Genomic DNA, 213,744 nt, shown 5'->3' on the forward strand with positions numbered 1-213,744 from the left:
TCTGGAGATTCAGGGTAAGCGCAAGTGACTTTAAAAGTGCATCTTGGAGGGCTTCCCTGGTGGCGCAGTGGTTGAGAGTCCGCCCGCAGATGCAGGCGACACGGGTTCGTGCCCCGGTCCGGGAAGATCCCACATGCCGCGGAGCGGCTGGGCCCGTGAGCCGTGGCCACTGAGCCTGCGTATCCGGAGCCTGTGCTCCGCAACGGGAGAGGCCACAGTAGTGAGAGGCCCACGTACCACAAAAAAAAAAAAAAAAAAAGTGCATCTTGGGACTTCCCCGGTGGTCCAGAGGTTAAGCCTGGTCGGGGAACTAAGATCCCACATGCCTCATGGCCAAAAAACCAAAACATAAAACAGAAGCAATATTGCAACAAATTCAATAAAGACTTTAAAAATGGTCTACATTGGACCTCCCTGGTGGTGCAGTGGTTAAGAATCCGCCTGCCAATGCAGGCGGCAGGGGTTCGAGCCCTTATCCGGGAAGATCCCACATGCCACGGAGCAGCTAAGCCTGTGAGCCACAACTACTGAGCCTGTGCTCTAGAGTTCGCGAGCCACAACTACTGAGCCCACATGCCACAACTACTGAAGCCCGCATGCCCTAGAGCCCATGCTCCACAACAAGAGAAGTCACCGCAATGAGAAGCCCGAGCACCGCAACAAAGAGTAGCCCCTGCTCGCCACAACTGGAGAAAGTCTGCGTGCAGCAATGAAGACCCAATGCAGCCCAAAAAAAAAATCTCTAAAAAGAAAACATTTTTTAAAGTGCAGCTCTTCCCTTCAACCCCTCTCAAACTCAGGCTTTGACTTTTGAGTTGTTAATAAGGATTTCATGGAGCCAAAGTTCTGTAAGTTTTTCTGCTGCACTCACAGGGGATCTTGTGCAGACTTTGAAGGTTGCCATGGAACTTCAGCAGCCAACCAAGAGACATGGAGAGACTGCAACCCACGCACACACATCCCACGTCTTCTCTTTCCCACCCCCAGCCCCGCGCTCCCTCCCGAGCACTCATGTTGTCAGGCTGCCCATTTCAGACCTGTGCCACCAGCTGCAGAGGGACTGTCATCCTTGGGTTTCCACTAGCATTCATCACCCGGCTGCATTCTCAAAGCGGCTCATCTGCTGGCGCCTCACCTGGCTCCCCTGTGGCCTCCGTGACCACACCCTTCACTTCCCACAACCACACAGAGCTCCGCGGGGCAGAGACTAAGATCTTTTCCCTTTCACTCTGTAGGTCATTCATGAACACCTCCTGGATTTGTGAGCCAATTGCCTACAGGCTGGTGCACCAGATATAAATCTACAGTCACGAATTCCGGGGCCCCCAAACTGTCAGCTTCCTTTTTTTTTTTTTTAAAGCAAACTAAATCCCCCTCTGAGGTCCCATCTTCAGGAAACTGGACCACCGTCCTAGTAATGCACAGCCTGGGGTCTGCAGGAGTTTGATCCAAGAAAGCTGGTCCAGGGTGCACTTCCTACAACTCACTAGCTGTAGGGCTTCAGGCAAGGAACTTAACGTCTCTGAGCCTGAGTGCCTGGCGTGTAACGTGGGAATGATTGCACACGTGTGTGCACACACATGTGCCTGAGATAACAGGTTACAGCACATTGTAATCCGGGGCAGAGAATAAGTATGACCCATTAGTGGTATGATTTACAACAGAAAATCAGAGTATTTTCACGTTGCTGTTTCTCTGGATTCCCCCCTCCTCAATCACTTCCTTTCCAGAGGTCAGTTGTATTATCAGTCACCGGAAGTTACAGGCTGCTGCGGTCCCAGCTAGGGAATGGCAGACCCCAGGCTCTGCCAGTAAGGGCTTTGCAACATCACTCACGGAATCCTGCAAGAGCCCGGAAAGCTAGGGCTCTCACATCCCCATTTTACAGCTGAGCACGCTGAGGCCCAAACAGGAAGAGAACGCACCCAGGGTCACTCCACTGCTGAGTAAAAGGTAAAACCCGTTCGTGCTGAGGTCTGGGGGAAGCCCCCAGGAAGCAGGAAGAATGATTGGCACAGACAGAAACTATAGAATGCCGTATCTTATGAAAATTAAAAACAATTTGAAAAATCTTATTTATTATTTTTGGCTGTGTTGGGTCTTCGTTGCTGTCTGCGGGCTTTCTCTAGTTGCGGCGAGCAGGGGCTGCTCTTCGTTGCGGTGCTCAGGCTTCTCATTGCGGTGGCTTCTCTTGTTGCAGAGCACGGGCTCTAGGGTGCATGGACTTCAGTAGTTGTGGCTCGTGGGCTCAGTAGTTGTGGCTCGTGGGCTCTAGAGCGCAGGCTCAGTAGCTGTGGCGCACGGGCTTGTGGGATCTTCCCGGACCAGGGCTCGAACCCGTGTCCCCTGCATTGGCAGGCAGATTCTTCACCACTGTGCCACCAGGGAAGCCCTAAAAACAATTTTTAAAATTCAGGCTTAGGGCAGTTTCTGAACATTTTTGAAGGCTTTTCAAACCTTATTCCTTTACAGCTTCATATCCGGAAGTCAAGCCGTTCTGGGCTTGTTGAATAGCGTGGGTGAGTGGGCGCTAATGTCAATTCACTTCCTCCTTTTCCTCGCCCCACCCCCAGCCCCCTCCGATCTGTCCAGTGGTTGCTGAGGAATCATGCCGCTGATGGCTTTGAACTTGGCCTCTCGGGGGAAGCGTGTCTGAGCAAATGAGAACCTTGTTCAGATGGGTTGGCAGTTTTGCTCCTGTAGTGAATTCTTTTATTTTCATCCTCCTTGATTCCTTCCCAACAAACTGAAACCATCTTATTTTCCCCTTGTTGAATTAACTTAATTAGGGCATTTGCTTTTGACAATGCTGGGAGATTTTTAGATACTGAACACTCCTCAGGAGACCAGAGGAAGGTGTGATGCTCTCTGCCTGCAATTATGGAGCAAATCGCTCAGAACACGCTCACTTGTTGTATCTATTTATATCTTGGAATCTAAACCTTCATTTCCATTTTCTTCAGTTCTGCCTTTTGTGCCCAGCAGTGAGCAAGAAACTAGGGGCATGAGATAGGCCCCCATTTATGGAGAGCAGCTGGGAACACAGGCATTAACAAATAATAACACATAGAAACATGTAAATACAGGATGCAAAGAAGGCCAGGAAGAAATAGTACTTTGCAATGTGCCTTCTCTCTGGAGTTCTTTGGAAGAAAGCGAACAGGAGCACACCTTTCATACAAGAGTAAGCTCTGCTTTGTAAGATATTCTGTTTGAAATCACATCCATTCCTCACCATAGCCAGTGGTGGGCTCCAATATTCTTTTTTTTTTTGCGGTACGCGGGCCTCTCACTGTTGTGACCTCTTCCGTTGCGGAGCACAGGCTCTGGACGCGCAGGCTCAGCGGCCACGGCTCATGGGCCCAGCCGCTCCGCGGCATGTGGGATCCTCCCGGACCGGGGCACGAACTCGTGTCCCCTGCATCTGCAGGCGGACTCTCAACCACTGTGCCACCAGGGAAGCCCTCCAATATTCTTTTTGTTCACAGGCTGCATCCTCTGTCCTCAATGCTGAGCCCTGAGCTGGTCACAGGATGCAATCAGAAGAGGCATATTTTAGGAAGATCGCATCTAAAGAGACAATATTTGAACTCTCTATAATCAAACATATTTTCCAGTTTCTCCCTGGGTCACAGATGTGCTGCTTTCTACATCAGCTTTCAAAAAGACAAACCTTTCTGTGTCAGGAAGAAAAGTACAGAGACGAAAAAGAAAAAAGAAACCTCAAGATCTGATTCTTCACTCTCTTCTGACTTTACCAGAAACAAATGATACCTTCCCAGCAGTGACTGGCAACTACCTCAAAAACAAAATGATTACTCCTTCCTTTATTAAAAAAAAAAAAAAAAAAAAAAAAAAAAGGTGAGGATATTTAGTTGTCCTTGGCTACAACCAAATTTCTCTAAGTATTTCAGTGCAGCTCAGAATACTGCGTTGACAGGTTCAAATCATAAAAAACTGCGTTGGGAGTTTTGAAAATGCACGGGTAGGATTATGCAATTTTCCTTCCATTTGAGGCTACCTCTGAGGACATGGTTTTTTTTAAGTGTAAATTGTAGTATTTAGAAGATGGAAGACTGATTTGCAGGCTGTGCTGACTTCAAGGGGCCCTGCCACCTCCTTCCATACGATGCCACCAAACGAGCAATGCCCGGAGGGGACACAGCCCAAGGGGAGGTCACAAGATGGCATCACAAAGCACAGAGACACACACTGACAAAGTTATTCGTCTTTAACCCTTCTGACTCGGCCAAGGAGAGCCTCCGCCGGGGAACTAGCCAACAGTTAACACACCCCGGACGGTGCCACCCCCCTTTTGAATAAAGAGAGTAAACCAGCAACAGCATCGAACTGGAATGTAATCACATCGGCTTACGTTACTTCTATGACCGCCTTCTACATACAGCAAATAGCATTGGTTCTCCGTTGATGGCGATGATTTAAAGTTTCCATTTTGAATAGATGTATGTTTTCAAAAGTGTGTAAAAATTTGAAAGAAAAGATGAAGTAAATAATAGCACAGATGTCATAGGTGTGGTGCCAAGGACGGGCTTGGGAAAGAGCACCATCAATAAAAAGAAAGTCCAACTCGGTCCTCCTGCTTTCGCATCGCTGCAGAGCAAACGAAAACTAAAATTCATTCCCTCTGCAGTGTGATGGAGGAGAAAGAGTGGCCAGGAGGACATTCACTAAACCGTTATAAGCTATTCCCCCTAGGGAAGGGGCTTGGGGACAGGGGAAAAACATTCATTGTTTTACTTTAAACACATGTGGGTTATTTGGAAATTTTGTGTTGCCCAGAAATTAACCTTTGTCTGACATCTCGGTTATAAACATGTTTTTCCAGATTGGTCACGTGCATAGCGCCTTTGTGATATCTGTGGCATGAAAAACTTGTTCATTTCATAGAGTCTGAAAAAATCAATCTTTTCTTTATAGCTCCTGGGTTTCCAATCTTGGTTAAGAGGGTCTCCCCACCCCCTAGATTGTACATGCAGTACCGTAAATTTCTTGCAATACTATGACTATTCATTTATTACTTGGACCTAGTTAACCCTTCTAGAATTTAGTTCTGTGTGCCGTGGATGACTGGTTACATTTTCCCTTTCTCCCACTTGCCAGTGGGTCCGTCCTGCCTCCTCTAAACTGAGCTATGCCATGGGCTCTCTCTATAGACACCATCTGAGTCAGAAAGGCAGTACTGCTCCCTGCACCAAAACTGACTTGTTTGCAGGGCCTTTAGGACAGGGGTCCCCAAAACCCGGGCCAGGGACCGCTACTGGTCCGCAGCCTATTAGGAAGCGGGCCGTACAGCAGGAGGCTGGTGGCAAGCCAGCAAAGCTTCATCTGCCTCTCCCCATCGCTCACATTAATTACCGCCTGAACGTGGAAAGGTTGTCTTCCACGAAACCGGTCCCTGGTGCCCAAAATGTTGGGGACCGCCACTTTAGAGCACATACTGGTATCGGGAGGGGTTGATTCCCCATCACTGTTCACATTTTCCTAGCCATTCTGGGGTCATCTCTCCCTCCATATGAGCTCTAAGAGTTTTATGTGATTATGCATTACTTCATTCATTTTCAAAATAAATTTTCTTTTATTGTTAAAAATGGGGAAAGGGCCTTTTAAGTCTCTTTCTAATATACCAAGAAGTAAGATATGCCAGCATCATAAACAGAAGGTGGCTGAGGGTACCTCTGGCACTGGCCCCTCATCCGCTAGGAGGCTCCCTGAACTTTCTGCAACAGGAAGTTAGAGGGATGGAAGATGGAGCCCCAAGCGCAGTCACCATCCTGGCCTGAATCCTAGAAGATACCTGTCATTACCCCATTTCACAGATTAGCATCTCAGAGAGCTTAGTTCTTTCACACGTGTCCACACAGCTCGGGGCACTTGGAGCTGAGTTGTTCACTCCACACACATACCACACTCAGTGTAAGAGCAAGAAATACACTGCCAGCAGCACCCTGGAGGAAAATATTGGTCTTTGAATATGCATCTCCCTGATATATGGATACATATAAACAAATGAACTCAATGCTAGCATATATATACACAAAAATGACTAAGCCTGAATCATCATCTGACAAGCAAAGAGATACAGCAGTATTGACGCTGGCAGCCAGCATCTTTGAACAGACAAAACAAAAACAGAAAAAAATGAGAATCACTCTTTCTAAGTGTTTTTGCATCAAACCCAATATCTGTTCAACCCCTTGCTGTTGCTTAAAGGATGTCGAAACTTTCAAATGCACAGCTTGGTAAAATCTTCATTATTTCACCTTCATTTGATCCAGCTCAAAGTCCTCATGAGAGAACATGAATAACATAAAACAAATAAAAAGTTCTCGCCTGCTTCTCCCTTCTCGACTTTTTAAAAGTTTGGCGTCCAAGTGACTTGACAAACCCAGACCGTAGCAATGATATTTCACGCAGAATTCTGGGATCAAAATACAACTTCAAAAATAATGTATTTTCTGACATCCCCCGAGAAAAAAATTACTGGTTTCTTCCCTCTGAAAGGATTTAGAAGGAATAACATCTGTGTTGAGAATATTGTGAATATGTTAAACTGACAGGCAGTCTCTAAGGCACTCCGCTCATTAATGTTCTGTGCATAAAATTAAAACTTGAAATATATTTTTAAATCCATTTTGAATCATTTAAGCAATTCTCCCGCAAAGAAACTATTGTGCTGAAATAATATATTTGGAGCGAGGAATATGAAAGCTATTAAAATGTCTTAGACCCCCTGCTTTTCACGAGAAGAAGAAGAGGGGGAAATGTTCTCTCTCTTTGATTTGAAACACGCTCTCTATAAAGCACACCCAAAAGGAAAAAAAACACAACCTACTTTGAAATTGCACTAAGAGCTTGACTTAAACCCACAGGAGCCAAGGAACTCAAGCTGGGCCTTCGTACTTCTGCCCCATCACGCTTGACGGAGCCAGGAGCGGTTCAGTGCAGGCGTGGGACGGCCAGCAAGTGTATGCACCTTCCCTGGTCTGCAGCGGTCAGAGCCGCGAGCATGAAACCCCAAAGAAGGTGAGAGACAGAGGCGCAAAGACAGCCTTGGTTTGCTCCCGCCCTTTCCTGATTTCTGCAACACCTCCACGTACGCTCAAAACACGCATCGACTCAGTTGGTTTTTTTGGATCCGGTCGGCATGAGTGTGTGCTAAGAACAGCAGATGGATATTCTCCCATCATTGTCCCCATCATCTGTTTAACAAATATTCATTGGGTGTCAAGAGCCACCACCGTCCTAGACCCTGAGAGTTCAGCGTTGGGCAAAATTCAACTATGGAAACTATGAGGACACACTCTAAGAGAAGCAACATGATGCTATGAAAGGGTGGGGAGGTCATCTGGCCTGGTCTGGGAAGGCTTCCTGGAGGAAGTGACAGCCGAGTTATGTTCTAAGGGAAGAGGAGGAAAGTGAAAGTACATGCCAGGCCAGGGAACGGCAAGTGCAAAGGCCCTGAGGTAGGAATTTGCCTGAAGTGTTTCCTTGATGGAAACCAGGACAGTGTGGCAGGAGCAGAGATTGTGGGGAGGAGTTGAGAGAGGGTGGAGGTGAGGGTTGAGGTAATGGGTCAGCCCAGGCAGGGCCTGTGTCCACCACGAGAAGCCTCCATCTGCCCCTAAGGGCCAGTACTTTCATTGTCCTTTGCACATGTGGGGACTTTCCCATCTGGTATTAATTCATTTCTTCCCCATAACAACTGTCAAGGTGGGTATCATCGTGATCCCTATTTTACAGATAAGGAAAGAATCTCCTCAACTTTGCTCAACTGGTAAATAGAAGAGAATTAGAACCCCAGGAGCCTCACTCAGTAGCCCAGCCCTCCCCACACTGCAGAACCACCGCTGGGAACGAGGGGGCCACTGGGGGCTTAACTCAGGGAGGGTGACTCCATCCAGTTTGTGAGTGTCCAGCCCACTCTGGCTGCCGGGTGGAGAGGGGTGGAAGAGGGGGGCCTGGTGGGCGCTGATTAGGTGAGATGGGAGGGGAACGTGGCTGGGGGGCTGTGGACGTGCACTTCCCGCCCCAGTGCTGAGTCAGTGGCTCCCCTCCTGGCCCCCCGCCCCGCCCCGCCCCCCCCCCCCCCCCCCCCCCGCTAGTCCCTGCTCATCGTTCCTGACTCAGCCTTGGCAGGATGTGCCTTGATCGTGCTGTGCCGGGACCAGGTGAGGGTGGTCCCCGATGAAGCCCTGCGCTCCCTCCCTCACCGTCCGCATGGACTGGAGCCCGCCATCCACCCCGCGGGCGGGGGACTCCTGAAGGCGCAGCCTGGGGCTCGCTCACCACCGCATGCCCCTGTCCACCTCGGGCCTGCCACCACCTGGGGGTCCCAGAAAGTCAGGGACCACACAGTCTTCCCCCCTCACCACATGCACACGGGACACTTGTAAACTTCTGTTGAGTGAATTTCTGCACAAACGGAACTAAACAGGACAAACCATGGCGTCAGGAGCACTGAAGGCTTCCAGTGGATTTCTGGCACTTTTCTGGTTCAAAAGCTGAGATTCTAGGGGACTGCTGTGTCATCAGTCATCCGAGAACACCTGACCCCCCGGCAGCCAGGAGGACGGCCCCCTCTCGCCGTGTGGCCCAATTCCCCGCGTGTCCAGTGCTTCAGCAAACCTCTGGCAGGGAAATTTCGTCTCCTGTCTCCACGCCCCTGCTGCTAAGACCTTGCAACTCACAGTCAACACTAGCCCCTCGTGGAGACACGGAGATGAAATCCACCCTGTGCACGAGGGGGGAGGGAGCGACAAAAGTACGCTGTGCAAATGCAGGGATGTGGCCCTGAGGAGGAGCCTGGCGCAGGGCAGAGGAGGGGCTGCATCTGGCTGGGGTCCTCACGCTGGACACGCTCTCTGTTCTCACCCAACCTGGGTTCAAGGCCTTGTGTTTTGCTGATTCTAAATGCACGTTAGTTCACATTTTAACATCTCTGAAACTGAGACACAACTTACGTTGGATGGATGTCAGACTTAAAGGGCAGACTGAGGCTGACACCCAGATGGCGGTGGAGGTTTGATTCCTCCCTCTTCTGAGAGCGGAGCAAAGAGCTGGCCCCACGGGTCTGAGTTCGCTTTGCAAAGAACAGGATGACTCAGCTGTGAGGCTCCAGAGGCTGTCTGGTCCAGCCAGGCCTCCCGTCGCTGTCAGAGATTCCCTGGCCGCCATCCCTGTCCATGGGTAGAGCGTGACAAGGACAGAATCCTTCTGCCTGGGCTTTTTCTGAGCTGCACCCCGTGCAGCCCCTGCCGGCCAGAGCACACCTCCCAAGCAACAGCAAGAGCTCGGGGCCCTAGTGCACTCAGCTTCCTCTCGGCCAAGTTCTCGGCAGCAAATTTGACCATTTACATGTCTGTGGCGCATGAAATACCAGGGTGTCTCATGATCAAAGGCATTTTAGATTTCATTACATACGGTGGTTATGTAATGGGGAAGAACAAACCTGACTCCATATAGGATCTGTTTCTTTTACTTTAACCTTTGTCTTCTATTGCTTTTGCTACAAGTTAAGAATGTTGCCTATAGCCTGAAATATCCAGGACAGCCCCTTCTCAAGGCTCTGACCTTTAAGGGCAGAATACTTTTCCCTTCATATTGAGATAAAAAGCTGCAGAATGGAGACTAACATTTGTCTTTGAGGTTTGCAGGAACATCGTGACCTGACCCGAGTGGTCCCCTGTAATAACAAAGGATTCTGACACCAGGAAGATTGCAACAACCAACAAAACCCCCGTCCCCTTTCAGTATTAAAGACGCCTGAATTCTAACTGGGGTAAGATGGTTCTTTGGGATATCAGTCTACCATTCTTTCAGTCTGCTGGCTTTCCAAATAAAGTCACAGTTCCTCACCCCGACAACTCTTCTCTCAATTTATTGGCCTGTCATGCAGTGAGCAGTACAAGCTTGGACTCGGTAACGGTTAGTTGACCTGGGCTGGTAGTACAGCCACTCTGAGCCTCAGTTTCCTTATCTGCGTAATGGGATAATAATACCTACTTTGCAGGATGAATGCAGAAATTCAAGAGAGTGTTACATGTGCATACTGGCACACAGTAAGTGCCTGATAAACACTGACAACCCCAGATGAAGATCACTTAGCTTTTCTTTAGCTTGGGCTGCGTTGATTAGAATTTCTAGTTATTTATAGAAAAAGTCAATGTTCTGTTTTTTTTTTTGCCCAGTCTTTCCCAGAAATTTTCCCGAAATCCGTGTTTCCTGGGGAAGATCTAAAGAGAGCTAATATGTAGCCATTTTACAAGTAAAAAGAATTACACAACAGAGCGCAGGGCCATTTGAGATGTTTTCTGTACCAGGCTGGGCAGGTACCTGGGAGTATTACCATTTCAGGCAGACATCTCAGGGAAGATCCTCAAAGCAGCCTGAAATCTCAGCCTTCTGTGTGAGCTCCCCTCTGCAATAGTTACGTGTTTCTTCCTAAACTCTTTTCTGCTACACTCAGCTCTCCATCCTTCTGCCTTCCTGCGCCCAATTTTTGTACCTTCAGGGAAAGCCCATTATAATTATAGAGTATACCCCGTACGGGTCACGTGCACAAGGAGCTTTCATGGGGGTGTGGCCCCCCTGCTCCAGGAAGATGCTACAACCCTCAGATGATGCAGGTGGGTGTCTTTCCCAAGGCTGTCCATGCACCAAACTGCTAACTCCCCACTGAGCCCGTAAGGTGGGTACCACTCTCTTACCCATGTTACGGAGGTGACAGAGGCTCCAAGTGGCCGGAGGGTTGTCCTGAGAGCTCACAGCGAGAGGCTGGCAGGGCTGTGGTGTGCGCCCAGGTCTGTGAGGCTGAGGACCGAGCCCTGGAGCCATCCAGCCACATCTCACACCTCCCTCTACACTGCACCCTCGTCACCTGGGGGACAGCGAGGGTGGGGTGACGGTGGCTAGAGTCGGGGTCAGGGTGTGTTGGGCCAGGATGGTTCCAGTTCACTGAGGATGCCTGACAGTCCACACGCAAAGGCAGCCCCTCTCCCCAGGGACCAACGTACTGGATCACATTCTGCTCAGAGCCCCACTTATGCTGGGCATTTTCCTCGTCCTACTCAGGTTCCTCCAAGGAAGCTCTCCCGGATTTATAAACGTGGATTAGAGGCCCATGGATCTGTGTTGTCTCCCGTCCAAGCCGTCAGTAGCCTGCACAGTGGTTGCTGAGACCCGTGTATGTCCCCTGTATTCATTTCCTGGGGCTGCGTTAACAAATGACCACACGCTCGGGGGCTTAAAACAAGAGAAACATATTCTCTCACCATTCTGGAGGCTGGAAGTCCAAAACCAAGGTGTCAGTAGGGCCATGTTTCCTCCAAAGGCTCGAGGGAAGGATGCTTGCTCGCCTCTTCCAGCCTCCGGTGGCTGCCTGCTTCCTCGGTGGCCTTCGCTTGCCTCTGCCTCTGTCTCCACATGGCCTACTTCCCCCTGTGTGTGTCTGTGTGTGTCATATGGCCTCTAATAAAGACACCAGTTACCCACTTGGGGCCCCCAATCCAGTATGACCTCATCTTCACTAATTACATGTACAAAGATCCTACTTCCAAAGAAGGTCACATTCACAGCTTCTAGGGGAACATGAATTCTGGGGGGACACTATCCAACCCCGTACCCCACCCTGCAGGATAATTGCCTTTGAGAGCAGAGCTGGGGCTCATTTACCCATGGAGGGTGTCGATAAGTGTCTGATAAAGAAATGAATAAATGAGCGTACTGGGGCTTGGAAATGCTTATTCTTACTATCAAACCTCACGAGCTTCTGCAATCGGCCCAGCCTGCGAGCACCTCTAACACACAGAGGGAGCCCCTACTCACTTGCAGGGTCCCCGGTCTGAGCTCAAGGGCTACAAAATGGAAACGGGAACATCTGCCCTGGGAATGCTGTGAGTTTTGAACATAAGTTTCAGGGGTTCTCAACAGGGTCTAGGGAACATGTTAGAAATGCCAGGGAGAAAAAAAAACAGCAACAACACGAAATGCCAGGGAGGGGAGGAGTATTGGGGGTTATCACAGTGATGGGGCCACGTGGTGTGCTAAGAAAACTACACGGGACAGGGGCCACCACCAAGAAAGATCCCCACCTCCAACGACTTGGGATCCCGCTGCTGCATATTCATGGAGGTTCATTCATGAAATCTCCCTTGTAATGATCTAAGCCGGGAGCAGCCCTCTGTTTCTCATAGAAACGCAAAGCCATTTCACACATGTCAATACAGTCCTCTTTGCACAGGTTTATTTGACTTTAAATTCACCAGGAATAAAACTGCTGGATTCAGATACAGACGAGAGTTGTTTCACAAAATCACATCATCAACGGCAATGTCACCAGTGGTATTTGAGGGGCAACTATGCTCATCCGTGGGTAAGTGGCATCTGTGACCGCACACACCCCGTGACTCCACCAGGTCACGCAGGAGATACGGATCCCCTGTCTGGCTCAGTGGAAGGGCTCCTACCTGGGGCACCTGTGTTATTATTAGGGACCGGAGTCCAGGCACGGCGGAACCCAAGGGTCCTTCGAGCCCATGACTTTCACCAATTTTTAACCACAGCCAAGAGAGGGGAGCCTGGGCACACGGTCACTGAGAGACAGGGACCAGCCACAAGCACAGGGCCCTCAAGAATGAGTGGGGGATGTTATGATCCCAAAGGACTCACGGTCAGTCTTAAAGGGCAAGGAGGGTGTGGATGGAAGAAGACCCAGCAAAGGGCCAGAGGCGGGTTGGAGAGCCCCAGGCTGGGTGCGGAAGGAGCCTCACAGTTTAACCACGTGGCTAGAGCTGCCCTAATGCACCCAAAGACGACCTGAACCCAGACTCCAACAGTCCCCCCGCAATGCACTCACCAGCAAAATGCTTTTTGTATTGAACCAAAGAAAAATGGTTTTCCTATAAAACCCATCCTGATTATTGTCAGGGTGATAAGCCGATTGTCCCTGGAGATAAAAAGCAAAATTGCATGGGTTCATCCTTTTCCCCTGATCGAGGAACACTAAACACATTGCAGGGTGACAAGATCTTAACTGAGAGATAAAGTGGAAATGACAGCTGAGTTACAGACAAACGAAGGCCGATCGTCTGTAAATCGGGAACACTAAGTCGGGCAGAGCCAGAGGGTGATTTTGGTTTAATTTGTTCCACATGTCACTGCCGTCTTTGCCACTCCCCTATCCCCTTGTCAGCGGGCTCAGTTCATGGCACCCAGCCCCAGCCCCTGGCTACACCTCAGTGTGTTGCTCAAAGTCACCAGTGGCGTCCACCTCTTCCCCATGCCCACTGGGCCTCCACACCCTGTGCAGGGACACTTGTCAGAATTGCCTGCTCGCACCCTGACCACTTCTCCAGGTACTGGAGTGGACACGTGGTCCCAGCCCATTAATCAGCTCATTCTGTTTGCTGGCCGCGGTGATCCTGTCCGAGACGGGCACACACCTCTGACAGTCCAGTCAGAGAGAATGCTGAGACTGGTGTAGGAGCCATGGGGAAAGGAGGAGCCTCCGTCCATCGGGAGCCTGGAGCTGCTGGTGGCCACTGCCTGAAGAACCTGCCGGAGATGAGCCAGCAGGGAGGTGTGCAGAGCCCAGGGGTGCAGGAGACCAGGTCCTGATGGCCTTGCTCTAACTCCTGGATACAGCGTTACCTGAAGCTTCCAAAGTCTTCAAATACAGGAGCTAAATAACACTTTCAAGTAAGAGTCCTGGCTAATACGTCCTCCTAATTTCTCCCTATCCCCGCACATCTAAGTCTTTCTCCCTACCCCAGATGCCACCTCTCTGGGCCCAGGCCTCATCACCACTTGTCTAGGCATCACTACCAACCTCCAGACTGGCCCCCTGGCCTCCAGTCTGCTATACAGTCCATTCTCCAGACCAGAGCAACCCAAACAAAATAGGGCACAGTGCGCCCCTCCCCAGAGCAAACTCTAGGACAAAGTCCGAGCTGATTACAGGGCGTGTAGAGGTCTTGCCCTTGTCATTTGGGCTTTAGGGGTCTCCAGAAGTGGGCTTCCATTTCTTCTTGGAGGCTCCAAGCTCTCTCTCATCCAGGGGAACCGGCACCCTCCCCGAAGGGTCTGGGAGATTCCCATATCTTGGAGCCTAGGAGCTCACCTCCACAATGTACAGCCTCAGAGGACCACGGAAACTTTAGGAACTCCATCTTGGCTGTCTCCTCCCCTGGTCTTGCTTTCTCTCTCTCTCTCCCTGTCCCCCAATCACAGAGAAAGAACTGAAGGGCAGTGAGGCTGATTGCGGACAGTGGCCCCCTCGGCTGTGTGCCGGATGGTCTCCCCAGATTCCCATCCGAATGCTCCCTTTTAAGCCTCTTTGATGATTAGACAGACGGGCAGAACCCGGGAGCCACCGCAGCTGCTATCCCTATTAACCGGCTGTAAAAGACCTGGCATGCACGTAGCCCCTCAATAATCACAGCAGAAGCAAATCTCTGGAATAATAGCTATTCCCAACTTAGCCTTCCGGATTTCACAGAGCCTCCAAGCTCTCATCTGAAATCCATTTTATGTGAAGTTACCTGAGCTTGAGCAATAGGAACCGCCACGAGATGTCTCCCCAGACACCAGCGTGAAGAACGCAGAAAGAGATCAGTGCACAAAACCGACTTGCCTTTTAGATCAAATGTGCGGAGTCCCAGTGGGTCCTACCTTGACACGTTTCTCAGCCTCTCGTGTTGCAGTTTCACACCCTGGGTGAGGCTTGTAGCCACAGAATGGTCAGAACAGCCTTCACGCAACCAAACAAGAATCTGCTGAAGGCCTACTGTGTGCTGGGCCCTGGCTGGTGGCGGGTCTAGAGGGAGGAGTGAGACTTAGACCCTGACCACCGCACCGGGAGCTTGGCACGTGGTAGGCCCTTAACGATCGCGCAGCAGGTACTCAGCCGGAGGGCCTTTCACTCAGGCCCAGGTTGTAGGGGTGAGGCGTACGTAAGGGGTGGCAGGGGGGCGGACGTAGAAACACGCAACGCTATTGGCCTCCTTTATAGGCATTAAGATTGTGCAAACCGTCACATGGGAAACGATGTATTCCTGACTCTTAACCATCTAAGAGGCCTGAACCGGTATTCCAGGTGATCTTTCTCCTTGCAATCTGCCACGTTGTTGGTGAGGTGCATCTGGATCTTGGCTTCCTACCTTTACTGCTGTGTGACCACTGACAAGTGGCTTAACTTCTCTGATTCTGTGTCTGCCTCTGCAAAGTAAGAATGACCATCATTCCTACAGGAAGGCCTGTGTGTTGGACGGAGCTACCCAAATGCAATAAGGATCTCCCACTGAACTCGGAATAAAGTCCCAACTCCCCACCCCAGCTCGCAAGGCCTGCTGGACCCAGTTCCCATGGACAGCCTCTACTCTTTCTGGGGGTAGCCTCTATGCTTCGCATGGGTCCCTGCTCAAATGCCACCTTCCCTGACCACCCGCTAGAGAGCCCCGACTCCACACCACGCTTTATACGTTTTCATAACACTCGTTCCCAGCCGAAACTCTCCGGGTTTATTTGTTTATTGGACTGGAAGCTTCCTGAGGTTGGAACTAGACCTATCTTGTCCCTGCTGGGTTCCCTGGGCCTGGCACAAAGCCCAGCACATAGAAGAGACTCTACGAATAGTTGTTGGTTGAATGAATGAAAGCCATCTTGCTGAAGCCTCAGCCTGGTACCCCCCAGTGAGTAAATGAGTGTGGGCTGTAATCCCTCCTCACCTCCCACCCCAGTGATCCACTTTCCCGTCAAAACCCTCTGTCTGACCCTCTGTCGGCAGAACCCGGGGCAGCGGGTCCTCTCTGGGAGCAGAGCCCTCCACGTGGCCAGTCCGGCTCCATAAAATATCTCTGGGGTAGTAGATAACTACTGCACTTACATTGCCATTCAAGTTCAGTCTTTGTGACTTAAAGCTACGTCTAAACCCTTCAGAGATGATGCCCCTGTCCTCAGAGCATATGCATCTCTCACTAGCACCCTTCTCAAGCACTTCGTTGCAGATGCACAGACGCCTTCTGCTTCCAATCCTAACAGCCACCGGAAGGGGCGTCCTGGGCACTCACCAACCGGAATGACCCAGATCCTCGAGCCACGTTCACCCTTGGAAATCAAAGTCGGTTCTTTTCCCTTGCATTCAGACTCACTTTCCTTTTCACACAGGGGTTGGGCTTTTCTCACATCCTAAGAGCTGGGACAAGAGAGGCAGGGGAGAGCGAAAGAGCAGGACGAACTCTACCTCCGCCCCGGTGCGGGGTCTCTAATTGGAGCACTAATTGATAATTATGCCAAAGGTTGAAGAGGCTCAGGAGAGAGAATTCTAGGGTGCTGAGGTGGCAACGGGGAACTCAGCTCTTTTCTTCCACAACAAGACCCAGAGGATGTGTTCATTGTTACCTTAGGGGTGTGGAGTGTAGCTTATGTGCGAAGTAAGAGAAGAGTTCTTTCTGCTGGCACTAAAGAGAGCATAATGTGTTCGTGAGGGCTGGAACTTCCCAGCTCCCTGAGCTGAAGCTCGGTTCAGCCATGAAGTACATTCCCTGCAAATTAGCACCTTCAGTTCAAGCCTCCGCGTCTTTGCTGTGCAGTCGAGGTAATAATCACCCGCGCTGAGAAAGAGGCACGCTGGCTGCGGGGACCTCTCCCCACACAAAGCCTTCTTCGGTTAAAAAAAAAAATCATACAATAAAAAGGAAAACTGTTTAAGCTTAAAAACTAAAAAGAAGCAATTAGCTCCAGTTGTTGGAATGTTTTAAAAAGCAACAGCAAGATGAAAAAAATACAAAATGAGAAATCAACGGCCCCAGAATGCTGAGAGGGCCAAAAATATTAATATACAGGAACATGGCAAACCCTCTGCAAGCTGTAAATATTGTCTCCATTTCCCAGGGGTAATCAACAAGTGCAGCCTTCTTCTCCCTCAGCTCTCCCTTCAAACTTCCTGTTTGAAATCTACACTGCAGGGACTTCCCTGGTGGCGCAGTGGTTAAGAATCCGCCTGCCGATGCAGGGGACACGGGTTCGAGTCCTGGTCTGGGAAGATCCCACACACCACGGAGCAACTAAGTCCGTGTGCCACAACTACTGAGCCTGTGCTCTAGAGCCCACGAGCCACAACTACTGAGCCCGCGTGCCACAACTACTGAAGCCCGTGCGCCTAGAGCCTATGTCCTGCAACAAGAGAAGCCACTGCAAGGAGAGAAGCCCGCACACAGCAATGGAGACCCAACGCAAGTGTAAATCAATAAATTTAAAAATATATATATATATGCTGCAAAACACTTTTCCCAAATAAAATAAACTAACAGCATTAGGTGAATAAATTGTGTCTGTCAGAGGTCCATGAATTTCTTGTTTCGGATATAGGGAGGAGGGTTCGACCCCCAGAACCAGGAAAGAAGGAGATATGTATAAAGCAAAGAAACACAGACCACCAGAAGTAAAAAATCAAGAGAATTTCCTATAAGGCAAATGTATTCATTTGCTGAGCATGGTAGGCACACTGGTGAAGAAACTCCCTGAGGGTAGGGTGGTCACGTAAGCTACGGATGCCGAGCTATTTTTAATAAATACCTAATTTCTTAGCATATAGTACAGTATGGGTGTGCTCCATGAAATTCAAACCTATGTCCTGTATTTCTATATGCTAAATCTTGCAACCCTACTGATAGAAGGTTCCGGTGGTTATGCTAATTAAGGATTGATACTACGCACTCCGACAGGACAGTGAGTCCAGGCTCCATTCATACTTAGATGCAAGTCCCGAGCCCATCGGTCAGGAAGGAGCCTTCAGGGAGGTCCGGGGAGCTGGGGTCTGGGGTCCCTGTGTGATCTCAATCCCCTCTCAGCTTTGGCTGCCTGGAGGCACAGCAAGTGTTGCTCTAAGGAGAAACCCTGCCTTCCACAGACATCACCTCAGGAAGACCAGACCCGGGCTCCTTCCCCAGCTGTCACTTGCTGAGCAGATTCGACCCTCACAGCTAAGCTTCAGCCACTGGGAAATCATCCAGAGAGAAGGGGGCCTCCTCGCTGGTCAAGAGAGAGAGGAAAGCCAGGCTATGTTGACTCTGCACCTTCCGGAGGGTCCTGCCCCTGGGAAGGAAGAGCGGTCCTCTAAGACAGGAGTTTATGGTAAGATGCAGGGGGTGGCTTTGGGGTTTGGTTCAAATCCTTTCTCTTCCACCTATTGTTTGAGGCAGGTTTCCCTTCTGTGACCTGGTCACGAGTGAACCCTTCCTCCACGAAGTCTGTGAATCTCCATGAAGTTAGAGGCTGAGGGAAGCGTCCAGCCAGGACCTGGTGAATGCTGCACCATGAGGGCGGGGCCCGGGGAGAACCCCAGGCCAGCGTAGCTCGGGTTCCGCTCTCACTTCTCAGGAAAGAAGGAATCTCGCCTTCCAGGACAGTCCACCAGCCATACACAGCCTCTTATTCAAAACTGACATCCTCAAGAAGTCAACCCCAGTTCCAACCAAAGCCCCATTTCCGTCCGCCTACACTGTCCCCCCAACCTTTGTGTCTTTGTGTCTTGGGCCAAGGACCCCTCCCAGGCCAAGGCTACCAAGATGCTATTCCTTGGGTAACACTCGCTGTTATTGGTGAGCGCCAGCCTTCCAGGCACTGTGTGGAGCCCTTTACATTTGCTCCTCACAGCCTGCTAAGATCCCTACAAGCTCATTTTACAGGTGAGGAAACTGGGGCTCAGAGAGGTTAACCAGCTTGCCCACGGCCGCTGAGATGGTACACAGCAGGGCCAGAACTTGAGCCCACATCCAATCCCAAAGCCTGCGCACTTAACCATTATTCTCTACCCCTTTCTCAACCTGGACCCATCCCCCAGGGTGCCTTGTGCAGATATTTCTGAGGAGAATGGGCAAGACTGGCAAACTCTTATTCAACCTTCAAAACCCCACTCACTCATCACCTCCTCTGCACTTTTCTGCCTCATCTGGGGTGCTCTCATCCTACTGTTATTTCATATATGAAGCTGCATCGACATCCGTGTCCCTGCTTAACTGAACTCCTGGGAGAAGTTCTGCTTGCTTTCTCATTTCTGCACCCAGCCACACTTTGCAGGGAGCTCTCCAGCTATACTGGCCTCCTTATTGGTCTTCAAACAGCCCGGGCTTGTTCTACCTCAGGACCTTTGCCCTGCACTTCCCTCCTCCATGGAAAACTCTTCTGACCCCTTTGCATGGGTCCCTCCCTCTCCAGCTCTGTGCTCAGGCGTCCCCTCCTCAGAGAGGCCTTTCCTGGCCCCCCACTTAGGATCGTCCCTTCCGTACCCCTTCACTTGACTCTATCACCTCCAGCCTGCTTCCCTGATGTAACTTCCTTGACAGCGTGCATCTCTCCCTGGGGTTATGGTGCGTTTCTTTATCTGTCTTCACTTGCTTCATTCTGTGTCTTCCCTCCAGACAAGTCAGCCCCAGGAGGGCAATGACTTTGCCGGTCGTGTTCCCTCCTGGATCCCCAGGCACACAGGAGGTGCTCAGCAAACATTTGTAGAATGAATGAACCCTTGGTGTCTGGCATACAGACTTTCAGTAAACGAATTCATTCTTAGTTAATCATTTTAACAGAATCATCTTAGAAGCTTCCCAAGAGAGAAGCAGACTTTGCCCCGCTACATGATGGGTCCTCTTCTCTTCCTAGCCATCTACTGTTCACAATTCTTCCCAGGATACCTTCCCTCCCGTTGTAGGAATAGCAACCTCAGAGAAAGGGCCAGGAAGAAAATCCCGGGCCCAGCTGGAGACCCAGCCTGGTGGGCTGGCTTGCTCAGCCATGGCCACAGCGTGCTACACATCGCCTTGATGAATCCCTGCAGCTCTGATTCCAGCCCCTGCCTGCCCCCTCACTATTTCAGCTGCGGCAGCAGTAGGGACCACCCCAATCCTGGGCCTCCACCCAGCATTTCCAGCAGCCGAGAAGAGCATCACACACCTAGGGTGTGGGGAACGTCATCAAGAGGGGAAAACACATCCTCAAAACATCCCCATAAAAGCACAAATCTGTGGATAAGGAGGAGGTCAGGAATAGAGAGTCAGGGAGGCCCGCCAGGGAGAATAGCCGATACCCAGTGAGGAGATGAAAGCACCCACGTCCTCTCCGAGGCTCTTGCTAATCGTCCAGAGATGACCTGTAGGTCAGCGGAAGCTTGCTGCCTCCTTCTCTCGGTGCCATGAGGCTCTGGACGCCTGTGCATCTCGTGGCTCTCAGGCAGAGGAACATTCCCCTGCCCTACGCAGAGGATGCACATTCTGTTTTTTAGACACATTTTCCAGCCCCGGCCTATGACAATGTGGTGTGATGGAAGTCGAGGGGGGGGTGGGTCGTCGCTGAGTCAGTCAACAAATACCAATTGAGCATCCCAGTGATGGGGGATTGGTGTTGATGGGCGTGAAAGACAGAGTGTGGGGTGTAGGGTCTGGAGGCAATATTATCTTTGAATTGCATTTGGAGATGGTTATAAAGAGTGCATGCCAAAGAAATGCATGCATATGTTCTCCAAAAGCCATGTGCGCTGAAACTCACAGCAGCACTTTCATGGAGGCCCCAAAACTCAGCCCCAGTGACGCCCACATCGAAGTGAACACACCCCGGCTACTCGCAGCGACATGGATGAACCACTCAAACGTAACACTGGACCAAGGAAGCCAGGCAAAAACGACACCAGGATGATTCCGCTTACACAATGTTCAAATTGTGATGAAACAAATCTCTGCCGAGAAAAGTCGACGGGCGCTGGGGGGCGGGGCGTCGAGTGACCTATTTCGTAACCCAGGCGGTGGCTACAGGGGTCTCTATGACGGAATCCATTAAGCTCGGTACGCTTAGGGTTGGTCCACTTGGCCTGTATACTTGCAGGTCTCAATTTTAAAGGGAGGAGGGAATGTAAGGTCTTGAGGTTTCCCCGAGGTTTTCCGCAGAGAAGGGCTGCTGCGCCCGCGAGCCGGCAGGTGGGCAGGGAGGCGGGCGAAGAGCGCAGCTGCGGACTGAGATGGCAGTGGGCGCACGGAAGCCGCGGAGCCAGGCGGCCACAACCTCGCCAGGTGCTGCGCCGCCACCGCCTGCGCGTCCTGCGTTGCTTGGCAACCCGTCTCCTAGGCGACGTGAGACGCTGAACCCAATGGCCGAGGGTGCCGGGCGCTCCAAGACCCCAGGCCCCATGGCGCAGAAGCCCATGAGCAGGGCCGAGGCCGAGCGCATGAACCTCGTGGCCCAGGACGAGATCTGGTAACGCCCGGGAACCGGGAACCCAGTGGGCTGGGCCGTTCCCACCTGAAGTGTTCAACCTGGCCGCCTCAGTTTCCCCACCAAGTCCTGGAGGTGATCGACCTCTGGGCGCGAAGAGCGTGCCCTGGAGGGGGTCGGGGGGCCTTGCGGAAAGGGGGCAGTGTTAGGGACGAAAGAGCCTTTCTTTTTCTTTTCTTAGGCACACCACAAAGGCGTGAAAGAGTTTGCATCTGCCTTTACAACCCGCTGCAAAGCTTTGCTTGTTGAGATACGACTGATGTGTGCTTATTTTTAATATTTACCAAATGCTTAAAACATCTTAATGTTTGTTCAGTTCGAATGAGAGCACGTCACATTCTCGCTTGCTTGTCCTGGTTTTTGAACAAGAAGCTTTAATTTAAAGAATAGATCCGTTTTCTCAAAGATTTATGTTCAGCAGACATCTGTAATGGTTGTTTTTATTTGGCATTCTATCCCATTGCTAAATAGTATCCCATCTCTTTGAAGTTTTAACGGGTATGGGAAGTTACTAATTTAGATGCAAGTAAGTAAATATTAGCAACAACAAACCATCATGGCTCACCTCTTAAACTTCAGTTATCCTATTGTCATCTCTATGACTTTTACCATTTCCTTGAAAACCCTGTAATAGTCACTTCATATTTTTCTTTAAATTAGCTTTGTTTCACTTAGTGAACTTATTTTTATAGGAAACTTTATATCACTCTTGAAAATGGAAAGCCAGTATTATTTGCAATAAATACATGCTATTATTATTTTTTAAATCTTTATTTTTATCCAAGTACCCACTATAGGAAATACTACCTAGCAGGGTATTAGCAGGGTCTGTTTGCTCTGCCTAGAATGCCCTTTTCTCTCTTCCCCCACCAAACAAACTCCTACTCATCCTTCAAGACCCAAATCAGATGGCCCCTCCTGTGTGAACAGAGCCAATTAAGCCCTTAGACTGTTCTGTCCCATGTCCAAACTTGAACACTTGAAACGTGGTTATTCCAAATTGGGATGAGCTGTAAATGTAAAATACTAGATTTCGAAAACTTCATGCCCCTAAAAAGTGATACCAAAATTAAGTTTACCTGTTTATTTTTACTTTTTTTAAAATGTGGCTCTAGAAAATTTTAAATTACATATATGACTCATATTTTTGTCTCATGTTACAGCTCCCTTGGAAATAGACTCTGCTTTAGATGCTCAGTGTCCAGGGAAAGAGTTTGGCCAGGGCCTCTGAAACTGTTGAGACATCAGAGGGGGCTTGGGGTGCAGATATTGATTCCAAAATAGGAAAAGAAACTTGAAAATCAAAATGAATAAATGTTTAATCAGATTTTTGCAAAATGTAACACACCCGCTCTTCAATTGCAATTCAGTTCAGCTCCTAGGTAGTTATGTATAAATTATATTCAATGTGGAGCAAAAGCAAGGCCAGGATTAGGGTGGGATGAGTGAGGCATCTGGAGTGCAATAGTTAAGGGGGGGACTCCATCTCAAGATCATGCAGGTGCTGGCTCTGTGCTTGCAGGAACCTGAGAGTGGGCACCTCCTTAAATTTTGCATCCCAGGGACTCACTCACTCTGGCCTGGTCCTTGCTCTGAAAACAAAGGAACTTTATATGTACCTCCATAATGATTTAACACTCCCCCATTACTATAGGTCCAGGGGCCCCCAAAACAAGGATTCCATTCCTAGATGACCCCTCGGGCAGAGTCAGTCCCAGTTCTGTCTGCTCCCCAATGTACCACCCAACCAGCATCTCTGGTTCTTAGACATGTGTCTTCCTTACATTAGTGGGAAGTCCCCAGCGACAGGGACTCCTGCTTCCTCCCTGACACGGAATCATCCTTCAGTCCAGATGCATTGAAGAATGTAAAATTCTCCCCATTGCACCTTAGGGTTTGCTACTTTAACCCTTTTCAAATGTCTGGCATTTAAGAGCTTTCTTTTTCAGGACGTACCGCCTGAAGGCTGAAAACGAGGCACGGCAAAACTGGGCAACGAACTGGGGATTTTTAACGACCCCCCTCGAGGAGGTAAATGTAAATTTGATGAGCTCGGAGGTTATAGAATCAATCATTTCCAAGAATAAATGGTTATGAAGTGTATAATTTGCAAGAATAAATTAAAGAGCATGTTGTAGGCGAAGACGGCTGACACCTGAAGTTTCCTCCCATTCACAAATTTATTGAGTACTTACTATGTGCCAGGCACGTTCTACGTGCTTCATCCGAACCAGCTCATTGAACCCACACGACAACCCCTGTGCGGAGGGGAGTGCTCTTTGATGTCCATTTTCTAAAAGAGGAATTTGAGCTCAAAGAAGTGCAAAGTCACACAGCTCAGAAAGAGAGGCACCAAGGGGAGATGCTGGTCTGGCTGATTCCAGGGCCACTCGGCCTTGGAATTCCCATCTGTAAAATGGGGTGACAGTCCTCACTGCCTCACTGAGTGACTGTGACGTTCAGATGGAAAGAGAGGAGAGGCCAAGTGAATATCGGCACGATTATTAGGAAAATACTCTTGGTATTTCCTACACCAGATAGGAAACAGAAACAAGGAAAAGGACCAGGCATAATTAATAGGGAGTGATGGGGACACCAGCAAAGAGACCACTGACCCCATCCAGAGGCAGCCACCATCAGCCCAGCTGAGGACTACCAGGCAAGCAGACTGGCTGTATTTTCTGACTGTTCGAGAGAGTCCAGGGCTTCCCCGGTGGCGCAGTGGTTGAGAGTCCGCCTGCCGATGCAGGGGACACGGGTTCGTGCCCCGGTCCGGGAGGATCCCACATGCCGCGGAGTGGCTGAGCCCGTGAGCCATGGCCACTGAGCCTGCGCGTCCGGAGCCTGTGCTCCGCAACGGGAGAGGCCACAGCAGTGAGAGGCCCGCGTACCGCAAAAAAAAAAATAAAATAAAATAAGAGTCCAGAAATCCAGACGCTTTAATGAAATCTCTGAGTCTAGAATAGTGGCTTGGATTTATAAGACGCCAACAGGCTCGCAGAATGCTTGTGTGAGCTTCACTGGGATGGCGGCCAGTGGTTTGCAACCTTCCACGTGATCTCCAGGACACAACATGAGGAAACCACATTTCTCTGGGGAGGCAGAATCGCACAAAGGCCGCATAATTCAAAATGTCCATGATTCTAGGCAGCGTAAAGCCCCTTTGTAATTCACCCCGTCCCACTAGCGCTGAAATTATGCCATTCTTAATGAGTTTTTTTAATACTTAGAGAGTTACACAATTTGAAATTTTATGCCTAAAATGAGTCCTTATTAATATAATATGCATAAAAGAGTCTATATTAATATTCCTTATGTGTAATTAAATTGGGTTTTTGAAGGGTTCAAAGTTGCTTTAAAAATTAAAAGGGGGGATGGAAGCTCTCCTCACAGTTTACAGGTTGGTCCTGAACCTTGCTGCCATGTTTTAGTCTAAGTCCATAACCTGTGACGTGTTCTCAAATCACTCAGCAGGGCTGTAAACAGGCAGTCTGCAAGGGCCTGGGGCTGAGCTGGCCTGTTGACCAGTCCCCACGCCACCTCTTTCTAACTGTGATCTGAGCACCACCTAACCTGTAAAGTGCCTTGTCCTGGGGGGGCAGTGAGGGGAAGCTTCCAAGGTCTCAGCCTGCGGGGCCCCATCCCTGGGGATTGTGTTTCAGCTGATCGAGCGTGAAGAAGAGCCCGCCACCCCAAAGCCCAAAATCGAGCTTCCCGAGCGCTTCCGCATCCGGCCAGTGACCCCAGTGGAGAAATACATCAAGGTTCGCAAAGTCCTTTTAAGTACTTACTTTCCTAAGTAAGAAATCAACCCCACCGGAGACGGTGTTTCTCCTGTGTTGCTCCTGGTGGGCCCAGCCACCTGCACAGGTAAGAACACAGCGGCGCCCGGCCTGCGGGGAGGCGGGTTTCCAGCCCTTTCCAAGCGCACACATGCAAGACACAGCGGGTTACTGGTCCCTACACGGGCGGGACCTCAGAGGCCAGAGGAAGGAGTTGGGATTTGAGCCCGATTTGCAGTGGGAAGCAGGGCCACGGCGTGTTGAGAATTGCCTTTTTAAGAGATCGCTCTTGTTGCTGAGTGAGGGACCAGACTGTCCAGAGGGGTGAAGACTTAGATGGTGTTCCCACCTGAGACCCATCAGCTGTGGATGTAGGGTAGATGTCTCTAGAAGTTGCTGAGCTCTGTATGTCCCTGGGTTTCCTCTCATGCATCTGTCACTTTAATCCTGGGTTCTGCTCTCTGCCCAGCTACGGAGAAGGCATTTCTGTGTCCTGATGGGGAGAGCGGATGAAAACTCAGGATGAAGGCGGCCAGGGGTGGGGGTGTTAGGCTCTGCATTTTCTTTTCCCGACGCCCTCAGGGTCTGATGGGGTGGCCAGCTCGTTCGTAGTGGGTGCTCAGTGGGTACGATCTGTTAGCCGAATGAATGAATGAATGAATGAATGCATTCCACTGAGATGTTGAGAGGGTTCCCCCCGATTATACAACAATAGAGGCTCAGTGATTTTTCTAGAAATACAGCAAAATATAAATCATACATTAAAACATCTGTATGTACCCTGACCCATGGTTAACATTTTGGGGAGTTCCTTCCAGATGTTTTCTATGCCTCCATATACCACCAATAAATGCTTGCTCTTTTTTTTTTTTTTTTTTGCGGTACGCGGGCCTCTCACTGCCGTGGCCTCTCCCGTTGCGGAGCACAGGCTCCGGACGCGCAGGCTCAGCGGCCATGGCTCACGGGCCCAGCCGCTCCGCGGCATGTGGGATCTTCCCGGACCAGGGCACGAACCCGCGTCCCCTGCATCGGCAGGCGGACTCTCAACTACTGCGCCACCAGGGAAGCCCTAGCTCTTATTTTATTACTGTCCTTTAGTTGCTCCCCATACTGAGTGCTTTACATGGTTATCTTATGTCCACAACATCCCTGGAAAGTGGCTATAATGGCCATCAAACCCATTTGGTAGATGAGGAAACTGAAGCTGACAAAGGCTGAATAACTTTCCCAAGGTCAAGTGGGTCTGATTCCAGAGCCATACTCTTAAATGTTATTTTTTGACTGCTCCTTCAATAAACACACACACATACACACACATGCATATATATATATATATATATATATTTAAAAATCAAACTCCACAGGCTGCTTTGTAATCTTTTTTCACTTAACAATATGCCCTATATATCTTTCCATGCAGTTAATTACAGCACTCCAAATCATATTACGTTACTGACTGCATTTTTCTCCATTGTACGGGTCGACCATGATTTGTATACCCTTCCCCTATCTCTGGACGTCTAGGTTGTACCCAGTTTGCAAGGAGCAGCCTTGTAGACACAGTGTTTTGCTCCCGGTCCGTAAGTTTATTGGGAGACGTGCCCAGAAATGCAGTGGTTGTTCAAATGAACCACACACGTGGGGAACCTGCTCTGCCCGCACAAACTCCGACTGGAACCCTCGGGCTGGCCAGCGACAGGGCAAGCGGGGCAGGTAGAGGCTCTGCTATTTCTCCACTGCTGGGTTTTAATTCTGCCACCTCCCTACCCCCGCCTCCACCCCGAGGTCCCCGAGGGACCCTGCTGTCTCTCCTGGCCACGAGCGGTCCCCGTAAGTGCCTTTCTCCTGGGGAAGCTGGGCCCCTCCTTCCGCCATCCTGACAAATGGCCCCTGTGCCTGTTCAGGCTGGGTGGTGGCTGTCACCAGAATCATCATCTTTTCAAAGGAGGTGCTCCCACCTAGAGAGCAGAACAGTATCCCCTTCTGGGGGGAGAAGAGAGGAACTGTCCTGGGACCAGAACAAAACGGAACATGATTTCTCCCTGTGTGAGCCTCTGCTCAGGAGAAGGCCAGGTGTGGAAGCCACACCCCTGTCAGAGCCTGGGGGGTGGACGGGGGAAGGAGTGGAGGGTCAGTCTCACGATCCAGCAGAGAAAGGTACTTTGCTTGTTTCCCTCTGAGCTTCCTTCCTTGCCGAAGAAATGGCTCCCGTCTTCCTCCTTCCCATCCCCTCTTCAGGTGGATAGACCCCTTAAAAATACATTTATGGGGCTTCCCTGGTGGCGCGGTGGTTGGGGGTCCGCCTGCCGATGCAGGGGACACGGGTTCGTGCCCTGGTCCGGGAAGATCCCACATGCCGTGGAGCGGCTGGGCCCGTGAGCCATGGCCGCTGAGCCTGCGCGTCCGGAGCCTGTGCTCCGCAGCGGGAGAGGCCACAGCAGTGAGAGGCCCGCGTACCGCAAAAAAAAAAAAAAATACATTTATGGTTTAACAGGCATCCTATACCCCAAAGGGCAATGCTGTGAAAAGCCTCCTTCCATCCCCCGAGTCCTGAGAGCTGTTGCCCCCCGTCTCTGCACCCTTCCCCTGATGCAATATGTCTATCCAAGTGGATGTGGAGGGTTCTAGCCCTTTTTCCTTCGTACACAAATTATACCATATTTTACATCTTTTATGCATCTTTTTTTCTCTTAGCAGTTTGTCTTCAGAGTCGTTCCATCTGAGAATATAGAGAGCGACCTCATTCTTTTAAACTGCTGCGTAGTTTTCCGCGGTGTGGAGGGGCTGTGGCTGAACGGGTCCCCGTGGATGGACACGTAGGCTGTGTCCAGGCATTGGCTATGACAAACAGGGCCTTGGTATGTGCGTGTGCAGGTATTAGGATGTCTTAGGATAAATGCCTAGGGATGGACTGTCAGGTCAAAGAGCGTTTGCATTTTCATTTTTCGTAGATGATGGTAAGATTGCCCTTCACAGAGAATTAACAACAGATTCTCCCATAAGCTCGTTCACGGTGGTGTTTTCATCTCTTCATCTGGTGGGTGAAGTGTGGCATCCCAGGGTGGGTTCTGACTGCATTTCTCTTACCAGTTGGAGATAGACTTGAAGGCTGGTCCCGTGTGTTCCCGAGGTCCCAGCATCGTGGAGAACTGGCTCGCTGGAGGAAATTCTGGCCTCGTTGGCGTATGTTCATGGCCCTCCCTGCATGGGGGCTCTCAAGAGATTCATTTTAATACCTCAGCAAGAATATATGTTAAGGGGCTTCATCCACCAGGACCGTCCCCTCCGGCCACCGCCTCACTCAAAGATCCTCTGAGCCAAGCGTGAACTCGTAACCCCAAGCATACTAAACCTCTTCCTCTCGGTTCTTCTGCTGGAACAAATATTCCTCACTGCTGGCTTGGTTCAAATCCCCCCATAAGAGCAGAACAGAAGATTATTCCAAATGGAAGGCAGAAACCTGCATAAACATTTAGCCTCATTTTCCAAAAATTTTCCAAATTTCAAGGAATTGACAAACAAAATTGTGGGGTTTTTTTCATTTCAGATAGAATCCCATTTCCCTTCTGGTTTTTAATTAAATTCAATTGTTTTTCATTCCCGTGGCATCTATGGTTTGGGTGTGTGTGTGCGTGTACACACACGTATCGTAAAACCTTCTAATCAAACCTATAACCACCAGGATACCATCTGACAATGTTGCCACGTATTTTATAAAGGGCGCTGTGAACTGTAGTATTTGATATTTCTGCACCTTACTTTTTTCTCTTTTTCGCTCTTCTACCAAATAAAAATTATTTCCTTGGGTCGTGAATTAAATGTGTTAAGCATTACGAGATAAAGAGACATGTTTGGTGATCGTTACTTTCAGGGAAAATGTGATCTCCGAGGCCAGCTGATCGGAGCGCGCTTACGTTCAGCGCACCTTACTTAGGGACCCTGGCTCTTCTTTCTGTCTTTTCTTTCTAATTTTTTCTTCCAGTTTTATTAAGCTATAATTGACATACAGTACTAAGTAAGTATAAGTTGTGCAGCATCATGAGTTGACTTACGTACACCATGAAACGATTATCGCAATAAGTTTAGCGAACGTCCATCTTCTCATATAGATACCAAATTTAAGAAATAGAAACAAAATTATTTTCTCCTTGTGATGAGAATTCTTAGCATTCACTCTCTTAACAGCTTCCATGTATCACGTAGAGCAGTGCCCGTAATATTTATCCTGTTGTACGTTACATCCCTGGCACTTGTTTTTCTTATAAGTGGAAGCCTGTACCTTTTGACCACCTTCATCCAATTCCCCCTCCCCCACCCCCACCTCTGGTAACCGCAAATCTGACCTCTTTTTCTACGAGTTTCTTTGTTTTTGAAGTCCAATTGACCCACAACACTATGTTCGTCCTTATTATACAACACAGTGATTCAATATTTCTAAACATTTCAAAATGATCACCGTAAGTCTCGTTACGATCTGTCACCATACAAAGATATTGCATAATTACTGACTATGTTCCCCACACTGTACGTTTCATCCCTGTGACTCATTTAGTTTGCATCTGCAAGTTTGTCCCTTTTACTCTCCCTCACCCATTCCTCTCCTCCTCCACCACCCCTTTGGCAACCATCTGTTTGTTCTCTGTTTCTATGACTCTGTTTCTGTTTATTTTTGTCCGTTTGTTTTGTTTTTTTAGACTCCACATGTAAGTAAAATCATGCAGTATTTGTCTTTCTCTGTCTGACTTATTTCACTTTTAAGTGCCCATCTATGTTGTCACAAATGGGAAGATTTCATTAATTTTTATGGCTGAATAATATTCCATTGTGCCTATAGACCACATCTTTATCCCGTCATCTGTTGATGGGCACTTCTGTTGCTTCCTTGTCTTGGCTATTGTAAATAATGGTTCAATGAACGTAGAGCTGCATGTATCTTTTCAAATTAGTGTTTTCATTTACTTTAGGTAAGTACCCAGGGGTGGAATTCCTGGATAGTATGATAGTTCTATTTTTAATTTTTTGACAAACCTCCATACTGTTCTCCACAGTGGCTGCACCAATTTCCATTCCCACCAACAGCGCAGGAGGGTTCCCTTGTCTCCACATCCTTGCCAGCACTTGTCATTTGTTGTCTTTTTGATGATGGTGACTCTGACAGGTGTGATGATTAGTGACAGTGAGCATCTTTTAATGTGACTGTTAACTACCTGTATATCTTCTTTGGAAAAATGTCTATTCAGGTCCTCTGCCCATTTTTTAATCAGGTTGTTTGTTTTTTTGATGCCGGGTTGTATGAGTTCTTTGCATATCTTGGATATTAACCCTTTATCACATACGTTTGCAAATATCTTCCCCCATTCGGTAGGTGGCCTTTTTGTTCTGTTGACAGTTTCCTTCTCTGTGCAGAAGGTGCCTTTGAGTTTGACGTAGTCCCATTTGTTTATTTTTCCCTTGCCTGAGGAGACATATCCAAACAAATATTGCTAAGACCAATGTCAAAGAGTGTGCTGCCTATGTTTTCTTCTAGAAGTTTTATGGTTTCAGGTCTTACCTTTAAGTCTTTAATCCATTTGAGTTTAGTTTTGTGCATGGTGTGAGAAGTAGACCAGTTCGCTTCTTTTGCACGTTGCTGTCCCGTTTTCCCAGCACCATTTATCAAGGAGGCTGCCTTTTCCCCACTGTATATTCTGCCTCCTTTGTCATGGATTAAGTACCCATAGAAGTGCGGGTCCATTTCTGGGCTCTCCGTTCTGTTCCATTGACCCATGTGTCTATTTGGGGGCCAGTACCGTGGTTCTTTCTGTCTTTTCCACACCAGGCGTACCGATCCTGATGCCTCCGTGGACACGCCTCATGTTGCTGTGGCCCAAGGCGACTCAACCCCCTGCCTTTCTATTCCAGGTGCTCCCATCCCCCCCAGTCCCAAAGACGACCCAGGGCTTCATCGGCTGGAGATCCGGGGTGCCGGGCCTGAACAAGTGTCTGGAGCACGATCATGAGATCAGAAGCTGCAAAGGGGCGTATGCCAAGGAGCTAAACTGGCCGAAGCAAGGTGTCCACTGAGTCCAGACAGAGACCCCGGCCCCTGGGGCAAGGAAGGGTGGACCGCCAGATGCCGGTGCCCATGCCCAGGAAAGGAAGAGTTCCCCGGCCTCCCCACCAAGGACAGGGTTCCCCTCCACATCTGCTCATGAGATATTGTTGCAAAGAACACAAAACAGCCCTTAGACGTTTTCAATTCATCAATGCCTCCCTTCCGGAACATTCTTGTAACATATTCATTCTTGGCTAATGCAATGAATAAAGCAAACTAGACCCTCTGATTTTTTTTAATACTATGGGAATTTCTAGGTATAGCTTTTAAAAAACACGATGTGATTCCATTTTTAAATATTTGTCTAAATGCTTTAATGTCACCTTCAATCCCCCTTCTCAGCATCCTTGTTGTAATGAGGTTGTTGGCCAGGTGTTTCTGTACCCAAATCCCCCTGGGCCTGCTTTTCAGGAGGAATAAAGCGCTTTGAGCGTCCCTCGACACTCCTTCCCCAGGATATCTGCAATACGTCAACAGCTTTAAAGCAAAGACGGGCACAAGATGCGCCATTGAGTGCGGATTTCCTGGAGAGGATGGGTTTCCCAAGCGCTCCGTAGAAAACCTTCTCCGATTACCTGGTCCACCGCCCCCCCCCCGACCCCCATCACCACGCAGACAGCAGCCGAGCTGGGCAACGAGGCCATCGTCCGTTCCCCCGGGGACGTTTGACATTAACCCCTTGGTCAACATTTGATTTCCGGTCCCTGCCTGTCCCTGAGGCTTTGCTTCACCTCCTACAGATGGGGCTGGGGGTGGAGAGTGCGCTGTCCAGTTGGTGAAAGAGGGCAGCAAGGAGGAGCCAGCAGGTCCTGAGGCCCCGCCCACCAGACCCCAGGGAGTAGGCAAGCAGAGAGTTTGTAGGTGGCCTGTGAAGGCGGGTCGGTGTTTCGTTTCTGAGCAGCAGAGGGTGGTGCTTCCTTCACACCTGGGGTGGGCAGAGGTGGGGGGCAGCCATGTCAGTCACCTGCCGTCCGCGGAGTCACGTTCCTTCCTCCCTCTGGTTGGTCCAGTGTCACTGTTCACGGGATGGGCTCCTCCCTGGGTTTGCTTGAGTGAGGGGGCTGGAGGCGCTTGTATCTCATGGAATCCACCTACAAGCCCCACCCATCCACACCTTTCCTGCTCACCTTCCTGTCCAGGTGTGGGTGGGAGTGTCTACCAATGCAAGAATCCCTCATCTAGACCCTTTCCCCGACCCTGGACGCTGGCCTCCTCTAGCACACTTCTACAGGGGCTCCATGACTTTGGGGGCACCAAATGCTGGGGGACAGAATTCCTACTGAGTCTCGGCCATCCCCTGCAAGCTCTGGGCTCAGTGTCCAAATGCCAGAGGCCCCTGGCTGAAGAGCTCCTCTTGTTCAGGGATGTGGTTCTCTACAAAGCCTGCAGGCTGTGCTTTGAGTGACTGGGCTTCTCACGGGGCGGGGGGGGGGGGGGGGGGGGGGGTGGCTGCTGACTGCCGACAGCTCCAGAGCGAGCCAGTCGGGCACTGAGAACACAGCCACAGGGCAAAGCCTCCTCCCAGATACCTCGTTGGTTCTCTGCCCCACACGGCCCTCCTCCAGCCCAGAGCTGGAAACTCAGGTTCTCACGGGCACCCAGCCTGGAAGAGCAAGAACATGAGAGAAACAGCCCTTCAAGAAGCCTCGTCATTCCCTCTGAGTGCGGTGCCCACACGCATCGCCTGCCACGTGGGTCACGTGGGCCACGGCCACCAGGAAATCCCACGGTCATCATGCTCACATCCCACCTGCCACCCACAGACCACACATTTAAAGGAGAAATGTCGTAGCTCTTTAGGTCCTGAGAAAAAATAGGACAAAGTATCATGGGCTAAACTGTGTCCCCCCCTAAAAAGATCTGTCAAAGTCCTAACGTCCAGCACCTGTGAATGTGGTCTGATTTACAAATAGGGTGATTGCAGAGGGAATGAGTTAAGATGAGCTCATACTGGAGTGGGGGTGTGGGGTTAATCCAATGTGACTGGTGTCCTTGCAAGAAGAGGAGAGACACGGGGAGGAGACGGCCACGTGAAGACACAGGGGAGAAGCCACGTGACCACAGAGGCAGAAATTGGAGTGATGTATCTACAAGCCAAGGGATGCCAAGAACTGCCGGAAAACCACCAGGAGCCAGGAAGAGGCAAGGAAGGATTCTACCCTACAGGTTGCAGAGGGAGCACGGCCCTGCCGACACCTTGATCTCAGACTGCCAGCCCCCAGAACTGTGAGAGAACCAGCTTCTGTTACTTAAGCTGCCCGGTCTGTGGTCCTCGGTTATGGCACCGCAGGAGAAGAGCAGAGTATTGGATACATTCTGCTGCCTCCCTCTCCCCCCGCTCAGAAAATACCCCCCTCTGAGCACGTGTCCTTCATTGGTCTTGACTCAGGCTGTGCCTGCATGAGACAAGCTCACGTGGCTCCTTCAACTCCAAAGATGTTTCCAATCGCCCAGATGTTTAGCCTGATATAGACTAAACAACAGGATGCTGGCCAGACTCGTCCCGCTTAAATCCTAATGTTCTGGCATCTCGGTCATCGCTGCAGGCGAGGCATCTACCCTTGAAGAAACCCACGTTCCTTGTTGGGATCAGATGCCGCCCCTGTGGTTGAGGAGAGCAGCCAGAATCTTCTGTCTTCAAGCTTTGCCTCGACCCCGCCAGGGTTGAATTTCTGTCTGCTAGGCATGAGGCAGCACACACGTTGGCCTGGGACGCAATTGCAACGTCAGGTGCTGATTTTTGTTCTAATTCCTGATCATAAAATGAATCTGTGAATCATCTTCCACAACAGTGTGGCAACAAAAAAGTCTAGCAAAAAAGATGGGTTCCCTTGACGGTCTGGACCCCAAGCCTGGACAGGAATTCAGCACGCCCAGTTTGACTCTCCTGAAACTTGCTGGTGGGTTGACTTTAATTCTGATTTTAACTGGCTGGTCTGTGTTGATCGGCAGCCTGGATGTAGGTCAGTGCTGTCACGGGAAATGACCCAGAGCAGCAGAGCAGGCCACACTGCAGTACCAACAGCTGAAACTTCAGAAAGGCTAGAAGTCCGGGTTGTAAAGGTGTTCAGGGCTGTCCCGGCCCTGGTACCCACCGTAGACCAGTGGAGGAAATGGGTACATCCATACTTAGATCCACTTCACTTCAGGTCCTTGGGAGAATACAAATTCAAGAGACCCAGATCAACCCTGTGCACTGTTGGTGGGGATGTAAGTTGATGCAACCTGTATAGAAAACAGTAATGGAGGTTCCTCCAAAAGTTTGAAATAGAACTATCATAGGATCCAGCAGTTCCGCGTCTGGGTATTTATGTGAAGGAAATGAAATCTCTGTCTCGAAGAGATATCTGCACCCCCATGTTCATTGTAGCATTTCGTACAGTATCCAAGAGATGGAAACAACCTAAGTGCCCACTGATGGATGAGTGGATAAAGAAAATGTGCTATATTAGCATACAGTTAAATATCATTCAGCCATAAAAAGGAAGGAAATCCCGCCGGCGCAATGACACGGATAGAGAGTGAGGACGTGATGCTAAGTGAAATGAGTCAGAGAGAGAAAGACAAATACTATGATTTCACTTATATGTGGAATCTAAAAAAAAAGGAATCTCATAGAAACAGAACAAATCGATGGTTGTCAGAGGTGTGGGTAGGGAAAATGGGTGAAGGGATTCAAAAGGTACAAACTTCCAGGGATAAGATAAATGAATTCTGGGGATGTAATATACAGCATGGTGACTATAAAGTCTAAGATTTCTTTAAAAAGAGAGAGAGAGGGAGTCAGATCAAAGTCTGAAGACACACAAATCCTTTAGACAGTGAGAACACAAATACAGTTAAACTTCTAGGAAACTATCTAATGCTTTTTGCCACCCCTTAATTCAGATGACACTTACTCCAAGTTTATGTTCATGTGTTTAGTGCCCCATAAAACTACTTCTACTTAAAACATTGAAGCATAGATTCTTTTTTACCCTTTTGCTCTGGTCAACACACAGATGGTTTTATAAACTAACCAGCATCTCAGAAACCTCAGTTGGTGGGATTTTTTTCTGCCTCCGATAATTTATTCACTAACCATGTATGTGTTTTATTTAAAAAAATTAAAATGAGACAACATTTCTGCAGGTCTCCAGTTACACTGCCAGGAGCCTCCCCATCACACCAATCCCCCTGGACTCAGATGACCTAAGTAATTTGGGCTGCACTTGTGGGCTCATAATAGAGCACAAATGTCCCGTCAAAGGTCACCGCTGAGAATGGGAGTGGACGGCACTGGAGGATTCCATCACCCTGGACCGTCTCAAACTTGACATGTAATCTATGGAAATCAACCTCTTTGTGGGTGTCCAAATGGGCTCATAAATGTCACCACACACTGTAAAATGCCACAACATTTCCAAGGTCGAGACGAGGCTGGTGAACCTGGGTTCACGATGCTGAAATACATCACAGCAATGAACGTCCAAACGGGCCTCGGTCTAAATGAGTGACCTCGGAAATGAAGCAAAACGTAATCCGGGGCTTCCCTGGTGGCGCAGTGGTTGAGAGTCCGCCTGCCAATGCAGGGGACGCGGGTTCGTGCCCCGGTCCGGGAAGATCCCACGTGCCGCGGAGCGGCTGGGCCCGTGAGCCATGGCCGCTGAGCCTGCGCGTCCGGAGCACAGCTCAGTCTAAGGCAAAGTAGAAACTCTGGTGCTTGAATTTCAAGCAAATGACACGACCGAATGCAATAAAACTAGCGGAGAACACAACTCTTGCTCTTACATGTTCAAACACACCCAGGTACCCACCCAATGGACCCTGGACTGAGGGAACCCCCTGTCCAACATCTCAGGAGGCCTAAATCCAACAGCACACAAGGAACTGACTCCTGCTGGTGGTCATGTGAACAAGCCCGGAAGCCGGTCCTTCCCAGCAGAGCCTTGCGATGGTCCCAGCCTGGGAGAGACCCCGACCCAGAGGACCCAGCTAGGCTGCACCTGGGCTCCTGACCCACGGAAGCTGGGAGATCACAAGTGCTGTTTTAAGCCACTAAGTTCGGGGTTAATTTGTTATGCAGAAGCAGATAACAAATACAGGCTATAATAGCAGATAAATAGCAAACCCACCGACCACCCCATTTTCAGGAGAGCCTAGAGAATTTCCCAGAGGCTCCGCAGAGCGCCGGCACTCGGGGCCATTCCCTCTAGGCACACTGACATCACCAGTGTGCCGTAAGGAGCAGAGCCCTTTTGCAAGGAAATACCGTGAACTATCCTTCCGGAAGCTCTTCCTTAAAATCGCAGAAGCTGGATCAACATTCCAGGTGACGCTTGTCGTTTTAAGTTTGGGGGGCAAAGCCAGAAAAATAATTCACAATCCCTCTAGCTCCAACGACGATGTAAAAACAGTCCTCACGGGTCCAACAAGCGCCAGGTAGAGCTGCCCTTGCATCAGGGGGCTGGCTGAGGAGCCTGGCTCAGGAGTCAGCTGACCTGCACTCCAAGCCGGCCACTCCCCTTTCAGACCCTGTGACCTTGGGCAGGTGGGTGGACCACTCAGACCCCTGCCCCCTCAGCTGCGAGCTGAGGGCACAGATTCAGTCTCACGGTGGCGGGGGTGGGGTGGGGGTGGTGAGTAAGGATTAACGGGGATTAGGGTGGAAAGGGGTTGGTTGGCAGAGGAGAGAGAGGAGGAAAACGTTTGTTCCATCCCTGGCGGCAAAAGTATAGACGTTTCAGAAACAGGGTGAAGATAAAGTATTTAAGACGTCTGTCTGGCCAAGGGACTCGGCCAAGGGAGCTTGCTGCTACTTTTATGGCTGTGGTTGGTAATGAAAACAATTCTACTTCCATAAAGCGAGACTGTCCTCAGGCTTTTCAATTAAGTGTACGGCGTTTACTCAGCACCTACCGCGTTTCAGAGCCGCCTGTCGCCAGGGCTCTAGAGAAAGCTGGGCGCTCCTTCAAAAACCCACAAATCAATTAAACTCTCCCCCACCCCCCATGGGGGGGAAAAAATCTTTAATATCTTTCTGGAGCCATTCGTTCAAACTTTAAAAATGGAGCCCAGAAGAACTGTGGATTTTACACTCGTTGCACGTAATTGCAGTACTCGCAGGCTCCCCGACTGGGTTTTCGTTTCAGGACACAATCGTGGGGTTAACAGGCTGTGCTCTGCCTACTCTGGGGCATGACTCTGATTAGAGCAAATCCAGACCATGACTTCTGGCGAAGCCACAGCTTTTGGAACCCCAGGCATCAGAAGAGAGCGGCTTGCTTGTTCCCCAGAGGAATCAGGCACGAGTGTAAGTAAGCAACTGTTGTCTGTGTGTGTGTGTGTGGTTGTGATTGATTGATTTGCTGTACAGGAAGCTCTCTTTTAATTAGGAAATAAATCTTGCTTCTCGATGTCTGACTGTAACATTCCCATGGGGATACACGTAGAATGTTGATCTGGGCTCAACACAGGCTGCACGGCGGGCACAGAGGTGTGGATTGAACCAGCCCCGGAGCCAGAGGCTGCAGAAGGGGTGCGTGGCCAGGGCTGAGCCAGGCTAGTGCCCGTTATAGGAAAAGAGAGCCTGGACAGCCACTGGGGTGGGGGGGGTGGATACAATAAGGGCTTACATTTATCGCATTTATGGGATCTCTACTAAGTGCCAGTGGACCCCACTTTTCGATGTCTGACTGCTGACACCTTTGAAGCCTCACCCCTCCCTCTCTCCCTCTGCCCATACCTGGGCACGCTTTTCACTATGCAACTCCAACTCACCTTCCACTTTCTGCCGGCGGCCCAGCCTAAGAGCGACCTTCTCTGCCCCATCGCAACCTCCACGCTATCAGGGCAACACACACCGCTCGCGACAGCTCATCACCCGGCAAGTCCGCCTTTATGTGTGTAATATTTTTACTAATATTTCACTCCTCTAAGAGCCTGACATTCCTGGCGGGCCAGGAATCATGTCCAGCTTTCCTCGCCATTACACACACAGTATCTAGAACAGTACACAGTGCGTAATAGGTGCTGCATACTTGCTGAAAGAAGAAAGACGCTGCTTGAGGCGGAGTCATAGCTGCTCAGCCCTTGAAACGTTCACAGCTGAATACGATCTTCACAGGATAAAACTCTAATCAAATTACAGGCACCTCAAAGGTCCAAATATAAAGATTTCCGAAAAACATGTGTGAAAGTTAGATGTTGAAACTCCTAGCAGTCGCTTTACATGCCATTAGGAAAGTTCTCCTTGTTAGAGAGTGAAAACATTTTTACAAAATCCCTAATTACCCTTTGTCTTTTAGAGGTGCTTTCAGTACCATATTTCAAACTCGACACCAGCTCTTTTGTTTTGTTTTGTTCAAGACTAAATAGAATGCCTTCAGATTTGCCTCCTGTGACACGAGCCCACACTTGGGCCAGGGACGTGCCACGGTGTCTGAGACACCTGTGATGGTTAATTTTGCATGTTAACTTGACTAAGCCATAGAGGTGCCCAGATTAAACATGATTTCAGAGTGTGTCTGTGCGGGTGTTTCAGGATGAGATGAGCATTTGTATCGGTGGACTTGGTAAAGCAGCTCGCCCTCCCCAGTGTGGGTGGGCATCCTCCAACCCATCCGAGGGCCTGAATAGAACAAAAGGAGGAGGAATGAGGAATTTGCGCCTTTTCCTTCCAGCCTTGCTGCTTAACCTGGGACGTCTTGCCTCACGGTCTCCTGCCCTTGGACTGGGATTTACACCATCTGCTAAACTCAAACTGGAGCTCCATCACCAGCTTTCCTGGGTCTTCAGCTTGCAGATGGCAGATATAGGACTTCTCAGCCCCCATAATTGTGTAGCCAATTCTTCATAATAAATCGATAGCTGATAGATAGATAGATCTTCTATTAGTTCTGTTTCTCTGGAAACACAGCTAACTAATACAATACCCATCTTGGTTGCAATGGCATTAATGTGGGAGACCTCTACTTCTCATCCTTGGTTTCAGCAAGTTCCTGTTTCCCCACTCATTTTTATAAAACAATTATACTGAAATATAGGACCACATTCAAACACTTGCACCAAAGAAAGCCAAGGGAGCTACCAATATGGTGCCGGGGCCCATCCTGATCGCAGGTGTGCAGGCTATACCTCCACAGGACAGCTCAAGTTCATCTGCTGGCTGATGTGGCAAGGGTTACCCTCCAACACACAAGGAAAGGCACCAAGTGTAAGAAAAAGCATATACCATCGTAATTTCTTTGAAAATCGACTCTCTTGCGCTATCCTTTGTTTTCCCAGTTTCAACAGAGACATGGGTGTAGAGACACAGTTAAAGTTCCTCTTCACTGCACAGAACACAGCATTCTGAGAAAAATGATGACTAGCAACTGGCCTAAGGATCAAGGCCCCTCTGAGGAGGGGCCACAAGCGGCAGAGCCCAGGTCCTGTGTAAGGAGCCGTTGCCCCTCTGCACAGGCGGAGCCTCGCCCTGGGGAGCTCGGGGCCAGGAAAGCCAGACCTTCTAATCAGTCGAAGGGGTCTGAACAATCCGAATTTTATAATGTAAAGTTTCCCAAATTTTTACACTTAAATTTTTTTTTTGATTTTTCTAATGTTTAAATCACTGTTGAATACTAGGCAAGTTAAACCAAATATGCCAGCAGCCCCAGTTTACAATTTCTAAAATTAACTCCTACTTCCAACTGCTTTTCTGACATCTCCATTTGGATGTCTAAAAGGCATCTAACTTGACATTCAGAAATTAAATTCTTGATTCCAGCTGTCGCCTCCCCGCCCCCCCTCCATAAACCTCCGCCCCTCCCCAGGGTTCCCATGAGACTCAGTGACCAGGGTATTCCCTGCCGCCGGGGATCTTGGCTTCCCCTGTCTCCCCCAACCCAACAATCCTTCAGCATACGGGTCAGTGTAACTCTCTACTTCACCTCCGCCACCACCAGCATCTCTGTAAAAGAATTGGCCTGGAACACCATGATGTTCGCCTTTTGTGGCAGTGACAGTGAAGGTAGACAGTGTGGTCCATGACAAATGTTACTGTGGTCCATGCACACTGGCCTGGAAATGCTTCATCCTGGGGGGGGGCGAGGTGGGGGGGGAACACATGTCTTCTTTTCACATCTCATTGCCCAAAGCAAGTCACCCAATCGTGCTGAGTTTCAAGGGGCAAGGAGTCTTCATTACCGTTAATCATGTCTACTGCAGGGACTATAGCACCTCTACCCTTGCGAAGTTTTTATTTTTACAAGTCAAGAGCATTTAAAATATGTATAAACAGTGCCACTATCTATTAAATGAGGGGTGCCCACATCTGGCCTGCCACCTCTTTTATTAATAAAGTTTTATTGGCACACAGCTCCCTCGTTCGTTTGCACATTGATAAAACGGCTTTCCACACGGCAGAGCGGAGTCATTGCCACGGAGACTGTATGTCCTACAAAGCTGAAATATTTGCTATCCATCCTTTTACAGAAAAGGTTTGCCTACCCCGGACTACACCATTTAGTATCACAATTATCTCATAAAAGAACAATTTAATGCTGAGAGAGAGAAGATGTCATCTCAGGATAGGGGCCCATCCTTAAATCAGATGTTGACGGAAAAGCTGCGATGGCTTCATTTTCTTCGTTTATGTACAAAGAGAGGAAACCTCATCAGAGGACTGGGGCTTTGGAAAACCAAAAAGCAATTTGTATCCTCTCCCCAAGAGGAGCTGTGAGATCCTGGAGGGATAGTGGGTAACTGAAAATGGGCACACAGTCTTCTTGTTTTCTGGAGATAACTCATCAATAAAAGCTGCTTCCTCTGCTTTAAAGAAAAAATGACATAAAAAGGAAGGAAGTACTGAGACACGCTACAACATGGAAGAACTTCAGAAACGTGATGCTGACTGAAAGAAGCCAGACACAGAAGGTCACCTATTGTATGGTCCCATTTTTCTGAAATGCCCAGATCAGGCAACTCCATAGACACAGAAGATTTGTGGCTACTGGGGGCTGGAGGAAGGGGGTCTGGGACTGCCTGCTAACGGGCACGGGGCTTCCTTTTGGGGCAACGAAGAAGTTTTGGAACCAGATAGAGGTGATGGTTGCACGACATTATGAATATACAAAACAACAATGAACTATACATTGTAGATGGTGCTTTTTGTGCAATGTGAATTTCAGCTCAATTTTTTTGAATGACCGGAAGTTTATTAAGTTGTCGATTCTGGGTAATGTGCATGAAATTATTCTTTTATATGTGCTTTCTACATCTGACATGTACATGGAAACATATATTACCCGCTGCAGAGGGCAAGTCAAGTACGATCCGTCCTTGAGCTGTCAGTTTGCCACGTCAGATCTCAACCATCCATGGTGGCCATCTGGTCATTACCTCTGTCAGCCATCACTACCCATGGACCTGATTAGCGGAATCTTTCCCGGCCTCAGGAAGACTGTTCTGCTGGGGTCAGAGATAAAAATAAACCCGCAGGATGCTGGGCCAAAGAGGCCAGACACAAAAGAGAACATGCTGTATGATTCCATTTACGAAAAGTGCAAAGGCAGACAAACCGGATGGATGCTGAGAGAAGTCGGGATGGTGGGATCTTTTGGGGGCAGGGACGGAGTGGGGAGGTCGCATTCTAGGTCTCAGTCTGGATGCTGGTGACACAGGCATGTTCCATCGGTGAAAACGCACCCAGCTGAACATTTATGATGTGTGCGTGTTCCTGTATTATGCTAGACTTCAGTATTAAAAAGTTTAAAAGTAAATAATAAATGCAAAATTCCATTGGATACATTTAATTTCCTGCCAAACCTTTGAAACACTGGCTCAGAGCTTGGCTTCAGGTGGCAAACCTCCAGACGGGCGAGTTTGTGGCTCCAGCCCTCCATATCCCGGGATGTGGGGTTCAGGTGCCATTTGAGAAAATCAACGCGCAGGAGGTGGATCACGGTTGCTTATTACAACTTCTTTCTTGTGCAAACAGAACTGCCTAATCCCGGCTCAGGGTCCCCTCTGGAGACCAAGAGGGGAAGACCTGCAGTTTCTAACTTCAGCCCCACCCAGCACAGGGAGCAGAGGGTCCAAAGCTGCTCTTGTGGACACTGAGACATGGGAAAGGAAACGGAGGACTGGAACGTTACCCACCCAGAGCAAACTGTTCTCAGGCTTAGAGTCAGGAAAACAGACGTGGAATTGCGGAGGGCAAGCACTCCTCTAATGCTTTTCAGCAAGAATCCGAATGCGTTGGTCTGTTATTAAGCCCTTGGAGAAGCTGCTGGTGCCCACCTCCCCGCCGTGGGCTTGCTGACACCTAGGAGGGAGCCCAGGAAAGGCCTGTGCCCCCCAGAATGGCCTTTCAGAGCCCCCCTCAACCCCAGGCCAAGCCCAGCCAGGCCCTGCATACCTGGCCCGTTGAACAGGTCTTGCAGTTTCAGCCTGGACCCTGTCAGCATCTATGGCCAACAGCGGGCCGGGGATCACAGGAGCTAATCCTGTCCCTTCCCCTTAATACAGACGAGGTCAAGTCCCCACAGTGGGCACAGAGCCCAGCAGAGCCCACATGTCCAGCGCCTGCCCCAGGGTGGGGGGCTGGGGAGGACAGGGGGAGAGAGAGACAAAGAGACAGAGACTAAAAGAGACAGGGGGAGAGAGAGAGCAAGAGACAGAAGCAGATAAAAGATGCAGCGGGGAGGGGGGCGGGGGGTAGGGAGATGTACAAAGAACAGGAGGAGAGAGAGAAATGGAGAAGCAGAGGAGGGAAAAGGGAGGGAGGGGTGGGGAGGGCTTGCAGAGAGAGCACGTTTGTTTTCCTTTCTTTCCTTTTCTTTATTTTTCTTTCTCTGAAATTCCAGCGGGAGGGAAGTCTGCATTCCCAGGAAAGGGACCACTCCCCAGAAGCCGCCAGTGTGCACTGGGCAACCAGCCCAGGAACGAGATGGCACGGGTTCGAATCCCAGCTCGGCCCCCTGGTGGCACAGTCCCTGGGGACGAGCTGCCTTCTGGGTGACCGTCCACCTGTGAGCTCCCGGGGAGCTGGGCGAGGGTGACCGGCTGCGTCTGTGCTGAGCGCCACCCAAGCCCGTTCTTCCAACACCAGCCTTCCATCCCAGGGACAGTCCCTGGTGACACCCATTGTCCAGTTCAGCATTTGTCCCAGATAGAAGCATCCCGGTCTGGTCACTTACTCTGTCGCCCTTGGTCACCAGCTGGGGCCAGCCTGGGTCCAAGCCCCACCTCCACCCCTTACTCCGTGTGACATGGACACCCCGACATGTGAGATCAGGGATCAGGAATTCCGGCCAGAGGCTGCGCTGAGGGTCAACGCTGACGAGGCAGGAAAAGCCCAGCCGTCTCGGCGCTGCGGCCGCGGGTGCACTTACCTGCTCCGAGCGTCACAGGCCTCGTATCTGATGGGTCACCTCAGGAACCTGTCTTGACCGGGGTCCCCCAAAAGCAGAGCCCTTGAGGAGCACTTGGGAGCAGGGGTCTCAGGACGTGCAAGCAAGGAAGGGGCTCAGGAAGCGAGAACAGCAAGGGGTGGGGGGGGCGTGTTGATGGGAGGACCCTGGGCTTGATCCCCCTGGGGACCCGCTAAGGAGCTGCGAGGTCCAGGACTCTGGGCGCCTAACCAGCAGTCCCCCCCCAACCCCGCTGAGGGAGGCCCAACTCCCCGCACTGCCGGCTGGGGCAGCTTGACGCTAAATGGGCTCCCCCAGGGGCCTCCAAGTCTTCAGGCCGAAGACCAAAGAAGCCCAGCTGAGATGGAAACTCCAGCTGGAAGCGTGGGAACTCAGGTGGGCAGGCGGCTATGAGGGGGGGCAGCACCTCTGCACCCCCCTGGGTGTAGAGAGGACTCTGGGGGTGCTCGGCTCTAACCTGCTGAGAGGAAGCCCCACGTGTCACCTGCAGTTACCTGGCGCTCCAGGTGTGGCACCTGACGTCCAGCAAAGCTCAATAGTCAGCCGCCGCCCAGGGCTCTGGTTCAAAGCCCACGGCCTCCCACCATCGCGTAAAGCCACGTCCCCCTACTGGCTACGGCACCAGCACCCCAGGGCGGCTCATGCCCGTGGCCTTGTGGCTGAATTGCACAAGCAAGGCCAGGAACAGGCTCAGCACAGGGCCAGCTAGGACACACCACTGGGATGGAGACCAGGTCCCCGTTCCTAGAAATGACCCTGGAACCAGCCAGCTTTCCCCGGAAAAAGCGGCTCTCCTGGGGGGGTCCTGCCCCTGCACAGGAGGGTGTTCAGAACGAGAGTCAGGCTTGGAATCTGCAGGTTACCCCCAGTCCCTGCCCAGGAGAAAAGAGCAAAAGCTCCTGGAGGAGACGGGGGAGCATCTGAGTGCAGTGGGGGCGCCAGGCCCTGCTTCTCCTTCCAGGCAGGCACCCGCGAGGCAGATCTGCAGATCCCCCCACTTTACAGACGGGGAACTGAGACTTGGGGTGAGAGGAGCGCCCTCTGGGGCCCCCGTCAGGCAGCCAGAAAGTGACAGAGCTGTCGTCCGTCTCCTGAGCACACAGGTGGCTCACAGGGAGAGAAGAGGCAGGGGGCCCATCCCCACGACGGGCTCAGCCCTGAGCTCAGAGTCCAGAAGCTGCGGGGGGCCGGGGGGGAACCGCTGGGCCCGGGCTGAGCTGTTTTCATCACTAGAGACCAGAGCCTTCCCCTGAGAAGTCGGAGCCCCAAAAGGGCAGCTGAGCCCAATGTCAAGGGCCCCCGATCCTCGGCGTATCAGCCACGAGCGGGGCAGCCCCCCTGGGGGCCCCGAGTCCCAGTTCCGCTCAGAGAACGCGAGGAGACCCGCTGGGGTGACATGCAGGAGGGGCTCTTTCGAGGGGCGAGCAGCTGTCACCAGGTCACCCTTGGAGACACCCCCCCGACACCGGGCAGGCCAGCTTCCTGCAAAACAGAGCAATGAGCCCGACTCTTCCTGGGTCCCCCAGACACTCACCTCCCACACTCTCCTCACATCCCCCAGAGGCGCCCCAAACCCCCAGCCCTGGGCCGCGGGGCGTCCATCCACCCTGTCAGGTGTCAGCCAGCCTGCCTCCTGCTGGGATGCACTTCCTGCTTCCCCGTGACAGTGGGGGCCTGACATTTAAGGCCGAGGATGTCTCTGAACTGGGCCTCGACAAATAGCAGTCACTTCTGAATCCATTCCTCTAAAAGGTCACCAGCCAGACACTCGCGGAAAACACAGCCGTTGCCACCACCCACCCAGCGGCCCCTGCCGTCCGTTGTCCCCCCCCCCACCCCGCATCTCCTCCCCCATCTGCCTGGCTTGCAGAGCCCAGCGCAGGCAAGAGGGCACCAGCCAGGGCCCCTAGCTGTCAGGACCGTCACCTGTGACCCTTCCGGCTCCTGGCACCCCCTACACCCACCTCGGGAGGCAGCAGCAGGAGGGGCCTGTGCCTCACCTGGGGACCAGGAGGCCCCTGGGCTCAGCACCCTCCCCTGCTGCCTGGGGTCCACAGGATGGGCTTCCCTGAGAGGCACTTTCCCTGCCCCTGGAGAGGCCGAGGACCCTGGGCCAGGTGACAGTCCCCACCCTGGAGAGGAAACACTGTGAAAGCACGGCAAGTGCAGACCCCTCCCTAGCTGGGCCCTGCTCACACCCCGTTACCTCCTCCCTTTGACACAGAGATGGAAGAGGGGCTGTCACAAGCCCGGCTCCATCCCCCGGCAGTCTGTGAGCCCCACTGCCCGGGGCCACCGGTGCAATTGCAGGGCCCGGGGCTGGGAGGCGGGACTGCCACTGCCGCTGCCACCCTGTGCTTGGGAAGGAAGGAGGGAAGGAAGGAGGGAGGGAGGGAGGGAAGGAGGGAGGGAGGGCGGGCATCTAAGACAAAGTGTCACGGCCAGCCCCCACCCGCCAGAGGGAGGGAAGTTCTTCTCCCAGACACGGGAGAGGACAGTCCAAATATAAAGATCAGCCTCTTTCCCTGGGGAGGGAAAGCCAAGGGCTCCTTCCATGATCATCACCGCTTTTTGTTTTTCTTGGATGAGAAAACGGACTGGAGCCTGGCCACAGCTGACAGCTGTGCCTCCCCCTCCCCCAGACACCCTGTGACACCTCCAGGCTGAGTGCACACCGGCGTCCACTCATTCATTTGTTCATTCTTTGGCTCATCGGCACGCACTTGTCTGAGCACCTGCTCTGTGCCAGTGATGCACTGAGCCAGGCCGCCAGGTGTCCCGGCCCCTTGGGGCTGATGGTCTCCTCAATACGTCACTTCAACAGCCCCAGACCCAGAGAGAAGCTGGGACCAGCGTTCTGAGGCACCCGAGAAGGTCGCGGTGAAGCTGAGAATTTGGCCAGGAGTGAGGGACTGGGGCAGAGGGAGGGGGTAGAGGTTGGGCACGCAGAAAGGAGCTGGGGTTGGGGCGGGCGCTCCAGAGAGGTGGGGGGCTGGCATGGCATCATGGCCTCCACCCCCGCTGGCTCCCGTCCCCACCGCCCAGAGACAGACCACGGAGCACCCACCTGCGGGCAGGCACAGAGTCCACACCCAGCGGGTGCAGGAGGCCTGCTTCCTTGGCGGCTGGCTTTAGGCAAGGGGGCATCTCTGTGCCTCAGTTTCCCCCTCAGTGGAGCTGCAGGGCCTCACACACCCAGGTCTGCTGACCCTGAATTCCTTCTTTGTAGGACACCACTCTCTCTGTGGAACTCAAATCTCTGATTTGCCCAGAGGGAACTCACTAGCTCTGGAAATATCTGCTTTTTATGCAAACCATGCTGGAGTCCCAGTCAAGGTGGGAGGGTCAGGGAGCCAGGGGGGTCAGCATCCCCTAGGGGTCAGGAGCTGCCTCTGGGGACAAGTTCTGAGACTAGACTCCTGATTCACCCCTTCTGTGCTGTGTGGCCTTCAGCAAATTACTTACCCTCTCTGGGCCTCCATTTTCCTGAGAAACGGGAAGAATAATAATAATAGTAATACCTACTTCATGGGGTTACTGTGGAGGTTGAAAGGGTTAACGACACATGGTCATCACAACATGTCAGTAACTGTTGGGTTCCTGCGGGTGGGGCTCTTCAGAGGGGGGCAATGCACCCTGACTTTCTGGAGCAGACAGTGGGCAAACACTTATCAACAAGACCTGACCATTCAGCCATCCACTTGCCTGCATTCCAGAAACTACTTTTGGTCAAGCACCCTGCTAAGAGCTCACTTTAGCTCCATTTCCTTAGTTAATTTATGTCTAACTGTGCTTTTACCTGAAAGTCTTAATTTTTTTATGGTTTTCTTTTCAAATTATGAAAAGCGATGCACACTCACCTTCGCGAGAAAAATGAGTAAAATATAAAATGCAGAGAGATGAACAACGATCCCTCCACCCCAGTTGGCACAGAGCCGGGGTGGCGTCTTCCCTCTCAGAGACTGGGACGTGCCCCAGCTTCCCAGCTACACACCATCATCTACGACGTCGGGCTTCCTAGAGCCGTCCAAAGTGACCGTCCTGGGAGGAACCCAGGCCCCAGCACTCATTCACTCCTTCACACCTGGAAAACCTCGACCTGCCATTTCTTCAGTCTCTGGTTCGTTCAACTAGCTAAGGCCATCAGACCTGGGTCTGAATCCTGTGACCCTGTGACCTGGCCCCCTTCCTCATCCGTAAAATGGGACCCGCTGAAAGGATCCCATAAGGTAAACCCTGCAAAGCCCTAGGCACAGCTCCTGGCATACAGTAAGTGCTCAATAAACAGCAAAAATAAATGTTACTGCTGGTGGGGGTGATGATGGGACAGGGGAGGTGTTATCAAGGCAAACCACCACCCTGGGCCCCAGAGGCTCGAGCCCACCTGAAAACTGGGGGAAGGGTACCAGAGGGCACCCGCAGGCAGGGAGCTGGGCGTGCATCCTCCGCTCCCACTGCCTCGGCTGGGGCCTGCTCTGGGGGGACATTAACTCCCTGGCACTCGAGCCTGGACTGGAATGGTAAGCGCCGAGAGGAAGTGGGCAGGACACTGACGCCACCGAGTGCGGGATCAGATCTGTGCTTGGTGGTCTCCCGGGAGACCCTGCCCCACTGAGCCCGGGCAGCATGCGCATCTGCGAAAGTGGGGCTTACGGTAGCGACCACCTCTCAGGACTGCTGTGCAGAGTCAGTGGGAGAAGAGCCTGGCACATAGTAAACATTCATACACATTTCGTCTGTGTGAACGTGTGAATTTTTTTCAGTTCAAATCCAAGGGAAATAACGCTGCTCATCAAAGCAGCGCTCAGAGGTTCCTCCCTCTCGTCATCCCTCCCCAGGAGAGGGACTGTCAGCCAGGGGTTAAAGAGCAGCCTTGTCGGCTGTCACTCAGGACAGCTGGCAAGAAGAAGGAAAAGCAGCAAAGGTGGGAAGAAGGAACGCCCCCAGGTCGCAGGCGGGGAATGCACGTGCCCACGCCGCCCTCTTCTGGGCAGATGTGGAGTTACAGGAGCGGAGGTGCGGGCCGCGGGGACTTAGGCGCCCAGGCTCGCCGCTGCCGGGGTCCCTGCGGAGAGAGGCGCTGAGCTGGGGTCCTCCCCTCCCCCCGCATGAGCGTGGCGTGACACGTCTCCCCTGCGGAGCACTGGGGTCTCTTTAAGGCCACCTAACGCCTTAAAGAAGAGAGGTTGGGAGCTGACAGGCTGGGGAGCTGTGATGGAGGGGATCCAGGCAAAGGACCGCCCCAAACCAGAGAGGCGAGTAGGGTGGCACCCGGGTCAAAACGGCCCCGCTGGTGGCCATGGGAAATGCCAACATCCATCCTTTCATGTTAACTGGCCTCAGGGGGCTGCTCCCCCGGCCGAGAGTGGGGCGAATGGGGTGCAAATTTTAATGGGACGCTCCCAAAAAACAGTGTTCAAGATAAATGCTATTTTAAAAATCCAAAATTTCCATGATGAACAAAACGTGGAAATTTTTAAGTGAAGACAGGATCAGTATTACTGAGTTTTCCCTTTGCCTCCGGCTCCAATACGGCTCAGCACAGCCCTGTTACTTATCCTTCTTTGAAGCTTTGATATTTTGTTGATCATGGATTTTCGCATTAATTCTGATTTTTTGCAAATCGCATGAAAACATCATTTATCTTGTTTACTGTTTCTGGCGTCCCCTTAAATTTTGCACCACAGGGGAATGTTGCACTTGCCTCACTGTAGTCCTGGCCCTGCTTGGCCCTCGCCCAACTCCTGGGCCCTGGGGCCCCTCTCCTTGGACTCTGCACGCCAGCAGAGCTGGTGGAGTCCCATTGTGGCTTCTTACAATCTGTGCCATTTGGGGTAAGTTACTTAATCTCTCTGACCCTCAGCTTCCTCATCTGCTACACAGGATCACAGTTTTTTCCGCCACACAGGTGGCTGGGAGGATTAAATGAGCTACCCATGCATGTGAAGCAATGAGCCTCGAGCCAGCATCTTTGCAAAAGCCTGTGACAGCCTTTGTTTTTACAGTACACGATTCAGAACCTAGCAATGGTTTAGAGGGATGTGTGCGTGTAGCCCATTAGCAGAAGGAACAACGTTCCACTTGCCAAGGATGCTTACGGAGAAGGCAAAGCCTGGGGCAGAACATCTCTGTTTCTCCTGACAGGTCACTGAACATCCATCCCTTCTGAACACCTGTCCCTTCTGAATCCCTGATACCTGGCCCTGGGGAGCGGGAGTCCCGAAGACCTGAATGCCACCCCCAGCTCCACCCTCCCTCACTGGGACCCCTGGGTGACTTTCACTCTTGTACCCTCGGTTTCCTCCTCTGTCCAATGGGAATGCTGGTCGTGTCCCATAAGGTCCCAGGAACAAGTGCTTGAAGAGTCCCTGGCACCAGGACAGCTCTCAGTACATACTAGCTAATATTATCTTTAGTAGTAGAATCATAACTGACAGTGATGGATGAGAGCATGGGGTCAGGGCAGGCCTATGGCCTTGGCCATGTGACCTCACATCTCCCAGCTTCGATTGCCCGGCCTGTGAAATGGGGTGATGACTATGACCACGTGACACGTTCATCGGGGGGATTAAGTGAGATGAGGCACGCGGAAAGCTGTGCCCCCGGCCTGGCCTTTGCAGGGGCTTCCTTGCCACCCCGCCGTCCACAGGAGGAGAACATCCCCAGGGGAACTGGTGGGAGAACAGAGGTCCAGGCCTCTCTCCTCCTCAGTGGCTCAGTTCCCCCACCCCCAACCCCCGGTACCCCAGCCACCACCTCACCGTTCAAACATGAGGTTCACCCCGTGTTTTACATGGTCAGCTGTCATTTCATGCGATTTCTGGCAACAGGAGCCAACCTCCTGGGACTCCCCACATACCCTCGGTGGTTTATGACCCCTACAGATGGGATGATGGCTTTATCATGTATAATTGGCCGTATATAAGCCCACATTTTATTTTTATTCATCATTATTGCTAATTATATGGGCAAACCCTTGTCACTTAAGGGAGCATATAAACAATATCTCAATCATTTGTGCAGAGCTGATTTCCAGACAAAAGAGAGTCAATGGGCCCATCTGGCCCAGGAGAGATCTTATATATCTATATTATACAAACAGACGCACGTTTATTTATATATATGTATATATATACCCACATAAACACATATATGTATATGCGCATATACATACACATTTACAGATACATATATTTATATTTTTTCCCACCACCTCCATTCCCCCAGGATTTGAGAGTATATTTTCAAAGGAAGATTGTGAAGGGCAGTTTGATGTGTCAACTTGGCTAGGCTACAGTTATTCAATCAAACAATAAGTTAGGTGTTGCTGGTAAGGTACTTTGTAGATGTGATTACAGTCCATAATCGGTTGACTTGAAGTTAGGGAGGCTGCCCTAGATGGTCTGGTGGGCCTGGTCCAATCAGTGGAAGGGCCTTAAGAGCACGGCTGGGGGTCCCTGGCAAAGAGGAAATTCTGCCCGTGGACGGCAGCCTGAGTCCGTGCCCGGTAGTTCCAGCCCTTCCTGAAGGCCCATCCCACAGATTCCAGGCCTGCCCAGCCAGCCCCACAGTCACCTAAACCAACTCCTTTTCCTGGCATTTACCTGAAGCTGGTTTATTTTCTAGTTGAACCCTGACTGAGACAAGGACCCTGGAGAGTGACAGCCCACAAAGCAGGCCAAGTGCTCCTGAGCTAAGATCTGGTACAAACCTGTCAAATGGAATTGTTTCTTTTCATGCCATCTCAAAGAACCCAAGAGAGTATAACCTCTCACGGCCTAGCCCCAAACTGGGGCAGTGTCATTGCCGCTGCATCCTACAGGTCAGAGCAGATCACGGCCAGCCTGGATTCAAGGGAGGGAAAAGAGACCCCATCCGTATGGGAGGAGTGGCGGGCACATACGGGGACGGGGGCCATTGTGGGCAGCACTTGGGGCTGCATGATGGCCCCCAAAGATGAGCAGCTCCTAATCCCAGAACCTGGGACTACGGCCCTTAGAAGGCAAAAGGGACCTTGCGGGTGTGATTAAGTGAAGAATCTTAAAATGGGGAGATTATCCCGGATTATCCAGCTGGGCCCTAACTGGGGAGGGTGAGGGGGCAAGGGAGGGAGGAACAGGCCTCACACCCCCCTTGCCCAGGTCCCCCTCCTCATTTCAGCTTAGAGCTCTCTGCTCCCCAGACCCTCTTCTCCATGGAATGGGGAAGCTCATGTCCCTCCCCCAGGGCCTGGCTCACCCAGTTCCCAGAGCCCTTCCTCCCCCACCCTCTCCTCCCCACCTCCCTGAACGCTGAAAACCCGGTCTCTCTATTTACCCCTGGGGCAAGTCCCCCTTCCCCTCTGGAGAGAGAGAATGAATGCCTCTCGCCTCCTTTCTGATTTTCTTTATTCTGATGAGCACAGGGGAGCCTGAGAGAGCACCCACTCTGGGGGCGGCCTAGAGTGGGATCCCAGGACACACTCGTCGTGTGGCCACGAGCAGGAAGTGGTGCATCTGAGCCTTGGTTTGCCTTCTCCAAGGCCATCGCCCCCTTTGCCACGTGCCGTGTGTGAGTGCACGTGTGTGTTGGGGTGGAGAGTGTCACACAAGGTGACGCGTGGTATGCACCTGGCAGGCGATGAGCAGTGGGCGTCCCACGTGGGACGTGTCCAGAACCTTCTCTAAAGGTAGCTCTTCCCCGTGACCCCACTCTCAGGACTGGGAAGTTTGCTCAGGCCTTCAAGCTAGGACTCATCTCACACTCCAAAACCAATCGGGCCACAAATCCTGATCGATTCTGTCTCAAGTCTCTCCAGAATCCAGCCACTTCCCACCGCCTCCCGGGGCCCTGGCCAGGGTCACCGTCATTGTTCACCTGAATGCCTGCAGCCCCTAATCATCCCCCCACCGTCCCTCCACCTTGCAGCCAGAGTGAGCCGTGTGTGCACGTGTGTGTGCGCGTGTGTGCGACAAATACACAGAATATTAAATGTACCATCTTACCCAGTTTTAAGTGCACAGTTCAGTGGCATTAAGTACATCCATGTTGTTGCACAACCGTCACCAGCAACCATCTTCAAACAGTAACTCCCCATTCCCCCCTCCACCCAGCCCCTGGCAACAACCAATCTACTTTCTGTCTCTTTGAATTTGACTCCTATAAGCGGAATCATACAGTATTTGTCTTTTTGTGGCTGGCTTATTTTACTTAGCGTAATGTTCTCAAGGTTCATCCACATTGTAGTGGGTGTCAGAATGACTTTCTTTTTTATGGCTGAATAGTATTCCGTTGTGTGGATGGACCACATGTGGTTTACCCGTCCATCCATCGACAGACACTTGGGTTGCTTCACCTTTTGGCCGTTGTGAAAATGCTACTGTGAACATGGGTGTACAAATATCTGTTCGAGTTCCTGATTTCAATTCTTTGGGATATATTTTTATTTACTTACCCAGAAGTAAAAATTCTGAATCATATAGTAATTCCATGCTTAACTCTTTGAGGAGCCACCGGGCTGCTGTCCACCAGCCACACCATTTTCCATCCCCACCAGCAACACACGAGGGTTCCAATTTCTTCACATCCTCACCGACACTTGTTATTCTCCATTTAGGGGATGACAGTCATCCTGGTGGGTGTAAGGTGGTCCGAGGGGGACTTTACAGGAGCAAATCCTACCATGTCTCTCCCCTGCCCAAAGCACCCAATGGCTTCCTTCGTTCTGTGAATAACATCTTTCCACACACACAGGATCCTCCACAACCCGGCCCCTGCCCCCTTCCTGACTGCTTCCCCCCCAGCCGCTCTCCCCCTCGCACTCTCTGTTCCAGCCTCACTCACCCCCTTCCTGTTCCTCAGAAACGGCCAGTTCCCACCTCAGGGTCTTTGCATCTGCTGCTCCCCTTCCTGGAAACTGCTCCCCGAGACACAGATGGCGCTGCCTGGGTTGATGCACTTGAGAGCCTTGAATAGAAAGAGAGCGAAATCGTGTTTCCATGGTAGGAAGTCTGTGGATAACACCTAAAACTGCAAGATCAAGAGAAGCCGTCCAAGCTTATGATTTAGACGCAACGAGGAAATTCCCTGAAATAAGCAGGTAAAAGTGCTGGATGGAATTTCCCCGATCAGGTGAGCACTATGGATACCGCCTTTTTCATCCTGACGAACTTTATGGCACTATTTGGCTCTAAGTGTAGCAATTACTTCGATTAAAATATAAATTAAGAGGGCTTCCATGGTGGCGCAGTGGTTGAGAGTCCGCCTGCCGATGCAGGGGATACGGGTTCGTGCCCCGGTCTGGGAGGATCCCACATACCGCGGAGCGGCTGGGCCCGTGAGCCATGGCCGCTGAGCCTGCGCGTCCGGAGCCTGTGCTCCGCAACGGGAGAGGCCACAACAGTGAGAGGCTTGCATACAGAAAAAAAAATATATATATATATATATATATATATATAAATTAAGAAATAAGACTTAGTCCCATTTGGTTCTAAACAGCTATCTTGTTTAAACAGTGCCCAGCACTCAATAATTTGTGGAATAAATGAACAAATGTTCCATTCCCAGCCCTCCTCCCACCTTGGCTGCAGTGTGGGGGGAATAGAATTCTGGGGTTCATCCCCCTCTGTCTTCTGTTGGGGCAGGAGGGGGTCCGCTCCATATCTCTTGTCTGATGCCAGCTGGTGGCATCTTGCCACATCCCTCCAACACCTGTCCCTGTGCCCCATGCTGCAGGGATCCTTGTAGGTGAAACCCCCAACTTCGTTGCTTTTCCATGACCTGGTCCTGGGGGGTACAGGACGGGTGGGCTCCGTCCCCCACTGCTGTCAGGGCATGGAGCTTGGAGGGGGGACGGGCGTACTGATCACACCGGCAGTTTCTCTCCAACACTTTCGCCTCAACACAGGACCAGGGCTGAGTAAATACCCAGCTGGGAAGAGAAGTCGGTCTCCCATTGTGCAGACAGGGCCTCCTCCCCTGCCCATGTACTTCGCCTCCTCTCTCTCTTTTGATCTGGAGAAGAAGACCTGCCAAGACCGAGTCCCTCAGAAAAGAAGGAGCTGCCCTGAGTTTCTATGTCATCAGATGTCCTCACAAGTATTTTACTTCTAACAGCAAAGTTGTGTTAGAGAAAGACGTATCTTAAAAGGGGGGAAGGGTGCCAATAAATGCGACTTTGGGAGGCTTCCCTTGATGTTATCAACGAGAGGAGAGAGAAACCCCGCTGATTTGGTCATTATCAGGAAAGTGTCTTCACAGAGGAGATAACAGTTCTCATTGTAAACAAGGGTCACAGGCAGAATCCTAAAATGACCCACAACCCTGCCCCTGGGGTCCACACCTTTGTGTGGTTCCTTCCCTGGAATGTGGGCAGAACTGTGACCCTCTTCTAACTGACAGAGTATGGCAAAGGTGAAGGGACTTCAAGAAAATGCAAGAACCTGACAGAGCTGGGAAGAAGATCCCACCCTAGCCAGGTCTCCAGATGAGACATTTCGTCTCAGCCTTGTGAGACACAAGAAGAGAAGCCAGCTAAGCTGTACCCAGACTTCTGACCAAAGAACTGTGAGATCATAGACGTGTGCTGTTTTAAGGCACTAACTTTGTGCTACTTGGTTACACAGCAATAGAAAACTAACAGAATGAGTCTCTTTAGATCATTTTAAAATGCAATAAAGCAAATGATTGCCCTATGAAGATCACCTGTTTACACCTACCGGCCAGATGGGGAAAACTGTCCTAACATCACACAAGTGTACCTTACAATAGAATATAGAGTAAGAGCCTTACGGAGGGAATTTGAAAAGTGCTGTGTCTCATACAGCTAGATGGGAGGGAAGATGCTGAGCCCTGGAGAATGTTGGACCCTCAAAGGCCTGGGTGGAAGAGACCCCAGTGGAACGTTGACATAAGACTGATCCATGTTCAAATCAATAAAATTAGAAATGAAAAAGGAGAAGTTACAACGGACACCACAGAAATACAAAGCATCATAAGAGACTACTACAAGCAACTCTATGCCAATAAAATGGACAACCTGGAAGAAATGGACAAATTCTTAGAAAAGTGTAACCTTCCCAGACTGAACCAGGAAGAAATAGAAAATATGAACAGACCAATCACAAGTAATGAAATTGAAACTGTGATTTAAAATCTTCCAACAAACAAAAGTCCAGGACCAGATGGCTTCACAGGTAAATTCTATCAAATATTTAGAGAAGAGCTAACACCCATCCTTCTCAAACTCTTCCAAAAAATTGCAGAGGAAAGAACACTCCCAAACTCATTCTATGAGGCCACCATCACCCTGATACCAAAACCAGACAAAGATACTTCAAAAAAAGAAAATTACAGACCAATATCATTCATGAATATAGATGCAAAAATCCTCAACAAAGTACTAGCAAACAGAATCCAACAACACATTAAAAGGATCATACACCATGATCAAGTGGGATTTATCCCAGGGATGCAAGGATTCTTCAATACATGCAAATCAATCAATGTGATACACCATGTTAACAAATTGAAGAAGAAAAACCATATGATCATCTCAATAGATTCAGAAAAAGCTTTTGACAAAATTCAACACCCATTTATGATAAAAACTCTCCAGAAAGTGGGCACAGAGGGGACCTACCTCAACAAAGTAAAGGCCATATACGACAAACCCACAGCAAACATCATTCTCAATGGTGAAAAACTGAAAGCATTTCCTCTAAGATCAGGAAAAAGACAAGGATGTCCACTCTCACCACTATTATTCAACATAGCTTTGGAAGTTCTAGCCACAGCAACCAGAGAAGAAAAAGAAATAAAAGGAATACAAATTGGAAAAGAAGAAGTAAAACTGTCACTGTTTGCAGATGACATGATACTAGAGAATTGTAAAGATGCCACCAGAAAACTACTAGAGCTAATCAATGAATCTGGTAAAGTAGCAGGATAGAAAATTAATGCACAGAAATCGCTTGCATTCCTATACACTAATGATGAAAAATCTGAAAAATGCCATTCACCATTGCAACGAAAAAATAAAATACCCAGGAATAAACCTACCTAAGGAGGTAAAAGACCTGTACTCAGAAAACTATAAGACACTGATGAAAGAAATCAAAAATGACACAAACAGATGGAGAGATATACCATGTTCTTGGATGGGAAGAATCAATATTGTGAAAATGACTATACTACCCAAAGGAATCTACAGATTCAGTGCAATCCCTATCAAATTACCAGTGGCATTTTTTACAGAACTAGAACAAAAAATCTTAACATTTGTATGGAGACACAAAAGACCCTGAATAGCCAAAGCAGTCTTGAGGGAAAAAAAAATGGAGCTGGAGGAATCAGACTCCCTGACTTCAGACTATACTACAAAGCTACAGTAATCAAGACAATATGGTACTGGCACAAAAACAGACATATAAATCAAAGGAACAGGATAGAAAGCCCAGAGATAAACCCATGCACCTATGGTCAGCTAATCTATGACAAAGGAGGCAAGGATATACAATGGAGAAAAGACAGTCTCTTCAATAAGTGGGGCTGGGAAAACTGGACAGCTACATGGAAAAGAATGAAATTAGAACACTCCCTAACACCATACACAGAAATAAACTCAAAATGGATTCGACACCTAAATGTAAGACCAGACCCTATAAAACTCTTAGAGGAAAACATAGGAAGAACACTCTGACATAAATCACAGCAAGATCTTTTTTGATCCACCTCCTAGAATAATGGAAATAAAAACAAAAATAAACAAATGGGACCTAATGAATCTTAAAAGCTTTTGCAAAGCAAAGGAAACTACAAAACCAGACAAAAAGACAACCCTCAAAATGGGAGAAAATATTTGCAAATGAATCAATGGACAAAGGATTAATCTCCAAAATGTATAAACAGCTCATGCAGCTCAATATTAAAAAAACAAACAAACAACCCAATCAACGAATGGGCAGAAGACCTAAATAGACATTTCTCCAAAGAAGACATACAGATGGCCAGGAAGCCCATGAAAAGCTGCTCAACATCACTAATTATTAGAGAAATGCAAATCAAAACTACAATGAGGCATCACCTCACACCTGTTAGAATGGGCATCATCAGAAAATCTACAAAAAACAACTGCTGGAGAGGGTGTGGAGAAAAGGGAACGCTCTTGCACTATTGGTGGGAATTTAAATTGATACAGCCACTATGGAGAACAGGATGGAGGTTCCTTAAGAAACTAAAAATAGAATTACCATATGACCCAGCAAACCCACTACTGGGCATATACCCAGAGAAAACCGTAATTCAAAAAGACACATGCACCCCAATGTTCATCACAGCACTATTTACAATAGCCAGTTCATGGAAGCAACCTAAATGCCCATCGACAGACGAATGGATAAAGAAGATGTGGTACATATATACAATGGAATATTAGTCAGCCATAAAAAGGAATGAAACTGGGTCATTTGTAGAGACGTGAATGGATCTAGAGACTGTCACACAGAGTGAAGTAAGTCAGAAAGAGAAAAACAAATATCGTATATGAATGCATACATGTGGAACCTAGAAAAATGGTACAGATGAACCAGTTTGCAGAGCAGAAACAGAGACACAGATGTAGAGAAAAAAATGTATGGACACCAAGGGGGGAAAGTGGCGGGGGTGGGGCATGGTGGTGTGATGAATTGGGAGATTGGGATGGACATGTATACACTGATGTGGATAAAATGGATAACTAATACGGACCTGCTGTATAAAAAAATAAAATACAATTCAAAAAAAAAAACAAAAAACCGATCTATGAAATGTGAAAGAGGGGATTAACCATACTTCCAGAGTAATACCTCTGCACTATGTGATTTTTAAATACACGTGTGTAACTAGTTAAAGAAACATTGTAACTAGGCTTTTGATGATTTCATCTACATCTTGGCCACTATGGTCTTTTTGTTTTTAATTCTTAATAGGAACGTGGGAAGCATCTCCTTCTGTTTTGGGTCCCCACATACGCAGGCATATATGGTGTTTGTTGTAAATAAATTTACGGGCGTCCGTTTCCCATCTGGGCGGTGGGGGGGAAGGGTAGTCGCAGGGCTTGGAAGTAGGGGAGCCAGGACACAAGCAGCCACATCTGACCCCAAGACCATCCTTTCCAGTCTATCCCAGACAAACACGGAGAGAAGAAAGTTTCCAGGACCCCAGGAATCCGCAGATGATGACAGAGTGGCCAAGATGACCGCGGGCATTGTGGAGGCCAAAGGGGCTGGCCAAGACCCTTCACTGGAATCATCGGTGGTCATGGGCAGCAAGGCCGAGGCCCCCCTCAGGCTCCCACAAACTTCCCACTTTATGTGCCAAAACTCACCTCTTCCCCAACTCCTACCTGAAACTCCCTCGCCTCCCAGAGATAACTGCTTGGTTTTCAGTACAATTTCATTCATGTTAATGGGAAAAAAAATACCCTGAACTAAAGCTTTTAATGACCAGCTGTACATTTCTCGTTCGCCAGCCCCTAGGGAAATGGATCTTTCTCATTTACTGTCCCCAGTGAGACTTGGGGTAATGTGTCCTGGAACCTAATTCTCAGACTGTAATGGCAGGGAGAACCCATTTGGGGGCCACATCTTGAGTTGATGATATACACTCACTTAGTGGATGGACAGCTAAAAGCTAAAATGCAGCAGCTAGAAGATTACCGTCAAATTCTACTTTTTTACTTTAATTTTGTTTTGTTTTAAGTTCCATGTATCACAAGAGCTGTGAAAGTTCTCAAGGTTAGATAAAAAGCCATACCTCAAGTTTGATTTCCAAACTAGGTCAATCTAGGGAAAGAAAGAGATGTTGCCTTTGTTTAATTATCAAAGAACATATTGAATAGAAAAATGTATTCTTTCTGCTCAACACTCTTTGTTTCAGGAAACCACATCCCACACTCCAGCAGTCCCATGAATCCACAGTCATGTGTCAGTCATGGTACCCTGCCCCAACACATGTACAGGGGCGGGCCATGAACCAGGCTGGCCAATGAGAAGACTCCATTCTACTGGGCATGTGACCCAAACAGACTAATCAGGGGCTTCCCTGGGACTTCATGCTAGGGGAGGTGGATCCTCTTTCTCAAGCCATGAAGACCACATAAGGTGGAGGCTTCCTGGTGGAGGGACCTGACTGCAGGAAAAGAGAGGGACACACACGTGAGAAAAAAGAAGCAGAAGAGAGAACCTGGTGACATCATTTGATCCCTGGAGCCCCTCGACCCCATGGTACCTTGAATTTTTCTGTTTCATGAGCCCAGCAATGTCCAATTTGGGCTACAGTCAGTTTGAGTTGATTTTCTGTCAGTTACACCCAAACATGTCCTGAGTAATACAGAGAATTTCTGTCATCATTCATTCACTCACTCAGGTGAGGAAGACATCATCCCAAACTTGGGGAGAAGGTTGAGCAGAGGCAGCAGCCGTCAGACAGAGTGGCCAAGAGTTGGTCCCTGACGGGGGTGATGAGGGCCACCCAGGAGAAACTGGGGTCTTCAGGGCACGTGCCAAAGAGGGCCCACCCCTGACCGGGGAACTTGGGCGCCCTCCCCCAGGAACGACCCAGCAGATTCGACCACAGCTCCTAAACTCTCTGCTTTTGTTTCAGAGGATTTCTTTTTTGAGTTCTAAAGTCATCATGGATACTAACTCCACTAGGGGAAAATAAACATTGTCATTCTACTCTCTTCCTCCCGTACAGAGATAAACACTTTCCTCAGTGCCACAGAGGCACGGGGTGCTGGGGGGATGGTACGAAGAAGCCGCTGAAACAACGTGTGGAGGGAGCTGCGCTCTCCACAGCCCACCCTCCAGACCCGACTGCTGTGTGTCTCCCAGGAGGAGGCACCAGGGGCTTGAGGCCTGTGCCCATGACCAGCTGCCCCCACCATCCACAGTCCCACACAGAAAACCTCCCGGTGAAGGTCTGCTGCCTGCCACACAGCAATCTCACCAGAGGCCACAAACACAGACTGTGTACCCACGAGCAGAAACACACATGCACACAGGTAAACACACACGCATACACAGAAGGCATCCGCTAGGAGCCGAAATGGCCTTTTGGAGTAGATATATCGAAAGAAGTTGGAGAAGCTGCCATAGAAGTACCACGATTAAAAATGAACCGGGAGATTGGGATTGACATGTATACACGAATACGTATAAGATGGATAACTAATAAGAACCTGCTGTATAAATAAATACATTAAATTTAAAAATGTTTTTAAAAAATGAAGATTTGATTTTTGCTTTTCAAAAAAAATCCCTAAATGTAGTAATAAAGTTTTTCTTTTTTGTATATCAAATATATATTTAAAAAGACGCAAACATGCATGCACGTACACATAGACATATACACACAGGTGCACACAGGTGCACACACAGACACAGTACACTCATACAGACACACACAGACGCATGCACATGCACGCACAGACGTGTGTGCAATTATAGATATGCATGTGTGGACACAGACACACACAGACACACAAATACACAGACACACGTGCACAGACACACACCCGCAGATGCATGTGTGCACACCCATGCACACGCAGACACACAGACACACAGCAGAGGGGGCATGGAGGGTGGGGAGGTGTGAGAAGAAAGCGGATCTGAGGTGAAAAGGGACATGATGGCCACCGGCTCCGGGTGTTACCTCGGCTCAGCAGGTGGGGTGAGGAGACTGGGGCCCCCCAGTGCGGACTAGACCAGGCTTCAGCCGTCTCTGGATGCACTGGACAAATAGGATTCAAACCCCAGCTCCTCCTGGAGCCCCCCCGCCCCCCGATCCTTTCTGTACCGAGTGGAGATGGCAGCGTCGCGCTCACTGGGGGTGGCGTGATGAGCCGTGCGTGAAGTGTTGGACGTGAAAGTGTGAGCACAGCACCTGGCAGGGAGCGAGGAGGGGTCCGGAGCAGGTAGAAGCAGCCCCAGAGGTTAATAACGAGAAAGAAACATCATTTCTGAGTCAGACAGAGAAAGGGGACGGGGAGCTGCACAGTCACAGCAGAAATGGGGAGACGTAGGGCCCCGTCAGCACCGCTGGGGACCCCCGTCTCCCCCTGACAGCGTCGCAGGGGTCGGGGTCTTGCCCCTCCCCCGCCGCCCACAGTCCAGAGCTGGTGGCTCCATGGCAGTGCCCAGGGACACCAGCAGAGGGCAGTGACAGCCAGCAGACACACCAGTTCAGGAGCACATGTGTGTCCACGCAGAAATGCAGGGCTGGAGGGCACAGTGGCTTTCCCGGGGCCCCGGGGGACAAGGGCAGGTCTCGGGGATGCCTGGACGGTGAAGAGAAGAACTCAGCGTCCACCAGGGGAGAGCACCCCACAGCCAGAAAGAGCGATCCCTGCCACATGGTGGGCAAAGGCCCCAGCTGCAGAGTAAGCCTCGTCGGCTTCTTCTCACCCCCCGGGCGCTGACCCCGAGGGTCCAGGCGCAGCGGGCGGAGAAACAGAGGAGCAGAGAGAACAGCAGAGCACAGCGTCTGCTCCCCCAAGACACGGCTCCTATCTCCACCTTCCGCCCAGCCTGCTTCCTCGGGTCCTCTCCTCGGCCTCCTCCGCACCCCCAGGCTCCCTGAAGGATCTCACGTGGTGCCGAGACCCCTGTGCCTCGGAGACCCAACGTGAGTGCCACCTCCTCCAAGTCCCACCGGCCTGAAACTCAGAGCGTCCACACGGCGCCTAGCGCCCTCACCCTCCCACGCCGCTCACCGCCGCCCACCCACCATGCCCAGCGCGTCAGCAGCACCTGCTCCCCGATCCCCACCCTCCCCCTCCTGCCTCTTCCTCTCCCCCGCTGGGTCAGCGGGTCTCCGAGGACACGGCCAGGCCCTGGACCTCCTCTGCACTGCTTCCCCCATCCCATCAGCACGTTGCCCTGTATATTCACAGATTAAGTCGACTGCTTTTCTGCAGAAGAGAAGTTCCCCTTCTCTTGAACTTCACAACTTTTCATTTGTTAAATATCTGCTGGGCGCCTTAAAATACACAGCTTCACTGAGATACAGTTCACGCACCATAAACATCACCCACAGAAAGCACACAAGTCAATCGTTTTGAGTCTTTTTACGGAATTACCCATCATGACCATAATCTCACTTTAGAACATCTTCATCACCCCAAAAAGAAACTCCATTAGCGGTCACTCTGCATTCCTCCCGGCCCTAAGCAACCAGTGATCTGTCTTCTGTCTGTGGATTTGTCTAGACTGGACATTTCGTGCCCATGGCAGCCTACAGGATGGGACCTTTTATGACCGTGTTTCACTCAGCAACATGTTTTTGAGGTTCTGCCTTTTCGATGCTGCCCACAAGGCTGCAGTGTTAAACTAGACGAAATGAGGCCCTCCCCTCATGCAGCTCCCCTCTATGAAGGAGACAGAGACGGAACAGTAAGGACACCCCAAATAATTCCCTACCGTGTTGATAGGAGAGCCAAGGGGTACTCCAAGGAATGGGCCGGGCCCGTGAGGAACAGCAGGCAGGGCTCACTGCCAGGAGACTGCAGAACGGGAGGGTGGGTGGGATTCGCTGGCCAGAAGAGCACCCCAGGCAGAGGGAACAGCATGTGCAAAGGCCCTGCTCCAGGAAGGAAATAAAAGAAGGCTGTGTGCCTGGGATACGTGTGCGGAAAGGAACGTGGCCCAGAATGAGATCCACAAGAAGTCACGGGGTGGGGATGGGGGTACTTCCCTGGTGGCGCAGTGGTTAAGAATCCGCCTGCCAATGCAGGGGACATGGGTTCGAGCCCTGGTCCGGGAAGATCCCACATGACGCAGAGAAACAAAGCCCGTGCGCCACAACTACTGAGCCTGTGCTCTAGAGCCCGCGAGCCACTACTACTGAGTCTGTATGTCACAACTACTGAAGCCTGCGTGCCTAGAGCCCGTGCTCTGCAACAAGAGAAGCCACTGCAATGAGTAGCCCGCGCACCACAACGAAGAGTAGCCCCCGCTCTCCACAACTAGAGAAAGCCTGAGCGCAGCAACGAAGACCCAACGCAGGCAAAAAAATTAAAAAATGAAAGAAGTCATGGGGTGGGGGTGGGGGGAGACGTGAAACCTCCCATCAGGAGCTTCGGCTCCATCTGAAGAGCAATGGGGAGGAGGGATATCACACATTGGATTTGCAAGATGGTTCTGAAGGCAGGGCTGGGTGAGAGGCTCGGCGGTGGAACGGGAGGGATGATTGGCCACAGGCCTCGGAGGCAGGCTGGACGTAGGGGTGAGACAGAGGAAGGGGTGAGTGGGGCTCCATCCCAAGTCGGGGCAGGGGGAGCTGCAGCAGCCAGCGGGACGTCCAGGGCTGGGCACCATCGGATCAGTATTCCGCACGATTCTTGGCCAGAGCAGAGGGTGGCTCTCAGGCCCCAACCTCTTTATCTAACGCAGCTCGGTAATGACCTTTCCCGGGCTGCTCACCAGCTCCTCCGTGCTGCCAGCTAATCCAGAATGCAACTGGCCCGCTCCTCGGGCGGCGGCCACCCAGCCCTTTCATGTCCTCAGCAAATGGGCACCACTGTGAAATGATGTTTCGCTCTCGGCCAATGCATTAAACTTAAGTGTTTTCTATAACCAGAGCACCCTGGGTCTTCTTTAATTCCCAAGTGATTTTTTTACCCAATTTATTGCCAGGACTCGATTCAATCAATACTGGCAGGGATTCAGCCCGCAGAGGTGTCCAGTGGCTCCAGGGACCACTGAAGCTTCTGCCCCTGCACCACGGTGCCCCCCATCCACCAAACTGATGGGCCTGCCACCCCGCAGGGCTAACCAGCGTCCAAATGACCAACCTGAGATCTGTCAGACCCTCCAAATGCCGTAGACACCCTCTCCCTGCCCAAATGGGCCTGCAGTCCTGCGCCTGAACTGCCCTGGGCCGGCCCTGACCTCAGGACTCCCTGGGGGAGGAAAAGTTTCGCAAACTACGAAGGCTCTGCGTTAATCTGGACAGAAACAGACTCTGGGAAGGGGGAAGGCATACGTGCCCTGTATGAATCGGGTCTTACTGCACTAGGGTCAGGGTTTAAATTAGATCCTTATCTTTCGCTCTGGACATATAAAAACAGGATGTGGGGTTTCTTGTTCCCAAGGATTTAGCTAAACTTTTGCTTAAAAAAAAATTGAAAAAAAAATGCCAGAAAGCTTTTTCCCTTCCAAAAGGAGGGTCACGGGGTCTGAAACCAAATATAAGAGGTGAAGGTCTTCCCTCTTGAACTTGCTCTGGCAAAAGTTCAGTACAATCACATCCTCTGGTTCTAATTCTAAACTTCCTGGAGGAGGGACAGCAGGCGGGCAGCTCAATCTATAGCCTTTCTCAAAATAAATCACCAGCAGGTCACGGCAGCAGTACTGTGGGGTTTTTTTTGTTTTGTTTTGTTTTGTTTCGGTACGCGGGCCTCTCACTGTTGTGGCCTCTCCCGTTGCGGAGCACAGGCTCCGGACGCGCAGGCTCAGCGGCCATGACTCACGGGCCCAGCCGCTCCGTGGCATGTGGGATCCTCCCGGACCGGGGCACGAACCCGTGTCCCCTGCATCGGCAGGCGGACTCTCACCCACTGCGCCACCAGGGAAGCCCCAGCAGTACTTATTAAAACATGAAATTAGTTGGCATGCCCATGTTTTTCACTTCCCCTCTCTTTACACAGACTTAGAAAGGCCTTTAGGCAGGGAGAACTGTTCATCTAGTACTAGATAAAGGGGCCTGGGGCCTGGCAAGCCGTGTAAATGAGTGGCAGGGCCGGGTGGAAGGGGCAATAGGGAGTGGTAGAGGCCGAGGCAAAATCAGGAAGGCGGCAGCTGCTACCCTATGCCAGTCGTTGCCTGGGAGGGGACCTCCAGACACCAGGGCTCTTGGCCTTGCCAAAGAGTCTAGTGGCCCCCAAAACAGGCACATACGTCCTGTGCCATTAGGCTATGTAAGGACCAAGTGTCCTGGGACCACTGGTATCTGATCAGTGACTATAATCCCACCCCCCCCCCAGAGGGGCAGAGTCCATAAGATGGACCAAAGCTCAATTTCCCACCACCCCAAAGGGATAAAGCTCTGGGTCCAAATTAAATTTGCATAAAAAGAATCGTTTTCCCTCATCTTTCTCCCTCATGACCCTTTTCCTAGTGTGGGAACCCAGCGTTTGGTGCCATTGCCTCTGAGCAAAAAGGATGCCCCAGGAAGCAGAGGAAAACTGGAGTCGGTTCTTCTCTGCTTTTGCTTCAAAAGTCTCACCCACAGAGCAGGGCGAGAACTCGGGGAGAATGGAGCTGGCAGCAGGTCTGAAGGAGAGAAACGCTTCCTAGAAAACTTGCCCTCCCACCTCATCCATCCCTGACATGGGCAAAGTTTACCCACAAGGGGCTGTACAGGGAGAGGGTCCCTTTTACCAGGAGCCCCCTTGGAAGGGGACAAGCCCCCCATGAGTATATGGTTGCCCGGAGTATCTAGGCGGAAAGGATGCGAGTCAGCCTCCTGGGGCTTCTATGGCAGAGGAAGGGACAGTAGAGGGGTACTGGAACCCCAGGGGGTCACGGGAGTAGCAGGGTGGGGTCTTACAGCTTCCTGAGCCCCCAAGTTGCCCCAGCTGGTGTGAGACCAGCTCCACGTGCCCACTGCCCCTGAGAATAGAAGGAAAATGGCCGACACAGAGGAGTAGACAGGACCCTGCAGACATCACGAGGAAAGGCTGAGCAGTCATTGCACGGACCAGAGTCTGAGGGTCAGACAGGACCACATGTCCCAGCAGAGGCCACCTGCCCAGCCCTGATGCCCAGGCATGCCGCAAATGCCCTGGGACAGAAATGAAAAGTAAAGTTTTCCTCCATCTCATGCAGCTGGAGGACTTGGACCAGACACGCACCCAGCGGTGCTGAGGCTTTCTTAGGGTGATGTTGCCTTGGTGTGAACGTGATGGAAACCTCAAGAAGAAGCGCAGAGTTCAAACTTCAATGCCCTGCAAACCCCCACCCCCACCCCGGGATCTCGTTAAAATGCACATGCTGATCAGGTAGGTCTGGCGCGGAGCCTGAGTTCTGCTTTTCTAACAAACTCTCAGGGGAAGCCGATGATGCTCGTCCAGGGACTGGGCTGCAATAAGGAGGCTCTAGAAGGTGCTAAAGGGGGCTTCCCTGGCGGTTCAGTGGTTAGGAGTCCGCGCTTCCAATGTAAGGGGCACGGGTTCGATACCTGGTCCGGGGAACTAAGATCCCACATGCCGCATGGCATAGCCAAAAAAACCCAACAACTACTTCCTAGAAGGTGCTAAAAGAAGACCCAGAATCCACTGGCAGAACCACAGGCGTTTGCCCACAGGCCTGAGTGCTGGCCAAGGGGTCCAGGCCGCCCCACTGGGTGCTTCTGGTGCATACTCCAGAAATGCACACCCTGGAATTGAAGGTAATGGAAAAAGCACAGAATCTCCATGTTTAAATGTGAGCCCCCAGCCATAAAAAAAGAATGAAATAATGCCATTTGCAGCAACATGGATGGACCTAGAGATTATCATACTAAGTGAAGTAAGTCAGAAAGAGAAAGACAAATACCATATGATATCACTTATATGTGGAATCTAAAATATGACACAAATGAACTTATTCACGAGAGAGAAACAGACTCACAGACATAGAGAACAGACTGTGGTTGCCAAGGGGGAGGGGGGTGGGGGAGGGATGGATTGGGAGTTTGGGATGAGCAGATGCAAACTATTATATATAGAATGGATAAACAACAAGGTCCTACTGTACAGCACAGGGAACTATATTCAGTATCCTGTGACAAACTGTAATGGAAAAGAATATGAAAAAGAATGTGAAGATATATATAACTGAATCACTTTGCTGTACAGCAGAAATTAACACAACATTGTAAATCATACTTCAATAAAATAATTTAAAAAAAAAAAGACGAAAAAATAAAATGTGAGTCCCGTGGAGTGTGGTCATGACCGCACAAGTCTGTAAGTTGACCATCAAAAGATGAATGGATAGGGCTTCCCTGGTGGCGCAGTGGTTGAGCATCCACCTGCCGATGCAGGGGACGCGGGTTCGTGCCCCGGTCCGGGAGGATCCCACATGCCGCGGAGCGGCTGGGCCCATGAGCCATGGCCGCTGAGCCTGCGCGTCCGGAGCCTGTGCTCCGCGACGGGAGAGGCCACAACAGCGAGAGGCCCGCGTACCGCCAAAAAAAAAAAAAAAAAGATGAATGGATAAACGATGTGTGGTCCATCCATAGAGAGGAATATTCTTCAGCCATAAAAAGGAACGAGAACTGATACACGTGACAGTGTAATACGTGGATGCACCTTGAAAACATCAAGCTAAGTAAAGAAGCCAGACACAAAGAGCCGCATATTGTATGATCCCATTGATAGGAAATGTCCAGGACAGGTAAATGGACAGCAACAGAAAGGTTAGTGGTTGTCAGGGCCTGGGGTGACGGAGCGATGAGCAGTGAGTATTTAATGGGTCTGGGGTCTCCTTTGGGAATGATGACAATGTTTTGGAACTACAGAGAGGCGTTGGTTGCACAACTCTGTGAATATAATAAAAACCATTGAACTGCATCCTTTAAATGGGTGAAGCGTACGGGATGTGAACTAAAACTCAATCTCAATAAAGCTGCTTTTTCAAAAAGCAGATGGGAGGACAAATCTGGGATGATTCCACTTATGTGAGGTACTTAGAGGAGTTAAGTTTATAGCAACAGAAAGTGGAATGGTGGTTGCTAGGAGCTGGGGGAGGGGGAAAGGGAGTCAGTGTTTAATGGGGACAGAGTTTCAGTTGGGGAAGATGAAAAAGTTCTGGAGATGGACGGGGGTGATGGTTACACGATGGTGTGAATGGACTTAATGCCACTGAACTATGCACTTAAAAAGAGTCCAACTGGTAACTTCCAGGTTGTGCTTGCTTTACCATAAGAATAAAAAAAAAGGTAGCAGGAACAGGTGCTCACAGGGTGAGAAGGGGTCATCTCAAAATTACTCTCTAAGTCCAAAGGTGGAAACAGAACTTCCCAGTGAGGGGGGCAGCTGTCGGGACCACAACCGCAGGCTTGAACTTGGCATCCTGATGGGGACCAGCCTGAAGCTGATCCCCCCTGGAGGTCCCACATCCAGTTCACAGGAAGGCAGGGGACAGGGGATACGTTAAAGGACACCACGGAAACCGGCCTTGCCGAGCACAGTCGTGTCGCCAAGCTGGATGGGCTCTCAGCAGCTTTCAGCTCTGATGCCCACGCCCTCCGCCCGCCCCCAGCACTTCCCTCCTCCCTCACCAGCCCCACCTCTGCTTGTCTGCTGGTTCCCCTTTGCCTGAGCCCAAAACAGAGGAGACCTCCGGCCTCCCTCCTCTGTTCCATCCACAGCCCTCGCCCTCCTGGTTCCCTCGCAGATCCACCTGCTTGCTGACAACCCCAAAACAGGGGTCCGGCGAGTCTCTCTCCTGTGAGCCCACCCACAGCATCCCCGAGGGTGCTGACACCTCAAACATACCCGCTGGAGGGGGTGAGATGGTGCCACTGGAAAGATGTGTCCAACTGGAGCCTGTGAATGTGACCTTACTTGGAAAAAGGGTCGCTTTACCCCCTCTCCCATTCCCGCACCTCCAGCACCTGCCGGCCCTGCTGCATCCTCCCTGCCGTCACCACACTGGTGCGGCCACTGCCCTCTGGCACCTGGACACCAGCAATACCTCCAGTGATCTGATGGCTCCCACTGCTGCCCCCTACAGAACATTTTCCTGCAGGCCAAGCGGACACACGGACCGGTGCCGTCTCCCCCTTCCCAAGAGCACCACCTGACCTGCAACACAGAGGCCGAGGGAACAGTCGGACGGAGGAGGAGGGCAGGTCTTAGGGGGTCCGCAGGAAATCACCACTGGCAGAGGCCCAAGGGGGGATCTCCAAAACCCACTAAGTGCCTGGTACCCCCAACAGAGGGACTTTGGGGGCCAGGGGAGAGCCACACACAGCCCCTCTAACTTCCCCCAGCATCCCGGGCCCACCCCCCAGAGACACAGAAACAGCTGGGCAAGTGCAGAGCTGTGGAGGACAGGGCATAGAGGCCAAAGGCCCAGGGCCACCAGCCAGCCGGGGACAGCCCTGAGCTGGGGGAGGGACAGTGGAGGAGACGGTGGTTTCTACTGGGCCCAGGCTGGATTTTTTAAGACTTGCAAAAGATGGCTGTTGATTTCTAGAAGTAGATAGCCAAAGGATCTAGTAACTCCCTGAGGCAGGGAGAGGAAGCCCACAGGGTGGGTGTGCAGGGCGACAGCGGAGCAGCAATGAGACCATTCCGACGGCCTGCGATCAGAGCGTCCCGGAGCCCCGTCACACGTGAGGGCTCGATCACGGCATCTGTTGAACGCAGGGGTGGATAGCAGGTCAGTCACCTCGCCTCATCACCAGCACATCCATCTGCCTAACAGTCCAGGGCTCCAAGCTGCAGGGGACCGATTCATTTCTTTTCAAAGGAAGTGGCTTTGCTCCCCAAGCCTCTGTCGCTGTGGGGCAGGAATAAGAACACCTCACGGGGTCTTTACAAGAAGCAAATGAGATACCTTATAGGCTGGCCTAAGCGGACCTGATGCATTTTTTTTTATCATTTAAATAGAATTCCTAAACCAACATGAGATGAACCAGGTATGAAATATACTGCAGTCTGCTGAAAGGTGGAGATAAATCATGAAGTTCTTTGAAGGTGTAATTTGGTAAAAATAGCAATTCTGATGAGAGCTCATTTTTAATCTCAGCCCCTCTCTGGGTGCCACGGCTTATACTTTAGGGAAAATATGGAGGATCTTGAGTTTAAAGATACCTAATTTAGCAAAATTCTTTCTTGTTTTTCTTGTTGCAGACCTCCTGGGTGATAAGACATTAAACATTCATGAGAGTTGCAAGGAAGGTCCTAGACTTTTCCTCCCTTTGGGGGGTTAAAAAAAATAAAATTTATCTCTAAAGCTGGCTGGCTCTTATTCCTGACCTTAAGACCATTGGTGAGCCCCTGGAGGAAGAGTCTTTGGGGGGCCGTATTTCTTTCTAAAATTCTTGTACCATTAATTTTATGTGAAAATACTACCCACATAGTCACTTTTAAAAATATCTTATGCAAAGATCAAAACAGCATAAAAGAATCGAATGGAAAGTCCTTGGGGTATAATGTCTAAAGGGAGAGGAGAAAATTAAATGCAGCAGGATCGACAACCTGCACAGGGGGCTCTGGACGTACTCCCGTCTGGATGGAAGGAACTCTCGGGCGCACCAAGTCCATCCGCGGTCTCGCTACGACACCTGGTGGCCGCCGCGTCCGCCCACCTGAGGCGGCAGCGCTCAGCAGCGCCACCTGGCGGGAGCCCTCGAGCTGACCCTGGGATGCCTGGAGAGAGTCCTTTTTCTAAACCAAACACTGAGATTGGAAGAAAATGCTCAGGCCCCCCAGGGACCTGTCTTGCTGAGGCTCTGATACAAGCCGAACGGACGAGGAGGTGTCGGTGGGGTCTGATTACCTGCTCTGCATCCTGCGTTCTGTGCTGCCTGGTGGTGCCCAGCCCAGTGGTCCGTCCTGGTGAGGCTCTGGGTGGGCACCTCTGTGGTGCCTTGAGAGAGTGCCAGTATTTTCTGCGTTTTACAAGCAGGGAAAGGGGCCCTTAGAGAGGTAACCGAGGTCACAGCCGCCAGAAAGTCCTCGCAGGCCGGCTGGTTCACCCCTGGAGAAGGATTGTGGTCTGTGATCAGGCAAGTTTAATACTGTCAGGTGCTTTTAGAACCATGGTCTAGGGTCAGGCATTCTCACTCTGCCTTTTACATGCTGTGTGACTCTGGGCAAGTTGCTGACTTCTCTGAGCCTCAGTGTCCTCAAATGAAAAACGGGCATGGATGGACTAGACCATGCTCAGTGCCACTCAGCAACAGCATCCCCGGGAATGTGTTAGAAATCTCAGGCTCTGCCCCCAAACTGCTTAATCCAGGATCTCGCGAGGCAAAGCCCAGCAATCTGTGTCTTAATAAGGACTCCCTGGGACTGATTTGCGCTCAAGGTTGAAAACCTCTGGCCCTCAGGATTACTGAAAAGATTAAATGAGATAATTCATGCAGAATGTCTGGCCCGGGATCATTGCTCAATAAATGCTTGTTGTGATTCTCAAACTTTGGAGAGCTCAGGTGGGAGGTGGGTTCGCTTCTTTTCCTTTTTCCTATTTTTTTAGTTACAAATGTAGGACATGCTGCTAAACACAGAATTGCTTTATGACCCAGGGACTCCCCTCCTGGGTATGTTCTCAAAAGAAACAAGTATTCAGACAAATCTTATACACCCATGTTCATAGCAGCATTATTCACAATGGTCAAAAGGTGGAAACAATCCAAATGTCCATCGACTGACAAATGGACAAGCGATGGAATATCCTTCAGCCATAAAAACGAACGAAGCGCTGACACACGCCACCACGTGGCTGAACGCGGAAAACATCACACTAAGGAGCCGATACCTAAGGCCACATATTGTATGGTTCCACTTATGTGAAGTATCCAGAAAGGGGCAAATCCACAGAGACAGAAAGTGGATTGGTTGGTGGTTGTCTACGGCTGGGGGGGAGGGAGAAGATCAGGGGGACTGTTACTGGGTCCAGGGTTTCTTTCTAGGGTGATGAAAATGTTCTGGAACTAGATAGGAGTGATTGTTACACAACACCGTGAATGCACTAAGTGTCATTAACGGCAAATTTTGTTATGTGTGTTTTACCATCATAAAAAAAAGAAAGAAAGAAAAGACAGGCCGGCTGTGATAATTCAGAGCTGTGTAGAGCAACCCCGCGGCCCCAAAGTAAGCAACGTTAAGCGTTTAAGCATCTTTGACATAACTCTTCTTTTGCTCAAATAAGAATGGGCTTATGCGCACATGTATTAGATTTGCCTCCTTTTTAGAACTGTGACTCCATGAGCTCATGCGCATTTCCTAGGCAACGTGCTGTGTGTCACTTAACGACACATCACAGACACCCGTCGCGGCCGTCCCTTGGCCTGGACATACAGATCAAGTCGTTTTTTTTAATAGCTGCAAAACGTGCCACCACCTTTCCCAGCGGTGGGCCTCTGGAGTGTTTCCAGGCACTCGCCGCCAGAAGCAGTTGCCACGCACTGGCACACGCGCACCATCATGGAGTGGGGCTTCATCTCCGTGGGACGGACTTACAAAGGGGGGTAGCAGGGCCTTCTGAACACCTCCTGTCCAATCGAAGTCCGGCAAGGCTACAGGACTCTACAAGCTCCCCTCTACAGCGCTAGAGAGAGCCGTGTCCCAGGCACCCGTGTACACACGCATACACGCACATCAGCACCAGGTGTTATCAGTATGTATCATTTTTTCCAATCGCATATTGACAATGCACACCCACCCAAGGGGTAGGAAGGGGATATTGAATTGCATCGATTTGATTTGACAGCTGGGGAGGTTGGCCTCCCTGTTATGTGCCCAGGTTTGGGGGATCCACGGACCCTCACAGGACACGATGAACGTTCTCCCCAGAAAAATGTGTGTTTTGAGGACAATTTCGGGGGTTGAGGCACAGAAGCTGTCCGGGAGCCCCTGTGGCTGAGCCCCACTCTCGAGTTTCCAGTGGGGCGCAGACTGCCGCAGCTCTGACATTTCCGGCGAGCACAAACAGCGGGTGTTTTTCTAAATGTTAATGGGTTTCTGTGCCCTCCGCTGGATGCTGGTGTAGTCAGTACGCACTGCAGAGGCAGAGCTGAGAGACTGGAATTTTCCTCTCACCTTAGAGCTTTTGTTTTCCTTTTCTCTCTCTCTCTCTTTCCTGCAGAACTGGCCCTGGATTTTTAAGTCCAGAACGACTTTCTGGACCCTGTACTTAATACTAAAATCCGCAAGTTTCAGGGACATTATTTATCTCCCACTCTAGGAATGATCAGTGCTGGACGGGGACTCTCATTGTATAAGGTTTGATGAAATTTTATAAGGCTCTCTGGACGCCGGGAGTGTACTGATTCCCAGTGAGTAAACATTTTAAGCAAATTAATTGGTGGTAGTCATAATAAGAATAATCGATACTATCTTTCAAGAGTCTGCTCTATGCCAGGCACTTCATCCCTCCCGTGATGACAGGGGCAGATTTTATCACCCGAATGTTACAGACGAAGAAACTGAGGCTCCGAGAGATGCAATTGCTTGGCCCGATGCCACCCAGCCAGCAGGGGAGGAAAATTCTAAGTGGGATCTGCTGGACGCCAAGCCCGGGCCCTTCCCGAGGACAGTTCACATGGCTCATCGCACCTGGGCTGCGAGGGACATGATGGGGGTCCCTGTGGAAGGGACAGTTTGCCCCGAGGTCACATACTGGTTAGGAGTGGAAAAAGGAAAATAATCCCAGCCCACAAATATACTGAAAACAAGACGATGTTATTAAATCCTGGCAAACCACTGTTGCCTGCGGAAGGCTGCTCTATTCGTGTATCTTATAAAAGCTCCCTTTTCGCAAAGGTCAGGGGGGAGTCTGACTTACGAACACCAAGCGGAGACTTTCCTCTTGTCGGAATTAAAAGGATTGAGAGCGATGTGAAAAGGGAATAACTCTCACCCTATGTTTCAGTGGCACCTGCTGCAGCATCAGGGCCATCTAAAGTTCCCTGAGGTGCCACCAGTGGGTGCCCTTCGCCTCCCCGGGAAAGTCTGGTTGGTGACTATGCTTCAGAGAAGGGAGCGTTCAGGCCCGAGATGGAGGAAGGACTCAGTGCAGCTGAAACCCCCCCGGATGAGTCTTTGGAGACAGACGGCCATGCACCCAAGCCCTGGGCAGAGCTGAGAGACCCCAGGCAGCCAGGGGTCCGGAGGGACAGCCAAGGCAGATGGAAGCACGGTGGAGGTGCAGCTGTCACCGTCTTCCTTGAGCGAGCGGTCGGCCTCTCCAGAGGGGCTCCCCGGTTCCCAAGGGCTGTTTTCCAGGCTGACATAAGGCACGCTGGTGAGCAGTGTCCCTGACGGAGGGGATGCTGAGGGAGCCTTCTTCACGTGGCCTCCAAGAAATCCAAGGACGCCGCACAGCACTTTCCCGGGGGCACTGAGCTCAGAGGTCATCAGTCTCAAGGTGATCAGAACTTGAGAACCCAAGGAAGGCACCAAATGGTTCTCCTATTTGCCCCCAACCCCCGTCGATCATCAACAATTGAGCCCATGACTTCAGAAGGAGTCTTCAGTCCAGCTCTCAGACGAGAAGAGCTAGCATGTACTGAGTACCTCCTACCTCCCAGGCCCTCCCAACAACCTTAGGGACCAGGCCCCATGACCACCCTCCAACCTCCTGTACCTCAGAGCAGTAGGGAACATGCCCAAGGCCACAGGGCAGAGCCACCAAGATGCAATCTGGGGTCCAAGCCCTGTGTGTCCACACTACTCCAGTAGCAATTCCACGCTGGCAACTGAGAGTCCAGCTTCATGGGAGATACACAATAAGGAGGAGGGCGATGGATATTATACTCAGACAACTGACAGTAGCTCCTTTCCGAGACGAAGCCTGTCCCTCTCCACACGGAGGTGAGGCCCACCTGGGTGATGGCAGACCACCGCTGCTTCACCACAAAAGACCATCCCCGATACCTCGGGCCTAAAAGGATTTCAGGGTCCTACAAAACCGTTTGAGATCAACCCCTTTAAAAAAAAATGGACACTAATATGTATAAAATAGACAATGAGAACCTGCTGTATAGCACAGGGAACTCCACTTCGCTGTACAGCAGAAACTAAAACAACATTGTAAAACAACTCTACCCCAATTAAAAAAAAAAAAACATGTCTGTTGGCTCCAAAGCATGACCCCAAAAAACTTCAAATGTTGAATGTAATTTTCTGCAAAGTGTAAGGTGATGGCAACCAATTGCAAATCAACTCTTCTGAGGCTATGGACATATTTTATTGAACAGGTGATACAGGCTTGTTTGAATATAACGGCTAGAATGTTAAGATCGTCTAAAAGGAAGAGCCCCCAGGACCTACAGGACTGTTTCAATGACCCTGCCACAGACCGAGCAAAATGTCACCACGGAGAGTTTGGAACTCACCCAATTGCCGGCCAAGTGTTTAGCTGAATTAGGGGTGACAAAGACAGAGGGCTTCCCTCCAAAGTTTGGGGGACAAATGTCAGGCAGCTGGCTCTGCTAACAATAAAGACAGCAGAGCAAAGCTCCTGGAAAACACATGACTCTGAGTCACACCACTTGTTAAGTTAAAAGGGTGCCCAGGTCCCCCTGCCAACACACCTCATTAGCTAAATGAACTGACCCTGCTGGATAAGGTTATTTAATATCTGCCTATTGACTTTGGAGAACGTCTGCCACAAACAAGATCTCAGTTTTGATATTGTTGATGCTGAGCTGTATGTTTTTTTCCTGATTATTATTTGTCAAACAGATCGCTGAGCTGGGTCCAGCCACGTCCACTGAGTGTAAAGCCACGTCACCAGCATGGCTCTTACTTGCCACGACAGCGGGAAATGCGGCCAATTAATGCAAAAGCGGAATCCAGTTCTTGGGATGTAAGTCAGAAAGAAGGGCGGCCGGGATACAGGGCCATTTTCCAGCACCTTAAAAAACAGAACTTCAACGGTCGAGAGACTGTTGCCACACAGACTGACTCCGGAAGCTGTGTCAGGATATAGGGCTTCAGAGAAACATGTGTGGCCACGGGTGGAAGGGTGGACAACACTTCCCACCCGGCAACACTCATGGCCATTCCCGCCCTGTGGCTTCAGAGCTGGGGAAATTTCCAGTGAGTCTTAGGTTGCTTCTACCCGTTTCCCCAGTGAAATGAGTTAGTTTGACGATGGTTGGCAGTCCCAGCCATGTGCCTCAAATCTCCTACTTCTTTTGTTCCGTACGCCGACCTTAACATAATTCAAGCCAACGCTTAAAAATCAGGACTTAGGGCTTCCGTGGTGGCGCAGTGGTTGAGAGTCCGCCTGCCGATGCAGGGGACACGGGTTCGTGCCCCGGTCCGGGAAGATCCCACATGCCGCGGAGCGGCTGGGCCCGTGAGCCATGGCCGCTGAGCCTGCACGTCCGGAGCCTGTCCGGAGGCCACAGCAGTGAGAGGCCCGCGTACCGCAAAAAAAAAAAAAAAAAAAGAAAGAAAAATCAGGGCTTAGATCAACAAGCCAGGTTTCCAGCTCTGGGAAGCTCTGCAAAGATCTAGCTGCCTTTGGCTCGCCTTTCTGCTGCAGCTGAGTCACGGTGCCCCCCTCAGACAAGGGTGTGCGTGTCAGTCCGCCCCAGCCTTCAGCCCTCCCTCTCGGCTCCCACACCCACAGGGCAGCTTTTGTGGGTGTCGAGCCCAGAGTTCAGCATAGACACTGCCCCACAGTAGGGATGCTGGAGCTACCCCAGTTCTAGCAGGAAAGGAGAAAGCTAGCGGGAGGGGGGTGCTGGGACCTCTGGGGATGGGACAAAAGGAAAAAAGCAGCTCCCAGCTCGAATCCTCTCCCTTACGAGCTCACCACCTTTCACACCGTCTCCTCCAAATCCAGTGCCAGCTTATCACCTTTCACCAAGAGTAACCAGGCGCCCCTGTGGAGAACCAAGCTCTTAGATGCCCCCCAGGTCAGCCTGGCTTCTTCCCCCAGCCCACCTCAGACTCAGGCAGCAGACCCCTCCAGGAAGGTTCAGGAAAACTTCTGGAACATTGCTGGCTTAGGGAGCATCTAGTGCCATGGATTTTACAAACTGAAATTCACAGGTCACACTGCCCACGACCTGGTGACGTTTGCCTGCGCTGGTTTTGTACTGTAACAACAGAGCTACTCTCATCACGGCTATTACCCCTATTATGCCAATGTGTTAGATGGTGTCCAGACCGGAGAGAAGGTAATTGGTTCCCATCACCCCAAGCAGCGTTACTGGATACAATGAACAAATAGCTCAAAATTAAAGGCTGGCATGGGAGCCCATTAGGTCTGTGATGGATTTAGGAAATGAACACAAACTCACCCACTTCCATCAATACCCTCCTCAAGTCATTTGCAAATAGGACAGATGGTTTCGTATCTGATTCAGAGGAACTGCCACGTTTCCCGGCCTTCCTGCTAACCCAGAGCCACTGGCCACCGTGGATCTGAACTCAGGAACGTTACCCCAAGTCAGAGCTGACATGCAAACATTCCCAGGTGGAGCTACGTTTTGTTCTCCTTCTTGGATCCAAACCCGGCCTTGACTCTCTGAAAAGCCTTGTTCACGACAGGGTCCATCGGGTCCTTTGTCCCCAGCTTCACCATCCAGTAGAAGAGGAACATCCACCGCCTGCTCTGGCCGCAGTTCAGGCGGCAGGCAAGGGACATGGGCGTCTCCCCCTTGGTATCTCTGTCATTGATGGAGGCCTCATAGTTGAGCTGGAGGCTGATACAGTCCAGCCGGCTCATGGCTGCAGCCACGTGCAGGGGCGTCCTGCCCACGGGGGATCTGCCCTGACAGTTGGCACCTGGGAAATAAGAAAGTTGGCTGAGGGAGGGCCCCCTGCCGGCAGGAGCCAACCCTCTGGAAACCCGTTCAAGAAGAGAAGCATGGGAAGGGCCGAGGCTGGGAGAGGAATGCTTGGAAGAACGAATAACCGAGTGCACGGAGGGGGGCACTGCTGCATCTCCCCCCTCCCACCCCGCATCCAGCACTGCCTTCCCCCCCACCCCATGCTTCTCTTACAGCAGCCAATGACCTTCCTGCAATGCCTGTACCACTCTCATCACTCAAATCCCATTGTTGGCATCTACCACCCTTGGGGCGATGTTCTAGGTCTTTACTGCTCTGTCTCACCCACCCACCCCCCTTATCACTCCAGCATTACTCGCCTCCGTGATCTTCCTCGCCCGCCCATGCTCCGCTTACACCAGCCTTCTGGCTTTATTCCGTCAGTATACCTGCTCCCTTATCCTGCCCCAGGATCTTTGCATATGCCATTCCCTTTGCTAACAACACTCTCATCCTTTTTTTTTTTTTTCTCCTGGGCTAACTCTATGTTTTTTGAGGTTTCATTCACTTCCTCGGGAAAACCTTCCTTAGCCCTCCTCCCCACAAAACCCCCTGCATTTGTTCAGCAGACATTCTGCGTCTCCAGAACACACCACGCACGACTGACCATGGAATTAATTATTTGTAATAATTTGCTGACTTCCCTTCATAAACTCCACAAGGGCAGAAAACACACTTGTTTTGATCACGGCTGTTTTCATCCCCGGCACGTAGCACGATGCCTGGAGAAGACAGGTGCCTGGGAAATGACAGATGATGGGCAGCCTGACTCATGGACAGACTTCACTTCAGCTGAATTCCTCACTGCCTCCTGCAGATGGATGGGCTAATGACAGGTGTCCCATACGGACTTGTTGAATTGAATCAAATAGTGGGTAACAGATATCATGACACAGAAAACAAGGCAATTCAATTACATGCAGTTGACATTTCGGGAGCCAGTGTTTATGAGCTATGGCTGGTCAGTGAGGTAGTTTTAAATAGGTTTTCACAACACTTAGCCTCAGCCCTGGCGCCTCTTCAGAGCCACTGTCTGCAAAGGACAGAAAACTTTGCAAAGCTGGCTGTAATTTTTTAACTGGTGCTTTCAAATACATCACAGTTCCATCAGAGGGAAAATGACTTTTTATGAGCCTAACGGACTGCTGGGTTGTGAAAAGCCCATATTTCATCTTACAACAGGAGAAGTGCAGAAAACAGTGGAGGAAGGAGAGGAGAAGAGTCAGAAAAACCTCTACCCATCACAGACGTGGGGCCCCAGCATCCTGTCTGAGCATCTGAGATGCTTTCCCAGCTTGGTTGGTGGAAGTGGGGGAAGCAACACAGAGAGCCTGGGCTCAAGGCCGAAGGCTGGGAAGGAGGTCTAACTTGGAGGCTAGTTGATATGGGAAACCCTCAGATGAGGCCCCCTCCTGAGCCCCAAACCATTGACCAAATACCACATTCTTCCTTTCTCCCGAGGAAGCCAGTGGCCTGGGATGTCTGCAACCGTCTACTGTTGGTGAAAGGTCTACACCTCAATCCGTGGGCCTCTTTTCCCAAAAATACTTTACATCCAGGGAAGATAAAACGTACTCCCACAGAACCTCATGCAAAGCCCTTTAACTCGGAGACAAGGCAGGCTAAGGCTTCTATGTCTATGGACAGAGAGAGAGTGAGAGTAATTGCCCCTTGGTGGAGGAGAGATGAAAAGAGGGTTTGGGGCAAATTCAAAGAGCTTGGAGAAAGGAGACTGGCTAGCCTGCTAACCACCAAGGCAGGGATGCTGGTTTGGGGCTAGACCCCTCGGACCACCGCAGAAACGGGACTTCGGGTGGGAAGAAATAACAAACAGGATGGGAATATCCCCAGCGGAGTGTCTGGTCGGACGCAATAAACCAGGAAGCCCCGTGGCTTGGTGTCCTGAAAGGTCCGTCTTCCTGAGCCCCTGGCAAGAGAGAGGACACAGCCTCCGATAAGCACGTCCAAAGACCCCCTCAGACAGGGACTGAGTGGCCCGATGGGGACCTCCATTGGTGGCTGACAAACTTGGGTCCAGGAAACCATTACTGAAGGGACCAGGAGGCAAGCCGCTGTGTCCCCCTTGCCCTCAAAAGAACCCCACTCTTGAATGTCCTCGGCTGCTATCAGAATTACCGTGTTCTAGAAGGTACTGAACAGCCTCCGAGCGACCCCTGTGTGAGGCAACATACAGCGCCATGAACGCTCTCTGAGAAATCCACTTCTTCCACTGCTTGTCATCAAAATGCTGCGAATCTGTTGTTCGGTGGAAAGCATCTTCGGCAACACCGAGGCAAGACAGCTGGGCGAGGTAAACAGAGTCACGCACGTGCGTCTGGGTGAGTTCAGAAGTGCAGATACCCCTGGCTGGTGGGTGATGGGACACTGGAGGAAAAGTTTGCTTGGATGCCACACGCAGGCTGGTGATGGAATCAGAGCGGAGGAGCTGGAAACGAGCCAGGGGAAGACATGTAACTCTCTCTACACGTCCAGGAAATACGAATTTACCATCAGCCAGGCTCGGGAGGCAGGAAATTCTTCCTGTCCATGTTTTGAAGAGAGAAAATAGCTTTTCTGGGTGTCCAGAGGAAGGGGGTTACGGCTCTGAAGGAAGACCCCAGCCGACACGGAACGGCCTCCCCAGAGGGGCACAGGCGTCTCTGGAGATGTGATGGATCCTGGCCTTCCGGTCTATTTTTGGGCCCATTGTCTCCATTAACTTTTGGGACACTCTGAACTCTGCTCCCAGGTGAATAACAGCCCCGGGATATAATCATCACGTGGAGAATTAAGGCTCTGAGCACAGGAGGACGACTACGGACTACAGACGGGCTCTGACAGATAGGAACCCGGTCGCAGATGTGCAGCATCCGGTGTGGGGCGAAGCGGGATGTGAGGGGCCCCCAGCGGGGTGACAGCAATTCTGGCTCAAGAGAGGAGGGACTCACCCATCACCCATGTCCAGAGCAAGAGCCAGAAAGTCTAGGCACGGACACAGAGCCAGAGGGGGAAGCAAGGGAAGGCAGGGGAAGAGGAGAAAAGCAGGAAGGAACCAGAGGATTATGCAAGGAAGGGCCCCGCCCTTCCTTCTAAGGCTCAGGCTCCAGGGCAGCAGGTCCTGGCCCCCCCTCCCCCGAGCCCACTCCCCCTTCCCAGACCTAATCCCAGTGCCCCTCCCGCACCCAGCCTTCCCTGACCCCCATCCCAGCCAGAAGTAAACTCTCTCTCCTCCACAAGCTCATAGCTTCTCATCCGAATTTATTTTCCAGAAAGAACGCGCACTTGTCCCCTTGTGTCTGAATGATTCATCTTCACTGCTGGGTAGACACCCTGATTTCCTCCTCTTGCCTCCCAACTCCCACCCCAGAGCCCAGCTGAGCACCCAGCTCAAGGCCTGGCCAAGAGTTAACAGCACCCACTGTGTTTCCAAGTCTCTCCCCCTTGGGTGAGAGCAGACCCCCCCAGAGGATTTTTTGCAGCATTGAACACTCTGGGCCACACGTTTCCAAGTGATCTGGCATTCTCCACTGTTAACTTAGGTTTTCAACTTTACAGAGTAGACACGTGAATAGAAAACGTGCTGCCCTGGCTCCTTTTGGGGCACGGTGAGTGGGTTACAAGTCACAGCTACGTGGACGCAGTGAAATCGCAAAAGCCAAACGGCAAATGGCAACACTCGACTTGATCATGATGACATGAGTCCTTGTTATCTTTTCCCTCTACTCTGAAACTTTTACCCAAATATTCATATTAAAGACTAAGTGAATCCCCCCCCCCACACACACACAATTTACAGCTGGTTCATGAAGTATAATATCCATTTAAAGAAGCATGAAAACACCTTACTGGAATCCCCTTCCACAGCCGCCAAAACCAGTTCCGTCCATCCATCATAATGCCAGATACGTAATGAAATAATCCCACCAGGAACAACATCGTGGCACCTCAGCGTAGCGTCATCCATCAAAATTCCTCCAGGGAATGATTTTTTTCTTTAAAAAGAAAAATCGGGCATTAAAGATAAACTGTTACATTGGTTTAGTTAAGAGATTACCTGACCTTGGGTATCACAAGGATAATTTGAGAGCCTCGAGCGCTACTCTCATTTGATGACCCCACATCCGTCTGTTTGTGGTTAGTGATGCTTTTTAGAAAATTAATTTGGCTTAGCTCAAAGAGAAGCCAAACCAAAAGAAAAAAAAAAAGGCAACGATTTATAAGATTCTGTAATTGTAACTTGACCTATGGCAAAAAAAATACATGAGTGAATAAAAGTCATTTCAGGAGGCAAACCCTAAGTAGAGCTACTTGAACTTGAAGTAACTGTGTATTACAGATGTGGTGCAATGCGGTTATATAAGTTATAGATGTTAAACTAAGATACTAACTAATTCTGGTTAATGTTATCATCAGTTTGCTTAAAGAGGTAATAATGACAAAAATTTGTCGGATCTTTCAAATTGTAGTCTGTGGCAGCGTTTCTCAACCTTGGCACTCCTGACATTTGGGGCCAGATGCCCCTCTGCTGTGGGGTCTGTCCTGGGCATTGCAGGGCGTCTAGCAGCATCCCAGGCTTCTACCCACAAGATGGCAGTAGCCCACTCACCTAATTGTGACCACTGAAATGTCTCTAGATGTTGCCTAATGGCCCCTGGGGGACAAAATTGCCCCAGTGGAGACCCTATGGTAACATAAGCGTCTCAGTGACGTGGGATGGAAGAGATCCTTTCTCTGTTGGGGAGGTTCTCCCCAAACAGCCCCTTCCTCATATGAAAGAATGGGGGTCGGGGGGTGGATCCACTCACACTTCCTAAATTCAGACCCTTTGGGGCAGACCGTCAGATTAGTAGAAGAGGATTGTGGAAAATTTTAAGAAAAATGCAGTTGTTTTTAGTTTACTTTTTAAAAGACACACACTTCTTCCTTCATGGCCACCTGTAACCTAGATGAACGATAACAGAGTCATTTGTTATCTCCAATAAGCAGTGCCAAGAATGGAACCTCTCAACTCTGCCCAGGTTGGATTATCATTTATTCCGAGTAGAATTCATGAGTTTTTTGGTTTCATGATTGAGTGATTTCTAAGTGCCATTACCCAGCACCCACATGCTCTAAACCTCACGACGAGCCAAGTTCGTCCTCTCCATGTGCTGCAGGAGCGGACGGAGGCTCGCACGGCCAGCGAACGGCAACGCTGGGACTCCAGACCTGCCTTTCCTCGGCCGCCATGTGATGCTCACTCTAGATTTTGCTGGTACCTTTTAGTCCCCAGCAACTCCAGATGGTGGATGTAAACGCGGAATAGTGATTAGCAAATCTGTTAATTAGGGTCTTATTTGTGGTTCTGACACAGAGAATAATCAGTCATTTGCCTAAGTAAGACAACTCGAAGACTTCCTAACAACTTTGAAAAAAATGGAGCAAGGCTGTGTTTCCCTGAGAAACACAAGAGCACGGTGCACACATGCTAAACAGCTCTTAGAGAAATCAGAGCACATTCTCCTTTTACAGGCAGGCAGCAACCGCCTTCACCTTAGACAAATACTCATTACCACCGGCTAAATAAATTATTAGAGTTGACAACAGATGTGGAAAGGTGACCCGCCTCCAGGAAGATGTTCACCCCCTTTAGACTTGTGTCTCTCAGGGTTTTCACACTCATTATCTCATTTGATCCTCCCTGGCAACCTCTGAGGTGGGTAAAGAGGCATCAGGCTGGTTATGCATCAGCAGAAGCCCAAATTTCTTCTACTGACGTGCTGTACCTTCTCTCCTTCTCGTTTGCCGTCAACAGGAAGGACGGCAACCAAGCTTGAGAGAGGTCAAGCTTCTCACAGTTGCTAAGTGCTTGCTGAGTGATAGGATTGTGACATCAGTGTTAAGCCACTCCATCCCTTTCATTCCCTCTTAGCTTTCTTGAATTTATTGCTCAGCATAGCTCATCGGCAAAAATAAATTAGGGGTGCCGGACACCCGTAGTTCAGGACACGTAATTTTCGAATTACTTGTTTTGGAACTCTTACTAAGTTCTTCCACAGCTCACTTCACTTTTAACACATTAAGCACAGGTACATCTCTTTCCAGATAAAGCCTCAAAAAGGCTCCAAAGCTCTTCCAAATACCCCTGTAGCAAAGCAAACATATCATGAAAAATGCTTAACCCATTTCCAAGAGGGCAAAGGAAAGGATTTGGGCCTTCAATATACCTTCTGAGTCTCCCGAGTCACTTCTGCCTAAAGGGGGACACGGCACTGAGAATCCTAGAGCTCACAGGGCTCTGCTTTACAGATTAGGAAACTGAGCCCCGGAAGCGCAGGGCCTGGGAACACGATTCTCATGGAGACCAGCTGCTTTCAGACCTCTGTCTCCATGGCTTCCCGGTCCCTGCAGTATAACTGCCATCTCTCTGCAATATTGGCCGTTCACTTTCTCTGTGCAGCAGACCAGAGAGTTTTTTATATCTTCATTTTTCTTGAAGTGTTTTTGCATTGATTTCAACTGGGTGGGGAGATGTTGGAGCCTGGGGACTTTGATCCTGTTCTCATATGCTAAATACTGTAGGGATCGGATCGGGACAGCCAGGTCCTCAGGCCGAGGGAAGGAGACCGATGGAGGGAGAGATGGGGCTCTAGGGCCCTTGCCCGCCACGGGGTGCCTCCCCCATGGGATCTGTCTGGACAGGGGGCCTTGGGGTCCTGATTCAGTCACAGTGAGCTTTGGGCGCTGGGTTTTGATTCCGATTGGGCGAGCTTTGAGCTCCTGACGTCACAAGGGCGCAGCTTGAGATTCGAGGTTCTGATACGGACTGGGTCAGTGCCAGTATTCGGGGTTCAAACGTGGACAGGGTTTGTTTTGAGATTTGGGGTCCCAATGAGGGCAGAGTTTGCTCTGGATTGGGGTTCTGATGAAGGTAAGGTTTGCTTTCTGTCTGGGAGTCCTGGTATGGGAAGGGTCTGTTCTGGGATGCAGAGTCCTTCTGCGGGCAGGACTTGTTTGGGGATTTGGGGGTCTGATGTAGGCCTGGGTAGTGTGGCAACCGGGGGTGAGGAAGCAGACAGGTCTGCCCCAGGATTCGGGGGTCCTGACAGTGACAGGTTCGGCTCCGAGATCTGGAGTCCTGATATAGGTGGGTTTGGTCTAGCGCTGGGGGTTCTGGTGTGGATCAGGTTGATAAGGGATTTGGGTTTTCAACTACAAGCAGAGTTTGCTTTGAGTTTGGGGGCCCTCGTGTAGGCCAGGCTCGTTTGGAACTTTGGCTTCCTTACACAGACACGGCTGGCTTAAACCTTGGAGTGCCGGTGTGGACGTGGTTTCTGTGGAGGTTGGAGGTTCAGATATGGGTAGACTGGACTTGAGTTTGGGGTCCTAGTGTGGGCAGTTTATCTCATGTCTTGGAGCCCTTCGGATGACACCTGGCTTCGGGTTCTTCTGTCGTCATTGTGAGCTTGGGAACTAGCTTTCAGGTGTGGGCAGAGTTAACTTTGAATTTGGGGGTCCAGATGTGGGAGGAGTTCACTTTGAGCCCCGGCATCCTTACGTAGACAGAGATGGCTGATGGATTGGGGTTCAGGTGCACAACTGGTTAAGCAGAGAGTGGGGCTCAGAATTGGATGTACCTGCTCTGGGGTCTAGGGTCATGATCTGGGTAGTAGGCTTCACGCTCTGGGACTTAGGTTTCTGTCGTGAGCCGGGGTCACCTGAGGATTGTATCTGAGGTTCAAACGTGCATATGGTTCGTGGAGAGACATGGGGTCCTGAGGAGGGCAGAGTTTGCTTAAGGCTTTAGTGTCCTTGAGTCTACACGGTTGCTGGGAGGACTTGGGGTTCGGATGGTCACATGGTTAGCCTGGGGATTGGGGGTTCAGTCTTGGGCAGGTTTGTTCTGGACTTGGGGTCCTTGCACGGACGTGGCTGGCTGGAGGGCTGGGGGTTCTGGTGTCCCACAGCCCAGCACAGGGACTTGACGTTTAATTCCATCTGGGTCCTGACATGAGCAGCCTTGCCCGAGGTTGTGAGGTCCCGCTGAGGACAGGCGTTTCAGACTGGAGGTCTCGTGTGGCACTGCTGGCTTTGGGACTTGGGTCCCTGATGAAGACGTGGGAATCTGAGGTTCTGGTGTTGGAGGGCCCTGCGGCGGCAGCGTCTGTTTCGGGACTTGGGGTCCTGACGTGCACAGGGCTGGGCTCAGGTTGGCAGGCCACACTAGACGGCGGGCTTTGGGCCTGGAGTCCCAGCGCAGGCAGGGTCTGCTTGCAGATTAGGGTCTTGCTGTGGACAGGGTCTGCCTGGAGATTTGAGGTCTAACGTGAAGCTCGGCTTTTCTGGAGCTGGGAAATCCCTATGTGTCCAGGGTTAGCTTTTCCACCCGGGGTTTCACGGGGGTGGGGTTTGTTTTGACATCTGGGGGTCCTCCTCTGGGCGGGCTTCCCTTCCCCCACTGCGGGTTCAGAGGGGACTGGGCGCCCCGGGTCGAGGGTCGAGGGAGTACGTGGGGCCGGGAAAGGGGTCGGGCAGGGGCTGCCTTGGTCCAGATACTGGAGCCGCTGGAGGCTGAAGGGGATGCCGGCTATTAGGTCCAGCTCCTCCTTGAGCTCCCGCACCGTCATGTCGCTGCGGCAGCCTGTCACTGGGAACACCTCCCCGGAATCCTCCAGCAGCACCTGCATGACGAAGACGTCTGAGGCCAAGTCGAGCGCCAGGCTCACAGCCTGCGGGTCCCCGACGCGGCTCCGGCCTCGGGCGCGGGGCTGCGCGGGGAGGGGCCGCGGAACGGCAGAGCCCGCCCCCCGCCCGTCCGGCCCGCCCGCATCGGGGTCTGGGCGAAGGGCGCCCCCTCGACGGCCTGGCCGCCTCCGCCGCCGGGTGCCGGCCGCCCGGCCCGCCGCGCGTCATCGCCACCCCCGCCGCGGCGGCCCCTCCGGGACGGCCGAACCACCAGCGCCCGCAGTGGGCCGACGGGCCCGCCGTTAACCAAGGCGGGGCTCCACGTGGACGCGGGTGACGTGTCTGCGATAAGGGGAAAAGGGCCCGGGCGCTTCTAAAACACTGGGAGGATGCATTGAGACCCAACCAGAGGCCTCGCCAAGGCCGCGCGCCCCGCAGACCCAGCACGGCCTCATCCCCGACTCCTCCTCGCCGCTTCCGAACTGCTCTCACCGTCAGTTCCTTGAACTCGGAAGACGAGGCGGCTCGTGGCCGTTGTTAGGCGACTGTGACCTCCTCTCCATGTCTGTTTAAAATACAATCATTGCACAATTCGGGGCCAACTACCTGTAGGAATTATGCGTGAATAATGCTCTAAATCATCTTTGCATGCGTCGTCTACAGAGGGTGGTAAAGTGCAGACTTTAGCCATGCTTAAAAATCGTTATTTCTTAGCATGAAGGAAAAAACCAACATTGCAGAAATATGACCCCTTTCAAGCCGATCTGGGCCCAACTTGACAGTGAAAAAACCTGATACTTGGCCACTCCGGAAGTGGGAGACAGACCTTCCTGAAAATTTGCAAAGCTACATCAAAATCCGTCCATGTTGAAAACGTTCTCGAATTCTTGAAATGAGAAAGGCGCTAATGAAAACACTTAGCAAGGAGGAAATGTCCACTTGGGGAAAAGCTGAGATGGTTCTATTGTTGAGATGCCTTTCAAGGCAGCTGTACCTGTGAGAAACTATCTCGTGCTTTTCCATTAATTCACCGGAGGAGGCCGAGTGCTCAAGAAAACAGGAAGCTTACCTTCAGTGGTCAAATCACAGACACTCAACACTGCACCTAAGAACAGTTAATACGTGAAGACCTAAACTGGTGGAGAAGCTACAGGAGAGAACAGCAAGGGCAACCAGAACAAGCTTGGGAAAATCTGTTGTTACCAACGAAGAATAAAATGCAAGCTTTCAACATACTTTCTGCAGAGAAGTTAGTCATAAAAATAGCTTTCCACTGGAAAGGCGTTCATATTAGATTATAGAGGAATTTTAACACATAAACTGAAAATTTAAAGGTTAGATTATTTACCAAAGAGTCTCAACAAATCTCTACCAGCACATCTGATTCAGGAGGCAAATCCTACACATCACAACACCAACTGATTTGTCTTTTCCTTAATGGAAAGTGAAGCTCTGCACAGAATACAAGATTCCAGTTGGGTAATTCTACTTGCTGCTAGATCAACAGATTTTAACATGATAAGCTCAATTTCTAGGCAATAAAAATAAATTAAAAATTGCTTGCTGCTGAAGCAAAACAATACCTCCGTCTATTTACTTTAGACAAGTACTAAATACAAGATAGATTGATTTTTTTTTTTCTCATTATGTAGTCTCCAATGTATTAACGTCACTCTTTGCTGAAGTTGTCAAAATGCTATCCTGGGTTGCAATGTGAAATTCTCATACATGTGCCTTATTTTCTTTGGCACGGTATAGATTCCTTCCTTTCTTTTTAAAGAGTCAGCCCAGTGGAATTTGGGGGAGGGGAAAACATCCTGTATACCAGGAAATTCAATATATAGCTCCAGAAATTTTATCTTTTAAAAAAAAGAAAAGAAAGATAAGAAAAAGATCCAAGGGAAGAATGGAGACAGCTGGCGCGCCCTTCGCAGCTATAGCTCTGGGACCCCAAAGGGGCTGTTCTTTCCTTCCCTTATGCTTGCCTTTGAGAAGATACAAATAGAAACAAGAAAAATAACTTCAGCCTACATGTATGCAGAATTTAATCAACTGTTCATAGAGCCTTGAGTTATTAACTAATGCAAGACCTGTTTAAATTCTAGAGTATCTTTCCCTTAGTCTAAATTTTAAAAGCACGAACTCTAAGCCCTGTGTACTTAGATGTGAAGAGTATCACAATTTAACCTCCCAAATCACTGGTATCTGTGGCCAACTATATAGAGTGATCAGAACTATGATTTCCTATTTTTTGTTAAGATTCTAAAGCATCAGATATAAAGTCAATATCCATGCACCTCAGTGATCAATTCCCCCCACCCCCAGGTTCTTAAACAGATGATAATATATCCATATAAGAATGAAAATCTTTCTGCTTTACGCCTCTATCAAAGGCCAGTACCTATCTTTACGGAAACAGTTCCTGCAAGAAGAGGAGGGAGCGAGCGCTTGAGGACAAGCTCCGAGTACAGCTCGCCACAGAAGTACAACACTGGGTACACCAGAAAGACGCCATAAATCAGCCTTTAGCGGATTCTTTAACCGTCACAGTTTGCAAAAGTAAACAAATTGGGCTATATTTGCAGCCCAAAGTGCAAAGCTCAAAGCGGAGCATAAATTTAAATGATGTATTTGTTCTGTTCACTGATAGGAAGCTAATCTTACATTAATATATTTTCTTCCTGTCAAGAGTTATTTACATATGTACAGTATTTCAGTTAAAAATAATACCATAAACTATATTTTATAGGAAAGCATGAGGGAAGCCAAATATACAAGTCCATCAAAGACTTAAAAGCTTCTAATAACGTACTTTATTTCTGGGGGGGAGGGGTTGGCTGGGGGTTAAATAATATAGTCTGTAATAGAGAAAACAAACCGCTCCCAGGCAGTCTGATGCCATGGAGGTCCCCCCACCCCCACCCTCAGTGAGCCACCTGGTTCTGCAGCCTTTTAACAGATTTCCTCATCAGGCAGGCAGGGGCACAGGAGCGCAGCACAGGCCGGGCCACCTGGGACTCCTGCCCATCCCAGCGGTAGTTCCCGTGAGTGCAGATGGGAAAGGGGTCATTTGAACACAACAACATCAGAGTTTCAGAAATCTGTCCTCCCTGGGCAGGTATGATACAATCAGCTCCCCTTCAAGGTATGGTGAGCAGCACATGCCACACATGAAATGACCAGATTGTGAGTGACCACAGACTGGTTAATTCTGGTTTTCTAGCATGGTAGTGTCTATACTATTCCGCCGCTTTGGTTCTAGGGTGGCAGAAAAGGAAACATCTTGGTTCCGGTCGGACTGCAAAGCTAAGACAGTCTCTTCAGCGACTTCAAGATGAGGGTTACCGGCATTTCTAAAATACACTAAAGAGAAAAAGACATGAAATTGAATCACATGTGCCGTGAACTGTGTTCAAAAACATACTCTGGTTTGGTTTTTTTTTTTAAACCACATCTCAGGACAATAAACCATTTTTCATAGAGTAAGTCCTTTAAAATGATAAAATTGCTTGAATCAAAGAGTATTTCCTAAATTTTAAAGACAAACTTCTAAGAATAGGCATGCATATTTTTTCAGCTATAACTAAAAATCTTTTAATATTATCTTTTCCTCCCTCCAGTACAAAAGAATTAGCAACACAGAACACAGGCAGTGGGGAGCAGGTTGCTGGACAGATGGGGTGGAGGATGGGAGGGAAGTGGCAACAAAGGGCTACGCAGGGCAGGAGATGAGATGTTCTCCCGAATATGTGGTGTAGACGTGAACTATACAAGGGACACAGTCTTATATTAAGTCCTGTTCAGGTTTAAAATAACTGACTAGGTTGGGGTATAAACTTTTTCTGACTGACCACAAAATTAATACGATTAAAAACTGACCATAGATAATGCTTAAATTGACTACCTTTCATAATCTGTCTCTGTCATAACTTAAAGTTTATAAAAGTTTCCCTCATTTCTAGAAGACTATGTAATATTTTGCATTTCAGTATGTTTATTAAATAGAAAACTGAGCTATCTTAATTCTTAGTCATTTTATAAATAACATAACGTATGCAAAAAAATTAACATATAAATTTATATAGTAGATCTGAAGTACGCTACCACACAATTTGCCACAACTCCCTAAAGAGGAGATTTGGCTGCTGCCTGATGAAGTTTAAAATCTGTAAGCTCAGAAAAATGGTCCGCGTACCCTTTTCCAACAGTGTCTGTTTTAGAGCTTTGGCTAGCAAAACCCTTACGTTTGGCACAGGATCTGATGCAAGGCTTACAAGGCTGGGGAGTAAGTGTTCAACAAACTGGTCCACAGGGATACACTCCTCGCTCACCACTGCCTGTGATGAAGAGAAAGCCAGAGCCGGAAAACAGACCTTTTTCAATAGTGATGAGCACGGTTTTTCTAGAAACATCCACTTCTGTAATTCCAAAGAAGTAATTTCAGGATCTTTTGGTCTGAGGAGTGTGTGTGTGTGTGTGTGTGTGTGTGTGTGTGTGTGTGTGTGTGTGTGTGTGTGTGTGTCTGAATTTTAAAATCTCAACCACCGAATTTGGTTAGAAACACAGTTAACACTTTTATAATTCATTACCAAGCACTGGGGTACAAGTGGTGTAATATTTGGTGGGGAAGTCAAAGGCTTTGGAGTCAGACAGGTCCAGGTTCAAAACCTAACCTGGTCACTTCTAGCTTCGTGGCCGTGAGTAACTGGCTTCACCTTTCCGGGCCTCGGTTTCCTCACCTGTACCATGGAGTAGCAATGGGGATGGCAAACCATTTTTGCAAAGGCTAGCGTAGCGCCCGCCAACAAGGGTTGGGAACCTTCACGCCTGTTACTCACCAGAGCTCAGGCTTTGAGGACAGGGACCACGCCTATCACATGACAGCCAAATCCCAGACCCCAATTCAGTGCCCGGCCCTCTGTGAACAGCTAGCATTTACTGCTGCTCTACTTACAAAGAGTCGTACGTGGATTCTCCCATTTCATTCTCATAGCCGGCCATGGAAATCAGACTGAGCCTAGTTTTACAGGTGAGTCCAATGTTGTGGTGACACCCAAAGGCTCAAGACCCACAGGCAGCAGCAGGTGGAGATTCCAAGGAAGGAATGTGGATTCTAAATCCTGCAGCTCTTCCCACTACCGGGTAACAACAGCAGCTGATACGTAGTAAGTGCTCTCCGGGTTCCCGGCACCGTGCTTGGCTACTCGGATGCGTCAGCTCACTGAAGCCTCAGGGCCACACCAGGAGGCAGGCCCGTACCCCGGGAACTCCATCTTACAGAACACGGAAAGGCCGTGCGGAGGGGGTGCTTCGCCCAAGGCCACCCAGCAGGGAAGCAGTAGACCCAGGCTTCAAAGTAACAAAGTCGGCCCCCCAATCTCCAGGTTGCGACGCCTCCCTGCATTTGAACAGGGATCCATGTGCCCACCGGGAGGTTCTCCTGGCTGAGGACACTCTCCTTTTGTTTGTGGTATTGTAGGTTTTCTAAAGCTTTAATGAAGGCACACCAAAAAACTGATTTTTCTCGAACAAAATTAGTTGGTGCCTTTTCCTTCTGTTTCATCGCGGATCGTCTAAATCTCAGAAAAAGAATTTAAAAATAAAAGCAAAAATATCTCATTTACCCTTTCTCTACAAAATAGTGGGCAGCACTGACTTCTTCATGAAAGTCTGTGGTATCAGGCCTGTGCTTTGTGACTTTGGCACTGACCCTGCCCCCTACTGCCCTTCTGCAAGTAGATGGCCAAAGTACCCCTGTGATACCCCTGCGGGCCTACAGGGGGCCCTGGTGAGTTCCTCAGTAGGGAGGCCGGGTGGTTCCGGGGGAGGGAAAGGGGGCTGCTGCGGGGCCAGGGCTCAGGTAGAGCCCCATCACAGATTTACTGTGTTACTGACAAAGCCGGGTGACAAGTACGTGCAGGTTCATTCTACTGTTCCCTCTACCTTTGTATATGATAGACCGTGTGCATGAGGAGAAGTTAAAACTGTTAAAATAACAGTTCAGCAGAAAGAAAATCATGGCTTTACACTTCCTGGGTGACCCTGAGCAAGTTACCTAACCTCTCTGGGCTCCAACTCCTTCAGCTAGAACAACTGGTCTAAAAGTACATGGGTGCACTGAGCTCAACACCTGGCAGACCTTACTGTTAGGAGCAGGTGTAGGACGAGATGCCCCGCACATGGAGGCGATCCAAAATGACAGCCGTCCTCCCCAGCCAGACATAAATCATGCCCTCACTTCCAAGATGCTAAGTAGAGAGGGCGATCTGAGGGGTTGACCTTCACCTGAAAGAGACGAAAGGTCCCCGAGCTGCCCCACTGCTGTGCCCCTCACCCCACCTTCCTCCCTCCCTACTGCGGCGGGCGCAGTGAGGAGCAGCCCTGCGCTGGACATGACGGGAGCACGGTCTGGGCCTGGCCCCCACCTACCTGGATGGAAAGTGCCGGCGAGCAGGGGGTTGTTCCTCTTCCGTCCCCAGCATCTAGAGCAGGCCTGGCACACAGTAGGTGCTCAGTCACTATGCATAGGATGACTGCACAGAAGGGCTGGGTAACCCTGGGCAAGTCCCTTTTCCAAACTGGCTTGTCACAATCTCCTGTGAGATAAGGGGGTTCGGTCCGCTGCTCCCCCGGTTCCTGGCTAGTCCTCCGGGGCTGAGATTCTTTGCCTGGTGCTGTGTGTTGATATCACACGGCAAACGTATGTCAGGGTAGATGCTCCCCCCAGGCCCTGCTAACCTGACAAATGAAAGCAAACGCTTGCCTTCCGACCCACTTAGAACAGTGCCGGAACCTTAGGATGAGTTCATTGATGAAATTTAACCCCAATGCACTTTCACTGTTGGAATAGAACTTCTGCAGAATTGCTACAACCTGTGAAAAATATTAGAAGAGCGAATTTAGAATGCTGCCATCTACTTGGATTATGACTACTACTCTACACGGAAACTAGACATTTTGATGCACCCTTCCACCTTTAAGACGAATTTATAAGCACGCGAGAAAGTCATTTTTGTCACAGTGATCATTAGAATACAGAGGAAAAAAGATGTTTAAATATATGGTGATACACACACACTCACACCCATAAAACCCTTCATAAAATGAAATGTAAAAAGGGACTGGCATTAGAAAAATACATTATTCTTAAGATTCCAAAGTTTAGAAAATGTCCCCTTGCATAACAACTAAATCATTACCTTTCAGAACATGTCATTTTTATAAAATTTTAGCACCATCAGAGTACCTTAGTAAATATTTTCAAATGAGAATTTTTTTCCTCAGTATTCAGCTGGTACAAGCCCACATAAAACAGGTTCGGCTTTTCTTTGCTGGAGTTTTTGCTCACTAACTACTTTTCCACAAAACCGTGCTGGAGAGTCAACCCAATCTGTGTTGAAAAGAAACACTCAGCCACTGTTTAAAGAGTTTCATACATAAGGCGATTTATCCACAATTTTCATCACTCAAGTATACTGCTTAACAAAAGAGCTATCTTACATACTGATAAAACTATAATACAGTTCCTAATTTCAAAACTTAAAAGCTGCTTTCATGGGTAAATGGACAAATTAAGCCCAGAAAAAATAAAAAAGTTAAAATGGAAGAAACATAAATATTCCTTTTTCTAAAAATCATAAACAGAAAAGGTCATGATTCCTTACTAGCTTGAAGGAGATCCACCGAACTTCAGAAACTTTATCTGCACACAACTTTAAGGCAATATGCACGAAATAATCATAAACAGCATTGGGATTATAGAGTTCCAAAATCACTATCAGCTGTCTGAAATTTAAAAAAAGAAAGAAAGAAAGAAATTGTTTGGGGGGTGAAAAACACATTATCAACCTCTCTTTATTCTCGTTTCATTTTATAGATAAAAATAGCCAGGCTGGGAGATCAACGGAAGCAGAAAGCTGAGTGAAAATGGCCACGCAAAGAAAATTGGGGGAAAAAATCTTAACTCTTCATCTCTCTCTCACACACAAATCAAACAGAAAGGAAATAAATTAAACTTTGTAAAACACAGGCTGAGAAATTTATGAATAGGGATTCAATATTTCAACTTTAGGTTATCAGTTCGAAAGCACATAAAACTTTAAAAATCAGATAACATAAAAATAGCCAGGACGCCGAAGTTCCCAAAGATCGCCAGATCAAGGGAAAACACATGAGATTTCACTGTCTCCACGGTGCTCCTGACGCTGCAAATTAAATTTTCTGCTTTTGCTGGCCGGCTCACGCACTGTTCACGAGCCTTGTTCAATCCAACAAGTTCCACCTGGAGAGAACGGGAGCACGAGCTCTTTACTCCCAGGGAAAAATTCATAAGATGGCTGGTGGGAAAAACCTACTACCAAAGCTTTCACTGTTTTCTAAACGGCGAAGGGGAGAAGGGTATGAAAATAAATGGCATTATTTCCACACTGGCAAAAGAAAGGAAATGAAAAAGAGATTGGAAGGAAGCTAGAACCAAAAGCCAGGGGTGCCGGTGAATACGTTCATATCAAAAAGCACTGTTTTCAGAAAAGTGATACCAATATCGTGGGCATGGAAGCACAGAATTCGTATCAGTGGCTTTGGCTTCAATAACCATGGCAGAGATGTTAGTTAGATAGCCCGCGCTCGGAGACAACGCCGTCGGGCGAAGCGAGCCAAGCCGAGCCAAGCCGGCCCGGCCCGGCCCGGCCCGGCCCGGCCCCGGCAAGCAGGTCATCGCAGCCGGCACCGGCTCCGGCTCCACACCGTCCCCGTCGCTGGTCCCGGGTCCCGGGAAGCTGGTCAGCCGGTCCCCAGGCCCGAATCCATCCCCGGCCTCCGGCCCCAACCCCGTCCCGGGGTCCCCAGTGTCCGGTTCCATTCCCATCCCCGGCCCCGACCCCATCTCCATCCCCATCCCCATCCCCATCCCCGGGAAGCAGATCCGCCCGGCCCGAGACGGACCTCGCCGAGTTCCTGCACTCAGCCGCTAGAGGGCGCGATGCCTTCATGGAAAAAAACGTGGGCCTGTTTTTCCTCGGTTCTCTGAGAACACACGCCGGGAACATGGCATAATGACTGAAACCTCAATCTCTCAAATTAAGCATAATGATTAAGGATCACAGCAAAGAGAAAATCTTTCAGTTTGCCCCTGGCATAGGCCAAATCATATCCTGAAGAGCCGCAAAAGCCTGATGGATTTCTACAGGGAAGACAATTGTTTGAGAGATTTCCAGTTGAGGGCAAGAAAAATGAAAACTAGAGATACTGAAATAAATCTCGACAAGGTGAAAACTAAAACCCAAACAACAACACCACAAACAAATCCACTCGATACTGCGGAAAGCACATTATACACCTCGGGACGGAGAATTATTTAAAGTGACACTTTCACTCTTTTAGAATCACTAAAACCTTGAACATTCCTCCTGCTGGCACAAAATGGGGAATTAAATAACTCCTTCACACACAAAATGATGTACAGATCTGAGCCACCTTGGGGGACGTTTTTATTAAATAATCGCTTCATCTGGGTTAGACCTTTTCATATCTCTCACTGTAACATAATTTTCCTTAGTGGCTGAAGTGTATAAACTGCGCTGTGCCCTTACACAGAGGGCTACACTCAGAATGTTCAAGAAAGCTTTGGCAAAAACTGCTCCGATAAATAGGAAAATATTGAAGAGCGGGTGATTCATCTTTCATTTGGTTCAAATAAATTGGCTTACAGAACAGCACAACACTCTAATTCCAAAGTGACTCTCGCCCTGCCTGCCTCTGAAAATGAATGTCTCCCCAGAGACTGTGGTATTTGTAACTTAGAGCTTTGGAATTCATTTTATCCCTTAATAAAAACATAATCTCTTTATCCAAAAGAACACTCCTACTGCTACTTTAGAAATCAATTATAAGGTAGGGAAATTAAGAATTATTCCATCTAGCTTGCCTTCTCATAACCCCAAACAGGCTTTACTTACTCTGTCAGTCCATATCGAAACCTCCAATTCCTGCTGTTATCGGTCACTACAAATTCTTGAAGCTGATAAAGATATTCTCTCCTCTTGTCTTCATGAAGCAACTATTTTTTAAGAATGCATATATAAATAAAAATATATAATCCTTCAAAATGTCCCCAAATAGACTGTTTTATTATACTTCAGGTTATACATTTGTCACCGGCCAGAACCGTGCCTTTCCCTGATGCCTTGCACTCCATTACCCAGTGTGGCTGTGAATTAGCTTTGCTGTTAACAGACGTCCAACGCATCCCTGACTGCTTCCAATCTTTCTCCCCTGGTTCGTGTATGTGCTTGTGTGTTTCTACACGCCCCCTACTCATCCTTCTTTCACAATTTCCTGCCTGAAAAAAAACCAAGCATGTGTGTGCTTGGAAGATAATGCCCCGCTGCTTCCCAGGGAGGTGGCACTGCTCGTGTGCTCCTGCACCAGACAGGAAAATCTCCGGCGATGCGGCACGCGCCAGACTCCGTCAAGGGCAGCTCCTGGTCATGTGGACGCGAGTAATTAGTTTCTCTAGGTCATTTTTAAACTCTTAGTTTTACGCTCATCGTTCCTCTGGGGCGGGGGCGGGCGGGGGGAAGGCAAGAAGGGAAGCAGCAACATCTTGCAAGAAAGAGCCCTTCGTGCAGAATTGAGATTGGATTTCAGCTGGCTCTTCCCTTAGGTGACCCCGGGCAAGTCACACGCCACCCGGGAGCCCGGTTCCTTCTTTCTCAAGAGTGTGCTGGGCCATCTGTCTACCATCCTCCATACAATTAGAACTCTAAGGGACGGGAAGATTAGGAGGAAAGATAAAAATATTTACCCGTCACCGAAAGAATGCCCACTTTAAGATTTTGGATGCCATGCTTCAACTGAAGAGACCCAGACAGCTGTCTCTGGTTTTTATTCCACTGATACTTTACATATCCAGGGTTTTAAAAAATTGTATTGGGACTTCCCTGGTGGTCCAGTGGTTAAGAATCCACCTTCAGGCGCAGGGGATGCGGATTCGATCCCTGGTCGGGGAACTAAGATCCCACACGCGCAGGGCAACTAAGCCCTCACCCGCAACTACTGAGCCCGCGCACTCTGGAGCCCATGTGCCACAACTAGAGAAGCCGGGCACTGCAACAAAGAGCCCACACGCCGCAAAGAAAGATCCCGTGTGCTGCAACTATGACCCGACACAGCCAAATAAATATATAAAAATTGTATTGAAGAGGGGAGATTTGTTTTTTGTTTTAATCCTTCTTCCTACCTTTAGAAAGTCATACAGGTGTTTCAGAACTCCTATGCGTACTTCATCCAGGTCCTTTAAAAATCCACTGAAGATGGGCAGCAGGTTGGCAGCCGTGCACTGATCCCCAAGGATCACAGCCAGCTCGTGGATGGAGAAGGCTAAGGTCTGACGGACCTTCCACTGGGGGTGCGCAGAGACATACGGACCACAAAAGGCAAGCATAATTCAGTGTTATCGAGAGCATAAGTGGCATTTGTGGAGCCAAACTGATACTGCCAGGGGTTGACCACTTAAAGCTTCATTTGATCAGAGACCAGTAAACAAGCCAATGGCGGCCACATAAAATACAGGTCAGCGAGCAGCCCTGCCGCAGCTTCCCGTTCTCCCTAATTAGATGACCCACCCTATTCTGTGCCTGCCCCTGAAAAGGCTCCTTTTACCTCACGTCGGAAGCCAGCGTCTCGTACGTATCTTTCAGGCAGTGTCAATTCTGCCTGCCCAGTGTCAGCGCCACCCCCAGGAGGCTGTAGGCACAGTGTTTGGCGATGTCGGTATCGACGGTCTGGGTTCGAGCTGGGTCAATCATGGACACGTACTGATCTAGCAGGGGCTGAGGTATTATATCCTGAGAAACAGGAGAGAAAGGGAACCATCATGCTTGCAGTAGAGAAGGAGAACACTCATGAAAGACGAGGACATTGGAACCTGGAGGTGAAAACAGCAAAGCGGGGGTATAAGAGGAACAAGAGGCCTTCCCAAAGCTCGGGGCTCTGGATTGCACGAACTTCTTGTTCAGCATGTAGTGAGTCAGCTTGGTCTTAAGTTAAAGCAGTGGCCACGCTCATCTTTTCTAAATTGGTCCAACACTGGATATCACAGAGCACAGTCTAGAATATCAACGTTTGGCTGGTCTGGTACACGCAGCTCTGGAGAATGCAAACTAGCTCCTCTTTTCTTATTAACTGCCCCCAGCACCTATGGCCAGAGCCACTGCACTCTGCTCACTACTACCTTTTTCCAACTGATGGGATACTGCCTTCATAAGACATCACCCACTTACCTTTTTCTCTGCAAGGACGAGGGGATACAATAATTAAAAACCCTTAAGAGAACTGCCATAGCACTAGAAGCTAATCCACAAGACAGAACAAAACCAAACACAGTTCAACAAAGGAAGCTGTCGAAAACTTTTCAGACAAAGAAAGGAGCTAAATGGCTTGTGTAAACAGACACTACATATTAACGTACACATGCCAAATTCTCTTCTCACCTTTGATCTGCTTTATTAAAATACCTTCGAGACTGTTCAGAAGACTTTAAACAACACTTGAGAATTTACTTTTTTTCAGTTAGAGAGGAAATATCAGCAACACAGATTATGAACTAAGATATGTCATTAATCCTGATGCAAGAAAAACGTTTGGTTCCAACAGCCGTTCTTAAACTTAACTTCCAGAAAATGCAGTTCTGAGTTGCTTTTCTTTTCAAGGAACGAACCTGCGATTTAGATTTATCCTCTTCAAGTGGGCTGCAGCCATGCCTCTGGTCAGTCTCCAAATGGCCACTGGTTCCACTGCCAGGTTCACCTGGACCCTGCAGAGTTGATCGGGCACATTACCAACGTGGTCCAAAGGAGGAAGCTGTCCTACCACTCCCTCTTCAAAGAATCCTCTTTCAAGGCCAAAAGTGACTTCTGCAGACCAAGACCAGAGCTCCCCTGAAGACACTGGTGTCCCTCCAGATGTGAAAAAATACATTTGCACAGTTGTATATGATACCATATAGGTCAGTCATTTCAAGTGCATTTTAATTTCAAGACTGCTGGAGGCCCTTACAAAAGACAGGCTCTTGTTGGTGAGTACCAACAACTCGAGTCTGTATTTACCCTTCTTTAGGTCCCAGGGTCCCCAGTGTGGTTAGCTGATGCCCTTAGGTAACGGTCGCATGTTTAAAGCAGAGGCCACTCCGGAAGGCAGGGCGAGGTCTGCAAGAAATGGTGAAGAGCACCTGCAGCATTTCTCAGGGATGAGACAGTACAGTGCTCTGGACTCCAGACAGAGGATGGAGAGGCGGGGGGCTGGGGGGACCCATTTAATCTGAGTGAAAAGATGTGGCTGATGGAAGGGTATTTAGAAAACTGTTCTCAATTTTCACATGTACAAATACCTCTAATGTTTGCTGATGAACCTTTACATTAGGTTAACAATTAAAATGAGCTGGACCATCCAGCGGTGACATATTGGTCTCTGGTCATTGATTAACATTAACTGAGATGGACCTGACCTTCTCCTTCAACCATAACACGGATTTTCCTACTTGCACTTGAAATGTCATACTGTCTACCAGCTTAATGGATTCTGACAAATCAGCTCGATATATGATCCAGGAAGTCGATTAATACACCGATAGATGCTTCGCTTGCTCTGAGGCACGCTACCAGAACCTTCAATTCCCAAGGTTTGCACTGAAATGTACTGCTTATTTTAACAGAGGACATGATAAAACAGAAATATTTTGGTATGATAACCTAGGACCCCAGTTTTTCCAAGTTAATAAATTCATATAGATTAATAAATAATACAGCGTTGTTCTCCTTCTAGGAATTAACTTTATGCCAAAGTCTTCAGTGCCGTAGTTACATACAGCACTTATTCCAGGAGCCAAGGTTTACTTAAGGTTTAAGTAAACCACCCAAGTCAAGGCAACCCCAGAGGGAATTGGGAGGTCATTTCCCCAGAAAACTACCTGGCAGTCGAAAGAGACAAGTGGGAAGAAACAGGCCCCTCCTTCCCCTGGGCATCTCGGGACCAAGCTGGTGCGTGAAGATGGCGGAGTGGGAGCTGGACCAAGGTCAACGCAAGGGCCAAGGGCGAGCAGCCTCCCAGCCTCACCTCCTCTTCTGTCCTCATGGCTTAAGCTCTGAGTTTTTTTGTTCTTTTTCCTTCTTTTGCAACTAGAGGCATCCTGCCCGATCCCTTAGGAACCTAAGAGTCAAATTCAAGAGCCCTGACATCCATCGCCATAAACCAAAAGCCCAATTATACAGGCCCCTTTAAGATCCTTCGCTCAAGACAGCCAACCTGGAGGAATCTGTTCTCTCTTTTCCTTTTTCACTTCTGCACATGACAGAGAAGCCCGAATCCCACCACATCTCCCACCGCGGTAAACGTGACCACGCCTTTCCACTCAACACAGGTGGTTTTCATACTCCAGGTAACAAAGGTAACAACGTGAGCTTTCGTGCCTATTTTTTGAAGCAAATCAGCAAAACAGGATATCATCTCATTCCCTACTAATCAAAGGCAACCTTAATAACCCTTGAACATTTTATATTCAGGCTTTTTTAATTCGTCGTTTGTTTAGCTTCACTGGAGCAGACCAAGGGGGTAAAAGGAGGTGATAAGTTCGTTTAATCACGGACGTCAAAATATAAACCGTGTGAATGGAGAAACAATTGGTATTCTGACCCTGGAGACCACAAGTTTAAAGAGATTCTCCATCGTGGCACATGAAAATGAGAGGGTGCCCACACATCGTGACTTTATGATCATAGACCCCTTGCTAATTTTAATTTGCTAGTCTCACCACTACCTGTGAAGGACCCCAACTCAAAGGGGTCCATGTGCGAGTTTAGTAGGAATTAGGAAGGCATCAGAGCCTCCTACCACGAGCGAGCTGGAAAGCTAGAGAAACTCAAGGTGAGAAATAAGTGCCAGGCTTCCTTTTCGCCCCAAACACGGAGTCCCAGCCTCACGGGGGCTGGTTCCAGACTAGAGGAGAAACAGTAGTGAGCTACTTGTCTCCTCAAAATCGCCCCTCCAAGGGCTTCCCTGGTGGCGCAGTGGTTGAGAGTCTGCCTGCCAACGCAGGGGACACAGGTTCGTGCCCCGGTCCGGGAAGATCCCACATGCCGCGGAGCAGCTGGGTCCGTGAGCCATGGCCGCTGAGCCTGCGCGTCTGGAGCCTGTGCTCCGCAACGGGAGAGGCCACAACAGTGAGAGGCCCGCGTACCGGGGGAAAAAAAAAAAAAATCTCCCCTCCAAGAAACGGCATCCAGCATCACTCCTGAGCAAGCATGGGTTAAAGGAGGCCCACGGGACGGGCTGGAGGTAAGGCACAATCTCAAAGGTCACTGTCAACTTTACATTCTAGGAGTTGCGTGAATTCACCTCCCCTTGCTACTGAAAGATATAGGCGTCGGTTTAGCAGTGAAATAGAGCATTTAGACGGTTAATCCCCCCAAAGAACCAGGTTGTCTTTGGAGAAGAGGGAAGGTGCTTTTGGTCTCCCCACGTTTGTTTTTTTCTTTTTTTTTTTTTGCGGTACGCGGGCCCCTCACTGTTGTGGCCTCTCTCGTTGCAGAGCACAGGCTCAGGACGCGCAGGCTCAGCGGCCATGGCTCACGGGCCCAGCCGCTCCGCGGCATGTGGGATCTTCCCGGACCGGGGCACGAACCCGTGTCCCCTGCATTGGCAGGCAGACCCTCAACCACTGCGCCAGCAGGGAAGCCCCCCCACGTTTGTTTTGTGGAGGAGAATCGGGGTTATCAATCACCTGATTGATTCGTTGTCTAGTTATCCAAAACATGACCTTAAGAATAAAATTAAATGTGCCATTTATCAATTCTGCCAGGATATATTAATAAAAGAAAACGCAGCTGCGTGATTTCTGTCACATCCTCGCTGGCTGAGGGAGAGGGCAAAGACTCACTGTGCTTTGTAACGTCCTGGCCGCGGCGAGCTCACTCTGCGGGGGTGAAGCCGCCGGGGCCGGCTGACTGCCAGAGGCTGGGCTGGGATCTGAACTGGACGCCTCCTTGAGCCCTCCGTCGGCGGGCGCTCGGGCTCATTCACAGAGTCTAGCTGTGCGGCAACCAGTGCAGCTGACAACACCTGAACTGGAGCTGCAGGAAGAGAAGTTCCAGGAATTTGAATAACTTTATTTGGTTTGCAGGGATTGACTCACAACGTGGACGCACCGCACAAGCCCTCCCCTTCCGGAAGTCGGGCGCCCGGCGCGAGCTCTCACCGAGGTGCTGATGTTTACGGCCATTACCTTTATTCCAACTAACTGCCAGCCACACACAGAGTGTCCGACCTGAACTCGAAAAGCCTCAGTTAGGAAAATCAGAGTCCAATCCCATCACCTTCCACAGAAAGACAACGCGATGCTCCTGAACGCTGCTGTCTGGGAGGCCCAGCAACATGGGGGGGGGGGGTCCCATCCCCCATTTATAAACCAGGGCGGCCGTTGCTCTGCCACACGCACGCGCGTGCTGGGATCAATCCATCCCCGTCCACACCGACGAGTAAAGACCGCGTTCACCCAGCCCCGAGCGCTACTCGTTCTTTCTGTCCACAGCACGGCTATTCGAGACTCTCCTAACAGTGAAGATGACATAGTTCACATGCCTTTCTGTAAAAAAACAAACTGATGTTTCCATGTCTCCAGCCTCCAAACACACACACACACACACACACACACACACACAGTACTGCCTGCATCCTGTTTCCTACTAGTTCAATTCAACAAGAGTCCTTAAAATGTTTAGAGCCTACAAGGGCTCCCCACTGGGCCCAGGGCAAGGTGCCACCTCCTTAGCGCACCCGAGGCCCTTTCCAGGGGTCTGAGTGACATTTTCAGCCATGGCCAGTTCACAATTACCCAACGGGTAGTTTATTTCTCAGTCTTCTGGGGTCCCAGATCCCTCTGAGTGCTGATGAAAGCCGCAGGTCCTTCCTTACAAAGAAGTTAAGTCTGCATATGCACACGATTTCAGGAAACTGGAAGGAACCTCTGAAACTCAACCCTCGACTTCTCGAGACGATGGAGTCCTGGCCGTCGCCTAAAGCCTAAAGCCCACGTCAAATGTCAGCTGCTCTGCAAGGTCTTCTCCCAGATGCTTCCTCCGCCCGCAGGCCGGACTGGCTTCCTGCCCTGCGTGCCCACCCCTGCCCCAGCCCGTGCCACTGCCTATGCCGGGTGGTTGTTTCCATGATCCCCTCAACCAGCCCTATGGGCTTCACGTGTCGGGCGTTACTGCCCCAGCACCCAGCCCGGGTCCGAGCACTGAAGAAGGCAGCTTTAGAAATGTGTTTTCCAAAAACAAACCTTTGTCTATAACAATTAGAAGCGATATGTTACATGTGCTCATTCCTTCAGCAAACACTGACTTAATTTCCTTTATAAATTTAAAGACAAAGAATAATCACAGGGCTGACTGGATTTTCACATTTCCTTTCCCGAAAGCTTCACAAATCTTTGCCCGGCAACGGCAGCAAGTGTTGTTTTTTTCCAATTTCCCCAACTCAAGGAAGAATACAAATACCGCCCCGTTTAGAGAAAGAAGAGGCATGGTGATGGATCTGGACTGCAAGCCCTGGCTCCCAGATCAGACGCTCTGTGGGAACACTGGTCACAAAATGAAAAATACCCCAAAGGAGAAGTTGTGCTCCTCCTGGCTGTACAAAGGGAAAGACCTTAAGCTTCAGGTGAGTTAACAGGCTCCAAAAGGAGCACCCTCCTTGGCTGTTCGTAGCTAGAAAGGGCTTTGTCACACGGCGAGAGACAGAACCGTGTCCAAGGAGCTAATAAAACTTCCACCGCTCCAGACACGCCCGAGAACTAGCCGCTTCTATCTGAGAACCGGGTCACACGGCTGAAAAGCAAGGAGGCAAAACCCTCGCAGAGACCTGCAACAGCAGGATCCCCGGCGTGAGGGCTGTGCGGAGACTGGGCCAGGCGCCCCCGTGGTGGGTGCGCAGGGTCGATCGAGGGAAGTACGCACACGTGGACAGCCACACGGGCCCGGCTGACACACAATCCAGAAAGATCCCGTTTTCTCTTTCATTACCGTGGACAACAGCTACCTTGCACACCTGGATCGTTCATCACATGCTCCTGCAAACCATCCAGGACTCTCTGAATCTCGCTCCTAGCCACACAGCTCCTATGCACGGCCTCGGGTGTGCCGCCACCTTCCTCCTGCGGGCCAGCCTCGCTCAGGAGCAGCTCTAAGTCCTTGCTTATGTCAGGGAGAGGAGTTCGCCAATAAAGGAAATTATTGAAAACGTCCTCAGGATGCCCCAGGCGGGCCCAGGAGTCTGGTCCAGGTTGGCTGTTGACGGGGAGGTCGTTAATACTGGGGAGCTTCGTGGCCTCGGGGGAAAGCCTGGTCACCTCGGCTCCAGCCAAGACAGAGTCTTCCGTTGGCTTCTCCGTCAGGCCATTGGAGGAGCTACTGACGCACGGAAAATTGCTGGTGTCCGTGGATGTGTCTTCCATGGGTAGAGCTGGCTCTGTCTGGCCTGGCTTTGTTGAACTAGTTTAAATTGAGGGAAGCAAATTTTTAGCACCGTGCAATAGACTGGAAGTAAAATGGGGAAACATCAGACCCCCATCCTTGCGAAGCCGGTCCTCCTCTCTACCTCGCTACCCAACCTCCCGTGTCTTCCGGTGCCAGAAGTTAATAACCTCACGGAGGATAAGAGGTCCAATCGGTACCCTCTGCCCCACTGGGAATATTAAAGCACTGAAAATGCCACAGGAAGGTTCACCCAATCCCTCCATTATATTCAAGTGGTGCACCAGCCCTGGCTTCCACGGGCACCCTTCCGTGGCGAGACTTCACGCACTTACTGCTCATCAGTACCTCCACCGGGGGCAGGCATTAGAAAATAAAAGGCGCTAGAGCTGCTAAGAACTGGCTATTGGTGAACCACTTGGAAAGTCCTGATGAGGAAGATGTGGCACAGAGGCCTGACCTTCAGCAAGAACTCAATGCATTTTGGTGGAGAAAGATGGAGAGAAGGATGCACCCATCTTACGAAGCATCTGTGCCATCCGAGATGTGAATCACCTCCTCTCACACGGCTGAGGAGGAATATTCGCAATGGAGAGATGCTTGTAAACTACCTCGCGTGGCCTGCTTAGTACGTACCCATCGTCTTCCGAGGAAACAGGAAAAAACCCGAGATCAATCACTAGGACTTACTAGAAGAACAGTGTGGGCCTACTAACGGTGAGCCAGGAATGTCACCTTCATGTGCACGATAAATCCTACGGCACAAAATTCTATTGGGGAGACTTCACATCTTCCCTGTGTAAATTATCCAAAGAACTTCATTAATCAAAAAGTAAGAGAAAATTTTCTTTATTGGTTATTTAATCACGACTCTGAGTGAATATTTTATCTAAATTTAGGAGACACAGTAGCTTCATTATTTATAACCCACTAGTCATGTTTCAAAATCATTATTGCAATTACTTTTTGCTTCTTTACATAATTAAAGCTCTAATATTCCACCGTGCCCAGAAGGTCACCGTTACTAAAGCTCCAGACAAGGTAATTGCTAGAATTTTAGGTGGACGCTCGAGGTGACGCCGGGATCCTGATAACTACTCCAGCCGAAACTCACCAGGCTGAGGATATGTTCCCATGGCTGCCTGCACCCGGTGACCCGGAGGTGAAACCCGAGTCCAAATCCGGAGCCGGTGGCCGGACGCTCAGGGTGCCGTCCTCTCGAATATAAAGGCCAGCCCTGGAGGGGTTGGCAAAGGTGAAGATGACGGGGCCCAGGGACTGGAAGGCAGCCTGGCGCACCCGAAACCAGAGAAGAAGGGCGCGGTGCACGCGGTGTCGGCCAGGTCTGATCCCGGGCTGCACAGACGGCTGATCACCAGCGAATCCACTGTCTGCCACGTTACGTGTAAGCAGATGCACTGCTTCCTAAGGCCGTCCCTAGGTTCCAAGTAAACTATCTTCCAACAGAAAATCAGGAAAAATTGAGTGCCATCATGTAGTCTGTATGCTTCCCGAATATTAATTCCACATCAAATAATCCCAGACTTCGTACAGCATCTGAACAGCCCTTATTCATCATTGCGGGCGTGTTTATGATCACAACAGAAAAGGCAACGATCCAGTTACAGCTTCCTCCTTCTCCTTCCTCGTTTCTGTGATGTTCGTTTGCTATGAACGCTGCGGTGTGTGCCACTTTCCTACTACACATCAGGCTTCTGAGACTTTAGGTGCCCTAATAATCCTCACAAAGTCTAAATACGCCAAATCCGTTACCGAAAAGACACAGTAACAGTGCCCAGTGCAAAGCCACGCCGAGGCCCGCGAGTGGCCGCACTCACCCACCGACAGGGGTCGCTGATCAGCGTGATAAAGGGCGCCGAGAGCCTGGCCCCGCGGCCCTCGGGGGACGTGCTGTGGGACACGCCACGACGCACTCCGCACAGGCTTTCCTCATCCCCCACGCAGTGTCTGAGCAGAGCTCAAAAAACTTCGGGAGCTACCAAAGCAAACAAAACCATGTCACCCGAAGGAAGGGCAGACCTGTTTCAATGATGTAGTTAAGGCAGAGCCTTAAGTTAATGACACAAAAGGGAAATAGCTACGAGTCCAAAAGGAATCATCTGAAACGAACAGAAATAACTTCCTTTACCTCTTAATCCTAGTAAATGACTGCGTTAAATTCAACAAGATAATACAGAAAACCGTCCCAAAGGCTGAATGACTGATATGCACCTGTGAACTGCAGAGAATTGTGAATGACTCTGAAATTGTGGATTCCCCAACTAGCGGCCCCACCCAGGTCCCACGGTCTTTGGCTGGGGTACTTTAGTGAAAGAAGGCATACTGTTAAAACCTCACAGTACCGCCAATAGTTCCAGTCCACGGAACACAAACTGTGTGCGGTGGAATGCAACGGATTGTCATCACGCTGGATAAACACGGTTGTGAGTCCATTTACAAGTTCACATCGGTCCTCCTCGGTGTGACCGTAAACATGCGGCGCTTCGGGTAAGCTAGCTGCATTCCAGCCATACAGGTAGCACGCCCTGTCATGTAAAAGCGGCAAGTGCTTACTCAGCACAGTTCTCTGGGGGCCTGGTCCTGGGTGGGCAGTGGAGAAGCAAAGGTGAACGTGACGGAGTGAAGTCCCCGTCAGCAACGCTGCAATGAGGCGTGGTGGGGGACACGCAAGCACTCTGAACAGAACGTCATGGAATGCTGAAAAGGGAGACCCAGCGGGTAGATGAGTCCAGACAGGGAAGGAACCTGACAGAGGCAAATGCACACGCAAGCTGGGTGTGAAGTGTGAGTAGGGTCCCCCCGCCAGGCAGGGAAGCCTCTGGAAGGAGACGGGCAGTAATGAGCAGGGGCAGGGAGGTGCACGAGAGCAGAGAGCTAGCTGCAAGGCCCTGAAGAGCCCCCCGGCTGCCTGGTGACGTGGTTCTCCAGACTGTTGTGCTGAGAATCACCAGGGACTTCAGCAAAAATACAGACCCCGGCCATGCCCCCTTTCACCCTCCCTGCGGTTCAGATGCACGACCGAAGGTCAGGGCGGTGTTCGGACCCGAGGGAGGCGAGTGGAGGTGAGGCAGGAAAGGTACTTGTGAAGGGAACTGAGGGGTCAACACGGGTCTGGATTTTAATCTGTAAACCAAGAAAAAAATCCCACAGGTTCTGAAACCCAGGAGCGAGGTGGTGGAGCAGTGTTCTAGAAAGAGCAGTCGAGAAGGGACAGAGGGCGGCTTAGACAGTGAGAAGAGCGGGGGGGGGGGGGGGGGCGGTAAAGCAAGCAGTGAGGAAGCCACAGCAGAAGTCCCCGGGGAAGAGGGCGGGGCTGCCCCTGCAGCATCCCACATACCAGCTGCCTGAGGCTTATAAGAAATGTAAGCTTCAGCAGCCAAGAAACCTGAAACTGATGGATGCAAAACTGAGCTGCCATTCCAAAGTAACAGACTCATAAATACAAAACGTCACCACTGATTTCACAAGCGCCCTAAGAAGGGCATCAGCAAGTACAGCTGGCAAAACGTCACGTACCAAAAATTTCTCAGTGGCTTCTTGTCCGACAGCACGACAAATATCACCCAAATTTGTGGCACAAACCTTAAAAAGGCAAAAGGCATACTCATTATTCTCCGATTTCTTTCTGTCTTAACAAATTGTGTAAACTGACACGCGGGAGCCTTGAGAGCAACGAGTCCTCTGGTCGGGCAGCTAACAAGCACTCACTGAGCCCGGTGCCTCCACTGCACCGGAAACAGAAGACTTACAATAGAGCACCACACGCTAGGACGCTGTGGCTCCTCATCCTCTCGATACACAATGCTTCTGGTTAGCACTAGAGCAAAAGACACCCTTAACGTCCTCTGCATGGTAAATGAGACCCAGCTCCTTGCCTCTGCGTCACGAGGGGAGACCACAGGGAAGATGGGCAGCTGCACAGCAAGGCGGACGGTGAGGCTGCTCGGGGAGGGGGTTGGCAATGGTCTTCAGAAGGAAGAATATGACAACCGAGTGACGAGCGATAAACGGGGAGGGCAGTGCAGGGGGTGCAGTTGGAAGGTACAGCAAACATGCGAGGGTCCTGGAGCCAGTCAGCCCCAGTGATGAAAGGCCTTGCCCGCCTGGGCGCCAGCACTGAAGCACAAGCCAGCAATGTCTCTTCCTCCTGTGCCCAAGAGGGTTACCCTCACGGCGTCTAACCCTACGTCTCCACAGATGCCCGGATGGCAGGGAAAACTGGCAACAGTGTTCACTGTTTTCCTTACACAGTTCACACTGGCCACGTTTTTCATCCAGACTGTGTCTACTGAGGAAGTCCAGGCACTTTAAAAGAATCAGTTTTGAATCTTGTTTAACTTTTTGAATTTTTCAAGTTTTGAAACTGTACGTTCCCACCTTCCGAACTTGAACGACTTCCCATCACCACACAGCTCACAGAATCGAGGGAGCAGCCGGCGTTCAACCATGCTCTTGCTCAGCACTGACGCCAGCTTGCAGATTACCTACAAATAACAAGAAAACTTGGGTCACTTGGAATACCAAAGTGTAAATGTCCCACGTATCACTAACTGGATCCCGAAAGCGAATATCAAAAATATTGCCAAAATACCCAGGAGGTCAAAACAGAGAACATCTTCTTTTGCGTTTTGTCAAGTTGTATCAATAGAAGGCCAATAGTTTTCAAGTTTTACTCAGATACGGTTTGTCTAAAGCTGAAGAGTTACTATTGCCAGGTGCCTGCCATGTGCCCGACACGTGAATGAACAATTGATGTGCGTTACCTCTTTCATGTTCCTCAAATCCTATGACATGAGTATCATTTATCTTCATTTTTCCAGATAAGGAAACTAACGCTCAGAGAGGTTAAGTCATGTTACCAAAACCAAAGAGTAGTGAGGTGGGACACACAGTAACAGCTGGACAAAGCATAAAAGACGGCTCACAGGCGATCACTGAAGACTAACCAAACACTGGTGGGGACTAAATGGAAGCAGACGCTTGAGAGGGGAAACCACACTGGGTACAACATGCACTGCTTGCTGCTGCCTTTCTGCCTGGGGCGTCCTTCATTCTGTACAGCCATGCGGGGCAGCTGGACTTCCAAGTCAAAGCTACCGTTTTACTGGCTTGAGAAGTCAGAGGACAGAGACGGAGGTGGCCAGGGAGGCTGGAAAGTGAGGGTAGAAATCCTGGGAGGGAGGGAAGGATAGAGGAAGGAAGCTAAAGAAGGGAGAGCCCCTACCTCTGACTAAATCCCACTCTTACCCTTGGCTGATCTCAGCACCACGTGGGCACAGGGGAGATGGTGAGTTTCACAGAGCAAAGCAATAGCTTGAAGGCAGAAGGATCTGTGTGGTTTCAGCTGCTGAGAACTGCAAAGGAAACAGAATCTGCACTGTTTGCTAGAACAATGTTAACACTCTTCAGAGGAAAAACACAGAATTCAGAGTTTCTGCAATGTTTCATTGAGAAGATACATTAGTCACAGACGTGAGAACAAATGGGAAAATGTGACTTACGTTCAAGAAAAATCTCAATCACTAGAAACAAATCCACAGAAGATCCAGATGTTAGAATTAGTGGATTTTAAAGAGCTATTATAAATCTGTTCAAGAACTAAAAGGCAAACAGAGTCGTAACAAATGAACAGGCAGGAAAGCTCACCAGAGAAATGGAAACTGTAAGAAAGAATCAAGACTTGTGGTAACAACACTGTAGCTTGGTCAGACTTACGCTCTTACAGGTAACAATTACAGAATCTTGAAAAAAACATAAAAAAAACAATCATTTAAGAGTACTGGAGAGCAACCAAAAGGCAGAAACTGGAGCAGAGGCTGTCCTTAAAAGATGAACTGCAACAGGAGAAATTTGCAAATAAGGTCCAAAGTCTGTGTCTATATTTTGCTGAGATCTTTGGCTGCTGCTAAACTACACATATATGGGGAGACCCCAGGGACCTGGCAGAAAAGCAGCAGCCAGAAACTAAACAAACTGAGCAGAGGCGTCAGCTGCTGCTCTGCACAAAGGAGACAGCTGGGAGCTGGAGATCAGACAAGACTACTGCCTGCTATGTAAAAAATCACTTTAGAGAAATAAAACAGAATCCAGATCTCTGTAGTGTATCATTTTTAATGTCCAGTATTCAATTAAAAATAACTATGTATTAAGAGGAAAAAGTGGCCCATAATAAAGAAAAAATCAATCAATGGAAATCAACACCAAGATGATCCAAATGTTGCAACCACCAGACAATCACTTTCAAGGAGCTTTTATAAATATATTCAAGGATGAGAAGAAAATACAAGCATAAAGAACATATAGGGAATCTCTACATCATAGAGGTACATAAACTATAAAAAAAAGGTCAAAATGGGGACTCCCCTGGTGGTCTAGTGGCTAAGAATCCACCTTCCAATCCAGGGGATGCAGGTTCGATCCCTGGTCAGGGAACTACGGTCCCACGTGCCGTGGGGCAACTAAGTCCACACGCCGCAACTGCTGAACCCATGCGCTCTGGAACCCGTGCGCCACAACTAGAGAATCCGCACACCACAACGAAAGATCCCACCTGCCACAATGAAAGATCCTGCGTGCTGCAACTAAGACCCAACATAGCCATAAATAAATAAATAAATAAATATATTTTTTTAAAGGTCAAAATGGAAACTCTAGAGCTGAAAACGACAATAACCGAAATAAAAAATTTAATGGAAAGGGCTAATAGATTGGAGATGACAGAAAGAGTCACCAAACTTAAAAACAGATCAATGAAGATCACTAAATCTGAACATCAGAGACAAAAATTACTTAAATAAACAAAACAAACAAACAAAAACAGAACCTCAAAGACCTATTGTTGGGACAATATCAAGGGTCCCAACTTTATAAGGCCCGGACTGAAAGGAGAAAGAGAGAAAAAGCACCTAAAGGAACAATAGCCAAACACTGCCCAAATAGGATATTTTCTCCACAGGAGTACGATGTGAATGACAGCTGACCTCCCCAGGAAACAACAGGGTGATATCTTTAAAGTGCTGCAAGGAAAAACGAAAACAAACCTCAATTCTATATCCAGTAAAACGATCATTCAAAAATGAAGGCAGGGGCTTCCCTGGTGGCGCAGTGGTTGGGAGTCTGCCTGCCGATGCGGGGGACATGGGTTTGTGCCCCGGTCTGGGAGGATCCCGCGTGCCGCGGGGCGGCTGGGCCCGTGAGCCATGGCCGCTGGGCCTGCGCGTCTGGAGCCTGTGCTCCGCAATCGGAGAGGCCACAGCAGTGAGAGGCCCGCGTACCGCAAAAAAAAAAAAAAAAAAAAAAAAAAGAAGGCAGAGTAAAGACATTTTCCGATTAAAACTGGGAGATTTCATCAGCAGCCAACCAAATTCAAAAAAAGTATTAAAGGAAGTTCTTCAGGCTGCAGGGAAATGATACCAGATGGAAACTCAGACCTAGGAAAGGAAGCAAGAGCACCAAAAATGGTAAAAATGCGGGTATAAAGGGCTATGCATTTTTTCCCTTTTCTTACTTTCTCCCAAAGATAGAACTGTTCAAATCTAAAATCATAATACCACATTACCAGGATCATCATGTGATGTACATGTCATAATGTATATGACAACCACAGCACAGAGGAGGAGAGGGTGAAGGGAGCTACGATGTTGCAGGGTCCCACATTTTTGAAAATCCTCAATAGAGAAATTAAAGTGCAGTATACAAAAATATCCAATTAGCCCGAGAAAAGGCAGGAAATAACAGAGGAACAAATGACACAAATGGAAAACAAATAACAAAACGGCAGAATTAAATTCAAATATAATCAATTAATTACATTAAACATAAATGGAATAAACACTCCAATTAAAAGGCAGAAACTATCAGATTGGCTATAAAAGGAAGACCAAACTCTATGCTGATGAAAGCAGGAGGATTTTAAATGTAAAGACATACAAGGTTTTGAGTAAAGAGACGTAAACAAATATACCATGATGGGCAGTAAACATAAGAATGCTGGAGTGGTTACAGTAATATCACAGTGGACTACAAGATACAGATTACTGCCAGTGATAAAGAAAGTCACTTCTTAGTAAAAGAGTCAATACCTCACAAATATATAAACATTAAATGTGTAGCTTTAAACCCTTAAAGCAGACAAGAAGGTAGGCTGAAAAATACTAAGCTTCCTCCTTAAGCAACTGGAAAACTACAAGCAAATTGAACTCAAGTACGTAGAAGGAAGGAAATAATAAACAGTAGAAATTACCAGTATCATAAATGAAAGGGATAAAACTACAGATCTTCCAGGCATTAAGAGGTAAGGGAGGGGCTTCGCTGGTGGCGCAGTGGTTGAGAGTCCGCCTGCCGATGCAGGGGTCGCAGGTTCGTGCCCCGGTCCGGGAGGATCCCACGTGCCGTGGGGCGGCTGGGCCCGTGGGCCGTGGTCGCTGGGCCTGCGCGTCCGGAGCCCGTGCTCCGCGGCGGGAGAGGCCACAACAGTGAGAGGCTCGCGTACCGCAAAAAAAACAAAACAAAACAAAACAAAAAAAGAGGTAAGGGAATATTGTAAGCAACTTTATCCCAAAAACTTGATAAATTAACAACTTAGATGAAATTAATAAATTCCCTAAAATATACAGCTTACCTAATAACACAGATGAAATAACAAGCCTGAATAGCCCATATCTGTGTTGAATCTGTTATCAAAAACCATCTCACAAAGAAAACCCTAGAACCAGAGGTTTTACTGGTGAATTCTAACAAATATTTAAGGGCAAAATAACACCAATCTTAAAAAAAATCTTTCAGAAAATAGAAGAGCAGGGAATACTTCCCAACTCATTTTCTGAAGCCAGAATAACCCCGATTCTAAAAGCTGACAAAAACATAACAGGAAAAGAAAATTGCTTACAATAGTCCACTTGAATATAGATGTAAAAATCTCAACAAAATGTCAGCAAATAATGGAGAAGGGAACGCTCTTCACAGTAGAGCGACAGCTGGAATCATCAGTGGATGCTAACACTAGTGGGTGAACGTTTGATGGACAGCAAACTTGTGTGGCTGCAAAGTAACTCCCCTCATTATGTCCAGAGGGGAAAAGCGGTGCAGAGAAACTTGGCAGACACCTCTGTCTAAGTCACCAGAGTTAACATCATCAATCTCAGGACGAACTGAAGTCCTGGGCCTCCTAACGTGACACATAAGGATACAACATTCCTTCCAGGGCATCCCGCCAGAAATGCAGAGCCTGAATCTAGTCACGAGGAAACACAGGACAAACCTAAACTGGGAGACGTTCCACCAAAGCACTGGCCTGTCCTCTTCCAACATGTTAACAAAATTCAGAGAAAGACTCAAGATCTGCCCCAGGTTCAAGGAGACAGAGGAGATGCGACAATTCAGTCCAATGTGTAATCCTGGACAAACGACAATATTTGAACATGAACCATGGATGGGATATTAGTATTGTATCAGGGTTAAAATTCCTGATTTTGATCAGTGTACTATGGTTGTTTAGGAGAGAATTTCCTTGTTCTTAAAAAGGAAATACGCACTGACGTGTTTAGGAGTAAAGGGGCCCAATGTCTCCAACGTACTCTCAAATGGCTCAGAAAATATACACACATATGTGTATGTATATATCTGTGTGTGTGCAGATGTGTAAAGAGAGAGGATGTGATTAAACAAACAGACCTAAGTATAAACCACTGGAGAAGTGAGATAAAGTATGTACAGGAGTTCACTCCTGAAACTTTTCCACAAGTTTGAAATTAAGACAGAATGAAAAATTACCCCCCAAAATGTTTAAAGAACTCTCCCATCCCCCCTCCAAAAAAAAGAAAAAGGAAGGAAGGAAGGACTTCCCGTCCCTCATGTCTGCTCTGCCCACTGCACAGCACTGCCTTTTTTTGTTTTTTTTTTAAACAGCAGAGCAAGCTCCTGGTTAGCAGTTCACCCACTATTCTACTTGGAATCTGCACATAGCAGACAAGAGGGAAAAGAGAACCAACTGGGGTGGGGGAAGAGGAAGCTACCCCCACAACACAAATGAGGGAAAGGCTGTGTCTTCCGAGTTTAGAAGACACGTATTTCTGATCTGATGCTCGGCAGAACTGCATAGAGTGACAGCCACATAAATGAGCCACGAGGCTTCATATCCAGGGTGACGGACAACTAAGCAGGGCCCGGCATCTCTATCCACCCTCTCCATCTGCCACGCCCACACGACCTTATTACTACCCGTGTGCAACAAATCCAGAATCGTTAAAAAGTCAGCACTCCGAGCGACAAGAAATGACATTCCCGTGGCCCTGGGAACCACTTGTATGCAATGACGATCTTCACTCGGTTGCTGGGGGCCAACTATTCTTTGTGGCACACAACCACAACATTCTTTTTAAATAAATGCACAAATAAAAATGAGCTCAAAACCAGGAAGACAACAAAACATGAGGAAGCCTTAATGTGAAAACGTGTTGTGAGAGAAAAATAGGCTTCTGACAATTAGTTATAATCTCAGAATGCTAATGGCCTTCCTGAGAGCGAGAGGAATTATAATTGGTCTCCGGTGGCCTGTTTATGCTGTCTAGATATAATTACAGGATGCAGCGCTTCCACGTTTTACCAATTGATTCATTCAACAACTAACATTTATTTAGTACTGACTCTGGGCCTGGCACTGTGCTGGGTGCCGAGGGCAGAAAGACACCTGTTGTTTAAGAAGCGCACTATTTTGAAGGAGAAATAAACAAACAAATGAAGTTCGCAGTTCGATTGCTAAATGACAGAAGACATATGAACCAAGCCTCCGGGATGGGTGAAGGAGGGAGTCGCTAATGTCACCTGGCATATTAGACAGACTTCACAGAACAAACCGCATTTATCTGAGAAACCAGGACATAAGACACCAACACCTAATACATATAACCTGCACTGCACAAGTCAATCTTAAAATGCCCAGGACGTGTCCAGTTGGCCAGCCCCGATCCTCTCAATCATGTATACGCTAGGGTTGCTGGCATCAGAATCGACTGATTGTAACTTCCAAAGGGAATACAAAGGCTAACGAATAGATGCACATTTTGTCTATAGAGGCACGCCGTTTCCTCGGAGCAAGAAGCAATTCCTTCAAAACGGCACTGTTCCGAGAGTGTGTGCTTATGGACATACGGACGTAGCAACATTCACACCATATGGCTGCAAAGAAAGCCCGAAATACAAGGGCATCGGAGCAGTGCAATTTGCTTCTTTTCTCACCTGTCACCTCCTCACACATACATGTTGGTAGCCACAGTGTTTGGGGTGTCACTCAGACCAGCTAAATGAGAGAGCACTATCCTCCTGGGGGAGCTCTGCCAATCCCACACGTGGCCTCCGTCCCTTGAAGAATGAAATCCACTCCCTATTGTACTGTCATTTCCTAGCTGAAAAGAGAACAGCACCCTCTGTACTCCAGGACTCTGGGGGTCCAAGGAGTGCGACCCCCTCCAAGACTCCTTGACCTCCAGGAAATAAGGGAAGACAGAACAGCTTCTGGGTCTGACCCAAGCACACACGGGCCAGGCAAGGAGCCCCAAATCCTGCTTCCCTTGGGGCCCTAAGGGAGGAGAAGTGGCAATCTTCCAGAAGTGCCCTGAAACGCAGATGTGCCTCTACCTGGGGAGGGTTCAAGACCACTTCCGTTCTTTGCAGCCACGTTTAAAAGCTTGCACATTTCAAGTAATGAAATCGGCAACCCACTTTGAATAAAAAGTGCAGTTCATGTGAACTAATTTGCTCTGCAAGTGAAGTGTGAAGAGAGCTTTTTGAAGACGTTATATTTTCCAAATATCTTCACCAGAAGAAAAGAAGAATATTGCTGACAAGAATGGAGTGGTTGGAAACAAAACAAAATAAAAATCATGCAAAAACGCCTTCAAAATTATTTGTCATGGTATTTGGCAGTCTTTAGGGGTAAGATATTTGGTTGTCAGTTGTAGCTTTGGAAACTAGCCTAACCAACTTTCAAATGAAAAAGAAGATCTAGTTGGCAAAGTTTACCGCTCGGCTGCCAAGCATCCCAACTAAATGACATTATCCAGGTTCATCCTGCAAAATGAATTTAATTTCTTACAGGGAAACTTGAAATTTATCAAAGAACCCTGGAGAATTTGAATTTTAATAATCAATTATTCTTCAGCCTGATTCATCTTATAAACATATGGAATATGCAAAAAATTAAATTAGTTAAAAAAGCCAGACCTTTAACTCATAGGTGAGGACAACTTTTACATAAATGAAGAATAATGACCCAATGGTCTGATGCCGTATTACAAATTTTTAGCTCCGTGGTGTATGTTTCCACTTTGAAAAAGAATTCCTTTTTCGAACATCATTCTTTCTCAACCAAGAAAACAACCGTATCTTATTGTACTCACAATTAAGGCTTAAGATTTTGTAAATCCTTATGTATTTTCCTAAAATGCTGGAACATTCCTGGAGCTGTTTAGTTCTGTGATGCCAACACAAAGGGCCGGCCGGTGCAGCAACCCCTGCCCCGGTCCCTGGGGAGGGAGCGGCAGCTACGGAACACAAGGTAGCCTTGGATGACCTTCCCCTGACCCACGAAGGAGAAGCCCAAGGACAAGCTGGGTCTTAGTCTAAGGGCGGCATGTAAAGGCCAGCACTGGCTCGTCAACAGCTAGTATGTGAACAAGGGCTCCAGAAGCAAGTAGGAAGTCCTTGCTTGCATAATCACTTCATAATGGGCACAGAATCCTACAAACCCAAGGATACCACAAAATTAACTACTAAAAGTAGAAGACATTCAGTACTTACACTCTTTCTTTCATCGTATACCTTTAACTGACAAGAGCACAGAGACTTGAACACAGCATCTCTCAAACTGCTGTAAACATGATGGCCACATTCTTCAGATAGACTCTCTCTTATTTGCTGACATACCTAGTTTAGTCTCACCTTAATTTATAAAACAGACACACATGTCCATTCGATTTTTTTTTTTTTAATTGTCCAAGTACCACCTAAAAGCAGCTCCCAAACACGCACTCGGTTCCTTACTTTGGGAAACAGGATCCATGACCCAAGGTGGCTCAAGGTTTACCTAACAAACCTCAGCATCTTGCCCAGCAGGAGTCCATGCCAGCTGCCTCACCTCTGCCTGAATCACTCTGATTTCCCAAGCTTTGCCTTCCGGAAACAATTGGATATAAGGATAATCACTTCCACGACAAGCTTGGATCTGAACTCAGAACTTTCTCTGATGGAGGCCACACCACCCGCTGCCTTGTTTATGGGAACAGTGCTGATCAGCACTGAACGCACGTGACGCTTCGAGTCCCGCACACGTCAAGTTATGGGACGGGCCGCCGAGGCTCGGGGCTGTCACTCCCCAAGGGACTTACACTCACGGCTTCTGCTTTGTACTCATCCTCGCCGTCAGGGGCAGAGAGCGCCAGCAGGATTGGACACACTTTGTTTTCAATATCGTGCTGGAAAATTAGATCTTGTTCCAGAAGAATCAACAGCACCTCCTGACTTGATTTTCTAACCTGGAAGAGGCAAAAGGTGAAACACAGAATGAGCCAAAGTGCTTTCAGGATCAAAGACCAAACTCCCTACGGTGAGTGCCAGGCCGGCCCCTGCCTCCTTCCCCCGCCCCCGCCCGCCCCACCACACGGATCTTTTGGCCCTCGGTCACTTCCTCCCCCAGGCCTTAGATGAGGCCACCAACAGCACCGACTGTTCCTCTGCGCTCAAGTCACACATCCCGTTTCCCACTCGGGTCGGGTTCCGCATCTACACTCTGACGGCGTAACCAGGCTTGCACTTTGCCTTCACAACGCCTACCCCAGATTTCTACACACACACACACACACACACACACACACACACACACACACACACACACACACACACGCATTTTTCCTGTATGATGATACATTGCTGTCTGTCTTCCCACCGCAGAGAGTGAACTTGGAGAGTGGGTACCATGCATGCAGGGGGTGGGAAAACACGGCGCTGTCCTCCCGACACTCTGTAGAGCCCTGGCGGGGAGGACCTGCTCTGCGAAGCGGGACACGCGCACAGAGGCTCCCGGGGCCAGAGACGGAAGGCTGGGGAGCTGCCTGCCCCTCACCGTCTGCACCCGGTGAGCGACCACCAGAGCTCCAGGGCTCCTAAGAGGCTAGAGAGAGGACATTTTGGGGAAGTGAAAGCACAGGAAATTCCAATCTGTGGAGGAAGTAATGAGACTGGCAGCTCATCGCAGTGATGGGAAGGCAGGGGAATGGCAACGGGGCCCAGAAACGTGCAGGCAGAGCCGCAGGTGATAAGACAGGCCCTGGTCACAAAGAGGCGAGCCCGGGAGGCTGGAACCCCGGAGGCCTGGCAGCAGAAGTTTCTGAAGAGGTGGTGTTGTTCTAAGCCACCCAGTTTGTGGTACTTTGTTCTGGCAGCCCCAGGAGACTAACACCGCAAGCAGGAAAAGGGGAGAGGACAGCGTGCTCACGAGCAGAAAGATGAACTCTGGGGAGAAGTCCCGGGTGACCGCATGGGGGCGGCGGGTGGATGGCGGAGTGCGAGCCTGAGGGGCCAGCGAGGTTGGAGCGGGAAAGGCTTCCAGGTCCCACTAAGACTTCTGGCGGCTACTCCGGCACCGTGGGAGCCCCAGGGTGGAAAAGCAGAGGAGTGGCAAGATCGTCTTGGCCTCAGTGAGGGTGACAGTTTAGAAACCTCGAAGGCTTCTAAATGCTGAGAGCAGGCAAGGGGCTCCTGTGCAGCGACGCTTCCGGCTGTGACCAGGCATGGGCTTGGGGGCAGGGGACAGAGAGGAGAGGGGGTCCCTGCATGCATGTGGTCACAGAAAATCAAAGATGACTCGGAATCTTTGCCTCCAGGCACCAGTAAATAAAACAGAGAAAATAAGACTGAAGGTAGAGAGAACAGGTTTGGGTGCTGGAGAAGTTGAACTCTGCGGATCTGATGCAGCAGACCTCTAGGGAGAGCCAGCCACTGGGCTTTGGGGGAGGAGGTCAGCGACACACCAACTCCGGAGGCCTGGCTGAGACGCGGCATCCTGGCGTTCGCACGCACAGGGACCTCCGCAGGCCCAGGGGAGCAGATGAGACCCGGCACCATGAGAGAAAAAGACCAGGCAACAGCCTGAAGGGCGGGCGAGGACCAGGGCTGGCGATGGAGACTGGGGAAGACGCAGGCAGGGAGGGAAAGGCTGGGGGACACTTCCGAGCCCAACAGGTGACACTGCAGTGGCGCGAATGCCGTGCCTGCCCTGTGCTGTGCGATGATGACCAGTGGGGCCTCCTGGGCGGGGGATCAGCCTCTTTGAGCCTCAATCTCTTCACCTGTAGAAGTGGGCAATGACAGTACCTATCGCACAGGTGGCTGTGGGGACGAAACGACCTCATATACATAAAGGACAGTGTCTGGGGCATATCGGGATGGGGCGACCTTAACTGCTGAATGGGCGTCCAAGAAAGGTTTCTTCAAAACCGCAAAAGCAGTTAACAGCGGCAAGTGGGGCGAAAGGATCAAACAAAGGAAAAAGGAAGTCACTGGACAAATAAATGGTGAAAAAAATAGAAATGCAACACCATAAAATAGTTCAAATGACTGACCAGGAGCTCTCTGGATCAACGGGGATAGATCTTAAAAACGGGGGGAATAAAAGTAGGTGGCAGAAAGGAAAATACAGCCTGATGTCATTTATGTAAGGTTTTAAAAGCACCCGAAACAAGACACTCTTATTCAGGGCCACTTACACAGGCGGTGTGACTATAAAACCCGGCATGGAAGGGACACACCAAGCCAGGGTGGCAGGTTCCTACAGAAAACGGAGAAGGGAGAATGGGATGGAGGAGGGACCCAGTGCAGTTTTCACCATACCTGCAACCTATAAATAAAAATAAAAAGGGTTGAAGCAAAATTGCAAAATGTTAACATTTCTCAAATATAGGCGGTTAGGGATATGGGTGTTTATGACATAACCCTCCCATGTGATTAAAATATTCTATGAAATTCTAAAAATTAAGACTATTTTTGAAAAAAACCAAAACATCAGATTTCACAATGAGATTAGTTGAGTCCATGGCAAGACACCTCTCACTGGCTTCGGGACCACCAGCTGAAACACAACGAGCTGACCCCTGAATGGGAGCCCACAGAGGGTCAAGGCCACAGTGCAGACACTTGGAAAAGGAGTGATGGTGTGCTCAGGGTCAAGGCCAGGGGACACAAAGATGAGGGAGACTTAGGCATGATTATAACTGAAAGAGAAAAGCAAGAGACTGGAAAATAAGCAAGCTATGAACAAGAGATGGGACCAAAGAGGGGAAGGAAGACATCAGACTGGAGAAGGAGGTCGGACGGCCGTTCCCCTGAGACAGAAGGCAAGGAGCCCAGGACAGCTACGTTACCAAAGGGAGAGTTTACAGCCAGTGCAGTTCCAAATACCTACCAGCCACCAGACCCTTTGCTAGGTCACAGAGATAAATAAAGAAGACCCAGGTCCTAGTGTCAGGGGCTCAGAGTCTAGAATGGGAGAGAAACTATTGGTCACAATGTCCAGTAGACCTGGGCAATCCCAAAACATACACCAGATGAGCCTCATGAGCCCGGGCTCCCAACACACACGGCCACACTTCTCTGCACCTCGGCTTCCTCACCTCTGAAACAAGGATGAACTCACCAGCATGCCCATTCTTCCCGAGATGGTTAGGAAGAGGAAACAAGAGCACGGTACGTCACACAGTGAGAGCTCAAGAAATCGCAGCTGTTAGCAATCGAGGCAGTCGTGGTGACAACACTGCTGTCGTGCCCAATTTTGTGAATTTTACACCTCACAGGAGTCACCGCATGTCCAATGGTCATGAAAAGTACCTGACGATGAACAGAGAAAGACAGCCTGTCCCGGAACGCAGGTGCTGGATGGGGCCTGGCACACCCACTGCCTCAAGCAGCGGAATCTTCGTCTTGGCCCAATTACGAATCGTAACTCATCGGGGACCTTCAGGCACTGCGAGCAGCCCACACGGTCGGCATCTGTCAGAGGGAGGTGGGGACCGATGGGAGGAGAGAGGCATTGGGAAGGAGTAGGGAGACGGGCAGGAACGGCAGGAAGGGGCGGGGCGGACGCCTGTGTGTCCACGGCGGGATGGGGACGGGAGGCGCGTGGAGGGGCTGGGCTGCGCCTGAGGGCACTAAAGAGTCTGAATACTGCTCACTAAGATGCGACTTCATCACATTCCTGTGTTTAAGGACGACAGGAAGGGCAGACGGGGTGTCTTAAGAGGTTATGTGTTTGTTACGGAAACAAAGGAGACTTGGGTCTAACCAGCTGTAGGAGGTGAGAGAAGGAAGGATCTGGGTGGTTCCCAGGTTGTGGCTCTGGGGAACTGAAGAAAGTGGATGGCGGGTCCATTCATTGAGAGAGGGGATGAAGACTGAAGGTCTCTGTTTTCTCTGGGAAGTAAAATGCAAGGTCACCGGCTAGGCGCAAGGCAGGGTGAGGTGAAGAGGCTTGATGAGAGCTGCCAAGGATAACGTGAAAAGCAGCTGATGAGGGACAAGTAACAGGACTGCCAGCAGCACTGCAAGCCCAGCGGCGACTGGAACCCATAGATTTGCAATGGCCCCAGTCAGTGCACGATGTGACTCCCCTACCGAGATGGGAACCCAGGATGGAGGGGGCCGGTGGGCTGCGGGCGGCAGGGCCGGGAGGGCGGAAGCACGGTCTAAGGGAAAGAAATGGAGCGTGACGGTGGAGACGGCCTAAAGGGCAGGATGAGAGAGGGAGCAGCTGAGGAAGAACAGGAAGTAACAGCAGGGTACAGAGCGGGTCGGGGAGCCAGAGGTCTCCAGGGCAGGTGGGCTCAGGGCGGTGGGAAGTCAATGGTGAGAGAGTGGACGACATCTTCAGGACTTCAGAGGAGGCAGCTCTGGAGACCCCAGGAAAGGAGCGACCGAGGTACAGCAGGGCGGAGGCGGGCAGTGGAGGTGCGTGAACAGCACAGGCCGACAGCGGGGAGAGCCGGCTCTGCGCCACGGACACGACGCCTCAGCAAACACAGGCTGAGTGTCAGGAACCACGCGAGAGCCTGGGACCAAAACCACGGCTCCTGCCTCCCTCCTCTGGAGTCGAATGTAAGACAGTGATACATGACGAGGCCAAGGACGTGTCAAGTCCCCCAACCCAGCATAACTTCATTTTTAAGAATGTATCCAAAGGAAAGAGAAAAGCCGACAGAAAAATAAAATTGCACCTTTTGTGAAGCTCACTGCATCTACAGGACAAGAAAGCTGAAAGGAAGCTGAGCATTCAAAAAAATTAAAAATATGAAGATGATGAAGATGTACAACGTCTATGACACACAGACGAGCTTCCTAGGGTAGGAAAATCCGTCCTACTCATCTCTTCATCCCCAGCAAGAAGCGCCACGCTCAGCTCGTGATGCGCACTCAGAAGCTGTCTGAACAAATGAATGGCTGGAGGAAACTGCATCGCATTATGATTAGACCTACGTAGGAAAACATGTAAGCGCCCGCAGAAGAAAATGCGAAAATAATCAAAACACTGATGACAGGACAGTGGAGGCAGGATGACTTCTTTCCTTATTTAAAACCATCCTTGGGCTTCCCTGGTGGCGCAGTGGTTGAGAGTCCGCCTGCCGATGCAGGGGACGCGGGTTCGTGCCCCGGTCCGGGAGGATCCCACATGCTGCGGAGCGGCTGGGCCCGTGATCCATGGCCACTGAGCCTGCGCGTCCGGAGCCTGTGCTCCGCAATGGGAGAGGCCACAACAGTGAGAGGCCCGTGTACCACAAAAAATTTTTAAAAAAACATCCTTAATCCCATCACACTGTCTGATAGTCAAAAGTGAGCATCTGGTCTTTTAAGAATGCTTGGATCAAGGGAAAAATACAAGTCAAAACTGTAGACTTTCTTGGCAATGACAATAACAAAAACTTGGCATATCATAAAAAAATTAGTGGAAATCCATCCCCAGAATCAACTGACAGAAACAGAAATGACACAAGGTTATTTGTTGCAACAATTTTAATGTGGCAAAGGGTAGACATGACCTAAGGTCTACGGATAAAGTACAGTGGAGTGCTCTGATGCTGGGAAAAGTAACGAGGAGGCCTTCCCTCGCCTGTCATGGGCTAATCTCCGGGACACCAAGACAACGGGAAAAGCAAGGGAGAGAGCACCAGGGACAGTATGCCACCTCACACCTGAAAGCAGAACAAGGCGGTACAGGATACGAGGACATATGTGTATTTGCTTAGAGTTATTTGTGCGTGTGTATTTTTTGAAGGCAAGAACCAAAAGCTAATAAAAATGAACATCCATAGGGGAGAGAGAGAATGGGGAGGGAGACAGGAGTAGAAATCAGATTTCTCTAAATGTACTTTCTTTTACAGTTTTGACTTTAGAATCATGTAAAAACATTTTAAATAATTACAAGTCTAAATTAGATCAAAACGTAAAAGCTAAAGCAATTCTTAAAAATGAAAAATAAATGAAAACAAATGAGCCTAACTGTGTATCAGGATGGCAGCTTAACCACAAAAAGAAGGGTTAATGCAAGTGACTTTAAAATACAGTAATATTAATATGACTGTGCATCTCTACTGGGAGATAGCCTAAAAGCAAAAAGAACTGCAAAGAAATCCTAAACTATATTCAGTAATCCTACCAGGTTGTTAGTAATACTACTGGTATTTTTATTTTAGATACACACACATACACATCACACACACACACATTAATACCATGAAGAAGGAAGATTTATACTGTGTAAAAAACAAACAAATAAAAAGATACAAATATAAAAATCAAGTAAGTAAAAGCCCTATAATCTTAAATTTGAGTTGGAAATATCAATATAAACTCATGAGGAATTTTTATTTTTTTAAGAAAATAAATTGCTCTGTCACTAGAAGCCATGACCACTCTTGTAGCGATGAGCATCTCTGGTACCCACATTCTCGTTTCTTATTATTATTTCCCTCATAAAGGAACCAGGGCTCCTTGGAGAAATAGCTGATTCCAGGTAAAGTGAGCTAGCAAAGTCTACTGGATCACATCAAGAAAATTCAGGAGCCAACTTGAAGGGTTACCTCTGGTCAAAACTAGGACAATTTGATTATTAAAAAGAATAAAAACTACAGTGGCTTAAAACATATCTAATATGTTAAAATTCAGGAGTTCATAATAGTACTCAACATAAAATTTTAAAACCTAATTGGTAACCTTGTAGATTATTAGGATACCGACTGATTCTTCTAGAAACTGGTAAATAAAGGGGAAAAGTAAATCATTTAACCTGTCTCCCATAGACAGTTTTTCAGAGTTACCAAATAGCTGAGGGGGAAGTTCTTTATGGAAGAATTCCAGCTATTAAATTAAGAAGGAATGATGAGGGATTCCCTGGTGGCACAATGGTTAAGAATCCACCTGCCAATGCAGGGGACGCAGGTTCGAGCCCTGGTCTGGGAAGATCCCACATGCTCTGGAGCAACTAAGCCCACAACTACTGAGCCTGTGCTCAGAGCCCGTGAGCCACAACTACTAAGCCCGCGTGCCACAACTACTGAAGCCCACATGCTTAGAGCCTGTGCTCCGCAACAAAAGAAGCCACCACAACGAGAAGCCCACGCATCACAGCAAAGAGTAGCCCCCGCTCACTGCAACTAGGGAAAGTCTGCGGGCAGCAACGAAGACCCAACGCAGCCAAAAATAAATAAATAAATAAATTTATTAAAAAAAAGAAGGAATGATGTTGATAACAGATACACACTACTATATATAAAAAAGCTAACCAACAAGGACCTACTATATAGCACAGGGAAATACACTCAGCATTTTATAATAACCTATAAGAAAAAAGAATCTGAAAAAGAATATATATACATATGGGGCTTCCCTGGTGGCGCAGTGGTTGACAGTCCGCCTGCTGATGCAGGGGACACGGGTTCGTGCCCCGGTTCCGGGAAGATCCCACATGCCGCGAGCGGCTGGGCCCGTGAGCCATGGCCGCTGAGCCTGCACGTCCAGAGCCTGTGCTCCGCAACGGGAGAGGCCACAGCAGCGAGAGGCCTGCGTACCGCAAAAAAAAAAAAGAGAATATATATACATATGTATGTATAACTGAATCACTTTGCTGTATACCTGAAACTAACACAACATTGTAAACCAACTATACATCAACAAAAAATAGAAAATAAAAGAAGGACGGAATTAGAGCATCACAATTTTGCAACCTCTAACAAAATCCCAGATCTAGGTGATGATAACTAATGGTTGATCACAGATTGATGAGGAACTCTGTCATAAACAGATAAGGCTGACAAAACCTAATCCGGTGATGACACTGCTTTTGTGCTTCCTGATTTGATGCAGCAGGAAAACACAGCAACACCTAAAAAGTGTTCTCACTACACGATACAAAAATCTGAGTCTGACTGAGCCTCTAGGCTTCACCAGTTTGGAGGAAATGCTGGGAAAAGAGGAACATCTCAAACAACACTGGAAATGCAATCAGCCGGATCACAAATGTGGAAAAACCTATAGGACTAATGACCTAGTTTCCTCAACAAATACACAGCAGCGGAGGAAGAACTGTTACAAATTAAAGGGGATTTAAAAGACACATCAATCGAATACAATGTGTAGACCTTGTGCGTATTCTGATTTGAACAGACTATCTGCAAAAAGCAGATTTATGACAAAACTGGGAAAATTTGAACAGTCGCTAGATGTTAGATGATATTAAGGACCTACTGATAGTTTTTATACTTGTGATAATGGTACTGTCGCTATGGGGATTTTTTAAGTGTCTGGATTTCTTAGGGAGGAATACTAAAGCATTTACAGTTGAAATGTCTGGGAAATGCTTTTATCTGGGTTGGATTTATCTGGGTAAGATAAATGAAAAACGACTGGTCAAGTGTTAATGATAGTTGGAGCTGGGTGGAGAGTACACGGGCATTCATTTTAATACTCTCGCCACGGCTAGGTGCGTTTGAAAATTTACATAGTAAAAAGTGGGGAAAAAAAGAAATATGATAATGAGAATGCGTGCCATCTACCTTCCTATGTGATTAAAGAAACTGGGCACAAAGGGACCTTTCATTCTTGAGTCACTTAACTCTAAGCAGCTGTTTTCTGAATTATGAATATCAGCGAAAATAAGACGAAAGAGAATTTGCTACAAAGACCTTAAGGTTATAATTTTTCACACCTGGTTGTTTGGATCTGCGAGGCACCGCACCACGATGGGTATGAGATGTTCAGAGAGCACCACTGGAAAATCAGACCTTTTTTCTTGTAGAAAAATGGCAATAGGAGGAATCTGTTCCAGCAGCTCAGCCCGCACTGTGGGCTCTGCAGCAATAAAAAAATGAGACAAAGAATTATATAAGAATAAGCCAAGCATCTTATATAGTATATATTGATAGTTTCTAGCTTTTCTTACTAAAATACTTCATCAAGGAAATTAGACAAATGCAGGTTAAAAAATCATTTCCCATTTAGAGTATTTATGCTACAGACAAGCTTAAAAAGCTTATAAGCTGCACGGCAATACAAAAACATAAAAAGCTGATAAGCTATACGGCAATACAAAAACATAAAAAGAAGAGAGAATGACAACTCTATTATAACAAGCCATATATAAATCAAGGAGGGGGCAAGACATCTGCATGCCGGGCCAGCGTCCAAAACCCATTACAACTAACGGCATATATGCAAGACCTATGGGCTGTGCTTATTCAAATTCCAGCCAGAAAGTATACGTTACAAATAATTCTTTCATAAATGCACTCCCCCACAATCCACGCACCCCAATTGTTTCTAAGGCAAAGCATTAAACGAAAGAGCGGCTCTAGCTCCAATACACCACATTAAATTTCACACGAGTATATAATTGCTTCAGCACCGTAAACGGTGACTCACTTACAAAGAGAATCCATTTAAGGGCTCAAAACATCCACTCGAGCCTTTTTAAAAGCGTTGTGTCATGCTCATATGAATATTTTAAACTAATATGGGAGCTATATGGAAGGGTTTATTTTTCTATTTTCGGTTAAAATGATCAAAATCTAAAGCAAGCCAATCAGCTATCACAGCTTATATACAATTTCTTGGAAATGTACAACTTAAAAATATAAGCGGGCTTCCCTGGTGGCGCAGTGGTCGAGAGCCCGCCTGCTGATGCAGGGGACGCAGGTTCGTGCCCTGGTCCGGGAAGATCCCACATGCCGCGGAGCGGCTGGGTCCGTGCACCATGGCCACAGAGCCTGCGCGTCTGGAGCCTGTGCTCCGCAACAGGAGAGGCCACAGCAGTGAGAGGCCCGCGTAGAAATAAATAAATAAATAAATAAAATAAAAGTATACAATCCTTGTACAAACCTGCATCTTCCGACAATCTGACCACGATCTCCATTACCGTTATGAAGTCTTCTTCATTGTTACTGAAGTCCCGGAAGATATCAAGCAGCCCTCTGGCAATAATCTGACTGTGGAAGCGCGAAAGGATCCATACAGTTATGTGTGCTAATTCCGGCATGTGCTACGAGCAGGTAATACAATCATGGGGGAAAGGAAAGTCAGCCACCTCCGTCCAGAGGGAGAAGACACGGTCAAGCAACATGCAAAGGTGGTCAACATCCTATAAGACGAGGACCCACATCCTCCAGTCTGGCAGTCACTGGAGGTGGAAACTGTCCACCTGCACAAAAGAACACCTTTTTCTCCTTTTCTGACTGATCCTTCAGGCCTAGATAGACTTGGAAAAGAGATCCCATAACAGCGGGAGGGAATTAAGTGACCAATACAAAATGCAGCAGGAAAAGGTCCAAAGGGACATCCGATGGCCATCTCAATCTCGAAGGGCCTCTACCCTCTAGGTGTCAGTAGCAGCCCCCTGGCTGCCCCCTCCCCATGATGTGACAATCAAAAATGCCTCTATATATTGCCAAGTGTCCACTGGGGCCAAATCACCCCTGGTTGAGATCCACTGCATTAAAGGATGCTGGGCAAAAGGCATACAGGAACTCTCTGTACCACCTTTACAGCAGTTCTATAAATCTGAAGTTACTGCAGAAGAAGGTTCAAAGACAAAACAAAACACAAAGGCCAAAAAAGCCACAATGGGGCAACACGACCGCCACTACAAGAACGAAAATTATAGTAACAACACCTAGTGCTGCTAAAGACATGGAGCAACAGGGATTCACAGATTCTGCTCGTGGGAATGCAAAGTAGCACAACTGCTACTCGGAAAACAATTGGACAGCTTCTCAAAAAGTTAAATGTACGCTTGCCACGCAACGCAGCAACTCCCTCTTAGGTATGTACCCAAATGAAATAAAAACGCATGTCCACACAAAGACTTGTACACAAAGGTTCATATTAGCATCATTCATAATAGCCACAAGATGGAAAACATCTCAGTATCTGTCAATTGGGGAATGCACAAACAAAACACAGAATATCCATACAGTGGACTATGACTCAGCAACAAAAAGGAGAGAACTGCTGGTAACAGCAGGGAGGAATTCCAAACGCATTTTGCTAAGTCAAAGAAGCCAGCAGAAAGGACTACATACCACATGATTCCATTTACAGGAAATTCTTAAAAAGGCAAAACCTTAGCATCAAAAAACAGATCAGTAGTTGCCTGGGCCAGCGGTGGTGAGAGAGGGGGAGACTGACTGCAAAGAGGCAAACAAGGAAACAAGGGGCTGATGGAAATGTTCAAACTTGACCATGGAGATGACTGCATGAGTGCCTGCATTTACCCCAAATTCACCTCACTGGACGCTCTAAGTGGGTGGATTTTACTGCATGAAAAGTATGCCTTGATAAAGGTGTTTGTTTCAAAGACACTGATGAGGGGAAAAGTCAATGGGATCAACAGTGGCTAACGGTGGCCTGGAGGCCTTGGTGTGCCCGCAAAGAGGGACTGGCGTTCCTGATGGGTGTCTTGGAGCAAATGGAAAGGAGCCTCTGTCTGCCTCTGTCTGCTCCTCTGGGTACCTGACAATCTAGAAATAATACACGTCTCTGTGTCATTTCTGGCCAAGCATCGGGAGAAGAGCTGAGGTCGAAAACCCACCTTGATTTTCAGAAAAAGATGACTAGAAGTGTGTGGAATTCAAAGAGGCATCTTTTGGCCCAGCATACTACGGGAAGAAATCCATCAGCTCGAGCCTGCCCGTGGAGAGACTTATACCACCCCTGGGATGAAAGGTCGAGGTCTGGCAGCCAGGAGGTTTGGGGAAGCCGGAACAGACACTATGAAGTCCCTGATTACAGTTCACTGGACCACATTCATGGCAGCCTCCCGGGGGAAATCAAGCAACTAAGATCCCCAGTCTGCTTGTAGGGCCATAGAACGGATAGACAGAACTGCATGCAGCCTCAAGTGGTCACAGGAGGCCTGCCCTCTTCAGGAGAGCAAGGAAAGGGGTAAGAGAGGGCCCTGAAGCAGGGGCACATCCACCGCTGTGAATTCAGAGCGCGAGAGAGCTAAAGACGCAAACAGGTCAGGGCTTTGGCACCAACACTTCGACTGCTTCATGTTGGAATGACCTGGCGAGGTCACAGCGGATGAGCAGAGTCCAGAAGCATCAGAGTCGATACTTCTGTCAGCTGTGCTAATGACATGAAAGAACAGTGGACAACTGTGCACCTCAGGGAAGTGTGAGGAAGCTTAAATGAGATCGTGAGATCGTGCACGGGAAGCTCAGAGCATGGCACCTGGCACACGATGAGTCCTCTAGTGCATCAGCCATCAACCATATTACGATATAAGCAAAGAATTGCAATCAAAATGTCTATCAAAAGAGGGAAGCTAAAATAAATTGTGATGTAGCTATACACTGGCATACCATACAACCATTTTTACAGGTACCTATAGAAATGCACTGAGTTAGAAAGCTGCCCATGATACATGAAATGAAAGAACAAGAGGAAGAATTTTACATACAGTATGAACCCATTTCTTAACAAAATTATGCTTTTGCATATGTGTGCAATACATGTACATATAAACACACTCATATATACGTACACTCATTTAGGAAACGTGTGGAAGGATATATACACTGAACGGCTCATGGGTACTATCTAAGATTATAGTGCGGAAGGGAGGGAGACTCTCACTATTTAACTCCTGAAACTGCTACATTTCAAAGAGCATGTATTATTTCTGCGAATTTTTTTTAAACATAAAGAAAGAGGATGGCTTGATTTCACATGGCATGTTCCCTGGAAATGTCACCACAGAAGGAACCCTTGGCGTCTCTGTCCCTCCTTTCCCTCACCCACTTGTGCAGTTATGATCATGAGTTTAGCCCCACTGGCTCTGGACTAGGGGCAGGAAGCCAGGGGTGCAGAGACCAGCAAGTTCCAGGTCCCGCTCTGAAGGAGCTCACAGTCGAGGCCTGTAAGGAGGCAGGAAAATCGATGGTGACCAACAGTGATGCGATTCTAAAGACGGAGAAGAAGGACGTGGAGGAATGAGGCAGGGAGACGAGCGTGCGGATGAGCAGGTGTTGGGTAGGGAGACGCGGAGGGGTGAGGTCATTGGCCGCCGACGTGGGAACAGTCAGACGAGGACTTGAAAATAAGCCTGATTCATGTGCTGCAGGTCACTGGAAGAGCTGGGCATGCTGGGGCAGTCAGGTAACACGGGGGCTCTCTGTGCTTCCTGCTCAGTTTTTCTGCAAACCTAAAACTGCTCACACAAATGAAGTCTGTTAATTAAAGTGAAATAAAAACCTCCCAACAAACGAAAGCTGTGAGAATTCATTGACAGTGGTCTTGTGCTAACAAGAATTGTTAAAGGAAGTTCTTGAGGCAAAAGGATATCTGACAGAAATGGACAGTTTACAAAAAGAACTAAAAAGCACAAAAATGGTAAAAATGATAGCAAATATAAAAAATATTTTTCACGGGCTTCCCTGGTGGCGTAGTGGTTGAGAGTCTGCCTGCCGATGCAGGGGACACAGGTTCGTGCCCCGGTCCGGGAAGATCCCACATGCCGCAGAGCGGCTGGGCCCGTGAGCCATGGTCGCTGAGCCTGCACGTCCGGAGCCTGTGCTCTGCAACGGGAGAGGCCACAACAGTGAGAGGCCCGTGTACCGCAAAAAGAAAAAGCAAAACTCATTCGACTTTTCTTAAAAAGGCAGGAAAAGAGGAAACTACCAGGAAGAATTGAGACAAACAGAAAACAAAGTGCAAGACAGTAGATTTAAACTGAACCATATCAATAGTAACAAATGTAAATGAGCTAAACATTCAAATTAAAAGGCAGATTGTTAAACTGGATAAGAAAGCAAGACCCAACTATGTGCTTTCTACAATAACCAGGCTTTAAATATAAGACACAGGAAGGTTAAAAACAAAAGTATAGGCAGAAATATACCATACAAACACTAATCAAGAGAAAGCGGGAGTATATATATTAATATTAAACATAGTAAGCTTCAGAAAAAGGAATATGACTAGAGATAAAGAGGGACATTGCACACTGATCAAGAGATCAATTTGTTCAAGAACACAGGGCAATACTAAGGGTGTACACACCCAAGAGCACAGCTTCCAAACACACAAAATGAAAACTGTTAGAACTGAAAGAAAAACAGATCAATCCATGATTATAGTCACAGATTCCAACATTCCTCTCTCAGTAATCGACAGAACAAGAAGACAGAAAATAAATAGGAATAGACAAGACCTGAATAATGTTTTTAAACAACTTTCCGAGTTGACATTGATAGGATACTCTACCCAAAAACGTTGGGATGCACGTTCTTTTCAAGCGCACGTGAAACATGCCACAAGTTAGAGTAGATTTCTGAGCCGTAAAACAAATCTCAGCGACTTGTAAAGAAGAGAAATAACACCAAGTACGTCCCCTGACCACAGAAGCCTTAAACTAAGAATCAAGTAACAGAAAGATACCTGAAAAATCTTCAAGTATTTCTAAATTAATCAATATACTTCTAAATAACTCATTGGTCAAAGGAGAAATCATTATGGATGTTAAAAATACTCTATACTAAAAGGTAATGAAAATATTGCCTATCAGAACTTGAGGATGCAACTAATATAATATTTAAGTATTTATAATACTTAATATAGTACTTAATAGCAACCTTAAATGTAAAATGCAGATGTTATAAAGGAAAGGCCAAGAAAGTAAAATGTTGAGCATTCCTCACAAGAAGTAAGAAAAGGAACAGCAATTAAATTCCCCCCCCCCAAAAAAACTCCAAGGAAGAAAATAATACAGATTAGAGCAAAAATTACTGAACTAGAAAATGAACATATAACAGAGGAATTCAAAGACAAAACTTGATTCTTCAAAATAACTAATAAAATTGATAACCCTCTGGTTAGAATCATCTAGGGAAAAAAAAGAGAAAAGGCAACGAGAGCCAACAACAGGATGGAAAATGGGGCCGTGGCACAGATTCCACAGACACTTGCCAACAGACAATGAAATAACAGGTCTAAGCGGTGATTATTTGTGACCATTAAAATCATTAGAAGAAAGGTTGGTAAGGAATTTTGTAGTGAAAGAATCGAACACCTGCGCCCACTGCTCAATACTAACATCTCGGCCAGATCTTGCCTCCTGATGTTTTGTAATAAAAAGTACACAAGACAACATATGAAGTATTGTTTAAAAGAAAATTGAAGTAGAATCTAATCAAGTCTCCAAGTTTAATTTTCAGTTTACAGAAAATACAGAGAACAAAGGAACACATGAAATTATACCATGAGAATAATGACCACCAAATCCAGAATGTGGAAAATTCTACAAGACTAATGACCCCTTCAAGAGGGACTTCCGTGGTGGCGCAGTGGTTAAGAATCTGCCTGCCAGGGCTTCCCTGGTGGCACGATGGTTGAGAGTCCACCTGCCGATGCAGGGGACACGGGTTCGTGCCCCGGTCCGGGAAGATCCCACATGCTGCAGAGCGGCTGGGCCCGTGAGCCATGGCTGCTGAGACTGCGTGTCCAGAGCCTGTGCTCCGTAACGGGAGAGGCCGCAACAGTGAGAGGCCCGCATACCACAAAAAAAAAGAAGAAATGATACAATTTACATTAGCCTAAAAGGTCAAATACCTAAAACTAAATCTAACAAGATACAAAAGATCTCTACAACAGAAAACCATGTATTATACTTTTATAGTTATTTATGTGTATGTTTATACATGTATATGTATATATGTGTATACACACACACACACACACACACACACACACACACAGGGAAAGTGAAGAAAACCTTAAAAAATGGAAGGAGTAGAAAACTAGATATTGTAAGGATATCAATTCCTTACATATTGATTTATAGATGCAATGCAACTGCAGTGAAAATCCCAGTAGGTTTTCTTTTCTAGAAACCGATAAATGGGTATTAACATACACTTGGAAATGCAAAGGGCCAAGGGCAGCCAGGACAATCTTGGAGAACAAAGCGGGATAGCAAGGTATCAGGTAACCTCTCTGATACCAAGACTTGGATGACAAAGTTGCAGTAATGAGGATGGTGGGGTCCTGGTGCTACGACAGATACACAGCCAATGCAGCAGACTAGAGTGTCCAGAAACGGACACCTGACTGAAGACAAAGGTGGCAATGCAGAGCAGAGATCAAAGCGCTCTCAGTGAATGGCCCTGGGTTAACTGGAGACCACAGGAGGGAAATGAAACCTGACTTCTCCCTCACATCACACCAAACAAGAAAAGCAACGCCAGGTGGACTGTGGCTCCCTGTGTGAACGGGAAACAACAAAACTTCAGGAAGACAGTGTAAGAAAATACGCTAGTGGCCTGGGGGAGGCAGACCTCTCTTACACAGGACATGAAAAGCACAGACCCTAAAAGACAAAGTTGCTAAACCGGGGACTACATGCCTCAATGAAGAGCGGCTCATCAAAAGACGCCGCTCGCAGCACCCTCACCTCCCCAGCTGTAGATCTGGGATAATAATTGGGTTCGCTCAGTAGCACTTGCTGTGAGCTCACCTTCTATGATTTAACAGATGTAAAAGCAGAGACTATAATTTTTTAAAGGAGTAGTAAGAATAGACAGTGAGTAGGAACCAGTCTTAACAGAACCTGTCCTTCAGGGAAGGGATGCAGGGAGGGCCGGGGAGAGTCCACAGAACTGTCAGAGAGAGAGAGGGTGTGGAAGTGGAAGGAAAGGGCCCGTAGAAGGGGTGACAAGGAAGAGACAGAAGACGGAGGGAGACGGGAGACGAGAGAGCGTCTTCTCTGAGGGAGGAGGGAGGTGCCGGCAGATGCAGATTTGGGCGGATTGGGAACCGAAAGGGATGCCTTAGTCTCTGCTTTCCTCCTGAAGGAGGAGTCAAGGTCATCTGCTGAAGGGAAGAGACGTGGGCTGAGCCCAGAGGAGGGTCCTGCCAGCACCATGAGGAGTGACAGCAGAATGTGCAGGACAAGTGGCACAAAGGTCCCTGAAGCCCAGTGCCGTCAAGACACAAGACAGGCGAGCAACGCACCAACCGATGCTTCTCAATTGTGGGACACGTTTTACTTTTCTGAGCACCGTACATGTGAAGGAAAGCCAGTTAGCAATCCTAATTATTTAAATCCCATTAAATTTCACCACCATCTCCTTCCTGGCTTACCTGGTGGTCAGTAAAACAGCAACAAGAATAATGGGAAACCCTAATAAGGCAGTGCTGTTCAGGCAGACTCCCAGCACCCAGGGAACAGCCCGTATCCACCTCCACCACGCACCTGCAAGGCTGTCACAGACAGGTGGCCGCCGGTGGCCCCTTGACCGCACGCAGGCCAGGCACAGCTTACCAGTTGAAGATGTTGCCGCTGAAAGTGTACTTTTCCAGGCGAGCAAGTGCAGGCAGGTTGTCCTGGCCCAGAACATCCAAGAAGGCTGTCACCCTCATGCCGTCGCATGAGGGACCGTAGTCCTCAAATCCATCTAGAGGGGAAGAGGGGAACCACACTCGTAAGTGCGCACCAACTGGGACTGGCCACACCTGGGCAAGACGGGGCCGGTCGCACGCCTTCTACTTTCGCAGGCCTTCCCGGCTGAAGCCTCTGAGTACCGCAGACTTGACAATGCATGGAAAATGCAGGGGGCAGGTTAATAAACCAAGGGAAGGGTGATGAGACCAGAGCCTTCGAGAAGGGCCAAACGCCCTCCCTTCAGGGCTGCTGGTCTGATGCACTCTCACCACCGTGGACAGGACCCTCTCTGCCATCTGGGACACAGAAGCAGGTGAACAAAGCGCTCGCCCCTATGAAAACTGGCCCCGGAGCTCTACGCAAACACATTTAAAACGGTCGAAAGAAAAAGAGGTTTGACCCCTAAGCAAGAATCTGACGGCAAGTCCTCAGCGCCATATCTTGTCTTGGCCTAAACGTCCTCACTATGCAGCTTCACCCACTCCGTGACATCGAGTCCCACCAACCCTCAGCCCTGGCCTGGCAACACCCAACCAGACCCCTCCACATGGATGTCTAACAGGTGCCTCCAACTCACTCTGGCCAAAAATGAGCCAGCTGTCATACTGCCTCTTCCCCTCCAAGCCTGCTCTCCCCTGTACCCCCCCTGAGGGCAGGCATCCCCTCCCTCCAGTGTAACGCCAAACGGCCCTGGAACGGAATGAATGCCCCGACTTCTATGTGTTAGCTGTGCGACCAGAGTAAGTGACTTAACCTGTCTATGCTCCCATATTCTAACATGTAGGGTGCATACAAAACCCTACCCTTGCCCGGTCCAGATGCTGGAACAAGTAAGTTCGTGCATGGCAAGACCAACGGGATCTGGCCCCTCATGATCTGGCCTTGACCCTGGCCACCACCCTCTACGCACCCACGCGTCAGGGGTGGAAAGGCTTCCCTCCTATCCCCTGAGCTGAAATAGCTGGGCGAGAAGCACTACTGCAAAAAAGCAGAGGGTTCCTACGTGGCAGACAGAAAAACCACGGTTAATTTAGGCAGTAACTGATAACAGTTGAAAACAAGAGATGACAAGTTTGCGCCTAGGTGCTTACTCTTGTTTGAAACATTAACCACATTTCTTTTCTCAACTAATTCTTTTAGGCTAGTAATCAGAGCCTATTAAAAATGTACACTGTATAACAGTTACCCAGATAATTCTAACACAGAATTAGACGTCTGTAGAAACAAATGTGTGTGCCACGATCAACGACGTCATTTTCCTGCAGGGTCCCTCCTGGGAACACCAGGCCCCTAACCACAGTCACGTGGCATGGGCTATTCCCAGTACCTTTCGGGACCCAGGAAGAATATGCAACCTCCAACCCACAGACGGTCACGGAGCACTGCGGACCAGGCCTGGAGTGGGCTTTAAAACACCGAGTTCAAAACAGACAGCTTTGGGACCTGATGATGTCCACAGACACACATGCCCTTTTCACACATACAACTTTTCATAAGGATCAGGTTTCAAAACATCCTCTGAGGCCCAACCGTGTACTTCATGGGTTAAGAACTCCTGTTTTAAAGTAACAGAAAATATTTCTTCAAAAAACTCTGCTCATGGACTTCCCTGGTGGCGCAGTGGTTGGGAGTCCGCCTGCCGATGCAGGGGACACGGGTTCGTGCCCCAGTCCGGGAAGATCACACATGCCGCGGAGCGGCTGGGCCTGTGAGCCATGGCCGCTGACCCTGCGCGTCCAGAGCCTGTGCTCCGCAACGGGAGAGGCCACAGCAGTGAGAGGCCCGCGTACAGCAAAAAAAAAAAAAAAAAAAAACTCTGCTTATCAGAGACCTAAAGAACTTAGCAATTCATTCTACAAAAGAATAATTGTTATTAGAGAACATTAATGATTCTACTACACTAACTATATACATGGAAATAAAAGCCATAAGCCATAAAATATTGGATAACAACTAAACTTTATTGGTTACTTCCTATAGGCCAGGAACTGTGCTAAGAGCTTTCTGTATAGCAGCAGTTCACTAAACCCTGACAATAACCGTATTAGCCCATGTTTCCGTTAAGGGAATTGAAGCTCAGAGAGGTTAAGAAGTTGCCGAAGGTCACGCAGCTACAGGGCGGCAGAGTCAGAACCGGAACGCAAACAGTCGGACTCTGGATGTTGCACTATGCTGTCCTGCCAGAAAGGAAACCGAAATTTTAATATTAATTTTCAAAGAAATCCCTCCCTCCTCCCTGCCCGGGATTCAGCCACAGTGGCGTTCCCTTAGTTCTTCAAACACACCAAAAGCCTTCATCTCGATGATTTTGCACGTGCTGTTCCCACTGCCTGGGACACTATCACTCCTTAATCGCTACGCCCTAGCCCAGCCTGGGTGTCACTGTCCAAAAGAGCCTTTCCCTGACCTTTGCAGAAAGGCCAGTCCCTGGCTACAGCCTCTCCTGGAGCTGTGGCTCTCCCGTCCTGACGCCGCCACAGAGGTGCTGGCACCAGCTTTTGTGGCTGCTCGTGTCTGTCTCCCAGCAGCTCTGCCCGCTCCACGGAGGGGCTGTAACCCCAGCACCCAGTATAATACCTGACAAGTAACAGGTGCTCAATAAAAAGTAGTGCCGTGAAGGAACACCAAAAGAAACCTAAATGAATGAAAATACTGAATTTTTTTTTAAAAAAAGAATGTTGTAATATAAAATCATAAAGAAGCAAGAAGGAACCTTAGCACATTCCTTGATAAATTCCCTCACTTTATATTCAGAGCCCCCAAAGCCAGCAGCAAAAACTGCAATTCTTAGAACCTAAATGTTCTGCATTCCGGCCCAGCGCTCTTTCAAGAGATGTGCAGAAAGACCTACTGAGATGAAGGCTGAAAGCACAACAGAGCCAAAGGCAAGGGTTGTGGCCTCCGAGGCAACTGAAGGAAGGCGAGAGAGACTTCCGTTTCCAGCCGAGAAGGTAAAAGACCTGCAAGGTTTACACAACTAGAAAACCAGGAAAAATATCAATATGTACACTGTATGTGCACATCAATATGTACCCTGAGATAACGGCTAACAATTGTCCAGAATATAAAAGATGAATATTCAATGTGAAGAAGTACAAATCCTGAACTGTATGATTAATAACAAATCCATACTTAGAAGCACTGTAGAACACCAATGGCAAAGGAAAGCATCTAAAGAAAATGAAGAAAAATTAAAGATTAAATCCCAGACCTCGCACTTAAAAGACGTCAGAGGCATAATGTATGAGTTGAAATAGCTGGTTCTGAAATCCAGCTCTGCCTCTCAGAAGGTACACCCCAGGTAAATATCTCACCTCTCTGATTCTCAGTTTCCCACTCTAGTAAAATGGATGCCTACCTCAGGTGACTGTTGCAGGGTAGGTTACATGACAGTAGATGGACACACAGATGTAGTTATGCAGCATGCGACACACGTAAGCGCTTTAGAAATGTCAGCTGCTGCTGTTCTTATGGCTAAGCCACTGAGCGCATTACGTCACTCGTATTGTTTATGCTTCTACCCCCCAGAGTTCAGGGTAACCACAGCAACTAGAATGTGTGTTGCTGGGTGGGGGGGGGGGGGAATATGAGGGGAAGCCCTTGTATTAAACTCAGCCCAAACTCTGGCTTGACCCCTAAACCATGCCCCTGTGTGGTAAACTCCAGCATAGCTGAGGCTAGGAGAACTGAAATGAGATTTGGGGTGCTGTCCACTACAGGAGAGACAGTGGGAACAGCTGGACTTCAATTTAAATGCCTACTGAAATAAAACAAAACAGAACAAAGAAATCAACACTCTCTGGAGGCATATAGCAGAATTCAGAGATTTTTACAGCACATAATATTCACTATATCCAGGTTACACTCCAAAATTACTCAGTAAACATAGAAACAGAAAACTTGAACTAGCTAAAAGAGAAAACATCAAAGCATATAGGAAGGATCAAAATTTTAGAATCACAGACAAGGATTTTAAAACAACTATTATAAAATGCCTACGGATATAAAAGAAAATATGCCTATAATGAGTGAAAAGATAAGAAATCTCAGCAAAGAAATGTTAACTATAAAAAGACACGAAATAAAAATTCTAAAATTGAAATAATACCTGAAATTTAAAAATTCACTGAGCGGACTTAACAGAATGGAGATGACAAAACAATGGCCAAAAACTCCCCAAACTCGGTGAAAGAAACAAATATATAAAATCAAGGGTCTCAGCAAACCTCAAGGAGATAAATACAATTGGCCCTTGAACCACACCGGGGTTAATCCAAGTATAACTTATAGTCTGTCCCCCAAATGCGTGGTTCCTTTGCAGCCACAGATCCAACCAGCCACAGACCATGTGGCACGGAAGCATTTCTTACTGAAAAAACACCTGTATATAAGTGGGCCTGCACAGTTCAAGTCCAAGTTCTTCAAGTGTCAACGGTACACAGAAAACCACACTTAGACACATCACAGTCAAACCGCTGATAACCAAAGAGAATCTTGAAAGCAGCAAAGAAAAACAAAAATTACGTACAAGGAGTAATGATTTGAATGTCCCCTGACTCCTCACCAGAAATAGTGGAAGCAGAAGACGGTGGAAGCACACCTTTAAAGGACTGAAAGAAATAATGTCAATCCAGAACTTGACATCCAGTGAAATATCTTTCAGGAAGAAAGATGAATGAAAGACACTGTCAGACTAAAAAGGAACCAAAAAAGCACACACACTAAGAATTTATTTTTTAACACACCCTTTTAAACACTGCCAGCAAATGTGGACTGAAAGAAATGAAGTCCTACAGGCTGAAGAGGAGTGGTGCCACCTGGAAACTTTACCTTCGAAAGGAATCAAAAGCATTGGAAACAGTAAATATGTGGGTAAATGTTTTAAAAACTATTTTTCCTCCTGATTTCTTCAAAATACACACAATGGTTTAAAGCAATACAAATCAAAACTTATAACTTCGTATTGGAGAATTTATAACACGTAGATGTACTATGCAATAAAAACGGCAACATAAAGTAGGAGGGTAAGAAATGGAACTCTACAGTTGTCAGTTTTCAACATCTTACGTAAAGTGGTGCATTATTAACTCTAAGTAGACTGCTTCTGTCTCCACGGCTAGACTTGGAGGCCCTTACGCCCTGGGACCACGTCACATAATGCCTGGTACATAGCCTACACTTAATACATAGCAGTTTCTATAGAAGTCAGTCTCCCAAGACTTTGACTACCTGGATTCAATTCATGAGAGTCTAACAGCCCCTGAGAAGCTGAGAAAATCTAGCTTCCACCAAAAGAAACATGAGGTGCAGCAACTAGCCTAAAGCCACCTGGAGCCGCACGCACAGCGAGTTATCAAGAAACCAAGACATTAATTCATTCATCTCTGCTTGCAAAAATGAGAGGTCTTAGTTTCAGGACAGAACGCAGGTCAAAACTGTCACATAACTGCTACGATAAAATGAATACATTGCAACATCCAATACAAAGCGCATGAGTTCCTCAGAAGTATTCCACCATCCTAACGATGAATATAGTAGAATTAAATTGTGGTAATTCATATTAAGTAGGTAAAGAGGGACAGAGGGAAGAAAGACGTGTAAAATTCACTGGAAATAGTAAGAAATCTGAATTACAGGGATTTTTGTTTTAAGAAGTGGAATTACAGTTTTCGTCCTGTACAGAACAAAGAACCAGGTTATCACACGGCTACCTCCCTGGGAGAGTTCTGCATTAATAGACCGCTGGTGGCCAATCAGAGCCAAAGAGGACCGGCCTCCTTTACATCCCTGGTTGGTCACACACTCTCCAGCTGCAGCTCTGACCTCACCAGCGAGTCTGCAAATGCATAGCCGTCGCCTGGCCACACGATGGACGGCTCAGGACGGCACGTCCCCCAGCGTGGCACAGGGAAGGGACGTTAAATATCACTAAACCACACAGTGGGAAAGTTATTCTCTTCTCAATTCTCTGATTAATCAAAGAAAGTTTCATTTCGACTAGTGTGTCTTCCAACACTTCCCTAAAACTGGTTCATCTTCCTTCCGAACACAGAGCAGGGCTCACACTCAGAATCCTTAGCAGACAACCGTGTCTACCTAGAATTTTATCATGTGGTTTTACTTTTGTCTTATGATATTTTGGTTGAGTTTCACGTTGAGCAATTCATACAAGTTCCCCAAAATGTGTTTCAATAAAAGAAATTATTTGATACAAAGAAAAATACAGGTGGTATATAGATACAGCACAAATAGGAAAAGCAGTACACAAACGACAGACTTCTGAAAAATACTGGATTGGTAAAATCCAAGGATAATATTCCCCACTAAGAGCATCACATTCATATGTGAATAATAGTGTCTTTTACTCCAAGTTCCAAATACAGGTAAACGCTGTCCCTTGTGTGGATCAACATCCTGGCCCCTTTCAAAATCCTACTTGAATCCAAATTGATGAGATTATCAGTCAGACTATTACTATTTACTTGTAAATGACGTATTAAGTTTTTTGAACTACTCCATAAAAGCACCAGCGTTTACTAAAATGTACATGCAAGGCAGATTTGGAATCCCTTGCCACAAAGCGAATGAAGACAGCCAGCATCAACGTCAACTCTTCAACGTCAACTCTGACAGTATTCTAACTGGATACCGTGATTAATAACCTCTTCCCCTGACATTTTAACGTTGGTTTTTTTTTTTATTAAGTCTTCAAAGACAAACTAAATCAATCAGCAGCTGATGAACTATATAATAACAGAGCAGGGTTACTCAGCCTCAGCATGATTGGCCCTTGAACCACATTCTAACGGCCCGATGCAGGGCTTGTTCTGTGCATTACAGGACATTCCGCAGCCTTCCTGGCCTCAACTCACTAGATGCCAGGAGCATCCTCTCCCCACTTTGTGAAAATCAAAAACGTCTCCAGACACTGCCACAGGTCCCCAGTTGAGAACCACTGTGAAGATAAAAGCTAGGTGTTACCTGAGCAGCCCCTGGTGAGTGGATGGTCCCATAAGGGAAGGGGCTTCATGTCAGCAGGAATGACCTGGCCCCCTTTGGCCTCTCTGACCTCATCTCCCACCCCTGCCCTCTCCTCCATCCATGCAGCTCCTTGCTGTTTCCCCATGACCCCAGTCACTTCCCTGGCTGAGGGCTGTCACACAGCCCAGCACTTCCCTCTGCCGAGAACTCTGCTCCCCAAGATGTCCTCTTTGATAACTTCCTTCTTCTCAGTAAAAGCTTTGCTCACTCATCCTCTCAGTGAGGTCCACCCTGACCACCTGATTTTGAAATTGCATGCCTCCCATCTACACTCCACCGTACCCTGATCTACTTTTCTATTTTTCCGGAGAATGTATCAGCTTCTGACACACAGAACGTTTTCTTCCCACGTCTACTGTTTATCAGCTGGGTCCACCCCCCAATCCTCCACCATCGCACCCAGGGCAAAAATCTTTTACTGACTCCTTGATATGCCTGGTGCACAGCAGGCTATCAGTAAGAGCTGCTGAATGAATGAATGAATGAATGGTAAAGATCTGTCAGGCTAGGGGCTTCCCTGGTGGCGCAGTGGTTGAGAGTCCGCCTGCTGATGCAGGGGACACGAGTTCGTGCCCCGGTCTGGGAGGATCCCACATGCCGCGGAGCGGCTAGGCCCGTGAGCCATGGCCGCTGGGCCTGCGCGTCCGGAGCCTGTGCTCCGCAGCGGGAGAGGCCACAGCGGTGAGAGGCCCGCATACCACACACACACAAAAAAAGATCTGTCAGGCTAGCTTGCTGTGCCTCCTGGCAGTGGCAGCAACACATAAAATAACTCCTGCTCTCAGAAAGAATTATCTAGAATTTACATTTCTAGCCACTGCTAAGAGGGCGAACAGGCAACTGTTCACGGAATAAGGAACCACGGTCTGTGGACACGGTGATATCAGGAGCAGTCGATTATCCACAAGTCCAGGTCATCCACACACATCAGGAATCTTAAGCATTCAAGCTAGAAATGAAACATGAAGTAGGGTATGAATAATGCCTTGTTCAAATTTTTTCATTATATTTTCCTACATTTGAAAAAAAAAAGTTACCTACTCCACTCAAGAAGGCTTAATATAATACAGAAAAGCAAAGCCTTCTTAAGAAAATAATCTCTAATACCTTCAAGCCTTCTTGGCTCACTTAAAATACTTTAAAAACAACACTGATCCTGATCGGCTTCACTTGCTGCCTCCGCGATGACGGACTTTTGGCGGCAGCTGTTTTCTATGTTTCTGCCACGTGTGAGCTTCATTGGCAAGTTTGCACAGGACATCACTGACCCTTTACCAAAAATGACTAATAATTTAAACCTAACAAAGACCAGCAAGGGAAAGGCTGAGAAGTGCGATTTGACTTGCAGGGGTAGGGGCCCCTCCTGCCACACCTTCTGCTCAGCACCCTGTCCTCAGCTGCACACCCACATGTCCACGTGTTCCCTGAACCGTAGGGTGCACGTCCCCATGGCCCTGGTGCATCTCAGGCAGCAGCTATGGCTGCTGCCTACCCTCCAGGGGGATGGTCCAAGTTAAAAAAGCCAGCTAACCAGCTAAGAGATATAAAGCTCACCTCCATCCAACCCAAACCAGAGGGTCCTGAAGCAGGAGCCTTAAGCTCACCCAACCGAAGATGAGGCTGGCTCTACTTCAATGAGATACTGATCAGTTTACAAAGTACAACAGAATTATTATCCTTTGACTCTGATGCTAGGTGACTAAGTAAAAAACAGGCGAACAAACAAAAACCTCCTCCCTCATTAAATGTGTTTCTGGAAGCTACAACCGTGGGGGAATAAACGTTTTTCCCTTTCCCAGATCCTCCTCAACACTAACTGGTTACTCAGGGGTTATCTACCAAACATCATGTACACTGTCAGTAGAGTCATCATTTAAAACAGGCGTTGGGGGGGGGGGGCTTCCCTGGTGGCACAGTGGTTAAGAATCCACCTGCCAATGCAGGGGACATGGGTTCGAGCCCTGGTCCGGGAAGATCCCACATGCTGCGGAGCAACGAAGCCTGTGCACCACAACTACTGAGCCTGCGCTCTAGAGCCCTCGAGCCACAACTACTGAGCCTGCAAGCCACAACTACTGAAGCCCGCGCGCCTAGAACCTGTGCTCTGCAACAAGAGAAGCCACCACAATGAGAAGCCCACTCACCGCAACTAGAGAAAGCCCGCGCACAGAAACAAAGGCACAACACAGCCAAAAAATACATAAAAAAATAAAAAATAAATAAAACAGGCTGGGGCGCAAAACAAGTTGGGTGAGGTTGCTCTGGCAGAAACACACAGGAGACCCTGAGCACGCGCCTGTGTGTCAGTGCTCTTCACAAGACACCAATCTGTCTTAAACCAGCCTAAGTAGGAATTAACGCTTTAAGTATAATGTTAGGTGAATGTGCTTTACAGGTTCAAAGTACAATAGATACGATCTAATAAAAAGAGAGAAAGAAAAGAAATTTTCCAGGTCATTTTGCATCACAAAAAAGATCAGAAGATCTAGTACAAAAAACAGAAGGCGTGTTAACAGCAAGCGCATCTCAAACGTCCTCTCCCCACCCACCAGGGTTAATTTCAGGTGACAACAGTAAACCATAACTCAACATTCGACAGTGTTGGCGGTTCAGAGATGACAAAGGCATGGTCACCAGACTCCAAAAGCTCCCAAGGGAACAAAGATTTTCCCACACATAACAACCCACAATACCCCGGTGGCAAGAGCCATAGGGTACAGGTATAAACAAGACAGGGAGGAGACCAGCTCTGCTTGGAGGAGAAAGGAGGGGGTGGGAGATGCTTCCCTACAACAGCAGTGATATTTGAGCTGGGCCTTGAAGATCGAGTAGGAGTTTACCACACAGGAAGAGAGAGAGGATCTGGGAAAGGGAAAAAGAACATTCCAGAGGAAGGGAAGAACGCAGCAAAGGAAAGTGCACTGGCTGTCTGCTGCCTTTGGGGGGTTCGGGAAGCCAGAGATTTCTCACGAAGGCACCAAGCCCTAGCTGAGCAGCCACCCCAGAACTGGTCTGAAGTGGAAAGATGAGAAAAAATAAACACAATAAAACATGTCCAGTGAGATAACTTTATTGGCCCAGACATGAACAGAGGTAGAGACGGAGGCAGACTGTTAGAGCACGTCTATCCCGGCAAGCATTTTCATTAAGAATCCGTTCTCCAGGCATTCCCAGTATTTACGATTCTCCATTCAACATGTCATCCTGTCACTATAACTCTGTGTGAGATACGCCACCCTGGGCCAGCCCAATTATCCATACGATCCAATATTCTGTCTCTAACACAGCACTGGGGGACGATGGTTGGGAGAAAACATGACAGATGTGACCCACTGTCTGTGTCCACTTCAATATGTTAGAAGATTGGTTGATGGTGGCTGAGAAGGAGTCCAGCCTTATTTGCAAAATGCGTACTTAAAAAAAAAGAGAGAGAGAGAAAACTGTATTAATGGAGAACTTATGTAATTGATAATTCTTAGCGCTTCTCATTAGCCACTCTTCGATGAACAATAACTAAGTCTCTGCAAGGCCTTATATGATTTGGGGGGAAACTAGAGTAAACCATCCATTAATGTATTATTTAAAGCGGCTTCATCCTTCTTGTTAACAGGCTTATAAATACTAATGCAGATTCTTAAACTGGGACTATTTCTAAAAGCTACACCAGACAAACCCAACCCATGAGAAAGATAAAGAACGTTCTTGCTTCTTCACTGACTTGGGGTGGGGGGGGGCGCGGAAGGTGGAACTGACCCCTGCACACGGCAGGTCTTTGTTGACTTAACTAAATTTCAGTGGCAAGCTGCGCAGGCAAACTTTCTCTGTATAAATGCCATTCTCTAACAAGACCCACACTGATTTATTAGCTCCCGTATGAGCGGAGCCGTCCAGTGCATAACGTTTTGTATCACAAACCTTTGACGGCTACTGATGGTTATTACTAGCACTACGCAGTGGGCTGGCTAAAAAGACCGGCCCAGCTCACGAGCAGCCGTCCTTTCTATACCATGCATACATGGAAATTCCTCTTTGATTTGTGGCTTTAATCACGGCTTCCAAAACCCGTCATTATTTATGACTCTGACTTTTACACTGACGGTCAACGGGAAACACTGACTCGGGTCACCTGACAGGCGAGCACTCTGCAGCTCCAAGCCGCTCGTGGGCTCCACTGTGATATTATACATCTCAATTTTCCTGCCAACCCACCCAGCTGGGGACAGAGCTGGAGGAGCTGTGGGTGAGGGGGCCAGACTATACACAGTCTGATGGATGGAAGAGCGCTACTGAAAAATGCAGCAACTTCTCCACTCAGACTTGAGGCAGATTCGAAAAGGAAAAAAAGGTTGCAAAACAAAACCCACAGCCCCTGGGGTGAGTGTACGCGCATGGGAGGCTCTACTTTCCTACTGTTCAAAATATTTGAGACAATCAAGCAATACTGGCCAACATTATACCACTTTTCTAATGATCGCCTTGGCCAAACTGCCAGGAAGGTCGCCTTCCTCCTTCTGGAAAGAAGCAAACTCCTCCGCGGATGCACCGAGTTCCATGCCTGTCTTACACGGTCCAACCCCGCCATCACCCTCCCCTCCCGCTCTCTGCCATCTTCCCCTTTGCACAGACTCCTTCCCCCCATCCACGGTTATGCTCTCCCCTGTGCCTTGATCTTAAAAAGCAATTCTTATTTTTTTAACTGAAGTATGCCATTCACACAGAAAAGTACACAATAAGTAAGTGTTCCACTTGACTAATTTTTTAACTGAACATGCCTGTGAAACCAGTCCTCAGCTCAAGAAAGACAATTTAACTGGCATCTCCAAAAGCCCCCCATGCTCCCTCCCACTTACTGCCTTACCCAAAGGGGACCACTCTCCTGCCTTCTACATCAGATCAGCTAGATGGCTGTGCTTGTTTCCATACTCGGTGCAAACAGAATCATCCAATCTCTACCCTTTTGTGTCTGGCTTCTTTCACCAACCACTATGTTTGTGAAGTTCATCCATATGTGTGTGACGCTGTAGATAATTCAGTCTTATAACTGCATAGTTTTCCATCGTGTGAACATAACCACCATTTATAATCCATTTTACTCACGATGGACATTTGGGTGGGTTCCAGTTTTCGACTGTTAAGAATAGTGCAACTATGACCCTGTCTTTGTGAAAATATGTGTTCACGTTTTGTGGGCAAGTAACCAAGAGTGGAACGGTTGGGCCATCCAAATCCTTTTTCTTTTTTTTTTAAGGTTGTCAGAGTAGATACAAATAATGCAAAGATGTTCTGGGCTCTCTTATCCAGGAAGGAAAGCAACCCCTCCAGCTGCTTCTTCTCAAAAGGGTCTGTTTTCCTGGCTACACTGGGAGCTCCCAAGAACAGTGACCATTCCCCAAAATGCCCAATGGCCAGCCAGTGTCTGGAATACAGTGGGCGCTCAATGCATGGACTACAGACAACATATCCTCAACTTCCCGATGCCACTCATTCTGGCCCGGCTTCTGGCCCCTGGCTGCACTGGAAAAGTTCTCACTGAGGTCACTCACCCATTGCCCTCCTTGGCCTGACCCAACTCAACCGGCACCTCCCATCTGTGCCATCTCTACGCACACCTTCCCTCTAGGTGGGAGCAGCTCTGGGATGGAGCCCAGGGTTCTTCATCCCTCTATCCCCAGTGCCTCCCACAGGCTGGTGCCTGGGAGGAGCTGGAGAAACATCTGTTACATGGATGAATGACTTTCCAAACAGGGAAAGCAAGCACTTGCCCTCATCTCTTATTTTTTTCCTCATTAGGCTAAGTGATGTTTTGAAGCTCAAAACCACTTTCTCCTTCATTAGCTAGGTTTTGTTGCAAAATTTCTGCTTAAAAAAAAATCTTCATTTGTGAGGTAGAAAGCCATATAAAACTCTCTTTTTAAACAGAGACAATTTCAGGGAATCTCTAATGTTCATCTGTTTGTCTCATAGGAAATGGAAAATACAGAACAACAAAAGTAAAATGCATTAACAGTTATCAGCCGGGAAGCACAGTTGACTCGGCCCACACCATGCTGACTCTTTTGTTCCTTGCTCACCCTCATCCTGTTGGGAGGAGACAGGTACATGCTTTTAATCCCCAACACACGAACAGGAAAAAGGAGACGTGAAGGCTGAACAACTTGTCAAGGGCTCCTCAACAAAGCAGGGTCTGTGCCGGCAAAAGTCAGCTCTTCAAACTGAGCCCAGTGGGAAAGGCAGCCTTTCAGGTTGGCTCGGCTAATCAACAAGACTTCTGGGTGTGAACAGAATGAAATCAAGTTTCAGAGAAAGACAAATATATGATACCACTTATCTGTGGAATCTAAAAAAATGATACAAATGAACTTATTTACGTAACAGACTCACAGACTCACAGGCATAAAAAACAAACGTATGGTTACACCAAAGTGGAAAGTGGGGAGAGAGAAATTAAGAGCTTGGGATTAACATATATACACTACTAAATATAAAAGAGATAACCAACCAACAATGACCTACTGTAGAGCACAGGGAACTATACTCGATATCTTGTAATAACCTATAATGGAAAAAGAATCTGAAAAAAGAATATATATATAATAAATATATAATAAAAAGAATATAAATATATGTATATACAACTGAATCAGTTTGCTGTACACCTGAGCCTAACACGACATTGTAAATCAACTACAATTCAATTAAAAAAAAAAAATCCCCCCCCCAAAAAAGGAAAAAAAATGAAATCAAGTTTGATTTAGAACCGAGGGCCAAATCCAGCCCTGTGTTTATAAATAAAGTTTTATTAGCAAACAGCCATGTTCATTCATTTATGTGTATCTGTGAGTGCTACCAGGCTATAGTGGCAGACTTGAGTGGTTATAGCAGGGCTTCTGCCCAACAAAGTCTAAAACGTTTACTATCTGATCCTTTACAGAAAAAAAAAATTTGCCCATCTCTGACTCGGAGAATAGTCTGATGTCTGGATTTTGTTCTATTTCCCAACTATTAGCACATTCAAGTTCCTGTTCAAACTATTTCACTCAACAGGGAGGTCTTTACTTTAAAAAAAAAAATTGACAATCTTTGATTTGAGTTTCTATAATAGTTCAGAGAGAAGGTTCAATGGTTTGGTTTGGGGCTAAAATTAATCTATTTTCTCTGCTTGGCTGTGGTCCTCAAGCAGAACAGTTTTACAAACCTGGACTAAAGTGGGCAGGTGAAATGGAATGCATTCTGCTCTGGAGGATGTCTTTTATTCAAGCTTGAACATACACCACTCCTTCTAGCATTAAGATTCAAAGAGTCTATCTGTATCCCTCTGATTTAGCTAATCCCATTTTCAACAAAGGTCCAGATATTAGTTGTTGGCACCTAGCTTTTCTCATCAACAGAAGTACACCTTCTTCCAACTTCTTTCATAGATACCTCAAAAACTAAACATTTGAAAAGAAATACACAGTCCCTCAAATACAAATAGATTCTCCAAGTCTGTCTTTTGAAGCTAAACGCATCTTACAATAACATGGCAGCTGACTTCAGAATTGAAATCCAGCTTTAAACTCTTCATGTAGATGTTTGATCATATATAAAACTTTCATCTCATTTTTTAAAACTTTCTATTAAGGAAATTTTCAAACACACGCAAAAATAGAATAGTATCATAAACCCCACACCCCTAGCAACCAGTTTCAACAAGTATAAACATTCTGCCAATTTTTCCCACTCATCCTTCTTCCCAACTTTTTGATGATTTATTGTTTGTTGCAGCATTTTCAAAGCAGACCTCGCACATTAAATCATTTCACCCATAAATGCTTATTTGTTTCTGTTAGATAAGGTCCTTCTCCTTTGAATAAAACTGTGACACCACTATCGCATCTGACAAAATTAATAATGATTCTTAATATAACCTAATACCCAGTCCAAGTTTAATTTCCCCCAACTGTCTCATTAATGTCTTTTTACAGCTGATTTGTTCAACTAAGGATCCAAATATGACCACATATTGTATTTTGTTGATAGGTCTCTTAGGTCTCTTTATATCTGCAACAGATTCCCCTCACTTTTTTTCCACCCACCACTGGCACACACTTAAATTCCAATTGGCCAAGCCAACCTTACCAGGAGTAATACCTCTTCAGCCTCCACCTGCTTTAAGCAACCCAGACGGTCACAGGACTTTAAGCCCCTGAGGCACAGACGCATCCAGCTCCACCTTCTATGTGCCATCCACCAGGACCACCGTGCCAGACCGTCCCACGTACTTTCTGCTCTCAAGAGAAGGAATTTAGATTGCTTCAGCAAGCTAATTCACTAAAATTAAATCTTTTCTGTGCTGCAATGACCCGAAGACTCTGAATGATTTTAAGACAAGGCAGCCTTTCATTACGGCTTCGTTTTGAAGTTAGCCAATTTAATCAAGAGATCACAAAGTAAATCGGACAAGACTCGTCATCCACTATCACTACCAGTAATGACATTCATTGAACACCTAGATTATGGAGGACACTGGGTGATAAAAAAAGGACGACCTATGTTCCTGCCCAAAGTGACTTAGAGCCTAAATGGAGCGGTTATCCCATCGTTTAGACAAAAAATGCCCAAAAAGGACGACAGATGGAGAACCACCACAACCAACATCCATGCTCTTGCCATTAGCTTAAGAATATTTGTGAGGTCAATCTGTGTGATGGAATAAAAAAAGCAAGACTCAGAGGAACAGAGTTGGTTGCTAGTTCTATCACTTATGACCTGTGCCACACTGGATAAGTTAGTTAACCTCTCTGATTCTCAGTTTCATCATTTGTAAAACAGGAATAATCCCACCTACTTCACAGAGTAGCAGCCCTTAACACAGAATCAGAAAATCGTATACGAGTGCCTAGCAATAATGATGACGGTTAAAATAATAACAGTAATAAAATCATTGAATATAATACTCTATGCCAGGCACCGGGCTGAAATGTTTTATGTGTATTGTTTCATCTAATCCTCATATCAGTCCTATGAAGCATCTCCAATTCTTATGTCATTTTCCAGATGAAGAATGTGAACAGAGTGAGTGATCTACTCACACTGACTCAGCTAAAGGCTGGAAGTGGGCTACAGGACCTCAGGGTTCTTGCTATCAATCACAGCATAATGCCTCCCAAATACCACCCCAGTAAAGTGCAAAGGTGGGACCCAGGGCTGCATAAATTACTGGGGGGACAGGCCCTCCTATTACGGCTATTAATCTAACCAATTATATTGTAATTTCATAGGAACAGCACCCTGAAGCCCCCACCACTGCTCAAAAAAAGAAGCCCCAGGAGGCTCCCAGAGTTGCCCTGCCCATGGCATGGGTGTGTTCAGAGCCACGATGCTGGTTTTCTTCTTTGCTGGGACGAGCCTTCAGCCGTCTGCTGAAGAGTGTTTATGGCATTCTTGATCACAAGTCTCAGACACCCAATATCTGCACAAACAGGGCCAAAGGAAAATCAGAACTATTTTTTCCTATGTAATCTCTTCCTTTTTGAACACATATACAAAAAAGACAAAAGGAAGCTAGCTGCCAGAAAAGAGGTCCAAATGCCTGCCGTCTCCACGCTGTGAGAAGCCCAAGCTAGCCAAGTGGAAGAAGCTCCTGGAAGAGAACTGAGGCCCTGACCTGCAGTCCCAGAAGACTTCCTGGCCAAGAGCCACGTGAGGAAAGCCATTTTGGACCTTCTTATCTTCCCAGAGTTCACAGAGAACACACGAAGCTTCTGTATCACCCAGTCAAGGCACAGAATTGTTAGGAATAACAAAATGCTGTTGATTTAAGCCACTGAGTTTCGGGGTGGTTTGTTAGATAACTGATATAGCCAGAAATCAGCTTTTCCAGCCGGGCCAAATATCGAATCCGCGAATGAGAGGTGCCTTAACAGCAGCTACATTCCTTCCATTCGAAGATGCCCGCTGGCCGAAACATTCAGCTCTGTAAACCTGGGGCCAACACTGTACTTTGCCCCACAGTGTGACATAATTATGAATAGTGATCACAACAATAATAACGGCAGATAATATTTACCCAGCGTGTCCTATGTACAAGGCTTCACGCTAAACCTTTTATTATTTAACCTGCGCGGAAGCCTTTTGAGGTGGACTTCTATTATGCCCATTCTACAGATGAGGCAATGAGGCTCCAAGTGGTACAGTGACTTGGCCAGGATCACACAGCCAGTAAACAGTGGCTCAGGACTTCACCCTCTGGCCATCTGGCTTCAGGACCCAAAAGCTCCTAAACACTGGCCCCTTCGAGTGTCATTCTACTCTAATGAAGTTGCCTCCTTCTAAAAGAAATAATGTGTATAAAGGGTTTAAACTGCGCCTGACCTATGGTGTTTTCTGTAAACACCAGTTCTTGTTAGTAGGAAACTTGTAGATGGGGAAGGGAAGCGCACAGTAAGCCCCCATTAATGTTGGCTATTGTGATGGTTTGTACAGGCCTCCTTCATGAGCAGGCAACCCGGCGTTTGGTAATTATCTGTTTACAAGTCGGCTCTCTCCCTGGACTGTGAGCTCCCTGAGGGTCGTCACCGTTTCAGGTTCGAGTGTGTAGGTCCCGGGCTCCGCGCATGGCTGGCCCAGAACCAGCAGGTGCTCAAGAAATGTTTGTTGAACGGAAAGGAAATGCTTCAGTCACCACAAATGCGAACTTGCATTTCCAGGAACACCTTCCCCAGCCATCAGTCCTTAACGTGATTCTAAAGGAAAGAGCAGGAAGGGACAGGTGAAGGATACCCACCCAAGGGGCTCCCAGGGATGCGAACGGAGCTGGGCTTGTGGCCAGGACACTGAAGAAATCTGTGCGAGTCTGTGGCCAGCCACACGGGGAGCCGGACCTCCCAAACTCCCCAGCACTCTGTAAAGTCCCAGGGAAAAAAGTGGAGACCCTGGGTGGAAGCCCCCGACCCCCAAGGTGGCCACGCCTCCTCCCTCCCGGAATCACTAGGAGGAGGGCTTAGCCCTCCCGCCCCTCCCGGGCCGCCGCAGGAGAAGGAGGACGAGGAAGAGAAAGAAAGTGACAGGAAGTCAGAAGTTTCCCAGCAACAAAAATCCTCCCCATCCTCGGCCGCCCCGCCCAGTGAGGAGGGACCGCCGCAAGTAATTAAGGCAGTTGGGGGTCCCGCTATTCTTGGCCCAACACGGAGAGCCCAGCCCGTAGGTCCCACCCCGCCTTTCGTGCACCCCGAACTCTATGAGAGGTTCCCAGGGAGGGACGGCACGCCCGAACTGTTACTTACAATCGTCTAAGTCATCCTGCAAGTCCACAAAGTACAGGGGGATCCCTGAAAACCAAGAGACACATAAGGAGTTACAAGGGGGCTGCGGCAGGCGGCCTCAGGGGCGGGCGGGGGTGGTCCCCGGGCCTCGAGGGGTGGTCCCGGCTTGGGGGAGGGGGGGCGCCCCGGGAGTCCGGCCCCACTCACCCGCCATCTTGGAATGGGCCTGGAGGCGGGGCCGGCGCGCGAGGGGCGGGGCCAGAGGGAGAGAGGCGGGGGTATCTGGCTTCGGATCCCGCCCCTCGTCTGCGGCCCCGCCCCCCGCCTCGAGCCTCGCGGCGCTAGCCGGCCCCGCCCTCGCGGCGAAGGTGGCTGCCGAGGTGGGCGGGGAGGTCAGGTGACCCGGCTGGCGTCCCAAGATGGCGGCAGCGGTGGCGCTCGGGAACCCGCGGCACCGTCCCGGCTGCTGAGGCGGGTCCCGCACGGCTGGTGACGGACGGGCCAGGCCGAGGACCGGCGAACGGGCGGCCGCCGCCTATACGCGCCCCGCGGCCGGGGCTAGGCCGTGCCGCGGCGGCGCTGGGGGATGCTCGTGCTGGGCCGGGCCTCTCCCTTCTCAACTTAGGGCGGCGGCGGGCCCGCTCCCCTGGCTCCCAGGCCATGGCGCTGAGGGAGCTCAAAGTGTGTCTGCTGGGGGTGAGTGGCGGCGGGCCGGCTGGGAGGGCCGCGGGAGGCCGGGCGGGCCGGGGACCCGGGCGTGCCCACGTCCCGTTTGCCCCTTCTCTCAGTCTCAGTGCGGGACGTCGCCTACCTGCCCCGGGACCCTCCTTCCAGCCCCCCTCCCCCCCCAGGCTGTCCCGCCCACCTGGCCGCACAGTCCTGAAGGTTTTGCTGGCGGGAGGGACCTTTCCCCTCGTCCCTCCCTGGAGCCCAGGGTCTCTTCCCGCCCCTCAAAGGGTGAAGAGCCTTCCCTGCCTCTCCGTTGCATCTGGGTTAAGAGCAGCTCTTAAATAGCTTCTCCAGGTACTAGTTAGGAGTTGGCCAAGTCTTGCGAAGTACAGCCAGTAACAGGTCTTTAGGTTTTACGAGCAGCAGTAGTCTCCTTTGCCATCTGCTTGGTGTTTTTGAACTTGTGGGATACCTCTGACACTTCTCACAGAGTTACTTTCCTTGGGGCGGGCGGGGGACATTCAAATCAGGAAGCCCCAAAGACTAGTTTGAAGCTTCAGCTTCCTGACTTGTCGAGGCAACCTTGCTATTTCAGAGCATACTTTCTGAAATTGATGCTCTCTTGCCTGAGTTGCTGCCTTAAAGACTGAAAAAGGTTTCAATAACTAGTCTTCGCCCTTCCTAGATAGAGTGGGGCTAGGATTTATCAGGGATTACTCAGAAGTAGTTCAAGAGTTCATAGTTCACGTAGACTTATTATAAAGCAAGTGAGTTTGTCACTTTGCACAGTAAGCAGAAACTTTGGATCTTTCAGAAGATCCTGTCTCTTAAAAACTTGGAACCCCTCTCCTACAATACATTTTGAAATCTCCTAGTTACTCCACTGAATTTTTATGCAAACCTTTTTGTGTTTCTTAACTTGTAAAATTTACCTATCTGGAATGATTTTCCCAAAATCCTGAACGTAGGGCACAAGGTAGTTTTTGGTGTATGCAAGCAGGTAAAACTTTTTCTTCTTCACCTCTCATTCTCTTTCAGGATACAGGTGTAGGTAAATCAAGTATTGTGTGGCGGTTCGTGGAGGACAGTTTTGATCCGAATATCAACCCAACAATAGGGTAAGAGATCAAGTTTATTGAATGTGCATCTAAAGGTGTATTGGAAAGTCCGTTCAAATAAAGGCTGTGTTACAGGGGTTAGGCATCCCCATTTTAAACTCTAGTGAATTTGGAGACAGTGGTTCCCATCATCTCTAGAAGAACTTGAAATGGTGGAGTGAGGATTGATGTGTTTTAGGAAAATTGTCTTTTGATTTGTGAGGAATGAAAACCTCCAAATGGAAGTATGAATTAAAGTTTTACTTGTTAGAATATACAAAGAGCCTTCAATCTATGAATAGTAACAGCAATTACACCTTGAAATAAGGCAGAAGAAAACAGGCCCTAATACTTTTATTTCCCCCGGCATGTCACCTAAAAGATATTTTAGGTGGCTTTAGTTCTTCGTAAAAAATAGTTTGGGGTCCAAACCCTTCTCACACGTTCCAGCACTGCTACCTACACGTTCCAGTAGCAGTAAAGAATTAACAAATTAATGTCAAAATGGAAGCTTTTTTCCGGGTATCTGGGTCTTAGAATAAGTGAAATTGACTGGCTGTCGGTTTTCGACTCTGTGAGAAAACTTTTCAGGCTGTTTAAATATCATAATATTAATACTTTCTCTGTGAGAAGTTGTGTTTCGTGGGTGTTAATACTTTGTCGGGCTTGTAAGACTAGATAGCGACTATGCGAAGCCCCAGTCGAGGGGTTTCTTCCATTAAAGAAAAATTCCGTTCTGCCTAATCGGGAGATACCTTACGGCACACACAGACACACTTGAACGCACCAAGATGAAACAGCCACTAATCCTCTGGCATGAAAATGCCTTTCAATACCCTTCAAGAAAGAACTGGGTACGTCTACATGTTTGAAGTGTGAACTCATCCTCCTCTGGGCCTGCCTGTCACTGCCCGCATGGGAAAGTGAAGGGACAGGAAGTGATAGCAGGTCGTGCTGGTGACTCAGTGAGTGACACACCTCACACTAGGCAGCACTAAAAACCCAAACGCCAGCCTGGTTAGCAGTGCTGTCTCACCAGAGGAGAGGGACGGTGGAGGCCTGTGGCCCTGTCCTGGGTGGCCAGCCCTCGCAGCCCCACAGGCGCTGGGGTTCTTCACCTCCCCGAGCCCCACTCTCTTCACCAGGTGGTCCAGGCGCACGTCTCGCGGGGAAGATGATCCGAGGCTTCCCCCTCGTCCCTTCCACCGTCCTTGTTCCTCTGTCCTCAGCAGGTGTCCTCCTCCTTCAGGACCAACCCCACACACACCTGAGCTCTGGAGCCCTGCCTTCTCCCCTTCCTTCCCCAGCCCTGCCTTCCCCTCGGAGCCTGCAGACACGCTCCCCGAAGACAGGGCCGTCCCCCAAACCTGCCGGGCAAACTGGGGGCTCCGGAAAGAGGACTTCCTGCTTCCTCAGCTGCTGCTTCTCCTCAGCCCCCTGCTGTCTCCATCCCACCCCACCGTCCCACTGAAACCACCTCCCCCAGTACCTGTCTCCATCTCATTGCCAAAGCAACGGCTTTTTTCTTTCTTTCTTCATTCACTGAGTGCCTGCTGTGTGCCGGATGCTAGGCTGGGGGCTGGCGATTTAGACCAGGGCTCCGCAAACCGTGGCCATGTGGCCACCTCTTGACTTTATAGATCAAATGATGCCGTGACACGTCACACCCGTTCATTCATATGTTGTCTGCACCGCTTTCGGGCTACAATGGCAGAGTTGAATAGTTGTGACTAAGACCCTGTGGCCTGCAAAGCTGAAAGTATTTACTATTTGGACCTTTTCAGAAAAAGTCTGCCAGCCCCTCCTGCCCTCATGAACCTCTCCTAGAAGGACAGAAACATATTCTGTAACTAAAGTACAGGAAGTGATTTCTTTGACCATTTTCTGTGCTCCAAAGGAGGAATGTGGAGCACCTGTGAGAGCCTGTAGCAGGAGCCTCACCCAGGCCCAAGGGCGTAACTGGTTCCTGAGGGGAACGGTGAGGGCGTGAGGCGCTTGGAAGCCCTGACATTTCAATATTGAAAGATGAGTGGACTGTATTTCGAAAAACAGTTTTTGAAGAGTGGAAGGTAATGATCGGTGGTGTTGAGGGCAGTGAGTAGCAGGGGGGACAGCAGGAGCTGTGAGGGTGGGGGACAGGGCACATTGGATGGGTGGCCCGGAGGCTGGGCAGGCAGCAGGGCCACGCCCCAGACGTTCTTTCTCTCCCTGGGTCCGTGACCATCCCCCTCAGTCTTCTCCCCACCCCCACGCTGAGTTCATACATGTTTGGTCTTCCCCACACTGCGTCCTCCTCTGAGCAGTGCCTTTCCCAAACAGTGAGGGGCTCTACGTATTTGTGACTGAGCTCATAAACTCCCCATCAGAGGCTTGGCCCTCTGCTCCTCTTTCCGTGGACCTTGCGGAAGAGAAAAGGACCAACATGTCCTCAGGTACCCAAGCCAGCAACCTGGGCATCCTTCTCAGATCCCCCTCCTAATGTCCCCTCCCATCCCTGGAGCCAGCATGAGTCACCAGCTCCTCCTGAATATCCTTCCATACCTGTTCTTTGTTGACTTCTAGACCTTCATCTTCCCTCGTGGTGGTTCCAGCATGGACTCTGCCGCCTGCCAGCTAGTTAACCCTGAATCCGTTTCCCCATCAGCAAAATAATAGTAATACTGGCACCAATTCCGTATTGTTAGGGGAATTCCGTGAAATACTGTATATAAAATGTTTAGCTAAATGCCAGGGACACTGGGGCTCAATACATGATAGCATTATTGTTTTTAAAAATATTTACATCTTTTTAAAGCTTTAAAAATTATTTTTATCAAAGTAATGTGCATGTGTTTTTTTTCTGTAACAGTAAGGCTTATAGGTTAAGTATAACAGTCCCCTGGTCCACTCTGACTCACTCCCTAGAGGCAACTACTGTTGTGATGTTGTTTAGCTGGTTTTTTCTGATCTTTCCTCCAGATTTTTTCATAACATGCATATACTGCTAATTCTTGATCCCTTCTCTCTTCTCCCCCACCCCATCACCCAACTTTAGGCATTATCTACTCTTGTTTTCTTGAGAGATGGGAATTAGTCATCCTACTTCTCCCACCTCCCTCTGCTCATTTGCCCTCCCTCCATCTTTCCAGTAAAGCACTACCACTGAGCGTCAATGTAGCGTTTAGCCGGGCTCTCAAGCCAGGCTAGCTGCCTTCACATTCCAGGTCTAACACGTAGTCGCTGTGTGTCCTTGAGCAAATTATTTAACCTCTTTGTGACTAAATTTGCACATTTGGGAGAATAAGTTGCATCTCATTATAGAGTTGTGAAAATTGAGTTAAACACATAAAAATTAGTTAGAATGGTACTTGGCATATGGTAAGCATTTGTTATTTCTTAGCAACTGTTATTTTTTAATAAGCCTCTAACACTATAGTGTTTTTTTAGACTTTATTTAAATGGAACTAGACCAGTAGGTATTGTTTTGTATCTGCTTATTTTATTCAAACCTTGTGAGATTCATCTATGTCATTTCATGTAATAATAGTTTTTTCTTTTTCATCTCTGTATAGTAAGTAACTCATTGGATAAATATACCACAGTTTATTCTGCTGTTGGAGATTGTGGTTGTTTCTAGTCTGAGGCTATTACAAATAATTTTGCTATGAACGTTTTCGTACGTGTCTTTTGTGCCCATATGTATGGAATTTCTTTGGCAATTGGCAGTGGAATTCCTGAGTCAGAAGAAATATGTATCTTAACTCTAATAGCTACCTTGTAAAGTATTGCGCCAATTTACATTCCTACCAGCAGTGTTTGGGAGTTCCGGTTGCTCCATATCAGCTACAACATTTGGTATTATCAGTCTCAAATTTTAGCTGTGTTGGAGGGTGGGCGGTAGTACCTCATTCTGGTTTTAATTTCTGTTTCCCATATGACTAAAGCTATTGAACACATTTTCATATGTTTATTGGTCATTTGGATATGTTGCCTGTTTGAGAATCTTGTTCATTTTTCTATTGGGTCGTCAGTCATATCCTTATTGATTTGTAGGTGTTGCGTACGTATTCCGGATACTAGTCATTCATTGGTTCTGAGCATTGCAGATATTTTCTCGCACTCTGTGACTAAGGTTTTCACTCTCTGAAAGGATCTTTTAATGAAGAGTTGTTACTTTTAATATATCCATTTGATCGATCTTTCTCTTTATGGTTAGTGCTTTTTATGTCCTTTTAATAAACTTCGATTTACCAAGGTCATGAAAATACTCTCCTGTTATCCTATAGAAATTTTGTTTCACTTTTCAGATTTAGATTTAAATTTTACCTGGAATTAATTTCTGGATGAGATGTAAAATAAACGTTAAGTTTTGGGGCGTTTTGACTTTTTTTTTTTTTAATTCCAACAGGGTTATCCAGTAATCCTCATCCCTTTTTTGTTTTTTTAGACCATAATTCAGTGTTCTATGCTGAGCTGTGATTGTCATAAATTGAGCATCTGTATTTATAGTGCACTTTTTATGGGTTTTTTTTTTTTTTTTGCGGTACGTGGGCCTCTCACTGTTGTGGGGGAGCAGAGGCTCCGGACGCGCAGGCTCAGCGGCCACGGCTCACGGGCCCAGCCGCTCTGCGGCATGTGGGATCTTCCCGGACCGGGGCACGAATCCCTGTCGCCTGCATCGGCAGGCAGACTCTCAACCACTGCGCCACCAGGGAAGCCCCTGGATTTTTTATTATATCCCATTGATCTGTGTTTTTAATTGACTTCACTGAAGTATAGTTTACATGCAATAAAATGCACCCGTTTTTAGTGACTATGTTGATGAGTTCTGACAGATTTATACATCTGTGAGATCACCACTGCAACCAAGACGTAGAACACTTCCTCACTCCAGACTGTCCCTTTCTGCCCCGTCCTGTGCTCACCCGCACCCCTACCACTGGCTCCAGGCAACCACGGATAAGCTTTCTGTCACAGAGATTATATGGAATTTTTAAATTTCAATTGTTTGTTACTAATATATACATAAAATGGATTTTTACATGTGGACCTTGTGTTGTGTGACTTGGCTAAATTCAGTTAGTTCAGGCACCTTTTTAATAGATTCCTTGGGATTTTCTTAGGTGCACAATCATGCCATCTGTAATAGGCAATTTTATTTCTTTCTTTCCAATCTGTATGCCTTTTATTTCTCTTACCTGCCTTAGCACATGAGCCAGGACCTCCAGTACTGTGAGAAGTGGTAAGAACAGACATCCTTTCCTTATTTCTAATCTTGGTGGGGGAAGCATTCGGTCTTTTCCATTAAGTTAGACATCTAGGCTCTAGGTTCTTTTTATAGGTGCCCACTATCATGTTGAGAATGTTATCGTCTACCCCTAAATCAATGAGATCTTTTTTATCAAGAATTGTGTTGAATTTTGCCAGGTGGTTTTTTTCATCTTTTGAACTGTTCTTGTGCTTTTTCTTTTTCAGTCTTAAAATAGTGAATTACAACGATTGATACTAAAATATTAAGCCAACATTGCATTCCTCGGATACATTTCACTTGGTTAATATGAATTTTTTAATACATTACTGAATTTGATTTACTAAGATTTTGCTAAGCATTTTTGCCTCCATGTTCATGATGGATATTGATCTGTAGTTTTGTGTAATATGTTTCTCTAGTTTTGGTATCACGGCCTCATAAAATTAAGTTGGGAAATGTTTTTTTCCTCTTCTACTTTTTTGGAAGAGTTGATGTAGAATTGGTATTTCTTCATAAATATAATTAAAAGTTTGGTATAATTCATAAATTATATCCATTTGATCAATGGATGAAGCCATCTGAGCAAGGAGTTTTCTTTGTTAGAAAAATTTAGCTACCAATTCAGCTTCTTTAATAGATATGGGCCTATTCATTTCTTCCTGAGTAAGCTTTCGTAGTTTGTGTCTTTCAAAGAATTTGTCCATTGTATCTGTTTTTTAATTTATTGGCATGAAGTTGTTCATGATATTCCTCTATTATCTTTTTAATGTCATTAGGATCTGTCCAGCTATAAGTTTAGCGGTTTTAATGGTCTTCTCAAAGAATCAGTTTATTTCATTAATATTTCACTCTTTTCCTTGTCATTGATTTTTGCTTTTATCTTCATTTTTTCCTTCCTTTGCTTATTTTGGCCTAACTTCTTCCTTTTTAGTTTTTTAAGGTGGAAGTTTATAATATTGATTTTTTAAGGCTTTTTTTATATATGCAATTTATACAGTTAGAACTATAAATTTCCCTGTAAGTACTTGTTTGAGTGAATCCCACAGATTTTGATATGTTATGTTTTCATTTTCATTTAGTTCAAAGTATTTCTTTCCCTTGTGACTTGTTTGACCTGTTAGTTGTTGGAAGTATGTTTTCTAACTTACAGTTATTTGGGAATTTTTCCAGATATTTTAAATTAGTACTGAATTGTAGTTTAAATCCGTTGTAGTCAGAGAACATACTCATTATTATTTCAAACCTTTTACATTTGACATTTGTTTTATGGCCTAGAATGTGGCCTTCATGAATGTTCCATGTGTACCAGAAAAGAATGTATTCTGCTACTGTTGTGTGGTGTGTTCTGTAAATGTTAAATTATCAGCTTGGCTAACGGCACTGTTCCTCTCCTTTGTATCCTTACTGATATTTTTTTCCCCTTATTTGAAGTGAAAGGAGTGTCTGAAATCCAACCCTAATTGAAGATTTGTCTAGTTCTGTTTTTAGTTTGATCAGTTTTTGTTGATGTTTTGAAGCTATTATTGAGTTTACCTACATGTAGCATTGTTATTTTTCTTGATCACTTGACCCCTTCACTATCATGAAATGTCCCTCTTTTTCCCTGGTAACGTCCTGATTCTGAATTCTACTTGGTCTCATATGAATACAGGCTCTTCAGCTCTCTGTTGGTTAGTGTTTGCATATCTTTTCCCATCCATTTACATTTAACCTATATATATTTAAAGTGAGTTTCGGGCTTCCCTGGTGGCGCAGCGGTTGAGAGTCCGCCTGCGGATGCAGGGGACGTGGGTTCGTGCCCTAGTCCGGGAAGAACCCACATGCCGCGGAGCGGCTGGGCCCGTGGGCCACGGCCGCTGAGCCTGCACGTCCGGAGCCTGTGCTCCGCGACGGGAGAGGCCACAACAGTGAGAGGCCCGCGTACCGCAAAAAAATAAAATAAAATAAATAAAGTGAGTTTCTTGCAACCAGCATTATGGGTCCTGCCTTTTATTTGGAGTGTTTACACTTGTACTGTCTAATACAGTAGCTGCATGTGGCTATCTGAACTTAAGTTAAAATTTAAAATTCAGTTCCTCAGTCAAACTAGCTACCTTTCAAGTTCTCATTGTAGAAGGCTCTGTTGTATAGTACTGGTTTAGACCCTTTTTATTTTTTGTAACTATCAATATGGTTTGGTTTAAATCTACCATCTTGCTGTATTTTTCTACTGCCCATATTAATGGTTCCATTTTATCTCCACTAGTGGCTTGTTAGCTGTACCTCTTCTATTATTTTAGTGGTTGTGCTAGGATTTGCAATATACTTCTTTAATTTGTCAGCCTACCTTCAAATAATATACGGTTTCACGTATAGTATGAGAACCTCCTTACAAGAGTATACTTTCATTTCCCCTCACTCATCCTTTGTGTTATTATTGTCATATATTTTATTTCTGCATCTTATAAAGTCCACAATACACTTATTTTTTGCCTTAGTCAGTGATCTTTTAAAGAGACTGTTAGTCTTTTTTCTGGGTCCTTGTGTTAAATCCAGTATCTTTGTAATAAGTCTTAATGTCCAGTAGTATGAGAAGTTCTATTTTATTCTTCGGTAATTTCTTGGCTGTTCTTGGCCTGTTACATTTCCATGTAAACATTAGTGTTACCTGTTTTCACACACACCAACACACTAATCCCCACTGTGTTTTTGATTGACATTCCATTGAATTTATAGATTGGTTTGGAGAGAAATGACATCTGTATGATACTGCATCTTCAATATATGCACATAGATTATTCTTCCATTTGTTAGGCTTCTTTATTTTTTCTGAGCATTTTTTTCTGCTTTTCTGTGTAGTGGACTTGCATATCTTTCGTTAGATTTAATCCAAGGGGTTTGATGTTTCAGTGCAGTTTTCTGCTGTCAATGTGCTAAATGGTATTGCTTTGAAATAGCTTTATTTCTAAAACTTAAACTTTTTGTATCTTTTATTGAGTTGAGTACGGATCTGCAGTACTGTGTTGAATAGAAATGGTCATACTGGGTATTCTTATCTTATTTTAATCTTAGCAGGAAAGCTTTCTCTATCATACCATTAAATATGTTTGCTATAAGGTTTTTGTACATACACCTTATCACATTACAGAGTGTCCTTCTTTTTATCATATGCTGGAGTTTTGTTTTTTTTTTAACATGAATAAGTGTGGAATTTACCAAAATATTTTTCTACATTTATTGGCTTGATCCTGTAATTATTCTTTTATGATGTTAATGTGGTAAATAACGTTGAATTTTCATGGAGTAAATCCACTTAGATTCTAATATATTTTTCTTTTTACATATCACTGGCTTTAGTTTACTGTGTTTTTTTAGGACCTTTTTGTATGTTTTAGGACCTTTGAGTAAGATTGTCATGTAATATTACTTTCTATAATGTACACGTCAGATTTGGTATGAAGGTTTTGCTTCCCTTATAAAGCTAGTTGAGAAGCTCTTCTATGGAAGAGTTTGTGTAAAATTGCTCTTATTTCTTCTTTAAATGTATGTGGGCTTCAAGTTGTCCTTGTATAATATAGTTTAATGAGTCAATTTCTTTCTTTTTTTAAAAATACTTTTTTTTTTTTTTTATTTGGTTGTACCAGGTCTCAGTTGCAGCTTGCTGCCTCCTTAGTTGTGGCATGTGTGCTCCTTAGTTGTGACCAGTGAGCTCCTTAGTTGCAGCCAGTGGGCTCCTTAGTTGCAGCTTGCCAAATCCTTAGTTGCGGAACATGGACTCCTCAGTTGTGGCAGGAGGGCTCCTTAGTTGCAGCTCACCAGCTCCTTAGTTGTGGCATGCGAACTCTTAGTTGCAGCATGCGAACTCTTAGTTGCAGCATGCATGTAGGGTCTAGTTCCCTGACCAGGGATCGAACCCAAGCCCCCTGCATTGGGAACGTGGAGTCCTTAACCACTGTGCCACCAGGGAAGTCCCTCAATTTCTTTCACAGTTGTAAGATTATTCATTTTCAGATTTTCTATTTCTTCTTGTATTGATTTTGATAGATTGTGGTTTGTTTGGGGTTTTTTTTAAGGATTTTCACTATTTTCATATACTTTTCCCAATTTATTGGCATAAAGGTGTTAAGATTTTATACTTTTTACATTTTACATATATTTCTTTTACATTTCTGATATTAGTTTTACCTTTGGTCAACTCTGCAGTATTTCTCTTTTTTCATTAATTCCTGCTCCTATCTTTATAGTTTCTGTTCTGTTCAATGTGCAGTTCTTTTTCTAACTCCTTGAAAGAGATGATTATATAACTGATTTTCAGTCCTTATTTTCACTTGTATTCCTTATGTTTTAATACCTTAGCCATGGCTTTTGCTGGATCCAAGTTTGTGTATATCATCATTTTATTGTCATCCATTTCAAAATATTTTCTGATTTTTATTATGATTTCACCTTTGATCCAAGTGTCATTTAGATATGTGTTTGTTGATTTCCAAATATAGGGAAATTTTCTAGTTAACTTTTTTTTAGTGATTACTGGCATAATTGTATTGAGGTCAGAGAACATATTTAAATCCTTTAATTTCTGATGCAATTTGCAATTTACCCAGTATATGTTGATTTTGGTAAATGTTTCATATGTGTTTGAAAAGATTGTATACTTTGCAACTGTTATTTGCCATGTTCTTTGAGTGGAATTAGGTCAGGTTTATTAATCGTGTTCATTTCTTCTGGTTTTTTGGTCTACCCAAATCCATCAGTTACTAAGAGACTTAGTGGGTTAAAAATCTCCCACTATGCTTGTGTATTTGTCTGATTATCCTTTTTGTTCTGTCAGTTTCACTTTATCTGTTTTGCAGCTACAGTAAGTACTTACAAATCTGGAATTTTGTATCTTACTGATAATACAAACCTTCTAACATTCTGAAATGTACTCTTTAGCTCTGGGAATGCATTTTGCCTTGAGGTCAAATTGTGTCTTAATATAACAAGACTATTTCCTTTGGTCAGTATTTGCATGGTGCAACTTTGTCTCATCCTTTTGTTTCTAACCTTTCTGTATCTTTCTGTTTAAAGTGGGTTTCTTGTAAGCAGCTTATGATTTGAATTTGATAAAATACATTCCATATAACCACCACTTAATCAAGATCCAGAAATTCTCATCACCTCAGAAGGTTGTTTCTGTGAGTCCCACTCCTCACAAGTGACCACTGTGCTGACCTCAATCACTATGGATTAATTTGCCTGTTCTTGCATTTAATGTAAATGAAATAATACAGAAGACACTCTTTGGTGTCCTGTTTCTTCCCCATAAAACGATGTTTTGGAGATTCAACCATGTTGTTGCATGTATCATAGTCCCTTTTTTTAATTGGTGACTAATATTCTCTTATATGAATAGATCACAGTTTGTTTACCCATTAGTTTTGGGCTACTATGAATATAGGTTCTGTGAAGATTCTTTTAAAACTCTTTTTGTACACATAGGTTTTCATTTCCTTTGGGTAAATAACTAGGAATAGAACTTGTAGTTCATAGGATAGGTGCATGTATAACTTAGTACGAAGTTGCCAAAGAGTTGTCCAAAGTGGTTGTATCATTTTACCCTCCCACCCGCAAGGTATAGAAGTCCAGTTGCCCTACATCCTCACCAGCATTTGTCTTTTTAACTTCAGTTATTCTAGTGGATATAAAATGGTATCTCATTGTGCTTTTAGTCTGCATTTCCCAGATGACTAATAATGTTAAGCATTTTTCTTGTGTGTATTTGTCATTCATATATCTCTTATGAAGTCAGTACTCAGGTCTTTTGCCCATTTTTACTGGGAGTTTTTGCCTTATTTCTTACAGACTTGTAGAAATTCTTTACATATTACAAATAGAACTCTCTTGTCAGGTATATTTATTGTAAATATTTTCTTCCATTCTGTGGCTTGCCTTTTCATTTTCTTAATGAGGAGTTTTAATTTCAATGAAGGCCATGTTATCAGTTTTGTCTTCTTGGGTTCATGCTTTTTTGGTCCTCTCTAAACAAGCGCTGCTTGCCCCAAGTTCTCAGAGATGTTCTCCTATGTTTTCATCATAGTTTTAGCCTTACTTTTAGTTCTTTGATCCATCTCAAATTAATTTTTCTGTATTCTGTGAGGTAGAGGTAAGAGTCATTATTTTCCCATGTGATTATCCAGTTGTCCCAGCATCATTTGTTGAAAGACTTTCTTTTCCCCATTGAGTAGCATTGGCATCTTAATAAATTATAATACTGAGTCTTCTGATCCATGAACATGGTGCCTTTCTCCATTTACTTAGGTCTTCTTTAATTTGTCTCTGCGTTGTTTTGTAGTTTTTAGTTCAGGAGTCTTAAGAGTATTTTTGTTAAAAATTTTTCCTAAATATTAATGTTTTTTAAACTATTGTAAATGGAATTGTAATTTTTTATTTTATTTACAATTGTTTGTAACTGTATATAGAAATACCATTGATTTTCTTATATTGACCTTATATACTTTAATCCTGTTAAATTCATTTATTCTGATAGCTATCTTGTAGAGTCCTTAGGGTTTTTTTACATGCATGATTATGTTGTCTGAGAATAAAGTCAGTTTCTTCCTTTCCTTTTAATTTTTTCCATATCTTGCTGCATTGGCTAGGACCTCCGGTACCATATTGAATAAAAGTGGTGACCAACATCCTTGCCTTTTCCCAATCTTAGTGGAAAAACATTCAACATTATACTATTAAGTATGATGTTAGTTGTAGGGTGCCCATTATTAAGATAAGGAAGCTTCCTTCTTTTTCTAGTTTGCTGAAAGTTCTTTTAAATCAAGAATGGGTCTTGAATTTTGTCTTAATACTTTTCTGCATCTATTTAGATGACAGTATGGTTTGTTACCTCCTTTTTTCTGTTAATGTGGTGGATAACTGTGTTCATTATCAATTGCTAAGTAACAAATTATCCCAACACTTAGCGGCTTGAAACAACAAACATTCATTATCCACATTTTCTGTGGATCAGAAATCAGAGTGGCTTAGCTGATACCGTTCTGACTCAGTCTTCTGTGGTGCTGCAGTCAAGATGTCCCAGTCAAGTCAGGGCTGCAGTCATTTGAAAGCTTGGCTGGGGTTGAAGGATCTGCTTCCAAGATGGCACACTCACATGGCTGTTGACTGGAGGCCTCAGTTCCTCAGATCTTCACCATGTGGGCCTCTCCATGGGGCTGCATGAGTGTCCTCACAAAAGGACAGCTAACTTTCCCCAGGGCAAGTGACCCAAGGGAGAGCAAGGAAGAATCTGTAGTATTTTTATGACGCCTTAGAAGGGAGTTACTAAGCCCATCCCAGACTCGCAGGGTATGGAATTAAGCTCCACTCTTGAAGGAAGGAGTATCAAAAGGCAAAAAATGAACATATTTTGTAACTACCACAATTACATTAATTGAATTTCAAAAGTTTAATCACCCTTACTGTATCTAATCATGTTGTGAGTAAACATCAGATAAACTCGGATTGAGGAACGCTTTACAAAATGACAGGTATATAATCTTCAAAAGTCTCAAAGTTTAAAAAGTCAAGGAAAGACCGAGAAGCTAACCCAGACTGAAGGAGACTGAAGAGTCGTGGCAGCTGAGTACAGCATGTGTTTTGAAGTGGATGTTGTACCAAAAAGGGTGTTATTAGGACAACTGGCAGAACTCAAATGGGCTCTGAAGAATAGATGGTAGTAATGTGTCGGTGTTAATTTCACAGTTTTGATTATCTTATTCTGCTTGCGCAGGAAGATAGTCTTGTTTGTAGGAAACGTCCACCAATGTTCAGAGGTAATGAGGCAACTTACTCTGAAATGGCTCAGGATAAATAACTTCTGTACCGGTAACTTTTCTCTAAATTAGAGACTGTTTCAAGTTTGTTTGTGTGTTTTTAATGATGGCTATTTTACTGTAAATAGACGTTAAAAGACAACCAACTTTTATCCCCCGAATGTCATTAAAAGACAGCTGGCTGCTTGGTATAAAACGGTATAACATTGAGCTGTTGACGCACTCTTCACCTTACACGCTGGCTCTGTGAGCCTGGGTCACCCCACCCCTCCACTGCATGTACCTTCCTGCTTGGCCCACCTAATTTAAGCGATTCTGAGATTTGAGTAATTATTCAGGGTAGAAAAAAAGAGGAAATGCAAAACTCATTTCTTTTTATTTTACACCCATATTACCATTTCCATTGCTCTTCATTCCTTCCTGTAGAATTGAGTTTTCATCTGTTGTTATTTCCCTTCAGTCTAAAGAACTGTTTTAGCATCTCATGGATCTCAGGGCTACTAGTGACAGAGTCCCTCAGTTTTTGTTTATCTGAAAAGGTCTGTATTACATCCTCACTTTTAAAGGATATTTTTGCTAGATAAGGATTTCTGGGGTTTTTTTCCCCCTTTTTGTATTTTGTTTGTACAGCATAATGATTTGATATGGGACCATATTGTGAAGTGATTACACAATAAGAGTGGTTAACATCCAGTCACCACACATAGTTAGAAAATTTTTTTTCTCGCTATGAGAACATTTAGGATTTACTCAACAACTTTCAAATATACAGTACAATATTATTAACTATAGTCACCAAGCTGTACGTTCCATGGGTGAGATGAGTGAAGATGTCAGAGGTACACACTTGGAGGTGTAATGTACAGATAGTTTTCTTTCAGCATTTTGAATATAGTATTCTACTGTATTCTGGCCTTCGTGGTTTCTGCTGAGCGGCCTGGCGTCATCTGTAGCACTGTTCCCCTGTATGTAGCATATGTTTTTATCATCTGGCTGCTTTAAGATCTCTTTATCTTTTTTTTTAATTAATATTTATTGGAGTATAATTGCTTTACAATGTTGTATTCGTTTCTGCTATACAGCAAAGTGAATCAATTATTCATATACATATACCCACTCTTTTTTAGATTCTTTTCCCATATAGGTCATTACAGAGTATTAAGTAGAGATCTCTATGCTATACAGCACGTTCTTATTAGTTATCTAGGGTCTCTTTATCTTTTGTCTTCAGCAGTTTACTGTTGTGTGCTAGGTGCTTGATATACTCTGGGGTAACTGAGTTGCTTGGATTAGAAATATGATTGTTTGGGACATTTTCAACCAGTATTTTTTAAAATATTTTGTCTACCCCATTCTCTTGCTCCACCTACAGGATTCCAGTCACTCATGTATTAAACTGTTGGATATTATCTCGCAGGTGACTGCGGCCTGGGTTTTGTTTTGCTTTGTTTTCCATCTTTTTCTCTTTAAGGATCACGTTATTTCTGTTGATCTGTCTTTAAGTTTTATTGATCCTTTCTTCTGTCTTTTAAGCACATCTAGTATATTTTTTTCACTTCAAATACTGTCTAATTCTAGAGTCTTTGTTTTTTATATTTGTAAGCTTATCTGTTCACTCAATATGACTCTTTGTCTTTAAGTCCTGATTATATTTCTAATAGCTTTTAAAGCACATGTCTGCTAGTGCCAACATCTGGATCAGCTCAGGATCTGTTGCTGTTTACTCTTTTTTCTCTTGACCTTGGATCACATGTCTTTGCATATGTAGTAGCTTTTCTTTAATTACTATTGTATACTGAATGCTGCAGAGGTATGTTGTAGGGATTTTCTATTCTCTTATCTTCTGTGCAGTGCTGAGTTTTGTTTTGGCAGAAAGTTGACCTGTGGGCTAATCACCTTGAACTTGGAGAAACATGCTTTTACACTCTGTTATTAGGATGGTTCTATTGGATTGTTGCCTTCAGCCTCATGGCAAATCCTTATTCCTGGGACACAGTCTTTACTTCTGAAGGGTGGCCTACCTGGCTTTTCACTCAGGGTGCTCACTGGGCCCCTGTAAGTCGGCAGGATTCAGACTTCCAACTCTTCGTCGCGCGGTTGGCAGCAGCTGAAATCCTGCTCAGCCTTCCATCACGCTGTCCTTGGAGTCTCCCCCGCACATGTGCGGTTCAAAGTCACCGTGGGTCTGAGGGGACTTGATGCATAGATTTGAGGCTCCCTCTCAGCATCTTCCTTCCCAGGGCATCCCATCTGCATTTCCAGCCACACTGGGAGCCCCAAGCCCCATCCTCCAGCCAGCGGCACTGGTTTTCTGCTTGACAGGCTGGTGAGGATTCTCCCAGTGCGGGCTACCACCACCGTGCCTGGGCTCAGAGCTCCTGGCTTTGACTTTTAATTTGAGTATTTAATTATTTTACTTTTAATATAATTACTGATGTATTTATGTTTAAACACTACAATTTTACACTTTGCTTTTTATTTACTCTGTCCTGTGCTCTTGTGGGTTGAATTTTGTTTTGTTTTGCTTTTAATGCCATATTTCCCCCTTTGTTACCTTGGAAATACATTCTTTAATTGTTCTTTAATTGTTACTCTAGCAATTACCTTACGCATCCTTGACTCTTTTGAGTCTAATATAAATTACCTTCACCACATTCCCACAATGCAAGGATCTCAAATCCAATTTCCCTGTTTCCTGCCTTTTATGCTTTTACAGTGCATTTTAATTCTAGACCTTATAGGACCTTTATTATTGTTATACAGTCAACATTCCTGTCAGTTTTCTCCACATGTTTACTCTTCCTGTTGCTTTACATCCCTGCCTGCGTTTCTGACCTTCCATCTGGGATTATTTATTTCATTCTGAAGAACACTGTTTCATATCTCCTTTACAGTACTCTTCTGGTGCTGGGGGTTTCTTGGGTCTGAAAATGTCTTTAATTTCATCTTTTTTAAATAGAGCTTTTATTTACATACAATAAAATGTGCGGTTCAGTGCATTTTTGCCTTGTACTTGTTTAAGTGCCATCAAGCTATAGAACATTTCCGTTACCCCAGAAAGCTCCCTTCCTGGTGTACCCACCCCTGCCTCATCAGCCTGACCGTCGTCAACCTAACCGATAACAATAGAGTAAATGTGTGTTTTAAGCTCCATATAAACGCAGGCTTATTATATCTACTCATGTGTGCTGCCTTCCTTTGCTCAAAATACTGTTTTTGAGATTCATCCATGTTTTTGCACAAATCAGTAGTGTGTTCCTTTTTATTGCTGAGTAGTGTTGTATTGTATGAATATACTACAATTTGTTTATGTAGTCTCCTATTGATGGACATTTAAATGGAGTCCAGTTTTAAGCTATTATGAATAAAGCTGCTGTGAATATTTGTGTACAGTTTTTGTGTGTAGATATGTACACGTGTCACTCTTGAGTATATACCTGAAGATGGAATTTCTGGTTCAAAGGCATGTTTCTTATCTGCTATGTGTAACAGAGTACCCTAAAGCTTGCAGCTGAAAACAACAATAAACACCTATTGTCTCACAGTTTTTGTAGGTCAGGAATTCAGGAGCAACTTAGCTGGGCGATTCTGGCTCTTGCCATACTGACCTCTCCATAGGGTTGCTTGAGTGTCCTCACAACATGGGAGCCCAGGATGGAAGCCACAGTGTCTTTGTGACCTCACCTTCATTTCAGTAATAACCTCTTGGTTACACGGGTCAGCTCCATTCACTGTGGGAGGGGACTACACGAGGACATAAATACCAGGAGTGAGGATCCTTAGGGCCGTCTTAGATGCTGGCTGCCACAATAGGTTTTAAGGCATGTTTATAAGAACTTGCTGTTTTCCAAAGTGGTTGCATGCACTTTTCCATTCCTACCAGCAATACATGACAGGTCCATTTGTTCCACATCTTCAACAGTTGTTTTTAATTTAAGCTATTTTGGCACGTCACAATCATTTTTTAAAGTCTGTTTTCATTGGATATAGAATTCTTGGTTTTCAGTTATTGTCTTAGGTCTTTGAAAATATGTATCCCATTTTCTTACAACTTCATCTGTTTTTATTGAAGTCAGGTGTCAGTCTTGTCGCTCTCCGAATATTAATGCGTCATTTTTTCTTCTGAGTGCCTTTGAGATGTCCTTTTCATCGTAAGGTTTCACCAGTTTTACTTTGATGTGCTTAGGTGAGACTTTTGTTGTATTTATCCTGCTTGGGTTCATAGTATTTCTTGAACCTGTGGTTTGATGTCTTTCAAGTTGGAAAATTCTCAACCATTATCTCTTCAATATGGCTTTTGCTCCATTTTCTCTCTTCACATTCTCAGACTACTATTACATATAGTTTAGAATTTGTGTGTGTGGCTTTTACACTCTTTTCTACACTTTCCATTATTTTTTTCCTCCACGCCTTAAACTAGGTATTTTCTTCTAGCCCTTAATCCAGTTTTTAATCTTTTAAAATTTTTCAACTAATTCTAATCTAATTTTAAACCTATCTTTATTCTTTATTTCAGGTATTATTTTTCTACAGTTCTGGAATATCTGGTTGGTTTGTTTCTTTTAGTGCTCTTTTCCTTGCTGAAATAACCACTCTAATCGCTATTACCACATAACGTTTTGTTATTTTCATAGTAAATATTAAAATCTATTATCATTTATCTATTTATTTACTTACTGTCTGACCCCACCACTCCATAGTTCTATGAGAAAAGGAACCTTATCCAGAGTGACTACAGATGTATCCCTAGTGCCTAGCCCTTAGTTATGTGCTCAGTAAAAAAAAAAAGATTGTTCTTTAATTATAAGACTTTTACAATTGTATACAGTCATCATCTCTATTTACCAATCTCTGATTCATTTTAGATCCTCCTCTTATCGACATCTGCCCTATTAGTGCACTGAATCCACTGTTGCAGAGTTTAACATCAGCTCGTGAATGGCCAAGTATAATCCATTTTATTGTATTTCTCCTCTCTAGAAGTACCTAGCATTCTTTATTTTTTTCTGCAAAGCCTCTTGTTACCTGGGATACAGTTCTTTTTTTTTTTTTTTTTAAGAAAGTGCAAAGGTTCTGAGGCCAGGGTTCAGTTTACTTATTTGTTTGTTTATTTATTTATTTTGGCTGCATTGGGTCTTCGTTGCTATGCACGGGCTTTCTCTAGTTGTGGCAAGTGGGGGCTACTCTTCATTGCAGTGTGCTGGTTTCTCATTGCAGTGGCTTCTCTTGTTGTGGAGCACAGGCTCTAGGCGCGCGGGCTTCAGTAGTTGAGGCACATGGGCTCAGTAGTTGTGGCTCACGGGCTGTAGGGCTCAGGCTCGGTAGTTGTGGCGCATGGGCTTAGTTGCTCCATGGTACGTGGGATCTTCCTGGACCAGGGCTCGAACCTATGTCCCCTGCATTGGCAGGCGGATTCTTAACCACCACGCCACCAGGGAAGTCCCTGGGATACAGTTCTGATTCTCCTCCTTCCTACCTCTTGGGATAGTCCTCCTTTTTCTGTTTCTTGGCCTTGGTGTCCACCCCTAAAATGTGGAAGCAGGGAAGATTTCTGCCATGGCCCTGGGTCTTGGCCCAGGTGATTTCATTCACCCTCACAGCCTTGAGAGCCACCTTTCTCCAGCGACTGCAGATGACTGCTGTGTCACTGCAGACACGCCTGGGACATCACATATCTGCCCCTGAACTCCTCTCTCCACCTTTCGTCCCAAAGACCTCATCCTCCTTGTCAGTGCGTCCACCACTGAGTGTGAATTGATACAACCACTCCAAGCTCCAAGCTGTAGTGATAATGTTGCTCATACTTCATACTTCAAATACGGTAACTTAATCCTTAAAACAACCCTGTGTGCTTACCATCCAGATATAAAAAGTCACAAAATTCTCATCCAAAAATAAACAATACCAGCAAGATAAATTTTTAAAAGCCCATTAGACATCTCAGCTCACAAAGTAACCTAAATGAACTAAACTTCAGAAAGTGACAAGCCACTCACAAGAGAGAAGTGATCCATGGCTGCCCTCCTTCCCTGCAGAGACAGGGACAGGGAGAAGCTGCCGTAGACGGGGCCCTCAGGCTGTCAACTGCGGAGACTTGAGGCAGCTGGTGAGCCCAGAGAAACATCTCTGAGGGAGTCCCCGCCTTCACTGGACGTAGGGTGACAGCAGCCAGGGCACAGGGATCCAGGCAGGGAGCTGGAAGGCCAAGAGAACTCCTCAAAATCCTGATCATGTTTGCCGATCCTTCCTCTGCTGTGGCCGGTCAGCCATTCAGCTGATCTAATAAAAGTTGTATTTAAAGTCAGGTCAGTAGACTGAACCACAAGGGGAAGAAAAGAGTTAACAACAACAACAAAAAGACGTCTGGAATCTGTAGGACAATATCAAGGCAGTTTCACTGTAACATTTTACTCATGACACCTCTTCCACCAAATGTGTGGTTTTTTCCACACCAACAATCAACTCTGCAACTCTCCAGACAACCACTGGACATCCTTCAGTCCAGTTCGTTTCTGACACTACCTCCCCAGAGTTGTGTCAGACTCCACAGGTTCACACCTCAGTCCCACGAGACTGCTGGCTCTCCTGGTGCCAGTCCAGTGTCACGTGCCCAGGGCACCCACACTTCTGTCTGACGTGGCTACAAAGTTGAGACTCCCCCCCACACACACACATACCCCTCCACCCCTTTGAGGTTTGATAATTTGCTAGAATAGCTCACAGAACTCGGGAACATACTTTACTTACATTTACTGGTTTATTATAAAGTATACAAATGAAGAGTGAGACAGAGAGGTCTGTAGTGCTGGAAGCGTCCCAAGCACAGGAGCTTCTGTCCTGTGGAGTTGGGGGGATGCCACCAATCCAGAAACTCTTCAAACCCCATTGTTAAGGACTTTTTATGTTTATGGAGGCTCGATTGCTAGGCATGACTGACGAAATCATTGGCCATTGAGATTAACTCAGTCTCCAGCTCCTCCTCCCTCCCCAGAGGATGGAGGGTAGGGCCGAAAGTTCCAACCCCCTTATCAAGATCTGGTCTTTTCTGGCAACCCGCCCTCCCACCCCACAATCTGGAGCTATCTAGAGACCTGCCAGGATTCACCTCATCTGAACAAAAGACACTCACTCAGGATGTTCCAAGAGATTTAAGAGCCCTGTGTCAGAGCCTGGGAACAAAGACCAAATATATATTTCTTATTATGCCACACTCACATACACATCACTGGCATCCCAGAAAGAAAGGAGAAAAAGAATGGCACAAAAATATAATTCAAGACATAAAGGACAAGAACTTTCCAAAACTGATGAACGTGATCAATACACAAATCCAAGAATATCTCCAAACGCCAATCAGAATAAATACAAAAGAGTTGATCTTAAAAGCAATCAGAAGGGCATTAAAAAACACATTGTATACTGAAGAACAGTGATAAGAATTGTCACCGACTTCTAAACAAACACTGGAGGTCAGAAGATAATGACATGGCATCTTCAACACAGTAAGTAAAGGTGGGGCAGGGACCTGCCAAGCATGAATTCTATATCTAGCAAAAATTTTCTTCAAAAGTGAAGGTAAATTAAAGATATTTGCAGGCAAAAGCTGAGAGAATTTGCCTACAGCAGACCCATATCATGAAAGATACTAAATGAAATTCTAAGAAGACTGTTGGCTTTTAAAACAAAAATAACAATTGTATTACTGTGTTTATAACATTTGAAGAAGCTAAATATAAGGCAACGAGCACAATGGGTGGGAGAGGAATACATGAAATTAGATTGTTGTATATCTTCCATTGTTCATGAAGTAGCACCATATTATGTGGAAATAGACTGAAATTTAAAGATTCATATTGTAAACTCTAGAGAAACATTGGAAAAAATAGGCACACACAAAGGGGTATCACTAAAAAGTCAATACAAGAGAAAAAATAGAATACAGAAAAAAGTGTGATTTATCCAAAAGAAGACAGAAAAGGAGGAGCAGAGAAACAACAAACAAATGCCAAAATGAGAAACTTAAAACCAGTCATGGAAATAATTACATTGAATGTCAATTTTCTTATTTCTAGCATTCACGTATTTTATAGACTCCACAGGACATTGTGCATTTCTACATACACTATATTGAGGTCTATAAATATGGTCTCTGTGACAGTTTTACTGTTTTTACAGTCTTGGTGCTTTTTTTTCCTTATATTATTGACTCAATCCTCCAATACAGTGTCGAATACAAGTGGTGAGAGTGGACATCCTTGCCTTGTCATAAGGCATGGCTGACATTAAAGCATAACAGCCAAAATGCTGGTGAGAATGTGGAGCAGCTAGAACGGCATCCATTTCTGAGGGGAGTAGGAAACAGTGTGACTGCTTCGGAGGACTGTGCTCTATTTTCGTATTAAGTTAAACGTATATCTAACTTATGACTCAGCACTTCTACCCTTAGGTATTCACCCAAGAGAAATTAAAATATATGTTTAGAGAAAGACTTGTAAAAAAAAATGCCTTATTCATAATAGCCGAAAGCTTGAAACAACCCAAATATCCCTTGACATAATCATGGGCAAAGTCTGATATATTCATACAGTGGAATACCATACAGTAATAAAAGAAGAATTAGCTGTCAAATAATATAGATTCCTTTCAAAAACGTCATTAAATGAAAGATGCCAGACACAAGAGTATATACTTTCTATGAAATCCAAGGACAGTCAAAACTCATCTATGAAGTAGGAGTCAAAAGGTTTTGCCTGGGGTAGGTACAAGACTTAACTAGAAATGGGCAAACTTTCCTTAACTAAGGAAACTTTGGGGGTTATAGAAATGTTCTTTATCTTTTTTGGGGCAGTAGTTACACGAGAATATGAAATGTCAAACCACATGCTTCATTTTATTGTTCGTTAGTTATACTTCGGTAAAGTGTGCGTATATATTTATATACATATAACGCTTTAGAGCCCTGTGTTATAGGCACTGAAGGTATTCCTAGTTTTCAAATGAGAGAACCGAGGCAAAGAAAGGTTAATTGACTTGCCCAGTTGGTGGCAAAACTAATAAACAGAGCTGGGTAGTCTGGCCGAAAAGCCTGCACTCCTAGTGAGAATGCTGTTGTCTCAGATCCTTGCCCAGAAATTCTACTTCTAGGGCTTTATCCTTCAGATAAACTCACAGAAGTTCCAAACAACAAGGTTAGTAACTATGCAAGGTTAGTCCTTGCAGCGTTGTGGATTAGCAGGGGGCTGATTCTATTGTTTATAGTGTAATCACTTGATATAATATGATGAAGGGGAAAAGGCCAGCTTGAGAAAACTTTATGTACTTATATTGGATGACCTCCTAGGTGTAGTGTAGAGTGAAAAAAATCAAAGAGACGTACTGTATTCTACCATCTGGGTTAATTAATAAAAGAGGATGCAGGGGAAACTGTATGCATATATGCTTGTATCAACCGCAGGTATATCTGAAAGGAAACCTAAGAAACGGACGAGATAGTTTCCAGGGAGAGGAATTGAATGACTGGGAGAGAGGGGTGCGAGGGAGACATTTCAGGCCAGTATACCTGTTCTGTACATTCTGGGTCATGAAGCGTACGAGTGCATTACCTATTCCAAAAATTAATGATATAATAACAATTTGGAAATGACTGAAATAGCTCATCACACACATAGTTGCCATCTTTCTCCAGGATTGTTTCAGGGCCTCCTAGCTCGATTCCTTCCCTGTTTCCCTTTTGTGTCCCGTTCCCTCCATCTGGTCCAAGCTCTCACGGTGCTTAGTATTCCCCAGGTTTTGCCTAGAAATCCATTTCCACTTCTGCCCTGTAAGGTCCTTAAAAATAGCCATCCATCTCACTCAGCCATGGGTTATTAAGGGCTTGGTATCTGGCAGAAGGACCCCAAAGGCCTGTTGCTTCCAGAATTCAGCTTTCAAACAGGTCTGATAACACTATGCCTTCCTCCCCCCTCAGGGGCTCCTCCCACTTTCAGCCGTCTTTCCCCAAACACCATCCTCCAAATGACTTCACATGGTGCACAGGTGGTCGTTTTAAATTTATATTGTTAAGTATTTTATGGTCTGTTAGAAAAAATAAACTAGTCCATGAATCCTGCTGGATTTTAATTTTACCAATATTATTGCTCAGAGAAGTTTAAGTTAAAAAAATAGAATGATTTTTTACAATATTCAGTAGTAAGTAAAACAGATGGAACATGGATATGGCAGAAATGGTGACAGTGAGGCCCTGGCCTTCGGGAGATGCTGACATACAGGAAACAGGGCCTCACGCACAGCAGACACTCATTGGTTTGAAGATGCAGCGTCTCATTGACCTTCACCACCTGTCTGTCCGCGCCCTGCCTGGAGCCTTTTCTGTGGTTACCTGAATGTGCTGGCCACCCCACCCCACCCAGGCTCACTCTGCAGAACCACTTGGATTCGTCTTGCACATTCACCATTCTGTGCTTTTGTTCCTGCTGTTTCTCTTTATAGAATGTGATCCCCCCACCTTAGGTCCTGTTGCTGGGCCTCTGCTGGGCAAACTCTCTCCTGAAGGAGGGTTCAGCGGGGTTCAGCTCCAACTTCAGCTCTTCTCGTGAAGTCCTCCCTAGTGTATTAGTTTCCTATTGCTGCTGTAACAAAATATAGCAAATGTCACTTGCAAGAGCACAAGTTTATTGTCTTATAGTTCTGGAAGTCAGAAGTCTGAAATCAGTTGCACTGGCTTAAAGTCAGGGTATTGGCAGAGCTGGTTCCCTCCCCCAGAGGCTCTGAGGAGGGAATTGGCTTCCTTGCCTTTTGCAGCTTCTCGGGGCTGCCTTTCTTCCAGCCTCCCATACCTGGCACCGCTGCTCTCCCGGGTGCTTTCTTTTTTTTTCAGTGTAGACAGTCTTTATTGGCAGGTGTTAAGAACGCAAAATAGTAACAAATCCAGAAGGATGGGAAAGGAAGCAGGGCATGGCTCTCCTCCCCTACGTGAGGACCCTGGGAAACCAGGCCAGTGGGGTGGGACCTTGGCCACTTCGAGCCCAGCACCCTCTGGAAAACAAGCTCCCGTGCAGGAGAGCGCCTCACAACACAGGGGAAGGGAGCAGTGCCCCGGAAGATGCCTTTCACCCATCTTCAGGGCACATTATCTTGGTCTCCACTTGCATCTTACATCACCTTCTCTGGCTCCAGCTTCTCCTCGTCTCCTTCTAAGGACCCTTGTGATTACATTGGGCCCATCTGATAATCCAGCATCCTCACCCCATTGCAAGATTCTTAACCTAATCGCGTCTGTAAGGCCCCTTTTGCCATGGAAAGTAACTTATTCACAGGTTCTAGGGTTGGGGTGTGGACATCCTCTTGAGGGGTGTTATCCATCCTCCCACACCTGGAGTCACCCTTCTCCTGGGAACTCAGATGTGGCTTTACCTCTGTGCTCCCGCAACTCTCTGTCCATCCTTCAGTATCTCGTTGAGTATCTGCCTTATAATTATCTGTCATCTGACCAGTCCTCTCCCTGTGAGCCTCCTGGGGGCAGGGGTGGGGTTGCAGCCTTCCTGCCTGCCCAGACTTCCTGCCGGCCAGAAGAAGGCATGTGTTTGAGGGAGTCGACCACCCAGTGCACGACGGCCCTGCGGTGCTGCGGTTCCCAGGCCAGGCTCAGGGCCCAGCCGCCTGGTGAGGTTCCCAGCTGTGCCACTCACTTGTTCCGCCCCTCCATGCCTTGTCTGCAAAATGGTGCTGACGAATCGAACCCAACCCAGAGGCTACCGGCAAGGACTAAATGGGGTCACACGCGTGAAGGACGAGAAGAGCACCTGACCATCACGGCCACTCAGGGCAGCTAGCTGCATCCCTATTGTTGTTGATTTTATTGTTTATGTTGTGAAAAGTTTTTCCGTTGTGTAAGTTATTCTTGACAAACTTAGGCTACACTCTTTGTTATTAAGTCTAATTGTCTTTAGATTTAAAGTAATGTTTTCCTTGATTTTAAATATTTTTGCAAAAGTTTTTAGAATGACAAAAATGTAGAAAGTACTAGAGAACTTGCTTAGGGTGATCGTGAACCTGTGGCCTAGCCGTCTCGTGTGCACCCACCGCTCTGGTTCAGGTGGGCAGGGCTGCCTAGACAACAGCCCTGTGCAGAGTGGTACGAAATGGCACGTCAGACCTTAGATCTCTGAGAGATGGTAGAGTTTAAAGATGCATGTGACTGTGGAACCTACATGAGGAGCTGAGGTTCTGGACACTCAAAGCCTTCCTTACAAGGCACCACAGACCATTATGGGGATGGCAGCATCCATGTGTCATTCCAAGGAAAGGGCTTGGAGGTACTGGAGTGTGATGCAGAGCACACCTGTGTTCTGAGAGAGCCGAACAAGCCTACTGCAGTTAGAGGAAAGGCATTTTTAAAACACCTTGTAGCAGGTACTTTCATTGGGAACACGTGCTCCTACCAAAGATCATGACTACTTGGTGCCCATGAAAGTCATATTTTTAGAATGTCATGAAAAATGGAGAGGTATATGAAAGGCATTCTAGCTTTAGGAAATAATGCTGGTAGGGATCTTAGATTTAAAAGGTAATAAGATCTGCGTAGGCAGAGTGAGGAGAGATGGTTTAGCAGTGAAGAATAAGGTTATCAGACAAGTAAATGGCAGGCTGGAAAACAAGAACATATCGTTTGGATGCAGGAAGCCATCGCCTGCTTTTCAAAAAGCAAGCTACTGAAGCTATCATACCGTCCGCATCGTTTAACTTGAACGTTAAAGGAGTGATCCTGGAGTTGGAGTCATGATGGGAGGGAGAAATTGTAGTGGTCCCGCTCGAAGAGTAGGGTCCAATTTATGAATTTATTTCAGGGGTTGAGGTTCAAATGCAGATTAAATGTAAAATGAAGAACCAGACAGTTCTCTCAGAGTGGATGGAAGTAACAAAGGACAAAGAAGAGTTGCAGACCAATGTCTGTTCCGTGGAAGGCAGACACCATGTTCTGATTGAGAACTTGGAATTGGAGACTGTTGTGAGAGTGGAGTGGAAATAAGCCCCGTCTTCACCGCATCATGTGTGAGATGGGAATGAAGTGTCTAGATTGTGGAGCTGAGCTGAAGGCGGTCAGATTTAGAAAAGCGCTGTCCCCCACGGATGAAATCCTAAAGCTGTGGGACAGGATTCACTCTGGTGAGCCGTGCGGGAGGCCTCCTGCCCAGGGCCGGCCAGCACGCAGGGACCACCCGGGAGAGACAGTGGGCATCACCCCCTGCCGTGTTTGGCCCGAGTCAGGGTGTTGTCACTGTGTAGGGGAGGAAATGTCCTTACAGGTGTGAGAGGCCAAGATATCAGGTTCTCAAAGATCAACAGAGATACCTGTTGCAGTAAAGAGGCGTCACGGGGCTCGGGGAGGAGAGGACAGGGAGGCGTGGTGGTCACGCCACAGCCACCTGAGCTGAGACCCGGCGGTTGGGGAGGCACTCCTGCTTCAGCTGTGAGTGCCACAGCCTCTTCCTTAGCATGGCTCTGGAAGTCTGGGCAACGGAGGGACACGGGAGTTGGTCACTGCTCAAGACACCTGGCTGTCTCCCAGTGCCTGTTGGCTGGCCTGGAGGTGAGAGCTGGCGGCCAAGCAGCAGCAGGTCGTGAGGACTTCCCTGGGCGTGGTCAGCCCTGCTGGTGGCACCCACCCCCACCCCCAGAGGCCACCCCCCTGGCTCAAGAGCCCCCAAGGCTCCTCTGATCTCAGCTCTCTGTGCTCCAGAAGCACTTCTCACTTTATGCTTTAGGGAGTGCTTGGCCGAGACTCCCTGGAGCTGTGGGCGTCATGGAAGGCGAAGTGGCTTATGGCACATGGTAAACGCTTTGTCAGAATTCCAGGATAGCAAGGAGGGAGATGAGGAAGATACGCCTATTACAGGGAAAGACGTACAACAAGGTCCCTACCTTCGTGGCGCTTACATTTCTCATGGGTGAGTTAGGCATTGAACAGGTAAATTTAAAAATAGATAAATAAATAAGCCAGGCAGATATCATACAGACCTTGTAGCAGATGCCCTGAAGACAAATGGGATGATGTGTGTGTTGCAGGGTGAAGTTGGGGTGCAAAGCTGCCTGGCTTGGGTGGACCACACAGATTTTTGTGATTGTTGGCAGCTGAGCTAAGACCTAAAACCTGAGGAGCATTTGGCCAGGGAGGAAAGCATTCAAGGAAAAGGAACAGTCATCATGAAGGTAGAAACAGAGCAATTGGGAGGATTTGAGTCTGGGAGGAGGAGACCAGTTTGATGACTGCAGTGGCCCAGGCAGGGTGTGCTGGGATCATGATGAGAGCAGTGATGATGGGTGAATCAAAGACAAGACATCTCTGACTCAGCAGAGGCAGAAAAGTGGAAATCATAGCTGGTGTGAATGGAAGTGTGCTTATTCTCAAGTTGGGATGGTTGATGGGGGAACATGTGGGGAAACTTTGGGCTTATAACCTCTGTCTTCTCTGAGAAGGCCGAAACAAGCTGTTGCCCAGGAAAGAGGGGTCTCGGGCAGTGGTTGGGAGCTGGAAAAAAGTCGTAGGAGTGTGGGATCGTTGCTATGTGGAATGAGAGGCCTGGGCGGGTTCAGCTGAAGTAGGACAGTCTTCACACCGGTCCTCACAGCTCTGTGACTTTCTTCCAGCAAGGCAGCCACCCCACCTCTCTGCAGAGGAATCAGGGAGAGAGGCTTTTCCAGGTAGTTGAGACAGAAGGACAGGCAAGATTCCTAAAGAACTGGCACAGTATGGCGAGTGATGCTGGCGATAAAAGGACAAGAGGCCAACAGATGTGTAGATCCAAGGAGACCTAAGGAGAGAGCTTTGGACACGACAGGACCTCAGTGCAGATGGGAAGGAGTTGTCTTGAGAGCGACCATGGGGGAGAGGTGGAAGGATGGCCGTGGGTCGCAGACAGGAAGTTAGGGTTAATCCTTTTAGATCCCTGCATTACATTGCAGCTGCCATTTTGTCTTTTCTCCTCCTGTCTGAGTAATGAATCTGTGCTTTCATTACAAGGGAAACGGTTGGCAGGTTGGTTGGATTTCAGTGAATTCAGATCTAATAATGAAACATTTCCTTTTAATTGTTGTATATATCTTTCTCAGCTTTTTCTCTACTTAAAGCATATTTCTCTCTTGTTCTTCTCTTGTTCTTCTCTTGTTGGATGTGTTGGATGCAGTGGCTCTGTTAACAGGTGTCTGTTGTCACTCTTACAGCTAACACCACAGCCATAATTGATGGAGAGTTGAGTTGCATGCTCTTAGGACTAATTGCAGAGTCTAAACTAAAACATTTCCTGCAGCTGCCTTTAAATAACAATAATAACAATAGTAATAATATTTTGTATAGGGATAATACTTTACAATTTGCAAAGCGCTTTCACATACATCATATCATTTAATCTTCACAATAAATAAGGCTTTTTGAATGCTTAGATCTTTCCTAAAGTGAGAAATCATGGTGCGTATCTTGATTTAATCATGCTGAGTTGCCAGAAGTTCTTGACATGATAAGCATTTATTGAGCACCTTCTGTGCCTAAAGCACTTTACTAAGGACAGCACGGGGTAAACGTCCCTTAAGGAGATACCAAGTAGCCGCGGCCCAATAAATGTGATCTTGCTTCCCGGCTCACTCCCCCTTCCTCATCACAGTCACTGCTTTGGTGGCTGCTTGCTAAACCATAAATTTATATAAATATTACTAGGAATTCATTGTATCAGAGTTTAAGTTTTTAAACCTAGGATTCTGATACTTATCTAAGCTCAGTAATACTTCAGAAAGTCATTCTATCGATTTCAGCTTGAACTTTCTTGAAAATTATGTATCTGTAACTTGAATCTCAAGGATATTTCAGATCCAGCACATTTGAAAATGTCTAGCCATCGAGTTGGTTGTCTGATTAGGATGATTAGGCTATGACTCCAAGAGTACAACTTGACCCTCGGCCCCAGAAGGCTTATTCAGTGGGAAGGAAGACATAATCATCTCTGGGTTCTTGAGCCAGACTCGGATGCACTGAGGAGACTGGGAGAGAAAGGGCTTCCCAGGAGGGAGCTTCCTGGGTGAGATGGGGAGGAGAGGGTAGCATTGGAGCCGAGCACAGGCCCAGGGCAGGACTTCTGAACCTTTAGCCAGGAGCCCCTAGAGGGTCCAGGCGTGTGTTCTGGGCCACCACAGCCCCTCACAGATTCTCCAGAAAGCATGAGACACCCCCAGCCCCTGCCTTCACGGGCCTCTGGGCAGAGTGGCACCTCACAGAGAGCACATCAGCATTCCTTTCCCCATGGAGGGCTGGGGCGGCCCCTGAGGCCTGATGTGGCCCATCAGGACCACCCAGGGACTGCTTTGTTGCTGAAACACAGAGGTACCAGCTGTCTTCCTGCTTCTTGTTTGGCATCTTAGTTTTATTAACTCTAGTGTTACACTAGCTCTGTATGTGGTCATGTGGTTTAGGCATGGGTGAGGACAGACCTAAATGGCCTAATGCTTATAAGCACACTGATTTCCTGGACACAGTTTTTTTTACAAAAGTTTTCCCATGGTGCCATCTTTTTAAAGAACAGCTTCTGTATATTACAAGGGAGGCTAATATCTGGATTATCAAATTATCTCTTGGTTCTTTTGATATGGAGCTCAGGCAGCCACAAGCCAAAGAACCCTTCCTTTGTGTTGGGCAGATATGCCTGACACTTTATTTTGACACAGAATATGCAGCCGGCATCTGAGCAGCTCGTAAATACTCCAGAGAGGACCCCGATTAGCATGTAGCGTGGAGCGGGAGTTTGAACGTGAAGTCGAGGTGGTGGTTCCCGCTGGGGCTGGCGACGCGCGCTAAATAATTGTGTTCTGATCATTTAGGTCTCTCTTTACAGGGCATCTTTTATGACCAAGACCGTCCAGTACCAGAATGAGCTGCATAAATTCCTAATCTGGGACACGGCTGGACAAGAACGAGTAAGTCATCTTTAATTCGCTCTGTGTTTTTCTGAGGCCCAAATTAAAGCTCCAACAGAACCGCCGGTTCCTGTCATTTCACGTCGCTCACCTCGCTTCTCTGCGCTGGAGACACGTCTTTCCATTTGCGGGGGCCAGCCTTTTTCTTTTCAATTAGAACCACAGAGTCCACCAATGGGGAAAGTGATATGGGCACTGAGGACATTTTTATACTTTTTAGTGTCTTCAATTAAACGCTGAGTAACAGGTCTGATAAAACCCTGCTCAGAGTATTGTGTGTAATTTGGGCTCCATCCTCTAGCAAAGATATAAAAGAATTAATGGTAGAAAGGGAGAGTTAAGCACATCTCATTTATAGTCGCCTTTTAAAAGCTAAGGAGGGAACTTTACAGCATATAAAGTTTGAGATTTAAGTGAAATGGATGAGCTAACACAGTGCTGTGCGATAGGTGCTTAATAAACGCCTGATGATGAAGTTGTCCAGGGTGGTCGTCTGCCTCAGGAAGGGCCTGGACCAGAGCTGGGGCCGGGAGCGCGGCATCACCGTGCAGAATGGCATTTGGCAAAGCCCGCCCAAATCGGACGGGGTGGGAAGGCGGGGAGGGGACCAGACGCTGCTGCCACCTCATTTTCCCTCTGGGCCCGGAGTTTCATTTCCCTGTTGAGGTGTGTCTGGCAGCTACCCCATTATTCAGCTGCTGTTTACTTTTGTTTTCAAACAGTATTATCAAAACAAGAACATGTGATGGATACACGGTGCTACCTTAAGCTCTTATAGAAGAAGTAATCAGGAGACATAGTCTGTCCTCACAGTCTTATCTGAGACGTCATAGATACCGCAAATGGTATAAAACCTGACAAGAATCATCACAGACACGTGGAGGAAAACCCAACAAACCATTACTGTTGTCCTAGACGTAGACAGCGTACATTTTGTACAGATTTAATGTCTGAAGTTTGCTCTGTTTGGTTTCTTCTGTTTTTTTAATGCTGGATATCACACCTTGTGTCCATTTCCTCATCTTAGATGCATCTGCTAAGTCTCCGGTCCCCGCTGCTCCTATGTTGTTTGGGCTGTGCGTCTCCAGTGGGGATAGGCTTTTGCTAACCGTCACTCTGCTGTCCTTCAGAAGGGCTGCTTGCCACACAGTGTTCCTGAATATATCCATTGCCACAGCCCTGGCATCTAGCCTATTAGCCACGAACTCGTGGCTCTTCGTACAAGTAATATATGTGCCCTTTCACTGAATCCCAAGTTTCGGTTACCCCCTCCCATATATTTGATGACACAGCGAAACCCTCATTATAAAGCACATGCTATGATATAGATTCCATTATGCTTTGAATCAGAGCCCGTCCTGGTAGACATGGTGATATGTAACATCTTTCCAGAACATAAAAAAAGAACAACACAAGGGTTTATGCCTCTCTCTTACTGCTACCATAAAAGCAGGATTCTGTGAAGTTTTGTAATTAGCTGGTCTGCATGCCTCTCGTTTCCCCATTTCTAATTGATTCTGCACCAAGAGTAGTTGCCCTGAGATGCAAATCTGCCTCACCCCTACCTGGAGCTAGATCACTGAACCATCCAGGGGCTCGCGCAGGGAATGTAGATGAGCCCAGTGGGCCCGGAAGGCCCGCCCATCAGAGCCCCGCGCCGAGGAGACCCTCAGGAGAGGGGTGCCTGCAGTGAGCCCTCGCGCCAGCTGGTTGTTGCCGGATCACAGGGTTTAAGAAGAGCGAAGCATCTGACAGCTAATCACAGACTGTTTGAAATGCTGTGAGGATCCTCCAGGGCGCATGTGTGAGCTTGTCCTTCCCGCTTGTCCTGGGCACGGCCTTTAGGGCCCGGACCGTGCCAACCTCGGCCTGACTCTCCACCTTCACCTCCTTCCACCAGTTCATCCTCCAAGACCAAACTGCATAGGCTTCTGCAGTGCGCCAGGCCAGTCCACACCCTCATACCCATGGCTTGCCGTTCCCTCTGCTCAGAATACCCTCCCTCCCACCGTTAGCCTAGAGAGCGCCATGCTCAGCCTTCAGAGCTCGCGTCTCATGTCGCCCAGGGAGCTTTCCTCACCACCCGTGCAGTCCTCAGGTGGCCACGTGCCCGCTGTGCTCAGGCGTGAACGCGGAGGCTCTCCTTGACCCCCTCCCCGTCAGCCTGCCACGTCGGCGAGACCGCATGTCCCGACAGCTCCGGCTTCTCAATGCACCTCAGATCCGCTCGGTTCTCCCTGTCTCCACTGCCAGCTCTCTGCTCTCCACCACCTTTAACTCTCACCTGAGAATTCCTTTCACCTTTGAACTGGTCTTCCTGCCTACCCCCTTCCCAGCCCCACTTAGTACCTCATCCTCCCACTTACTGCCCTTCAGTGACTGCCCACTGCCCCTCTCCTGGGAGCCACGCCCTGCCCACTGGCCTGCACAACCCTGCATGGCCTGTTCCACCTGTTCTCCAGGGCCCTCCCGGTCCGTCCACGCTCTCACCCGCTGAGCTCCAGCCCACTGCCTCCGCTCAGTTCCTCAGACTCTCCAGAACCAGGCCTTCACACACGCTGTTTCTCGTACTGGAACTCTCTCTTCCCTCTACTCGGAGCCTGGCCAGCTGGCTCCTTACCAGCCTTTTCGTCTCAAGTTCAGTGTCACACCGTCACAGTTTTCCCTAACCCCTCTGCACCTAAGCATGACCCCAGCTCATTCTCCATCACTGTCCTTTATTCATTTCCCTCAGGACCCTCATTCCAAGTTGTAATTAGATATCTGTCTACACACTCTTCCTGACAGGCTGTCCCCACAGACTGTAAACTGTGAGAGCTGGGACCACGGGGTTGTATTCCCAGGGCCCAGCACAGAGCCTGACCTGGGGTTGACGCTCAGATATTGGGACCAGTTAGCAGCTGAACTCTTTAGTGTATCTCTTCGGATCCTGAACAGTCTTTGCGATTGCCCACATCCGTGGGATTGTCCCCCGGTTCCTTACTTGTTTATCTTCTGTTAGACTGTGAGCTCCTTGGGGGCAGGGACCGTCCTCATGTCTGTGCGCTCAGCCCCTGGCACACAGTATTGATGCCAGTGGATTTAGATCAGTTGATTGTCAGCCCTACTTTGGCACAGGTAAGGAGGAACAGATCCTCTGCCTAGTTTCACCATGTGAGTATTGCATGCCTCAAATTATACACTTCCGATATTTGCATATTTATTATTCAGCTCTCTGTAGTAATGACATTTATTATGGAACCAAAAGTCATCGTAAAATGGCACCCCTTTATGATGAACTGACCATTCAAACATCCTCCCCACTTAACCCTCGCGTTTTCACAGATGGGTCATCTTTCTGATGGTCCAGTGACAGCTGGTTGCAAAGTAATTTCATTAAGTCAATGAAAGTGATTTTGGAGCACTTCGCAGATGTCATGCAAAGCCATGGACGGTGAGGGGTTTGTTACATTAAGTGAGGAGAGCACTGCTGATCAGAATGATGACATAAGTGCTTCAGAAGGTAATGATTTGTGTATCAGAAGGTTGAGAGGCCTGGGGAAAACTGTTGGAGTCCTCAAATATCTTGTAAAAATTCCTTTTTTATGATAGGACTAGGAAGGGCAAACATGAAATGAAAGATAGATATCATATTGTGCCAGCATATGGTTTTATCAAAAGAATCACAGTCAAGTTACGATCAACTCTGACTCAGTGTTCATTCAGGAAACTAGCTCCTGGTTGCAATAATAAACCTAAGTTTTTTCTAATATCAGATAAAATGAAACTCGTTTTCATAATTTTTTTTCTCAAGATAGAGCCTTTGTCAAACCTTTTCATTCCTATTTGCTATCCTAAATGAATTCGTTTTAAGTGATCTTTTCCCACCAATCACCCTTCACTAACAGGGACTCCTGCAGAAGCATGGAGACAGACCCAGCCCCTGCTCAGACATGCACCTCAAGTCCATATCGGAAATGCACCGTAACTGTAGCAGCAGCATTTCAATTACTTGCCATCTGTCTGTGATCATGTAAAAGAAAGCTTCTAACCAAAGTCTAATAGACACTGCATCCAGTCCTTGAAGGTTTATGTCCCTGAATCTTACTGTGGTTTCTCCTAATGGCTGTTTCTAGAGGGCAGAGCACCAGGAAGACAGGGACTCATCCACTGTCACAGGAGCCACATAAGAGTTGTTCTCGTGTCTGAAATCAGGAAAACGTGTAGTGGCGTAATACCTAGAGCCAGGGTCCACACTGTGGCCCACAGGCCAAATGCAGCTCGCTTCCCGCTTTATCAGAGCACAGCCGTGCTTATGTGTTTACGTATTGTCTATGGCTACTTCCACGCTTCCGTAATGGAGCTGAGGAGTTGCGACAGAGATCATATGACCCACAAGGCCCAAATGTTTACTGCCTAGCCCCTTCCAGAAAAAGTTTGCCAACCCCTGATCTAGAGCCAGATTGGGAGCAGAGCTGTGCGGACGTCCCTTTAGTCTCTTTTTAAGCTGCCGCCTTCTTTCTTTACACCAAAAGGACATGGAAAGAGTTTCAGTGTCAGTGATGGTAGAGTGGCTTGTAACAGACTAACCCTCCCACAGAGAACTATTATGTATAAACTCTGGACAGAACATTAAACAACTCTCTGAAGGTACTGCCAAGCAACCAGATGCAGTCTGGGGACTGAAAAGGGAACGACATTGAGTGAGACTCACATTTTCATGGCTTTTCCCCAGAGGGCGCTCCCCAGACCATGCAGCACAGGGTAGCTAGGACTCCCGCAGAAAGGCTGTCTTTTTAGCTTGCAGTATTTGAGGACAGAGTTTAAGGTTGCTAGAGCAGCTGGGAAAGAAGGAGGCAAATCCCAGAAAAGATGGATCCAACAAGGAGGGAAGCCCCCAAAATCTGCTTGTAAATTCCCTTCAAGGCTTTGCTTAACCCCCAGATTGTGACTGCACAGGGGCGACACTAAGAGACCCAACAGAAGCCAACAGCTGGAGGAGTGACAAGACAGAGCAGAGATTCAGCTGCTGCTCATCACAGGAAAGTCCAGTCCTGCCCTGTTCGAGGGAATTGATAAACACGTTGGGCTTCCCTTGAAACTTCTGAAGGGCCATGTCTTAAGAGTAGAGACCCAAGTAGACCCACCCTAACCATGTGTAAAACCAATCTCAGGGTGATTAGCCAGTGTTTTAACACTCTTCAGAGAAGATAATGGAAACCAGATGGTTTGGAAATGTTCAGAGATTTAAAGGAAAAGTAGTCTTTTTTTTTTTTTTTTTTTTTAGGAAAAGTAGTCATAATCTACTTAACTACAGATGGGGAATCTTACACAGAATGGCAACTAATAATCAGACGGAAATGCTAAAACTGAAAACTGTAGTATTTAAGATGAAAAGTCCACTGGGTAAGTGACAAAACAAAAGAACAAAGAGTGGAAGAATAGGAACATAGTCTTAGTACCATAGGGACAAATTCAAACAATCTAACATATGTGTAACTTGAGACCCAGAAGTTGTAAAAAGAGGGGAAGGAGACAGAAAGAAAAGATATTTTGAGAAATAATGGCTGAAAATTTCCCAAATTTTGTGGAATATATCAACTCACAAATCCAAAAGTTTAGCAGACTCATAGGTACAAAGAAAACCACATCTAGTTCCATCATAATCAAACTGCTGAAAACCAAAGTTAAAGAGACAGATCTTGAAAGCAGCCAGAGATAATAGTATAGACACATTATGTGCGGGACACAACAGTATGAATGAGGGCCAGCTTCCCACGGAGTCAGTGGAGGCCAGGAGACAGTGGAGCAGTGTATCTTTAAAGTGCCAAAATTATCTTTAAAATATGAAGTCAAAGTCATGACACTGTTAGAAGAAGAAAAACAGAGAGGATTTAGCAGCAGCGGTCCCAGAACGGTTCTCGGGCTAGAGGAAATGACACTAAATGGTAACTCAGATCCATAGGAAGAAATAATAACCACTAGAAACAGTAAATATAAAAATCTGTCTTTTTTCTTATTTAAGAGACGACTGGCTATTTAATGCAAAAATTATAATATTGGATTGTGTGGGTCATCACATAGCTTTAAAATATTTGACAGTAGCACAAAGGACAGTGGGATAAAACAAATCTTGCAAGGTTCTGATCTTTTACGTGAGGTGGTGCTTTTTTTTTTTTTTTTTTTTGCGGTACGCGGGCCTCTCACCACTGTGGCCTCTCCCGTTGCGGAGCACAGGCTCCGGACGCGCAGGCTCAGCGACCATGGCTCACGAGCCCAGCCGCTCCGCGGCATGTGGGATCTTCCCGGACCGGGGCACGAACCTGCGTCCCCTGCATCGGCAGGCGGACTCTCAACCACTGCGCCACCAGGGAAGCCCGAGGTGGTGCATTTTAAACTCTACGTCAACTGTGAGGAATGTATATTGTAGTTACAAGAGCAGCCACTTAAAAAGTAATACAGGAAGGTATAACTGAAAAGTCAATGGACAAATTAATAAGTTAAAATTGAATACTAAAAAATAGTTAATGCAAAAGAAGGGAAGAAAGGAAGAACAGGGTTTTCTTTTTTTTAATGGAACAAATATAAAGCAAACAGCAAATGGTAGACCTAATATTAGTAAAAACCAAATATATCGGTAAGTACATTAAATGTAAAGGAACTAAACATTCCACTTAAAAGGCAGAGGTTGTCAGATTGGATCAAAAGTCAGGATCTAACAATGTGCTGGTTATAAAAGGATTCCCTTAAATGTAAACCCAGAGATTGCTTGAAAATAAGAGAATGGAAGAGGATATTCTATGCGGATCTTAAGCAAGAGAAAACCATTGTGGTTATATCAATATCAATAAAATAGACTTGGATATTCAAGGATAAAGAAGGGGCGTGAAAAGAAGAGCATTAGGGAACTTTCCATGTTGATACAAACGTTTTATATCTCAGTGGGATGGTGTTTACGTGGTTGTACACATACACATTTGTTGTTTTACCAAAACTTAAGACCTTTTATCAAACTTAAGATCTTTGCACTTCTCTAAATGAATTTTACCTTACAAATTTAAATGCAAAAAACAAACAAAGAAAACAAAGCCAAAAAACCAACAATCTTGTAAAGCATGTTGCCAGAATAACGCATCAAAAATGAAAGCTAATATCATTGCCTTTGCTCCTGTGACTCTCACCGCATGAAAGACAGTCCAGAATCTTTTCTACCTAATAATCTGGTTTCCTTAAAGTTGCTTACAGGTTTTATTATTAGTGGTTTTTTTTCTTCTCTAAAACTTAACACATTATATTGGAAGTTATCCGGCTTTGACCCCAGCAGCAGGGATCTTTCGCACTGAGACTAGTAAAACTTCACATGGATGGTCATCTGGGTTTGGCATTTAGTTTGACCTCCTCCTGCACCTAAACAGTTCTTATTCCCTTATTCCCCACTTCTTTCTGCCTTACTACAGTGTGCCAGGCACCTGGCCCAGAGATAAAATGGGGTACTAAACAGACATGCTCTCTTCCTCATGGAGTCTACAGTCATAATTTTACTTTCATTTATAAAACTCAAATTAGCATGAAAGTTTAAAAGCCAAAGTTTAAGTCATTGGTTAAGAAGTTGTGGAGTCTGTAATTCTGTATATGGAATGTATTCAGATGCTCACTTCTGATGACAGTTCCTACCTGTGTTTTGTGGGGAAGCCACAGAACAGAGACCCAGAGGGGAGTCCAGTGGTATCTCTCACATCATATGTAGGGATCAGGTTTCAAAGTCAGGGTGTAAGACAAAGGTCAAGCGTAGATAAGAGTCTTGTCTTTCAACACTGGCATCACATTCACTGAGCAAGGTTCTCACACAGATGCCCAGGAACCAGGGTTGACTGGAGAGAGAGCTTCCCATTTTCCATCTCACACTCCATCACGAGAAATGGCCCACTAAATCAGCCTCGCTGTTTAAATTGTTATTATTCTCCCTTTCCTTCTCTTCCCTCCCTATTGTATTGGGGCAGGGAGGTGATTGGTGGGAAGGGGCCCTGCACACAGAGTTAAATTCATGTAAATGAAATGAGATATGTACCTGCATTTGGGAACTGCCACATGTGTGGAAGTTACCAAAAAAGCGAGTTTCAGGCTCCTGCAAGTGGTGAATGTAAATGTGTGCTCATCTCCGTGGCACAATCAGCATTTAGATTACAGCGTTGTCTTTGCAACACCCAGATGCAGCCACTTCTCTGGAGAACTATTTACAGCATTGTTTTTATCTCTTTGATAGTTTGGGAAGCCAACGTTTAAAGGACTATTGAACAAATGAATTTGGGAATTATAACATTGAGTTCAATTAAAAAGCCTTTTTAGCTGAAACAATTGTTTATAGCACCATATTTAATTCCTATAAAAATGTATTCTAAACTACCTTCTGAGAGGCATTTCAGTGTTACATTAAAAGGTTTTGCCTTTGGTAATTACTGGTTCATTTGCTTTAAAACATCATGTCATCTTCTTTGGATTAAGAGAAGGATTACCTTTTGTGCAGGGATAATGGGGTTAAAAGTCTAGTAAAAAACATATTTAACCAGTTTTCCCAATTTTGTTTTTTATTTTTCCCTCTTCTCTGCAGTTTCGTGCCTTAGCGCCAATGTACTATCGCGGCTCGGCTGCAGCTATAATTGTTTATGATATCACAAAAGAAGTAAGACTTACATACCGTTTTCTTTAGACTATTTTGAAAACTCTGTTTTGGTTGCTTATGTCTCCAGTTGCTTTCCTCCTCTGTGTTACAGGAGACATTTTCAACATTAAAGAATTGGGTAAAAGAGCTTCGACAGCACGGCCCACCCAATATTGTAGTTGCCATTGCAGGAAATAAGTGTGATCTTATCGACGTAAGGTAAGTTATTAGAACAGGAGATTACAGTGCTGATTATGTGTTCCTTTTCTTACAGAGCAATAGCCAATGTAAGAATCTTGCTTTTATTTTATCTCTGACATTGAAAAATTCCTTTTTGTTGTTTGGTTGGAGTCCTGAAGTTTCAAACTAAAATTTAAGAGTTCAGACATTTGGAGCTAATTAGAGTATATATCGAGACAGGTGTGTAATATATTTAAACGTCATTTGCGTCATACTTGACATTATCTGGGATTAGTGTAGCCCTCAGCTCTCATAACATAGGATACCTGAATGGGGAAGGATATTTTAAGGAAAGCACGTTTATTGGAAATTTCTCTGGACCACTTCCACGATTCCCCAAGCAAGGGCTCTACTTTGAGGGGAAAAGAAACCCCAGTGATTCTCTGGCCATTCCATTGGATGCATTGCTAGTAGTCCCGCGTTCTGTTCTGTTCTGTTCTGTTTTCTTTAACCGTAGAAGTGGTGTAATTGGGAGGACCACGGTGCCAGGGCTCATTCACCAGCCATTCCTGACATCCTTTATCATCGTAAATCTGGTTAATTACTGGGTAGGTGGGGATCACATTAAGCTCTTGATGGGCAGAATTTCTGATTTGCAATTCGTTGCCTTCCAGAGAGGTCATGGAGAGAGATGCTAAGGACTACGCTGACTCCATCCATGCAATTTTTGTAGAGACCAGCGCAAAAAACGCGATAAACATAAACGAACTCTTTATAGAAATTAGTGAGTATCTCTGTGCCTTATGGGTTTCCTCTGTGCAGAGCAACTTAAAACAGAATTATCTTGCCAAGTAGAATTTTCTCCTTACGTAGAGTGGTCTAGTCTCTGATACTGTTCTCAGTGGAATGAGATTTGAGAATTTAAGAGTGACGGTGGGTTTTCATATCATGCTGTAAGTGCTGGAGAGCTGCTGCCTGATGACTGTAGCCCTTCTAGAAAGAATGTTGCTACTGAATAAAGAATGTGCAGGGCCTAGAGGTCCTAGAAGCTGTCATCTCTCCCTCTTTCTCTCTTTAAATGTGTTTCAGTTAGTTGTCCAGAGTCATTGAAAATGAACAAAATAAATAAAGGGAAATGAAATGCGTGTGTAATTCCACTATAAGAAAGCCCTCAAAAATTAATACTAGGCACTCGCTAGTGAAACGTAAGACCACTTTTTCCCACCCCTCCTCTTTCCCTTCCCAGTAGTGTTAATAGGATGACACTAGATAGGAGAGAGGCTGCTGCGTACCTTTGGGATCCTCTACAGATTGTATCTGTTTATTCATTTCATTCAAATTCATCAGTATATTCATTGAGAACTGTTCCAGGCTCGGGGGAGGCAGCAGCGAACAAGATGGGGTCTGCTGTCCTGGGGTGCACGTTCCACTGTGGGAGAGACAGTGAACACACAAATAAGTGAGGTCCTTTCAGATGATGAGCAGTGATAGGAAGAAAATAACATAGGATGAAGTGAAAGAGTTTTCTGCAAGTGGTCGGGGAAGGCTTCTCTGAGGAGGTGATACTGAAGCTGAGACCTGACAGAGCAGGCGTGCAGAGCCCTGGGGTTCATGTTAACTGAACGGGTCAGACTTCCCTTTGGAGGACAGGAGAAAGCCAGCAAAGCACAGTGAACTTATTCATTAAGATCCATCCTCTGGGGGAGGTCTGAGAGAAGTGGAAGGGCCCTTGGCCAACATGTAGAGGAGGAGCCACCGGGGCCAGGCAGGGACGGCCCAACAGAGGAGCAGGCTGAGACCTGGGGGGCTGCAGAAAGCCCTGGTGACCCTGACAGCTTGCAAGGGCAGGCCCAGCTCCAGCAGGTGAACCGCACTGGGATTTAGGCCCTTGGCTGCTCAATTGTTGGGGTTATTTTCGGTGTTATTATTTTTTGATGTTTTTAGTTTGTTCCGAGAACCAGAGATCTGAATTTTATGTAACATGTCACACTCTTTAAATCTGGCCACTTATTCAAATATTTTCAGAACCCTGTGCAGGCCTGCCAGGCCCATCTGCTCCCTGGGACGGCTGGTAGAGGCTGGTGTGCAAGCTCTAGTCCAGCCCTTTCCTTCCAGCGTTGAAGAGTCACGATATTTATCGTTTTCCTAGATTGTAAACAGCAGTTACCCAGATGCATTCTTGAAAGGCAGCGTGAAGCCAGTCGGGAATTTTTCACAGTTCAAGCTAAAATATCTAAGTGTGTGGTGTCATGAGTGCTAAAATTATCACTATTTCTTTATAAAGTGTTCTTTACTCCAGCAGTATTAAAAAACAGGAAGGTGGTGAACTATACCAATAATGAAAATTCCTGTATAAAAACTAGCCTGTACATACTCATTTTAACTGTGAAAAATAAAAAATATATGTTCAAAAAGATTAGAAAAATTTAAGGAGATGTAAATTGAGTTTATTATTTACTGGGCTGTTGTAAAATTGCATTAGCACAGTGCCTGGTTTGCTAGCTTTTTATTAAAGTCTAATATACATGCTGAGAAGTGCTCATATCAGAAGTATAAAGCTCCAGGCATGTTCACGGACTGTGTAGACTCCTGTAATCGGCACTCACTCCAAGACCCAGCAGCGTCCCAGCAGCCTTCCTCCCCCACTCCCCACCCAGGGAGGCACCATCCTGACCACTGACTCTTCTTGTTTTGCCTGTTTTTATATTTTATGCTTTTTCAGACATGCTGGGTTTACTCTCTTGTGTCTGGCGTCTTTAGCTCTACGTCACGTTTGGTAGATTCGTGCGCGATTCACCCTCATCGACATGGAGTGTGTGTGCTAGGGTGGGCGCGGCGAGGAATACCCACAGTGTGGATAGGCGTTTGGGTAGTTATGTCCAGTGTCGAGCTATGACAAGTAGAACCTCTGTGAACATTCTGCTTCACGTCCAACATGTACACGACAGGTACACATTTTTCTTGGGTCTGTTTATACCCAGGAGAAGGATGGCTGAGTCTTCAGGTATGCGTGCGTTGAGCACAAGTTTACTGTCAAACAGTCTTCAGGGTGGTTATATTGGCACGGACACCAGTGGGGTCTGCGAACCCCAGTCACTCCGACGCGGAGGGGCAGGGTAGTGACCTGCACCTATGGCAGTGAATGAAGTCGAGCACCTTTCCGATGTCTGTTTACATTTTTATGATATCTAGATATCCTCTTTTGTGTAGTTTTGCCTATTTTCCTGTTGGGTTTATCTGCCTTTATCTTAGTGTTTATAGTTTATTTTGACTATGAGTCCGTTGTTGATTATGTCTATTAGAGAGATGCACTGTGTGCCTTGGCTTTCATTTTTTTAAGTTAATTAATTAATTTGTTTGTTTATTTATTCATTTATTTATGGCTGTGTTGGGTCTTTATTGCTGCGCACAGGCTTTCTCTAGTTGCAGCGAACGGGGGCTACTATTCGTTGCGGTGTGCGGGCTTCTCATTGCAGTGGCTTCTCTTGTTGCGGAGCACGGGCTCTAGGCACGCGGGCTCAGTAGTTGTGGCTCGTGGGCTCTAGAGCGCAGGCTCAGTAGTTGTGGCACATGGGCTTTGTTGCTCCGCGGCATGTGGGATCTTCCCAGACCAGGGCTCGAACCCGTGTCCCCTGCATTGGCAGGCGGATTCTTAACCACTGCGCCACCAGGGAAGTCCATTGACTTTCATTTTTGAATCAACTCCTTTAGTAAATTGGAGCTTTTAATCTTAATGTCATCCAATTTATCCTTATTTTCCCTTATGGTTAGCATTTTGGGGCTCCTGTTTAAGAAATCCTTGCCTATTCTCAGGTCACGAAGGTGTTCTCTGCATTCTTCTAAAAATATTTCAGAGATGGCTCTGTAATACCAGCTGTGTTTTCAGTATCCATTTATTGAGAAATAAGGAATGACAAGAAGAGTCAGTGAAGCTTTTAAATAAATTTGCATTGTATTCACAGCAGTGCATATAGGCGTTTGAAAGTGCTTGTAGGACATACTGGAGGATGCTTCCTAGCCATGCGGGCACCATGCTGTGTTCTGCCCTCTCCCTCCCCAGCCCCTGATTTGCAGGCTGCTGGATGTGCCAGAGGCTCCGGGTTGGGCACCCGCGGACCTGAGAGTCGGCAGATTCCCGCTCAGCCTCATTAATGCCAAAGATGCAGGTGTCAGTTCGTTCCATGTTCTCAAAATACCTCAGTGCCAGGTGCTATGCTAAATAGATACTGGAAACGTAAAGCTGGAGATCTCTTCCCTTGAAGAGCTTTGGGCCTCGTTAGAGGGAGATAGTGGAGATGGTTGCGTAAACAAATGTCTAGTAACGTGCTTCTGGCTCCTGACGATTTTAGCATCTGAGATGTTGGACAGAGTTAGGAAGTGGGAGGGTTTCAGGAAAGCCTTTGTACAGGAAGCAGCCCTTGAGTTGTCAGGGAGGCAGGTGGATGGGTGATTTAAGGCTTCTCTCGAAATTGACGTTATGATTCACAGAGCAGTAGGGTGAAAGCTGTTCATTCTCATGCATTGCTGGCAGGAGGATACAGTGGCGCAGCCTCTTCAGAGCAATTTGGCAGCATCTGTCAGAGTTGAAATTGCACGTCCTTCTTGCATTTGTGCTAGACAGACACTGCGAATACAGTGTCGGTGTCAGATAAATACCCAGGAGTAGAATCGCATGACCCGGCTCTTCCACGCCTGTTCATTTATCCCACGCATGCACTCATGGGTTTACAAACACAGTCTTTGCATTGTTTTTAAAAACATCAAAATATTGGAAACAGACTTAAAGATCTATCAATAGGGGATAAAGAACGGTACATCCATACAATGCGGTATCACAGAGCTATTTAAAAGAACGCGCTGGTGGAGCAATCCCCAGGTTATATTACGTGAAACAGTATTTGCTCCTGCCCTGGTTTTAAGAGCGTGTGTGTACTACTGTGCATGTCTGCACACACCTGTCTCTGGAAGGTGGCCTCTGCCACGAGACGGAGGGACAGGCACATTCTGATGCAATTTTTTTAACATGTAATATTTTAGTTAAAAAGAATTTGTACCAAATGCCATGTGATACGCTTCTTTGGACCCTGGAACAGAAACAGGACATTAGTGGGAAAACTGATGGCATCTGACCAAAGTCTGGGGTTGTGATGTTCCAGTGTCGAGTTCTTCAATTTGCCAGATCCCGTGGTAATACTATAAGATACCAAAATCAGGGGAAGCTGGGTGAGGGGGATACAGCAGTGCTGTGTTACCTTTGCAGCTTTTCCGTAAATCTAAAAGTCTTCCAAACTTAGAAGTTTTTTCAACTTTTTAAATTTTAATGAAACCTGTCAAATTGCATCTGCAAAATGGTTGTGTCTGAGAATGAACAGATTGAGAATGTGAAAGCTCATTCCCTTCCCTCCTGTCCTCTTGGTTCAGGTCGAAGAATTCCATCCACTGACTCCAACCCGCCTTCCGGTGGAAAGGGCTTCAAACTCCGAAGACAGCCTTCGGAGCCGAAACGGAGCTGCTGCTGACTGAGCCTCGGCCTCCAGGCTCAACGGTGAAGTAGGTGGTCCTGAAAGTTAGCGGGAGGGCTGGAGCCCTGTCGCCAGGGGTCGCCTCGCCGGTCTTGTATCTTCTTCGGGCAACAAGGATTCACAGGAATTGACCGGTTCTGTTTCCTCTTCGGAGACTGCAGCAATAATATTTCAGTCTGTGGACTTCTCTTCTGTAAAGAATCTCTGGTGTACAAAGGGACTACATCATAGGCTTTTGACCTTGCTGAGAAGGAGTGTATAATTGTATAGATGGTAGGATTAAATTGTTGAGTAGTTTTGTAATCAAGAGTTTATGTAACATTTGTAAAGGGAAAATTAGCACTTTTGTGGTTCTTAAGGGAAGAAAAAGACCTTGTGGAGATGATCATTTCCTTGGTTTCCCATTGGTACCCATGATACCATTTCCTTGGTGGCATTTAGAATGTGGTCGGTTGTCATGAATGGAGGGATGGCAGTTCTTATTATTTGAAGCTAAAATGGGTTATTTATAAGGGCTGACGGAGATGGTTTCACCCCTGCCGTCTCTAAAGCACTTTGCATTGGGTACATCAGCCCAGGACATGCACAGTAAACTCACAGCAGCAGGTGCATGCCTCACCCTGGGTTTGCATGTGTCACCAGCCACATTATTGGCACCTTTGTAAGGAAGCTGTCGCGATCAAGGTGGTGGTGGTAGAGAAGCTGCCTGGAATAAATTGAATTGCAGATGATTAAACTGACTAGCAGTGGTTTACAAAGAGAAGAAGAGAGAAAGTAAAGAAAGTGGTGTAAATGCTGTCAATTTTTTATTTAACCGAGATATTTTGGTGGGGGAGACAATGATCTGTTGCTTAGCATATGTAAAGTTGTAGTCTATATTTACGAGACCATTGCTTACAGATTATAAATTATGTAAATACATTAACAAATTCTGTGTTTCATTCAACACTCCATTTACTCTCGCACTGTGCCCGCCCATTTCGCAGCCTGTGCACAGGAGGCTCCTTGAAGCACGTTGACATGGTGCAAAAGCTTAGAGCGCGTGGCTTGTGATCCGTCAGGATTTCTCTGCCTTCCCTCCCGCCACCCCTGCCCCTCCAGTCCCATCTGGAAATCATTGTGAAGAAGTATGCCACTTTGACAAGCCTGACTAGCCCTTCCTAGCTTCGGGGCAAAAGGTTAAGGTCCCGAGCTCTCCACATTTACCTACCTGGTCTTGGGGGTAAGTTTCTTTTAGCTTTTACAGCGACCTCGGGCCAGCTGTTTTGAGAGAGCTTTCCTTGTTAACAATTGAGCCTGTCTTTCCGTTTCCCTTGTTTTCCCCTGCCTCTGTTAGTGGTTAAAGCTCTTTTCCCTCAGGGAGCCTACTGAGGTTTTTAATGTAATCTAGAAATAAAGCACTAAAGTGAAGTTGGTGAAAATGTGTTCCTGGTCTAATTTGGCACCCTTCCAACCTGAGTATTGTAAGAGAAGGAAATGTACAAGATTAAATAGGAAATGAAACAGTTTGAATTTCAAACTAAATTGTGCTTTCAGAGCTATCCTTAAACTGAACAGTTGAAACTTTTAAAACTAATGGTTATTTCTTTGTGCCCCCCACTTGATGCGGTTAGATTGTAATGGGAAAATTATAACTCAGATTAAGTAAAAAACGATTCCCTTTCCCCTGGTGTATGTCTTAAGCATTTGCAATTGCTTATTCTCTTATCGAAATCATATAGAAGGAACGTTGGTAGTGAAAATTCTAATGTTTTGTTTAAAATACGTGTGGACTCTGTGCCCCTGCGGCATCTAGCTTCCTTCCCAGCGTGAAATTAGCAAGCTTTCAGAGAGAATGCCTGATTCCAAAGGCTGGGCTCTTCACACCTGAAGGTGGTTTGGCTTTGTTTCATATACTTCGAAATGGATCCGGCCATCAGGCCACTGCCCTGGTTTGTCCCTAACATTCCCACTGCTGGGCCTCTATCTCCATGACAACAACATAAAACAAAGGTTGCTGGATTCACGGAGAGGCGACGCGTGTGTGGCCCTTTCCCTCTTTTTTCACCAAAAGATCACACAAATCTGTGACCTTCACATGTTTTCAACCAAAGCTGTCAGTCAGCGTGGATGATTTCATGATGTCTGGGTGCACAGGGAAAGGCAAAGTGCCTCGGTGCCTCTCTTATTGGTAAGCCCTCCGCATGCCTCTCATCCTATTGTGACATTTACTGCACGGAGCCCAGAACGGGTCCCTCCTTCAGCCCTCCGCAGCCGCCTTCTCATCCTGATTTCTCGTTCTCCGTCCCATGTGTTCCTCATGGTTTCAGGGCCTCTCTTGCTCTCATTTTCCTCGGTGTGTCTCAGAAATCGCCGTGGCTGCTTCTCACGTGGTGTCTTTTTAATGCTTAACAATAACAGCTACACATTGCTTTCTCAGAATCCATGACTCGTACTCGATGAGGACAGGGGAGAGTGTTTTCAGTCATCTTGTTTGCTTCTCAAATGCAGAGATGGGTATTAAAGTCAGAAACAGTGTTTTATTTTGATCCCACTTTGGATTATTCACCTAAAGAGTGATCTAGTACACGTTTTATATATTCTTTATTCTTATTTCTTATTATGAGAAAATTCTAGATTGTATAAGAATTGAGACATAGCCCACCTATAAAACTCTTCTTTTGGTTCTCTTATGACGCAGGGCCATCTTTAAAAACTTTGGGGACTGAAAAGAGAAAAAGCATTAATTAGCTGCAAGTGTATATTGATTCTTCTCAGAGAAATGGAAATCAGCTCTTCGCAGGTGTCCAATCTTAGTAACCATTGGTCTTAAGAACTCTCCTTTCACACAAGTGTTTTTCTGATTCTGTGATAACTCATTAACTGTCATTTGGTGATTAAAAGAACATAAAGTATGGGTATGATTAAGTGTCCTTCATTTTAAACTCTCTTTAAGAAGTGATTAGGGAGAAGTGCCTATCACAGGCCCTTCTGGTTCCAAATGAAACCTCCATCACCTGCTTTTCAACCACAGGCCACGTTCTACACATAGCAAAAGAAAGGTTTGATTCCTTTAGAATAACACACTTCCTGGTCGCCTGTGTGTGATTTTGTTTGAGGTGCCTGCCTCCCGTTGTACACAGGCTTCCTGGATTCCTCCCCACGTCTGAAAGGATTGACCCTCCTCTGTTGGAGGCCCGACCTCCTCTAAGTGGGCTGGTGTCCTTCTTGAGGTTGTCGGGTTTTATTATTTCTAAATATATAAAAAGGGAAAGAAAACCACATTTAATTTCAGAACTTCTCTTTACGTTTTGTGTTTATTTCTTTTCTGTTCTCAAGAAGGAAAATAGGTCTAGGAGACCTTCTAAATTAAACTCTGGGAGATAGAATAATGAAAATATCTTCAGACGACTATTCCATGGCTTTCCTGGAGGCGTCAAACCAGCGTATCTGTACTGTTATGGCGTTGTGTTAAAATGGGCAGATTTAATTCAATCTACACTGCGCTAATTGGCATGTCAGCCTCAGAGCTTGAAAAGGCATTTGTTCACTGTTACATGCATCTTTTTACAGGCTGAGAGTAAGTTGCAAAACAGGTGGTATAAATTCTTACAAGCATTTTTTCACTTGTTTTTTTCAGAACACGCTGAGAAAGTGATTCATGGCCCCTTAGTGTATAAGAAAATACACGCACAGTGTGTTATGTGTATGACAGACGAGCCCCCTACACATTCGGATGTCTTTGCAAGAACCTGTATAAGTAATGAGAAAATCCTTTCCTTCTGGGGAAAAGTTATTAGAATCCCCTTAACTCTGATCTGTACTAGGTACCTGCTGTAGAACATCTGGGGGAGAAATGACAGCCCACAGACTCAGGCTGGCTCTTCCCTCCCAACTCATTAGGCTGCAAGTGTTCCTCCTGCCTCTGTAATGAAAGTTGAACAACGACGATAAGCTAGAGAGTGGAAACCTGTAAAAATTCTTCATTATTTAAATTTGTTTTAAAGGGACTATAGCAGCATGACTTGTTTGACTACAAGAGATCGTCTACCTCTTAACAGTTAATATTTTTTAAAAGAAGAAGCTAAATGTACCTTCAAGGGTCAGGCTGTGACTATATATATACCTGCCCTCAGTTAGCTTGGTCCATCAAAAATTTTTAAATGATTCAAGGTAATGTTTAGGAGATGTGTTTTAACACCTGTGGTACTATGATTCAAACAAACAAACAAACAAAAAAACAGTCCAAGCAACAAATTTATCCAGGAGATAAACATGATACCGTATAGTTTTAGCAAAGGGAGGCGGAGGTGAATTTAGCCTTGGACTGAAAGAAGTGACCTCTGCCCATTTCTCTTGCTTGTCTTGACTTCCAGTAATAGAAATCCAGGCAATGTGGTTATCCGGTTTTCATGAAATATTAATGGAATTCTGGGGCATTTGTCCTGTTTTATGTGCAAATGAAAGTCTAAAAAAAAATTAGGAGGGTATTACATTTTTCAGGAGCCCCCACTTTTTCAGTCTAAGAGAATGATAAGTGAGCAACCTGTTACTGATGAAGTTTCATTAGGCATAATGAAGAAAGAGAATAAATAGAACCGAGAATCTCCATCTTTCTCAGTGTGTCCTTCAGGATTCTCCTAGCATGTAAGGAAAATGATTTACTTCCCAAATCGAGAAGGACTTCCAGGGGCATAGATCAACTCTGATTTTTGGTCTGTACCATCAGAAATAACTAATATCTGTGTTCTTTCCTCTTAGAGTATAATCAGTTCCAGATAGGCTAGAACTGTTCGTAGCTTTCAAACAAAAGATTCAGAAGTTTAATAAAAAGAAAAATCTGAAATCTTCCATCTTTTCCTTTCATTATCTTGAACATTTTAGATAGATAGTAAGATTAGGATGTGTCATCAGTAGATACTAGAATTAAAACCATGGAGTCTTAAAAAATTAAACAGAAATTTTAAAAAACTCATGGCCAGTTCATTTTCAGATCGGTGTGCATGGTCCTGGCGTCCGGTGCCTCATCAAAATGCTTCATAATTGAAACAAACTTCTGGGTAGCTTTCCACGAACAGGAATTCAAGTGCCAGGAAGTCAGCCAGTTAATGGGAAATCCTCAGATAGGAATGATTTTTTGGACGAGCCTTCTCTAATTGGCAGTTTTAAACTGTAGACCTTAATCATCCCCTTTGCAATCCTGCAAAAGGAACAGAATGCTCCGGTTTCGATGCACCTTCTCGATTCAGGAACTTTTTCGTGTTTCCAGAAGCAAATTGTTAAAGCGGTGCTTCAGAGGAGATCATCTTTAAAACAGCATTTCACACACAGGGCTGACAATCTTTACTCAGAATTGCACTTATCCAAGAAACTCCCCGTCTTATGTCACGGAGAAAAGCCGAGCACCCCTTCTTCGCCTGGGCAAACCCAGCACCCAGTGAGCACCAGCTAGAGTGGGACAGGCCCGGGGGCGAGGTGGAGCACGCCCCCTCCCACTTCAGGAATCGTCAGCACCCAGCAGCGTGTGACATCAATTGGAGCTTAACCCTTAATTCATCGTTATTAATTTTTTCATGAAATTTATACTTGAATCATCAGTTTCACCCACTGGAAAATGTTGAAAGTGGGGCTTGAACTTGTGTACCTCCGCTGACTCTGCCTCTGTGGTTATTACCTAGTTTAGGAAACTTTCTTAATGGGGGTCATGCACGTGCTGTCCAAGCGACTGGTCGATTCAGCGTGGGGACAATTAGCAGCAGCTGGCTAGTCAGAGCGACTGACGGGTGGCTGTTCTTCAAACCATTTGTTGTACTGTGTAGACGGAGCTTTATTGCCCTGGAAAAGATTTTTTTTACTCTCATCCAGCCTCTCAGTCTTTCCATCATCTCCCTTTATGAGTCACTCACATGATTGTCGATCATGCCTCTGACCGTCTTAAGAACGGACGTCTTGCCTTCTCTGCGATCGAAGCCGACTTCTTGGCCTTATTTCTCTTCTCATTTTGCTGCGGGCTCTCCCTTAAAGACGCAGGGCGCCAGCCGCCTCCTCAGCGCGTGTGACATGGCTTCCCATGCAGCCTTACCTGGTCGCAGCGGTAAAGTTTGCCCACCACATCCAACAGGGGAAGCAGTAGGCAACCTGTACTGTCAGATCACACAAAGGCTAATTTTAGGGGAAGAAGTCCAATATTTCCAGCGAGGAAAAGGGCAGTACTAGCTTACAGTGGCAACATGGCTGCGGAACAAAATGTTTCTTACCGCGGGCAATGAGGCAGTTTAAGTGTCAGCACCTCGCTTAGTTTGTAATAGAACATTTGTTAAAGTATGTAAAACCCCAAGTCTAAAGTCTTGGAGAGAAACGGCTGTGGAGATGAGCCTAGACATTTAAAAAAAAAAAAAAAAAAGCTAAGCCGTTGTACCAGCAATTCTTATTTCTCCTAAGAATCTCATGCCTTTTCAAGACCTGATGCAAGGAGTAAGATATTTGTGCCTTTCTATAATAGCGTCTATTATGAAAAAAATCAAGTTGCTTACAGTTTAGGCCGCCTTGTTGCACTACAAACAGCCCAAATTTGTAGCCGTGGCTTCTCTGCATGACGCATCGCTTGATTACCTGTGATGAAATATTGTAATGATGGTTTGCCAAGCTTATATGGATGTTTGAAGACTTTATTTTTGCAGTCTTAACCTTGGGCTGGACCTAAGTCTATATATAAACTGTATGATGTCTGTACTGTTTGTAGATGCTGACGAAAGAAAACTTGATCTTTGATTTTTGTTGTAAGATTTTTCTTTTTACATTTAGGCTGGTAGTAGATAGTTGCAGTGGTGGTTGATTTGGCATACTTTTAAACTATATTGTTTTAGCTTGAATATTCTATACTAAACTTTTATAGAGTATAACATGCTAAGTCACTACAAAATTTGTTGTAAGGAGAGTGTAAACATTTTGTTAATAAAAATGCTATGTTTCCAGATATACGTATTTGCCTTTCAAGTGGTTTTTCTTTGTGATAATCTTTTTTTTTTTTTTTTTTTTTTGCGGTACCCGGGCCTCTCACTGTTGTGGCCTCTCCCCTTGCGGAGCACAGGCTCCGGACGCGCGGGCTCAGTGGCCATGGCTCACGGGCCCAGCCGCTCTGCGGCATGTGGGATCCTCCCGGACCGGGGCACGAACCCGTGTCCCCTGCATCGGCAGGTGGACTCTCAACCACTGCGCCACCAGGGAAGCCCTGTGATAGTCTTCATCACACGTTTGTCTTAACCAAATCTCCCGGAGTCATTTTAAAATGATTTTTGAAAACTGGAATGCCAGAACTTTGATAGCTGTAGTGTATGGTGAGCAGCGCGGTATTTGTATCCATCAGTCCAGCTCCCAGCATCTCTCTCTTAGACAGCTCCTTCCTGTCCGTGTCCTTGCAGAGCTCAGATGGGGAACGATGATGGAGGCAGGCCTGCAAAGCCTCCAGCGAGCGTTTGGAGGGAATGCTGCTTCCCAACCTCGTGAGCAAAAAGTTTCACACCATCTTCTGTTATCTGCTGGATTTCGTCAGCGATGCCAGCATTTCCGTTGAGTGTGGACTTCAGCCCTGGACACCCTCAGTCCGTGCATTGCCCACAGAAGCACAGCTTCACACACTCGTTTTCTCTTTGATATCCCTCTACGAGAGAAGCACAGTTGTCTATATGCCATGGTTGTGTTGACAGGACAGATGTGTTCTAACGAGGGAACCAGAGAGAGCAGCAAAGCCAGGAGATGGACAGACTTGGGTTTGAGCTTCAGCTTAGCGCCTTTCTAGGCCGGGTGGCCTTAGACAGAGTTGTTAACCTCTCTGAGTTTCAGGGCCTTCATCTGTAAAATGGGAAGATAATAGAGCACCAACCACATGTGGCTGTTCAGGGGAGATACCTACATACCTGGCATTCAGCACAACATTGACAAAGAGTAAGTGCTCGCATATAGTTTGTTTTTAAAGCATCTCCCTGATCATCTTTATCTGTTTCAGTTAAAATAACTATTTGTCATTAGTTTGGTTTTTTGTTTGTTGCTGCCTTTTTTTTTTTGAAACGTAACATACAGGAAGTTCCATAAATCTCGTATACACCTCAATACATTTTCACAAAGGAGACATACCCACGTAACTACCCCTCAGCTCAAACAGCAGGACATCATCACATCCCGGAAGCTCCACCTTGCGCCTCTCTGGAGGAGATTAATTTTGAACTTTACCATACATACCATTTGGAACCGTAGTGTATGTACTCCTGGGTCTGGCTTCTTTCATTCAACATGGGCTGTAGTATTCACATTCATTCTCACTGCTCTATCGTATTCGACTGTGTGAATAAACTACTGTTTATCCATTCTGCATTGATAAGCGTTGGGTTGTCTCCAGATTTTTGCCATTACGAATGTACCACAACAAACATTCTTACACGTGTCTTCGGTGCCCGTATACAGATTTCTGCTGGACATATACCAGGGAGTGGAGTTACTGAGTCATGGAAGAGAGCTATATTTGTAGATTGGTTTATTCATTTTTGCTTCAGTAGATGCAGTTTTCCTAACGTGGCATATCACTAGAACTCCCACCCACAGCGTATAAGAATTGCAGTTGCGCAGCATCCTTGCCAGCACGTGATATATTCTCCATTTTAGCTGTTCTTGCAGGGTGTAGTGGTATCATACGGTGGAATTTGCATTTTCCTATTCGATGTGTTTTTTAGTCCATATCCCCCAGTGTTACAGTACATACACCCACAGCTAGAGCTGCGTGTGTGGGGAGATGAAGGAGGATGATGCGAGGTATGGCGGGGACCCCCAAACCCAGCGTCAACTCCCAGGTCCTTTATCTGGCTACTGGAGAAGATAGACCAGAAAAGGCCATAGATGAAGTTGAAAGGTGAACCAAAACGTTGGTGGGGGGGCGCGGTGGGGGGAATGTTTGCCGCATATATGATGGAATGGATTACTATCTAAGTCTGCTAAGAGTGTCCAGAACCACCCTCAAAAAAGGAAATAAAAGGACCCATTACATGAAAAGACAACTCACAAGAAGGAAAATACACATGGCAAATTAACAGGTTAAAGAGGATAATCTACACTAATGCACATCCAAACCAGGGAACTACTCTTTGGCCTGTTGGTGAGAGGGAAGCACACCAAGCCCTCTGTGGGGGGGACCCCTCCCTTGGTCCCCATCTAAAGGCATCACCGCCTGAAGATACTGTAGAAGGATTCACACAAAGAATAGTCTTTGCAGCCTTGCTTATAACTTCTGGAAAAGGAGCATAAAGGAAACAAAACTGTCACATACAAATTAACATGGAAAAGTGTGCCCGATATATTGTTGAGTGAAAAAGAAGATCAGGGTGTGTGTAGAGTATGAGTCTATTTGTATAAAACAAATTATGCACGTACACACACTGATATGTGTGCATGCTTGCAAAATCGCCTCCCTGAGGAGAGAGGCTTGGTTACAGAGCTGTTAACTTTTTTTCACTTTCTGCTTTATCTGTACTTCTATAGTTTTAAAACTTTTTTACTGCATGTTAGGTGTGGATTTTTTCTTATTAAAAAAAAAATCATGGGGACTTCCCTGGTGGTGCAGTGGTGAAGATTCCATGCTCCCAATGCAGGGGGCCAAGGTTCGATCCCTGGTCCAGGAGCTAGATCCCACATGCATGCCACAACTAAGAGTTCGCATGCCACAACTAAGGAGCCCGCCTGCCACAACTAAGACCCGACACAACCAAATAAATAAATAAATAAATATTCTTTTTGAAAAGTCATGAACTCCTGCACCCTAATTCACTCTTCAGATTCTTCATGAAAACTGGCTCAATACGTACACTGAAGTTGCATTGCTCTTATTTTTCCTTTTTAAAACACACACACAGGGACTTACCTGATGGCGCAGTGGTTAAGAATCCGCCTGCCAATGCAGGGGACACGGGTTCGAGCCCTGGTCCGGGAAGATCCCACATGCCGTGAAGCTACTAAGCCCGTGGGCCACAACTACTGAGCCTGCGCTCTAGAGTCTGCGAGCCACAACTACGGAGCCCATGTGCCGCAACTACTGAAGCCCGTGCGGCTGGAGCCCATGCTCCACGACAAGAGAAGCCACGGCAGTGAGAAGCCCATGCACCGCAACAAAGAGTAGCCCCCACTCGCTGCAACTAGAGAAAGCCCATGTGCAGCAACGAAGACCCAATGCAGTCAAAAATAAATAAATTAAATAAATTAAAATAAATTGTAAAAAAATAAAATAAAACACACACACACACTCCTTCAATTTGGTTAGAAGGTAAAAAGCTTAGAGCCGGATTGGGGCAAGTGTTTAGAAGTTTACAGTCCACATTTATTCTGATATCTTTTAAGCTGCCCTAAATCCACCTAGAAGAAAGGGTGGTGGGGAGAGTATAAATAAATATATGTTAAGAAAAAGAATATTAGACTGACTGTCACCTGTCAAAATAGTACCATTACAGAAGCCAGTCTCACTTATAGATGCCAAGAAAAAGAGAAGACTGTCAAAAGGGAAGAAACAAATTAGCACACACCCGAAACAAACAGGGATGTTTTAAATGCAGACACAAAACAACTGGGCTTTATTTTTCCACAAGCAACTGGCTGTTGCCTTACAGCGTATAAGAACTAAATCATGGACCCAGGTTTCTAAGCAACCTTAATGTTTATTGCAGATTTTTTTTCCCCTTTAGAACTTAAGAACAAGATTTCCATTAAGATGGCATATTACAAAAATAAACTGCAAAGCCTTTAAAATTTTCCAGTTGTTTGGCTTATAATAACACTAGCCAAAAACATGATTCTCCACTGAAAATGTCAGTGTTGGTTGGGAAGTCAAGCATCGTCAGCCTCCTAGGATTTACCAAGAGTATTAAATTATCAGTTCTCTTTATACCCTTTCTGAGAGACTGCTGGAGATTGTAAGGGAGAAGAAAGGAAGAAAAGACTTCACAGCTAACACCTTGTCAAAATGAATCACTGTGTTAGTAATGATTTTAATCAGACCTCTGGTCACTTAGATTTTTTATTTTCAGCGTAACCTTTCAGCATCTTGCAGGAAACAATGTAAGAACGCAGAGATCACCTTTTAAGATGTGTTCATAAAGCTGATTTATATAGCCACAGGTATCACTGTTAAAGGGGTGGGAAACAGGACAAGAGGGTCAGAATTCTCTTTAGTAATACACAGTGTAGAATATTATCACCTTCAGGCCTCTGTTAAATAAAATATATGGAAAACGTAATGGGAAAGCTACCAAGGCTCCACTCCATTAGAGAAAGGTCACTTTTAAGAAGAAAACTGTAGGCTTGTGAATGTAAGTGTGAGGTTAATGTACAGTATTAGGGCACAGAGTCCATACCCAGGGTATACTATCATCAACATTAGAATTTCAGTCAGCTGCCCCAGCGATGGGGTCAGGTCACATCTTCTTTGCATATAAATGGAACACATCATAGTTTTTGAAAAAAGTGAAAAAAAAACAAGGAAAAAAACAGATGCTACAGCAATGACATAGGAGATCTTTACCACCAGGGTGATAGGAGGTCTGAATCACCGGTTATCAATACACGGGGCCATCAAATCGTAAAAGATCCCACTGAGAATGTTTTAAATTTTATCTTTATGCTTTTTGTGTCCAATGTGATAACCTCACGTTAGAGAAGTAGGATCTCCGTGGGTTTTCTTTTCCTGGTTTTAAGTTACTTCTCCCCAAACGCATCTCCTTCTGAATGTAATAGGAGATGGGAACGTGGGTAGATAAGCAGCAGGTTTTATAAATGGGCCGTTAGCAACCTCGCGGTGCCGAAAGGACAGCCTCTTACGGTACAAATATGGAGATGATTATTGTGTGAAACAAATCACCACCGCCACCACCCCCAAAAAAAAAAAATCTCAGCCACCTTGAGTGGAAGACCAGCCTGGAAAGGCTCCTTGGCATGAGCTGGATTAAAATGATGTACAAGCTTAAGGGATCCAGTAATCTTGAAGAGATGTGGTAAAATGACATTTTCTTGGGCTCTTCTCTGAACTGAATGACTCCAGGCTCATTTTTCGAAGGGGGCTCCAAGGCCAACCAGAAGACATTTAGTATTTTGCTGACTCAGTGACTGCCTGAACTTTGGCTACCTCCTCTGCAAGTCAACGTGTGATTTTATTTGCTAAATGATAATGATGCCGACTTCATGGGGCTACTGTGAACCGCTAATGATGGCAAGCCGTCAAGCTCTATAAATCAATATTATTAATCGCACCAATAATAAACATACAAGTTCCATTATTAGCCCTAGCATCGACAGCCTGTTACAAAACCACACACATTGAGTACCTGCTTTTCTTCACCAGGGTTCCTTTGGGGACTTCTTTCTTGTTTCTATATTACAGGCTAAAAAATATAAGAGTTTGTCTTTGTTTTTCATAATGCTGTAGTTTAAATAAAAATACACCCACACATGCCTGTGAGTACACACACAAACACAAAACGAAGCAAAGGCAGTGACTTAAATTGCAAAGTACCATGAGAAAAAGACAAAAGATGTCTTGCAGCCGCAGCAGCAGAATAGCACGGGATGAGAAGGGTTTGCACCAGAGAACTCTGAGGCTTGGGGTGGGGCGGTAGGGGATGGACAAGAACAGCTGAAGGGGCAGAGTGCCTGTGCCCATGGGCACTGCTGCCTACAGCCGTGGCGAGACAAATGCCACCCCTTCCCCTCCCAGGTACCAGCTTTCAGAGGCTGATCCATCATCATTTATCACTTGTATCGTCAAATGTTAAAACACTCCTGCCACCGCAAAGACCTACATCTCAGACACGGAGAAATAAATAGATGAAAGATCACGACAGGGTTTTATGACCCCTGTCACACACCATGCGTTATCACAACACAAATACGTTAGGACCTCACGAGGGAATTAATCTTCTGAGAGATAAAGCTGGTTCTTTGTGATACCTTTCCCATGGGAGGAAATAACTGCGGGTATCTACTACATGCCCCTTTTTCTAATCGCTACGAATGAAGAATCGCTTGCTTTTATTGAACAAAAGATGGGGGGATGGGGGATGCCTTCACCAAGTTACAAACTGATGATGAAGGGCCAGTTTTTAATGTCCTGTTTCCTGGGTG

The 213,744-nt window shown here is 47.2% G+C and overlaps 4 protein-coding genes across 4 annotated transcripts; 2 read left to right on the plus strand and 2 right to left on the minus strand.

Annotated features, from left to right (window-relative positions):
* Window positions 1-21,172: 21,172 nt before the first annotated feature.
* CIMIP1 (ciliary microtubule inner protein 1) lies at window positions 21,173-31,121 on the plus strand (the record flags this gene model as incomplete). Its single annotated transcript, XM_082670066.1, has 4 exons — window positions 21,173-21,258; window positions 23,226-23,307; window positions 24,939-25,040; window positions 30,960-31,121. The coding sequence occupies exons 1-4, from the start codon at window positions 21,191-21,193 to the stop codon at window positions 31,119-31,121; spliced, it is 414 nt and encodes a 137-aa protein (XP_082526192.1). The 5' UTR covers window positions 21,173-21,190.
* Window positions 31,122-77,719: 46,598 nt separating this feature from the next.
* Window positions 77,720-87,187, minus strand: ANKRD60 (ankyrin repeat domain 60; the record flags this gene model as incomplete). The annotated part of the gene is made up of 5 exons (XM_082670751.1): window positions 77,720-78,024; window positions 80,205-80,370; window positions 81,910-82,040; window positions 86,590-86,910; window positions 87,139-87,187. 5 exons carry the CDS (start codon window positions 87,185-87,187, stop codon window positions 77,720-77,722), a joined length of 972 nt encoding a protein of 323 aa, XP_082526877.1.
* Window positions 87,188-89,559: 2,372 nt separating this feature from the next.
* LOC309832788 (serine/threonine-protein phosphatase 4 regulatory subunit 1-like) lies at window positions 89,560-154,745 on the minus strand (the record flags this gene model as incomplete). The annotated part of the gene is given in 24 exon segments (XM_082670754.1): window positions 89,560-90,095; window positions 90,928-91,069; window positions 93,471-93,605; window positions 94,397-94,517; window positions 96,689-96,789; window positions 97,972-98,133; window positions 98,399-98,437; window positions 98,441-98,578; window positions 99,451-99,546; window positions 102,664-102,773; window positions 102,776-102,856; window positions 104,823-105,274; window positions 106,371-106,546; window positions 107,086-107,180; window positions 107,183-107,252; window positions 108,794-108,859; window positions 109,655-109,671; window positions 109,674-109,761; window positions 118,660-118,806; window positions 127,518-127,660; window positions 128,687-128,793; window positions 136,128-136,284; window positions 154,553-154,597; window positions 154,739-154,745. Coding segments are annotated over 24 exon segments (2,853 nt in total). The 3' UTR covers window positions 89,560-89,937.
* A 348-nt stretch (window positions 154,746-155,093) lies between these two features.
* RAB22A (RAB22A, member RAS oncogene family) lies at window positions 155,094-207,560 on the plus strand. The gene is made up of 7 exons (XM_082670907.1): window positions 155,094-155,227; window positions 156,239-156,318; window positions 186,192-186,273; window positions 194,861-194,932; window positions 195,024-195,130; window positions 195,766-195,875; window positions 200,513-207,560. The coding sequence occupies exons 1-7, from the start codon at window positions 155,192-155,194 to the stop codon at window positions 200,608-200,610; spliced, it is 585 nt and encodes a 194-aa protein (XP_082527033.1). The 5' UTR covers window positions 155,094-155,191; the 3' UTR covers window positions 200,611-207,560.
* Window positions 207,561-213,744: the final 6,184 nt, after the last annotated feature.

Source organism: Grampus griseus (genome assembly GCF_964374135.1).
Source record: "Grampus griseus genome assembly, chromosome: 14".
Classification (NCBI taxonomy): Eukaryota; Metazoa; Chordata; class Mammalia; order Artiodactyla; family Delphinidae; genus Grampus; species Grampus griseus.

What these genes read in the sequence shown, in the direction of transcription:
- RAB22A (XM_082670907.1), top strand. Translation starts at nt 155,192, where the DNA reads ATGGCGCTGAGGGAGCTCAAAGTGTGTCTGCTGGGG. An exon ending in TCAAAGTGTGTCTGCTGGGG is followed by an intron (nt 155,228 to 156,238) that starts GTGAGTGGCGGC and finishes ATTCTCTTTCAG; the next exon opens with GATACAGGTGTAGGTAAATC. An exon ending in TGTGATCTTATCGACGTAAG is followed by an intron (nt 195,131 to 195,765) that starts GTAAGTTATTAG and finishes GTTGCCTTCCAG; the next exon opens with AGAGGTCATGGAGAGAGATG.